The following is a 211,724-nucleotide window of genomic DNA, read 5'->3' on the forward strand; positions in this document are numbered from 1 at the left end:
GCCAAATTTGACTGCATATCTGTATGAGTTTGGTGAGGATCCACATAACTAATGTGGACATAGGATTCACCAGTTACAGCTGTTTTTTTAAGGACCCGAATTTAAGGACTACAAACATCGGGTGAGGGTGAGTCAACATATCAGTGAGCCCTTTTCAATGACAGGAAGGGATTTACAATGGTCTTGTAACAACGTTTTAACAATTATGTTTTTCAGACCAAATGTCAGAAAGGGGAAGAAATGTGATCTAAGTGACTTTGATCATGGGCTTTGATCCACCCTGTCTGGATTGGTTTGGGGGTGGTTTGAATATCTCAGAAACTGCTGATCTCCTGGGTCTCAGGACTTTGCAGAGAATGGTACAAAAAACAAACAATCTATCATTAGAGACAAACAGAGTCATTTTTTTAAAATGATAACATTCTAAGGGACAGTCAACATGGTTTTCATAAGAGTAGGTCATGCCTGACAGACATTTTGGCATTCTTTGAGGAAAGTACATGATAAGGTACCACATGACAATTATCAAAATGAGGACGCTAGGAATTAGAGGAACCATTTCAGAGTGGGTTCAGAACTGGTTACGGGACCGAACATGAGGAGTAGTTCTTGTGTTCATGTTCAGGAAAGACATTCTCTGAGCAGGGTTTTGTGGGAAGTGGAGTCCTACAGGATTCGGTGCTGGGGCCATCACTCTTTACAAAAATGAGCCTTGAAGGGGAAAGTACTTTAGTTAAATTTTCAGATGATATAAAACTAGGAGGCTTAGCTAACATCTTGGAATCTACTAAAATAATCCTGGAAGATTTGAACAGAATCCAGAAGTGGGCGGAAACCTGGCAAATGAAATTCAATATAACGAAATGTAAAGTCCTACGTGTGAGGAATGAAAACAAAAACATTACTTTATGGGTGGTCCAAAATTGGAAGGTGCTCAAGTTGAAGTTTTGGGAGTCATAGTTCATGAAAGCCTTTGAGGTTCTATTCAATGAGCGGTAGCAGTAAAAAAGGCCAACAGGATGCTGAGATACATAGCCAAGTGTATTAAGGAAGTTATACCAACCTAATATAATACCCTTGTTAGACCACACTAAGAGTACTGTGTGCTGTCCTGGGGATCGCACTATAAGAAAGATATAGAGGTGGTGGAAAAGGTTCCGAGACTTAGGCAAGATTTGATTGAAGCTTTTAAATTAATTAAAGGGATTAACAAAGTGAATTACAGGCAATTCTTAAGGTTAGCAGAATGAGAGGGCATAAATGGAAATTGGCAAAGGATAAATTCTGGACAGATATTAGGATGTATTTTTTCATACACAGAGTGGTCGCAGTGTGGAATAGCTTGCCAGGACATGTAGGCAGACAAGTTTTCAAGACCAAGCTTGATACGGTGCTAGATACTATTTAGCTTTTAGGCAAACTGAGTGGTAGGTACACATTAGTGGGAGGAAAAGATGAACATCATGTTGGCCATCATGTTATGTTACGTTATGTTATTATCGCTAGCCACCTATCCAAAATTACCCAATCACCATTACCCCTATCCACCATTATCGCAATCCACCATTACCCCTATCAACGATTAGTTCATTGCCACTAGCCCTATCCTGCATTACCCCTATCCACCCTTACGCCTATTGACTCTTATCCCTCTCTACCATTATCACAATCCACCATTACCCCTATACACCATCATCAGCATTATCGCTTCCACACTTCAAAAGCCTTGTTGTTCTATACCATCAGATTAACCTTTAGCACACACACCCTTTCAGCCCTGCTCAGACTGAATAGTCTCTTATCTGTAATGTCCTTGTACAGGAGGGGAATGTATGGCAGTGTGACATCGTGCATGTTCTTTAAACTCTGTTCCCCCTGAGAGGGTGTGACGTCAGCAGTGGCATCACACAGTACATGGGTTTCTGGAAGACCAGCAGTGCCATGACCTGTGCATTATGTAAGGAAATTGCTTTGTTTACTAGGCAAATGTGTTCTGCTGCACCGGGACTGGACCTGGTTTGTTTATTGTCATGGCAAGAGCTACATATCCTGCAACTGTCAGCCACAGCATTGGACAAATTCACCCTTTCATATTTGATCACAATCTCGCCAAATTGAGCTTTCTGCGTTCTTCTTTCTAGGCAATGTCAAGGCTGTTTCCCCAAAAGGACATTTGGAGACTATATTATGGGTCTTACGGGGTGTAAAATACTGTATTTTGCTTACTAAAATCATTTTTATTCTGAAAAGAAAGTGCTTGCACTTCCCCCCCGCCTGTCACCCTCCCCCTACCTCTTCCTCTCCTTGTGCTCTCTTCAAATAGCAACAGGTCAAGACATTTTTAAAAATAAGTGTTGTAACAATGTTGTATATTGTTGTGTGCTTGCAAAATATGTATTCAAACTGCTTATGCTTTGTGCTCCTGATTAAAACAATAATTGTGTGTGTGTGTGTGTGTGTGTGTGCGCGCGCATATGGGCACAGACAGCTGTGCGCTGACTCAATAGAACATCCAGAATTAGTTATCAGCCCCAAGGTTGTTCTGCATTCAATTGATATGAGACCACCTCTTGTGTCTTTTCTGCGTAACCCCCCCTCACACAAGTTTGTCTCATGTGTGGGTATTTTCTAGATCATAGTAAGATATAAGAGACTATTGTTTTGGCATATGATTTGAGACTTATTGAATGGTGTGTGGTAACCTCTTCTATTTGCGCAAATGAAATTGTTGAGCTTAAAGAGTTTCTTCTCATTCTTATTCTCTCCAATTTCTGTCACATTGGGGGGCAAAATTCTATGACAATGGCAAGTTTTCCAACGCCTGCTGGAAAATCTACTTTTCATGAGGGCAGAGAAGTGTAAATTTCACTGATCTACTGTCCAGTCTCTAGGGGCCATGGAGATGGATCCTGAAAAGACCAAAGCGGTGATGGCCTGGCCACCAATTGCAAGGAGTTGCAGAGGTTCCTCGGTTTTGCTCATTTCTACTGGAGGTAGAAACTCACGGCTCTCACCTCAAGAAGGTCACATTCCGCTGGACCCAGGAGGCCGAAGCTGCATTCCAAGACTTGACAAAGCACTTTACCCCTGCTCCCCTGCTCCGCTGCTGGTACTTCGAATCACGTTCAGGAAAGAAAGAGTCCTTACCCCGCTTTACCCCTGCTCCCATCCTTACCCCACCTGACCCCTGCTCCCATCCTTACCCCGCCTGACCCCTGCTCCCATCCTTACCCCGCCTGAGCCCTGCTCCCATCCTTACCCCGCCTGAGCCCTGCTCCCATCCTTACCCCACTTTACCCCTGCTCCCATCCTTACCCCGCCTGAGCCCTGCTCCCATCCTTACCCCGCCTGACCCCTGCTCCCATCCTTACCCCGACTGACCCGTGCTTCAGTCCTGACCCCGCCTGACCCCTGCTCCCATCCCGACCCCGCCTGACCCCTGCTCCCATCCTGACCCCGCCTGACCCCTGCTCCAGTCCTTACCCCGCCTGACCCCTGCTCCAGTCCTTACCCCGCCTGACCCCAAAAGGCAGTTTATTGTGGAGGTAGATGCTTCTGACACTGGTGTCAGAGTTGTTCTCTCCAAAAGGGCACCAGACAACAAAGTACATCCATGTGCATTCATTCTTCTCTCGTCGTTTTTCCCCTACAGAGATAAATTACATCATCAGTGCAGCTATTAGCAGTCAAGTTGGCATTTTAGGAGTGCCGTCACTGGCTGGAGGGCTCTTCCATTCCTAGTGTGGATAGATCGTCAGAACTTGGAGTGCCTCCGCTTGGCCAAGAGACTTAATACTCACCAAGCCCGCTGATCTCTGTTTTTCAATCAATTCCACTTCACCTTCAGCTACCAATCTGGAACCAATTTTGAGGCTAGATACACTCACCTGCCAATCCCAAAGAGGGTCCTGTCTCCATTCTTCCTCCTGGTGCTCTGGTCCCAGCCACCGAGCTGGAAATTCTCAGAATGGTGGAACAAACGTTGAGAATTGATCCTGTTCCCCTTGATATCCCGTTGAATTAGTCACCGGTCTACCTACCTCCAGAGGAATAACAGTGGTTCTGACCATTGTAGACCAGTTTTCCAAATATGTGCACTTCGTAGCACGACCCAAGCTTCCTTCAGCCAGTGAAACGACAGAGGTCCTCTGTCAGCATGTTTTCCATCTCCACGGTCTCCTTCTGGAGGTCAGACATGAGTCCCCAGTTTTCCAGACGTTTCTGAACAGCTTTTTGCTCCCAGCCTGTCCTGTGGGTTTCATCCTGAGTAGTGTGGCCCGAGCCTTAGTCGAATGGACAAACAGAAAGGATGAATCAAGAACTGGAAAAGAGCCTACATTGCCTGGTCGAGAAGTCTCCAACATCCTGGCTCAACATGCTCCCTTGGGTGGAATACGCCCACAACTCCCTTCCGGTCTCCTCCACAGGCTTGGGCCACACTACTCCGTCACATTACCAGTATGAAGAAGCAAGCCGACCGCTATCCATGCCCTGCTCCTCGTTACACAGTGGCTATCCTCCTGGGTCCTTCCTGAACATTTGACGCCGAAAATGGGGTTGCCAGTTCCTGGTGGATTGGGAGGGGTATAGACCAGAAGAGCGTTCCTGGATCCCAGAGCATCACATCTTGGACCTCTCCCTCATCCGTGATTTACTCCGCCAGCGCCCCGACCAGGCCTCTAGGGCCCTTAGTATTGCAGCAGTGTCAGCATTAAACCAGCAGTCCTGACTGCCTGCATATTGCATCAGTGTCAGTATCTATTATCCAGCATTACTGACTGCCTGCATAGTGCATCAGTGTCAGTATCTATTATCCAGCATTACTGACTGCCTGCATAGTGCATCAGTGTCAGTATATATTATCCAGCATTACTGACTGCCTGCATAGTGCATCAGTGTCAGTATCTATTATCCAGCATTACTGACTGCCTGCATAGTGCATCAGTGTCAGTATCTATTATCCAGCATTACTGACTGCCTGCATAGTGCATCAGTGTCAGTATATATTATCCAGCATTACTGACTGCCTGCATAGTGCATCAGTGTCAGTATCTATTATCCAGCATTACTGACTGCCTGCATCTTGTAGCGGTGTCTGTATCTATTATCCAGCATTACTGACTGCCTGCATCTTGTAGCGGTGTCTGTATTTATTATCCAGCATTACTGACTGCCTGCATCTTGCAGCAGTGTCAGTATTTATTATCCAGCATTACTGACTGCTTGCATCTTGCAGCAGAGTCTGTATTTAACCAGCTGTTCAGACTGCCTGTATATAGCAGCAGTGTCGGTATTTAACCAGCTGTACTGACTGCCTGCATATGGCAGCAGTGTCAGTATATGTTAACCAGCAGTACTGACTGCCTGTGTATTTCAGCTGTGTCAGTATTTATCCAGCTGTACTGACTGCCTGCATGTGGCAGGTGTCAGTATACATTAACCAGCAGTACTGACTGCCTGTGTATTTCAGCAGCAGTATGCATATTTCAGCTGTTTCTGTAGTTAATCAGCAGTACTGACATATTGCAGCAGTAAATTGAGTAAATTGTATAACGACGAGAGACATGCTTTTAGTTTTTCATCATCCACCTGGTGTACAGGCATTATTGAGCAAGTTCTCACAGCTGTGCTAACAGAAAAACCTGGAATGACGTCAGTGTCACTGGGCTCAATGTCACAATACTGGTTACCAGGAAACGCATTTCCCAATCAGCCCCTCCGGGGCATCATGTGAAGTTCACTAATATGGCTGTAAAGACTTGAGCTCAGTCTAAACATTTTTCTGTTTGCTTAACCCTTCCAGTCCCAAAGGTGCCATATGGCACTGAAGCTTAACTACCGTAAACAAACCCAAGATGGCCATATGGCCATCTCAAACTTTTCAAAATGACTGCTATTCTACACACACACATGCAGGCACACACACCCATGCGCATCTGCGCTGGCCCAGTGTTATAAGCTTTTACCTTATTTGTTGTTTTTGTTCCTGTATCATCCTGATTTTTACTACATTCCTAACAAATGATTACCAAAGGCCTTAGCAGACTCTTGTATGGGACAGCACTGAATACTCCACTGCAGGGACAGGCCAAAAGTAATCAGTCCCTGTCTGTATTCATTTCTGAGAAAATGAACATGGCTGTTTGGTGATGGAAGAGGTGGAAGTAGGGTTTTATGAGAATGGTTGTGTGAGTCTATGGTTTTATGAGAATGGTTGTATGAATGTAGGGGTTTATGAGAATAGTTGTATGAATGTAGGGGTTTATGAGAATGGTTGTATGAATGTGGGGGTTTATGAGAATGGTTATATGAATGTAGGCGTTTATGAGCTTTTAGGAACATAAGGTTTTATCAGTATAGGCTTGTACAAGTAGGACTTTATGACAGTAAGGTTTTCCTTTTGGAAAAGCATTCATTCCACATTCATTCATTTACGTAGTATCAGTATTACTGCAAGGAGAGTCATATATTGTGCTTACTTAAAACAAACAAAAAATAAATTGCAGTACGTTTGATAACCATTTTACAATCTGGCTCATCCAAAGAATGCTGCAAAAAAATAAAAAAATTAAAAATACATTCCAGTGAGCAGCGGTTCTGCTGACAGAAATGCTTTGTTAATGAGAGACGTCAGAAGAGAATGGCCAGACTGGTCAAAGCTGACAGGAAGGTGATGGTAATGCAAATAACCACACATTACAACAGTGGTATGCAGAAGTGCATCTCTGAACACACAACGCATCATAACTCTAAGTGGGTAGGGTACAACAATAGAAGTAAAAATAAGTCTAATAAATACCTAATAAAGTGCTCACTGAGTGTATATTTCAGAAATTATTTTTATCCATTCAACAATGCTGAGTGGCACTGGTTTTAGCCATTTCCTCATGACAGCCTTTTTGCTTGCTGCCAGAAGTATTTGTACCAGTTTCTTATCATTGATATCCACCCTTTAAATGAGATGCTCCCCATCAGTGTCACATCTAAAAGAAATGTCAAATACATTATTAATATGTTTTCTGGCACTTCCAGACTTCCAGACCTTCCACATAGTCTGGCACATCCACCACCACTTCCCTGATGTCGTTTTTGCAAGGACGTAATAAAAAAAACATAATATTTTTAAGAACAGAACTCTCGCCATATAGTTCCATTCCATTCTGCTTGACATATTCTTCTCCAGCTCCTCTGAAATATAAAAATTTCCCTCTCACTTCTCTTTTGTAAACAGACTCTTCTCTTGTGTATTCTCAGACTTGGACTGGAGAATGCCATTATTCATTCTGGGGATAATGTTATGACATGTTGTGGATTTGGATATTGACCATAATATTTTCATAATTCCTTCCTCTCCTGTTTCTAAAGCTACACCCAGGTTCTGGTTGAAATAATGCTTGAAGGTATCTATATAGAAGTTATTTAGATTGTTGTTGTACGGATTCAAAGCTCTGGAATGCCCCCTTGTGGACAAATGTATAATAATTTGTATGGCCTTTTTGTGATCCATTTTTTAAATGTATTATCAGATCAATTTGGAACAAATTCCATTTCGTAACCACACCACGGTAACAGTTTAGATGAATCACCTCCTGCCTGGTTTTAGATAGTATATTAATCCAAGGGTTATCATCTTATCATTTGTTGACCATCTTATTATGTAATCCAGTTTCTGCTATCATAGCTGCTATCGGTACCCCTTCTGTCATTGCACTTTCTATTTAATTCCATTCCGCAAAATATGGTGGTGTACACAAGCGAATGAATGGCCTTCACTGTGCGGTATAGTTGTATTCTTCATAAGTATCTGGATATCAACCTGTCCCATTCCATAAACTGTTTGGTCAGTATCTTCACTGGAAGTCTGAAAAAGTCTGCACGAGGCAGAATGTTCATTTAATCGAATATGTCAGACTTTATCTTTGCATTCAATGGATCATAATTAAGGTCAAATTATTTTGGGATATCCAGGTATCTGATTGATTCTGCATCCAATTTCGATTTATATTTTCCTCTGATATGGTTGGGTGGGTTGTAATTAAATGTGATTAACTGAGTTTTTTGTATATTAAGCTTAAAACCTGTGAGTGTGCCATATTTTTTGCCATATCGAGTAGACTTGTCAGTTTTGGGAGTGACTGTGTGAGCTGTCTGGTATAACAAAACGTCATCAGCTAATAGAGCCAATTTTTGTTCCCCCAATAACTATCCCCCTAATATTAGCATTTTGCCAGCATTTTGATGAATGAATTTGATAAATCACCATTAATTGTTATCCTTGTGGATGGTTTGTCATATAGATGTCTGAAGGCAATAGGTATTTTGATAACACTTTGTACAAGAAAGACCATCTGACAGAGTCAAACACTTTCTCAGTGTCTAAACTTATAATGGCTGTCTCTACTTCCTGTTGTGTGACATGTCTAATAATGTGCAGTGTTCTCCAGATATTATCTTGCGTTTATCTTGGTCGGATGAAACCCATCTGGTTTTAATGGATGAGTTTAATATTTTCTATTCTTATAGACAGTGTTGATGTGAACAATTTATTGTGCACATTTAATACAATAATACTTACCACAATCTAGTCTGTCTTTCCCTTCCTTTGGTACAACAGAAATGATTGTATGCCTCCATGAGGGTAGAATTTCCCTTTTCTGTAGCACCAAATTTAATGCAGCGGTCCCTGCATTGATTTAATCCACTCGGAAGTGAAAGCATCCGTGCCCAAGGATTTATTTTCTTTTAGTCTCCAAATTGCTGAGTATAATTACACTTTATCAATTTTTTATTTTGTTCATTAGTAATAGAAGGTAGATTCAATGAGGCTAGAAATGACTCTGAAGGTCGTCATTAATTTGTGGTTGGGATTACAGTGATTTATAATACTTTTTGAAACGCTGTTGGATTCTTTTTAGACTTTTCTCAGTGTCTCCTGAGTCAGGATTTCTTATCTTGTACATAGTATTGTCTTGTTGTTGTTTTCATAGGCTGTAAGATAGAAGTTTCAAATATTTCCATCATAATATACTTCAGAATAATATTTCTCGTGTATTCCTTTAATCTATTTCATTCCTCTTAAGAGCGTCTGCCAAATGCCAATAATGTAATGTAATGTAAAATTCCTTCATTTTGTAATGTTTTATTTAGCCTCTTCATTGAAAGTGTCTACATGGTCTTCCTGTATCTGATTTAATTCTGAAGCCTTTGTTTTGTGAAGTTTCTTATCATGAGATGTGATGGCTATTATTTCCCCCCGAATTACCACTTTAAGTGCAACCCAAAGCACAGATGGCATCACCTTGCCATTGTCATTAAGATCCAAGTAGATCTTGATTTACTATGGAGATACAGTGACATATATAGAGGATTATTGTCTGAGGGAGGGATGTGACAAATATCAGTATTCTATGAAGGTCTCTATTGAAAATTAAAAAATGATCTATCCCAGAATAGATTGCATGAAGTGAGGAATGGTGAGTGTAATTCGAACTAGATTGATATCTCCAAACATCTTGTGGGAGAAAAATATAATGTAGTACAATGTAACCTAGGATATATGTATCCAGATATGTACAATGCATATAGTTAGAAAACTGCTTATAAAGAATAAATTGTGCTTGTGACAGATAACCAGCAAAAATGTAAGGGAGGGGTGAGTGCTCGGCCGCTGCTTCAGGAGATAAGGCAGAACACCCTCCCATCGGTGGGTGCTCTCAGGTGCTTGTTATGATAGAAAAGAATGAGGAGGAAGCGCATTCCAAGGTCGGTTCCTCCTTAACCAGCCTAGGAGGAACCACGGATGATAAATGTAACCTTTGTAGTTGCTGTAGCAGTGTGTTAATTGCAAAACAAATGTTATATGACTTAAGGAGAAGAGGTGGGCCCAGGAGTACAACGTGTGATGGAAAAGTACTGAAACACTGTATGAAGATGATTGGCTTTCACCGTAATGTATGCATGCGATAACTTAGGATGTGTAATAGACACCCTGTCTGCTAAAATCTAGAGTGTTTTCTCACATTGGTGTGAGGCATTCTCCGTGCTTTGTTATAGGGTTAATAAAGTTTGTATTATTGAAACTCTCCTTGCTGTGAAAGAACTGGGTTCTTTTAAAAGGGAAAGGTTGCTTGCAAGACGTCCCTCCTTGGAATTTCCCCCACAATCTATAATGTCAATTTCCATCATTAAGGCATTTATCTTCATACTGATACCTTTGCCTCAATTTCCACTAGAAGAGTCCAGTCTTGGATTTAGACATACATTAAAGTCTCATCCACAAATTAAAATCCCCATGTTGTTGTCATTATTTCAAATATCTCTCCATAGAAAGAAAATCTCCATTAACTTTAAAATAAGCTACTCTTATAGGTCTATTTTGCATTTACTTGACTCAGCACCATTCCCCAATCATAAACTTGAAAAGCTAGCCCCTACGGAAAGGGGCAGTTAGTTGGGACCGTACGCGCCAGCTTGCCAGCGGGACCGACTCTACACTAATTTAACACTCACCGAGACTATAATCCTATCCAGATCCACAATGGATGCAACTAACGTTACCCCTCTCGTTTTTGCACTCGGGTTGCGCAATTATTTGTCTTCATTTTGTACAGTGAGCATCAATGAGGGGCCAGCAACAACATCAAACTTACTGTTGTAAGTGTACCCTGAGAGGTAAGTTCAATAATGCCATCATTCACTGCATATTTGAATGTAATTTTATTTATTAACTGAGGAGGTCATTAGCGAGTCTGCGACTTCTCCATCATGACATTGGGCTCCCCATAAGCGAGATCGCGATATCCCGTTAGCTAGCTAGCTAACGGATTTAGCAGACTTCGTGATCTCACCCAATGAATAGGAGAGCCCGAAGTACTACAATTAAAGCAATTCGGTCAATTTCAGTCCTATTCAGTTTAACAGATGAACTTAATTTGAGCATTTGTGTCATCATCAATATGACGAGAAGCTTGCATGCATTATCGAACGTCAACCACCAGCCACGTTCCACTCGACCTTCCGACATGAATGATTGACAACTAAATGTAGCAAATAACATTAGTCGGCAGATTAAGCTTCGTCGATTAAAAAAAAACTATATCAGGGAGATTGTAAATCGTGAATAGCCATACATGTATAATCCATCCATCCATCCATTATCTTAACCCGCTTATCCTGAACAGGGTCGCAGGGGGGCTGGAGCCTATCCCAGCATACATTGGGCGAAAGGCAGGAATACACCCTGGACAGGTCGCCAGTCCATCGCAGGGCACACACACCATTCACTCACACACTCATACCTATGGGCAATTTAGACTCTCCAATCAGCCTAACGTGCATGTCTTTGGACTGTGGGAGGAAACCCACGCAGACACGGGGAGAACATGCAAACTCCGCACAGGCCGACGGGGATTCGAACCCAGGAGCTCCTTGCTGTGAGGCGGCAGTGCTACCCACTGCACCATCCGTGCCGCCTACATGTATAATATGTATATAAATTGATAAGATATATACATACATAGATAAATAGATATATGGATAGATAAATATGTATGTACATAAATAGATACATATATAAATACATAAATAGATATAGATAAATTAATAAATAAATAAATAAATAAATAAATAAATAAATAAATAAATACATATATAACTAAATAAATGTGGTAGGAAAAGACCTTGCAATGCCTGGCACATGCAATGAATATTAAACCTTTTCCCTAATACACATAATACACAATCAACTTCCCATTCACATTACTGGTTATTTATCTTTTCAACAGGTTTGTTTAATACAATTATTTTAAGCTAAAAAAACCCCAAAAAAACATATGACGGTCAGACTTACATCGGAAGCTTTTTGCCAAGACGCGGTACCTCAAGTACAAAACCGAAGGCAATCACAGAGTCCATTTTGACCGATCTAGTGGGCAATTGTAATTTGCCACTGCCCATGCTGGAAAACCCCCAACTTCTGGCACTTTATGTCTATTGTTGACCCCAAGTATGTGCACGTCAGCCGCACCAAGGTTGTGGACGACCTTGGGAATATGGTGCAGATCAAGCGAGAAGTAATACAAAAAAAGTTTTTTTTAAAATTACGTAACGGGACTACGGCGAAAATGTGTTTTTGCTTTTTCGTTATGGGGTTTTGGTTTCCTTATATGACTTTTGCACAGAACTGTATTGGTTACATGTTGTGTTTATGAATGTTTGAGTGTGTATGAATAAAATAAATATCTTGTAATGTTACGTTTTTATGAATCAGTCACCTAGAAAAGGTGTTTAACTTTTCCTTGTGTACCTTGTGTTTTACCTTCTTCCTCACTGGTAATTGTACGCATGAAAAACCAGAAAGCATTTTGCACCTCAAGATTACCTGAGCTGAGTGGGTAAGTGGAGTGAACAACTGAATACAACAGAAGATCGTTGAAATTTGGCTATATTCTCATCTAAAATGATTACCAAATAAATAAATAGGCAGTGGCTATGGATAGAGCAGGCATCTGAAGTGAAAAAGTGTATTTATGCGCCATAACCTAAGCCCAATTTTAACCAAACCCTAACCCTAAACCTATCCTTAACTTTACTGTGGGCGTATCCATAGCCACTTCCAAATAAACAAAGGTGTCTGTGTGTGTGCAACCGTGTGTCTGCCTAATAGTTGAAAGACATAGACTGTGCATAGACTGTGCCACCAACACCACATAATAATTACTTGTGCTGAAAGACTTAAGACTTGACTTGGCCTTGTGCTGAAAGACTTAAGACTTGACTTGGCCTTGTGCTGAAAGACTTAAAAACAGCCCTGCAAATTGAGAACAGTGAAAACAGTCCTTGAGAAGAGCAAAGTAAGCAGGGTTTTTTTATCAGAATGGAGTAGGCTACTGGTATGTGATCGTATTTAAATATCATCTGGAGTGTTGCTTTGTATGGGGTGTGACTGAACGTTGTAACGTGAAGATCTTTTGTATGGTTCCATGGTTATAAAAAATCGGTTTTAAATGCATTTAAAAAAGTGGACACACCTCCACCTTCCCCGATTTCATAGCCTTGGTTCACCCTCCACATATGGGGGGTGGGGTGGAGTAGTTACATTAGACACCAACAGTCTCACATTCTTGAGCATTTTTTGTGTTTTTAGCATTATATTTTGCAGTCTCAATGCTGATATTTCATCACTTAATAATTTGACATTGAAAAAGAGAACTGAGGCTAATGAAAAGCCCCGGTCTATAGCCCAATAGCAAAGGCCTAGGCATGCCACTGCCTCTGATATCAATGCATTCCTCTAACCCCACTCAAAACGAGCTTAGCTATAGTCTGTGGAGTGAAAAGAAGCAGCGGATTGAGGCCACGTTTCGTTGGCGAACTGCAAATATCAAATCTTCCAAATCGGCAGTGAGGTTTGTGCATGAACCCAGCTGCTGTGGTTGCTGGTAATTGGACTTGGACAGCTCCATGTTTCTAAAAGAAGAAAAAAACCTATACAATACGTATACAATTGTTACAGTAAGTTACTGTTACAGTACTGTAACAAAATTGGTTGCACAAAACAAGTAATTATTTTGCAAATACATTTTTTATAACATAATTACTTTTATTTTTAACAATATACAGTACTGTGCAGAAGTATTAGGCACCCTAGACTTTATTATATATATGTTTATTTTTTTGTGTGTGTTAGTATAAAATAAAACATTTGAGATTTCCAAATATTCATTTTCCAAAAGTGATGCAGTTTTAACGCCGAAGGGTGGTCACAAAAAATATTGATTTGATTCACACTCACGGACAATTTAGATTCCTTAATCAGCCTAGTCTCCATGTCTTTGGAAGGAAACCGGATTACCCGGAGGAAACCCATGCAAACTGGAAGTGGAAATGCAAGCTCCGCACAGAGAGGGATTCGAACTCAGGACCTCCTTGTTGTGAGGCGGCGGTGCTAACCACAGCACCATCCATGCCACCCCTGAATGTTATACAGGTGCCTAAGACTTTTGCACAGTACTGTATATAATTATAATATATGCTTGTTTGTTCAAATATACAAATGTCTTGATTGTTCCCACAACATACATAAAAAATATAAAAAATATATGATTTACAGTGTTACCCATTAATTCTTAGATCTAGTGGAATGTCAATTGACAAAGCAAAATAAGTAAAAACAACGCTCTAGCATACTTCCATAGTAAAACACACAGACCTTTGGCAGCATCTCAATAAAGTACTGGTGTTACTGCAAAGCACTTTGCATTATACCTTGACCAGTGAAATTCAAAATCATGACATTTTTATGATTACATTTTTACCTTTACGCCAGAGATACTCAAAGCTGTCCCTGGAAGAAAATGTTCAGGCTGCTACTGTTCCAGCTATGGAACAAGGAAGTGAAATCTGCGCATTTACAGTGATGTTCAGTGCAACCCAGGGGGTGGCAATATTGGCTCTGATTGGCTGGTGGTGGGATGAAGTATGACAGAGGTAATGTGTGGTTTACAGTATTAGGATTTCACCACCACCACCAAACAGATAATATGATATAAATGAAAATGGAACAGCATGTTGCATGACTAGGGAAATAGGAGCCTGGACCCTAGTGAGACCCTGTGAATGTAGGAGTTGGAATACGATCAGTTGGCCATCTTCCAGTACAGCAGCGCCCCTGTGAGGATCCCAGCAGCGAAAGTGACCACGTTGTTCCACTGGAGTACACGGTTCACCACACCCCCCTGTAACCACGGAGTTACAATGTCACCCATTCATACTGTGTCACACACCTTTATCACAGGGTCTGTATGTGCGTGAGTGCCTCTGATTGTATGCGTTTGTGTGTTTGAGTATGTGCGCGCACACGTGTATGTGTTCATTTACAGTTGTGTTCAAATAAATAGCAGTACAACATCACTAACCCGATGAACCACTGTTATTAGTAGTAGTGATATTTCTGCATGGCAAATAATTTACTTAGATGATTACGTAGATTACGTAGATGTAGTAGTGTAATAGAAAAACAACAGACCCAACTGTTCTGACATGCATGCTGCTTGTTCTGAGTAATTCACTCATTCATTGAAAGGGGCGTGTTCAAAATAATAGCAGTGTGGAGTTTAATTTGAGAATTCATTAATTCTGTGAAAAAACAGATGTCATTAATTGTCCTTTATTAAGGAAGAAGGGAAGCAAATGTTTTGTTATAAAATATATTTTCTTCTGAATTGCTGAGTAAAATGGGCCATTCCAAACATTCTTTGGAGGAACAACGTCATTTGATTAAAAAGTTGATTGGTGAGGGGAAAACATATAAATACGTGCAGCAAATTATAGGATGCTCAGCTAAAATGATCTCAAATGCTTTAACAGAAACAAGCGGAAGAAAACAAGCAACTACTGTTAAAACGGATCAAAGAATAGTCAGAATGGCAAAGATTCAGCCATTCATCATCTCCAGAAAGATCCAAGATGATCTACAATTACCTGTAAGTGCTGTTACAGTCAGAAGATGTTTGATCGAAGCTAAGCTATCAGCAAGAAGCCCCCGTAAAGAACCATGTTGAAAAAGGTGGTTAAAATTTGCCAAGGAACACATCGATTGGCCCAAAGAGAAATGGCGTAATATTTTGTGGACTGATAAGAGTAAAATTGTTATTTTTGGGTCTAGTGGTCGTCAACAGTACGTCAGATGACCCCCGAGTACTGAATTCAAGCCACAGTACACTGTGAAGACAGTGAAGCATGGTGGTGCAAAAATCATGATATGGGGATGTTTTTCATACTACGGTGTTGGTTTCGTATACCAGAGATCATGGATCAGTTTGAACACATAAAAATACTTGAAGAGTATTTATTTATGCAACTAAATATTAGTTCAGTCATTTAAAGTGAAGTTAAATCTTGAAAAATGTCTTCAGTTTATACAGTAAGTGTTTGAGTTTGAAGAGAAAAATGTCGACAATGCCAAAATTTGTTATTGGAATTAAATGTGTAATGTTTCCACTACATTTTATATATGGAACTAAAAGCGATTAAAAAATATTTGCACTTTATTCACTTTTTTTAACGCACTGCTATTTATTTGAACACAACTGTATATGCATAAAACATAAGAATTAATTTGTCTGTTGTCTGTTTGTCAGTCAGTCCATTTGTGTGTCCCTGGGTCTTTCTCTCTCTCTCTCTCTCTCACACACACACACGCACACGCACACAGACACACACACACACTCACACACACACACACACACACAAACGCACACACTCGCACGTACGCACGCACGCACGCACGCACGCACGCACGCACGCACGCACGCACACACACACACACACACTTCCTTAGTTATGCAGATGACACAGTTGTACATTTCCATTGCACTGGATGACAGAGTCCTAAATCCCCTGATTATCTCTCTATCTAGCGCCACAAGCTGGATGTCAAATAACTTATTCAAAACAAATGAAGAAACGAGAGGGGGTTCCAGTTAGCAGCCCAAATGGAACTTGAGATCAAGATTGTCCAACTCTCTCAATGTGTCCAGAGTTAAATTAAGTGAGGCAATCTTTTCATTTTATTCACCCAGACTTTGGAATGTCAGAGGCACCAGTAAAAAGATGCCCTGTTTTAAGAAATAATTTTTCTCAACGCATTTTACACACAGTGCCCTCCATAAGGTTTGGGACAACCCGTATATACATTTTACATTTACATTTACATTTTAGTCATTTGGCAGACGCTTTTAATCCGAAGCGACTTACAAGTGCATAGGTTCTACCATAAGTCAAAGCATCATACTGTACACTATATACTGTACTCCAAGATTTCAATTAAAAAAAAACATGTGGTTAGTGCAGATTTTAAGAAAGGAAATTTTTATACAGTTTGGTTTCACCATGTTGAACTTACAGCAGTGTTTATGCATAGTCCACGCACAGTTTGCATACAATGACTGCTTGAAGTCTGCGATTCATCGACATCACCAGGTGCTGGGTGTCTTCTCTGGTGATGCCAAGCCTGTATTGCAGCCATCTTTAGCTCATGCTTGTTTCTGGGCTAGTCCCTTTAAGTTCTCATCAGCATATGTGTTCAGATCAGGTGATTGACTTGACCAGTCAAGAATTGACAATTTTTTAGCTTTGAAAATCTCCTTTGTTGAATGAACTGCCGGCCAATGAGTTTGGAGGCATTTGCTTGAACTTGAGCAGATAGGATGAGTCTAAACTCTTCAGAATTCATTTTGCTATTACAATTAGCAATTCAATGCATATCAATGAAGATAAGTGAGCCAGTACCTTCGGCAGCCATACATGCCCAGGCCATAACACCCCCACCACCGTGTTTCACAGATGAGGTGGTATGCTTTGGATTTTTGGCAGTTCTTCTCTCCTCCATACTTTGCTCTTGCCATCACTCTGATATAAGTTAATCTTCGTCTCATCTGTCCACAAGATTTTTTCCACAACTGTGGTTGCACTTTTAAAACTGTAATCAGGTCATCCTGTTTTTGCAGTTAACCAGTGGTTTGCATCTTGCAGTCTTCTGCAGACAATGGTCATTGGCAAATCCACACCTGACTCCCGAAGAGTGTTTCTGATCTGTCAGACAGGTGTTTGGGGATCTTTCTTCATCATGGAGAGAATTATTATGTCATCAGCTGTGGAGGTCTTCCTTGGCCTACCAGTCCTTTTGTGATTAGTAAGCTCACCAGTGCTCCGTTTCAATCTTAATTATGTTCTGAACAGATTTGGGTAAGCTTAAGGTTTAGCCGATATCTGTAATCCTTGTTATCTTGCTTCTCAGTCTCTTAATGGCTTCTTTGACTTTCACTGGCACAACTTTGGTCCTCATGTTGAAAAACAGCACTAATAGTTTCCAAAGGTGATCGAAAGACTAGTTGTTGAAAGCTCTCTTATACTTGCATTAAGGAGGCAATTAAACCCACCTGAGCAATTACAAACAGCTATGACCATGAGTCCCAAACATTATGGTGCCCTCAAATGGGGGGACTATGAATAAAACACTGCGATTTCTACATGGTGAAACCAAAATGTATAAAAATACCCTATAAAATCTGAGAACTTGCACTTTAATTGTGTGATGATTCCAAATCTAAAAATCTGTGACAAATCAGAGGCAAATCAAGACATAATGGGTCTTTGTCCAGAACATTATGGAGGGCACTGCATATAGAAATGTGCGAGACACATAACAATAGTAATAGTAACAACAACAACCAAACAACAATAGTAGTTTATTATTATTATTATTATTATTATTATTATCATCTCACCCATCCTCCATTCCGCCGGATCCATGGGGCTATATTTTCTCTAATGAACTGTAACACCCAGGCTACAATCCTGTTGATGATTTCTGTGTGGTTCTTCGTCAGAGCCTGCAACAGAAAGCAGTGTCTCCTGAAACTGCACATTCTACTGAAACTGCACATTCTACAGAACCTGTACAATCTACTGAAATGGCACATTTTACAGAACGTGTACAATCTACTGACACAGCACATTCTACTGAAACAGCATGTTCTATAAAACCTGCACATTCTACTGAAACAGCACATTCATCGGCTAAATTAGCGGCATCTATTTGTCAGAAACAGGTATTATCCTGCTAGAACATAAAATTAAATACTTTCATGATTTTCATTACTCAGGGCATCAACATCTTTTCAGGGAATGTATTACAAAGTTTGAAGATGCTATGCTCCAAAATGTAGCTTCCTAAAAACTCCCGGGACGGATTTAAATTTATGTGGATTCCCCATGCTTGAATCAGTAGAATAAATATATCATCAATTAGCATTTTGTTCAAAGATGAAATGATATTACTATAAATAAAGTTCCTGGTATGCTTATCTAACCTGTTTTCTACCTATTCCTATCTGTGTTATAAGGATCTGAGAGGTATGATGTCATTGTACATCGCTCTGGATAAGAGCGTCTCCTGTAATCCTGTTACAAATGGCAAAATTTAACTCACGAGTCAGTTAACTTAAGAGATATGAAATGGTGGTAAAACATGGATGATGGTAATCAGATGGAACATATTTTAATGAGATCAGCATGGATCAGTTTGTCAACAAAAAAATAAACTTCAGCCATCCCAAATGGTTTTATAAGTAAAATCCCAAGCGGGCTGGATGATCAGCGCAGGTTAATTAATGATCATTCCAGGCAACAACACATGCCAATCAAACACTAATGAATTTGCAAAGATTCTATCAACCCTTTTTTGATGGCCTCATCAACATGATTAAGTATTAAATTATTAAAGTTGTATGACTTTATAAAAGCACAGATGGTTTTGTCCATTTCAAAAGAAAAGAGGACACAAGTGTAACAGCTTCAGTTGAATCCAGGAGTGGAATTGGTAAAATCTCAACATGTGTGTAAATATTACCTTGTATATGAGTCTGTAACCAAAATGAAAAAAGGCAACCAGCCTTCCCCAGTTAACTCCTTCTGAGAAAATCTTCCTGGCCACAGAGAAAAACACATCCTGAACAGAATCCAGATCAACTTGGTTTATGAGGCTGTGAAGAAGAGAGAAAAATAACAATTTAATCACATATTTCAATGAGAAGAAATGAAAAAGAAAATTAGAGTACTGGCTTGCAGTTCCACCAGGGTCGCATGCCCTCTGGAACAGGGTTTCTTCACGGACATCTCTGTATTTACTGCATTCATCCTTTCCTCAATTCTGACCAGTCTCCCTGTCCCTCCCACTGTGAAGCACCCCCATAGCATGTTGCTGCCACCACCATGCTTCATCATAGGGATGGTATTAGCCAGGTGATGAGCAGTGCCTGGTGTTCGCCAGACAGTGCTTTGAGTTCTGCCCAAAGAGTTACATTTCTGAATGCTCGCCAAACGGGGTGTCATTTCCTGTGGCATTGAAGTAATGATTGATTGGTATTAATGGGCGCAATAAAACATTCCCTACACCATTACACCACCGCCACCAGCTTGGACTGCTGACAGAAGGCAGGTTGGGTCCATGGGTTCATCCTGTTGCTGCCAAATTCTGACCCTACCATCTGTATGCCTCAATTCATCTGAAATTGCAATTCATCAGACCACGCTACGTTTTTTCCCCGTCTTCATTTGCCCAATTTTGTTTTTGTAGCCCGTCCACCTCAAGGTGTGCATTCGCCACACGTGCTTTCCACAAATCCTCAGTGATTGAAAAGTTAATGCATTGGGTTTGAGACATCATACTCACTTATGTCAGCCTTAAACTTCACCAATACTTTACACTCCTAACTATCCACTCTCCTGCCTTTAGCAGTGCTCTCAGGAAATCTCTTCCTTACTCCTGAAATCGATTGAAGTCGTTGCGAGCCAGGAGCCAATGTGTGTTTTATGCAATCCTTGTGAGCTAGCGATTGTGCTGGACGTCCCATAATGTCATCATCTGAATTGTCGCTTTCTGCACCTGAGCATACTAAATGTGGATAATCCTTCTTCAGTGGTTAGTACAAGTAACCAGTTGAAGTTTCGGAATAATGATGCCTAGATCGAAAGAAACTGCTAATTGCATATATACTCCACTGTGCTTACATTTGATTTAGCAGTTTCCGGTTTCAGCTGTCAACGATTTGATGTCACACCTGTGTCTGCTCACTATAGTGTTACGGGACCAACGTAGTTGGTAGCCCACAGTGTAAACGGGACAACCCATTACGAGAGGTGCAGTTATATAATTTTAATGAGCTGCAAGGAAAGTGGTCTGTCACCTCGTGACCTGCATTAAAATCATTACAAAAATAACATTATAAAATATGTTTTTAGATAAAATATCGCAATACTTTGCTGTATCAATGTTTTCCCCCACCTCTACACAGAACCCTCCCAAAGTGCTGTCAATGGAAGTGCAAGCCTAAACAAACTGTATTCAGCAATGTAAGCAGTGTTTGGGCTGGGGAAGACTAAAACCTGGCTAAATATAGCTGTTGTTGTTAGTCTGTGTCCCAAGTTCCGCAACCGGAAAACAAAATGGTTTAACAAGAAACTGGAGGCAAATGAGAAAATTCTATGAAATTCTAGGCCACAAACAAATCACATCAGCCACAGGGAGGTCAGGTTTTGGTGCAGATGTCTACACTGGACGGGCCTGTTGGCCGAATTATAGGAGTGACGTCACTGTCTGGGCGTGACAACGATGTGATTTATAACCGTCCAATTCCGAAGTTAAGGTATATATTTAAATGAAAGCCTTTTCTGCTGCATAACGGGCCTACTTTTGTTCAAACAGGATTTACACCAGTATGACTGAATAAATGAGGACAAAACAACAATTATTTTTTTGCAGTAGTAGCAGGCACTTCAGCAGCCTCCCAAAACTCTGTCCATCTTGAGTCTCAGAGACCCAGATACAGGTGCTCCTCTGCCCTAAGGGACAACTGACTTATAATTTATTTAAATAATCCAAATAATCATTGCCAAAATCTGGAAATATGTAAACTTTGAACTATTTTTTGGAGAAATGCATTGACAACCGATTTACCATCAAATGTGTTTGATAAATGAGGCCCAATGTTTGCAAGTGACAGCTTTATTTAATAAAAATATTCTTACCGTTCCAGTTCAGTGTCCCTGTTGAGATCCGCTGCTATCTTAAGTAAGTGCGACACAATTTCTTTCACCTCAGGTTCACGTCCTTCATCCGCCCTCCCACCAATGTCTTCAGGACCCAGGTGCATTTCTGGATAATCTATTCGTGCACTCTCAATTACATACCTGAGAAAATAATATTTAGAATCAGTATTGAAGAGAACACAAACAAAAGATATTGCAGCAATTTCCGTTCTTACCCTCTGAAAACAACCACTCCTTGTTCCATAATTTTGTCATCAACAGTATCTGTAATAAGAAACATAATGGTAAATGCATGATTCATTCATAAGTGTAAATAAACCCAGTGAGCACTTTATTAGGTATATATATATATTTGTTTTTCTCACTTCTACTGCTGTAGCCTATTTGACTATATCCTGTGGTCGACCCACTTTCCATACGGCGTTTCATGGTTTAAAAAAACACCAAAGGGCAATAAAGTGACGTGACCAAATGCATAATGCCTATTGCTATTTTCTGTGGGCCACGACTAAGAACAGCAATTTCGAAACACATAAACCTCGCTTTTGAAAACCGTACAGTCTAAGAATGATCACTGAAAGAAAATAAAACTACAAATGACAACATGTATCTGGTCTAAAACCGGCTATGCAGCTCAAACCTCTCTCCGCCAATGTAGTAAAATCGGGCTGCCACCTTAGTAGAAAAACAACGGTGGCCTAAAGTCCAGTTCTCAGTAGGCCGTACGTACTGTAATAATCCTGATATATCAAGTATATTAATTAAAATCTGGTGTAAGCAACTGAAACCTCATCGTTCACTTGCTTTGTCATTCAGCAGTTAACGAATTACCTTCTCCACCAGTTGCTCCCTTCTGGTCATTCTCCATGTTGATTCAGTGGAAATCTGACAGTAGGCTATTGAATTAAATGTTATTTTATTTGTATAGCGCTTTTCAAAACAGACTGTCTAAATGACGCTTTACATAGAAAAATGGGAAATATAATTCCTTAGCGCCCAAATAGCATACAATATTGACCGAGGAACGGCAAGGCTATTCTTTACCTGAGAGTCACCGTTTTCAGACTAAACATATCACAGGCTGCAAAAAGTGCACAACAATAACATAAGTAATGCAATATAACGATTCAGTATAAAGCCCGAACTATGTTCACCCTGTGGGAAAAGATCCAGTCCAACTTTAAGCTGAGAAAGAAAACGTTAAAAAAAGTAGCTAATGCGGAAATGCGGTGGTTTCGCTTTCAGGAAGACGTCACATTCCAGACATTACTCAGGCTTAAGTGTAAATACATACGATGATAAAAATCCAAACACAGCTTTCAATCAGTCAATCAATCAATCAATCAATCAATCAATCAATCAATAAATAAATAAATAAATAAATAAATAAATAAATAAATAAATAAATACAGCGATACGCATACATTAATTGTTATATCCCACGTAAGTAGCTTACCAATGTAGAGATAAGTCGACAAATATTGGGAAATGGTATATATTTTGAATTCTCCAGCCTTAATTTTTTCTGATAAGGATCCGCGATAAGGATCCGCCCCCCCCCCCACCCAACAACAACAACAACAACAACAAATACATAATTAATTCATTAATTAATTGATTTAATAATAATAATAATAATAATAATAATAATAATAATAATAATAATGTATTAGCTTACCCAGCAAACTATTGTAGCGCAAATTCTGATAATTGTCACAATTTCTTTTTCAAAACTGTGCATTGAGTAATAAAAGTTTTTGGTCATAAGTCCAGTCTAAACCAAAAGCGATCACACTCATCAAAGCACACTTTTCTACAAATTATGATTGGTGTGAATGATCACCTCATAGGACCCTTGATGACTTAAAGCCATTTAGCCAACGAATGTGTTCCATACTGTATGAGCATAATTTACAGCTGAATCTAGTCCCACCTCCAATTCCCGTTCCATTCAAATGCAAAATTTTAGTGTTGCTTGTAGCACAACCTGAAAATAAGATATCCAGACTCTGATTATGTTGATGGGTCATAGATATTAGGAAGTCATGACATGCAAAAGGATACGCAACTAAATATATGACTGTTTTATTTGGCATTATGTTAATTTGTCTCAAATGGGGGACTACATATAAAAAGTGCTTTAATTACTACACGGTGAAACCAGAATGTATAAAAATACCCTTTAACAAAGTACTTTGTACTTGACAGCATATTAATTGCTTGATTACAAACAGAGAAAATAAAATTTTAAATCAGAAAAAGCAGAAAAAGACAAGGTGACCCCAAACCTTTGACTGGTAGTGTAGGTTCTTTCCAGAAAGGAAGGCTTTAAACTCAACACCACATATAGGGATCTATATATATATATATATATATATATATATATATATATATATATTATTAATATTATATATATATTATATATATATATTAATATTATTATTAACATATATATGTTATTTCAATATCCTGAGTGTCTGTGGGATGAGGGGGAACTGTCAAATCTAATGGTCACATTAGCATCGCATGTATTGTATGGTATTGCATCGTATCGTGATCGTATCGTTATGAATGAAGAAAAAATCACATCGCATTGTATCATTACTCAGATTATTAGTATCGTATCATATCAACATGAAGTCAAAGGTTTACACCACTAATTGCTCATGTCAAGTGGATGACTAACGTGTAAGGGAGCGGGGTTGGAGGACCAAATGCAATTGGGTTCTGAAAGTTACCCACGATACAAGACGTGAGATCACCACTAATATTTTCTAGAGACAAGCGATACACCCCAGAGAATGAAGGGGAAAATGAGCATAAATGGGAATAAATAACTCCCCGGATATTAGCCAACCAATAAAACGACATATCAAAACGGTTGAGAAGTCTAATCTGACTCGAGCAAGGAAATAACAAACAGCAGGGAAACTCAACCTCACATCCTACTGATTACAGCGGTCGTAAAACTAAGTGATTACAGCGCCAGGAAGAAAACCACTGATGAAGCAGGAATACTGACCCTACCACTAGAATTAACAATCTAATTCATTAACAATCTAATTGACGAAGCAGGTGTAAGAACCCTCCAAATACATCAAAAGGCGGAAGTATCTGAGAGGTGAAGGAAACGCGTCTAGTCTGACCAATGCATCTGGAACAACGTACATTAATTTCATGTTGTTCTCGTTTATCTGACTCCAAAAGATAAGTTCAGCTGCTCCTCTGTTCTAACGGTTAAACAAAAGGAACTACAAATGTCTGCCAATAGTGTGACGGCACTGGTGCATAGGCGAGTGACTACAGGGTGCAGGTATCCTAGGTTTTCTACCTCTGTTAGGATTGCAGAAATAGAATGACAATGTGTTACAAGAATTACAAGGAGTAATATGAAAGGCTGTACGCAAATGGTGTGCAGGAGATCATATTAACGAGTCTCCTCGAACCATTCCACGTTTCCCTCTACATACCCAGGGTTTATGTTGTTTATGCTGATGTTATCTCTGTATGTCTAACAAATCTGCTTAACCTTTGTAGCACAGCTGGATGCTGACTCACAGGTAACTTGCATTACCTGTAACTTGCATTCCTACAAGATCTTTATTCAGCAAGCACACCACCAATGACACCAAACTATTTCCCACAAGACAAGCTATCTAAAGACACTAAACACTGTATGTGGAAAACCTGTGATCTATAAAGTACTATTTCAGCTCAACAGTTCTGGGAGCATTCCACTGAGGTGGCAGAATTGCGCACAATGATGGGAGCAATAGTCCTGTCTTGACAAGCACTGTCTTTTCATCAAGTCTTGCTGACCCTGTGTCAACATGGTCAACACAGTCTGTTTCCTTTTGGGGGTCTGCAGAGAGGCACACTTATGTAAAATGCCCTACACAGGAATCCTACTAAAGTGAAGTGTACACAAGCAGCGGCAGGGGTCTCAGTCACAGAACCCTGAGCTTATCGGTGAGGTCGCAAAGTTCTCCTCTGAGAGGGGCGATACTCCAACGACCACGTACACCACTTCACTTTTAGGAAAGTCAGCAACCACAGATATTGACCAGACACTCACCTGGGCTCATCTGACTATGGAAGTAACCTAACTACACAATCCGCCACGGGGATCTACTCTGGAGATGTGTAAGGCTCTCTCTAATAAGGATGTTGCCTCCGACACCGCCAAATTGAGACTTGAGACACCAACGTAACTAAAATAAACGTAAGGCGGCTGTCAAACTTGGAAACAGTATGCCACGGGAAACAGACACACAGCAGCACCAAGAATAATTTCCACATGCGAATCGGAGGAATATTGAAATGGATTATGCTTGATCAACACTGTAGGGGGTCTGAGCCAGTGTGAATTACCAGAGGGCCTCAGTACTCCAGGGTCCACTTTAACTCAGCCTAATGCTCCGTCCTTCCTTTTAAACGAGGTGGAAATAAACTATACGGATGAACAGCCAATGAAAGCAAGCATGCGGAAAAGGGATGCAAGTCAAAACTGTAACTCTTGGCCTAGACAGAAGGAAATTGCTAACGGGGTCTCAATTCCCAGAGGTATTTACAGAGCTCTTGACTTTGAAAATGAAAATGATAAGAGGGTTTGCATTATCAATTGGATTTTTGGCAGGGTTTTTGCATGACCACGTGAAAATGATAATGAAAATGGAAGCAGTGGCATTTCATTTGATTTATGTCACCCTTGTGCCACAGAATGTAGGACATGCAAGAATTTCTGTTAGAAAAAGCAGTATTTGTGCAATGAAACAGAGTAGCTGCATACTCTGACCAGTAGGGGGCAATGCAAGGCAAAGCACGTCTTTACTCAAGCAACTAAATTAAGAGAGCAAGAAATGCTGGCGCAGCTCGGAGCAAGTTACTGACGTTTTAAAGAAAAGGACAGAACGCGTGTTGAACGAACCACACAAAGTCTCTGCTTGCCACTGTAATCCCACCGGCTGACGAGAATTAGAAGATTCCGTTGCTAAAGCTTGCCTACTTCCCCTGATAAGGGTAACGTTCACAGTAAATAACTAACTTTTCTACATCAGTGTCATTTCTATGTCGACACCGGGTGTAACAAACATGAAAATGAAATAAAAGGGCCAGTTGAATTATCATTTCATTTTTGTCATGGATAATGTTACAATAAAAAACTTTTATTTAAAATGTGTCTTTTCATTTTCACTTAAGTTATGACAGGGTTTTGTCGTAGAAACTGATGAAATTACTTTGCATTTACATTTTAATTTTGTCAGATAAAGTGCATATATTAACTTGAGAATGAGCAAGCTTTTTTTCCACTTTAATTTGAATTATGATATAGTTTTCATGTACATGAAATGAAAACGGAATGTAATTACTGATTTGCATTTTCATTTTGACGTGATATGTTTCCATACAAAAGTGCCAATGGGAGCGCCCTGGCTTGGGCATGATGCGTCAGTGAGTAACTAGCCATAGAAAATGAGTGACGTCACAAGCACTTCGTCCATATTTTTATACGCTCTATGCTCCATACATGCTCAACATGGTTTGGCGAGGGCAACCGGACAAGCCCTGTATTAGTCTATGCTCACTCACTCATTTGAATGTCGCATGGAATCTGCTCCTTCTCTGACACTTTGCCTCATCCTGCTAATATACAATACTGGGCAAATTTTCTATTTTCTAAATATACATTTAAATATAAAGTGTTCTGCATTTGTATGTGAGTGATTGTGAGTGGAAGAGCTAATTTGATAGCAAAGAGCTGTGACAGTCATTTTCTGTTTCAATAAGTAAAATTCAATTTTTAAGATAAACACATGATTAAGGCTGTCTGGGATTGCCTGGAGAGGCAGAAGAACTGTGGAAAGTTCTCCAATACTATATATATATTGAACAACCTATACCAGCCAATTCTCTTATAAAACTGCAGGACAGTGTACCTAAGCGAATTGATGTGGTTTAAGGGTGGCCACAACAAATATTAAATTAATTTTGTTTTTACCTGTTTACTGTTCTTTATAGTACCTTTTTTATACTTATAAACATTCATTTAATTATTTAATTTAAATTTAACTCATAATTAAAATAAAGGCAAGCATTAGTTTTCACGTTTTCTTTTTTCTTTTTTCTTTTTGTTTATTTTCTTCTGTTTTGTTTCTGTTTTTGGTTTGCTTGACCTGAACCAGTGTGATAACATAGTGCTTCATTAGAGAGACCTGTGTCAGTGTCATAATATACTACAGCCTCAAATAGATCTGTGTCAGTTTGATAAAATAGTACTGCATTAGACAGACCTGTGCCTGTGTGATAACATAGTACATTAGCTAGACCTGTACCAGTGTGATAGCATAATACTTCAATAGAGAGACCTGTGTCAGTGTTATGATATAGTACTGCATTAAATATAACTGTCGGTTTGATAATATAAACCTGCATTAGCTAGACCTGTGCCTGTGTGATAACTGAGCACTGCATTACACAGACCTGTGCCTGTGTGATAACTGAGCACTGCATTAGATTGACCTCTGTTAATGTGATAACATACTACTGCATTAGATAGACCTGTCAGTGACATAATATAATACTGCACTAGATAGACATGTGCCAGAGTGATAACACAATGCTGCATTAGATAGACCTGTGCCAGTGTTATAACGTAGTACTGCATTCAATATCCTTGTGTCTGTGTCATAACATAGTACTCTATGAGTGTGTGTTTGTGCAGTTAGTTTTCAAATTTGTATTTGTGTTTGTTTTAGCATATCTGTGTGTAGTTACTGCATGGGTATATTTTATGTAGTTTGTGCAGTTTATGTATGAGTATTTTTTTATGTAGTTAGCAGTTTTGGCTTGAGACACACTTTCTAGCAATTGAATTGAATCCTGCTTCCAAAGACATAATCACATAAGCCAGAAAGAGTGACTGCTCACTGGCTACCTATCTCTTCTCCCAGCATGACGGCGGCTCCCAACCGCATTTGCAGAGGAGGAAAGAAATGAAGATTGTGCCGTCTGGCAAACTTGGGCCCAAAGCTTTATGTTCAGGTCTATTATTAGCTCCTGCCTTCCCCAGCTCTTCTCAAGTGACAGGCAGGTCAGACGGAGCCCCTGGGTCTGAGGAGCTTGCTCGCTGGGCGGGGCGGCTCGGCTTCCCTGGGGCAGTTAGTCAGGCAGCTCCCTCTGTGAGGGAAGATGGCTGGCAATGCACCTGAGAATGACGGGGCCATGCTGCAGAGTGGCCCCGAGCCCAGCGGCCCAGAGCCCAGCAGCCCCGAGCCCGACAGCCCCCAGCAGAGTGGCCCCGAGCCCAGCGGCCCAGAGCCCAGCAGCCCCGAACCCGACAGCCCCCAGCAGAGCAGTCCTCCAGCCAGGCACTTCTTAAAGGATGTGATTTTTCATGGGAAATTCAGAGTGAGTGTGACTGTGGCTCTTCAGCAGGTGGTCGGTGTCTGCAGCCGCAGCCAGTTTTTGTGCCGCGGTGGTGTGCAATAGCTATGCTGCATGTCAAAGCTCAGCCAGCTTTGAATCACCCTAACCAATCAGTGCTTTTAGTTTAACATTTTAAGACCTTGTATAAAAAACAAGTACATTTGTTTTCAAGCTTTTAATATATTGAATTCTTTGTGCAAGTTCAGGGGGGTCTGTTTTTATACATGTGATGTATTGTTTCGGCTAGTTTTTTTCTTGTTATATAAATTCAATATAAATTTCCTGTTTTTTTTGTCAGTTTATGTATTGTTGTGCTGCTTATTTCCTTAGCTAAGAGAGTCTTGAACCCTCCAGTGATTTTTATGAAAAGTTATTATTAAGACCGTCATGATTATTCAGCAGCTAGAGACATTTGCTTACTGCTCTAACATATGTTGTTGACGTAGCAGAGAGAAGAACTGTGAAATAAGACCCGGCTCGAAAGCAACAGCGCTGCGGGTGCCGAGAGTCTCGATTTCTTCCATGTTGACTTATCGTAGAGTATCGTTATACACAGTAGCTCATTGGCTGAGAGAAACCAAAAGCTTTTCGGTACCATACCAGACATGGTATTCATACAAGCTGTATCAATGTATTTATGATTTAATTCTGCTTTTCCGTTTTACAGCACCGCAAATTTTGTCACATTGCTATTAGAAATGAAGCAAAGAAACTTTAGTTTTGCATATATTTGGGTATGGTCTTAAGACATAATGATTTTAAAAAATTTTAAATTTACAACTGACTGGATTTAATCGTTAAGCTACTGAGCTACTTTTAAAGTGACTTTTGAAAACATGAACATACATGAACATAAAACATTAATATTTTACAAATAGCTACAGCTTTGTTAAAAGTTGTAAAATAGTCACAACTTTCTGTTTCACATTCCATTACCTGTTCAAGCCCATCTTTATGTTGCCTTATATTGAGACAGAAAAACATATAATATTAATTTAATTGTATAATACTATATTTTGTGGAGGCTTCAATGTAATTTAAGTTATAGTAATTCAACTCTGTGTGTTCAGAGGGCACCTAGAGCTTTTTGACCATGTGGCAATATGTCCTTTGTAACTGAAATAAGCAGGCTTGATTCCAAAAATAAAGACATTCAGTTTACACTGTAGCAAAACATAATGACCAATTTCCTGTGAAGTGGTATTTAGTATTCAGTTCAGTGCCATGCTGTTTCAAAGCTCCCAGGCCAGGCCATGTGTAAGTATGGCATTGTAATCAAACTGTTTTGAATATAAATGAAAAAACTGTTATGAATATAGCAACATTAGTTTGAAGGTATTTATTGTCTTTGATTTCAACTTGTTTTTTCTCTAAACGAGTTAAGGGGGCTTTGCTTTGTCCTGACTTGGCCCTGCAATGTTTGAGAATGTGAACCAATGAAATGTTTGCAGATAGACAGCAAACATTGATGGTGTTTCAAGATGATTTCACATTACTTTTACTTATCCACCACCAGCACTGAAGCTTGGCATTAGCTCGGTGGTCAGTAGAATAATTATTTATGAATTATTGTATGAATATACAGTCAGGTCCATAAATATTGTGACATCGACACAATTCTCCTCTTTTTGGCTCTATACACCGCCACAATGGATTTGAAATGAAACTGCTTTAACTGCAGACTTTCAGCTTTAATTTGAGGATATTTACATCCAAATCAGGTGAACAGTGTAGGAATTACAACAGTTTCTACATGTGCCTCCCACTTTTTAAGGGACCAAAAGTAATGGGACAAACTAACAATCATAAATCAAACTTTCACTTTTTAATACTTGGTTGCAAATCCTTTGCAGTCAATTACAGCCTGAAGTCTGGAATGCATAGACATCACCTGACGCTGGGTTTCATCCCTGGTGATGCTCTGCCAGGCCTCTACTGCAACTGTCTTCAGTTCCTGCTTGTTCTGGGGCATTTTCCCTTCAGTTTTGTCTTCAGCAAGTGAAATGTTGTTCAATCGGATTCAGGTCAGATGATTGACTTGGCCATTGCATAACATTCCACTTCTTTGCCTTAAAAAACTCTTTGGTTGCTTTCGCAGTATGCTTCGGGTCATTGTCCATCTGCACTGTGAAGCGCCGTCCAATGAGTTCTGAAGCATTTGGCTGAATATGAGCAGATAATATTGCCCAAAACACTTCAGAATTCATCCTGCTGCTTTTGTCAGCAGCCACATCATCAATAAATACAAGGGAATAATTATATAATTCTTCTGTCATCCACCACAGTTGTTTTCCGTGGTCTTCCGGGTCTTTTGGTGTTGCTGAGCTCACCGGTGCATTCTTTCTTTTTAAGAATGTTCCAAACAGTTGATTTGCTATCTCTCTGATGGGTTTGTTTTGATTTTTCAGCCTAATGATAGCTTGCTTCACTGATAGTAACAGCTCTTTGGATCTCATATTGAGAGTTGACAGCAACAGATTCCAAATGCAAATAGCACACTTGAAATGAACTCTAGACCTTTTATCTGCTCCTTGTAAATGAGATAATGAGGGAATAACACACACCTGGCCATGGAACAGCTAAGCAGCCAATTGTCCCATAACATTTGGTCCCTTAAAAAGTGGGAGGCACATATAGAAACTGTTGTAATTCCTACACCGTTCACCTGATACCCTCAAATTAAAGCTGAAAGTCTGCAGTTAAAGCATATCTTGTTTGTTTCATTTCAAATCCATTGTGGTGGTGTATAGAGCCAAAAAGAGGAGAATTGTGTTGATGTCCCAATATTTATGGACATGACTGTATGTACTACATGTTAATCAGGTGACATCCTGAACACTACTTGAGCCAATCTGTCAAGGAAGAGATATGGATATTGTCTGGTCACATTTTTAAAACAAATAAACCTCTCTTGGTCTGAATTATTGTAGTTATTGTAATTATTTCTAAGTCTAAAGCAGGAGAGTGAAATATAGTTCTACTACCCCATGTTTCATTTTACCTAAATGATTATGGGGTGACATTAGCTCAGTTGGTAAGAGCGGTTGGTTCAGTACCTAGCCCTGGTTCTATCAAAATGTCCCCAAAATGACACCTAACCCTGACAAGCTGATTGCTGCCTTGCATGGCAGCCTTTCACCGTTGGTGTGTGAGTGCAAATGGGAGAATTAGAGGCATCAATTTTAAAGGTTTGGGTAAAAGCGCTATATAAATGCAGTCCAGTTACCATTTCTTTATTTTAGTCTTTTTATTTCCTATCTTCTTTTGCTGCCATCCTCCCATTTATTCTCACGTTTTATGTAATGCAAATTGAGCTGCAGTATGAAATGTGCTATACTAATGGTAAATGGTTAATGGACTGCATACACAATCAGTGACCATTTTTTTAGGTACTTATTGGACTTATTGTTTAGACTTATTGGTCTTATGCTGCTGTAGCCTATCCACTTAAGAGGTTTGACGTGTTATGTGTTCAGAGATGCTCTTCTGCATACCAATGTTATAATGTGTGGTTATTTGCGTTACTGCCACCTTCCTGTCAGCTTTGACCAGTCTGGCCCTTCTCCACTGACCTCTCTCATTAACAAGGCATTTTTGCCCACAGAACTGCTGCTAACTGGATGTTTTTTGTTTTTCACACCATTCTCTGCAAACTCTAGAGACTATTGTGCATGAAAATTGCAGGAGATCAGCAGTTTCTGAGATACTAAAATAAAACAACCCTGTCTGACAATCATTCCTTGGTCAAAGTCACTCACAATCCCCTCCAAAAGTATTGGAACAGCAAGGTCTATTCATTTGTTTTTGCAATACACTGAAGACAAGTGAGTTTGAGAGCAAAATATGGAAATGAGATGACCGATCCGAATTTCACCTTTTATTTACTGGTATTTTTATCTAGATCTTTTAAACAACTTAGAACATATCACCTTTGAGCAAGGTATTCGAACATGACTGACAAGTGTTTCTTGTTACCCAGATGTGTCCTGTTAGATTGGTTGGTTAAAAAATAAATAGCTCTGAATGCTCACTTGGTTTTAGGCTTGGGTTTTTCCTGTGAAGACTGCATTTGTGTTAGAAAAGATAAACCAATATGAAGACCAGAGTGCTGAAAAGCACGCCATTTTGAAGCTTAGAAAAGAAGAGAAATTGATCAGTGCCATTGATCGACAGCAGGTCCACCAGATTGGGCTTGCATGGCTGCTTCTGGAGAGGGCTCACTAATCTTTAATAATGATATAACTAATGATCGTAGCAGCAGGATGAATTCAGAAGTTCAATGGGGTGTCTCGGTGGCGCAGCCTGCAGAGCACTGACCGCATGCTCATTGTGAGCCGCGACGTCAACGGTTCGAATCCGACCGTCTGACAATTTGTCGCATGTCTTTCCCTCTCTCTCGCCCCCATTCTTCCTGTCTCTATATACTGTCCAATAAAGCTGAAAAAGGCCAAAAAAACATTCTGTCTGCCAACTTACGGAAAAATACCTACAAACGAATTGGGAACTTCATCATGCAGCAAGACAACGACCCAAAACACACTGCCAACACAACAAAGGACTTCATTAGGGAGACAAAGTGGAAGGTTTTAGACTGCCCAAGTCAATCACCAGACCTTAACCCAATTGAGCATGCATTTCACCTCCCGAAGAGGAGGTTTGGTGATGTCAATGTTGCAGTTATTGCAAGCAAGGCATATGCTACCAAATATTAAGTCATTTCATCATTTCATTTACTTAAATATTCTCTGTCCCATTACATTTACATTTTAGTCATTTAGACGCTTTTAATCCAAAGCCAGTTACAAGTGCATAGCTTCTTCCACAGGTTAAAAGCAAAAAATCCATAACTAGTAAAATAAGCATGAAGAGCTGTTCTAAACAAAAATACAGTCATCATATGTGCATTTTATTTTATTTTTTTCAAGAGGGATATTGGAAGTGGGGGAGGAAATCAGGAGGGAGGACTAAGGTATAGTTTGAAAAGGTGTGTTTTTAGTCTGCATCGAAATATGGGGAGGGATTCTGCTGTCCTTACAGTGGTAGGCAAGTCAGTCTACCACCGAGGTACCAGAACGGAAAACAGGCGTGAACGTGCAGGTGCTCGTAGTGAGGGAACCACAAGTCGACCAGAGCTGGCAGACCGGAGTGGTCTTGCTGGGGCGTAGGGAGCAATTAAAGATTTTATGTAAAGTGGGGCAGTCCCCTTAGCAGCCATTACTTTTGCTCACCTAAAAATTGGGTGGTCTGAAGGTACTATATTCTAAGCAGTTTAACACATCTAGGTGTAAAAACAAGAAAATAAAAGCTGAAATTCTGAACTCCTGTCTTCATTTATCTTTTAATTTCAACCACAAATGTATTCAGTGTATTGCAAAAACAAAGGAATTGGCCTTGCTGTTCCAATACTTTTGGAGGGGACTGTAGATCACATTTCTTGACATTCTTCTGACATTTGCTCTGAAAAACAGCTGCACCTCATGACCATGTCTGCATGGTTTAATGCATTTAGTTGCTGCCACACGATTGGATTAAATATTTGCATTAACAAGCAGGTGTACAGGTCTAAGTGCCCAGAGAGAATATATAGTGCTTTACAATTGATGCTTCTCATTCATCCATTCACACACAATCACACACCAACGGCGATAGGCTACCATGCGAGGCACCAGCCAGCTCGTCAGGACCAATTCAAGGTTTTTTGCTCAGGGCCAGACGACCATTCTTACGTCCAGAGCTAATGTCCCCCCATAAATGCTAATGTCGCCCCCCTGTTAAAATGTGATTGACTGATTGATTGGCACACGGCTCTCTACCGCAGCTGCTGAAGGCTCTGTCCCCAGAGGAGAACACCAGGTGCCGGCAGGGCCTGTACTTCCAGGATGGCGAGCGTCGGGTGGACTACGTGCTGACGTACGCGGTGAAGAAGCCCAGTCCAGCCTGCTCCCGCCGCTCCTCCCGCCTCACCAACAACGCCCTGACCCGCAGCCTGAGACGCAGCCTGAGGCGTGGCCCGCGCCCCGCCCTGCCCGACCCCGAGGCCCCCGCCCAGGGCCACAGCCACGACTACCACGAGGACGACAAACGCCTCCACCGGGACGAGTTTGAGTGCAACCTGAGAGACATGGGCCTGGAGCTGGAGAAGGATGAGGATGTGAGTGTGTGCAACATTTTAGAGAAAAACACGGACGTGAGTGTGTTTGGGGTGTTTTGGAGAAATAGAAAGATGTGATGATGAGAATGTGTGCCATTTTGGATAAAGATTAGGGTGCAGCAGGAAATTTCAACATGGCAATTATTGTGAATTTGTACATTCAAACTTTTAAATGTCCAAAATTAAAACATGTAAATTTGGCATATTTGCTTTGGCTAATAATAGACCATTGTGCAAACCTCAAGGTTCTGCCATGCCACTCGAATGCGCACAATAAGGACTCACTTGTACGCATGTTAAAGCCTTCCGGAAATCATTCCTGCTCTCATCTCAATGTCTTTGCGCATCTCTATTTGAGGTTCTGCATTTATCACACCAGCCATGCATAATAAAAACCAGCCGTGCATAATAAAAACCAGTCATGCATAATAAAAACCAGCCGTGCATAATAAAAACCAGCCATGCATAATAAAAACCAGCCGTGCATAATGAAAACCAGCCATGCAAAATAAAAACCAGCCGTGCATAATAAAAACCAGCCGTGCATGATAAAAACCAGCCGTGCATAATAAAAACCAGCCGTGCATAATAAAAACCAGCCGTGCATGATAAAAACCAGCCGTGCATAATAAAAACCAGCCATGCATGATAAAAACCAGCCATGCATGATAAAAACCAGCCATGCATAATAAAAACAAAAACAAACATCGAGCTGCAGGCATTTCACGCTTGTTGTGTCCTAACATTTTAAACACATTTTTATGACAATTTTTTTATTTAGTGTGTGTGTAAATCCAAAGTGAATGGCCTTTGATGCTAAGTTGTCTGTTGAAGACCAAGTTGGAGATCTGCTATAGTGTTTCTTGTGGCTTATTTTGGAATAAAGATTACATTTATTGTGTATTGTTTAATAAATATTAATGGTATTTGATTTTGGCACGTTTTAATGTGCACGTGGCTCTTTTAAATTTTCTTCATTACTATTTTATTGAAAGTGGATTTTTACATTTCAGATTTTAGACATTTTAATTATGCTGATCTTGTCACGTTTCAGGTCTGTCTCGCCATGTTTTATGTTGATTTATGTTTATTCATGTTGTCTTAGTCACGTAGTGTCTTATCATGTATTATGTTGTCTAAGTTCGTCATGTTGTTTAGTTATGTTTCGTTACGATTTATTTTCTTGTCATGTTTAGTTATGTCTCATTACGATTTATTTTCTTGTCATGTCTAGTTATGTTTTCGTACGATTTTATTACCTGGTTATGTTGAGTGATTATCGTCTTAGTTTCGCTTTGTGTTATGTTTTGATGCATGTTTATTGTTACGTTAACTGGTCGTTGTTATGCATACACTTTTACATGTTTTTCCGCAAACCTTGCGTTCCGCCTTTTCTCTCTCTCTCTCTCTCTCTCTCGTTCTGTCATTCACTCCCCTAAGTGTTTCCATTTGTCTATTTACTAAAACTACTAACGCTAGATCAGGATTGGGTAGAGACTAACAAACTAATCATGTGTTCATGTTACCTTACGTTTCTCGTGCATGTCATTTACTAATTTACTAATGCTAGGGCAGGATAGGTTTATTACTAACGATTACTAATCTCCTTGTTAAACTTGTCATCCATCGCACCTGTTTTCCATTTCCTTGCTACGCTCTAACTAATTGTCTACACCTGTCTACACCTGCATTTATAGCCCAGTCGCGCAACTGTTCACTGCGAAATTGTCTGCCTCTGTTTTCCACGCAACTCTTGAGCATTTACTGTTTTGATTACACGTTACGATCCAAGCCCGTTACCGACTATTGATTATTGATTTCTGTTTTGTGACCATCGTTTGTTTTTTGACTACGTCCCCACCTACCGTTTTTGTACTTTTGCCCCGCTGATTGTTTCATGGTTTCGACTCCCGCTTCGCCCACGACTACGCCTCTGCCTGCCGTCCGCCTGTTCATCTGCCCCGCTGACAGCTCTCCTGCTACCGGACCTCCCTGCACGCCTACCGACTACGAGATTGCCTCTTCCCTCGGCACCGTGCTTTTTGTTTGTTTTGTATTTGTTTGGCTGGATCTTCGTGTATGGACTTTGCTTGTGTTGACTACGCTCCTGGGACTCGTCCCGAATAAAGCCCTAACTGGACTTTATTTTACTATTGTTTCTGAGTCGTGCATTTTGGGTCCAACCCCCACGCACCCGTCTCAGATCTTGATGTATGTACGCTATATCAAGCTGTGAATCTGCAATTCTGTAGCCACTGTACTGTTTGTTTGATTTAATATTAAATCAGATCCTATGGCCTAAAGTAACTCAGTACTTCAGTATGTTTTTCAGTAGATACTTTACTCTTACAATGACTACTTTTACTCTTGCTTGGGTAAATATTATTTTAAAGTAACAGTACTCTTAATTAGTTTTGGCTACTCTACCTACCTTTGGTACCATTATAGGAAACCTAGTTGCTGATTACAACAACTTGTCCACTGGTTCATTTTAAGTTGTCACAACAATTACCTGTGACAACTTGCCCTAAAATCATTGAAACAACTGATGTGTGTGCAAATATACAGTGGGTTCCAGAGTTATTGGCACTCTGGATAAATATAGAATTTTCTCATAAAAAATTGAAATACATAGTGTTATTTAATACATTGTGTGAATACCCCTGGCAAAATTACAGCCATGAGTCTTTTCTTTGTGTTAAGGTTAGAGAACACATTTGGAGGGACTTCTGACCATTCCCCAATGCAGAACTTTTCAGTCATTGATATCCACGGGATACATTGCGTGTCCCAGTCATTTACCTTAACCACTACGCTACAGGCCGTCCCATTATTGCCTCTAAGTGGTATCTTTAACTGTGTAATTTTTTGTACCCATTTCCCAACTTGTGATGGACAATTACCATCAGTGTCTTGTGAATTTACTCCTGAAAATGGCAAACACTGTCTGCATTTCTTTAGTGAGTCAAGTTTTTTTATTTAAAAAAAACCATGTATTTAGGGGCGGCACGGATGGTGCAGTGGGTAGCACTGCCGCCTCACGGCAAGGAGGTCCTGGGTTCGAATCCCCGTTGGCTGGGGCCGCTCTGTGTGGAGTTTGCATGTTCCCCCCGTGTCTGCGTGGGTTTCCTCCGGGTACTCTGGTTTCCTCCCACAGTCCAAAGACATGCACGTTAGGCTGATTGGAGAGTCTAAATTGTCCGTAGGTATGAGTGTGTGAGTGAATGGTGTGTGTGCCCTGTGATAGACTGGCGACCTGTCCAGGGTGTATTCCTGCCTTTCGCCCAATGTATGCTGGGATAGGCTCCAGCCCCCCAGCCCCCCTGCGACCCTGATCAGGATAAGCGGGTTCAGATAATGGATGGATGGATGGATGTATTTAGGAAAAGCCATGGAAGGAGGAGGGTATTGCATTAATCGTGTTTCAATCCATAAAATTAAGGTAGATGAGAAGAAACATTGGCTAGGTGTTGTAGCCTAAATAATGTTTATCTTGTAGCCTAGGCTGCAGCCTAACTTAGACTCACTTCCGAACAGAACACAGGGAAGCTGCCGCTTACAAAATAAACTGGCGAGTAGATAGGATCATTTACTCTATTATTATTTTTTGAAAGCTAAAATTACTGAATGTTGAATGTACGCCACCGTTTATGGCTTTTTTTTATTTTTTATTTGTGTTGCAGACAAAAACTCCTGGAGTGGGGTTTCTGAAGATACATGCCCCCTGGCACGTACTTTGCCGAGAAGCGGAGTTTATGAAGCTCAAGATGCCAACCAAAAAAGTAGGGCTGTGTGACTGTTTGTTTTATCTGTTCTAAAACTTACCTGTTTGATGGGCTTCACCTGCTGTACACATCACCTATGTGACCGTGTTTTACCCCCCTTACACAACCAAACTTTGTGCCTGTCAGGTCCTGTGCCCCTGTTTTGTAGTTTGTGTCCCTGTTCATCTGTTTCTGTGTATTTTCTAGTTCCGTGTTACATCTCCTGTTTCTTTGTTCGCACTGAACCTGTCCCATAGCCAGCCCCCCCCCCACATCTGTTATGTATTTCCTAATGTGCAATCACTCACCTGAATCCCATTTTGTCTCATTACCTGTGTATATAGTCTCTCTGTCTGTGTATATAGTCTGTCCGTATACTCTTTTCCAGATTGTTATGTGCCCTGCTTTGTGTCCAGCGGCTTTCTCCTGTTACCTGCTCCCGTATTCTGCTTAGCCTTTTCCTGTTCCCTGTGCCCTGCTTACCTGTTCCATGCTCCTGTTTACCTGCTCCTGTGTTCCCGGTTCGTGTCCTGCCCTGTCTCCAGCCCTCTACCTCTTCGGCTCTGCCCAGCTCCTTCCCCACTCCTGCCCCATTGGACTGCCTTCCTGGTATAGAACCCAGCTCACTCTGGACCACGCTCTGCCTAATCTCCATAGCCCGGCTTCTGACCATCGCCTACCCTATCATTGCCTTATTCTTGTTGCTACCATTCGCTGGCTATTGACCTTGGACTGAACAACCTTGGACTAAACTACCAAGTCTGGGCTTGATTTCAGATTGTCTGTTCCTGACACTGCCTTACATGCCCCCTTTGTGACTGTATAACCTGCCTTACACAGTGTGACGCTGCGTTTTACCTGCCTTACATGCCCTGGTGTGACTGTGTTTTACTCTGCTGTTTGGATGTCCACTCAGGTATATGAAGTCCAGCAGGGAAGCAACCTGCTGGAGAAGATCAACACCTTCATCAACAGAGCGACAGAAGTGCTGAACCCTAATGTAGAAGAGACCAGAAAACATAATATGAAGCACCTTTGCTATGCCTTCTCTAGAGAAAAACAGCACCTGTAAGCAGTTTCCTATAATTTCCTCAGAGAAAAACAGCAGCTGTATATAGATGTGAGAGTGTATTGTCGCATGGAGCATGACTACTGCCGGGATGGAATAGAAATGTTAGATTTTAGATCATTTATTTCTCCCAGACGAGTAGGCTAATACCAATGCATCACCGCCATAGCCACGACCCCTTAAGGGGGGCAGGTATAACACTGGGGGAATAGGGCATTTGTTAGGGGTGAGCCGAGCATTTGTTTCTTACGAGTACTTGTAACGAGTATTGACTTTTTTCCGAATACGAATGTTGTATGAGTAATTGGATTCAGTCGCCATGATTGGAGAATTGGCCTGCTTTATTTATTTATTTTTTCATTGGCTGGAGTAGCTGTACATTTGAATGTGTAACATAAAGTTAACACTGTTTCGTGATAGGCCAGTTTCTCCCTGGTTCCTCCCCCTTAGATCAGTAAAAACTACTGCCTGCTGTTATTTTCCTCATTTCTCTCTTGTGCATGTCAAGAGAGTGTTGTGCAATTGTAGATTAAGGATATAACTGCTTAACTAGTATTGTATGATCAGGGGTGTGTTCAAGATCGCAAACGTTGGCGAGCATATTCAAACTTTTTTTCGGTTACAATTTGAAAAGGTACTGCGATGGTACTGTGATTGTGCTGCGACACGTACGGGCGATTACCATCGATTTGTTTGGTGAAGTTGTTTGCAGTGATATTGCTTGCGGTGGATTTTCTAGATTGCTGTAATGTTAATGTAGCTAGCTAGCTACTGAGCTTGTTATGTCCTTCTGGTCAAAGCACCTGTGATCTGAAGTGGTCTGAACACACTTTAATGTGTGAGGATGTCTGAAAATGCTCAATATCTAGCCATTCTCCACCTACGTTTAACTACTCAATGCCTCTTTTTCTGGTTCTTCATGTTAGTTAATTGAACAGTTGGTCCGCTATAACTTTAAATTCTTATGTTGGTGGACCATGTTTGCTTATTGCTGTTGTTGCTACATGCATGCTAGCTAGCAATCTGAACTGGTGGTATTTCACATAGCAGGATTACTGTACTGAATTAAATTTATGGTATGTTATTTCAGTTATTTTTATCTGCATTATGTAATTTAAGACTCTTTGCTTAAGAGTATAGTGCTTTAGGACAACGCTGGTGTTTAAAGAGGCAAATGTAACAGCAATGCGGATAGTGGTTCTGATGTGAACTGGAAGGCGCTCAGTCATAAGTTTTCCTTGTAAAATTGTTCATGCAAGTACACACATCACTTTATATAGACCGTTTCAGTTTTAAATTTATGTTAAGATGAACGAGATAAAGATTTAATAGAGCTTCATCTGCTTAAGTGCAAAACTGTAGTAGTTGTGCTTCAGGTGAAAGTCTTGGTTTCAATATACTGCAAATCGCAATGTAGTCCGGGGGACTGTTTAAACGACACCACTACCGGGTTACGTCACGCCCACTTCCGAGTATGAGTAACGGATACGGATAATTTAATTGGTTTAACGGATATGGAAACAGATATGAGTAATGCAGCACTCGCTCACCCCCAGTAAATTAGCTATATCGTTTGACAACAATATCCAATGTCTTTTTTATATTATTTATATTATAATTTATTATATTTCCATACAAAGTTGACATTTTTATGATGAGTAGTGTTTGAGAACAAGAGCTTTTTAGTTTCAAAATGATACAAAAAAAGGGAAAAGGCTTGGGAACCCTGTCAGTTAGTACTTTGCAACTCCTCCTCGGGCAACTATAACAGCTTGCAAACACTTCCTGTAGCTAGCTAAGTCTTTCAATTCTCGCTTTGGATCTTTGCCTTTCTAGAATACCCAAACTCTTTTCAACTTCAATGTCTGGACTGACCTTGAACATTAGTCTCTAGAATTTCCTGATATTAGGTGGAATCAATTCTTCCTTCCACTTGCCCAATACAGATTTTAATTATGATATGGTTTTCACATACATGGAATGAAAACAAAATGTAATTGATGATTTGCATTTTCATTTGAATTTAGGCGTGGATATGCTTCTATACTGCAATGCAGTGTCATTTTACCCCAGGGCTGGGCGGGTGTGAGTTTTTTTTGCATTTGTTCCTTTTTTAACAGGGCACTCATTATGTTAACAGGATATACCATTTTAAAGTGTTACAACACATGGTTCTATATATACACTCACTGAGCACTTTATTAGGTATTTATTTAAATGTAATAGACTTATTTTTTTTATTTCTACTGCTGTTGCCGATCCACTTAGATTTATGATGTGGTGTTTGTTCAGAGATGCTCTTCTGCGTACCACTGTTGAAATGTGTGGTTATTTGCATTACTGTCACCTTCCTGTCAGCTTTGATCAGTCTGGCCATTCTCCTCTGACATCTCTCATTAACAAGACGTTTCTGTCTGCAGAGCTGCTGCTCACTGGATTTTTATTTCACAATTCTTTGCAAAGTCTAGAGACTATTGTGTGTGTGAAAATCCCAGGAGATCAGCAGTTTCTGAGATACTCAAACCACCCTGTCTGCCACAAACAATCATTCCACTGTCAAAGTCACTTGGATCTTTTTTTCCCCCATTCCGGTGGTTGATGTGAACATTAACTAAAGCTCCTGACCTGTATCTGCATGATTGTATGCATTGCACTGCTGCCACACAATTGGCGGATTAGATTATCGCAATCTAATAAGTAGGCGTAATAAAGTCAAAATGTAGCAATAAAGTGCTTGGTGACTATCACTAATTTTAAGATGCCATTGCTTTAGCAACAAATGTTCCTTGTGGAACATGTGGGTGGCAAAACAAGCATGGAGAGACCTTGCCTTGCCTTTATGGAAAAAATAAGGTAATGTCAGTGTTCTTTTCACGGCAAGGGCCCAGCAAACCAAATGCATAATAATGGAATTCAAAAAAGCGCTAACTTGGAGAAACATCAATATCATTTTATATAGATATAGAACAAGGAGAGCCCATGTACATGCTTTTCTGAGCAGTATCATTAATCCAGTTGCACAGTAAATGTGTGATCCCCATCCGTGAGCAGAAAATACAGTATTCACTATGCAGTATACAGTATTCAGCTCAGCCAAGGACCAAGTGGTATGCTATCGAAGTAACAACTGAGAACCATTTAAGCCAACGACATTACGTTTACTGCACTGTGCAGTTTGTTAGTCTTTCATAAAACAACATAGCATTATTTAGCCTGCTTATTGAAACCATAGCATTTTCAATATGCACGCTGAGACTGTCACGCTTCGGCAAAAACTGTTTTGTGAATGTGTTTGACTTGTTGATGGGGGTTGGATATTTGAACGTCAATCAATGGACCTCAATCAGTATATTAGTATACAAAATGTTATTATTGTGAATATTGTACTTACTTTTTCTTCTATCTTCTGTCTTCTCAATCTGTCGCTATCTGAGGAGAGCACAAAGAGAGGCAGAGGTAGGGGGAGGGTGACAGGCGGGCGGAAGTGCACACACATAAAAAGTCTTGTATACTTTAGTCAGCAAAATGCAGTATTTATATACTGTATGTCATTAGACTGAAAATATAATTTTGTTTCCATGTGTTCTTTTGGAGTCTCCAAATGTCTGCCTAGACATAGCTTAGAAAAAACTCATTTTTTTAGACTGTCATCAAATTATGTTTCTAATTTTCAGTGAGAAAAACATCTTCCATCTTCTGTGTTTGAGCTTCTATAACTTTGATTTAGTAATACTTACAGTAATTCTGACTCAGTAATTGGATAACACACCTCAGAAGAGACCAGGGGCTTGTTTCACAAACACTGTCACCCAGTAACATTAGTAACATCACCTGCGATGAAGCGGTGACCCAAATCACAGCTGCTTCAAATATACCCCTGGTTTATTTAACCACAACATCTAATAGCATACTCTGGAAGTGGCATCACATAAGCTACAACTATTGTGATACTACCTATTTTTACAGAGAGGTAGTCTATCCATTTCTACACACAAATGTGTGTGCGTTTGGGAGACCAAGTAGTGTGACATTTCACTTGGACTGTGTGTTGGGCTCGGATACCTGAATAAAGTTTTGATAAGATATTGTGATCTGTGAGTGAAAATCTTTGCCCCAGAATTATACAAAATGTAGACAAAATGGTTCAAGAATAGAAACCATTTCATTTCGGGTATGTTATTTTCAAGCTTGTGTTAAGAAAAGTGGTACTTAAGGGATTAAACAATCTTGAAAGATCTTGAAATGCATGCTATGTTAAAGAGTGCTGTGTATTTTTTGTGCAGACTTTTGTAACCTTGTCATTATTTTGTATTATGAGTTCAAATTACTTAGCGTAAACGCACAGGGGGTCTATATTTATGAGCAAGCTGTGTAGAGTTGTCTCCTCTATCAGACAAGCATGCTTGCTAACTCCTGCAACCCAGCGCCTTAATGCTTATTAATAAATCTGACTGTATTGTACCAGGATCACCCCAATTGCTTGAGTGAAGTAATGAAAGTGTGATAAAACATGGAGCTGATCTGTGATGTCATGGTTCTGAGACCGCAAAGTGCTTCAAACCTGTTTCTCTCCTGTGGTCTCCATAGGTTTGATCTGTCAGACAAAGACTCCTTCTTTGACAGTAAAACAAGAAGTTCAATAGTAAGTACAAGTGTGTAAACCGAAGTGCTTATTCATTATAAATGCATTATGTCATCAAAGTGCAAACCTTGCTTCAAACCCAATATGAATAGGCTCCACCCAAATCTCAGGGGGTTTGGCAGCGAAAATGGAGAAAGTTGTGAATTTTGTTATAAATAAGACCAAAACTGCAATGTGGAGAATAGACTAAATTGTCATGGCTGTAAAATCCACCATCTAAAATAGAGGTGCATAGGAATATATAGAGAATGCAGTAACATCCCTATACTAGATACAGTAATCAGAGTACATTTTAAACCGCTAGACTACTCCACAGATGACACCTCAGGTGGGTAATGTAATTATTTGGTCTATTATTCTTAGCTATTATATTTAGTTAAAAAAGACATTCGGAATGAAAATCGTAATAGTTTAATGATAAGACGCTATGTACTCACATTGTTGGCACTTCTTTTCTCAGTGTTGATTGGCTAAGAAGCATGGGACTTGAAACTCCACATAGATTGATCAACTATTCATGCCTTTAGCAGGAACGTGCATGGCTTAAGAGTCTGTCTAATGAGTGTGTTTGGGAAACCCACATAATTAGAGAACGTTCTTTGATTAAGAACCTTGTTAACACACTCATTCATCTGAAGATCCAACATTATTGGGAAACCCATCCCAATTAGTTTGGAACCATGGGCCGATTCTAAGCAGCTGAGAGATGTTGCAACTATAACCCTTGAATACCAGCACCAGATATTCTGAATGGCTGGAAGGTGTGCGTTAAAAACGTGTAAGATGCAAATAGTATAAAAGGCAACCACTTTTTTAGTTCCTGCAAAAAGTCAAAATCTCCAGGCCACTAAGAGATAACGGACTGATCATTGCTATGATTAAATGAACGTTACAACAGCAAGCAACCCACAGCTACACACCTCATGCCACATTCAAACACGTTTTATTTATTTTCCTATTGCACAAACACTGCCATTTTGTCATTTGATGCACATCGAAAATGGATATCTGTCATTTGAAAACAAATAAAACAAGCAATGTGTCATGAGTATGCCTATAACTAGGGTCACTAAACTTAAATAGGCTTCAGAATCGTAATGCAATTGGCCACACACTGCAGAGAGCCAAAACAAAACATAGCCTTCTCTTAGTTGTTGCCTAATCTGTATGCTCGGTTTTTCAAACCAAAATGTAATGTAAATGTAAAGCATAAAAGCTTTAACCCATGTGGAGTATTTGATTACAATTATGAAACTGCCAAATTAAGAAAATAAAGGCTTTATCGTAAACAGGCTACTGTACATCGTATAACAGTTAAACAAAGTAAGACAACACAACTTAAAAAGAATGTTTTGATATATTGTGCGGTGTATCCATCTGCCTAATTCAGTAAGCAATTATAATTTATTGTTTGATTACTTTAATTGGCTACATGCAAACTACATTATCTGTTTAATTGCATGCTGGCTAGCTCCTATGACAAAACCATGCGCACCTAGAACTCAATGTAGGCAAGCCATCCTAAGTGAGCGAACACACAAAAGTGTCCGCCACCCAGACCCCGGGGAAATAGCAGAGACCGGGGTACAATCGGAGACAGCTCCGCACAAATGAGAGCCCCAAATAACGGCTCAAAAATTAAAGCTACCCATTAAAACCAGGGCGAAGAAATAACGAAAAACAGAGTGCATAAACGTGCGCACTCAACCCCCGAAACGGGGGGAAACCCAAAATAAACGTACAACCTAGTGTAAAATACTAGGCACAGAAAATAAAACACCAGGAGTCGCAGCTCCAGAAAAACTTAGAAATAAAAGTACATACCCGGGACACCGTCCCGTACCCACGGACTCACACGAGCCGAAAAATAAAAGTAAACAAAGAAACTCAATCCCAAGGAAGGTGTTCGCGTAAGGCACACTGCCAGCAAGCAGAACCCTTTCCTTACCTATATTAATAATTTTCTTTTCGCGAACAGAACCAGGCTCAGAAAGAACCAATACCCAGCACAATACCTGACTCGATTACCAGAGTCAACCGTGTGCTTATACCAGCTTGGGTGACAGAGCGTAAGTGTACACCGAAGCAACAACTGATGGGGAATGAGAGCTTAAATACTCTCCAGAGGTAGGTACCTGGCTGATACTAATGACTGAAGGTGAAGGTAATAAAGCACCCCCCTGGTGGCCACAGCCGGTACTCCTTCCCAACCCTGACAATTACAAAACCGAGAAGTTGAGAGTTTTACATTCTACTCTCCCAATGGCATAACCACCGATGATGAAAATATGTTGTCCTCCCATGCTTCCAAGTCAAACTCTGCCTATGATTGGAACAAATACTTAAGAGTAGGCTCAAATGTATTGATAGAGGCTCATGGATTTATTTGTTTCTCCCAGCATTTGGCACAAATTAGTTGGCATACAATAGGCTAGACACGTCCCACTGCAGGTTATGTTTAATGTTGACTGTTTACCATCCAAAGCTGTAGGAGGTTGGAAAATTGAGCACTTCCATATTCAGTGAGCTCATGGTGCTCAGATACTCCATATTTAGGCTACTCAGTGACTGTGGTATACTAGCTGCATGTACAGTATATGCAGAGAAACTGTTCATCCGTGGGAGAGTGACTTTCCCGTGGAACAGCACTCATTTTAAATGACTCCAACTGAAGTTGTTATTACGGCCAGATCTCCATAGTGTATCTTTCATAGTTGTTATTCAGGCTAGATTCATGGCGTATTGTTTCTAGTTGTATTTAAGGCCAGATCAGTAATGTATGTGCACTACCCACTTCATTTGTGCACTCACAAATGGCTTTGGTTTTTATTTAATACTTTAATAATGCCTCATGAGATCAAAATCGTTATAATTTAAACATTTAACCAGTCTAGATTAATGTCCGTTTCATTTCTATGACAGCCATCATTTAGAGTGTGTGTATTTTGTTTTTTGAGAGATAGTCTTTATCCTTGCCAGGTTTATGAAGTGCTGAAACGCACAAGATGCATTAAAGCCAAATACAGCATGGGTAAGCCATACCCCCTGCTATTCAACATCATTCAACATTTTCTCCCTTAGTGATATGTGTCTGTACAAAGAATATTCATTTAAATTCACCAATTTCAGTTACAGCCCAAGATTGGGGATATAGATATACACTGAGCTCCATCACGTTTGAGACAAAAACACATGTACTCCACACATTTCGGTTTCTTAATCAAACAATGTCATTGTGGTTTTAGGTAAAGATTTTCAGTGTTTATACAGTTTATAGATTTTGGTTCACCAAATGGAAATTACAGCAAGGTTTATACACAACCCTTGCCCCATTTCAGAGCACCAAAATGTGTTGCACAAATGCAATGGCGAATTAGCCATCTGGAGTACCGAGTTTTCCCAGTGGGCCTTAGCTGTGACAATTGGGCTGGGGTAATAAAAAGTTAAAAATTTAAAAATCAAGCGTGTCCAATCAGTTTTGATGCATTTGATTTGATTTTAGCAGACAAGTTTTTTCTGAATAATTTTGCAATCAAAACCTCCTGCTGCCACCAGCAGTGACATCATCAATGAAGTAAGCCAGCACCAGTGGCAGCTTTACATGCCCAAACTATGACCCCCCAACCACCATCCATGTTTCATGTATTTATCTTAAGGAATGTATTATCCTACGCATTCTGTTTCATAAAATAGTTTAATTCACTTAAACAAAATGGTCACTTTACATCTGTATCTGTTACTTCTAAGCTGAGCAAGTAAATAACAATGTAAACTTTTGCGTTTCTATCTCTCTCAAAATCTTAAGCCTACCAAGAAGTCCCCCTTACAGACCAAAGATGGCTTGGATTGTTTTTTATTGTGTATAATTAAACAGGAAACAACAAATGCTTCACAGAAAGAAAGTCTACACATCTTCTCCCCATTACATTACATTACATTATTGGCATACGCTCTTATCCAGAGCAACGTACAGTTGAGTAGACAATCCTCCCCTGGAGCAATGCAGGGTTAAGGGCCTTGCTCAAGGGCCCAACAGCTGTGTGGATCTTATTCTGGCTACACTGGGATTAGAACCACCGACCTTGTGTGTCCCAGTCACTTACCTTAACCACTATGCTACAGGCCGCCCCTATCCCAGTGATAATGTGGGTTTTCTCCAGGTATTCCGGTTTCCTTCCACAGTCTAAAGACATGCAGGTTAGACTAATTGGGGAATTATACGTGTCAGTGAATCCTGCGTGCACTCTGAAATAGATGTGCCTTGTCAAGGATGTATTTCTTGCTCAATGCATGCTGTAATGGACTCCAGTCCCCTAGTGACCCTAACCAGGAATAACATGTCTAGATTATGGGTAGACTATGGAATTAGATCTAAGGGAAAAATATCAAGGAAAGCGTTCTTATACCTGAACTAAGGAAGTGATTGAACACAAATGAATAGTCAGAAACACCCGTGAAGCCATTTGCCCAAGCGGTGCCCAGAAATGGGGGTCGATATAAAGTATTATAATTTCAGTCTAGTGTCATTTCTACGTGGTGAAACCAAAATGTACAAAAATACTATTTAATAAAAGCCACATGTTAATTTAACCACATGTGAAATCTAAAATTGTGGAGTACAGAGCCAAATCAAGAAAAATATGTCTTTGCAGCTCATGTATATATTATCTAAATGGTAATGGTATATACACTCAGTGACCACTTTATCAGGTAAACCTATACACCAGTATATAATAAATATATAATAAATATATTATAAAAGCATGCAGATGTGGTCAAGAGGTTCAGTTGTTTTTCAGACCAAATGTCAGCATGGGGATGAAATGTGATCTAAGTGACTTTGACTGTGGAATGATTGTTGGTGCCAGACAGGGTGGTTTGTGTATCTCAGAAATTGATGATGATTTTCTGATGACTGCAGGGATTTTCATGAAAAGCAGTCTCTAGAGTTCGCAGAGAATGGTGTGAAAAACTAAAAATATCCAGTGATCAACAGTTCTGCGGGCAAAAACGCCTTGTTAATGAGAGATTGGTCTAAGCTGACAGGAAGGTGACAGTAACTCAAATAACCATGCAAGTGGTACGAAGAGCATCTCTGAACACACAACGCCAAAAGTGGAGCAGCAGAAGAACAATAAGTCAACAGTCCCGGCCAAAAGTTTTGTCGCATGAGTGGACAAAAGTGACAATTGCTAATTACCCAACTCTTAATTAGCTAATAAAGTTAGGAAAGAACACAAATTAATCATAAGTGTCTAAAGTTTATTAGAAGCTAGCAAAATTACATTTCAAAATTGTTACTAAATGTTACAGCTTGAATGTTACAAAAGTCTTGTCGCAATGGCCAACTCCAATTTCTAGGCCACAGTGAATAAGGAAGAAACAAACAAGGGGCTTGATTAGTCAGCTGTAGGTAACTTTGAGCTATAAAAGCAGAGATTTGACACTTTAAGCCATCAAGATCATGCTCAACATTGCTTCTGTCTACATGCCCAAGATCAAACCAGAAACCAAAGTGCTGATCATCAAGAATCTCAAGTCCAAGTCTCCTGCTGAAGTTGCAGACATCTTCAATGTGTCTAAACGGCAGGTGGAGAGGATTTGCGCTACCAAGAGACTGGCGACGTCCATGAAAGACCCAGGTCGGGCAGACCGCGCAAGACAACTGCTCAAGACGACAGCTTGCTGGTCCGACTGTCAAAAGCCAGCCCCATGTCAACCGCCTCACAGCTCCAGGAGGAGTGGATGCCAGCAACACCTGCTTGCAATGGTCTCCACGGTCGTATTGCTGCCCAGAAACCAGCGCTAAACAAGAGACAGCTAAGAAACCGTGTTGCGTACACCAAGGCCCACAGCCTAACAGAAGGTTGGACAGCAGAAAAGTGGCGAAAAATTGATTTTTCAGATGAATCATCAGTTGAGCTCCATCCAAAGCGCCGCCAATATTGTCGACGACCCTCTGGGGCCCGTCTGGACCCACGCTTCACCCAGAAGACAGTCAAATTTGGAGGTGGAAAGATTATGGTTTGGGGTTACATCCAATACGGAGGTGTCAGGTAGATCTGTAAGGTGGATGGTAACATTGACAGTGCCAAATATCAACAGATTCTTGCCTCCCAGTACATTCCCAACTACAAGAGGGGTCAGATTTTTCAACAGGATGGAGCTCCTTGCCATACCTCAGGTTCCACTGAACCTGAAGTTTCTCAGGGGGAAGAAGATCAAGGTCCTTCAGGGATGGCCGGCACAGTCTCCAGATATGAATATTATTGATCATATCTGGGGAAGAATGAAGGAGGAATCTTGGAGGACCAAGCCGAAGAACTTGGAGGAGCTTTGGGATGCCTGCAAGGTGGCCTTCCATGCCATCCCCGACGACTTCATCAACAAGCTCTACGACTCTCTGCCAAACCGGATGGCAACTATTCTGCAGGCCAAAGGAACCCATACAAGATACTAATTTCTTAACTTATAGTCCATGATGAAATACTAGACTGATTTTTCATTTGGCATTTTTTTTACTTTTTGAGAAAGATAAAATGTATTGATTATAATTTGATTTGCGACAAGACTTTTGTCCAGGTAGAAACTGGCTTGTTCATCATTATCAAGCAATAAACCTTATAAGCATCTATAAAATTTTTGTTTTGCTAGTATCTAAATAAACTTTAGACACATGATTAATTTGTGTTGTTTCCTAACTGTATTAGTGAATTAAGAGTTGGGTAATTAGCAATTGTCACTTTTGTCCACTCATGCGACAAAACCTTTGGCCGGGACTGTAAATAATAAGTCTAATAAATACCTAATAAATTGCTCACTGAGTGTATACATAACATAACATGTACACTCACCAAGCATTTTATTATGTATTTTGTAGACTTATTTTTTAGACTTCTAGTACTGTAGCCTATCCACTTAGATTTATGATGTGTTTGTATTCAGAGATGCTCTTCTACATACCATGGTTGTAATGTGCGGTTATTTGCGTTACTGTCACCTTCCTGTCAGCTTTGACTGGTCTGGCCATTCTCCTCTGACATCTCTCATTAACAAGGCGTTTCTGTCTGCAGAACTGCTGCTCTTGGGATATAATTTTGTTTTTGCACTATTCTTTGCAAACTCTAGAGACTAGTGTGGGTGAAAACCAGAGGAGACCAGCAGTTTCTGAGATACTCAAACCACCCTGTCTGCCACCAACGATCATTTAATGGTTAAAGTCACTGAGATCAAATTTTTCCCCATATCTACATGATTGTATGCACTGCTGCCACACAATTGGCTGATTAGATAAACATGAATAAGTAGGCGTAATAAAGTATGTTCCTAGTAAAGTGCTCAGTGAGTGTATATACTGAATCACTGATTTAAGCAAGGCCATGCTAATCTGTGACAAATGAACATGACCGTTTATAAGACTTGTAATTGTGCACAAGGCTGGTGCTTTTTCCAGGAATGACCAGCCTGCTTGGTCGTGGAGTTTATACTGCAGCTTATCCCTTACATGATGTGAGTATTGCCGCACAACTGCTTTTTACAGCACAAAGAGCAATTTCTCTGTCTGTGCCATACATTAACACATTTTACTATGTAAAGATTGTGGTTGTGTTGTAACCAAATCCCACTGTCATTATTTCAGGGGGATGTAGATGGTGAAAACATAGAGCTCAACGACAGGAAGGTAAGAGATTAATCATTCAATAATCATATGCCAGTCATGTAATTGTCTTACAGTTTTGCTGTCTCTGACCATGCAACATCATAATGGATAGTCATAAAATTGGTCAATGGGCAGTTTTGGGACAACGGCTATGCGTTAAACCTTCGGCGTATGTGACCTGTACGTTATATCTGCCTTAACAGGCGGAAGCGACCTGCGCGTTACATCTCCCTTAGCAGATGGATGTGACACCATTTTGATAATATGACCATTTTTCAACACACATGACCGTTGAAATGCATTGTGATTCTGTGGCCTTTCTATGCATTTTCTATAGGGCGCCTTAGTCCATAATCCGTTAAATCAGTCTCATGACACCTAAAGTGTAATTCTCACCACAAGTGTAATTCTTGATAAATGTAACATGATAAATCACGTAAAAGGAGCATTTCACCCAGAAATGCTTCAACTTAACCAGATTCATCCATTTTGCTGAGATTTGATTAATTTTTTTGGATTCCTTTCTGACAAGATTGCAATGGTCATCATTTTTGTTTTACCGTCCAGTGATCATTTACTCATATACCTTCTGGTTAACTCATGTACACCTTTTAAGTGTATTAAATATTTAGCCTGCTAACAGCATTGTGTCTGTTCAGGGGTGGGAGGCCTACCATATTTTTAAATAAAACTGCTTAACATCAGCATAATGTTGGGAGGCTAAGAATAATAATGACAAGTCCAGTTGATTGATAAAACATTCATTTTTATTGTTTAAACACTCAAAGTTTTATAAGAATTCAACATGTTCAAACTTTGAGCACTTACACGGCTACAGTGCCTTCCTGGTTTGTGGAACTGGCCAAACAGTTGCGCTACCAACCAAATTTCCCTCAAGGGGTGTCCGTGTACCTTGTCGTGTTTTCCTGCAGGTTTTCTTTTCTACTGTTTTTGCTGACAAAATGTGGTAATAGCTCAGGGGGACGGGCAATGGCTTTATAGCCATAGTGAGGCTACTCCAAAAAGGTCAGTCAGCCTTTTTCAATGATAGGAAGGGATTTACAATGGTCTTGTAACAATGTTTTAACACACATATCTGTGTCAAAGTGCATTTTTTATTAAAGGGTATTTTTTACACATTTTGGGTTCATAATGTTGTAATTACAGCACTTTTTATATGTATAATTTTAATGTTTGAGACAAATGAACATAATGTGAAATATAAAAGTCATGTTTTGTATTTGGTTGCACATCCTCTGCATGCCATGACTTCCTGATGTCTATGACCTGTCAACATCATCTGGATATCCTATTTTCAGGTTGTCCGACAAACTCTTTGCATTTGAATCGATCTCTATGGGAATTTGAGTGGGACTAGATTCAGCTGTAAATTATGCTGATACAGTATGGAACACATTTGTTAGCAAATGGCTTTAAGTCATCAAGGGTCCAAGGTATCAAATGAGCCTCAAACCAGTGTGCTGATGTCAGATATGCAGTAGATACTACAATAATTGTCTCAACACCCTATCCTTCTGGTTATGCATGCTTTTACATGACATTATATTATTGCCATTTGGCAGACGTTCTTATCCAGAGCATGGTAATGCTAGCGAGCAAGAAAGGCTCCTTCAGAAGCTTCCATTCCAAATGTGAATTCCCCAGAAGCCTTATCATGAGGCAGATATTGTTGCTGAACCAGTCTGTACGCTGGAAAAAAGATATAAGTGTAGATGTACAGTAAATGGTACATTTCTGCATTTATATGACACACACACTTACACACCAATGGCGATTGGCTGCCATACAAAGCACCAACCAGCTCATAAGGAGCAATTGGGGGCTGGGTGTCTTGCTCAAGGACACTTTGATACACCCATGGCGGGATCGAACCGGCAACCCTCCGACTACCAGACAACTGCTCTTACCTGCTCCAATGGCGCCCTGCACTGCAGTATATAGCAGGAGATTCAGTGGTACAAGGTGGGATGGAGCCTCCAGAGCTAACAGTGTCTGATGTTTGCTTTTCTGGAAGTTTAACTACACAGCAGAGAGTAGACCCTACTTTAAGTGGCTGTTTAAAGAAGCTAGACACTGGGGTACCTTATAATGCAACTCTGGGTAAGGAGGCTTTTCTCCAACAGGATGGGTTGCTGTACCATAAGAGTGAGGAGAAGGTCTGCACCTTGTGGTGCCAGATAAGTTTAGGCATGAAGTACTTAATTTGGGACACACTGTTTCATGGGTAGGGCACGTGGGATACATGAACTTTTCAGTGAATCAGGAAGAGGTTCTACTGGCTTTGTTACTACCAAGAGATAAAGAACTACTGCAAGACATGTACTATCTGGGCCTGTAGTGAGGAGTAAGTCAGGTAAACGGTTTATCTTAGTCATATCTTAGTCAGTGACTACACCAGGTTTACACACTACAAGGAATTAAGTGCATCAGAACCAATCAATACCATCCTCAGTTGGACATGTAGAAAGCCATGTAGAAAGGTTCAATCAATCCTCTTTAAAGATGCTCAAGAAGTTTGTATAGGAGACACGAGCTCCTGTATGCTCACCAAGTCTGAGGGCCACTGGACGTGGAGGGTGAGTCTCAACCTCTGGAGGGTGAGTCTGAATCGCAAAAAAACGGATATTATTTAGATATTATAAGATGTGGAAATAACTTCTGCAGACGACTACAATGACTAGCGAGAGCTGCTCAAGGCCACCAGAAATGATTGTACGACCAGTCTGCTAGTTACTGCCCAGCTCAGACAACAAACTGCTGACAAAGTGGCAAGAGCCGTATCCAATAACCCGGAAAATGGGACCGGTGTCTTATGTTGCCGAAATTCCAGGACATCGCAGGCCAAGACAAGTTTTCTATGTCAGTCTGCTCAAGGTTCCTTACTCCTAAACCCAGAGACCATTTCCCAGGCACAATGTATCCCAGTGATGTAGGAGGAGGAAGAATGCTGTGAGCAGGCTTCCCCATGCAACCAGGAGAGCGGTGCCACATCTATGCCAAGAGCAGCAGCAGCAGCAGCAACTGCTTTCAGGTCTTCCAGAGGGCCTGCTGGGGGATAGACCGGGGCGGACAGATCAAGGAAATATCGCCCATGCAGCAACACTCCAACAGGATTCCTGAGTGCCTGCTCTCAATGCTGAAGGAGGAGTTGGACATGATGCAGATGGGTGCCATTGAACCTTCCAAAAGTATGTGGTTCAGTCCCATTCTGTTGGTCCCCAAGAAGGACAGGCCCATTTGGTTTCTGGATCTTAGGAAGATAAATGCAATTTCAAACTTTGATCCATATCCCATGCAAAGGGTCGATGACCTGGTGGAACGCCTAGGTCAGGCCAAATTCATCACCACCCTTGGATTAGTAAATGACTCCGGCACCTGACAACCAGGGGGTGACAGCCGTTAGGACACTACCATCATCTACTACTACAATGCTCTTTAGCCTTTCAGGGGTACCAGCGACCTTCTGGAGGTTGGTTGATGGATGGCATTCTCAGGGGTAAGGGGGACTATGCGGCCTCATACATGAATAAGATAATTGTCTACAGCAGCAGCTGGGAGCTACATCTGAAGCATTTGAAGCATGTGTTGACCCTGATCCAAGATGCCAGATTGATCCATGCAGGAAAAGTTGCCTTGGTGAAGGAGGAGGCAGCCTACCTGGGTTATATCCTTGAGTGAGGGGCTATTCGACAATTCTGAAGTTTGGGGCTGGTTGGGTGGCATAGACGTTTTTTTACCAAACTTTACTCAGACAATAACAACGAAGGTCCCACAAAGTCCATAAACCATACCATTACAAAAATGGAGCCAGGAAAGCCAAAAAGATTTATTTTATACAGCAAAAAATAATAATAACACCAAGGAATGTGTAGTTTAAGTAGACAAGATAAAATATTACATTACTAAACCATGGGGGGGGGGGGGAAAGGTAACTAACTCCTTCCTGGAAGATAAGAAACAAGGAAAATGAAGTCTTTCACAACCTGCATGTACCTACACAACTATAAACTAAACTAACAAAAAAACAAGTTAAATAAAAAGTTAAATATGGATACAATGCTTTCACACAAAAAATGGTGTTACTCACTCCGAGTAAAAGTGGTCTTCATACGGTCTCTATCACTACACTCAAAACACTCAAACGAAACAGAACATCCAAAGTTTGCAATGTTAACCTTCTTCCTCCAAAAAGAACATCTTTCAAATCTTACATCCCAGTGGAATGGTCCCCATTGAAATAGCAAATTATCCGAAATGAGCAAGTTCTAATTTGATCGACTCTTTATGAACAGGGGAACATTTGAAATTATTACTTTTGTAGCCGGTGCCGCAAAATTGCCGCAGCTTGTAATTGCTGAGCAGGTAGGTGGTGAAAACATTGATACAGATTCACATATGAATAAAATGGTAGTATTTTTTAAGTTAGTTTGGTGGCCAATTTAATTGTGAGTGGTAAATGGACTGCATTACAGGGGAACATTTTAAATGATTACTTTTGTAGCCGGTGCCGTAAGTGCAGTCACTGTGGATAGAAGTGCTCTATAAATGCAGTCCATTTACCACTCACAATTAAATTGGCCACCAAACTAACTTAAAAAACACCACCATTTTATTCATATGTGAATCTGAATCAATGTTTTCACCTCCTACCTGCTCAGCAATTACAAGCTGCACGTCTTCTACAGACACACCGCTCTCTGTAACACACCTCACCCCATGACAGGCACACACTTTCTTTTATTTCTGTTTTGGGACCAAACTTACTCTCTCCAGATACAGTTTAGCATCCTGCCCAAGGGAGTCTCCGGCCAGCAACTATGCAGTGTTTGGAATATAATTTTATGTGTGTTGTGGTATTTTCCAGCTTCTGTATGAGGAGTGGGCCAGCTATAGTGTGTTCTACAAATATCAGCCCATTGGCCTGATCAGGTGAGAGTGCACTGCTTTAGAGTCTGGCTAAACCAAACAGTCAGACATGCTTATGTCCTAACTGCTAGTGTGCATGTTTATCTCCTACTAAGTGTACTAAGAAATGGCATGTATAATTCCATTACTCCACCCACATTACAATGTAATATATTTTTACATTTTAGTCATTTAGCAGACACTTTTAATCCCAAGCAATTTACAAGTGCATAAGTTCTTCAACAAGTGATCAAATCCATAAATATCAGGAGGGAGGACTAAGATACAGTCTGAAAAGGTATGCTTTCAAATTTGGGTAGGGATTCTGCTGTTGGTAGGCAAGTCACTCCACCACTGAGGAACCAGAACAGAGAACAGGCATGAACGTGCAGCTCGACCACCAGGTGTTCGTAATGAGGGGACTACAAGGCCAAAGCCAGAGAATTAAAGTTTGGTTATATAGTTGTGCGGTCCCCTTAGTAGCCTGTAATGCAGGGCTCTCCAACCCTGGTCCTGGAGAGCTACTGGGTCTGCTGGTTTTTTTTTCACCTTAAAATCAGCACCCTGCTGAGACCCAGGTAACCAGGTGTGGTGAGTTAATCAATTAGAGCAGTTGATTACAGTTAAGTGCAGAGTAACAATGAAAACCAGCAGACCCTGTAGCTCTCCAGGACCAGGGTTGGAGACCCCTGCTGTAATGCCAACACTAGCAACTTGTGGTGGATGCATGCAGCAATAAGCAGCCAGTGGAGGACTATGAGAAGTGGAGTGATATGAACTGACCTGGGCTGACTGGTGGTCAGGCGGGCTGCAGCATTCTGGACCAGCTGGAGGGGCTTGATGGCACAAGCTGGGAGACTGGCCAGGAGGGAGTTGCAGTAATGCATATGGGAGATGACAAGGACCTGGACTAGGAGCTGGGAGGCTTTCTCCATCAGGAGATGACAGATACAGTGTATGTTATGGCTAAGGCTCATCATTTTTGGAGTTTTATAAAAAAATATTTTTATTTTTTTTATTTCCATTTAAAAAACAAAGGTGAAAATCAGATAAATGCCATTTTTCAAAAACAGCTGAAAATCAGATAATGCAAATGTCTGGGATAAATCTTATTTAAATTTTAAACATTGTCCTTTCTTTTAACCATAGGCTTTGTTAATGGAACAACACAATTAATGTTTCGCACAATGATATACAAGAAATAGGCCTAACATTGCCGTAAGAATGACAATCATTCTTATTCAAAATACTTCAGAATCCTGTTTAATCCCTAAAGCGATTAGTTCAATTAAATAATTTTTAACAGTGAAAGCAATAAAACAAATTGTATAAACTATTTATTGAGATGGGTGCGTGGGAGGTTTGGACCCAAAATGCACAACTCAGAAACTGTAGTGTAGTAAAGTCCTGTCAGGGCTTTATTTGGGGAATATCCAGAGAGCGTAATCAAAAACAAGCAATGTTCATACACGTAAATATCCAGCCAGAAAACCAAAGCGCAGTACCGAGGGAGAAGGCAGTCTCGTAGTCGGTACACCATGCGGGAAGTCCAGTAGCCAGGAAAGCGGTCAGCGGGGCAGAAGTACAGGCGGGCGGTAGGCAGGCTTAGGGTCAATGACGGTGCAAGAGTCAAGACCGAAGTCTGTTCCGCGGGGCAAAAGCACAACAACTGCAGGCAAAGTCATGGTACAGGCAGGCGATGGTCAACAAAACAGAAGTCAATAAACAATGGTCAAAAAGAGGCTTTGATCACACCGGGTAGCCAATGACTTGGTCTAACCTCTCAAGCGACTGCACTAACAACAAGGAGGCAAACAATTTTGCACAGACATGATATGAAACTGAGCTTATATGCAGGTGTAGACAGGTGTAGACAATTAGCAACAAGAGAATGGAAATCAGGTGTGGAGGATTGACAAGTTAACCAGGTAATTAGTAATCGTTAGTAATAAACCTATCCTGCCCTAGCATTAGTAAATTAGTAAATGACATGCACAAGAAACGTAAGGTAACATGAACAAATTATTAGTATGTTAGCATTACCCAATCCTGATCTAGCATTAGTAGATTTAGTAAATAGACAAGGGAAATTGAAACAATTAGGGTGTGAGTGACAGAAAGGGAGAGAGAGAAAGCAGGAATGCAAGGTTTGCCGAAAGACACAAAAAAGTGTATGCTAAATCAATGAACAGTACAACATAACATGGAACATAAATTGTGACATAACAAGTTTGCAAAACAATGACAATAAACTATATAACATGACATGGCAAGACTAACAATTAAATCGTAACAATAACTAAACATGAAACATAACATGACATGAAACCTAAAAACGTGGTGATACTAGACTAACATAATACGTGACATGACAATAACATAACCAAGACAATAACTAAACATAAAACATGACATGACAAACATGAAACGTGACATTTATGATACCATTGTTTTAGCAACAACGGTTCCTTATTTTATAATATGTGCGGCATCAAAACCTGATGAGGACCTCAACTATGCATTTCAGAATTTGACAGATGACACGAATCAGGCTAAAATTGCTAGGAGTCCTTGGGCATTTGCTTCCTTTATTACACTGAAGAAAATTACATTAACTCCCTTGTATGACCGGCTTTTCTCCACGACCATGTTCTCTTTCAAAACGCCACACACAACACAAAATTCCACTCACTCGCAGAGGGGCCTCACATACGCACACGGACCAATCAAAACAAAACTATCCTCATGATTCGGAACTATACGGAAATGACCCAGAAAACCAAATCCATAATAGATTTTAGTTCCAAAAACAAAATTCATTTGAACTGTCCTTCTGTGATTTTTTGGGGCTGAAATCAGTTAAAACCAACAATGATGAGCCTTGGTTATGGAGGAAGAACCTATAGGTTTTGGCAGTGGAGGATATGTGTGGAGTAAGGGTGAGATTATCATGAAGGGTTACCCCAAGGTTTCTGGCTATGTGCAAGGAGGATACTACTAAGTCCTGGACAGTCTGTCAGAGGTTGATTGTTAGAGAGGACTTAGCAGGGATGTAGAGAATCTCAGACTTGCCAAGATTAAGGGTGGTGAGAAGAGAAGAAGAAAACAGTTCACAAGGTTTAGAGGCGGCTGCATTAATCTTAGAGTGAAAGAAGGAAGCATTAGCAAGAGACAAGGGAAGAGAAGGATGATAGGAGGACATGGAAGGAAGCTATATCAGTGGGGAGACTTTTTTTTTCTCTCTGCTGCCCGCAGTTTGGTTCGGTCGACTCGGAGAGCGTCAGAAAGCCAAGCACTAGGGAGGGATGCCCAAGCTGGTATATAGCTGGTTATCTTTTCCAGTATCAGGTTGTATTAGATGGCATTTTATTAGAAAAATAGAAAAATACATATCAAAATCACTATTTGGTTTAAAAGTAAGAAATGTTATGTACATATTGATATCTTAACTGCCAATGTACATGTTTATGTCCTAACTGCCAATGTACATTTTTATCTCCTACTGTGCATGCTCATCTTGACCCCCTAAACAGAAAGTTTATTTTGTAAAGTACCTCACCAACCATCCGTTTGTGAGAATAAAGTTAAGGATGTTAATTCTCTTTAATATAAACTTTTTTGTCCTTCAGAAAGTATTTTGGAGAGAAGATTGGCCTGTACTTCGCCTGGTTGGGGGTGTACACCCAGATGCTGATCCCCGCCTCCTTGGTGGGGGTCTTTGTCTTCCTGTACGGCTGTGCCACAGTGGATGATGACATTCCCAGGTCAGCTCATCAGTCCAAATTTCACACGTCACTGAGAAGTCGTGCACTTTTCAGAGGGCTTTCTCCCACTTTACTGCTGTTTCAGAGTACAGTTTCTCCTGTATCGGTGCTTCCCAAACTTGGTCTTGGAGTACCCCTTCATATTCTGTTTTTTGTTCCAATCCCAATTGCCATGAAATAATTTTAACAAGCTGTTCAGCTTTCCTAATTAAGTGCTTTTCATCTTAAAATATAATATGAAATATTTACCTTAAACCAGAAAATTATGCCAGAAATATCTTGTAAACAATGACATTAAAGAGGTAACAAATAGACTGAGGTTAACTAATAGGCTCATAATTAGGTAGTTTAACATTCATTTAATTTCATTTGTCATTTTCCCTTAATTAAAAATAATGCAGGTTTGCCTTCTTATGACCTGCTTTGCCTTTTAAGTCTTCATTATCTTCCGAATGGTTAGGTTTGGTGGTAAATAGTCCTTCTAAACATAAAAAGCACTTAATTAAGAAAAAGTGTTGAAAGTTGGATTGCAATTGTGGTTGGAACGAAAACCAACATACATAGGGGAACTCTAGGACCGAGTTTGGGAACCACTGTCCAACAATACTGCTGTACCGGGGTACACTTTCACCTGCTTTACTGCTGTTCCAGAGTACACTTTCACCTGCTTTACTACTGTTCCAGAGTACACTTTCACCTGCTTTACTGCTGTTCCAGAGTATACTTTCACCTGCCTAACTGCTAATTCAGAGTACACTTTCACCTGCCTTACTGCTGTTCCAGAGTACACTTTCACCTGCCTTACTGCTGTTCCAGAGTACACTTTCACCTGCCGTACTGCTGTTCCAGAGTATGCTTTCACCTGCCTTACTGCTGTTCCAGAGTACACTTTCACCTGCCTTACTGCTGTTCCAGAGTACACTTTCACCTCCTTTCCTGCTGTTCCAGAGTACATTTTCACCTGCCTTACTGCTGTTCCAGAGTACACTTTCACCTGCCTTACTGCTGTTCCATAGTACACTTTCACCTCCTTTCCTGCTGTTCCAGAGTACATTTTCACCTGCCTTACTGCTGTTCCAGAGTACACTTTCACTTGCCTGATTGCTGTTCCAGAGTACACTTTCACCTGCCTTACTGCTGTTCCAGAGTACACTTTCACCTCCTTTCCTGCTGTTCCAGAGTACATTTTCACCTGCCTTACTGCTGTTCCAGAGTACACTTTCACCTGCCTTACTGCTGTTCCATAGTACACTTTCACCTCCTTTCCTGCTGTTCCAGAGTACATTTTCACCTGCCTTACTGCTGTTCCAGAGTACACTTTCACCTGCCTGATTGCTGTTCCAGAGTACACTTTCACCTGCCTTACTGCTGTTCCATAGTACACTTTCACCTCCTTTCCTGCTGTTCCAGAGTACATTTTCACCTGCCTTACTGCTGTTCCAGAGTACACTTTCACCTGCCTGATTGCTGTTCCAGAGTATACTTTCACCTGCCTAACTGCTAATTCTGAGTACACTTTCACCTGCCTTACTGCTAATTCAGAGTACACTTTCACCTGCCTTACTGCTGTTCCAGAGTACACTTTCACCTGCCTTACTGCTGTTCCAGAGTACACTTTCACCTGCCGTACTGCTGTTCCAGAGTATGCTTTCACCTGCCTTACTGCTGTTCCAGAGTACACTTTCACCTGCCTTACTGCTGTTCCAGAGTACACTTTCACATGCCTTACTGCTGTTCCAGAGTACAGTTTCACATGCCTTACTGCTGTTCCAGAGTACACTTTCACCTGCATTACTGCTGTTCCAAAGTATACTTTCACCTGCCTTACTGCTGTTCCAGAGTATACTTTCACCTGCCTTACTGCTGTTCCAGAGTACACTTTCACCTGCCTTACTGCTGTTCCAGAGTACACTTTCACCTGCCTTACTGCTGTTCCAGAGTATACTTTCACCTGCCTTACTGCTGTTCCAGAGTACACTTTCACCTGCCTTACTGCTGTTCCAGAGTACACTTTCACCTGCCTTACTGCTGTTCCAGAGTACACTTTCACCTCCTTTCCTGCTGTTCCAGAGTACATTTTCACCTGCCTTACTGCTGTTCCAGAGTAGTTTCACATGCCTTACTGCTGTTCCAGAGTACACTTTCACCTGCATTACTGCTGTTTCAGAGTACACTTTCACCTGCCTAACTGATGTTCCAGAGTACACTTTCACCTGCCTTACTGCTGTTCCAGAGTACACTTTCACCTCCTTTCCTGCTGTTCCAGAGTACAGTTTCTTATACTTTACTTATTAGTTTCTGTTTCAGAGTGTATTATACGGTTCAGGCCACATTGTGGGTTATTAACGCCCATGCCCCTCCTGCTGCAGTATGGAGATCTGTGACCCCCAGAACAACATCACCATGTGCCCCTTGTGTGACCGCGCCTGCAGCTACTGGAACCTCTGCACCGCATGTGCCACAGCCCGAGCCAGCCACCTCTTTGACAATCCCGCTACCGTCTTATTCTCCGTCTTCATGGCACTGTGGGGTGAGCTCTGAGCACACACGCACACACACACTCACACACTTATGCCCCACACACACACAACACACAGGTACAGACATGCACACACGCACTCACACACTTATACACAATAGACACAGTTTTCAAAAATTTCTCAATCAGACTCAACCACCAAACATTATTTTTATATTTTACGGCTCAATTAGCAAAAACTGATAAACTGAAGTTCAAAAAACATATTGGCTCAAATAGCAAGTTGCTTAGCCACAAATATTGAAATGATTTCTAAACCAAAAAAATGTTTTCATATTAGTTATATTATAGTTATAAAGCGCTGATTGATACAAATTGTGCTTCTGATTGTGAATTAGTTATTAAATTGAAAAGTCACACATGATTCAGTGGGAGACCTATTTGTAGTGGCAAATAATATTCAGGACAACCAACCTTTCTTTCCACTATTTATTCAAAATTTGTACAATCGTAAAAGGGTAAGGCCAAAGGGCAGTTTGATGTAGACTGGTATTAGAACATATAGATACATAATATTTCTGAAATACAGACATCAGAGTAAGATTCCAGCCTGTTTACAAAGTTATTGATGAACAAGAATCTGCTCCATGTTTTTGGAAGCTACACTACAATAGTAGCCTTCCTTAATGCAATGATAAAGCGTGACAGTCAAGGCAGAGTTAAATAAATAACAGTAACCACAACCATGGGATAACCACTGTAATGGCCAGATCAGGAGACTGGCATCGCTGAAGAGATTACAAATTATACATTCATTGTGACTAACCTGTGACTTGTGACTAAAAGTAATTTAAAGCAAATTGGCAGAACTTTAACAAATGTTATAGATGAATGAATCAGTCCTTATTAGCTGAAACCACACTATTAATATTTATTCATGTGATTATCTAATCAGTAGTATAATGCATACAATCATGTAGCTATGGGTCAGGAGCTTCAGTTAATGTTCACATCAACCATCAGAATGGGGAAAAAATGTGATCTGAAATCACAGTTGACTGAAGTCAAAATGAATGTCAGATCGGAAGTGATTTCAAATGTTTTTTGTTTTTTTCTACTGAGACACATTAAGGTGGTACCTCTGCCCTATACAGCTGCTATGTTTTTGGAGCACTGGAAGAGGAAACAGATGGGACTCAACTACAAATGGGATCTCACAGGTTTTGAAGACGAGGAGGTGAGGCAAGACTGTTTTTACAGTATGTCTGATACCAGCATCACCGCAGAAGTACAGAAGGTGTAACATAGTCAAAAACTTTTTTTTTCTTCTACTGACTGATTAAAAAGAAGAATTAATTAATTAATTCACATTAATGTATTTTCCACAGTAATGTCTCCTACTAAACCCCATAAATTACTCCAGTTTACATTATATGGGCATTAAAATACATCCGTTACATTTTAATCGCTGATTTCCCATCAGAAAGAAGCACAGTGTGCAGATCAGTTAATTGCAATGTATACTCCAGTTATATGTGGCAGGGCACCCTGTCATACTAAATGATTAGCGAATGTGAAACCAGCACATTAACTAGTGGTACTTAGTCATTATTTCATACGATTTGTGTACCCTGTGGAAGTGGTACCTATTCACATATTTACCAACTAATGTGAAACCAACTAAGATATTTATTTAGTCGTAAATTAAAAGCTCTGGGTTTATATTAGATTAGTAATGATTTGCATTAGCAAAGATATTAATAGTTTACCCAACAATAGTGTACACAAAAATTATTACAAATAAATAATAATGAATAAATTATTAACAAGCTCTGCTATTCAAATTGGTTAATCACTGAAAGATGTGAATAGTTGCCACATTACAATCTTCACTCTATTTCCTTCCTTTGATCCTCTGCCATATAGCCATGCCACAGACCCAGCATTACAGTTTTCACTCTTAGCTGCTTATATTGTGTGCATGTGAGATAGGTCTAATATAAAGTGTACTCTACACTGACTGGCTCTTTAAGGTGTACTATACACTGGTAAATGGTAAATGGGTAAATGGCAGGCATTTATATAGCGCCTTTATCCGAAGCGCTGTACAATTGATGCTTCTCCATTCAGCCATTCATACACACAGTCACACACCGACGGCGATTGGCTGCAATGCAAGACGCCGACCAGCTCGTCAGGAGCATTTGGGGGTTCGGTGTCTTGCTCAGGGACACTTCGACACAGCCTGGGTGGGGGATCGAACCGGCAACCCTCCGACTGCCAGACGATTGCTCTTACTGCCTGAGCCATGTCGCCCCACTGACTGGCTCTTTAAGGTGTACTATACTTTGACTGGCTCTACAAGGTGTACTATACACTCACTGGCTCACACTGTTAAGTGTGCTCGACACTGCCTGGCACCCACTGTAAGGTGTACTCTACACTGACTGGCTCTGTAAGGTGTACTCTACACTGACTGGCTCACACTGTAAGGTGTACTCTACACTGACTGGCTCACACTGTAAGGTGTACCCTGCACTGACTGGCTCACACTGTAAGGTGTAATCTACACTGACTGGCTCTGTAAGGTGTACTCTACACTGACTGGCTCACACTGTAAGGTGTACTCTACACTGACTGGCTCTGTAAGGTGTACTCTACACTGACTGGCTCACACTGTAAGGTATACTCTACACTGACTGGCTCACACTGTAAGGTGTACTCTACACCATCGTTTCTCAATCTATGGGCCATGGACCGGTGCCGGTCCGTGGAGAGGTCACTGTCGGTCCCCTGAATCCTGCCCTTCCTCCACTCAAAATTCCATTTGTTTTACTGTCTATGATCGCGACTCTGCTCAGCATGCCCCTGTCCCTACGTCGCCTGCCCAACATTCTCTAACATGAAGCTTTCCCGCTCGCGAGAGGTTACGTGCTCTGTTCTATATCTGTCACTGTCACTCTGAACGTTCAATCGCAGGCATACACACACTACGTCTACGAGCTCAATATGGCATGCTCAAAGCAAGCTAGTATCAAGGGTTTCTTTAAAAGGCAACCTGCTACACCTACTAATGCTACACCTGATGTTCCCAATGAACCACTGGCAAAAAAAACATTGCCCATTTACTCAAAATTATGACCAAAATGACATCAAATTCGGCGTTGTGTCCAACAATTCTTCTCCCCCCCAACCCATCTGTGTTATTTGCCAGGCAATGCTAAGCAATGAGGCAATGAAGCCATCAAAATTGCCCCGGCATTTAGAAACTCATCATCCCCACTTAAAAGACAAACCAGAAGATTTTTTTTTAAAGAAAGAGAGATGAATTGGCCAACCAAGCAACTGTGCTTAAAACGAATTTCACTGCAAATGAAAAGTTTGCAAAAGCGTCTTACTTACTTTCACACCACATCTCAAAATGTCAGGCACCGTTTACGATGGGGGAGAAACTAGTTATGCCATCCTTAATCAGTGCTTGTGCTGAGGTCTTAGGTCCAGCTGCTGCAGCCAAAGTCAAAGAGATCCCCCTCTCAAATGACACTGTCTCGCGGAGAATTGGTGACATGGCAGGACCTTGAAGCCCAGATTGTCGAGAGGGTTAAATTGTCGGACTGGTTCGCTCTGCAGCTAGACGAGAGCACCGACATCTCCAATCTAGCTATGCTTCTGGTGTACATCAGATATGCTCATGGGGGGGCTTCCACAAAGATTTACCATTACCAAGAGTTACCATTAAATACAACTGCTGGGGTAATCTTCCGTGTGTTGGATGAGTATATCAGAGGCCATGGGTTGCTGTGGGATCGTTGTGTCGGGGTATGCACTGAAGGGGCAGCAGCTATGACAGGGAGGCACAACGGCGTTGTTACTCGGGTGAAAGCTGTCATGTGCTGCTGAATACCCGCAGTTCAGCGAAGTGGCAGTGAAGGTATTGTTGCCTTTCCACTCCATGTATCTGTGCGAGACTGCCTTTTCTCACATGACTGCCACCAAGTCTCCATGTCACCTACTGGGCCTTGAAACGCCAAAGTCAAATATGACTGGGCCCCAGCACAAAAAAAGAGAAAGAGAAAGGCTGCTCTACACTGACTGGCTCCCACTGTAAAGTGTAATCTACACTGACTGGCTCACACTGTAAGGTGTAATCTACACTGACTGGCTCTGTAAGGTGTAATCTACACTGACTGGCTCCCACTGTAAGGTGTACTCTACACTGACTGGCTCACATTGTAAGGTGTACTCTACACTGACTGACTCAACTCAGACTGGAAGGTCCATTCTACAGTCGATGATTTAATGTACATCTTTGAGAATAAACATTTTGAACTGCAAATTACTGAAACCTGCACCATTGCATACAGATGAAACAAATTCCTTGTCTGCCTGATATCTTTGATAATACTGTGTTTTATATCCTAGGGCCAGCCGAGGATTGAGTATGAGCTCGCCGTTATGCAGAAGTCCCTTAGAAAGGAGCAAAAAACCTGCAAGGTAGGGATACTGCATGGATGTTTTCTCTAAGCTGCTGTTGGGTGTTTTCTCAAAGCTGCTGATGGGGATTTCTCTAAGCAGCAGATTTCAAGAATTTCTCTAAGCTGTTGTTGGGGATTTCTGTAAGCTGTTGTTGGGGATTTCTCTAAGCTGCTGTTGGGTGTTTCTCTAAGCTGCTGTTGGGTGTTTCTCTAAGCTGTTGTTGGGGATTTCCCTGAGCTGCTGTTGGGTGTTTCTCTAAGCTGCTGTTGGGGATTTCTATCAGCAGGTGTTGTTGGGGATTTCTCTAAGCTGTTGTCGGGGATTTTCCTGAGCTGCTGTTGGGTGTTTTCTCAAAGCTGCTGTTGGGTGTTTTCTCAGGGCTGCCGTTGGGGATTTCTCTAAGCAGCTGATTTCGGGAATTTCTCTAAGCTGTTGTTTGGGATTTCTCTAAGCTGTTGTTGGGGATTTCTCTAAGCTGTTTTCGGGGATTTCCCTTAGCTGCTGTTGTCAGGGATTTTCCTGAGCTGCTGTTGGGTGTTTTGTCGAAGCTGCTGTTGGGGATTTCTCTAAGCAGCTGTTTTCGGGGATTTACCTAAACTGGTGTTGGGGATTTCTCCAAACTGGTGTTGGGGATTTCTTAAACCTGCTGTTGGGGATTTCTCTAAGCAGCTGTTTTCAGGGATTTCCCTAAACTGCTGTTCGGGATTTCTCTACGCTGCTGTTAGGGATTCCTCTAAACTGCTGTTCGGAATTTCTCTAAACTCTTGTTGAGGATTTCTCTAAGCTGTTGTTGGGGATTTTTCTTAGCTGCTGTTGGGTGTTTTCGCTAAGCTGCTGTTAGGGATTTCTCTAAGCTGTTGTTGGGGATTTCTCTAAGCTGCTGTTGGGTGTTTTCTCTAAGCTCCTGTTAGGGATTTCTCTAAGCTGCTGTTGGGGATTTCTCTGATGTAATGGGATTTCCTTGATCATGTTGGGATGTTCTCTAAAATGTTATTTTTCTGTAATGCATTGAGGTTTATCTATGTTTGGGCTTTCTTAATCTTCTAATCTGTTGGGGGGTTCCTCTGACACATTGGGGTTTCTTTATTGCATTGGGATTTCTTGAAGCATTTTCTTGAAGATTATTGATCACATTGAGGTTTCTTGAAAGTGTGGTCGTTGTTGAACTTGTATGTTGTTCGAAGAAGAATTATATTCTTCTCCACATAATGAGTTGTCATGAATCACTGCAACCTATATCATACTTAAAGTTGATGGTTGGAGAGAAGTTTCATTCACAATTTAGCAGCCAGCCCACAGTGGTATCAGAGCTGATGATAAATGCTAGCTGTTTAAGAGAGACTTCTTCTTTGTCTTACTTGTTGTACTTTATTTCCTTGATTTTGTTCTGGGTCCTGGTGCGGGGCTGTGTTTGTATCGTCCTCCTGTTAGAAGCCACCGGAGCAAGCGGAGGAACCCACAAACAAGTGGAAGCAAACAGTTCAATCTGCCCTGGCAGGGCTAAAGCTGGTACTATCATGCAACCACCCTTCCCTGGTCTGTCAAGATGTTTTACACTTGGTTTGAGATATTAGCCTGACCAGGCTGCTCATAACCATACAGTACTATGAGTCTGACTAGGCTGCTCATAACGTTATAGCACTTTGAGCCTGACCAGGCTACTCATAACCCAACAGTACTATGAGCCTGATCAGGCTGCTCAAAATCATACAGGACTATGAGCCTGACCAGGCTGCTCATAACCTAACAGCACTATGAGCCTGACCAGTCTGCTCATAACCTAACAGCACTATGAGCCTGACCAGGTTGCTCATAACCTAACAGCACTATGAACCTGACCAGGTTGCTCATAACCTAACATCACTATGAGCCTGATCAGGCTGCTCAAAATCCTACAGCACTATGTGCCTGACCACAATGACATGTGAAAAGATTTTTTTTTTCTTTTTTGCAAATGTATTAAAAATCAAAAACTGAAACCTCTCATTTACATAAGTATTCAAACCCTTTGCTCTGACACACCAAATCCTGGTCAGATGCATCCTGTTTGCTCTAATTATCCTTAAATGGAGTCCACCTGTGGCATGAGAAAGGTAGGCGTAATAAAGTAAAAATGTTCCTAATAAAGTGCTCAGCGAGTGTATAAGGTCCCTCAATTTACACTTGTATGTCATGACAAAAACCAAGTCCAAAGAACTCTCCGTAGAGCCCTTTGATAAAACTGTGGTGAGGCATATAACAGGGCAAGGGTAGAAAAGCATTTCTAAAGCTTTGAGTGGAACCAGTTCACAGTGGCCTCAATAATTATGAAATGGAAGAACATTGGAACCCCCGGGCCTCTTCCTAGAGTTGGCCGTCCAACCAAACTGAGTCATGCAGCATTACAGCATTGATTTCGGCGCCTACAACAGCCTAATTACTTCAGATGTTTATAATGGTTTTGTGCAGACAAGGCTCAAGTTTGAGGCTGTCCCACTCAATAAAAATATACTTGAATCAAACAGATTGCAGGAAACAAATCTCACAAACCAATATAATTTTTAGGCAATCAGTAGTGACCTACATTAAGACTGTAAGCATAAAATACAACATACAACCACTAAAATAAAAAGAGACATTTTGACAACGACATTGGATGCACAAATGTCTTCATTTGTGTTGCAAGATTGCTTGTATACAGTGTCATGAAAAACTATTTTCCCCTTCATAGTTTGCTTTATTTCCTCATATTTTCACAATGCATTGTTTCAGATCTTTAGACAAAAGGGAACATGAGTAAACACAATTTAAAATAGTTTCAGTTATTTAATCCATGCCATGTCACCCCTATGTAAAAGTAATTGCCCTGTTAAAATGAATAACTGGTTTCTCCATCTTTAGCAGCAATAATTGCAACCAAACACTTCTTATCATTTGATATCAGTCTTCCACACTGCTGTTGAGGAATTTAATCCACTGCTGTAATAGACAAATAGTTTGGTATTCAAGCATGAATTTCTCATTTCAGGTTCTGCCACAGCATCTCTATTGGATTCAAGCTCCAAAACTTTCTTTTTGATACTTTTCAGTCAATTAGATATGGAATTGCTTTTGTGTTGTCATAACCAAATTACACATCAGCTTCAGCTCATAGATGACCAGCAGCATGTTGCACCAGTATAACATAAGTTAAAGTGTAAAGTCAACACTTTAGTTTTGAAGTTGTGTCTTTTTTGATTGCACCATTTATACTTACACTTCATCTTAACTAAGTTCGCCATAAATGATTCCATATTTCATATTCAGACCAATCACGCACGTTAAAAACAAGAAATCACCCCTCATGCTCTTCTAACATCTAATAATATTTATGATGGTTGTTATTCTATCTCAACGGCTACCACTTGTTCCAGCTGGTGATTCTTTATGGGCTTTTACTGGATGTATTTAGACTGCATTAACTTAGAATGTGCTGTTTTCTTATACAGTGCTGCATTTCTCCTCCAACTAGTTTTACAGTCCCTGCAGGCTGTAGACATTATCTTTAAGATTTTTCTGTTAAGGGACTGAATTTGTGGTTCTTTCAATAACGCCAAATTGTCCAGATCCCGTGGCAGCAAAGCATCTGCACACCATCACACTACCATCACCATGTTTGACTTTTGGTATGATATTAGTATTCAGAATTACTGCATTTGCTTTAAGCCAGCCATAATGGGACCTATGTATGTCACTCACTTGCTACCCTCTCATGAATCCCTTTGCCCAGACTTTGTTATTGTAGAGTCATGAACACTGGCTTTTGCTGAGGCTAGAGAGGCCTGCAGGTTGTCCTTCTGGGATAATTTGTGACTTCCTGGATAAGTTGTCACTGCGCCCTTGGAGGAATTTTGGCAGGCCACCAACTGCTGGGAAGATTCACTACTGTTCCAAGTGTTCTCCATTTGGAGATGATGGCTATCACTGTGGTTTGGTGGAGTCCCAGAGTCTTACAAATGGCTTTCTGAACCTGATTGTTACAGCCGCAGGGACACCGTAATCATAGAAGCTGACACCGGGGTTGTACAAAGGAAAGTTTTATTTCCAAAGTAAATTAAGAATTTAATCACACTGTAAAATCTGTCGCGGTCTATTAAACAGATCCAGAATCAGCCAGTCATAGAGGCTCAGGCACACCAAGGAAAACAAGGCTCCAGGTGCTACACAGCTGAGGAATCTACAGCAACACTCGGACCTTCCACCCTGGAAGGAGAATAAAAAACAAGAGAAACATTCCAGCACATGTTTTGCATTCACTGTAGGAAAACCAAGGGATTATATTCCCTTGTACTAGTATGGGTATCTGAAGAGATCCCAAATATACATCAAAGTTTTGTACTGCCCACACAAGAAATAAATGCAAATTTCGAGTGACGGAAGTTGGCAATGGTGACAGAAAGGGAAGGGGAGTCTGTAGAGGAACATTTTCCAACTTCTTAAGTTCAATTCTGCTCACAATTTCTCTCTCGTGGGCCTATCGCTCCAACTCTTTTAAACCGAGAGGCAGTTTCCTAAAACAGCAGCCAGATTTCCCCAAATCTCTTCAAGTACAAAACATCTGCATGTCTTTTTGTCCAGGCACATGAATCATCAGAAAAGCTTATTTATATATAAAAACACATTTTATGATACGAAATGTAAAGAAAATGTGTGTTTTATTCACATTTATGAGAGTATGTTTTTATAAAGCATGCCCAAAGTGTCCAAAAATGATTACTCACCCTAATACTTTCTAACCGAACTGCAGCACATTTAAAATGGAACTTTACTTAAAAATTAGGTTACCCAGAGCCCCGTTAGCCAGTACAATTGTAGGTTTCTCTTCACCAAATCCTGCAATTACGCACGTTTGTATATTCATTCTGCTATCTGAACACAGCGATATTCCTAAACTGTCCGTCACCTGAATATGAGATATTATACCTTGTTGGAAACGGTGGGAAACCCCGTAGAAGAAGCGTCTTATGTTTTAAGACGCTTTTCTTATGTTCATGGCATTTGCATATGTGTTTTTACCTGTTTTCTCCCAATTTCTAGCCAATTATGCCCTATCTATTCCAATCACCCATGTGGCTATGGATACACCGCAACAGCCCTGTCGCTTGGCAGCCCAGGAGGATCAGGACAATAGAGAGCCATATGCCTTCTACAAACTGCATCATCTGCATCATAACAGGGCGTTGCTGCAAAAGAGCAAGCATGCTCAGTTAATCTACCCTGTATAAAGGTTATGAATAAAATAAATAGAAGAACTCCATACTCTATTAGGGTGGCTTTTAAAATCACTTTAACTGTATGCAAAGGTGGTGGTTACTACTGTAAATTTCAATACCATAATGGTCAGCTGATATTTCAGGCATACCTCCAGTAGTTCTTCTGACAGATCTGCAATAAAGCAAACCATATTCCATGACGGATCACAGGAGTAAGGGCATGGAGTGCCACGTAGCTTATATACAGTGTTGGTCATTGGTCGTACAGGGACCGCCTTTACAAATATCCCTTCTGCGTAACTCTGCAAACCAAATATATCGTAGCAAGCCAGTCGCAGACAGATTTCCTATATAAAAACTAGCCTCGAGTTCTGGGCCTGAGGTGGCTTTAAACACTGAGCTCATTGACGTGACCAGCAAACCAATTGATCAGTCAGCTTCAGTTCTCCAAAGTACCCCCACTCATAAGCATCACCGAAAACGAAATAGGGAAAATACCAAAATGACAAGCCCCCTGGCTTGCCTGGCAACTACAACTACATCTGGGATGAGACAGGACTACCATAGGCTATTACAACCATTTACCAGCCAAGCAAACTTGGCCATTACCTGAACCAATAATAACCATTGGTGCTGTGAAATAAATCAACGTTAACTGTGCCTCTTTCAAAAAAACACCTTAAATGTAGAAGTGTTATTCACAAAAAACCAAAGAATATCATGACACCCAAAAATTGTCAAGATATATAACCGGATAAAGCAAAAAAAAAAAAAAAGTCAGAGGGAGAGAGAGCCTGGAACTCCATGATGGAGAATAGTAATACACAGCTCCCCCTACTCGGCACTAAGGGACTAACACATATTGACATATTTCAACAACTTTTTTTCTCTTCTGGAATTTCCTTTGATCCTGGCATACCAAACCAAACTATGACCTTGTCTGAATTAAAGCAGTTCTTCAAAGAAAAGTGGGCAAAAATTCCTCTATAGCGATGTGAAAGACTGATACCAAGTGAGGAAGTGATAAATTTCAGTTATTGCTGCAATTGTAGGTGTTGTTACCAGTTCTAAAGATTAAGAGGACAGCTGGGAGGGGGTAAGACTACAGAGCAGGCAGGGAGAGAGAGTAAGATGACAGTTGGGCACAGGTGCAGAAAAGAGCATACACTCTATATAGGGGCGGCATCTCCAAAGGTTATAGTGTCCAACTGATTCCAGCCCTGGCAGAATCAGCCCTAGCATAGTATGTTTGCATGACAAGGACTCTCATGCTTGCTTGCCTGGTGCCAAGACAGGAGATGTCCTGGAGCGCATGGACAAGCTTCTGGCCAGAGCAGGAAGGGATCCAGTTGTCATGGTCCACATAGGGTTTTTAGGTTCTGCATGGCAAATTTGTGGAATTAGCTGAAAAGATTAGGAGTAGAAGCTCCACGGCAGTATTCTCCGGAATGCTATATGTACTATGTGCAAGCAGAGGGAAGACAAACTTTATCTGGAGGTTTATCACATGGCTACAAACCTGGTGAGGAAAGAGGGGTACAGCTTTATGGAGCACTGGGACTACTTTTGGGACAGGGGTGAGCTGTACAACAGGGACAGGCTGCACCTAAACTGGAGGGGAACTTCTGCACTGGGACAGGGTGTGCTTAGGGTTGCACAGGATTATTTAAACTAGGGACTTGGTGGGTAGGGAGGATTGAGAGTGAAATAGGTAGGAAGGTGCAGACAGCGAAGATGGAAGCAGCCAAAAACATGAATAAAATCTTGAGAAATTTTAGTGAGGATGGCTTGGGGCAGCAAGGTCCGCATTCCGTTTCGTGTTTTTACGTTTGCGCTGTCTGTTTCTTAGGTCACGCCCCCCCACACCTGTTATGTGTTTACTAATGTGGAATCATCCTCACCTGAATCCCATTGTATGGGATTATACAGTGCATCCGGAAAGTATTCACAGCGCTTCACTTTTCCCACATTTTGTTATGTTACAGCCTTATTCCAAAATGGAATAAATTCATTTTTTTCCTCAAAATTCTACACACAACACCCCATAATGATAACATGAAAGAAGTTTTTTTGAAATTTTTGCAAATCTATTCAAAATAAAAAACGAAGAAATCACATGTACATAAGTATTCACAGCCTTTGCTCAATACTTTGTTGATGCACCTTTGGCAGCAATTACAGCCTCAAGTCTTTTTTGAATATGATGCCACAAGCTTGGCCCACCTATCTTTGGACAGTTTTGCCCATTCCTCTTTGCAGCACCTCTCAAGCTCCATCAGGTTGGATGGGGAGCGTCGGTGCACAGCCATTTTCAGATCTCTCCAGAGATGTTCAATCGGATTCAAGTCTGGGCTATGGCTGGGCCACTCAAGGACATTCACAGAGTTGTCCTGAAGCCAATCCTTTGACATCTTGGCTGTGTGCTTAGGATCGTTGTCCTGCTGAAAGATGAACCGTCACCCCAGCCTGAGGTCAAGGGCGCTCTGAAGCAGGTTTTCATCCAGGATGTCTCTGTACATTGCTGCATTCATCTTTCCCTCAATCCTGACTAGTCTCCCAGTTCCTGCCGCTGAAAAACATCCCCACAGCATGATGCTGCCACCACCATGCTTCACTGTAGGGATGGTATTGGCCAGGTGATGAGCGGTGCCTGGTTTCCTCCAAACATGACACCTGGCATTCACGCCAAAGAGTTCAATCTTTGTCTCATCAGACCAGAGAATTTTGTTTCTCATGGTCTGAGAGTCCTTCAGGTGCCTTTTGGCAAACTCCAGGCGGGCTGCCATGTGCCTTTTACTAAGGAGTGGCTTCCGTCTGGCCACTCTACCATACAGGCCTGATTTGTGGATTGCTGCAGAGATGGTTGTCCTTCTGGAAGGTTCTCCTCTCTCCACAGAGGAACGCTGGAGCTCTGAAAGAGTGACCATCAGGTTCTTGGTCACCTCCCTGACTAAGGCCCTTCTCCCCTGATTGCTCAGTTTAGACGGGCGGCCAGCTCTAGGAAGAGTCCTGGTGGTTCCGAACTTCTTCCATTTACGGATGATGGAGGCCACTGTGCTCATTGGGACCTTCAAAGCAGCAGAAATTTTTCTGTACCCTTCCCCAGATTTGTGCCTCGGACAATCCTGTCTCGGAGGTCTACAGACAATTCCTTTGACTTCATGCTTGGTTTGTGCTCCGAGATTCACTGTCAACTGTGGGACCTTATATAGACAGGTGTGTGCCTTTCCAAATCATGTCCAATCAACTGAATTTACCGCAGGTGGACTCCAATTAAGCTGTAGAAACATCTCAAGGTTGGTGTCTCGGTGGCGCAGCCTGTAGAGCACTGACCGCATGCTCATTGCGAGCCGCGACGAATCCTGTGTCCTGCTACCTGCTCCTGTGTCCTGTTACCTGCTCCTGTGTCCTGTTACCTGCTCCTATGTCCTGTTACCTGGTCCTGTGTCCTGTGAGCTGAGTCCCGTCCAGTCTCCAGCCCTCAGCCTCTTCTCCTCCTCCATGCTCCTTCCCCGCTCCATTGCCTGCCTGATCACAACACACTTTCTTGTCTTAATTGCTACTGTTTGCTGGAGTTTGAACCTGAACTGTACAACCCTGTAAATAGATAAATTCTGCTATTTACGAGCACCTTCCCCGACAAATATCTTGGCCCTGTACAGAACAAAAATCACATCTACCCACAAATTGAAACAATAATTGTGTTAATACTGATAATATGTGCACACATGTTTTATTACTTGCCAACTAGCCAAATTGGGGAAAAAAGTTATTGCATTTTATTGCTAGATTTACAATATCCTTAAAAACTACACAACACTGTACCAGTGTCATCTCCCCTAGCCAAAAATAGAGTATCAGTGTGTGTGTACAAGGTGTGGTTTCAAATTAAAAGATGAAATATGGGATATTGCTGAGGCTGCATTGCACAATGTGACATGTAACAATCTGGAAAAAAATGGCTGATATGATGTACAGCCAGCATTAATCAATTAGAGCAGTTGATTACAGAGTTAACTCACTGGATACCTGGGTCTCAAGAGGGTGTTGATTTTAAGGTGAGAACTAAAACCAGCAGACACAGTAGCTCTCCAGAAGGCTACCAAGGTTGGAGACCACAGTTTGCCCATAACTAACTTTTAACTAACTTAATATTGTCATACATTTAAATTAAATTAAGCAAATTGTCACAATCGAGAAATGCCAGCAACCACTGGCTTATAGGTTATGTTTGATGAAGTATGGGAGAGTCTGAAGCCTCTATTAATTTGTGCAGAATTTTTTCACATCGGGCTATCATTTATTGTGCACCAAATAGTGTAAGCCAATATGAAAGGACTTATTGTCTTATGCTGCTTAATAAGCAAATTGATTATGATTACATCATGTGTTGTACAGTCTGAAAGATGCGAATGTAAAGTCTCAGAACAAATTAAACAACATACACAACTTCAATCATAGAATCCTGCAGATATTTATTGTTATACTTTTATTGAGAACATCTGCTTGTAGTCTGTTTTTAATAGCCTGATTCCCGCAGAATTAGCTATCGAAAGACACTGCTCAGTAGATTAGCACTGGTATCTGTATCACTGCCCAAACATCATGTTTCAGAGCATCCCTATTGTACACCCCCTCTCCTACACCCTCAATTGTACTCTAACATACAGTATCATTAGTGCCCCTATGTTCATTATATTCCAGTCATACTTAGGCCTAGATTTATGGACATTGAAGTTAAAGCTCAGTTTCTTCCTAACCAATGACAGGGTAGAATGGTTAGCTTCAGCTTTGTTTTTGGTTTTATTCACAATTGATTTCCTCTTTCAGACAGAAAAAGAAGAGCTGACGTGTAGAGACAGGTTTCCAGCCTATATGACTAATCTGGTCATGATGCTGTTGATGGTAAGTCTTTTGTTTGTGCTACTTTGCCATAGAAATTACAGTCGCTGTGCACCTTGCAAATGTGCATATATTCAGAGTTGCTTTGCAAACCAAAAGCTTTATTGGCATGAAAAAAAAAAAATCATTTGCAAGACAGGAACCGTGAGATGTTTTGATTTAGAGGAGCTGTGGAGGAATCTGTATCCCTTTGAAAAAGATTCTGTGTCACATTGTATTGCTGGAGGAGAGATGAGAAAGTCCAGGTTAAAGCTTTCTGACAGCAATCTAAAAAGAACAGTAGAATGACAGTCAAGGAGCAAACCATGAAGATCAAGAGAGAGATAACGCAGCTGCAGTCAGTCCTGTGGAATGGAGATGGAGCGCAGGCAGTTTCAGAGACCAGAAGAAGCTCTGTGGTGGGTGACGTGCTGGAAGAGCAGGGTCAGATGGCCCTGATCCAGGTGCAATTTACGCAGCTGAACTGGATACACCCACTACCTTCTTTTCAGCCTGGGGGGCAAACTCAGGTAAAAAATACTTTTTCACAGTTTTAAACTACCTAGTGGGAGGGAAGTGATGGACTCGGAGCAGATTAGGCGACATGCCGTCTCCTTTCATTCTGTGAGGAGAGTGCAATGACAGGGCTGCAATATGGTGTTCCTTTCAGCAGTGTAAGGACTGTAGAGTCTTTCCAGCCTAAAAAGGAATACCTTTCTATGTTGAAGAATTGTTATGGGCTTACTGATTCACTCTGACCAGACATATTGCATTAAATGGTAAATGGTTGCCATTTCTTAGAGTGCTACAGTTTGTGATCCTAAAACCCAGAAGAGAGCATTTTTGAGCCATAGGTTCCCACTGCCGATTTTCCATGCTTTTTTCCCATAGGGATTTAGATTCTATGTAAGGTCCGTTGTTAAGGTACGCTGAAGGGAGTTTCCCGTTTTTGTTAAATTACATCCCTTAATATGACAACCGTGAATTTCAAAGCTGTTGTGTGCTTTAAAAAAGTAGGTTGTTAATACAGGTTGTTATATTGAAACTACAAAGGTAGTGTCGTATCGTGTAAAACTTGATAACTGGGGCTGGGGAAATACTATGACCTTGTTGGAGTTAAACTGAACTGGTCTTTCATATCTCTGTGGAAGAATTTTAGGCAACTCTTCTTCGCAGAACTGCTTTAATTCAGACAATTTGGTAGGTTTTCCAACATTAACTGCTCATTTCAGGTCCTGCCACAGCATCTCTATTGGGTATAAGACTCTGACTGGGCCTGTAGGTTGAGATGCCAACCATAACAGTTTGTACGGAAGAGAATATTTGCTTTTCAATTTTATATGGGTGAAATGTAAAAAAAAATTCAACAGCTTTGTATTCTGAATGATGAAAAACAAATTGCAACAAGGTTATGAAAGTGCTGCATATAGGGTACAAAATGGTCACAAAGGGTACACAATCGCCACAAAATGGGTTACGAAAGTGACAATCAATCTCATTGATAATCCCTTATTTTTCTCCTCTTTTTTCTTTTTCCTTTTATTGCCCATAGCTCCACCCATGGGGAGAGGCTAGGAAAAGATGAAAGAAAAATAAGTTAAGATGGGGAAGTCCAGAAAAAATGAATTAAGCAAATGGAATGTCCTTGCTCATTAAAATGTCAGTTTGAAGCCATGTCAGTTACAGACGTGGCACATATGTGGTAGATGGGGAGAGGTGGACCAACAGGTCGATCATTCATATATCATTTGTACTTCCGCAAAGGATGCGCTTGTGTTTCCTCACGAGAAAGGAACATTTGGGAGTTCTTAACTTCTACTTCTAGCTAATAGGAGGAACATTTAATGGGCTGGAATGTCCTTAAATACGGGCCCTCGATTGAATTTCCAGGTTAGGAGCAAGAAACCTCTCTCTGTCTCTCTGTCTCTCTCAGGTTGGTGTGACCTTTACCATTGTGTTTGGAATCATTCTGTACCGGATCTCCACCAAGGCTGCCCTGCACATGAGCTCCAGCCCCACCACCCGCTCCAACGTGCGTCTGACGGTCCTCACCACCGCAGCCATCATTAACCTGGTGGCCATTCTCATTCTGGACGAGGTGTACGGGAGAGTCGCTCGCTGGCTTACTGTCCTCGGTCAGTACGGGAAACCACCCCTCCTGCAGCTGTGGTTATGGCTCTTATGATGTGAGATTGTTCAGTTTGACTTTCTGGAATACCTAACCTGTCCCACTGTTTATCAGGAATGTGGTTATATAGGATAGACTCAAATAGGTGTGATATTTACACAAAAACATTTCTGTGTTCCATGTTCTCGGTGACTCTAAACAAATTAGTTTGTTAAGCAGAGACTGCAAAATTATTGGTAACACTTTCAAATAAGATTACATGAATTGCCATTAACTCATGTTGTTGTTAACTAATTACTTTTAGTCAATCTGTACACCTTAGCATCAAATTTCTAAACTGATTTTACATGACATTACATTAAAGGCATTTAGCAGACGCTCTTATCCAGAGCGACGTACAATGAAGTGTAAATCGAACCCAGGGACACGTGCGATGAGGACCCGAGAGGAAAGCACGGACAGGAACAGGTCAAGCAAACACCTCCAGGTCGTCCTCTGGCCCCATCTTCTGTAGTTTGATGTGGGCCAGGTGGGGGGTCAGGGTGGGGCTGGATGTTTGCGCCTTCATCAGCTCCATTAGTATCCGCAGCCTGTGACGCTCACACAGCCTGCATCGCCTAGTGTTGGGTTTCCTGCATCTGCACCTGCTCCTTCACCTGCAGCAGTGGAGAAGGTTCCATCTTCAGAGGATTGTTTGTCACAAGTACCACTTTGGTGGGGGGTCCGAAAACAACGGGAGATCTGAAAAATGTCTGTTTTCACCTGAGTTCATTTGGAGCCACAGAAGCTGGAGAGAGACAAATGCCACAATGCCACAATGCTCTTGTTATTTCTTGGTTATAGAATAGCGCGTTTAAACTATTGAGTTACAGGTTTATTAGGGGATCAAAACTAGCACATAATAAATGTTTAGGCAATATTTCATTGAAATTGTGACAGAAGAAGATACATACAAATTCAAACGGATTTCTCTTATTTATGAGATTTGTTAGAGCTCAACAAGTCTCCACCTGCTGCAAAATTACTTTTTGGGAGAAACATCTGTCTTTCATAGTATTTGTAGAGACTACAGAAATTACCACTGATAATATAGTCAGAATAAGCCAGCCCATTTCAACCTGCTCCACCTGCTTCATCACTTTCTACTTCACATGAGTATAAAAAAATTGGGTAACAAGCATGCACAATTTGTCAACCATCAGCATGGGAAAAGCAGTGGGTCATTAATGTTTTGCTGCCAGTGGCTCAGGGTCTGGTTACCTCTGCTAGGAGGTCTTGGTCATAGGTAGATTGTCCAGTAAGACAATCAAGACTTCGAGTTGGTTTTGGGTTGTATGACAACATCTGGTGTTGGTGATTTGGTTTTGATTGAAGGCATCATGAATGCTGATAAATACATACACATTTTACCATTTAATGCAATACACTACACACTCTTGATTAGATATTGATACAATCATAAACAGTGTAGAATGGGTTTGGGATTCCTTTGACTGAGAGAAGCAGAATATGCGACCAACATTAAAGTAATTCTGTGTTAAATTGCTGAATCGTTTTCATTGAAAAATAAATAACTTGGACTTAATGGCTGTTGTCATTGGACAGTAAATAAAATAAATAGTGATTCTGTGACTTTTGCACAGTACTTTGTTCACATCAATATATTTTCAAGAAAAATATTTCAATATGTATGAAAAGCACACTTCACATGTAAATGGCAGGTCCTTCAGGTTATCTGTAATGGTCCTGTTTGTTTTTACAGAGGTGCCAAAGACTGACAGGAGCTTTGAGGACAGACTGATCTTTAAGACTTTCATCCTGAAGTTCTTCAATGCTTTCACCCCCATCATTTACATAGCCTTCATCAGGGGCAGGTAGGTACCTTACAAATGACTGGTTTTCAAATAACATTGGGATCATCTGCAGTATGGCTTAATGGATTCTCTGTCTATGTGCCCAAATGCAACTTCCTGTGGTAATCGATTATCGTTTTTGCTGCTTATATCTGTAGACTGGTTGGTCACCCTGGAAGTTATCTGTATGTTTTTGAGTCATACCGGATGGAGGAGGTAAACATTTTTAAAATCCTAAGAATTGTGTTTAAAAATGTAAGTGTGAGGAACTCAGTGTGTGTGTGTCCCTGTAATCACTGTATCCTCTAAGGTTTCTTAGTGTAAACACTAAAGAAAACCTGCAAAACCTGCTGTGTGATATGGAGTGTGAGTCTCTGTATATTTGTGTGCATGCATGCATGTGTGTGAGAGTATATCTGAGTGCATATATGCGTGCATGCATGCAAGTGTGTGTGTATGGTGTGTGCCTGTGTGTATGTGTTTGTGTGTGCATGCGTGTGGGTGCATCCATATGTGTACCTAATCTAGGCAAGTATGAATGACCTCCTCTATGAAGAGACACGATTGTGCTTTTAGATAGGCAGGGATTCATGCTGGCTGCAGGAAGGAGTTAGAAGTTGGATTTTTGGAGAGGAACGATTTTCCTTTTATTTTGGTGTTGGTTCCTTGGAGTTTTCAAGCTTGTGTACATTGTTCCTGCAGCACTGAAAGCAAGGTCTGGCTTACCAGTCACCCACCCTTTTCTGGTATTTTCAATTTAATGTCCTGTCTAACGTCTCCTGTTTTGTAAATTAGAAGTAGTGAGCCTACAAGCATCCCTGTTTTAAGAATTGCAGAGAGTGGTTGCACTTTGGGGTCACCAAGTCACGAAGGAACCACACTCGTACCTGTAGCTGTGAGTATACTCTGAACACAGAGCTCTTGCGAAGTGAATCTGCTTCTGCCAAGCTCACCTCACAGAACATGCAGGGAAAAGGAAAGAAGAAGTGGGAGGCTGCTGGCTGATATTTATAGCAGAGCACCGCTGCACTACCTGGTACATGGGACTTCTATGAAACTAATTAGCTGGGAAGGTATCCTGCCCTGTACGGAGGCATGCCATATTCAAGTGATCCAATATAAGGCTACTTGACTCTTCTCTCCCCTCCCCAGTGTGCTCATGGAGGCTGTTTGATGGAGCTCTGCATCCAGCTCAGTATCACCATGCTGGGCAAACAGCTGATCCAGAACAACCTTTTTGAGATTGGCATCCCGTGAGTTTTTTCTCCCGCACACGCACACGCACACGCACACGCTCACGCTCACGCTCACGCTCACGCACACGCACAATCACACACACACAGTCTCACACACGTACACGCACACGCACACACACACTCTCCTACAAATTTGCAAGCTTGCGTACACTCATGCACACTTTTTTGGGCGCCGAATTGGTTCATTTCAAATAGGGAGGCTCCCCTTTTCTTTCCATATCCTTCTTGAAGTAATGTTAGTTGTCACCGGCAGCCTCACAGAGTTGTGCTCAGTGAGATATTTCCACCAGCCTGTACAGCTGGGGTTGGGCAGGGGTAGGGTTTTAAGCAGTAGAACCTCAGAGATCCAAACCTCAGAAAAGTCTGGTCAACCAAACAGTTATGGAATTGGAAGTGTAATATTAGTACAAAATTATGACTGGAAAACGCAAAAGAGTAACTATTAATTGAGAAAGAATTTAGAAAAAACTTGAATTGATAAAAATTAAACAACAAAGTAAGCTTAACTGCTGTTGCTAAAGAGTAGCTGACAAGGGAAGTCCCAACTTTTACATAAAAACAAAATTTGTTGTTGGATGGAAGCAGGTGAATAATTTTAAATCTAGCAAAGATCACGTCACACTGTTGGCTATGGCCAATGCAAGCGCTGACTTTTGCGTGTCATCAGTGTTGATCCACAAGAGTGCAAACTATTCAACAATTGTGAACTCATTTTTACATTTATTTAGTCAATCACTACTTCAAGTGTCACATTCCACGCTAAAATATTACTTTCGTGTGGAAATTACCCCACTGTTAACCCACTGCATTCACACCGCTTCACATCCAGAATATGCAGCCTTAAGCAGTGGGTTTATTTGTATTCATTCCTTTTTCAGAGGTACATTTTTCAATAAATATGGTCAGCTTCGCTGCATTTTGGAAATACACAGATGACAGGAATCAGGATAAAGCCAGTATTCTTTAAGACAAGGGTCCAACTAAATCCAGTTTCCAATTACAGAAATCGATAGAGTGTCCAGTGTTTACATAGAATTATACTTTTTGTCCGTTTTTGACCATGGCATGATGGTTGGTGCCTGACAAGCTGGGTTGAGTATTTCTGTAACTGCTGATCTCCTGGGATTTTCATGCACAGTAGTCTCTAGAGTTTACTCAATATGGTGCGAAAAACAAAAAACATCCATTGAGCGGCAGTTCTGCACCCGGAAACACCTTGTTGATGAGAGAGGTCAACGGAGAATGTGGCCAGACTGGTTCGAGCTGACAGAAGGACTACGATAACTCAGATAACCACTCAATTGTGGTGAGCAGAAAAGCATCAGAATGCACAACATGTTGGACCTTGAGCCGGATGGGCTACAGGACACAGGCTCACCAAAACTAGATGTAGTCTGGTCTGATGAATCTCGATTTCTGCTGAGGCATGCAGATGGTAGAGAATTTGATTCAACCAGCATGAATCCATGGAACCAACCTGCCTTGTGTCAACAGTGAAATGCTGGGGGGAATGTTTTCTTGGCACACTTTGGGCCCTTTAATACTGATCGAATTGAATTTTTGAAAACTGAATTTGAATATTGTTGCTGACCATATGCATCCCTTCATAGCTACAAGGAACCCTTTTTCCTATGGCTACTTCCAGCATGATAATGTTGTATCAGCTGTGCAGTCATGTCAGCATGGAACAGAATCTGAAAGGAATGTTTTCAACATCTTGTGGAATCCATGCCACAAACAATTGAAGCTGTTTGAGAGCAACGGGAGGCCCTACCCAGTATTAGTTTAGTGTTCCTAATAAAGTGCTCAGTGAGTGTATGTCCACCAGATCCATGACTTTGGAGAATGGTATGCTATGCACAGCATACCAAAAATAATATCATATTTTATGCATGTCTATTTGTATCCTTGCGTGTGGAGACAGGGGGGTGTACCGTTCACAGTAGCCTAGAGGCCCATTACTAGCCTAATATTACGCTGTTAAAATAGCAATGAAATTGCGACATGACTTAAGACCACCTTGGTTGGTCAGAATGCATACTCTGCTTTACAGAGTAACACAGAAGATAATTAAACATATCAGCCCTCAGCCCCCAATAGCATATGAGGTATTCAGCCCAAAATGAAAATAGATGGGAAATGTAAACTCTTCACCTTCATTTGCAATGTGTGTAATGTGTCTACTGAGCCTCAGGTACAATTAGAAAAATGCATGTGATGGTATTTGAAAAGCATGATCAGGAGTGACGTAATACCAGTGTGCAAGCTTGACATTCATGAATTTGAGTTTTTACAGGAAGAGGTGACAATTTTGCCAGGTGACAATCCAATCCTGATCTACACACTTATGAAGTTCCCCATTTCATATAGCTATGTCAACAATACACAGCCTCAACTTGTAGCAGGCGAGATGGTGTGCGCCATTAAGGGATGATTTTGTAGACTAGGAGGATGACCTTGTGAACTCATCACACAATTACAGTGACTGTTCTAGAAGGTCAAATTAATCTCCAAGGTCCCAGCGTTTTCACCAAACTGTCTGTACAAGCCAGCTTTTCTTTTTATTTTTGAAAGAGGCATTCCTTAAAATGAATTGCGAAGAAAAAACAATGACAAATTTCAACCTGCCCAGTGTGAACACTGTCCTAAAACATTGTTTGGTATTGGGTATTCAGATGTGTCTCCCATATCACACTTCCCTCTTCCTGCAGCAAACTTAAAAAGTTGATCAGGTACATAAAATCAAAGAGGAGCTCCTTCCAGGAGGAGGAGAGGGAAAAAAAACTCCAGCGCTATGAAACCGACCACTTCCTGGAGCCTTTCGCTGGCCTCAGCCCTGAGTACATGGAGATGAGTGAGTACTGAATCAAACCCCTGAATACATGGAGATGAGTGAGTACTGAATCAAACCCCTGAATACATGGAGATGAGGGAGTACTGAATAAAACCCCTGAATACATGGGGATGAGTGAGTACTGAATCAAACCCCTGAATACATGGAGATGAGTGAGTACAGAATCAAACACCTGAATACATGGAGGTAAGTGAATACTAAATCAAACCCCTGAGTACATGGAGGAAAGTGAATACTGCACCAAACCTCATATGCATGGAGATGAGTGTTCATCTAACCTGGCCAGGCTCATAGTGCTATAAAGTTATGAGCTGCCTGATCAGGCACATAGTTCTGTAAGGTTAACCTGGTCAGGCTCATAGTGCTGTAAGGTGAAAAACATCTTAGTAAACTTACAGTACTATGATATTAGCAGCCCAAGGAGGCTCATTGTTACAACCAGCCCCCTGGCTGGTCACAACACAAAACGGGAAAACAACATGTTTTAAACCAGATTAATTTATTAACAAGGACAAAAACAAGCGATATGGCGGCCATCCCTGAAGTCATTCCTCACCAATCCTGCAATCAAAGTTGGAAACACACAACACACCCATGCCACTAGCGGCAGCAGGAAGAGGGCTGGGGATGTAACACTCTTTTGCTGTAACTTTACGCAAATGTAAAGTCCTGGATAGCATGGACTATCCGCTGTGAAACAAATAGATCTGCAAATGTGCATCTGATCATGCCCCGGTCACTGATGCAGCTTGGGGGGAGTATGTGTGGCAGAAACTATATAGGTTTACCTATGCTTGTCAATGCAGCAGTGGAACTTGCTATTTTATTAATAATACAAAAGTACATAACATTATATTTGTGATATCACAGCTCCCATGAAACCAGAAGCAATGTTAAATATACCTCCCATTTTCTCCACTTGCTACAGCATGTTAGAAAATGTGTTTTGCAGAGAGAACTGATTCACTTAACGCAGCGGAATGAATGGACATTTTATTTGGGGCGTTACCTCAGAATTCAGCAAAGTCAAACTTACAAGCTTGCTGCTGGCTCGGGAGAGTGAGTCCACAGCTCTCCTCCAAAACTCTTCCCTGCCAGCCAGATTTGTTTCATGCCACAATTACCAGCCATGTTGGTGCAGGGCAGGGATACACTTAGTAGCTCACTAACTTTTGGTATTTAGCTATACTATGTTTTGCGACGTGAATAGTCTTAATTATTTCAACTTGTGTAATGTTCTGACAGAAGGATTGACAGAAGTGTATTATAGGCCTGCCTTGGGGCAGACCTAGCATCTGTTTTTCATATATGTGGCAGACATCTTTGCCCACATTATTCATTTCTCCTGACTGAAGCCTGGCAGTTGACTGATCGGCAGAGCTTTCCCTCTCAGCTGTTTGTACACCCCCCCACCCCCAAGCTTTGAAACCTGACCCCCCACCACAACCTCACACAGACAAGGGGCAGGCAATCAGCTTTCTCCTGTAACATGCCCCTTACCCCACCCCAGGCCCCTCTCTCCCTGCCTGACTACCTGTTCCCAAGCCACTGATATAAATCACACTCACCATGACAACCACATGGTGCTACTAGAGAAGGCTCCTTTACCCTAAAACACTTTCAGACTTTCATTTTGGACATTTATTCTGGGCATAAAAGGAGCTGAGCAGAATAGTTTTAATCAGTGGGGAGTACAACCCTCACCCCTTCTTATCAAACCAGAACTTAGATTGATCTTCTTGGTTCCCGAGTTTGTGTGATCCATCAGATCAGATGGACACTTCAGGGTGATACAGAAAAATAACCTACTTTCCCATAGTCACCCACGCCAGACTTCAGGATTTTAATTACTGCTCATTTGGTCAGGTTTATTAGGCAGACCTAGCTGGACACCAGTGGGCAATAAAGAATGTCTCCTAATCAAATGTTAATAAAATCATTGATTCTTAACACATTTTTGATCTGTAAAACACATTGAAAAGCTAAAATTCTCGCTGAGTCAATGGTCATAAAGGTTTTTTTTTATTCTAATTTGCATTTACAAAAATATTAAAGATTCCAAAATATCTACCACTGCATCAGTCTTTTAACTTTTACCGACAACATCGTAAAACCAATCCGAGAGTTCCGTAGAAAAACAGATCCTCATCATGTTTTCTGTAATGTGTGATATTGTTTTCGTTTTTTCCTGACGCCAAGACCTTGGAAGAAGAAAAATATGAATTAAAAGCATTGGAACACATATGTGTTGGTTGAGTGTTATAAAATACCAGAATTTCACTTACGATATTTATGTTTTTTTGGGGGGTTGTCGTTCACACAAGCAATACACAAATTTGGTCTGTGAAAGTAAAGGCAGACGAAAGATTAAGTTAAGGAAAATATGCTGAGGTCTCCGAAGGTGAAGAGGATTATATTAGGGTATTTGACAGATTATTTTTTCTTTATTAGACACATAAGGGTTATTAGTGAAGTGTGTGAAGTGCATTAGATTAGGGTTTATTTATGAAGTGCATTAGATTAGGGTTTATTCATGAAGTGCATTAGATTAGGGTTTATTTATGAAGTGCATTAGATTAGGGTTTATTTATAAAGTGCATTAGATTAGGGTTTATTTATGAAGTGCATTAGATTAGGGTTTATTTATGAAGTGCATTAGACAGATTAGGGTTTATTTATGAAGTGCATTAGACAGATTAGGGTTTATTTATGAAGTGCATTACACAGATTAGGGTTTATTTATGAAGTACATTAGATTAGGGTTTATTTCTGAAGTGCATTACACAGATTAGGGTTTATTTATGAAGTGCATTAGATTAGGGTTTATTTATGAAGTGCATTAGATTAGGGTTTATTCATGAAGTGCATTAGATTAGGGTTTATTTATGAAGTGCATTAGATTAGGGTTTATTTATAAAGTGCATTAGATTAGGGTTTATTTATGAAGTGCATTAGATTAGGGTTTATTTATGAAGTGCATTAGACAGATTAGGGTTTATTTATGAAGTGCATTAGACAGATTAGGGTTTATTTATGAAGTGCATTATACAGATTAGGGTTTATTTATGAAGTACATTAGATTAGGGTTTATTTCTGAAGTGCATTACACAGATTAGGGTTTATTTATGAAGTGCATTAGATTAGGGTTTATTTATGAAGTGCATTAGATTAAGGCGTTGCAATCTGATGATGCGTTTTCTCTCCACAGTAATCCAGTTCGGGTTTGTGACCCTGTTTGTGGCCTCGTTCCCTTTGGCACCACTCTTTGCTTTGCTGAACAACATCATCGAGATCCGTCTCGACGCCAAAAAGTTTGTATCAGAACTGCGGAGGCCGGTGGCTACAAAAGCCAAAGACATCGGTGAGCCTCTATCCTCCCATAAAACACACGAGTGGCTTAGGGGACTTCAGCAGTGCATTAATAGTAAGATTATACCATGAGAATCTGTCACATATCAACAAATCAGGAAAGGGTATTTGGGACTTCAGAATTTAACCACTCCTACTACTACTAATAATGATGATAATACTATGAGTATAATATATAGTGTTACTATCTGGAATTTCTACATTACTGTACACTTGACATGGCTCAGGCAGTAAGAGCAGTCGTCTGGTAGTCGGAGGGTTGCCGGTTCGATCCCCCTGCCTTGGCTGTGTCGAAGTGTCCCTGAGCAAGACACCTAACCCCCAAATGCTCCTGCTGGTCGGTGCCTTGCATGGCAGCCAATCGCTGTCGGTGTGTGAGTGCGTGTACGAATGGGTAAATGACAAGCATCAATTGTACAGCGCTTTGGATAAAGGCGCTATATAAATGCCAACCATTTATCATTTACTTGAGCAATAAGCCAGTAATTAGGATCTCAGAACATTTATCATTCATCTTAGCTTTCCAAATTATATGTCTTTTTCTGGACTATCATTGGTCTGTTTTCAGAACTGTTTAATTTTGCTCTGTCTTTTATTATTGCATATCAATAACAACTGACTTCCCCATATAGCATTATTAGCAATACATATGACATGACCATTTACCTTTCTTTGACAATAATTTTAGTATAATGCTCATAGGTGCAGTTATTGCATTATTGCATCTAGTTCTACTTCCAGGTTCTTACCTTTTTTGGTTTACCGGTGAGTAGGGTCTGAGGTTCGACTAATTTTAGTGTATTGGTTGTTGTGAACTTCAGGATAATTTAGGACTCGGATGAGGTCATCTGCAAGTTATGACAGTAATAAAAAGACCTGGAATTTCTGCCCACAGGGTCCCATTCTTACATTACAGGCATGCCCCCTCAGGCACTGTACTAATTTCCTATATTTAAGCATACCAGTCTCAATACTTGTTTAGTTACTTGAATACTGAGTTCCCAGGTTTGTAATAGATGGTATTTCTGATTTGAAGGGATAGTGTATATTTGCACAATTACAAGATTAAGTAAAATAAAGTATGTACACCAAAACTATTTCTATCAAAACAGCATATTAGCTTAGCACTAACCCACTCCAGCAATCATCATAAAGGATAGTAGCTGAGCACTGACACACTCTAGCAGTCATAATAAAGCATATAAGCTGAGCACTGGCCGACTCTAACAGTCGTACTGAAGCATATTAGCTTATTCCTTTAGCACATTCACACTGTGACCTGTGTTAAGTTATTGTGTGTGTTGAACCTACTGTCTCCTCTTCTTCCATTTAGGGATTTGGTACAACATTCTCAGAGGGATTGGAAAAGTGGCAGTCATAATAAATGTAAGTCTTTCTTTCAGAATCACACACCACAGACTATAATGTAGTCACTTAGCGGATGCTATTAGCTAGTATATGGCTGTTTCATTGAAAATAGCAATTTTTTTCTCCATTTTAATTAAGGTTACCAATAATTCTGCAGCCCAGTGCCAACTTTTTATAATTCCATAACTGTATAGTTAATTCAATTGTATATTACATTACATTAATGGCATTTGGCAGATGCTCTGATCCAGGGGGACATACAGTTGATTACACTAAGCATGAGACAATCCTCCCCTTGAGCAAGGGGCTAGACCTTATTGTGGCTAGACTGGGGATTGAACCACCAACCTTGCGGGTCCCAGTCATGTACCTTACAGGCTGCCCTATGGTCTGGGTGAATACTCAATTACGATTGGATGCTAGGTCAAGTTCAGGTCAAGTCTAATTGTTCGAAATGAATACACTGCCTTCTGTTTGCTGCAAGGAGAGACACAAAGCAGGCAGTTTATTTATCGATCACAACTTTGTCTTGCCAATAAAGCTGGTGAGATGACATCTGATATAATGGTGAGTGGTTGTGTGAAGTACAGTAACTTTATGTTGAGATATTAATAGCTATAAGCTCTCTAGTGTTTTGCAACTTTGCCAACGTTACTAGCTACAGTGGGAGCAATAATTATTTCATCCCTTGCTGATTTTGTAGGTTTGCCCACTTACAAAGAATGGAACTGTGTAGAATTTTAATCATAGGTACATTTTAACATTGAGAGACAGAATATCACAAAATAATCCACAATAACAACATCATATAAATTTAATAAATTTATTATCGTTTTTTTTGCATGAAATAAGTATTTGATCCCCTACCAATCAGCAATAATTCTGGCTCCCACAGACCAGTTCGTTTTCCATTAAGAAGCACTCCTCATCTCAACGCATTACCCAAAACACCCGTGTCAACTATTTACATCGTTATATAGCTGTATAAAAGACACCTATCCACACAATCAATCAGATTTCAACGTTTCCACCATGGCCAAGACAAAGGAGCTGTCTAAGGACATCAGGGACAAAATTGTAGACCTGCACAAGGCTGGGATGGGCTACAAGAAAATAAGCAAGCAGCTTGGTGAGAAGTTAACAACTGTTGGAGCAATTATTAGAAAATGGAAGAAACACAAAGTCACTGCCAATCTCCCTCGGTCTGGGGCTTCACGCAAGATCTCGCCTCGTAGGATATCAATGATCATGAGAAAGGTCCGGGATCAGCCCAGTACTACACAGGAGGAGCTTGTTAATGACCTGAAGGCAGTTTGGACCACAGTCACGAAGAGAACCATCAGTAACACACTACACTGTGAAGGATTAAAATCCTGCTGCACACGCAAGGTTCCTCTGCTGAAGAAGGCACATGTACAGGGCCGTCTGAACTTTGCCAAAGAACACCTGGATGATCCATGGCTTGGTAGAAGGTGATGTGGTCAGATGAGACCAAAATAGAACTATTTGGCATCAACTCGACTCGCCGTGTTTGGAGGAAGATAAATGCTGAGTACAGCCCCAAGAACACCATCCCCACTGTGAAGCATGGAGGTGCTTTGGGGGTGTTTCTCAGCTAAGGGGACAGGACAAATTCACCGTATCGAGGGGAGGCTGAATGGGGCCATGTACCAAGAAATTTTGGGCAACAACCTCCTTCCCTCAGTGAGAGCACTGAAAATGGGTCGTGGATGGGTCTTCCAACATGACAATGACCCAAAACATGCAGCCAAGGCAACAAAGGAGTGGCTCAAAAAGAAGTATATTAAAGTCCTGGAGTGGTCTAGCCAGTCTCCAGACCTAAATCCCATCAAAAATCTGGGGAGGGAGCTGAAGCTTCGAGTTGCCAAGCGACAGCCTTGGAACCTTAAAGATTTGGAGAGGATCTGCAATCTGTGCAAACCTGGTGAAAACATCTGACCTGTGCTTGCCAACAAAGGTTTCTCCACCAAGTATTAAGTCCTATTGTCCTATGGATCAAATACTTATTTCATGTGAAAATATGATATTAAATTTGTATGATGTTGTTATTGTGGATTATTTTGTGATATTCTGTCTCTCAATGTTAAAATATACCTATGATTAAAATTCTACACAGTTCCATTCTTTGTAAGTGGGCAAACCGATAAAATCAGCAAGGGATCAAATAATTATTGCTCCCACTGTATGTGACATGGTTGTCCTGAAATGGTTGTTTGTAAATGGACAACTGTCAATTAGCTATGATCTTTTCCTTTGTTTCAGTGGCTAGCTATCGCCAACAGGATATAGAGAAGCTGGCTATGTTGGCTAAATTGTATGATATAGTTGTGTAATGTGTGGCCCATGATGATTTGCCATGCCTGTGTAAGGAAATGTAAGGTGGACCAGGAATTATGAATAAGCAGTTGTGAATAAAGAAACAATTTAAGCCTTGGTTAAAACCTTTAATTTGGCAAGATAAAAAAATATAATAAAACTGAACTTCTCTTTTTGAGCAAAACTTAACCAACATATGTAACCACTACATACTGAAAGAGTAGCCATCTTAACAGCTTGAAATAGGTAGTACCAGAAAAAAAAATATATATATTTTGAGGGCGAATTGCCCCGCTTATATTTTAACATTTGGTAAAAGACCATGGTATAAGCGGAATAATCCAGTCCAAGGTTGTCCTTAAAGGTTTTTAACACACTGTGCAACCGCCTCTGCAGTGTGCATTAGATCCCTTTTCCTTACTTCATTAGATCTCAAAATTCTACATTTTGATAATTGTCCATAGACATAACATGGGGAGACACAATGCTCACATAAATCAAGCTAATCTGAAGTTCTAAATGAACATGAGACGTTCAGTAACATTATCGCGTGCAGGTAGTTGCTAGCTTCTTCAACCTTTGCAAAACATTCACTGAAAATATGTTGATGCTTATTTTCCCCTATCCTGAGTCATGAGTCATTCAATTATTTCATTTTCTAGTCCATTATAGTAGTCTGATAGGATAGTACCTGTTTCTGACCAATAGATGTCACTGATTCTGCTAGCCAGTATATAGTATTTGAAAAGTATTAGGGTGGCCTGTAGCGCAGTGGTTAAGGTGAATGACTGGGACACGCAAGGTCAGTGGCTCTAATCCCCGTGTAGCCACAATAAGATCCACATAGCCATTGGGCCCTTGAGCGAGGCCAACTGTACGTCACTCTGGATATGGGCGTATGCCAATAATGTAGTATTTTAATGCTGCTTCTTCATTCAGGCCTCCTTTTCTGTCCCCCCACCCAGGCATTTGTGATCTCCTTCACATCAGACTTCGTCCCACGGCTGGTCTATCAGTATATGTACAGCCCAGATGGTTCCATGCACGGGTTTGTAAACCACACCCTGTCCTACTTCAACGTCAGCCACTTCCAGGAGCGCACCAAGCCCATCGAACCCCTGCAATTAGGCTTCCATGTGGACATATGCAGGTAGGCCCTGCACTGTCTCACTGCAATGTGTGAGGCATTCCCCACACTGTGTCACTGCACTCAATGAAGTAGGCCCCACACTGAATCACGGGATTCAATGCGGTAGGTCCCACACCCTGTCACTGCAGTCAGTGAGGTAGGCCTCAAACTGTCTCACTATAGTCTATGAGGTATTCCCCGCACTGTGTCACTGTAGTCAGTGAGGTAGGCTCCACACCATGTCACTGCGCTCTGTGAAGTAGGCCCCACACTGATTTTGGTATTGTTACATTGTGCCATTTATGTCTTATAGATACCCTTAAAAATTAGCATAAAACAATGAGACTTTCTGACAACTCAGACAGAACAAAACACCACTCATTATGTGGGTAATTCAGAAATATACAAGCCTTTTCTAATTTCATGACTATTTTTTGTTAAATTTGAATCAGACAATTAATTTGTTTCAACAATTAGTTTTCTATAGACTTAGCATGGCAAGACACAATGCTAACATGAACATATATGTCATCTGAAATTCGAAGTGGACTTTTATGTTCAGCAATGTTATTGCGTGCAGGTAACGTTAGGAGCCAGATGACATTCCATAGCACACCGACAGTAGCTGCAGCCAATCTCACTCACTGTCCAAAATGGCAACCAAACACAGAATTTGTGAAAATGTGTCAGATACATTAAATCAAGGGTGGCCAAAGAGAGACGAGCTAGGTAGGCGTACATAAACAGAAAACTAACAGCTAAATCGCCAGCTTGACTAGGCCTACACATTAAGTGAATTAGCTACCTACCAAGCTAGAATGCTTGGAACTAGTTAGCTAACATTCATCTGCTGAACATGGCTCTGGTTAGCTAGTTAGATAGGCGAACAATAGGCTATTGTTGTTGGCTTACTCATTAGCTATATATGTATCACTATTACCCTTTATTATCTCAAAGAGCGGTGCCCAGAGGATCACAATATACACTGAGCACTTTATTAGGTAGACCTGTACACCAGCTTGTTAATGCAAATATTTAAACAGCCGATCATGTGGCAGCAAGTAAATGCATAAAAGCATGCAGACATGCAGCTGTTTTTCAGACCAAATGTCAGAATGGAGAAAAAATGTGTCTTTGACCATGGAATGATTGTTGGTGCCAGACTGGGTGGTTTGAATCTCTCAGAAACTGCTGATCTTTTCATGGACAACAGTCAGAGTTTGCAGAGAATGGTGTGAAAAACAAAAAACATCCAGTGAGCAGCAGTTCTGTGGGCAAAAACGCCTTGTTAATGAGAGAGGTCTGTGGAGAAGGGCCAGACTGGTCAAAACTGACAGGAAGGTGACAGTAAAGCAAATAACCCTACATTGCAACAGCGGTATGCAGAAGAGCATCTCGGAACACACAATGTGTCAAACCTAAGTTGATAGGCTACAGCCGCAGAAGACCAATAGGTCTAAAAGAATAAGTCTAATAAATATCTAATAAAGTGCTCACTGAGTGTACAAACAGTAATTCTTTGTTATTCACTATTTTACTTCAATGTCTAGGCAGTGACTGTGAAAATGTACAATGCACAGACTAGAGATTGTATATGTTTTCTTTGTAGCCATGCAATGTTGTGATGGATAATATGAAAAGACGTGTGCTTATACAATGGCTAAGATTACACTAATGTTTCTCCTTCACTGGCATATAAACATGAGATTTTTTAATTTTCAAGTTTCAAGTTCATTTTGGTCAACACCTGTCAACAACATAACTTTGAGCAAACATATGATGGAATTTAGGGCAAAGTCTGTATTGAATATGCTTATGTGTCAGTGTTGTGCTCTTCACCTCAGATACAAAGACCACAGGGAGCCGCCGTGGTCCCAGACCCCCTACCAAATATCCAAGGAATTCTGGGCTGTGCTGGCAGCCCGACTGGCCTTCATCATCATCTTTCAGGTCAGATGGTCCAGATTTATTAGTGTAGACTTTAATGATACTTCAAGGCTAAAATCCCCTTGAATTTGTTCCCCATTTTCTCCAAATTTGGTGGCCAATTGGACCCTGTTTTTGTTGTGTTTTGTTGTCTTCTTGACCAAGTACATTCCCAGGAGTTTCAGGCCTGCCAGGCTCCAGGCAGGCCTCAAACTCCTAGGAATGTACTTGGTCAAGAAGAACTGGGAGGAGCCTTGGCCAGCAACTACTACCAAGCTGGCAAAATGGAAGTGGCTCTGAGTTTCTTGCAGGGGCAGGCCCTGATAATAGATTGTCTGGTGGCATCATTTTTGTGACACAGACTGGCCCTTCTCAACTCACCTGGTGGCCTTCTGTGAGAGGTACAGAGAGAGCTGGTGAATTTATTTTGGACGGGGCACCACTGGCTAAACAGGGATCAGGGGTTGGCGGACTTGAAAAGCAGGATGGCAGCTTTCTGACTGCAGGTGGTGCAGAGACTGTTGTACTATAGAAACATCTGCAGGGGGACCTGGCATGTTCTGTTACAAAGAGCTGGTGGTTTGGGGATGGACTGTCAGCTTTTTCTAATAAGCCAGGAGGGCCTCAACCCCTCAGGGCTGCCTGCTTTTTATGGCAAAGGCCTGGAATCTGCTCTGGCTGATTTGCGAGGGGGGTTTGGAGCCAGGTGAGTGGGTGTGGGAGGGCCTGGGCAGTATCTGTGCAGAATACATGTGGAGCTTTTGGAAGGACGAGAATCGTGACATCTTCAATCTGACATCCCCCCCCCCCCCCCTTGAACATTTCAGTGGATACGGACGGCTGGGTAGAGGAGGAAGGCTGCTGTCCTTTGCCACTCTAGGTCTGGGAAGGTTTGAGGGGGTGAAGCGGGTATGGTGAAAATCATTACATTACATTAATGGCATTATCCAGAGCGATCTTATTGTGGCTACATCAAACCACCGACCTTGCAGTTCCCAGTCATGTACCTTAACCACTACGCTACAGGCTGCCCTTAAATCAGGAACATCAGGACCCTACAGGATATTAAGGAGCATCAGAGGGGTTACCTGAGGGGTCAGGGCAGAGTTTAAGTGGAGGGTGCTATACAAACATCCCTCTCCCATGAGAGCAAGGGCCCTGTAGCGGAGGATGATACATAGGGCCCTGGCAACCAACACCTATTTAGCCATGGTGGACTCTTTAGCCATGGTGGACATGGTGAGTGTATCCTGTTAGCATCTGTCGTTGTTATGCTTAATGTGATCTGTGGTAAATTGGGGGTGGGATTGTACATACTGGTTGCCAATTTATTCTTTAAGCGTAAAAATTGTCCTGCTTAATTTCCTATTTGCTGAGGCTAAATTGGCCACATGGCTCACAAAACGGAATAAAATACAGAGTTGTGGGCCTGTGGACACAGCTTTCATGCTTGAGGGCTTTTGGGTGGAGAATAAATAATACAGGTTTCAGAATTATCTTGATGTTTTTTCAGAGTGTCTGGTGTGTAGATGGGATTATTTGCAGGTGCATGGAGGGGGAACTGTCTACTTGTCTGTAATGGGAGTAGTTTTTATTTATTTATTGTTGTGCTGTGTAGTGCTGCTACCGGGCCGCCAGGGAGATGATTTGCATGTTACATTCGGGGTGTTTTTAAAGGGTGGTGGGTTGTGTGGTGTGTGGTGGACTGCAGGTGTGTGTTAGCTATGAGGGATTTATGTTTTGTACAGGTGAAGGTGTGGTGTGTAGACTTGTTTGTAAGTGATATGTTCTCTCTGTCGCTCTCTCTCTGTCTCTCTCTGGGGCAGAATGTGGTGATGCTGATGAGTGACCTGGTGGACTGGTTGATTCCAGACATCCCTAAGGACATCAGTGAGCAAATACAAAAGGAGCAGGTCCTGATGGTGGAGCTGTTCATGAAGGAGGAGCAGAGGAAGCTGCAGGTTCTGGACATCATGAGCCAACACCGGAATGTCAAAGATACCTGCAGCAACTGCGGCCTCAGGCTCCGCCCCTCCTCTAGCCCGGCCCCACCCGCACACCCCAGCACTCGCCCCCTGCCCACCTGTCCACACATTCCACCCAATGAGAGGGTCCCCCGGCCGGGAGAGGTGGCATGGCAAACCGCCATTTCCCTGGCACCCACTATCCAATCAGCTGCTGCCGGGTCACGCTGAGCTAATGTTGTGGCCCATGAGCGCTGCCTCACTCTTAAACAGCGCACCATATCCTGCAGGGGCCTGCAGTCGGATTTTCTTGAATGTCCTTTTTTAATATATATTCCTTGCCTTTTATGCAGGGAGAGGGTTCCTTGTTATCCTGCTTTGCTGACAACATACTCATCATGAATGCCAAAACACCCGATTAATTTATCAGATCATTGCTTTTTTAGATACGTAGACCTTTTTTTTTCTTATACATTTTTTTAGGATTTTTCCCTTTTTGGTAGCCAATTGTACCCCGTCTGATTCAATTACAGCTAGTATTAGATACACCGCCCATACCCCGTCCCTCAGCGGCCGAAGGAGAACGACATGCCTTCTCGTCTCATGCTCGTTGGTGTGATTCCGAGGCGCCCGAGGTGCTTTATTGTGCGGCAATCTACTAACCCTGCCAAGTCCCTCCCTCTGGAGCAGCGAGCCAATTATGCTGCTCCACGTGAGCCGGGGTCCCCAGTGTGCAACTGCAGCAAACTGCAACCACAAGTCTGCTGCATCTTAGCCTGTTGCACCACCGCGGCTCTACGTTACATTGACATTTGCTTGCATAATTGGTGTAAGGTCTTAGGAAGGAATGTTCAGTTTTGTTTGTTGTTTTCACAAATGTGAGATTGTTGATTATTCAGGTATTTTTTGAAAATGAAGCATTGTCGTTGCTACGGCAGACTTCAAGGTCCAATCTTCAGTTTGTTGAAAAAAACTTCAGGAAGGAAGAGATACCACGGCAGCAAGTTCTTCAGAAAATCAGACTTTATTGGCACATGTGCACAAAAGCCGGTCCAAATCCGCAGACTTCAACCTTGAATATCAGACTCACACCCAAATTATGCACTGCTCTTATTTCAACTCCTCCTATAATTTCTCCAAAAAACATCAGGTGACTTGGCTGTGCTTCAACTGCTGAGAACCTCTCGGTCCTGAAACCATGGTGGCAAATCGCCCCATTGACTTTCTAAAAAATAAATGCTTCTATTACATACATCTTGCTTTGTAAGCAGTTTTTTTTAACAAAAAGGAATCATTAACATAGGAATCATGGGAAACACGGTGCTATTCAATACATGGTGCTTTTTTCATTTTTGGTACTTTCCACAACATGTTAATCATTTTACACAACTTCAGATTACACATGGGTCACTTATGCACTTCTAACAGAAATGTTAACAGCAGTAAATCATTGAAAATATACTGACATACTAAACAGCAGTGAATCATTGAAAATATACGATATACTAAACATTTGATTAATACTCTCTTCTAAGTGAGTAAATGTACTTCTTCAGCCTGATGCATTTTTTGCAGTCTTTGCTCTCATTTCAACAGTTTACACTGTGGTTTCTTGCGTTTTCATAAGCTCAGCTGTAATTAAATGTTCTAGGTTCATTTGATTTGATAACAAGCAGCATACATGTGATATATTGATTACAGGCTGTGTGTAGATACAGTCAGGTCCATAAATATTGGGACATCGACACAATTCTCATCTTTTTGGCTCTATACACCACCACAATGGATTTGAAATGAAACAAACAAGATGTGCTTTAACTGCAGACTTTTAGCTTTAATTTGAGGGTATTTACATCCAAATCAGGTGCGCCAGGTTGATATATACAATGCATGTTTCCTGGGCAGAATGCATCATGTGTGTGCAAAAGCCGCTGAAGGCTTAGTACATCTGGTCCTAAGTTTCTGCTGGAAGTGGTGTTGGTGGGCCAGTAGGTGGCGATTTTCCATCTGCTCAAAGAAATTCAAATAGTGATGGGGACACTGTGCTGTAGGACAATCTCACCCAAGATTGATTTTGAAACGGGTGAGATATTTGCTATTTTGAATGGAAGTGCCAACTAACCATGGCTGCCTCGCTCATGATAATACTTATAAACTAGAAAGTGTAAATGCAGTTGTGCATAGTTGATTTATGTACCCTTTTGAAGTGTGTGTGTGAGTGCTTTTCTTTACAAGTGTAAACTAGGGGGTGATCTGAATCCTCATTTTAGATAAGTACCCATAACAATTATTGACTTTTTTCCGATCACGAGTGTTGGATCATTATCTGTCATCGGAGAATTGGCCTGCTTTATTTATTTATTTATTTATTATATTGGCTGCAGTAGCTGTACATGAGTGATGAATGCATCACATAAAGTTATGATAGGCCAGTTCCTCCCTAGTTCCTCCCCTTTAGATGAGTAAAAATGTCTGCCTGCTGCTATTTTCCTCATTTCTCTGTCGAGAGTGTTGGTTGTAGATTAAGGATATCACTACTTAACTTGTCATAGTGTGATCAGGGGTGCGTTCAAGATCGTTCACGAACACATTCAAACTTTTTTCTGTTCGCCATGAACAGTAGCTAACGTATACATCTATCAGGTGGCTTTTCACTTTTTCTGGGGGAGCACCATGGAAAAACTCAAGCTCTCTGTTACGCTGAAGGTGTTGTGTCTAGGAAACGACAAATTCTAAGTCCAATCTCTAATTTGTCGAAAAACAACTTCACGAGGGAAAAGATACCACGGCAACAAGCTCTTCAGGAAAATCAGACTTTATTAGCACAAGTGCACAAAGCCGGATCAATTCTCCAGAACTGAACCTCGATTGTTAGTTTCTTACACATTCCATACACTTCTTTCAACGTAACTCCTCTCAAAACATTCCTAAAAACACCAGGTGGTCTTTGTGGCACCTCAATGCGCAGGCCCACATTTTTGCTTTGTACGCTGTTTTAAAAAATAAATGTTCTTATCACATCTTGTTCCGTAAACTGAAAATGACAGTCTTCAAAGAAAGACATCCCGCCCTGCAAGCTGGTCAGGTCACCCTGCCCCACAAACTATTTTGGCAAAGACAGCCTACAAAGCAAGACTCCTTGTCCTGCAAGCCATTCAAGCCGCCCCCGTCCCACAAACTGCTGTACTTTCCAATTTTCCTTTTAAGCATACACATTATTGTATTCAACTCAGGTTACATATGGGTCACTTTGTACTTCTAGCACAAATGAGCAGTTTATCAGTTATATTAAAATATACAGGCATACTTAATCATACTTGATTAATATTTGATTAATGTTTTCTTCTGAGTAAGTGTGGTTTTTCAGCCTGACACATTCTTTTGCTTTTTCTTCTCCAGCTGACACTCTGGTTTCTTGCGTTTCCATTAGCTCATCCGTAATTAATTATATAGGTTCATTGGATTACTTATTGATTACATGAGTAATAGGCAGCATACATATTGATTACATGAGTAATAGGCAGCATACATATTGATTACATGAGTAATAGGCAGCGTACATATTGGTATACTTTTGACATGACGCTTTTGAGTGTTTTGGAGGAACCAGCTTGCTCAACTCTGACAGTTTTACGGTTTAATCAGATTTTGACTTGTGATTGATTTGTCATAAAATGGAGATAGAACACCTTGTTCTGTGAATTTTTCCTACAAAAGAACGGGGGCCGGGGGGGTCCTAGACATGGTTAACATCATTCTGGCACAGGGTCTGGCTACACTGGCCCAGAATGTCCAGAAGGCCTCTGGTACCTTCACTAGGTACTATGCCAGTTCCTGAGAACGCTGTGTGTGCTAGATCTGAAAGTCCTGTACAGCAGGGACCCCCCATACACATACAGAGCGCTGAAGGACACGTAAATCATCTGTTCTGGGAGTGCTCCATGGTCAAGTGGGTCTGGGGCCGTTTTTTCTGCTGCCAAGATCCTCCCTGAGTGCTAAGAGAGACCGATTTCAAAGGTGGGTCCTGATCCTGGTCCTGGTCCTGAGGAAGCATCAAGGTCAAACAAAAGACAACTCTGGACCTGTTCAGGAGGAGAAAACAAAATCTCCTCCAAGATGGCACTGTGGTGGACTTTAATAAAAACATGAAACTGGGAGAGAGAAATGGGGGGTGGACCACTGGAAAGAACTCATTATATAGTCCACCCCCCTAGTAGGGACACAGGCTCTTTGAGGCCTGAATAGAGAAACCCAGGCAAGATAACTTTCTTGTCTTTTGTCTTTTCAGACATGGAAAAAAATAAAAATAAAAATAAAAATAATATACATATATATGTGTGTCTGTGTGTGTGTGTGTGTGTGTGTGTGTGTGTGTGTGTGTTTAGGGATGTATGTATATAAAAATATTGCTTACTGTATTTGAATTAATTTTTTTATGATTTAAGGATTTGTTTTGATGAATTACTTTAGTTTTGAATAGCTTATTTTGCTTAAAATGCTTTATTTCAATTTACTTGTTAATTTGTGCAACCTGCACATCTGTTTATACTTAGTTTGTAATTTGCCTAATTTTGAATTTCTCTTTGTTTTGAAGTATGTTTTAATGAACTGAATGTTTTTAAATGTCAAGAGAAAATTGATATCCAATGAAACACAATGTTATATTACACTTTATTCAATGTAATACGTGTTATTACCTTAAAAAATAAATCACAGATAAGCAACAAATCAGCTAACTGGCATTGTTAGATCTAAGTTGCATCCATTTGTATTCAAAATGCATTGATGGCAAACTAAATCGAATGTTAATGTCAAATCGTTCGACAGTAACTGTTTGCTGTGAACGTTCGCCGTCTTGAACGCACCTCAGGAAGGAATTATAGTCACTGGGTGTTCCTGACCGAACCATCAGGTATAAGTTCCAGGTTGCTACCGATACGCGTAATGTTTAGACACACCCCAAATATTTTGAAGCATGAATGGCAGTACTTTGTATGGACTAGGCTTTCTACCTAGGTCAGAATTATTGCATACTGGGTCAGACTTGTTAAAGAAATCAATCGTACTTGTAAGTACAGTGTTTTAATCATCACAATTAATAAATGTTTAGGTCCTAAAATGGTCAAAGAGCTGAATTGAAATAAGCCTGTTTATTGTAATGTTCGGTGGTGGTTGGGAGCCTAGTCAGGCTGAATGTACTGTAGTGTGGGTGACAGATAAATGTCACCTAAGAGCAAGGTATGGCTTTTGTTCTGGCCTTACTTATTTTGAAATGTACCGATAATCAATGCGAGCCCAGTGTATTGAATGAGGTGCCTCTGTCACAGATTGCCGTGAGAGTTAGTGGTCCAGGGATCTTGATGGGAGTGTAGTCGCTGGTCATACAAGTGTTTGTGATTTACGGTATGTAACTTGACCGAATTTGATCTGCATTATTTTATTCATGTAACAAATATACAGATATCATTTGTAGGGACTACAACTTCCACATTCCCACAGGAAAATTCTGCGACGTCCACCACGAATGACGTCTAACTTGGTTCAGCCAATCCCGTAATGGCGGGAGCAATAAACGGTCCCGTATAAGAGCAAGACACGTTCTTGGGATCTTTCTTCTGCTTTTTCTGCCTCTTCTGCTTCTTCTCTTCGACGCACCCTTTTTGGCCATTCGCTTCAGCTCATCTGCTCCGAGACTCGGACAGAGGCTGAATGCTGCACAGCGCACTACCAGGCCTACGGACACACCCAGTTACCTCGCGGTAACTTCGTGGCCTATAGCGAGTGGAAATTGGTGTACGCGGAACGCTACATCAGTTTACTCCTGCAAAGCTCACCATCGAACAACAGCAACAAACTTTTCCACCCGGAAAAGGGACCAACGAACATCCTTCCAGCAACCGAGCGGACCAGACAACAACGCGCGGCTAAGACACCCCAGCCTGCGCATCTCTCCAGGACATACATTCACAGCACCATTGCGGCTCCTACAAGGACAGCACGTCTTTTGGATCCAATGCGTATGGACTCAGTAAGAGAACAAACATTCAGGCATAGCCAGTGTTTAGTTCAGTCTTAACTGTTTTTGTGAATCTATGTTTCAATATTTACCATCCAACCATTGTAATGTGTTTGGTTAGCTACATATATATGTACGTGAATTGATTCGCCGTCTTTTGCGCATATATAGAGTAAAACTACGCAAGTAGTCCCTTCTCACAGCTAACTCTAACTCATTACCACACCCAGAACTCTAGCTTACTCAAGCTAGCTACTCCCACTTTTACCTTTCCTTTGTTCAAGCGACACGCGTGCTTGCGCGCGCCACACGCGCGCACGCGCACGCACGCACGCACGCACGCACGCACGCACGCATACCCAATTAAATTTCCTTACTAACTTCCCGTTAGTTTATCTGTTATGTGTTTGTATGTTTGTTTAATAAATATATTTTATTAAACCCCGGTGTCCATTTTGGAATCGCATAGACATGAGAGCCGAGTTAAAGCAGTCTTTCGAAGAACTTCCAACCTTCAGGTTATCGGTATGTTTAATCATTAATATTGGTTATTTTAATTATTAATTAAGATACTAAATTTGTGGTTAGATATTTCTGATAATAGTAATTTTATGAGACGGATTACTTTTTGCAGTTATACTGCTACACAACGTTTAACTGGCGCCCCGGTTTCGTAGAGAGTAAAATCCCTGCGTTATTTGGCGGCCCGTGCGTGGACCCTACATAATTTGGAGACCCGTGCGAGGACCCCTACACAATAAATAAATGGATACGACAACAAATAGTGCAGTAATCGCTCACCCTAAATAAGCATGCCAAATGATACTAAAATATTTCGAGAATGTATTAAGATGCTCACCGAAATAAAAAGTTACTGAAAATGCCCTCTACTGTGTTGTCAACTGTGTTTCCACTGTCTTCCTGTATTCACTCAGATGAGTGAGTCCTTGTTTTGAAATGTTTTTTCGTAAAATGTCAATCTGTTTTTGCCGAAGCGCAACAGACTGCATCCATCCATCCATCCATCCATTCTCTGAACCCGCTTATCCTGAACAGGGTCGCAGGGGGCTGGAGCCTATCCCAGCATACATTGGGCGAAAGGCAGGAATACACCCTGGACAGGTCGCCAGTCCATCGCAGGGCACACACACTATGCACTCACACACTCATACCTACGGGCAATTTAGACTCTCCAATCAGCCTAACCTGCATGTCTTTGGACTGTGGGAGGAAACCGGAGTACCCGGAGGAAACCCACGCAGACACGGGGAGAACATGCAAACTCCGCACAGAGAGGCCCCGGCCGACGGGGATTCGAACCCAGGACCTCCTTGCTGTGAGGCAGCAGTGCTACCCACTGCGCCATCCGTGCCGCCGCAACAGACTGCATGCGCACTGAAAATTCTACAGTTTCATTACGTAGGTGAAATGCTGTGTTGTCTTCTGCAAGCCAAATAAATTATACACCATTATACACCATGACGTAATGTCATGAGCTAAAATGCTTTTTACTCGTCACTTCTATAACATTCTCGTAGGCGGTTTTTTGATGAGTTGAAATTATACCAAATTTTCTTACACTCGAATGGGGGTAATATCACATTTCATGCTTGTCATGTCATGTTTCATGTTTAGTTATTCATCTTAGTTATTTTATTGTCATATCACATATTATGTTAGTCTAGTCTCACCACGTTTTTATGTTTTATTTCTTGTTACGTTTCATTTTCATGTCATGTTACCTTTCATGTTTAGTTCTTATGATGTGTTTTCTTGTCTTGTCATGTCACGTTATTCATGTCACAGTTTTGCAAACTTATGTCACGATTTATGTTTGTTTCATGTTATGGTTTCCCGTTCATTGATTAGCATACATTTTTTTGTGTCTTTCCGCAAACCATGTGTTCATGCTTTCTCTCTCTCCCTTTCTGTCGCTCACGCTTCCCAAATAGTTTCACTTTCCCTTGTCTTCTTACTAATCTACTAACTTTAGATCAGGATTGGGTTATACTAACATTCTAACCATGTGTTCATGTTTACCTTACATTTCCTGTGCATGAAGATCTCACCCGAGGAACGGACATGTCGGAGGGCGACCGGTTCCTGCTTCTATTGTGGGAAGCTGGGACACACCCAAGTTCGGTGCGCCCTCCGAACTGACACTAACCTCCTTGAAGTGATGGTCAAGGAACTGAACATTCCCACCCTCACATTGCCCCACCTCGAGAATGCTCGGCCGTTGCATGGAAAGACGTTTTGCCGCATGACTCACATTACCAAACCCATCCAACAAATCATTTCTGGGAACCATCATGAGATTATTCAGTACCGCGTCATCCGGTCTCCCAATGACCCACTCATTTTGGGATTACCCTGGCTCTAGAGACACAACCCCACCATCGACTGAACTTCAAGCCAGATTCAAGCCTGGAGTTGTACGTGTCACCAATCCTGCCTGCGATCCGCTCCTGCACCAGCAGAGGGTGCACCCAACCCACTACAAGTCCCTAAGCCCTCCCTGGAGAAGGTGCCCACCCCTTACCACGACCTAGGCATGGTCTTCTCCAAGACACAGACACAGACGCTTCCCCCTCATCGACCTTACGAGCTGCTACTCGGTTCCACACTCCCCTCAAGCCGTCTCTACAATGTCTCCAGACCTGAAAGGGAGGCCATGGAGAAATACATCCGGGCCTGCCTAGCCAATGGACTGATTCGCCCATCCTCCTCACCCATAGGCGCCGGATTCTACTTCGTGCAGGAGAACGATAGCTCATTTCCTCCCTGCATCAACTTCAGGGAGCTTAACAACATTACTGTAAAAAACAAATGCCATTGATGGACTCTGCCTTTCATCCTCTATACGAACGCCTACCACCTCATTCGTATTCGAGAGGGTGATGAGTAGAAGACCGCCTTCAATACCTCCCTTGGACACTATGAGAACCTGGTCATGCCATTCGGCCTCACTAACACACCAGCTGTGTTCCAAGCGTTAGTTAACGATGTTCTTTGGGGCTTACTGGGCCGACATGTACAGTGGGAGCAATAATTTGATCCCTTACTGATTTTGTAGGTTTGCCCACTTACAAAGAATGGAACTGCGTACAATTTTAATCACAGGGACATTTTAACATTGAGAGACAGAATATCACAAAATAATCCACAATAAAAACATCATATAAATTGTATACATTTATTATCGTATTTTTGCATGAAATAAGTATTTGATCCCCTACCAATCAGCAATAATTCTGGCTCCCACAGACCAGTTAGTTTTCCATTAAGAAGCACTCCTAATCTCAACTCATTACCCAAAACACCTGTGTCAACTCGTTACATCGTTATGTAGCTGTATAAAAGACACCTGTCCACACAATCAATCAGATTCCAATGTTTCCACCATGGGCAAGACAAAGGAGCTGTCTAAGGACATCAGGAACATCAGGAACATCAGGAACAAGGCTGGGATGGGCTACAAGAAAATAAGCAAGCAGCTTGGTGAGAAGTTAACAACTGTTGGAGCAATTATTAGAAAATGGAAGAAACACAAAGTCACCGCCAATCTCCCTTGGTCTGGGGCTCCACGCAAGATCTCGCCTCGTGGGATATCCATTATCATGAGAAAGGTCAGGATTCAGCCCAGTACTACACGGGAGGAGCTTGTTAATGACCTGAAGGCAGTTGGGCCACAGTCACGAAGAAAACCATCAGTAACACACTACACTGTGAAGGATTAAAATCCTGCTGCACGTGCAAGGTTCCTCTGCTGAAGAAGGCACATGTACAGGCCCGTCTGAAGTTTGCCAAAGAACACCTGGATGATCCAGAGGAGGCTTGGAAGAAGGTGATGTGGTCAGATGAGACCAAAATAGAGCTATTTGGCATCAACTCAACTTGCCGTGTTTGGAGGAAGAGAAATGCTGAGTACAACCCCAATACACTATCCCCACTGTGAGGCTTGGAGGTGGAAACCTTATGCTTTGGGGGTGTTTCTCAGCTAAGGGGACAGGACAAATTCACCGTATTATGGGGAGGATGAATGGGGCCATGTACCAGGAAATTTTGGGCGACAACCTCCTTCCCTCAGTGAGAGCACTGAAAATGGGTCGTGGATGGGTCTTCCAACATGACAATGACCCAAAACATACGGCCAAGGCAACAAAGGAGTGGCTCAAAAAGAAGCATATTAAAGTCCTGGAGTGGCCTAGCCAGTCTCCAGACCTAAATTCCATCGAAAATCTGTGGAGGGAGCCGAAGCTTTGAGTTGCCAAGCGACAGCCTCGGAACCTTAAGGATTTGGAGAGGATCTGTAAAGGGGAGTGGACCAAAATCCCTCCCAACATCTGTGCAAACCTGGTGAAAACATCTGACCTGTGCTTGCCAACAAAGGTTTCTGCACCAACGATTAAGTCCTATTGTTGGTGGAGACATTAAGGGGTGACATGGCTCGGGCAGTAAGAGGAGTCGTCTGGCAGTTGGACGGTTGCCGGTTTGATCCCCCGCCCGGGCTGTGTCGAAGTGTCACTGAGCAAGACACCTAACCCCCAAATGCTCCTGACGAGCTGGTCGGGGCCTTGCATGGCAGCTAATCGCCGTCAGTGTGTGAGTGTGTGTGTGTGTATGAATGGGTGAATGGAGAAGCGTCAATTGTACAGCGCTTTGGATAAAGGCGCTATATAAATGCCTGCCATTTACCATTTATTGTTCTATGGATGAAATACTTATGTCATGTGAAAATCTGATATTAAATTTCTAAAATTTATATGATGTTGTTATTGTGGATTCTTTTGTGATATTCTGTCTCTCAATGTTAAAATGTACCTATGATTAAAATTCTACACAGTTTCATTCTTTGTATGTGGGCAAATCTATAAAATCAGCAAGGGATCAAATAATTATTGATCCCACTATGTACACATAATATATGGTTGATGGAGCTAAAACTGCTGCCTGAAACAGGCTTCACTGTGGGAAGGAAAGTGAGCTCTGTAATTTTTGGGAAAGACATATTTCTGTGATACACAATGTTACAGTATATTGATAAGCAATAATATTGCGTGTTGGATGTTTTGTTGTGATTTGTTGTCTTTGACTTCAGTATAAAAGGGAAACTTTTCCTCAATAGAAATACAAACACATTATTTTAGTCCTAATGTCACTATTGCAGTACATTACATATCATTTGGCAGATGCTTTTATCCAAAGCAACTTACAGTTGATTAGACTAAGCAGGAGACAATTGGAGGGTTAAGGGCCTTACTCAAGGGCTCAACGGCTGTGCGGGTCTTATTTTGGCTACACAGGGAATCAAACCACCAACCTTGCGAGTCCCAGGCATGTGCCTTAACCACACTACCGACCTACTGACGGTGCCGACGCATTGACAGTATATGAAAATAATAACATTCGAAGGGATAGCCAACATGGTTTTCGTAAGGGTAGGTGATGCCTGATAAACAATTTTTGTCCTTCAGGAGACAAGATAATCTTGTTCCTCATGCTCTCAGAGTCCCTTAACCCTCTGGGGTCTGAGGACAAAATGAGGAAAACTGGTGACTGTGCCATGCTCTGACATTTGTGTCATTATATACAGTGATTCCAAAGTGTTTCATATCTTTTTTTTTCAGCACAAACTCAGCTACAATATTAGGGCAACAGTAATTAGGTCAGAATTAGGTTTATACAGTTTATACAGTGAAATACAGGAAATACAGTGGTTAGAGTGTGGGGATTTACAAACGCACATATTGGTGAATATTGAAACGAAGCCTGAGAACTTGCAGTAGACACGGAATAAATGCACTTCCTAATGATGTCCATTTACCGTAATGAAACATGTTCCGTGATGAAAAATGTTTACCTCAAAAGAAGTAAATAGCCTATGTTTCTGTATGTAAATAGCCTATGTTTCAATTTGAATGAGATAGGCTGGAATTTGCGCAATGCGAAACTCACATATTAATGAGTAAAGATTAAAAAAGGTCTTATTCATCAAATTTAACACATTTTAAAACCATTAATATTATGTGTGAATAGGTGCATTGCAAAGTCAAGATTTTAAGGTTTCTGTCAATATGTTCATTGCATCTGTATGGTAAAATCTCACCAAATAGAAAGGAAAGTTGAACTGATCTTGTCGGTGTCACGGGCAACACCGCCAACCCCAGAGGGTTAAATGTCTTTTGGCAAACTCCAAGCAGGCTGTCATATGCCTTGTACTCAGGAGTGGCTTCGGTCTAGCCACTCTACCATAACAGCCAGATTGATGGAGTGCTGCTGAGATGGCCGTCCTTCCGGCAGGTTCTTTCATCTCTGCAGAGGACTCCCCAAGCTCTGTTAGAGTGACCGTTGGCTTACTCAGTTTGGCTAGACAGCCAATTCTAGGGAGAATCCTGGTGGTTCCAAACTTCTTGCATTTCACAATTATTGAGGCCACTCTGCTCACGGGAACACCGAAAGCAATGCAGGGTTAAGGGCCGCGCTCAAGGGCCCAACAGCTGTGCGGATCTTATTTTGGCTACACAGGGAATTGAACCACTGACCTTGCGAGTGCCAGGCATGTACCATAACCACTACGCTATAGGCCACCCTGTATTGTGCTGTGCAATGGTTTTGGGCAGGTGTGAAAAAATGCTGTAAAGTAAGAATGCTTTCAAAAATTGAAATATTAATGGTTATTTTTACCTATTAACAAAATGCAAAGTGAGTGAACAGAAGAAAAATACACCATGGCAAGACTGAGCACAGCAACAAGACACAAGGTAGTTATACTGCATCAGCAAGGTCTCTCCCAGGCAGAAATTTCAAGGCAGACAGGGGTTTCCAGATGTGCTGTCCAAGCTCTGTTGAAGAAGAACAAAGAAACGGGCAACATTGAGGGCAGTGGTCGGCCAAGGAAACTTAGTGCAGCAGAGAGGCATCATGCTTACTTTCCCTTCACAATCGGAAGATGTTCAGCAGTGCCATCAGCTCAGAATTGGCAGAAAGCAGTGGGACCCAGGTACACATCTACTGTGCAGAGAATTCTGGACAGAAGTGGTCTTCATGGAAGAATTGTGGCCAAAAAGCCATACCGCCGACATGGAAACAAGGCCAAGCGACTCAACTATGCACGAAAACAGAGGAACTGGGGTGCAGAAAAATGGCAGCAGGTTCTCTGGACTGATGAGTCAAAAACTGAAATATTTGGCTATAGCAGAAGGCAGTTTGTTCGCCAAAGGGCTGGAGAGTGGTACAAGAATGAGTGTCTGCAGGCAACAGTGAAGCATGGTGGAGGTTCCTTGCAAGTTTGAGGCTGCTTTCTGCAAATGGAGTTGGGGATTTGGTCAGAATTAATGGTCTCCTCAATGCTGAGAAGGACAGGCAGATACTTATCGATCATGCAATACCATCAGGGCGGCATCTGATTGGCTCCAAATTTATTCTGCAGCAGGACAACAACCCCAAACATACAGCCAATGTCATGAAGAATTATCTTCAGTGTAAAGAAGAACAAGGAGTCATGGAAGTGATGGTATGGCCCCCACAGAGCCCTGATCTCAACATCATTGAGTCTGTCTGGGATTACATGAAGAGACAGAAGCATTTGAGGCAGCCTAAATCCACAGAAGAACTGTGGCTAGTTCTGTTGTTTGGAACAACCTACCTGCCAAGTTCCTTCAAAAACTGTGTGCAAGTATAACTAGCATATTTTCACACCTGCCTAAAACTATGGAATAGCACAAGGATTGGTGTTCAGACCCCTGATTTTCTCCTTAACTCTGGTAAAACAAAATTACTGGTTGTTGGCCCAAAGTCCATCAGAAACAAAATGACTGACATTATATAACAGTTTGATGGTGTGGCTTTGAGTGCAGTCGTCAAAAACCTATTCACTTTTGAACCTGAGCTCTGTTTTGAAGCGTATATAAAAAATAAAAAAAACTCTTCTAGGTTTGCTGTCTTTCACAATTAGCAAAATGCTGTCAGCACATGATACCGAAAAGTTAGTCCACTCTTTTGTTACAACCAGATTGGATTGTTGTAATGCCCTTTTGTCAGGATGTGCAAATACCTCCTTGAAGTCCCTACTGCTTGTTTAAAATGCAGCTGCTCGTTTTCTAACTAGAACAAGACACATTGAACACATTACCCCAGTATTAGCATCTCTCCGTTGGCGACCCATTACATTTTGTGTTTTCCTTATAGCACACAGGCACCTATTCCCCCCTCTTCTGCTTTCCTTCTTTTCTTTTCCAACTTACCACTTTTACCATGCACTAATCACTGTTTTACCTCTGCCTTCCTACCGCAGCTCCGGGCTCCGGCCCAAACCGGACCTTCCTGGATAATCATCTATATTTGTCATATGCATCATTATTATGTATAATTATTGATTTCATTTATTAATTTCATTTATGGACTATGTATTACATATAACACCACTGTTAATCTCATTATTTGCCCAGTGCAGGCCAGAAGCAGATGGGCTCCCCCTCTGAGCTCGGTTGTGCTCAAGGTTTCTTCCTGTTTGTCAGGGAGTTTTTCCGAGACTCTGAGGGGGGGCTCAGGCCTAGCTTCTTTGTGAAGCTGCTTTGTGACAATCTTGCGTTGTAAAAAGCCCTATCCAAATAAAATTTAATTTAATTGAATTGAAGTGCCAGAATCACCCAGAAGTGCCATAAAATCACATAAATCCCCCAAAAAAGAAAAATATTTGGAAGGTCGCGGAACTGCCAAAAATGGCAAAAATCATGGAATCCATGACTTGTGACCTCCATGACAACCTACTGTTGCTACTAGTTTTGCTGGGTAAATGCAGTTTATAAATGCATGAATGTCTAGAATTGTCATTTTAAGCTAAGTAACTTGTGTGTGTGTTTGAAGTGTGGTGACTGTAATGGCAATAGAAATGGTGGTGGCAGGGTGAGGGGGCCCTTTGACCTTAGTCACCAAGGGGCCCATGTATTGCAGGGGACAAGCATGGCATGTAATGCATGTGTTGGAAGCTCCGTTCTACAGGGACCCCATATATTTTCATTGCCATACGCAAAAGTAGGTTCAAAAAATGTAAACATACTTCAAAGTTTTAGTTTCCTAATAAAATATTATTTTAGCCCTAAAAGACTTTTCAAGAGTTATTTTGGGCGATTGCATTTATTCTTGCATATGAAGCTGCCATAGAAACCAAACCTATCAAGACCCTGACAATTTGTTTCATGAAAGATGTTTTTGAGTGAATCTTCAACGCATCCAAAGTTGAGGATGGTGGCACATTTATCACACCCCCTTTCGGTGGTGTCAAAATATGCATGAATTGACTTAATAGCATTATTCAAGAGCTATATTGTCATTGATTGTCATTTTTTTATAGGACTAGGGTCTCAAAAAATGAGTTTACTTTTTTGAGATGATGCCTCGAATATGGCTTGTTGTGAAAAATAAAATGACATTTAAGGCCCAATATCGTTTAAATGAAAGAAGAATGGTTTTTGACAGCATATTTGAATACTCCCAAGATACCCAACATGAAATGATTTGGCAGTTTCCTTGTAGAAGTATGGCCATTTTTAGCAACTCTGCACTTTAAGTGATGGCCCCCTTTTACACAAAAACAAAAAACGAGTCTGAAACAAATAAAAAATCTGAAATTGAACAGATGCTGCAGTGCACTTAATTTGAATTGACATTTGGAGTGGCCCTGTTCTATTTTCTCACACTGGACTCCTTTTTGGTTGAAGGGGTCAGTGCTCGTACTCACCACAGTATCTCTAGTTTACAGTGTCGGTCCTCCAGTCCAGCAGAGAGTGCTCTAGGTCTCTCAGCTCTGAGTGAGGAGAGCGCAGGACTGAGGCCAGAACATCAGAGTAGCCCTCTGTGAGATCACACCAAACCAGCCTGCAGGGAAATCACACACACACACACACACACACACACACTTCATGTTCAGTCCTGTCCACAGTCTGGGTTTCCATCACAGTTTACAATGCAATTTATGTATTATGATGTTAAATAAATTCACAGATTTGTTTCCATTAACGTGAAGTTAAGTTAAGTTAATGTTTGTACTAATGAGCTGTTGTTAATAGCATCCACGTCTCTATAAACTAACATGTCCCTTAGGATATACCAGCCTTTCTTTAAAAGGTCACCAGGAGACTGATGCATTAGGACCTATCCACAAAGGGCGACATGGCTCAGGCAGTAAGAGCAGTCGTCTGGTAGTCGGAGGGTTGCCGGTTTGATCCCCCGCCCGGGCTGTGTCTAAGTGTCTCTGAGCAAGAAACCTAACCCCTAAAAGCTCCTGACGAGCTGGTCGGCGCCTTGCATGGCAGCCAATCACTGTCGGGGTGTGAGTGTGTGTGTGTATGAATGAGTGGATGAGAAGCATCAATTGTACTTTGTAATTAGCGCTTTGGATAAAGGCGCTATATAAATTCCAACCATTTACCATTCACCATCTATCCATGTTGTAATTTGGCGTTAAATCAAAGACCAAAAATATTTTTTTAAATTTGTTATAGATAAACCGCCAGATGACTTTTCGCATGTATGTTTGTATGGCTTGTAGCTTAATTCTGGGACATTTGTCCAAAAAAAACTTGAGGCTACTATTATATTATTGTCTAATAGTTTTATTTATTTTTGCCTTATTTTGCTTCATCTTTGTTGGTTTCTTTGACTTTGGGGATCCTCTTTTGCAGGTGTGGATTTCAGTATGGGCGACATGGGCAGACTGCCAGCCGATAGTCCCCCGGCGACCCCCAAACCCCACACAGGGTAACATGCACTTTTAACATACATGCATACGTTTTGTTAAACACTTAACATCGTTCACTTGTCAAGTAACACATTCTCAATGACAATTTTATGCAACAGCGCTTGAATAATTTTAAAAAGTTATTTTGCCAACCCGGAAGTGGCTGAACCATGCTGGGACCCTCTGGTTGGCCAGCCTGTACCCCCGGACACCACAATATCATGTCATCCCTGCATGGAGTGGGCACCCTGATTCTAGTTTGTGAGCTAGGCAGGCTGGCTGAAGGTCTCCCACTCAGAAGTATGAGATGGGGAGGGGGGCGGAGGGAGGTTGACGTCAGGTCTCCCCACTGGAAACCTGAGGTAGGGGGGGAGGGAGTGGTTAATCTATCAAATAATGAACCCCGGGAGGTAGAGGAAATGGAACAGAAATAAAGAAAATAGCCCCAAAAACGGCTTAGGAAAATAAAACAACCCTTAAAAACCAGGGCGAATAACACAACCAAAATGAGGGCTAAAAGGCGAGCCCTGTAACCCCAGACCGGGGATCCCAAAATAAAAGACAACCTCGTATAAAAGACTAGGTAAACAAAATAAACAACCGTGAGTCGCAGCTCCGGAAAACGCACAAACAAAAAATACATACCAGGGACAACGTCCCTCACCCACAGGCTCACACGAGCTGAAAAAGAACCTACAGGAAGGCGTTCGCAGTGTACACACACAACGAGCAGAACACCTTCCTTACCTTTTTTTTTTTTTGTTTTTCTTTTAAATGCAAAACCCAGAACCAGCACAATACCTGACTCATTTAACAGTGAGTCTACCGTGTGCTTACCAGCTTGGTGGCAGAGCAAACAGTGACACCAAAGCGTCGACCGATGGTCAAAGAGGGCTTTAAATACTTTCTGGAGGTAGACATTCCATTGGCACTAATGAGCACCAGGTGAAAATAATAAACACAACCGGTACTACCTCCCAACCCTGACATTTTGATGCTCATACAATTTGTTTGTTTGTCTTTGTTACTTCTTTTTGATATTTATTTTTGTATATACAGTACTGTACAGAAGTCTCAGGCACCCTAGACTTTATTATATATATATTCATTTTTTGTGTGTGTGTTAGTATAAAAGAACACATTTGATATTTCCAAATATTAATTTTCCAAAAGATTTCATTTTACAGAGATGTTTTTGTATTTAAAAAAGTAACAGGTTACTGTAAGCAATTGACTACATTTCGCAGAACAACTTGATTAAGGCTGTCTGAGATCAGAAGCAAGGAGCCAACCAAAGTCTGCAGAAGAACTGTGGCAAGTTCTCCAACATGCTTGGAACAACCTCCCTGCTGATTATCTTAGCCAACGCTGTCCTGCAGTTCTATATCTCAGAGAAGTGATGCAGTTTTAACACCGAACGGTGGTCCCAAAAAATCTTGATTTGATTCAGTTTTTAACTATTCTGCCAAATTAGTAAAACGTAATGTAAAATGTATAGTATGATTATTTTGGACCTTTCATTATTTTTGAATCTCATCTGTACAGAATGTTATACAGGTGCCTAAGACTTTTGCACAGTACTGTATGTCAGCCCAGGGCGCCATACAAGCGAGAACCACCACCGTTCTTTTGATAAGGCCATTAAATAGGCAAATTCCACATCATGACATATGGTGATAGGCTATCAAACGAGGATTGTTACTCAATTCAAAAACTTGTGCACTTGATTCATTAATCTATTAATCATTTAGGAAATTATTATTATATCATGCAGTTGTCTCTCCATCATTTCACGGTACTGGTGTAGGGACTACAACTTCCACATTCCCACAGGAAAATTCCGCAACGTCCACCACGAATGACGTCTAACTTGGTTCAGCCAATCCCGTAATGGGGAGCAATAAACGGTCCCATATAAGAGCAAGACACGTTCTTGGGATCTCTCTCTTCTGCCTCTTCTGCTTTTTCTGCTTCTTCTGCTTCTTCTCTTCGACGCACCCTTTTTGGCCATTCGCTTCAGCTCATCTGCTCCGAGACTCGGACAGAGGCTGAATGCTGCACAGCGCACTACCAGGCCTACGGACACACCCAGTTACCTCGCGGTAACTTCGTGGCCTATAGCGAGTGGAAATTGGTGTACGCAGAACGCTACATCAGGTTACCCCTGCAAAGCTCACCAAAGAACAACAGCAACAAACTTTTCCACCCGGAAAAGGGACCAACGAACATCCTTCCAGCAACCGAGCGGACCAGACGACAACCCGCGGCTAAGACGCCCCAGCCTGCGCATCTCTCCAGGACACACATTCACAGCACCATCGCGGCTCCTACAAGGACAGCACGTCTTTTGGATCCAATTTGGATTGGACTCCAAATTGGACTCAGTAAGAGAACAAACATTCAGGCATAGCCAGTGTTTAGTTTAGTCTTAACTGTTTTTGTGAATCTGTGTTTCCATATTAGCCGTCTTATCATTGGAATGTATTTTGTTAGCTATATATGTACGTGAATTGATTCGCCGTCTTTTGCACATATATAGAGTAAACTACGCAAGTAGTCTTCTCACAGCTAACAATAACTAACACACCCAGAACTCTAGCTTACCCAAGCTAGCTACTCCCACTTTTACCTTTCCCTTGTTCAAGCGACACGCGCGCTTGCGCGCGCCACACACGCGCACACACACACATACCCAACTAAATTTCCTTACTAACGTCCCGTTAGTTTATCTGTTCTGTGTTTTACGTTTGTTTAATAAATATATTTTATTAAACCCCGGTGTCCGTTTTGGAATCACATAGACATGAGAGCCGAGTTAAAGCAGTCTTTCGAAGAACTTCCAACCTTCAGGTTATCGGTATGTTTAATCATTAATATTGGTTATTTTAATTATTAATTAAAATACTAAATTTGTGGTTAGATATTTCTGATAATAGTAATTTTATGAGACTGATTACTTTTTGCAGTTATACTGCTACACAACGTTCAACTGGCGCCCCGGTTTCGTAGAGAGTAAAATCCCTGCGTTATTTGGCGGCCCGTGCGAGGACCCTACATAATTTGGAGTCCCGTGCGAGGACCCCTACACTGGGTACACCTAAATAGTGCTGTTTCAAAATTCTCATTATCCCTGATAAGCTGTTGTGAATTGAAAAAACAAAATACGTAAGGAATCCCCACATGATTTTATCCCGAGCAAATAATTTAAAAAGTTCATACAGAATTTAGAGGCAACAGTGAAAATGACTCACACCTCTCAAAAAAGGTCACAAAATGTGACTGTGGGAGATGGGGCTCAGTTAGTGGAAAGGCAATCCGACGACCATGTCTACTGGTTATGTAGACAAAAACCTGAGCTACATGAGGAATTCCAGGTTGTTAAATTTGTGCTCTTTCCTGCAGTCGGCGTCTGAGACCGAGGAGTGGTGACATGACTATTCCACTCCTGGAGCGTTCTGTGTCTTAGTTTGCTTTATTCACAGGTGCTTTATCAAGCTGATCATGCCGCCCAATTCTCTGCCTTAATGATGGACAGGTACATGGCACAGTTAAAAGGCACCCGAGAAGACCATCAGCAACAGTAGAGAACCGCATCTCAATGGCACAATAGTTGTACAACTGTACATCAACAAACATTGATACTGTACATTTATTCTACGTTCCAGCAGAAAAAAATCATAGATTCATAGTTCATAGGAAGTCAATGTCTTCACAAATTTGTTCCAGCAAGCACTGAGGAACTACTCAGAATTTCGTTCATTTCTGTGTCTAAAAGTTAATCTTCTGGTCTGTTGGGCAATAACTTAAACAAATGTAGAAACCAGACACAAGCAATTCCAGGAGCACTCAGCAATTCCTTGCTTGAATAAAATTGATGAGGTTTATAAACTGATCAGATTCTAAAATCATAAAAAGATTTTAATTCATGTGAGGTCAGATGGCATGCATTCCGAAACAAATTGCTGATATTGACTCAATTACAGCCTTGCAAACAACTTTGCAATCTGTGATGGCTGAGGTGACTTCAATGAATCGGCTTTTAGAAGACTTAAAGGAAGAAATACAGTGCCCTCCATAATGTTTGGAACAAAGACCAATCATTTATTTCCACAATTTGAGATTCGTAATAAAAAAATCACAAGTGGTTAAATTGTTAGATTTTAAAAAAGGGCAGTTTTATACATTCTGGTTTCACAATGCAGAAATTACAGCAGTGTTTATGCATAGTCTCCCATTTCAGGGAACCATGATGTTTATTTCATAATCCGTTCAGCCATTTTTGAGAACTATATTTTTGCCGGGACTATACCTAACCAGTGCCGTCTTGAACTACTTCTTATTCTTTTTTTTGTGATCAGAATAATACAGGGGGGAACAGAATACAATAGATCAGATTGGAGAGCATTAATCAACATATTACTTTGTAATATAAATTGATATATATCAGAAGAAAACAGCTTCCAGACGTCAACTGTTGCCGGTTTAGCTTTGTTTAGACTAGCAGTAGTGCATTCAAGATTAACAATCCTTTGTAAAGAGCATATCCAAAATGTATTCATGCATACATCAGGTGTTATCCAACGCTGCAGAATTGTTTTTTTTTCCAGATGTAAAGCCAGCAAATAACATTTTCTGTTGGGTAATTCTAAGATCAGAATCATCACGAAGCAAACATAGGCATGGATTTGAAACAAAATTAATTTTAAGCAATAAGGGCAATATGAGTTGACATGTTCCCAAAAGATTTTCACAGATGGACAGTCCCAAAACAAGTGGAGGAATGAGCCCGGAGTATTAGCATTGCAAAACTAACAGTAGTAATTGGGTTGTAACTTCATTTGGCACCTTCATTAGGGTGTGGCACAGGCCCTGTGGATGACTTTGAAATGAATAGGTTGAATTGAGGTTGGACCGTACTGTACTCCAATTTGGGCGGAGACCTAATTCACCAAGCTCTCGACTCCATTTGGCCTCTACTGCAATTGGTTTCTTGATGGCTCCAATAGTTTACAGTAAATTTTAGATACCCATCCACATGAGGTTGGAGTGGGCTCAATCCAATGTGTCATAGGGTGGGTCGGAAGTGGAGAGCTAAATGGCACCCCATGTAGCTCCTCTCACGACAGACACAGGTTGGTTCTTTGAAACGGGCGTTTATTTCTTGGACTCAGTCAGATGGATTCTGGTCACGCCGTGAGAACTATGTTTTAAACAAGCAAGATAGTACATCACACTACAATACATCGACTGGTTGAAGAAATGAAACACAGAAAAATTGCGCCTTGTGCGAATATTAAACGAAGGGCATTCATTCATAAATAAAATACCTTGTTGGCCGCTTGTCCTGAAAGGAGGTTCTTAAACTTCAAATAACTCCCTTCGACCATCTTCGTTGACTTCAAACAAAATGTATCAGTGTGCAAAAAATATTACAAATATAGTTGGGCGAACGTCGTCACTTCAGCTGACAGACAGTCCGTCAATCAAAACTTGCCGTAAAAACACTCAATACGGACAGAAAACATTAGTTCCGGCTCAGAATGAAAACTCGAGTACAACAACAGACCAATACACAACTACAACCATAACATATACTAAATATCTACTTCTTGCACATCAAAGCATTAGTGCAACAGCACTTACACCCCATATGCCTTTAGAGCAGATCTCAGTTGTAAATAAAAATGCTGGAAGAACAAACTTAGTTTGAAGGTGTTGGAATGTAGGCCATCATCGGCACATAGGTCCCCCAAAGTGTTTACAGTAATGTTCCTGTATTTGTCTTGTGTGTATTTATGTTTATTCTTGTTATTTATTCATTTTTTGAAATTGGTTAGTGTTTTCCATTACAGTTCTCATTTGTCATCCCCTGTTATGTCTGCGTCTGAATGTTTACCAGTCTAGTCATTCCCCTGTCTGCGTGTCCCACTATTCGGGTGGTTACGGTAGTTTTCCGGTTTTCAACATTCCTTCTAAAACTCGCGATTCTTACTTCCTGCTTTTTCTTGGTAGTTAAATGTTGTAAAGCACGATTCTTACTAACTACTACTAATCTAGGTTTTGTACAGTACTAATCCGATTAATACACTTACTGTCTGTCTAACTAATTAACAATCACTTTTATTGGGTAGTTCAGAAATATTCACGTAACTAACTCACTAACGCAATCTCTTAGTATTTCTGCACTGTTCTGTAACTCCACCTCCCTATGCTATCCCTGATTACTCGTTTAGTTTCAGCGAAGTGTTCGCACCTGTCTCTAACTATCACTACGTCTTCAAGCTATGCAAATGTCTACTCCCTAATCCAGAGCCGTATGTTTTACATGTTTTGTTACGTGCATCCAGTCCGCGTTTTCGTCTCCCTCCCGTTAGTATGTTATTACCCTATTATGTTTCCCCGCCTGTTGTCTATTTGTTTAGCCCACCTTTTTCCCAGCCTCGCCTAGATTGTCACCTTCCCTCATGTATTTAAACCTCAGTCTCTGCATTTTTCTTTGTCAGAACTTTGATCTTGCGTTCCTTACTTCCTGCTTTCTCTGCATTCCATGTTTGTACATTGCACTAATATACTAATCCCAGCTAACATAGAAGTTGTACAGTACTAATTATAATAACACACGAATATGTTTGCCAAACTAACAAACTAACATTCACTAGTTTTGGGTATTTGTAATTTAAATCACTTAACTAACTTACTAACGCATCTCCAGTTTCAATTCTGTTCTGTAACTCCGCCTCCCTATTCTATCACTGATTACTTGCTTAGTTTCAGCGAAGTATTCGCACCTGTCTCTCCTTATCTCTGCATCTCCTGAATCTCTGCAAATTGTCTACAAATTGTCTACAAAATTTAAAACTTTGGTGCTCACATACCAGGCAGGTAAAGGATCAGCCCCTGTATATATTCAATCCCTTATCAAGACTTATACACCAACAAGACCCCTCCGTTCTGCCACTTTGTGCCGTCTGGCGCCTCCCCCTCGCCACACCTGCACTTCACGCTCACGACTGCTGTCTGTCCTGGTCCCACGGTGGTGGAATGACCTCCCGGTGGATGTCAGAGTCTCTCACCTCCTTCAAGCGCAGACTGAAGACCCATCTCTTCAGGCTACACCTTTCCCTCCCCAACTCACCACCACGATTAGCCTTAGACTGTAATGGCACTTATGTATAGATATTGTTACTTGTATAGGTATTGTTGTTTTTATGGACTGTTGTATTGTTGTATTCTAGCTGCCAACTGTGGTATGCTAGTTTTAAAGTTGATTGTACTCTTCAAGGGTTCTGATTTTCTGTATGTTTACACAAGGACTCGGAACTGTACTGTCCTCTCAGGTCCTCTTTGCACTTGTTCTTGTGTTTGATTTGCACTTTGTTGTACGTCGCTCTGGATAAGAGCGTCTGCTAAATGCCATGTACTGTAATGAAATGTACCAAAGCTAGCCGTGATCAAATGTGCAGGCCTTGTTTCCCCGGGCAACGCGCACGGGGATGCTGCAGCTAAAAGAGCTGCTGACCAACCATCTTTGCCTGCTAATCAGGCCCCTGTAATCAAAATACAGGAAGTTAGATCTTCTGGACGTTCAGCAGTCTGATAACACACTTCACTCCCCATGAAATGATTATGGGGAGGGTAATGAATGTTCCAGGATGGGAGAAGTAAGTTTGGAGGTGTTGGAATCAAAACTTGGGGGGTATTTGAAAAATTAAAATTTGGTTGTCAGTGTCATTTAATCCCAAAACAAACAGGCCCAAGGACCACCAGCAAAAGTAGAGGAAGAGGAACAGCTGAAGGTGATCCCCGGCGACTGGGTCTACGTGAAAAAATTCAAGCGGAAGTGGAAACACCCCAGACAAGTGGGACCCTATCAGGTGATATTTTCCACACCCACAGCAGTTAAAGTCAAGGAAATCACACCATGGATACACCTAACCCATTGCCAAAAAACCCCAGACCCAACCGACCACGATCAGAACTCTCACACCCTAGGCCCTGTAAAAGGGTTTTAAAATGGGCTTTTGGGATAGAACATCATGGATTACTTACATTAATATTCTTTGCTTTTGTTAGGGAAAATTCCCTCTAACATTTCACAGGTGAGCATCGTCTAACCAGAGACTGCTATGTGTGTGCTATAATGCCTCACTCCACTGCTTCCCCCCTACCTTTCTTTTGGCGCAACCATGTTCCCAGAATAAATCATTAGAGCTAGCTTGCTCAGTGGGAAATGCTGCACACAGCACTGCCCCACCCAACACCACACAACCAGGTATGCTGACACGAAATGGGCCCATGTTGCAATAGCCCAAACTACCGAGCCACCAATCCCCTGTAAAAATGATTGCCCAAATACGACCCAGAACCCTTTTTCCTGTCTGCTTCAAAGGAAGCGGTAGTTTAGATATAGGAACAACTACTCATTGTAATTGAACCTTAAATGTCACCGATATGTGGGAAATGACTAACACTAATTTAATTGAAGGGACTGATTTGGGAAATATTTATATTTATATTTATAGTATATTTATATTTTTGTCATTTGGCAGACGCTTTTAATCCAAAGCGACTTACAAGTGCATAGGTTCAACCATAAGTCAAAGCATCACATCCAGAACAAGGAAAACACATGGAATGCTGTTCTAAACATAGTCGTCATCATAAGTGCAAAAAATATATATATATATTTTTTTGGGGGGGTTAGACAAGGATAGGGATATCAGAAAGGAGGGGCGGGGGAGATCGGGAGGGAGGACTAAGGTAGAGTTTGAAAAGGTGGGTTTTGAGTCTGCGTCGAAATAGGGGGAGGGATTCTGCTGTCCTGACAGTGGTAGGCAAGTCATTCCACCACTGAGGAACCAGAACGGAAAACAGGCGTGAACGTGCAGCTCGACCGCCAGGTGCACGCAGAGAGGGAACCATAAGGCAACCAGAGCTGGCAGACCGGAGTGGTCTAGCTGGGGAGTAGGGAGTGATCAAGCATTGTATGCAAGGTGGGGCAGTCTTCTTAGCAGCCTGAAATGCCAACACTAGGGCCTTGAAACGGATGCGTGCGGCAATAGGAAGCCAGTGGAGGCCAATGAGAAGCAGAGTGACATGAGCCGACCTGGGCTGACTGGTGATCAGGCGGGCTGCAGCATTCTGGACCAGCTGGAGGGGCTTGATGGCACATGCTGGGAGACCGGCTAGGAGGGATTTGCAGTAATCCAGGCGGGAAATGATGAGCGCCTGGACTAGGAGCTGGGTGGCTTTCTCTGTCAGGAGATGACGGATACGGCGTATATTATACTGAAAGAACCTGCAGGTTCTGGCAGTGGAGGATACTTGTGGAGCCAGGATGAGGCAGTTATCAAGAGTCACCCCAAGATTATTTGCCGTACAGGAGGAGGAAACTACAAAGTCCTCAACAGTCAGTGAGAGGTCAATTGACGGAGAGGACTTAGCAGGGATGTAGAGAAGCTCAGTTTTGGCAAGGTTGAGCTTCAAGTGATGGGAAGTCATCCATGCAGAGATATCAGCCAAGCAGGCAGAGATCTGTGTGGTGACTTGGGTGTCAGGGGGGAAGGAAATGAAGAGTTGGGTGTCATCAGCGTAAGAATGATAAGAAAAGCCATAGGAAGCGATAACAGAACCAAGAGACATGGTGTATAGCGAGAAGAGGAGAGGCCCAAGAACTGAGCCCTGCGGGACTCCAGTTTGTAGGGGGTGAGGGTCGGAGACTGAGCCCCTCCAAGTCACCTGGTAGGAGTGACCAGAGAGGTAGGAGGAAAGCCAAGCGAGTGCAGACCCTGTGATACCCATCCCAGACAGCGATGAGAGCAGAATCTCATGGTTGACTGTATCGAAGGCGGCCGACAGGTCGAGGAAGATGAGGACAGAGGAGAGGGATTTGGCTTTAGCAGAGTGGAGTGCCTCAGTGACCGCGAGCAGGGCGGTCTCAGTGGAGTGGCCACTCTTGAAGCCAGACTGGTTGGGGTCATGGAGATTGTTCTGGAGAAGATAAGTGGACAGTTGGGAGCAGACCGCCCGTTCCAGAGTTTTAGCGAGAAAGGGAAGGACAGAGACAGGCCGGTAGTTGTTCAGGGCAGAGGGGTCAAGAGTAGGTTTTTTGAGCAGGGGAGTGACTCTGGCCCTCTTCAGGGAAGAGGGCATGGTGCCGGAAGAGAGGGAGGTGTTGATTAGAGAGGAGAGAAAAGGGAGAATGTCATCGGATATAGATTGTAGGAGGGGAGAGGGGATGGGGTCAAGAGGACAGGTGGTCGGGCGGTGGGATGTAAGGAGTTTCAATGTGTCGGCATCAGAGAGGGGAGAAAAGGAGGCTAGGGAGTTGGGGAAGGTAGAAGGGTCAGCAGGGGGAGAGGGTTGTGAGAAGGAATTGCGAATGGCATCAACCTTCTTTTCAAAGAAGGAGAAAAAGTGAGGTGTGAGTGATGAGGGGGGTGGGGGGGACGGGGGGCCAGGAGAGAGGAGAAGGTTGAAAACAGTTTGCGGGGATTAGAGGCGGCCACGTTAATTTTCGAGTGAAAGAAGGAAGATTTAGCTAGAGACAGAGGAATGGAAAGATGATAGGAGGGCATGGAAGGAAGCTATATCACTGGGGAGACAGGACCTTTTCCATTTTCTCTCCGCTGCCCGCAGTTCGGTTCGGACAGCTCGTAAAGCATCAGAAAGCCAAGGACTGGGGGGGAGGCCCAAGCTAGTTTGGTGGTGAGGGGACACAGAGAGTCAAAGGAAGATGAGAGGGAGGACATGAGAATTGTAGCAGCATCATCGGGAGACAGTCGAGAGAAAAACTCCGCGGATGGTAGGGAGGAGAGGATTGTGGATGAGAGGGTGGAGGAAGACAGGTGGCGTAGGTTCCACCGACAGGTGACAGTGGATGGTGGGAGAGATGGATGGGTGTTAGAGGAGAGTGGAAGAGAAAAAGATGAAGGAGTGGTCAGATATATGGAGTGGTGTTACAGAGAGGTTGGTTGTTGTGCAGCTCCTTGTGAAGTTGAGGTCAAGAAGGTTGCCTGCTTTGTGGGTGGGAGGGGAAAGAGTGAGGGTAATGCCAAAAGAGGAAAGGAGGGAGAGAAAGGTAGACTGGGTGTACTCTGAGTTGAGGTTGAAGTCACCCAGAAAGATCAGGGGGGTGTCATTGACTGGTGAGGAGCTGAGGAGGATGTCCATCTCATCCAAGAAGCTCCCCAGAGGACCCGGGGGGCGATAAACAACAATAATAAACAGTTTGCACGGCAAAGTAACAGAAACCGCATGAAATTCAAAAGAGGAGAAGGCGAAGGATGAGGAGAAGACACTAGATCTCCATGAGGATGAGATTAGGAGACCTGTGCCACCTCCTCTGCCAGAGGTTCTGGGTGTGTGGGAAAAAGAGAAGGCAGAGGAAAGGGCAGCCGGGGTGGCTGTGTTCTCTAGCGAGAGCCACATTTTGGTTAAAGCAAGAAAGTCAAGGTTGAGGTGGGAGGCATAGGCAGATATGAAGACTGCTTTCTGGACGTCGGACTGGCAGTTCCAGAGGCCACCAGCCACACAGAGATCAATACCAGCGGATCTGGGAGGGAAGATGAGGTTTGAGATATTCTGCCCATGTTGGCGAGAGGTGAACCTCCTACCTGACTGGGACCTGGGGAGAGGAGAGAGGACAGGGATGGGAAGGAAACACATGGAGGAAACTAGGGAGGACAAGAGGAATACTACACAGTGGAATGAGGGCAGGCAGCAAAAACAAAATCAATCATCAGGCTCTCAGACAGCCTCGATGGACACCCGTAGATAGACACCCCCGACTTTGTACGCCTGCAACTTCGTACACTGAGGCAAGTAGCCAAGGCTGCCGCACACAGCTGCCGCTGGTGCGCTACACAACTGCTTAAATAACACTGACGCTGAATACAGAAAATGCTACCAACCCACTGCAGAACACTAATGCACACTGAAGTGAGTTCAGGTGTGCCGGTGATTATACCCTAAGCAGGGTGCAAACTATTGGCTCCTCCTACAACAAAAGCTGTGGCCTGCCAGCCAGTAAAAACAATAGCCTAACTCAATAGCCTAGCTCACCTGAGAGAAACAAACACCTAACTCAGTTTCACTGTAATCTAAATAAACACCACTTGTACAAACAAACAAATACACAGCAGAACACTATAATGACAACTAAACTGAATTTAGAAACAGCAAACAAACAAATGATACTTAACTAATCCAGGAGAAAATGCTACCAACGGAGAAAATGCTCCCAACAAATGGAACCGCTATTGCACTAGACATGGATTGGCAGTGTGGGGAAAATGCTTGGAACTTCCTGCCAGTTCACTGGGGTGGATATGTGTCCCTGTCACACCAGTACAGTCAGTTTTCATAGTTCGAGCAAAGCCAGAGGGTGTAGGGAAACATAAAATAACACATCAATCAGGGAAGATCGCATCCAACTTCCCACATGAGCTTTTCTGTGTTTGTGTGTAGTTGAGCAGGTTGGGTAAGATCACATTAAATTACTGGCATTTGGCAGATGCTCTTATCCAGAGCTAGACTAAGCAGGAGACAACCCTCCCAGGAGCAATCCAGGGTTAAGGGCCTTGCTCAAGGGCCCCAACAGCTGTACGGATCTTATTGTGGCTAGACCGGGATTAGAACCTCCGACCTTGCACGTCCCAGTCATTTACCTTAACCACTACGCTACAGGCCGCACCACTGATTATTGACTTTGTTTTTGTCTTCCTCTGTATTGATTGACTGCTGAATTCTGAGATAATGGCCTGTTAAGAAATTCTTACTTTTAACTTGCGTGATCTCCATGGCTCTGATTCATTTTATACCTTTGTCAGCAATAGTGCTAATCCCGGGAGCATATATTGAATACTGGTTGCATATAAGGGAGAGTCAAGTGTCAGGCATGATTACATTTTAGTTTAAAATGGAGTCAGATAACAAAGGTAAATTTATTGGCCCTATTGTGGAGATTCTTGGTCAGCCCGGACCAGTAGAGAGCGGAAGGCAGTGTGGTACTACTGTATTTGTAAGGTTTTTTTCTTTTTTGTCTGTGTTATGTAGTGTGGTGTAATATTATTTTTATTCATTGTATGTTTGGGTGCATTGTACAATATGATAAATATGAAATAAAAAAAATACATTAAAAAAGGAGATGAACTGCATGCTACATAAATATCATTGATTGAAAAATCCAAGGTTATATGAAATTAGACTTTAAATGTTGTGCTGCCCTGATAACAGATCGGTGCCCCACAGAACTGCAGAAGCACCGACAGCACCATGGAGAGCTGCCATACTACTGCCACGGGGCCTAAAGGATGGTGCTGGAAGACCAATATTATCCCATTGAATTGGTCAGGACCATGGAGCGCTCCTCACACCTCACACAAGTGGCCAGCATTTCCACCAACAAGGAGGAGCCACAGGTGTGCTGCATTGCTGATCAGCCTGCAGCAGTCTTAAGCAGGAGCAGAGACTGTTTGGCTTGGACTTCTCAGGAGAGAGGGCTGTTGAGACCCACTAACTGGGCTCAGGGGAAGGGGCTGTGGGCCACCGATTGATATGAAATACTGCTGCTTGAAGATTGGAACTAAACTGGAGTCAGGGATTTGCCACCTGGTGACGGTTGTGTGAAAAACACTATGGATTATGGTACAAATGACATCTCTGCCTGTTACAGGCCAAAATTAAATGCGACTGCCTCTACTCTCAGAGCCTCCAAATTATTTTTTCCCAGCTAGCAAAATTCTTACCGGAGAAGCAACCCGCCAAAATCATTGTAGCTATCACAATTGGTACTTTACTTCAAAAATACAAAGTACTTGAAAGTATTAGTTTCATAATAAAATATTATTTTAGCCCTAAAAGACTTCAAAAGTTGTTTTGGGCTATTGCATTTATTCTTGCTTGGTACAGCATAAGCTGCCATAGAAACCTATCTATCAAGACTCCCTGACAATTTGTTTCATGAAAGATGTTTTTGAGTGAATCTTCAACGTATCCAAAGTTGAGGATAGTGGCACATTTATGACACCCCTTTTCGGTGGTGTAAAACTATGCATGAATTAACTTAATTCCATTATTCATGAGCTATATTGTCATTGTTAATCACCAGATTGTCTTTTTTTATAGGACTCCCACAGACAAAAATGAGTTTACTATTTTGAGATATGATGCTTTGAAAATGGCTTCTTGTGAAAAATAAAATTACATTTAAGGTCCAATATCTTTGAAATGAAATAAGAAGAATGTTTTTGACAACAGATTTGAATACTCCCAAGATAGCAAATATGAAATGATTTGGCAGTTTCCTGGTAGAATTATGGCCATTGCATGCAACTCTGTACTTTTAAAGTGATGGCCCCCTACATTTTAGAAGGTTCTTGTACAAAAACGTAAAACGAGTATGAAGCTGAAAGCATGATGAACATTTTTTTTTTGAAATTGCGATTACAACAGATGCCGCAGTGTACTTAATTTGAATTGACATTTGGAATGGTCCTGTTCTATTTTCTCACGCTGGACTGCACTTTTTGCTTGAAGGGGTTTGTGCTTGTACTTACCCCAGTCTCTGTAGTTTACAGTGTGGGTCCTCCAGTCCAGCAGAGAGCGCTCTCCCTCCTGAATCCTGCAGGCTGTTGAGATTGAGCTGTAGGTCTCTCAGCTTTGAGTGAGGAGAGCGCAGGACTGAGGCCAGAACATCACAGCAGCCCTCTGTGAGATTACACCATTCCAGCCTGCAGGGAAATCACACACACAAGCACACACACACACACACACACACACACACACACACACACACTTCATGTTCAGTCCTGTCCACAGTAAATAAATTCACAGATTTGTTTACTTTAATGTTAAGTTAATGTTTGTACAGATCAGTTGATGTTAACAGCATCCACCTTTCTAGAAACTAATGTTTCCCTGAGGATATACCAGCCTTTCTTCAACAGGTCACCAGGAGACTGATGCATTAGGACCTATCCAAGTTGTAATTTGGCGTAAAATGAAAGACCAAAAATATATTTTTTAATTTGTTAAAAATAGCCCTCCAGATGACGTTTCACCTATGTTTGTATGGTTTGTAGTTTCTTTCTGGGACATTTGTCTTTCCAAAAATTCTTGAGGCTACCATTATGTTATTGTCTCATAGTTTTATTTATTTTTGCCTTTTTTATCTTTGTTGGTTTCTTTGACTTTGGGGATCCTCTTTTGCAGGTGTGGATTTTGGTATGGGTGCCAGCCGATAGTCCCCCGGCCACCCCCAAACCCCACACAGGGTAACATGCACTTTTATCATACATGCATACGTATTATTAAACGCTTAACATCGTTCACTAGTCAAGTAACACATTCTCAATTTTAGACAACAGCGCTTGAATAATTAAAAAAGTTATTTTGCCAACCAGGAAGTGGCTGAACCATGCTGGGACCCCCTGGTTGGCCAGCCTGTACCCCCGGACACCACAATATCATGTCATCCCTGCATGGAGTGGATGCCCTGATTCTAGTTTGTGAGCTAGGCAGGCTGCCTGAAGGTCTCCCACTCAGAAGTATGAGATGGGGAGGGGGGCGGAGGGAGGTTGACGACTTCCCACTGGAAACCCGAGGTAGGGGGGAGCGAGCAGGTGAATCTATCAAATAATGCACCTCTAACTTTGTACAGCAATTAGTAAAATCAGTCACACACTAAATTCTGCTAAATAATAATAATAATCATTCATAATACTGTGAATATATCGTTTCACAATTGTTGCATTTTTTCTGGATTGTTATGTGCGTTCGCCATACTCTCCAGCGGGTTTTTCTGTCTGACTTTTTTCGACTTCTGTTTTGTGGATTATCCTTCTGTTCTCATTTGACCTGCTGTGTATGGGCACCCTTCGATTACCGGTTTGTGATTTTGGTTTTTGATTCTGTTTATCCGCCTGTTTGGACTGCCTGATTGTTTTCAACCCTCTCCATGTGACCATGACCATTCTTTGGATTACCTGTCTTTCTGTTTGCCTGGATACCAGACTTTTTATTTCTAACTGCCTTGTCTTCATTATACCTGTTTGCTGTTTCTCGACTCTCAGAGAGGGGAGAAAAGGAGGCTAGGGAGTTGGGGAAGGTAGGAGGGTCAGCAGTGGGAGAGGGTGCGGAGAAGGAATTACGAATGGCATCAACCTTCTTTTCAAAGAAGGAGACAAAGTCATCAGGTGTGAGTGATGAGGGAGGTGGGGGGGGGGGCAGAAGAGAGGAGATGGTTAAAAACAGTTTGCCGGGATTAGAGGCGGCCGCGTTAATTTTCGAATGAAAGAAGGAAGATTTAGCTTGAGAGACAGAGGAATGGAAAGATGATAGGAGGGCATGGAAGGAAGCTATATCACTGGGGAGACAGGATCTTTTCCATTTTCTCTCCGCTGCCTGCAGTTTGGTTCGGACAGCTCGTAGAGCATCAGAAAGCCAAGGACTGGGGGGGGGAGGCCCGAGCTAGTTTGGTGGTGAGGGGACACAGAGAGTCAAAGGAAGATGAGAGGGAGGACATGAGGGTTGTAGCAGCATCGTCGGGAGACAGTCGAGAGAAAGACTCTGCGGATGGTAGGGAGGAGAGGATTGTAGATGAGAGGGTGGAGGAAGACAGGTGGCGTAGGTTCCGCCGACAGGTGACAGTGGATGGTGGGAGAGATGGATGGGTGTTAGAGGAGAGTGGAAGAGAAAAAGAGATAGTCAGAGTAGTCAGATATATGGAGTGGTGTTACAAAGAGGTTGGTTGTTGTGCAGCTCCTTGTGAAGATGAGGTCAAGAAGGTTGCCTGCTTTGTGGGTGGGAGGGGAAAGTGTGAGGGTAAGGTCAAAAGAGGAAAGGAGGGAGAGAAAGGTAGACTGGGTGGACTCTGAGTTGAGGTTGAAGTCACCCAGGAGGATCAGTGGAGTGTCATTGACTGGTGAGGAGCTAAGGAGGATGTCCATCTCATCCAAGAAGCTCCCCAGAGGACCCGGGGGGGCGATAATCAACAATAATAAACAGTTTCCACTGCAAAGTAACAGAAACCGCATGAAATTCAAAAGAGGAGAAGGAGAAGGATGAGGAGAAGACACTAGATCTCTATGAGGATGAGATTAGGAGACCTGTGCCACCTCCTCTGCCAGCGGTTCTGGGTGTGTGGGAAAAAGAGAAGGCAGAGGACAGGGCAGCTGGGGTGGCTGTGTTCTCTGGTGAGAGCCACGTTTTGGTTAAAGCACAAAAGTCAAGGTTGAGGTGGGAGGCATAGGCTGATATGAAGTCTGCTTTCTGGACGGCGGACAGGCAATTCCAGAGGCCACCAGCCACACAGAGATCAATACCAGCAGATCTGTGAAGGAAGATGACGTGCGAGATATTCCGGCCATGTTGGCGGGAAGCAAACCTCCTATCTGACTGGGACCTGGGGAGAGGAGATGGGAATGGGAAGGAAACACATGGAGGGAACTAGGGAGGACAAGGGGAATCCTACGTAGTGAAGTGAGGGCAGGCTGCAAAAACAGAATCAAACATCACGCTCTCAGACAGCCTCGATGGACACCCGTAGATAGACACCCTCGACTTTGTACTCCTGCGACTTTGTACGCCGAGGCAAGTAGTCGAGGCTGCCGCACCCAGCTGCTGCTGGTACGCTAGACAACTGCTTCAATAACTAGCTGATGCTGAAACACAGAAAACGCTACCAACCCACTGCAGAACACTAATGCATACTGAAGTGAGTTCAGCTGTGCCAGTCATTATACCCTGAACAGGGTGCAAACTATTGGCTCCTCCTCCAACAAAAGCTGTGGCCTGCCAGCCAGTGAAAACAATAGCCTAACTCAGTAGCCTAGCTCACCTGAGAGAAATTAACACCTAACCCAGTTTTACTGTAATCTAAATAAACACCACTTGTATTAACTAACAAATAAACAAACAAACAAACAAATAAACAGCAGAACAACACTATAATGACAACTAAACTTAATTAAAAACAGCACAAACAAATGATACTTAACTAATCCAGGAGAAAATGCTACCAACCCACTGCAGAACACTAATGCACACTAATGCACACCCTTTTTGGGCATTCGCTTCAGCTCATCGGCTCCGAGACTCGGACAGAGGCTGATTGCTGCACAGTGCACGACCAGGCCTACGGACACACCTTGTTACCTTGCGGTAACTTTGTGGCCTATAGCGAGTGGAAACTAGTGTACGCGGAACGCTACATCAGTTTACTCCTGCAAAGCACAGCAACAAACTTTTCCACCCGGAAAAAGGACCGCGAACATTTTTTTTCAAAACCGAACAGACCAGATGACATCCACGGGAACATCCCAGCTCTGCGCATCTCTCCAGTACATCATTCACATTACCATCAGGTGACAGACCTAAATCTCGGAAACCAATTTTTTTTCCGCAGCCAGCAAAATTCCTACCGGAGAAGCAATCCGCAAATTGAAACACAAAATCACTGTAGCTGTCACAATTGGTACTTTACTTCAAAAATACAACCCATTTCAAAGTTTTACTTTCCAAATAAAAGATTATTTTAGCCCTAAAAGACTTTTCAAAAGTTGTTTTGGGCAGTTGCATTTATTCTTGCTTGGTACAGCATATGAAGCTGCCATTGAAACCAAACCTATCAAGACTCCCTGACAATTTGTTTCATGAAAGATGTTTTTGAGTGAATCTTCAACGTATCCAAAGTTGAGGATGGTGGCACATTTATGACACCCCTTTTCGGTGGTGTCAAAATATGCATGAATTGACTTTATTCCATTATTCATGAGCTATATTGTCATTGTTAATCACTAGATTGTCATTTTTTTTATAGGACTCAGGACTCTCATAAGACTTCCACAGACAGAAATGAGTTTACTTTTTTGAGATACGATGCCTCGCAAATGGCTTCTTGTGCAAAACAAAATTACATTTAAGGCCCAATATCTTTGAAATTAAATAAGAATGGTTTTTGACAGCATATTTGACGACTCCCAAGATACCAAATATGAAATGATTTGGCAGTTTCCTTGTAGAATTGTGGCCATTTTGAGCAACTCTGCACTTTAAGTGATGGCCCCAAATTTTAGAAGGTTCTTACACGAAAACAAAAATTGAACAGATGCCGTGGTGCACTTCATTTGAATTGACATTTGGAGTGGCCCTGTTCTATTTTCTCACACTGGACTCCTTTTTGCTTGAAGGGGTTTGTGCTTGTACTCACCCCAGTCTCTGTAGTTTACAGTGTGGGTCCTTCAGTCCAGCAGAGAGCGCTCTCACTCCTGAATCCTGCAGTTTGTTCTTTCGGAGCTCTAGGTCTCTCAGCTCTGAGTGAGGAGAGCGCAGGACTGAGGCCAGAACATCACAGCAGCCCTCTGTGAGATCACACCCACCCAGCCTGCAGAGAAATCACACACACAAGCACACATGCATGCACACAGACACACAAACACACCCACACACAAACAAACTTCATATTCAGTCCTGTCCACAGTCTGGGTTCTCCATTACAGTTTACAATGCAATTCATGTATTCTGATGTTAAATAAATTCACAGATTAGTATACTTTCATGTTAAATTAATGTTTGTACTGCTGAGCTAATATTAACAGCATCCACGTCTCTATAAACTAACATTTCCCTTAGGATATACCAGCCTTTCTTCAACAGGTCACCAGGAGACTGACACATTAGGACCGATCAAAGTTGGCGTCAAATCAATGACCAAAAATATATATTTTTTATTTGTTAAAGATAGCCCTCCAGATGACTTTTTGCATGTATGTTTGTCAAATAGTTTTATTATTTTTTTTACATACATGCATACATTTAATTAAACGCGTAACATAGTTAGCTAGTCAACTAACACACTCTCAATGACAATTTTAGGCAACAGCGCTTGAATAATGAAAAAAGTTATTTCTGAAGTGGCTGACTTAGCAAAACGAGGCACACTGGGAGCTCCCTGGTTGGCCGGCCCATACCCCCGGACACCACAATATCATGTCATCCCCGCATGGAGTGGGCGCCCTGATTCTAGTTTGTGAGCTAGGCAGGCTGCCTGAAGGTCTCCCACTCAGAAGTAAGAGATGGGGAGGGGGGCGGAGGTAAGTTGATGTCAGGTCTTCCCACTGGAGACCCGAGGTAGGGGGGAGCGAGCGGGTGAATCTATCAAATAATGCACCTCTGACTTTGTACAGCAATTAGTAAAATTAGTCACATACTAAATGCTACCAAATAATAATAATAATCATTCTTAATTCTATGAATATAGAATGCACAATTGTTGCATTTTTTCTGGATTGTTATGTGCGTTCGCCAGACTCTCCAGCGGGTTTTTCTGTCTGACTTTTTTCGATTTTGATTATCCTTCTGTTCTCATTTGACCTGCTGTGTATGGGCACCCTTCGATTTACCGGTTTGTGATTTTGGTTTTTGATTCTGTTTATCCACCTGTTTTGACTGCCTGATTGTTTTCAACCCTCTCCATGTGACCATGAACATTCTTTGGATTACCTGTGTTTCTGTTTGCCTGGATACCAGACTTTTTCTTGGACTTTTTATTACTAACTGCCTTGTCTTCATTATACCTGTTTGCTGGTTCTCGACTGCAGGATTCACATTTCCCACAATCCCAAAGGACAATTCTGCGACGTCCACCCCGCATGACGTCTAGCTTGGTTCAGCCAATCCCGTAATGGCGGGAGCAATAAACTTTCCCGTATAAGAGCGAGACATGTTCTCGGGATAATTACAGGATTTGAACTTGCTATAGATAAACCTATAATTGTACTGGAAAACAGGTTAACCTCATTTTGAAATAAAGTTCCATTGTAAATGTGATGGCGGCACGCATGGTGCAGTGGGTAGCACTGCCGCCTCACAGCAAGGAGGTCCTTGGGTTCTAATCCCCGTCGGCCGGGGCCTCTCTGTGCGGAGTTTGCATCTTCTCCCCATGTCTGCGTGGGTTTCCTCTGGGTACTCCGGTTTCCTCCCACAGTCGAAAGACATGCAGGTGAGGCTGATTGGAGAGTCTGTCACGTTTCAGGTCTGTCTCGCCATGTTTTATGTTTATTCATGTTGTCTTAGTCACGTAGTGTCTTATCATGTATTATGTTAGTCTAGGTTCGTCATGTTGTTTAGTTTATTTCTGGTTACGATTTATTTTCTCGTCATGTCTAGTTATGTTTTGTTACGATTATATTACCTTGTTATGTTGAATGGTTATCGTCTTAGTTTCGTTTTGTATTATGTTTTGATTTATGTTTATTGTTACGTTAACTGGTCATTGTTTATGCATACACTTTTACATGTCTTTCCGCAAACCTTGCGTTCCGCCTTTTCTCTCTCGCTCCTTCTGTCATTCACTCCCTATTATTTCCATTTGTCTATTTACTAAAACGACTAACGCTAGATCAGGATTGGGTAGAAACTAACAAGACTAATCATGTGTTCATGTTACCTTACGTTTCTCGTGCATGTCATTTACTAATTTACTAATGCTAGGGCAGGATAGGTTTATTACTAACGATTACTAATCTCCTTGTTAAACTTGTCATCCATCGCACCTGTTTTCCATTTCCTTGCTACGCTCTAACTAATTGTCTACACCTGTCTACACCCGCATTTATAGCCCAGTCGCGCAACTGTTCTTCGCGAAATTGTCTGCCTCTAGTCTTACTACGCAACTCTTGAGCATTATTTCTGATTGATTCACGTTAAGATCCAAGCCTGTTTACCGACTATTGTTTATTGATTTCTGTTTCGTTTACCTTCGTTTTGTTTTTTGACCACGCCCTCGCCTACCGTCTTTGTACTTTTGCCTCGCTGTTTGTTTTATGGTTTCGACTTCCGCATCGCCCTCGACTACGACTCTGCCTGCCGTCCGCCTGTACATCTGCCCCGCTGACAGCTCTCCTGCTACCGGACCTCCCTGCACGTTTACCGACTACGAGTTTGCCTCTTCCCTCGGCACCGTGCTTTTTGTTTGTTTATCGTTTGTTTGGCTGGATCTACGTGTATGGACTTTGCTTGTTGTGACTACGCTCCTGGGATTCGTCCCAAATAAAGCCCTGACGGGACTTTATTCCATTATTGTTTCTGAGTCGTGCATTTTGGGTCCAACCCCCCCACGCACCCGTCTCAGAGTCTAAATTGCCTGTAGGTATGAGTGTGTGAGTGAATGGTGTGTGTGTCCTGCAATGGACTGGCGACCTGTCCAGGGTGTATTCCTGCCTTTCACCAAATGTATGCTGGGATAGGCTCCAGCCCCCCTGCGACCCTGTTCAGGATAAGTGGGTTCAGATAATGTGATGCAGTTTGGTTAGAAAGCATTAGGGTGAGTAATCCTTTTTGGAGAGCTTGTTGGACGCTTTGGGTACGCTTTTAAAAAATATACTCTCATATATGTAATAAAACATGTGAAGGTACATTTTCTTTACATTTTGTATCATATAATCTGTTTCAATAGAATAATTAGCTTTTTTGATCATTCATGATATGCAGACATTTTGTATTTGGAGAGATATGGGGACACTTGAGGACATTTGGGTTCAGTTTTGGGAAAACTCATGGAATTTGATTGCCTGTCGATATCTGTAACAATCCTCTCCTTTAATTTAAGTCTCCAAACAAACATACAAATCATTGTCTTCAGCATCACCGCTCCACCAGCTCATCGGGGTGAGGGTGGCAGACACTACATTTACATTTACATTTACATTTTAGTCATTTGGCAGACGCTTTTAATCCAAAGCGACTTACAAGTGCATAGGTTCTACCACAAGTCAAAGCATCACATCCAGAACTAGAAAAATACACCTGGACTGCTGTTCTAAACATATAGTCGTCATCATAAGTACAATTTTTTTTTTTTTTTTTTTTTTTTTTTTTTTTTGGGGGGGGGGGGGCGTTAGACAGGGATAGGGGTATCAGAAGGGGGGGGCGGGGTAAATCAGGAGGGGGGACTAAGGTAGAGTTTGAAGAGGTGTGTTTTGAGTCTGCGTCGAAATAGGGGGAGGGATTCTGCTGTCCTGACAGTGGTAGGCAAGTCATTCCACCACTGAGGAACCAGAACGGAAAACAGGCGTGAACGTGCAGCTCGACCGCCAGGTGCCCGTAGAGAGGGAATCGTAAGGCGACCAGAGCTGGCAGACCGGAGTGGTCTAGCTGGGGAGTAGGGAGTGATCAGGGATTGTATGTAATGTGGGGCAGTCCCCTTAGCAGCCTGAAATGCCAACACTAGGGCCTTGAATCGGATGCGTGCGGCAATAGGAAGCCAGTGGAGGCCAATGAGAAGCGGGGTGACATGAGCCGACCTGGGCTGACTGGTGATCAAGCGGGCTGCAGCATTCTGGACCAGCTGGAGGGGCTTGATGGCGCACGCTGGGAGACCGGCTAGGAGGGAGTTGCAGTAATCCAGGCGGGAAATGACGAGCGCCTGGACTAGGAGCTGGGTGGCTTTCTCCGTCAGGAGATGACGGATGCGGCGTATATTAAACAGAAAGAACCTGCAGGTTCTGGCAGTGGAGGATACTTGTGGAGCCAGGGAGAGGCAGTTATCAAGAGTCACCCCAAGATTCTTTGCCGTACGGGAGGAGGAAACTACAAAGTCCTCCACAGTCAGTGAGAGGTCGATTGACGGAGAGGACTTAGCAGGGATGTAGAGAAGCTCAGTTTTGGCAAGGTTGAGCTTCAGGTGATGGGAAGTCATCCATGTAGAGATATCAGCCAAGCAGGCAGAGATCTGTGTGGTGATTTGGGTGTCAGGGGGGAAGGAAATGAAGAGTTGGGTGTCATCAGCGTAGGAGTGATAAGAGAAGCCGTGGGAAGAGATAACAGAACCAAGAGACATGGTGTACAGCGAGAAGAGGAGAGGCCCAAGAACCGAGCCCTGCGGGACTCCAGTTCGTAGGGGTTGAGGGTCGGAGAGTGCGCCCCTCCAAGTCACCTGGTAGGAGCGACCAGAGAGGTAGGAGGAAAACCAAGCGAGTGCAGAACCTGTGACACCCATCCCAGACAGCGATGAGAGCAGAATCTCATGGTTGACTGTATCGAAGGCGGCCGACAGGTCGAGGAAGATAAGGACAGAGGAGAGGGATTTTGCTTTAGCAGAGTGGAGTGCCTCAGTGACCGCGAGCAGGGCGGTTTCAGTGGAGTGGCCACTCTTGAAGCCAGACTGGTTGGGGTCATGGAGATTGTTGTGGAGAAGATAAGTGGACAGTTGGGAGCAGACCGCCCGTTCCAGAGTTTTAGCAAGAAAGGGAAGAAGAGAGACAGGCCGGTAGTTGTTCAGGGCAGAGGGATCGAGAGTAGGTTTTTTGAGGAGGGGAGTGACTCTGGCCCTCTTCAGGGAAGAGGGCATGGTGCCGGAAGAGAGGGAGGTGTTGATTAGAGAGGAGAGAAAAGGGAGAATGTCCTCAGATATAGATTGTAGGAGGGGAGAGGGGATGGGGTCAAGAGGACAGGTGGTTGGGCGGTGGGAAGTAAGGAGTTTCAGCGTGTCGGCGTCAGAGAGGGGAGAAAAGGAGGTTAGGGAGTTGGGGAGGGTAGGAGGGTCAGCAGGGGTGGAGGGTTGGGAGAAGGAATTGCGAATAGCATCGACCTTCTTTTCAAAGAAGGAGACAAAGTCATCAGGTGTGAGTGATGAGGGGGGTGGGGGGGGAGGGGGGGCCAGAAGAGAGGAGAAAGTTGAACAGTTTGCGGGGATTAGAGGCGGCCGCGTTAATTTTCGAGTGAAAGAAGGAAGATTTAGCTAGAGAGACAGAGGAATGGAAAGATGATAAGAGGGCATGGAAGGAAGCCATATCACTGGGGAGACAGGACCTTTTCCATTTTCTCTCCGCCGCCCGCAGTTCGGTTCGGACAGCTCGTAGAGCATCAGAAAGCCAGGGACTGGGGGGGGAGGCCCGAGCTAGTTTGGTGGTGAGGGGACACAGAGAGTCAAAGGAAGATGAGAGGGAGGACATGAGAGTTGTAGCCGCATCATCGGTAGACAGTCGAGAGAAAGACTCCGCAGATGGTAGGGAGATGGTAGTTCGAACAGACCAGACATGCCAAAATTTGTATAGCAGTTTCAGTGTCCGTAACATAAAGGAGGTTCCTTGTTCTGTGAGAATCTCTTTTGAGATTCCAACACGGGAGAAAAGATTAAACAGCGCCTCCACAATAGTCTTAGCAGATATATTGTGGAGGGATATAACAAACGGCAATAAACCAAAGTCTTCAGCCGTCACAGGATTCGGACCAAAATAATATGAAGACAAAGCTGTCCGTCATATCGCTCAGACAAGCCAAGTTTCGTTCCGTGATATTTGTATGCTTATGTTACTGTACCGTCATGTGATCGCCTGGATGGGTGGCCGTCCATAAGCTAGTCTCTGTGTTCAAGGGTGGAGTTTGAGTGCCCATTACCTTCTGGGTAACACAGGCTAGATATTTAAGCGTCCAGGGACATGTTTCTTTTGAGAAGTTTTGCCCCATATCTAGGAAACCGCTACACTGGCAGTGATTTTTAGAATGCCTACACACATAATTTAAGCATTTCATCCAAATACGCTCAAGTGAAAAAAGCATGACATCTCAGGGACTAATGTGATCTAATTAGAATTTCAAGTAAGTAATTTGTAATAGATTACTTCACCAACACTGTATACAGGTCAAAAGAGAATACCAAATGCATCATGATACCAAATGCATCTACTACATGATGAAGCAGCTAATGTGATTTCAGGTGCATGGTGACTGGTCACAGATGACAACCAACTAGCCTCTGTAGCTACCACAAGCGATCTGAAAGTCCATACACAAACTGACTTTAAGAACCTGATTCACATCCGATGAAATCATCTGTGTGCTCAGTGTTCTTAAGCCTCGTCACACAGTCCAGGTATGAAGATTCCCTTCCCCCTACCAGGTTAATAAAAGTAAGCAACAACGATCCTCGCCCCTTATTCCTTTCTTGATTCATTACATTACATTACATTAATGGCATTTGGCAGATGCTCTTATCCAGAGCGACGTACAACAAAGTGCATACCCATAACCAGGTATAAGTGCGCTGAAAGACCCTAGAGGGAAGTACACATTCAACTGCTGCATGCACAACAAAGATAAGGACCAGGGCCTATTACATTTTTTTATTTTTTTATTTTTTTAACAAATTAATAAACAAACAAACAACAAACAAAGCAAAATTATGACCAAACGCCTTAACTAGCCAAACACTACTTACCTAGCCAAACTAAAAATACTGATACACAAAAAAGTAAATCACAGAAATACAACAATTTGCGCTTGAAGGTGGGAAGAGATTCTACAGTTCTGACCTCAACGGGGAGTTTGTTCCACCACCGTGGAGCTCCAGAACAGACAGTAGTCGTGCGCGTGAGGTGGAAGTTCAGAGAGGTGCCAAGCGGCCTGTGGAGGTTGAATGAAGAGGTCAGGCAGGGGTGTAGGATTTGATGATTTTTTGTAGGTAAGCTGGGGAAGCCCTTAACTGCTTGGCTAGCACCAATGTTTTGAATTTTATGCGAGCCATGACAGGCAGCCAGTGGAGGGAAGTAAGGAGGGGGGTGATGTGAGTATTTGGGAAGGTTGAAGACCAGACAAGCTGCTGCATTCTGGATAAGTTGGAAGGGTCTGATGGCGGATGCTGGGAGGCCAGTCGAGGAAATTGCAGTAGTCCAGGTGGGACAGAACCATTGCTTGGACCAGGAGCTGGGTCGAGTAGGGGGAGAGAAAGGGGAGGATTCTCCGGATGTTGTATAGGAAGAACCTGCATGACCGGGTCACCGCCGGAATGTTCTCGGAGAGGGACAGTCTGCTGTCCATCACCACGCCGAGGTTCCTTACACTGGGTAATGGCGTAAGTGTGGTATCCCCTAGGGAAATGGAGAGATCCAGATGGGGAGAGGTAATAGCAGGGACGAATATCATTTCAGTCTTGCCTGGGTTGAGCTTTGGATGGTAGTTGTCCATCCAGCTCTGGATGTCACTCAGGAAAGCAGAGATACAGGCTGAAACCTGCATATCAGATAGTGGGAATGAGGGCCAAGGGAACGAGTGTAAAGAGAAAAAAGAAGCGGGCCTAGGACTGAGCCCTGGGGAACTCCTGTGGCAAGGGGCCGAGGTGTCGATACCGTACCAACCCAGGCAACCTGGAAGGAGTGACCAGAGAGGTAGGACTCAATCCATTCCAGGGCTGTGCCACAGATGCCCATTGCTGAGAGGGCGGACAGGAGAATGGAGTGATCCACAGTGTCGAAGGCAGCAGAGAGGTCTAGAAGAATGAGGACAGAGGAGAGGGAGGCTGCTCGTGCGGCATGGAGTGATTCACTGAGGAGCGCGGTCTCTGTCGAGTGACCAGATCTGAAGCCAGACTGATGGGGGTCTAGCAGGTTGTTGTTAGAAAAGAAAGAAGAAAGTTAACTAGAAGTGGCTCGTTCTATGGTTTTAGATAGAAAAGGAAGAAGAGATACCGGGCGGTAGTTCTGGATGATGGAGGGATCCAGAGTAGGCTTATTTAGCAGCGGGGTGATGTGGGCCCTCTAACAAGGGAGGTGACAAATGGGAGAATGTCAGGTGTGATAGTCTGGAGAAGAGGGGATAGGGTCAAGGGCACAGGTTGTAGGGCGGTGGGAGAGTAGGAGTTGAGAAACATCAGAGTCTGTAAGAGGGGAGAAGGTGGAAAAGGAAGCGATGGGCCTAGAGGGGGGTAAGGGCACAGAGAGGGGGGCGGTGGTTGTAAAGGATCTGCAGATGTCTGTGACCTTCTCATCAAAAAAATCTGCAAAGTTATCAGCAGCGAAGGAGGACTGAGATGGAGGAGGTGGTGCGCTGAGGAGAGAGGAGAAAATAGAGAACAGTTTCCGGGGGTTAGAAGCAGAGTTCTGAATTTGTGTTTGATAGTACTTTACTTTGGCGGCAGTGACAGCGGAAGAGAATGCCGCCAGGAGAGACTGATTCCTTATTCACCAAGCAAGGATGTGTTTCTGGCGCTTGCCTCCATGAAACTAGAATTCTCCAGAGTTCTCACAACCCTGTCCAACTCTGCTAAATCCCAATATGAGCTAACTTTGTGTTGACTGACTGCGTCTGGTTAATTTATACTTCACAACATGGAAACTAGCATACGCACAGCACAACAGCTACCTGACGCCAAGAAGTTCCAGCCAAAGGAACCTACTCAGCAGAAAAGGAACAACCGCCAGAAATCGTAACCACAACATAAAGGACCCCGGTTCTCACGCTCCAACACTGGAAACCTGCAGGAAAGCACCATGTTGTGACCACGTGGACAGGCTGTTAAGTTTAGTATAGTCTTAACGGAGATCGTTGAGAACCTGTGTGTTTGTTTGCCTTTATTACAGATAATTAAAGCGAATTATGTATGCTGTCAACTTGTTCTAGTTGGTTGGTTAGTTGAATCAACCTATATTCTGGCCTTTGTTTTGTTTGTGGCAGTTACACGGCATGCGTGTGAGCAGTAGGTAATAAGGAAACCTTGTTAGTCTATCAGCTGTTGTAGATTTGTTGTCAAATTGCTGCGTTAGTTAGACCAGGTGTGTTGCATTTTTGTTATTAGTTAGCCAATCTAGTGTGTTTTTCACCAGCCACCGGCAGTTTCGCTCGGTTCTGTTATTCTGATTAGGTAGATCAGAATCAGTTAGGTACTTTGGACGCTGCAATTGTTAGGATAATTATTAGATCGCTAGTTTGCATTAGTAATTAGCAATTTATATAGAGCGTCGCTCAGAGCGTCGCTCCCTCCCATTTGGAATGGTATGGTGTGTCAGCACCCCATTATAGTCTGCTCTCTCCCCTTCAGAACGCGCTTCCAGCGACGTGGCCCTCCACGGCGACGGAACCCCACCAACCTCTGCTACCCCTCACTGACCCCCCCTGACAACTTCACAGTTGCAGGGGGGCTATGGAACTGCCAATCTGCCACACGGAAGGCTGACTTCATTACTGGTTATGCCTCCCTCCTGTCCCTACAGTTCCTTGCCCTCACCGAGACCTGGATTACACCAGAGAACACCCCCGCTGCCCTCTCATCCTCCTTCTCCTTCTCACACACCCCCCGGCCCTCTGGCCGTGGAGGTGGCACTGGCTTGCTGATCTCCCCTTCGTGGAAATTCTCTGTGTTTTCCCTCACTGACCTATCCCTATCCACCTTTGAATGCCACGCTGTCTCAATTACTCACCCTGTTAAACTTTATATTGTCGTTGTTTATCGTCCTCCAGGTGCCCTGGGAAGTTTCCTTGATGAGCTTGACACTCTACTCAGCTCATTCCCTGAGGATGGCACCCCACTTATCCTCCTGGGAGATTTCAACATCCACCTGGAAGCCTCCCAGTCTGCTGCCTTCTTACCACTACTTCACTCCTTTGACCTCTCTCTGCAGCACTCTCCCCCAACTCACAAGGCCGGAAACCTTCTCAACCTTATCTTTCTGAGGAACTGCTCCTCTTCTAACCCCACTGCTACCCCTTTACACAAGTCCGAACACCACTTCATTTCCTTCTCCATCCCCCTTGCCCCTCTGCCTCCCTCCCCTTCTCTCACCCCCACTGTTTCTGTCCGATGTAACCTCTGCTCTCTATCACCCTCCTCCCTTGCCCCCAGAGTCACCGCTTCCCTCCCTCCTCTTGAATCCTATCCAAACTACCCACTGATTCCGCATCTTCCGTGCTGCTTTCCTCTCTCTCCTCAGCCCTTGACTCTCTCTGTCCTCTTGTCTCCCGGCCTGCCCTTGGGTTTCTGACCTTCTACGTTCCTCCAGGCCCAGCCTATGTGCAGCTGAGAGGAAGTGGAGGAAATCAAAAGACCCATCGGACCTGTCTTCCTCCCAGTCTCTCCTGGCGGAATTCTCCTCCGCTATCACCACTGCCAAAATAAATTACTTCCAAACAAAAATCCAGAATTCCGCTTCTAACCCTCGTCAACTGTTCTCCATTTTCTCCTCTCTCCTGAGCACACCTCCCCCACCATCTCAGTCCTCGCTCACTGCTGATGACTTTGCGGTATTTTTTGACGAGAAGGTTGCAGATATCCGCAGCACCTTCGTGACCACCACCACTTCTATGCCTGCCTCCCTTTCTGTGTCTGACCCCTGTTTCTCCTCTTTCTGTCCCCTTACAGATGCTGATGTGTCTCACCTCCTGCTCTCCCACCGCCCTACTACTTGTGCCCAGGACCCCATCCCCTGAAACCTCTTTCAGGCAATCACGCCTGACATCCTCCCGTCCGTTTGTCACCTCCCTTGTTAACTCCTCTCTGTCCTCTGGCTGCTTTCCCTCATCTTTCAAGAGGGTCTACATCACCCCGCTCCTAAAGAAACCAACTCTAGACCCCTCCTGCATTGAAAACTACCGTCCGGTATCTCTCCTTCCTTTTCTATCCATTGAACGAGCCGCCTCCAACCGACTCTCTTCCTTCCTCTCACAGAATAACCTGCTCGACCCCCACCAGTCCGGCTTCAGACCTGACCACTCGACGGAGACTGCACTCCTCTCTGTCAATGAGTCCCTTCAGGCTGCACGAGCAACCTCTCTCTCCTCTGTCCTGATCCTTCTTGACCTCTCTGCGGCGTTCGACACGGTCAACCACTCCATCCTCTTAGCCTCCCTGGCATCTACAGGGATCTGTGGCACAGCCTTAGAGTGGATGAAATCTTATCTCTCTGGCCGGTCCTCCCAGGTGTCCTGGGCTGGAGGAGTGTCAACCCCTCACCCCCTTGTTACAGGAGTCCCCCAGGGCTCAGTCCTCGGACCCCTTCTCTTCTCCATCTACACGAGATCCCTTGGCCCCGTTATCTCTGCTCATGGCATCTCCTATCATTGTTATGCCGATGACACCCAACTCTTTCTCTCCTTCCCCCCATCAGACACACAGGTCTCTACCACTACCTCTATCTCACTAGGGGATACCACAGTGACCTTATCCGCTAGTGCAAGAAACCTTGGAGTGGTGATGGACAACAGGCTATCCTTCTCTGAGAACATCGCTATGGTGACCCGGGCGTGCAGGTTCTTCCTGTACAACATCCGAATAATCCGACCCTTTCTCACCACCTACTCCACTCAGCTCCTTGTTCAAGCAATTGTCCTGTCCCTCCTGGACTATTGCAATTCTCTGCTGGCTGGCCTTCCAGCATCTGCCATCAGACCCCTACAACTCATCCAGAATGCTGCATCCGTGTAGTATTCAATGTTCCCAGACATTCACATGTCACCCCCCTGCTCAGCAACCTCCACTGGCTGCCTGTTATGGCTCGCATCAAATTTAAAACTTTGGTGCTCGCATACCCGGCAGTTAAAGGATCAGCCCCTGTCTATATTCAATCCCTTATCAAGACCTATACACCAACTGGGATACACAAGGTCGGTGGTTCTAATCCCGGTGTAGCCACAATAAGATCCGCTCAGCCGTTGGGCCCTTGAGCAAGGCCCTTAACCCTGCATTGCTCCTGGGAAGGGTTGTTTCCTGCTTAGTCTAGCTCTGGATAAGAGCATCTGCCATCTGCCATCTGCCAAATGCCAATAATGTAATGTAATTACTGGCATTTGGCAGATGCTCTTATCCAGAGCCCGACCTTGCACGTCCCAGTCATTTACCTTAACCACTATGCTACAGGCCGCACCACTGATTATTGACTTTGTTTTTGTCTTCCTCTGTATTGATTGACTGCTGAATTCTGAGATAATGGCCTGTTAAGAAATTCTTACTTTTAACTGGCGTGATCTCCATGGCTCTAATTCATTTTATACCTTTGTCAGCAATAGTGCTAATCCCGGGATATATTGAGTACTGGTTGCATATAAGGGAGAGTCAGGTGTCAGGCATGATTCAATTTTAGTTTAAAATGGAGTCAGATAACAAAGGTAAATTTATTGGCCCTATTGTGGAGATTCTTGGTCAGCCCGGACCAGTAGAGAGCGTAAGGCAGTGTGGTACTACTGTCTTTGTAACATTTTTTTTGTCCGTGTTATGTAGTGTGGTGTAATATTATTTTTATTCATTGTATGTTTGGGTGCATTGTACAATATGATAAATATGAAATAAAAAACATACATTAAAAAAGGAGATGAACTGCATGCTACATAAATATCATTGATTGAAAAATCCAAGGTTATATGAAATTTGACTCTTTAAATGTTGTGCTGTCCTGATAACAGATCGGTGCCCCACAGAATTGCAGAAGCACCGACAGCACCATGGAGAGCCGCCATACTACTGCCACAGAGCCTAAATTAACTTTATTGCATTATTCATGAGTTATATCAGGTCTCTGAGACTTCCACAGACAAAAATGAGTTTACTTTTTTGAGATACGATGCTTCGAAAATGGCTTCTTGTGAAAAATAAAATTACATTTAAGGCCCAATATCTTTGAAATGAAATAAGAAGAATGTTTTTGACAACAGATTTGAATACTCCCAAGATAGCAAATATGAAATGATTTGGCAGTTTCTTGGTAGAATTATGGCCATTTCATGCAACTCTGTACTTTTAAAGTGATGGCCCCCTAAATTTCAGAAGGTTCTTGTACAAAAACGTAAAACGAGTATGAAGCTGAAAGTATGATGAACATTTTTTTTTAAAAATTGCAATTACAACAGATGCCGCGGTGTACTTAATTTGAATTGACATTTGGAATGGTCCTGTTCTATTTTCTCACGCTGGACTGCACTTTTTGCTTGAAGGGGTTTGTGCTTGTACTCACCCCAGTCTCTGTAGTTTACAGTGTGGGTCCTCCAGTCCAGCAGAGAGCGCTCTCACTCCTGAATCCTGCAGGCTGTTGAGATTGAGCTGTAGGTCTCTCAGCTTTGAGTGAGGAGAGCGCAGGACTGAGGCCAGAACATCACAGCAGCCCTCTGTGAGATTACACCATTCCAGCCTGCAGGGAAATCACACACACACAAGCACACATGCATGCACACATACAAAGAGATACACACACATACACACACACACACACACTTCATGTTCAGTCCTGTCCACAGTAAATAAATTCACAGATTAGCATTAGGACCTATCCAAGTTGTAATTTGGCGTAAAATCCATCCATCCATCCATCCATTATCTTAACCCGCTTATCCTGAACAGGGTCGCAGGGGGGCTGGAGCCTATCCCAGCATACATTGGGCGAAAGGCAGGAATACACCCTGGACAGGTTGCCAATCCATTGCAGGGCACACACACCATTCACTCACACACTCATACCTATGGGCAATTTAGACTCTCCAATCAGCCTAACCTGCATGTCTTTGGACTATGGGAGGAAACCGGAGTACCCGGAGGAAACCCACGCAGACACGGGGAGAACATGCAAACTCCACACAGAGAGGCCCTGGCCGACAGGGATTCGAACCCAGGACCTCCTTGCTGTGAGGCGGCAGTGCTACCCACTGCACCATCCGTGCCACCTGGCATAAAATCAAAGACCAAAAATATATTTGTTAAAGATAGCCCTCCAGATGACGTTTCACCTATGTTTGTATGGTTTGTAGTTTCATTCTGGGACATTTGTCTTTCCAAAAATTCTTGAGGCTACCATTATGTTATTGTCTCATAGTTTTATTTATTTTTGCCTTCTTTATCTTTGTTGGTTTCTTTGACTTTGGGGATCCTCTTTTGCAGGTGTGGATTTTGGTATGGGCGACATGGGCTGCCTGCCAGCCGATAGTCCCCCGGCGACCCCCAAACCCCACATAGGGTAACATGCACTTTTAACATACATGCATACGTATTATTAAATGCTTAACATCGTTCACGAGTCAAGTAACACATTCTCAATGACAATTTTAGACAACAGCGCTTGAATAATTAAAAAAGTTATTTTTCCAACCCGGAAGTGGCTGAACCATGCTGGGACCCCCTGGTTGGCCAGCCTGTAACCCCGGACACCACAATATCATGTCATCCCTGCATGGAGTGGGTGCCCTGAGTCTAGTTTGTGAGCTAGGCAGGCTGCCTGAAGGTCTCCCACTCAGAAGTATGAGATGGGGAGGGGGGCGGAGGGAGGTTGACGTCAGGTCTCCCCACTGGAAACCCGAGGTAGGGGGGAGGGAGCAGGTGAATCTATCAAATAATGCACTTCTAGCTTTTTACAGCAATTAGGAGCCAACCTAAGTCTGCAGAAGAACTGTGGCAAATTCTCCAACATGCTTGGAACAACCTCCCTGCTGATTGTCTTAGTGAAAGCTGTCCTGCAGTTCTATATCTCAGAGTAGTGATGCAGTTTTAACGCCGAAGGGTGGTCCAAAGAAATATTGATTTGATTCAGTTTTTAACTATTCTGCCAAATTACTATAATGTAATGTAAAATGTATTGTATGTTTATTTAGGACTTTACATTATTTTTGAAAGAATCTTATCTGTACAGAATGTTATACAGGTGCCTAAGACTTTTGCACAGTACTGTATGTCAGCCCAGGGCGCCATACAAGCGGGAACCACCACCGTTCTTTTGATAAGGCCATGAAATAGGCTAATTCCACATCATGACATATGGTGATAGGCTATCAAAAGAGGATTGTTACTCAATTGAAAAACTTGTGCACTTGATTCATTAATCTATTAATCATTGAGGAAATTTGGTGGTACAATTCCCATGATCCCTTTGTGAACTGATTAACTTTTGTGAATTGAAAAAACAAAATGTGTAAGGAATCCCCACAAGTTCATAAAAAATTTAGAGGCAACCCGGAAGTGCAGAATTGTTTTTCTCCCAGATGTAAAGCCAGCAAATAACAGTTTCTGTTCAGTAACTCTAAAGTTAAGATCAGAATCATCACTAAGCAAACATAGGCATGGATTGGAAACAAAATTAATCTTAAGCAATAAGGGCAATATGAGTTGACATGTTCCCAAAAGATTTTAACAGATGGACAGTCCCAAAACATGTGGAGGAATAAGCCCGGAGTATTAGTGTTGCAAAACTAACAGTAGTAATTGGGTTGTAACTTCTTTTGGCACCTTCGATAGGGTGTGGCACAGGCCCTGTGGATGAACTTTGAAATGAATAAGTTGAATTGAGTTTGGACCACACTGTACTCCAATTTGTGCGGAAACCTAATTCACCAAGCTTTCGACTCCATTTGGCCTCTACTGCAATTGGTTTCTTGATCACCTCCAATAGTTTACAGTAAATTTTAGATATGCATCCATGGAAGGTTGGGGTGGGCTCAATCTAATGTGTCATAGGGTGGGTCGGAAGTGGAGAGCTCCATGGCACTCCGTATGCCTTTAGGGCAGATCTCAGTTGTAAATAAAAAAAATGTGAGGATGCTGGAAGTGCAAACTTAGTTTGAAGGTATTGGAATGTAAATAGGCCATCATCGCCACATAGGTCTCTCAAAGTGTTTACACCACGAGAGCTCCATGTTACCTGCGTAAATGGTTTGTTACCAGACGTTAGGTTTAAATTATTCCAGAAAGGGGTGTGAGAGCAAAATCGAAAGGAACCTCCTTGACTTCATCCAATTGATCTTATAACCTGACATTTCTCCAAAATCTTTAAACACTGTCTAGGACCCGGCCCTAGGCCCCCCTGATGAGAGATTGACAGGGATGGGTTAGGCAGGAATGCATTGTTAACCCCTCGCACACGCCATTGAGGTGGTAGCAAGAACGCCCGTAAGAGGAAAAATATGCGGTTCAGAGCTAATGAGCAGCCCTAATTGTCAGCAGTCTGACTGAGGCCATGCATAGAATGAGTTCCAGCATGACCTTGGAGGAGATTCAACATGCTGAGCGAGCAGTCGGGGAATACCCCAACCCTACAGGGGAGGAGGATAATGCCTGGTTAGAGCAAAAAGATGAGGAAAACAATATAGATGATGGGGAAATGATAATCTGATAATTTATTGGATAGATTCAAAGGACTGAGTGTAGAGGAGTTGGGGGATGAATTACACTCGGCTATTAATTGGATGTCCTTTGTAGATTTCTTAAGGCACCACAAAAAAGAGCACCTGAAGAGTATATTGAGATGGTGGAAGGCACTTACTGCTGGCTTGTAAGATGTCAAAGTTTGGAGAGAGTCCAAGGAGAGATTATGACAGGGAGACAAATAACAGTGATGAATATGCTCCTTAAAAAAAAGTTGCATAAGAGATAAGTGTCTTCCCACTCGGTATACTGGGGACATTTCTTATCAAAAAAGGTACACTTTTATACAAGTTCAGGATATATAAGGAGTGAGCTTTTATACGTTAAAAAAGCTTCTTAGAATTTTGCTTCACAAGATATCTAAGGGCTGTTGAGGAGAGAGCAACGCAGGACAGCTGTAGTCAAGCTGGAGTGGCGTGCTCCCTCTGCGCGCCACTCCAGGATCTGGATATGGAGAACAGAGTGATGTACGCGGTGCGGACTCAGCCCAAGAGTTGTGGCAACAGGACTGATGTCGAAAGAGCAACGCAGAACAACTATAATCAAGCTTGGTAATTATCAAGTGGTAATTATAATCTATATTACTTGTAGAAGTAGGAAAAGTAGCACATAGAAGTTCAACGTTGTAAGTTTCCTTTCATTTTTATGTCTTTTATTTTTCAGTAAGATACTATATAAGGAGAAGTTTTAGAGTGTTGATGCACATAATATTCGAGGAATAGTTTCTTTTAACTTCCAGAAGGGGGAGCTATAGGATAAGGTAAAGGCCAAAGAGGATGGATATTTGAGGGGTGTACCTTGAATTTAACATCTGCTGGAAAGGTGAATTAGAAAGAGCTAAAGGGGTTATATGAACCTTGTATGTGATTAGCAAACTGAAAGATGATATTGAACCTGTCAGCTGTATAACTCTATTCTTTTGATTCTTTTGATTATAATAAAGTATATCTGACTATAATCATATGTGATAAAGGTTATTTTAGAGGAATACAGTGAATACAGGAAATCGTATACCAGATTTGCATCACACCCTTCACTTCGAGACTGGGCTGGAAGTTCAGTAGAACTTACCAGGGCTCCAGGACGTTGGGGGTACTTAAAGGAAAAGAGAGTTTGTCCCCGAGACACCTCCTCGTGGGGTACTGCTCGTGGGAATGTGAGGTCTGAGCTCGGCAAGGGGTCCGTGGCTCACGACACACTTCTAACACACAAGGGACAGAAGTCTCAATGTTATCTAAGAATAACAAAGTGTCATCAGCATATAATGAAATGTTATGATTATGGCCATAAATTGCAATGAGGGAGATGGATTTATTCTGTCTGATTGTTTGTGCCAGGAGTTCACGGGAGAGACAGAACAGAATTTGGGATAGCGGACAGCCTTGTCTGGTCGCTCATGCGAGTTGAAAAGGGGGGAAAATAACTTTGGCTGTTAATGACTGACGCAGTTGGAGAGTTATACAGAGCTTTGATCATAGCAAGGAAATGACCTCCAAAGCCAAAGCGTTCCAAAGTGGCCCACATATAGCCCCATTCGAGCTGATCAAAAGCCTTCTCAGTGCCAAGCGAGAATACTGCACAAGGACTGAGGAAGCTATGGGTTAAGTTGAGGATATGAAGGAGTCTACACACGTTAACCCATGCAAGGCGTCCCTTCATAAACCCTGTCTGGTCTTCATTGATCAGAGCATTAGTAATGGCCTCCAGTCGTAAGGCCAGACACTTTGCATTCAACTTTTGGTCACAAGAAATGAGTGAAATAGGCCTATAGCTTGAACAAATCTTGACCCTTTTTTAATAGGAGAGAAATAAGGGTCATCTTTTGGTGTTTTCTGTCATCTGTTTTTCTCTAAGTCCTTAGCGTTTCCATATCTTTAAGTTACACATTAAGTTACATTGCCAAAGGTTTAATTATTATTTATTTATTTATTTATTTATTTATTTATTTATTTATTTATTTATTTATTTTTCCCCTTATTCGGTTCTTTTATTCCGTTTTTGGGGAAAAGCAAATGCAACAAAGAGAGGTTGATCTTGTGATGTTGATTGACTACTCAGAAATGTTAGATAAGATTGTGATTTTTCCACACCCACAGCAGTTAAAGTCAAGGAAATCGCACCAGGGATACACCTAACCCATTGCCAAAAAACCCCAGACCCAACCGACCACGATCAGAACTCTCACACCCTAGGCCCTGTAAAAGGGTTTTGAAATGGGCTTTTGGGATAGAACATCATGGATTACTTACATTAATATTCTTTGCTTTTGCAAGGGAAAATGCCCTCTAACCTTTCACAGGTGAGCATCGTCTGATTAAACAGATCCACAGTCAAACAATGATAGCTATACTTGAGTTTAACTTTATTTGCAAAGAAATAACAGGAATTGAGAAAGTTTACCATAAAACAGTTTTCTCCCAGAAGGGGGCGCTTTACCAAAACAAAAACAAATGAAGCTGGCCACGAACATTTATCAGTATTTTCTCTTCTGATCACCCCTTGTTGACCTTGCTGTCAGACTGTCTGCTGGGAGAGAGACAGAGAGAGACTCCTAGTAAGCAATTCTTGGTCAACCCGGAACAGTAGAGAGCGGAAGGTAGCGTGATACTACTGTCTTTGTAACATTTTTTTCTTTTTTGTCCGTGTTATGTAGTGTGGTGTAATATTATTTGTATTTATTGTATGTTTATTGTATGCACAATATGATAAATATGAAATAAAAAATATACATTAAAAAAGGAGATGAGCTGCCTGCTACATAAATATCATTGATTGAAAAATCCATGGTTATATGAAATTAGATTCTTTAAATGTTGTGCTGCCCTGATAACAGATCGGTGCCCCACAGAACTGCAGAAGCACCGACAGCACCATGGAGAGCCGCCATACTACTGCCACGGGGCCTAAAGGATGGTGCTGGAAGACCAATATTATCCCATTGAATTGGCCAGGACTATGGAGCGCTCCTCACACCTCACACAAGTGGCCAGCATTTCCCCCAACAAGCAGGAGCCACAGGTGTGCTGCATTGCTGATCAGCCTGCAGCAGTCTTAAGCAGGAGCAGAGGCTGTTTGGCTTGGACTTCTCAGGAGAGAGGGCTGTTGAGACCCACTAACTGGGCTCAGGGGAAGGGGCTGTGGGCCACCGATTGATATGAAATACTGCTGCTTGAAGATTGGAACTAAACTGTGGAGTCAGGGATTTGCCACCTGGTGACGGTTGTGTGAAAAGCACTATGGATTATGGTACAAATTACATCTCTGCCTGTTACAGGCCGAAATGAAATGACTGCCCCTACTCTCTACTGCCCCCTACCTCCAAATTATTTTTTCCCAGCTAGCAAAATTCTTACCGGAGAAGCAACCCGCCAAAATCACTGTCGCTGTCACAATCGGTACTTTACTTAAAAAAATAAATGTACTTGAAAGTATTAGTTTCATAATAAAAGATGATTTTAGCCCTAAAAGACTTTTTTTTGTTTTGGGCTATTGCATTTATTCTTGCTTGGTACAGCATAAGCTGCCATAGAAACCTATCTATCAAGACTCCCTGACAATTTGTTTCATGAAAGATGTTTTTGAGTGAATCTTCAATGTATCCAAAGTTGAGGATAGTGGCACATTTATGACACCCCTTTTCGGTGGTGTAAAAATATGCATGAATTGACTTAATTCCATTATTCATGAGCTATATTGTCATTGTTAATCACCAGATTGTCTTTTTTTATAGGACTCAGGACTCTCCACAGACAAAAATGAGTTTACTTTTTTGAGATCTGGTGCCTCGAAAATGGCTTGTTCTGAAAAATAAAATGACATTTAAGGCCCAATATCTTTGAAATTAAATAAGAATGGTTTCTGACAGCATATTTGATGACTCCCAAGATAGCAAATATGAAATGATTTGGCAGTTTCCTTGTAGAATTGTGGCCATTTTGAGCAACTCTGCACTTTTTAAGTGATGGCCCCTAAATTTTAGAAGGTTCTTACACGAAAACGAAAAATCTGAAATTGAACAGATGCCGCGGTGCACTTCATTTGAATTGACATTTGGAGTGGCCCTGTTCTATTTTCTCACACTGGACTCCTTTTTGCTTGAAGGGGTTTGTGCTTGTACTCACCCCAGTCTCTGTAGTTTACAGTGTGGGTCCTTCAGTCCAGCAGAGAGCGCTCTCACTCCTGAATCCTGCAGTTTGTTCTTTCGGAGCTCTAGGTCTCTCAGCTCTGAGTGAGGAGAGCGCAGGACTGAGGCCAGAACATCACAGCAGCCCTCTGTGAGATCACACCCACCCAGCCTGCAGGAAAATCACACACGCAAGCACACATGCATGCACACAGACACACAAACACACACACACACACACACAAACAAACTTCATATTCAGTCCTGTCCACAGTCTGGGTTCTCCATCACAGTGTACAATGTAATTAATGTATTCTGATGTTAAATAAATTCACAGATTAGTATACTTTCACGTTAAATTAATGTTTGGACTGCTGAGCTAATATTAACAGCGTCTCTATAAACTAACATTTCCCTTAGGATATAACAGCCTTTCTTCAACAGGTCACCAGGAGACTGACGCATTAGGACCGACCCTAGCTATAGTCTAGTCTATAGCCTAGTTGTAATTTGGCGTAAAATCGAAGACCAAAAATATATATTTTTATTTGTTAAAGATAGCCCTCCAGATTACTTTTTGCATGTATGTTTGTCTAATAGTTTTATTCATTTTTGCCTTATTTATCTTTGTTGGTTTCTTTGACTTTGGGGATCCTCTTTTGCAGGTATGAATTTTGGTATGGGTGACATGTGCAGCCTGCCAGCCGATAGTCCCCCGGCCACCCCGAAACCCCACACAGGGAAACATGCACTTTTAACATACATGCATACGTTTCATTAAACGCGTAACATCGTTAGCTAGTCAACTAACACATTCTCAATTACAATTTTAGGCAACAGTGCTTGAATAATGAAAAAAGTTATTTCTGAAGTGGCTGACTTAGCAAAACGACGCACACTGGGAGCCCCCTGGTTGGCCGGCCCATACCCCCGGACACCACAATATCATGTCATCCCCGCATGGAGTGGGCGCCCTGATTCTAGTTTGTGAGCTAGGCAGGCTGCCTGAAGGTCTCCCACTCAGAAGTCTTCCTGTACAACATACGGAGAATCCGCCCCTTTCTCACCCCCTACTCGACCCAGCTCCTGGTCTAAGCGATGGTTCTGTCCCGCCTGGACTACTGCAATTCCCTCTTGGCTGGCCTCCCAGCGTCCGCCATCAGACCCCTCCAACTTATCCAGAATGCAGCAGCTCGTCTGGTCTTTAACCTTCCCAAATACTCACACGTCACCCTCCTGCTTACTTCCCTCCACTGGCTGCCTGTCATGGCTTGCATCAAATTCAAAACATTGGTGTTAGCCTTCCAAGCAGTTAAGGGGTCTTCCCCAGCTTACCTAAAAAAAATCATCAGACCCTACACCCCTGCCAGACCTCTTCTTTCAGCCTCCACAGGCCGCTTGGCACCTCCCCCTCTCCGAACCTCCACCTCACGCTCACAGCTACTGTCTGTTCTGGCTCCACGGTGGTGGAACGAACTCCCCGTTGAGGTCAGAACTGGAGAATCTCTCCCCACCTTCAAGCGCAAACTGAAGACGCACCTCTTCAAGCAGCACCTCTCCCCATCCCTCCCTACCTCCCTGTGAACCTTAATTGTTGTCTTTGTGATTTATTGTGTTATTTAAATTCTATATTCATATTGTTGCATTTTGCATGACATCTCAGGGACTAATCTGATCTAATTAGAATTTCAAGTAAGTAATTTGTAATAGATTACTTCACCAACACTGTATACAGGTCAAAAGGGAATACCAAATGCATCATGATACCAAATGCATCTACTACGTGATGAAGCAGCTAATGTGATTTCAGGTGCATGGTGACTGGTCACAGATGACAACCAACTAGCCTCTGTAGCTACCACAAGACATCTGACAGTCCATACACAAACAGTGACTTTAAGAACCTGATTCACATCCGATGAAATCATCTGTGTTGCTCAGTGTTCTTAAGCCTCGTCACACAGTCCAGGTATGAAGATTCCCTTCCCCCTACCAGGTTAATAAAAGTAAGCAACAACGATCCTCGCCCCTTATTCCTTTCTTGATTCATTACATTACATTACATTAATGGCATTTGGCAGACGCTCTTATCCAGAGCGACGTACAACAAAGTGCATACCCATAACCAGGGATAAGTGCGCTGAAAGACCCTAGAGGGAAGTACACATTCAACTGCTACCTGCACAACAAAGATAAGGACCAGGGCCGCAATGTTCTCGGAGAGGGACAGTCTGCTGTCCATCACCACGCCGAGGTTCCTTACACTGGGTGATGGCGTAAGTGTGGTATCCCCTAGGGAAATGGAGAGATCCAGATGGGGAGAGGTAATAGCAGGGACGAATATCATTTCAGTCTTGCCTGGGTTGAGCTTTGGATGGTGGTTGTCCATCCAGCTCTGGATGTCACTCAGGAAAGCAGAGATACGGGCTGAAACCTGCGTATCAGATGGTGGGAATGAGATGAAGAGTTGGGTATCATCCGCATAGCAGTGGCAGGATAGACCATGTGCAGTGATAACAGGGCCAAGGGAACGAGTGTAAAGAGAAAAAAGAAGCAGGCCTAGGACTGAGCCCTGGGGAACTCCTGTGGCAAGGGGCCGAGGTGTCGATACCGTATCAACCCAGGCAACCTGGAAGGAGTGACCAGAGAGGTAGGACTCAATCCAGACCAGGGCTGTGCCACAGATGCCCGTTGCTGAGAGGGCGGACAGGAGAATGGAGTGATCCACAGTGTCGAAGGCAGCAGAGAGGTCAAGAAGAATGAGGACAGAGCAGAGGGAGGCTGCTCGTGTGGCATGGAGTGATTCACTGAGGAGCGCGGTCTCTGTCGAGTGACCAGATCTGAAGCCAGACTGATGGGGGTCTAGCAGGTTGTTGTTAGAAAAGAAAGAAGAAAGTTGACTAGAAGTGGCTCGTTCTATGGTTTTAGATAGAAAAGGAAGAAGAGATACCGGGTGGTAGTTCTGGATGATGGAGGGATCCAGAGTAGGCTTATTTAGCAGCGGGGTGATGTGGGCCCTCTAACAAGGGAGGTGACAAATGGGAGAATGTCAGGTGTGATAGTCTGGAGCAGAGAAGAGGGGATAGGGTCAAGGGCACAGGTTGTAGGGCGGTGGGAGAACAGGAGTTGAGAAACACCAGAGTCTGTAAGGGGGGAGAAGGTGGAAAAGGAAGGGATGGGCCTAGAGGGGGGTAAGGGCACAGAGAGGGGGGTGGTGGTTGTAAAGGATCTGCGGATGTCTGTGACCTTCTCATCGAAAAAATCTGCAAAGTCATCAGCAGCGAAGGAGGACTGAGATGGAGGAGGCGGTGCACTGAGGAGAGAAGAGAAAATAGAGAACAGTTTCCGGGGATTAGAAGCAGAGTTCTGAATTTGTGTTTGATAGTACTTTACTTTGGCGGCAGTGACAGCGGAAGAGAATGCCGCCAGGAGAGACTGATTCCTTATTCACCAAGCAAGTATGTGTTTCTGGCGCTTGCCTCCATGAAACTAGAATTCTCCAGAGTTCTCACAACCCTGTCCAACTCTGCTAAAATCCAATATGAGCTAACTTTGTGTTGACTGACTGCGTTTGGTTAATTTATACTTCACAACATGGAAACTAGCATACGCACGGCGCAACAGCTACCTGACGCCAAGAAGTTCCAGCCAAAGGAACCTACTCAGCAGAAAAGGAACAACCGCCAGAAATCGTAACCACAACATAAAGGACCCCGGTTCTCACGCTCCAACACTGGAAACCTGCAGGAAAGCACCATGTTGTGACCACGTGGACAGGCTGTTAAGTTTAGTATAGTCTTAACGGAGATCGTTGAGAACCTGTGTGTTTGTTTGCCTTTATTACAGATAATTAAAGCGAATTATGTATGCTGTCAACTTGTTCTAGTTGGTTGGTTAGTTGAATCAACCTATATTTTGGGCTTTGTTTTGTTTGTGGCAGTTACACGGCATGCGTGTGAGCAGTAGGTAATAAGGAAACCTTGTTAGTCTATCAGCTGTTGTAGATTTGTTGTCAAATTGCTGCGTTAGTTAGACCAGGTGTGTTGCATTTTTGTTATTAGTTAGCAAATCTAGTGTGTTTTTCACCAGCCGCCGGCAGTTTCACTCGGTTCTGTTATTCTGATTAGGTGATCAGAATCAGTTAGATACTTGCAATTAACGCTGCAATTGTTCGGATAATTATTAGTTTGCATTAGTAATTAGCAGTTATATAGATGTGCTCAGAGCATCGCTCCCTCCCATTTGGAATGGTATGGTGTGTCAGCACCCCATTACAGTCTGCTCTCTCCCCTTCAGAATGCGCTTCCAGCGACGTGGCCCTCCACGGCGACGGAACGCCACCAACCTCTGCTACCCCTCACTGACCCCCTGTGACAACTTCACAGTTGCAGGGGGGCTATGGAACTGCCAATCTGCCACACGGAAGGCTGACTTCATTACTGGTTATGCCTCCCTCCTGTCCCTACAGTTCCTTGCCCTCATCGAGACCTTGATTACACCAGAGAACACCGCCACCCCCACTGCCCTCTCATCCTCCTTCTCCTTCTCACACACCCCCCAGCCCTCTGGCCGTGGAGGTGGCACTGGCTTGCTGATCTCCCCTTCCTGGAAATTCTCTGCGTTTTCCCTCACTGACCTATCCCTATCCACCTTTGAATGCCACGCTGTCTCAATTACTCACCCTGTTAAACTTTATATTGTCGTTGTTTATCGTCCTCCAGGTGCCCTGGGAAGTTTCCTTGATGAGCTTGACACTCTACTCAGCTCATTCCCTGAGGATGGCACCCCACTTATCCTCCTGGGAGATTTCAACATCCACCTGGAAGCCTCCCAGTCTGCTGCCTTCTTACCACTACTTCACTCCTTTGACCTCTCTCTGCAGCACTCTCCCCCAACTCACAAGGCCGGAAACCTTCTCAACCTTATCTTTCTGAGGAACTGCTCCTCTTCTAACCCCACTGCTACCCCTTTACACAAGTCCGATCACCACTTCATTTCCTTCTCCATCCCCCTTGCCCCTCTGCCTCCCTCCCCTTCTCTCACCCCCACTGTTTCTGTCCGATGTAACCTCTGCTCTCTATCACCCTCCTCCCTTGCCCCCAGAGTCACCGCTTCCCTCCCTCCTCTTGAATCCTTCTCCAAACTACCCACTGATTCTGCATCTTCCACACTGCTTTCCTCTCTCTCCTCTCTCCTTCCTCTCCCTTGACTCTCTCTGTCCTCTTGTCTCCCGGCCTGCTCGATCCTCCCCTCCCAGCCCATGGGTTTCTGACCTTCTACGTTCCTCCAGGCCCAGCCTACGTGCAGCTGAGAGGAAGTGGAGGAAATCAAAAGACCCATCGGACCTGTCTTCCAACCAGTCTCTCCTGGTGGAATTCTCCTCCGCTATCACCATTGCCAAAATAAATTACTTCCAAACAAAAATCCAGAATTCCGCTTCTAACCCTGGTCAACTGTTCTCCATTTTCTCCTCTCTCCTGAGCACACCTCCCCCACCATCTCAGTCCTCGCTCACTGCTGATGACTTTGCGGTATTTTTTGACGGGAAGGTTGCAGATATCCGCAGCACCTTCGCGACCACCACCACTTCTATGCCTGCCTCCCTTTCTGTCTGCCCCCTGTTTCTCCTCTTTCTGTCCCCTTACAGATGCTGATGTGTCTCACCTCCTGCTCTCCCACCGCCCTACTACTTGTGCCCTGGACCCCATCCCCTGAAACCTCTTTCAGGCAATCACGCCTGACATCCTCCCGTCCGTTTGTCACCTCCCTTGTTAACTCCTCTCTGTCCTCTGGCTGCTTTCCCTCATCTTTCAAGAGGGTCTACATCACCCCGCTCCTAAAGAAACCAACTCTAGACCCCTCCTGCATTGAAAACTACCGTCCGGTATCTCTCCTTCCTTTTCTATCCATTGAATGAGCCGCCTCCAACCGACTCTCTTCCTTCCTCTCACAGAATAACCTGCTCGACCCCCACCAGTCCGGCTTCAGACCTGACCACTCGACGGAGACTGCACTCCTCTCTGTCAACGAGTCCCTTCAGGCTGCACGAGCAACCTCTCTCTCCTCTGTCCTGATCCTTCTTGACCTCTCTGCGGCGTCAACCACTCCATCCTCTTAGCCTCCCTGGCATCTACAGGGATCTGTGACACAGCCTTAGATTGGATCAAATCTTATCTCTCTGGCCGGTCCTCCCAGGTGTCCTGGGCTGGAGGAGTGTCAACCCCTTGTTACAGGAGTCCCCCAGGGCTCAGTCCTCGGACCCCTCCTCTTCTCCATCTACACGAGATCCCTTGGCCCCGTTATCTCTGCTCATGGCATCTCCTATCATTGTTATGCCGATGACACCCAACTCTTTCTCTCCTTCCCCCCATCAGACACACAGGTCTCTACCCGTATCTCTGCCTGCCTGAGAGACATCCAGAGCTGGATCGACAACCACCATCTAAAGCTCAACCCAGGTAAGACGGAGGTAATCTTCATCCCTGCTTTAACCTCTCCCTTCTCTGATTTCTCCATCTCACTAGGGGATACCACAGTGACCTCATCCCCTAGTGCAAGAAACCTTGGAGTGGTGATGGACAACAGGCTATCCTTCTCCGAGAACATCGCTACGGTGACCCGGGCGTGCAGGTTCTTCCTGTACAACATCCAACCCTTTCTCACCACCTACTCCACTCAGCTCCTTGTTCAAGCAATGGTCCTGTCCCACCTGGACTATTGCAATTCTCTGCTGGCTGGTCTTCCAGCATCTGCCATCAGACCCCTACAGCTGATCCAGAATCCAGCCCGTCTGGTATTCTTTTTTTTTTTTTTTTTTTTGTGTCCCCGGTATCTTGGGCAAGCAGTATGATTGATCTGGGTGCCGTGTGTTTTGGGGCCAGTTTGATCTATAACAGGGGAGTATTGGTACCCTTGTATTGTTCCAGAGGTGTCAGATGTTCCCCCTGTTGCTTATTTCATACTTTATTTAGGCATATGGGGATGGGATATGAGATGGGGGAGGGGGGGTGGAGTAGCAAGTCTTCATCTTCGTCTTCTTCCCTGAGTAGGCTGTTACTGCTCTCCTCCCCCATGCCGCAGATTGAGGGGGGCCGGAGGGGGGGGGGGGGGGGGGGGAGTGGCATAGGAGAGGGGAAGGGAGGGGGACACAAGTGATGGGGAGAGACACCAAACATAACAAGACATACGTTCAAGACAGTACAAAGACAACTACAACACTAAAGACTTGGCTTAGACCCTATCTCTAAGGCTGAGCCCGGCCACCCTACGGAGGAAGCTCATTTCGGCCGCTTGTATACACGATCTCGTTCTTTTGGTCACTACCCAAAGCTCGTGACTATAGGTGAGGGTTGGGACGTAGATCGACCAGTAAATCGAGAGCTTCGCCTTCCGGCTCAGCTCCTTCTTCACCACAACGGTCCGGTGCAACGCCCGCATTACTGCTGACGCTGCACCAATCCGCCTGTCGATCTCATGCTCTCTTCTACCCTCACTCGTGAACAAGACCCCGAGATACTTGAACTCCTTCACTTGGGGCAAAGACTCGTTCCCAACCCGGAGGGAGCAATCCACCGTTTTCCGGCAGAGAACCATGGCCTCGGACTTGGAGGTGCTGACTCTCATCCCGGCCGCTTCACACTCGGCTGCAAACCGCTCCAGTGCGTGCTGAAGGTCACGGTCCGATGAAGCCAGCAGAACCACATCATCCGCAAAAAGCAGAGATGCGATTCTGAGGTCACCAAACCGGACACTCTACTCACCTCGGCTGCGCCTTGAGATCCTGTCCATGAATACCACAAACAGGACCGGTGACAAGGGGCAACCTTGGCGGAGTCCAACACCCACCGGAAACGTGCTTGACTTTGTGCCGAGAATGCGGACACAGCTCTCACTTTGGTTATACAGGGACCTGATGGCTCGTAACAACGGCCCCGGTACCCCATACTCCCGCAGTACACCCCACAGGGTTCCCCGGGGGACACGGTCGAAAGCCTTCTCCAAGTCCACAAAGCACATGTGGACTGGATGGGCAAACTCCCATGACCCCGCCAGCAACCCTGCCAAGGTAAAGAGCTGGTCCACTGTTCCACGGCCAGGACGGAAGCCACATTGCTCCTCCTGAATCCGAGGTTCGACCGTCGGTCGGAGCCTCCTTTCCAGTACCCTAGAGTAAGCTTTCCCAGGGAGGCTGAGGAGTGTGATACCCCGGTACTTCTGGAAGTATGCTCATTTATTACCACTGAGTCATAGATTCAGATATTGTCAACAGTCCATATAATGGAACCCATTTCTTTTGTACAATTTTTGTATCGTCTACTCAAAGACCTACCTCCCAGCTATTTAGGCTTCCTAAATAAGATGAACTTTAATGATTTCATTACAATGTAGAGAAATTCATAGCCAAGTACATGCCAATTTTTATATATGGTTACAAATACGTTAACATTTTTCTTTTTATACCCTGAGCAGGTCGATAATAGGTGTGCAGCTGCTTTTTGGGCATGTAAAGTAAACATGGTGCAACACAGTAAAAGGGTTATAGCACAACTTTCGTGGTTTGCATGAGTAGGGACCAAAAAAAACAGCGCTAACATGCCAGGTGCATGATAAAGTCTCTCCTATTCTGTCTTGTTAAGACATTGTTTGAATAGTAGCCAGGTTGATAATGTTGTAAAAAAATAAACGCCACCCAGTTAACTGCTTTTATTTTGTTGGCTACAGTCAGCTTCGTCCGGGTTAACTCAGCAGTTATTAGACTTCATGAAATTGATCTTTGTATGAATGGAAATATATATATATATATTTTAGTTAAAACATTTTCTATGGGTGGATGAGTTTTAAAGAAGACAAGAACAACGGACTGATGCAGATGTAAGTTCATGTTAGCACATTGTCTTTTAGGAGCGCTTATTAGAATTATGCATAGCTAGCTATCGTCATAGCCATATCGCACTTGCCTAGCTTATAGAAGCAGATCTATTAGCCTACCTCTAATTTAGATAAATAGGGTGTCACGAACACAATATCGGAACCAAGTGCTGATAGTAAATCTTTATTAAGAAGGTCAGACGGCCTTGGTTCAAAAGCTAGCAATCGGGAATCGTTCAGATAGACGAAAACGAACTTCTCCAGCATCTCTCGAAGCACATCATTGACGAGCGCCTGGAACACCGCGGGGGTGTTGGTGAGGCCAAATGGCATAACCAGATATTTGTAATGACCAGAGTGTGTATTGAAGGCTGTTTTCCATTCATCGCCTTCCCGTATGCGTACCAAATTGCACGCATTACGGAGGTCTAATTTGGTGAATATTGATGCTTGCAGGTGCTCAAATGATTGGGTTCATCAATGGAAGGGGGTACCTATTTTTTATGGTGATAGCATTCAAGCCTCTGTAATCGATACAGGGTCTTAGGCTCCCGTCCTTTTTTTTAACAAAAAAAAACCCCGCCCCCGCCGGTGACGAGGACGGTCTGATGAACCCATTGGCTAGGGCGTCCCGAATGTACTCTTTCATGGCCCTGCTCTCCGGCACCGACAATGAATAGAGTGCACCTCTGGGAGGAATAGTACCCGGATGCAACTCTATAGCACAGTCGTACAAGCGGTGTGGAGGTAACGTGGTCGCCTGTTGCTTGCTAAATGCCTCGGCCAATTCACGATACGCCCTCGGGACATGGCAGCGGGAACGCAATAGCCCCCATTATCCGGTTCTCACTTCCACTGATTGCAGTTTGCACTAGGCTCTCGGTGTCCCAGTGACGTCACTACCCTCTCCCTCATCAATAGGGAGGTTCCAGTCACAGACTGGGTCCCACTCCAGGCTCCCTTCCTGCTCCTCCTCGTCCGGTATCCTAACCTCAGGACTTAGGAGCTCCTTAGCCTCCTCCTCGTCCAATTCGGACCCTATGTCTGTATCAGTGGGAGGAGTCGCGGAAGTATTCCCGTGATCTGAGTGGGCAGCGCATTGTGGACCCCACCGAGACACCGAGTGACTTCAGCTACCCCAGTTTATGTGAGGCTGGTGCTTGACTAGCCAGACATGCCCTCGGATCAAAACAATCGGATATGCGGGGGACTCGACCAAATAAAAATATATGCGTTCCCAGTGCCCCCCAAACGGGCTTTGCATGACAACCCGCTCTGTCCGTTGGCGTACCACTCCAGACCCCAAAGGACGCCCGTCTAGCGCCGTAATTGACTGAGGCTGCAGCATAGATCGAACCGGCAGTCTCTTCTCTTTAGCCCACTGCCTGTCAATAAAATTGTCCACCGCCCCGGAATCAATAAAGGCTTCTGCCCCAATGACAACCCCTTTCCATGTCAGTTCAATCGGTAGGATGGTGCGAAAGCTAATACCCTCGAGCTGTCCCACTAGTGACTTTCGCTCCACTAGTGGGATTGCTCTTTTGTTTTCTTTAAGTCGGGACAGTTTTTCTTTTGATGCCCTGGTCGATTACAAAAAAAACATAGCCCTCCTCTCCAGGGTTGTCTCCTAGAGTGTGCCAGAGTAGTAACCCCCAGTTGCATCGGCTCTTCCCCTCTGTGTGCCTCCTGGTTCCCCTCGACCCTTAGAACCCTACCTAGGGGAGTTGGGACAGACCAATTAACCCCGCCCGTACGGACGACCTTTTCTGTTTCTCGTTCCCGAATTCGGTTGTCAATATGGATGGCTATGGAAATGAGCAACCATAAATTCTCCGGAGGTTCCACGGTAGCGAGGACGTCCCTAACAGGGTCTGATAGCGCACCCGTGAACAGAGTCATCAGCGGTTCGTCAGCCCACCCCGTCTCCCCGGCCAGAGCCTGAAATGTCACAGAGAATTCTGCTACGAATTCATTACGAATTCTGCTAATTCTGTGTAGGGTCTGATGATTTTTTGTAGGTAAGCTGGGGAAGACCTGCCACCAGGCTAGCACCAATGTTTTGAATTTGATGCGAGCCATGACAGGCAGCCAGTGGAGGGAAGTAAGCAGGGGGGTGACGTGTGAGTATTTGGGAAGGTTGAAGACCAGACGAGCTGCTGCATTCTGATGGCGGAGGGGAGGGGTCTGATGGCGGATGCTGGAAGGCCAGCCAAGAGGGAATTGCAGTAGTCCAGGCGGGACAGAACCATTGCTTGGACCAGGAGCTGGGTCGAGTAGGGGGTGAGAAAGGGACGGATTCTCTGTATGTTGTATAGGAAGAACCTGCATGACTGGGTCACCGCCGCAATGTTCTCGGAAAGGGACAGTCTGCTGTCCATCACCACGCCGAGGTTCCTTACACTGGGTGATGGCGTGAGTGTGGTATCCCCGAGGGAAATGGAGAGATCCAGATGGAGAGAGGTCTTAACAGGGTTGAATATCATTTCAGTCTTACCTGGGTTGAGCTTTAGATGGTGGCTGTCCATCCAGCTCTGGATGTCACTCAGGCAAGCAGAGATATGGGCAGAAACCTGTTTATCAGATGGTGGGAACGAGTTGAAGAGTTGGGTATCATCCGCATAGCAGTGGTAAGATAGCCCATGTGCAGTGATCACATGGCCAAGGGAACAAGTGTAAAGAGAAAAAAGAAGCGGCCAAGGACTGAGCCCTGGGGAACTCCTGTGGCAAGGGGCCGAGGTGTCGATACTGTACCAGCCCAGGCAACCTGGAAGGAGCGACCAGAGAGGTCCAGGGCTGTGCCACAGATGCCCGTTGCTGACAGGGTGGACAGGAGGATGGAGTGATCCATAGTGTCGAAGGCAGCAGAGAGATCTAGAAGAATGAGGACAGAGGAGAGGGAGGTTGCACGTGCGGCATGGAGTGACTCACTGACGGAGTGTCTGTCGAGTGGCCCGATCTGAAGCCAGACTGATGGGGGTCTAGCAGGTCTTTGTTAGAAAAGAAAGAAGAAAGTTGAGTAGAAGCAGCTCGTTCTATGGTTTTAGAAAGAAAAGGAAGAAGAGATACCGGGCGGTAGTTCAGGATGATGGAGGGATCCAGGGTAGGCTTTTTTAGCAACAGAGTTATGTGGGCCCTCTTGGAGGATGCTGGAAAACAGCCGGAAGACAGGGAGGAGTTGACAAGGGAGGTGACAAATGGGAGAATGTCAGGTGTGATAGTCTGGAGAAGAGAAGAGGGGATAGGGTCAAGGGCACAGGTTGTAGGGCGGTGGGAAAGCAGGAGTTGAGAAACATCAGAGTCTATAAGGGGGGAGAAAGTGGAAAAGGAAGGGATGGGCCTAGAGGGGGGGAAGGGCACAGTAAGGGGGGCAGTGGTTGTAAAGGATCTGCGGATGACTGTGACCTTCTCATAGAAAAAATCTGCAAAGTCATCAGCAGCGAAGGAGGACTGAGGTGGAGGAGGCGGTGCGTTGAGGAGAGAGGAGAAAATGGAGAACAGTTTCCAGGGGTTAGAAGCGGAGTTCTGAATTTGTGTCTGATAGTATTTTGCTTTGGCGGCAGTGACAGTGGAAGAGAATGCCGCCAGGAGAGACTGGTAAATTGTGAGGTCTGAAGGGTCTCTGGATTTTCCCCACTTCCTCTCCGCTGCGCGGAGGCTTGTCCTGGAAGTACGGAGGGTGTCAGATATCCAAGGACTGGGAGGGGATGTGCGAGGTGGCTTTGAGACAGGGGGACAGAGAGAGTCAAAGGCAGAGGAGAGAGATGAAAGGAGGGTGGTAGATGCAGAGTCAGTGGGGAGTTTGGAGAAGGATTCGAGAGGGGGGAGTGAGGCGGTTACAGTGGTGGCAAAGGAAGAGGGTGAGATGGAGTGGAGGTTACAGCGGGCTGAGGAAGTGTGGGTGGGAGGAGGGGGAGGAGGATGGGGAGGAAGAGGGAGGGAGAATGAGATGAAATGGTGATCAGATATATGCAGAGGGGTAACCGTGAAAAAGCCATAGCGGGATGTGAGTGCTGTCTGTTTGTTTTGTTTTAGTGTTTATTCTTGTTTATTTATTATTATTATTATTATTATTATTATTCAGTATCTTTCCTTTCTGGTTTATTGTTTCCATTACAGTTATTGCATCTGTGATCCCCTGTGCCGTCTGTGTCTGAATGTTTCTTAGCCCGAGTCACTCCCCTGTCTGTGTGCCTCACTATTCGGGTGGTTTCGGTCGTTACGTGTTTATTAGGGTGATGGTAAACGTTGGACTTGGACATGGAAACATTGAAATTCTAATTTGTTGAATAAACATATTTTTGGCAAAGTTATTTATATTTAGAATGTGACCCATTCATTGCACACTAGTTAGATTACACATGTTGCGCATGTTATGACTTTGAACGTCGCTGCAGAGACGGCACATTTCCACTGCAAAGATGGCACAAAAGTAAAATCAGAGACGTTATAAAACTAACCTTACAACTGGTTCATTTAGATTTTAAGACTGCTTTTGAAACAGGATATCCATATTTACATTGAGAATGATAATAGCTGTTCTCTTTCTTCTTAGTGATGTTCCAGTTTGTTTCAGTAAGCCTATTGTTTGGCTTTTGAATCTATCTCTGACCTTCTTTTTTTTAAATATAAACATTTATTTATTGAACCTTTTCGTTTTCCCCCCTTCCCTCCACAACATCTCATCACAGTTTACAATCTTACAATGATTAAAAAAATAATTTTTAACAAAAAAACGGGCTGAGGTAGAAGCACCAGGTTTGCCAGTATAGTATATGGATACTCAACTACAAAAAGAATGGGAATATGTGGTTACGACACACAGTGTCACAGGTCAATACAATACAGAAAAGAAAAACAATCTAGAGAAATGCTTTACAGATGTTCAAACTGGGTCCACATTCACAATCATACTAGACATTGAATACCATTATTAACCAGAGGGATCTGAATCCAGAGAATCTTGTATGTCCTCACTTTCAAGGAACTGTAGGAAAAGCCCCCAAATTTGATAAAATACCTTAAGCCTGCGTTTGATAGATTATTTTTTTCTAATGCAAGGCCATTCGAAAGCTCTCTCAGCTACAGGTTGATGGAAGGGCAAGACACACTTTTCCAATGTAGAGCAATCAGTCGTTTTGCATAAATTAAACATAAATCAAGCATTTTAATGTCATGCCTACTCAGGGACAAACCGTCGGGATAGAGGCCCAAAATACACAATTTAAGGCAGAGAGGGATATTTTTAGAGGTGATGGAGGATAGCAACCTAAGAACTTCCTTCCAAAATACTTGCAGTACCTCACATTCCCAAAGACAGTGAAATAATGTGCCCTTATAAGTTTGGTATTTAACAAAGACGTCCGATAAATTTGGGTTGAATTCATTAAGCTTTGCCGGGGTCAGGTAAGTTCTCATTATCCAATTGAATTGAACCATTTTAAGTTTTGTATTTACTGTAAAACATTGTGCCTGTCTCTGACCTTCTAATCTATAAGCCTCATAATGGCTTCCTTGACTTTCATGGGCGAGGAACTCTGGTCCTCATGTTGACCAACGCCAATAACCGACTCCAATGGCAATCAAAAGCCTAGAATCAGGACTAGATTCTGAAAGCTTTCTTATACCTGCATGAAGGAAGTGACTAAATACACCTCAGAAAAAGCTGAGAAGTCAACTGTCCAATTTGGTCCTCTAAACCCTATTTTGTCATTTGTTATAAGATTAAGATTATTATACATATAAGTATACACAACCAAACAAACCAGAAGTATCTCAGAAGTGATCCAAAAGTAATCATGTGAAATTGCACCTTTTTCAGTGGTACATCTATTCAGTCATCTAAAATATTACTTTCCAACTTATTTTCACTAATATAATTTGTAATCAGTGTCAGAGGAATCTACCCAACACTGCTTACCTTTGTGTAAGTGTGGTTCTAAATAAAATTAGTTCTGGGGTGAAAATCCCCATGTAATGTAGTCAAGCACCTTACAGTCCAAAACCTTCACTAATTGTCTGCTGGGTCACAGGTGCATAGACCAAGTGTCATCAAGATGTCTGGCGACCAAGTGTGTATTAGTATTGATAGTGTCATCCCCACCCCTGTTGATAAACAAATCAGAAGGGTCCTAGTAAAGATTTGACCTCCTCTTTAAACAGGGACACCATGACCCTCTCCAAGCACTTTATAAGGTTAGTGCCACAGACCTAAAGCAATTATTCACTGCCACAGACCTAAAGCAATTTTAGGGACAGGAAAAATAATAAGTGTTTTTTCCACAGGGTGGGGATGGTGTGATTCAGGTGACTTTTTAAATATCAGGCACCATTCCGATGTTAACGTCCTAAAAACAAGTGCAGTTGTTATCTGGCCCTTCGGCTTTCTAAAAAGTGACTGAAACTTATGAGGCTTAATCACAGACTGCCAACTGCACCTCTTTACACTCAGCAGAAGAGTCCTGTTCTGTAGGTGGGAAATATGTGTACTGTGAGCAGAGGTGGGAAATCTACCCAGTTACATTTACTTAAGTTAGATTTTTAATAAATTGTAAGTTCTTAGAGTCGTTTTACAGGAGGATATTTTTTTATATTTGTATAGGAAACTTTCACACTGTTACATTTGGCAACTTGTCCTACGGCATTTTTTTCACACAGCACTACTCACTCCAGTCTCTGTAGATTACAGAGTCTTATTGCAGGCTGCAAAGAAGAGTTAATATATTTAAGCAATGACTCATTGCAGTCGCTCAGTCTGCAAAAAAGAGTGAATCCAGCATAGTATAATTATATTACCTGTATAGTACAGCCCATAATGAAGTTCCAAACAGTTTATTTTGGTAAGCCTACTGTTTGGACTATGTCACTGACCGTTTCTTTCTGATTTCTCAGCCTCATAATTCAAAAAATATATTTTTTATTTTTTATTTCAGGCTGCAAAGAAGAGTTTATATACTTTAGCAATAACTCAAGACAGGCAGTGGTATTTTGTGATTTTATCACAGCAGAGTCACCTCCCAGAGTACAAAATAGACTACTCACGCCAGTTTCTGTAGATTACAGTTTGGACTTGTCAGGCCAGCGCAGAGCCGCTCCACTGCTGAAATGCTCAGCTTATTGAGGCTGAGGTTCAGATCTCTCAGGGGTGAGTTTGATGACTGGAGAGCTGAGGCCACAATATCACAGGACTTCTCTGTGAGGTAGCACTTGCTCAGTCTGCAATAAAAGAGCGAATACAGCATAGTACAATAATATTACCTGTATAATACAGCCCATAATGAAGTTCCAGACAGTTTATTTTAGTAAGCCTATTGTTTGGACTATGTTGTTGACAGTTTTTTAATGTCACTTGTTTTGGGTAATTTAGATTTAATCATGTTTCTAACTTAATAACATTTTCTCAAGTTTCGGTCAACATTATCTCCGCCTCTCTGTTCTATCACTAATTACTTGCCTAGAATCAGCGAAGTGTTCACACCTATCTCTCACTATCACTACATCTCCTAACTCTATGCAAATGTACACTCCCTAATCCGGAGCCGTTTGTTTTACGTGTGGGTCTATGTGCATCCAGTCAGTGTTTTCGTTTCCCCCTTGTTATCGTTTCATTACCCAATTATGTTCTTCACCTATTGTTTATTTGTTTAGCCCTCCTCACTCCTGTGCCCCTCCTAGTATGGCACTTCCCCTCATGTATTTAATCCCCAGTCTCCACAGTGTTCCTTGTCAGAATGTTGACATTATTCAGAGCCGAGTACAACTGTTTATTGAGATTCTATTCAGCAACCCTTTGATTTGAACGTTGATCAATTTTCAGTTGTCAATTTCTAGTAAGTCTGATGATTTGAGATTCTGGAACAACACCCTTTGCCCTTGATTTTGACTTTTTGCCTTATCCTTTTGTTATTTGGTTTTTGACTTTTTCCTTCTGCCTTCATCAACTTTGCTTTTGCCTAGCCCTTTGTACCTCAGCTTTTGATTTCACAGATTTTTTGACCCCAGCCTTGTTTATTGATTATTCTTTTGCATCTCGATTGTTGATCTCTGATTACCTGGCTTGATATTGGACATTTTTCATACTCTCAGCTATTGTTTGGAATATGTCGCTGACAGTTTTTTAAAAATGATTTCTCAGCCTCATAATTAAAAAAATATATTTGTCTTCTTTATTGTTCCATTATAGTGAGTGTGGTTACACTGCATTGGTACATCTATTCAATATAGCACATTTTGAACCTCAACATCTATCCTGCTTCAAAATCATATTTGCGCCATTCCTGTGTTATGGAAAAAAAAGAACAAAAATAACACAATTTAAATCCAACAGATATCAAAACAATACCACTTTTTTGAAATTGATTTAATTTGAATGATTTAATTTGACAATTTTGACAATTAATATTCCATAGACTTAACATGGCGGAACACAATGTTATCTTAAATGTGGCTAATTGAATGCTCTAAATGGGGGAAAAAAATAAGGTTTGGTCAGAAATGGTATCGCATGCAGGTTGTCACTAGAGATGGCACAGACAGGCTAACAGCAGCCATTCTTATGTACCTGTCCTAAGTGGAAAGCAAGCACTCAAAAGGTGGTCAACTACAGTAAAGCAAGGGTGGCCAAAAAGAGACCAGCTTGGTCGGCGTACATAAACAGAAAATCGGTAGCTATTGAAGATAGTTTATTAAGCTAGTCATAAACACTAACAAAGTGAGTTCCTAGGCTAGCCAGCTAGCACTAGCTACATGGAAAGTGGCAGTGAAAGTGTTAATGCCTATAGTTATGCTTTTAAAAGTGGTTATGCCTGGCTAGCTAGCTAGCTAACCAACTGGCTGATATGGAATATTGCTCATTACACATGATAACATGCAATACCGTGTTGATGGCATACAGTTGGTGTCTCCTTAAGATTTCACTGCAGAAATGCATTTCTGACAGCAGAAGCAGGCTTGCAAGACTAGATTTTCTTTACAGTTTTTCTCAATAGCTTTGACCCATTTCATACATACTGCACAACTTTATGGTTCACATCCAAAAGCTCGTACCTCACTCAAAATCTTTTACTCATGTTTGAAAATTAAATCATTGTTTCAATTAATTAGTCATCAAAATGAAATTCCCTTTATCATTGTTTTAAATCAAAACTGTCAACATGGTCAGACATATTGTCATTATTTTAAAATTCCCCAGCGCAGAAGGTTTCTCGTGCTCACAAGAAACTTTAAGCTTTTTTAGATTTTTGCAATGTCCCTTTTCAGGCTCCATAGTAACGGCAGGATTTAGAACTTATTTAATAGTGCTGATTAAGAGTTTAAGATGGTCAGAATCTTTTGAGATAATATGTGACTCGATGCCGCAAAGGTGCAGTTCTGAACTTTACAAAATGCAGAAAAAACTGTCTGAATTTTGGTCAAAAGTTTGATAAGTGCAGATCTAGAATCTTGAAATACTGAGCTATCATTCAGCTATAAATCAATTATGTATCCAATTGTGCAAATATGAAAACAACAATAAGATATAAAGTCTGGTCACTTCCTGTCAGTCTTCCACATTCTTCTTTGTTGGTGGAACAACTGTAGTCTACGCAAATAAATGCAAATGAAGAGGTGATTATGACAGGCCCTTTTGGCTTGCTGCATTAACACTGTAGAAAAGCCAAATTCAATATGCAAACATGGAAAACATGTCACATGTAACATGGAACATATGCAAACCCAAAAGTATTGGGTTTGCATATGTTCCCACCCATCGACAACATGCAGATAAAATGTGGCTATTCAAATAAAATCAAGAGGTAGGGTAATAGATCCGCTTCTATAAGCTAGACAAATGCGGTAATTTGAAGTGATTTAAAATTTTGAAGATAGCTGGCTCTGCGCTATGAAAGTGCTACTAAACATAATGTGCTAATTGTCACGTTTCATGTGTCACGTCATGTTTCATGTTTAGTTATTGTCTTAGTTACGTTATTGTCATGTCACGTATTATGTTAGTCTCGCCATGTTGTTCTGCTTTATTTCTTGTTATTTTCATGTCATGTTACGTTTCATGTTTATTTGTGATTCAATTATTAGTCTTGTCTTGCCATGTTATGTAGTTTATTCATGTCAACTTTTTATGTCACGATTTATGTTTGTTTCAGGTTATGTGGTTCTGTTCATTGTTTAGCATACTTTTTCATGTCTTTCTGCAAACCTTGCATTCATGCTTTCTGTCTCTCCCTTTTTGTCACTCCATAATTGTTTCAATTTCCCTTGTCTTCTTACTAATCTACTAACGCTAGATCAGGATTGGGTAATACTGACATTCTAACCATGTGTTCATGTTTACCTTACGTTTCTTGTGCATGTCATTTACTAATTTACTAACGCGAGGGCAGGATAAGTTTATTACTAACGATGACTAATTATCTCGTTAACTTGTCAATCCTCCACATCTGATTTCTATTTGCATGCTGCTCTCAAGCTAATTGTATGATTGCACGATCTATGTGCTTCCCGGCACCACTCCCCCTAGAGGTTGTCTGTTCTCCCTGTCTGCTCTTGAGACCCAAGCCATGGAGAACTACATAAATGAGGCCCTGGCTGCCGGTCTGATCTGTCCCTCCTCTTCTCCAGCCGGGGCTGGCTTCTAATTCGTGGAGAAGAAGGACAAGTCCCTCTGCCCCCGCATCGACTACCGTGGACTGAACGATATCACCTTCAAGAACCGTTACCTCATTCCGCTGGTCTCTTCTTCTTGTCACTGCAGGGCTGCTAGTTTATCACCAAGCTGGCCATCACCTTCCGTTCACTTTCATCATGACCTCTCTGTATCTCCAAGAAGGACCACAATATCCGGGAGAACTTTTGCCAATGCCGTTTTGCCATTTACCTGCCATTGCATTGCTGGTATATTTATCTATTGCAAAACTATTGCATTCTCCCAACCCAGGCGACTGCGTTTACCAGACTTTTATTGTTATGTGGCGCACAAACCCAACAGGTTCGGCCGTGATTCTGCCTCACATGTAACCAAACACAAAAAATAACAATTCCACAATCAGTATATACATTAAATTTTCCATTTTACACTGTAGTTGGGAGATTAACAGGTTCACAGGTGAGATGGAAATTGTGCGCACTTCCTGATTCCTGCATTTTCCCTGTCCCACAGTCAATGGCAGCATGGCTACATCGTGACAGACACACTTGAATGTTTATAATGCTTGGTTTACCCTTAAATCTTTATCTGTTTAATCTTAACATTAATGAAAAACCAAAACTGTCAATAAAAAACAATATGTGTATATGCGTGAACAATTTTACAAGGAACACTTTTGGCTGAACCTGCCAATTCGTATCAGCACCACTATCCATGTTTCCGTCAAATTAAAAATTTCAGTCTTTGTACTAATAATAGCCAACGAGGGAGTTTCTAAAAATGAAAACAAATGAGAGAGCTGTGTAGGCTACTGTGTTTGTGTGAGTGCGTGTATATGTGTGACTGTATGCAAGGCCCAGGCTGAGGTAGGCTAGCATTCAGCTTCATTTAGCCGACTGTAAAATCTCTCCGGAGAACAGCCTGCTTGTGAAATTAATGGTGCGCAGTTAACAAATGATTACAGTCAGCAACTGATAAACAATGCACAAAATAAAAGAATGTATGACTTACATAGATGCTATAACAAGATACTAGTTAAGTAGTTATATCCTTTATCGGAACAAGTTTACATAACACTCTCTTGGCATACACAAGAGAGAAGTGAGGAAAATGGCAGCAAGCAGTCATTTTTGCTCCAAGGGGGAGGAACCAGGAAGAAACTGGCCAATCACAAAACAGTGTTAACTATATGTTATGCATTCATCACTGATGTGCAGCTACTGCAGCCAATGTAAAAAATAAATAAGTAAATAATCATTACGTCTACCCGTCAAAAATGAGTACTCGGCTCACCCCTAGTAACCACATCTGGTAGGTAGGATGGTGCAATGATCATTGCTTGTTTAAACCAAAGGGTCCAAGGTATGAAATGAGCCTCATAGATACTAAAATAATTATTTCTCCTCTTTTTTCTGTTCAGTAGTCACTGCTGCCCATATCAAGATTATACCGTCATCAGCAAGTTACGGAATGACCGTCGTAAACTTCTTGGAACAAGTGCATACTCTAAAACATGCTCTTTGCTCTCTTGCTGTGCATTTATTTTTTACAGCTTGAGATAATACTCTTGTAGGATATACGTGACATGACAAAACAGTGTTGAAGGAAGTGGATTGACATGCAAATATGTTTTAATTAATTTATAAAAAAGAAGCAATGGAGAAAGCACAAAACTTGAAAATAAAACGTGATCCAGAAAAAATGTATAATGCAAATTGATTGTGGTTGTCTCAAATACGTGCGATCACGTGATCATACAACAATCGTGACTGCCCTAACCTGATGCTGGTGAAATTAGCAATTCCACTTGTGCCCAGGCAAGTTTGCATTTGCGTTGTCAACAAAATAGGGTCGCTGTTGTATATTTTGATATATCAGATTAGTTTGCTAATCAACAAATTCATTAATTGTTTTTGACAATTGGTAAGTTTCAAATTAAAATCAAATGAAGTTAACGGGGGCCCGCGGTGGCGCAACAGGCTAAGACACAGCGGACTTGCGGTTGCAGTTCACTGCCAAAAGCCAAGTTTGGCTGGCTCACGTGGAGCAGCATAATTGGCTCGCTGCTCCAGAGGGAGGGACTTGGCAGGGTTAAGATCGTGGCACAATAAAAAGCACCTTGGGTGCCTTGGAATCACAGAAGCATGAGATGAGACGGTTTGAAGAAGGCGTGTCACTCTTCTTTGGGCCGCCGAGGGACAGCGTGTGAGTGGTGTATCTAATACTAGCTCTAATTGAATCAGATGGGGTACAATTACCTACCAAATTGGGTGAAAATAAAATATATATATATATAATAATAAATAAATAAAGTGATAAGTAAATAAGGAGTTATTGCATTTGATGCTGCTTATGTTCTGGATTCAGAACATTAAATGAGGGCACCAGCTTGATTCAAAAATATATATACAGTATACGTTTATATATGTTTCTTGCTCAACATTTTTATTTAATTTCATTGTGATTAGATATTGATAATGTGAAAATACGCTGTTAATCACCTACATAATTCATGACATAATACTCACATGGCCTTCCTGCAGTTCCTGAGCACTGGTATCAGCCTCTGACGACCTGCTTCTGATGTGTTGTAGGTCTCCAAGTGAAACTCATCCAGGGTCTCCTCTGACATCAGTAACACAAAGGCTAGAGCTGAAGCTTGGTGTGGGTCCAGCTGTTTATCAGAAAGTTTTCCCAATCTCAGGGAATTCTGGATTTCCTCCACAAGAGAGTTGTCATTCAGTTCATTCAGACAGTGGAACAGATTAATAATCCTCTCTGCTGAAGATTCCTTTCTGATCTTCTGCTTAATGTACTGGACTGTTTTCTGAGTGCTCTCTGATCTGCTTTCTGTCGGTGTCCATAGTCTTTGAAAGAAAGACTTCTCCTTGTGTCTGCTTCCTGTCTGTGTCAGTTGTTCTCCAAGGAGACTTTGAACGGTGTCCAGAGAGAAGCCAAGAAGGAATCGGAGGAAAAGGTCTAAGTGTCCATTTGTACTGTCTAAGGCCTGATCCACTGCCCTTCTGTGTAACTCAGACAGCTGCATTTGGCCAATGTGAAATTGAGCTCTGAGTACATTTCTGTTCTCATTTACACATGAATGAAATACAAACAAGGCAGCCAGATACTCCTGAATGGTCAGATGCACAAAGCAGTAGACATTCTCCCGATGTAACCCACCCTGAAGTTTAAAGATCCCTGTGCACATACCAGAGTACACTGAAGCTTCGCTGACATCAATGCCACTCCCCCTCAGGTCCTTCTCATAGAATATCAGATTGCCCTTTTTCAGCTGTAGAAAGGCCAGCTTCCCCAGTTTCAGGATGATTTCTGTATCTGACTCTGACAATTTCTCTGGGTTTGGCTCATTGGAGCCATGATATTTCTCATGCTTCATACAGGTCTGAATGAGCAGGAAGTGCGTGTACATTTCAGTCAGAGTTTTGGGCACATCTCCACTCTCAGTTTTATCCAACATTGTCTCCAGAACAGTCGCAGAAATGCAGCAGAAGACTGGTATATGGCACATGATGTAGAGACTCCTGGATGACTTCAAGTGTGAGATAATTCTGCTGGCCTGGTTCTGATCGCTGACTCTCTTCCTGAAGTATTCCTCCTTCTGTGGGTCATTGAACCCATGTACCTCTGTCACTCGGTGGATGTACTTCTGTGGAATCTGACTGAGTGCTGCTGGCCGGGAGGTGATCCAGACGAGAGCAGAGGAAAGCAATTCCCCCTCAATAAGATTTGTCAGTAGCTTCTGCACTGAGGCTGGTTTTTCTACATCACGCCAAATTCCACTATTGAACTTTAGAGGAAGTCGACACTCATCTAGACCATCAAAAATGAACAAAACCTTTACCTTACGATCAATGATTTTGATCTCTTCTGGGGAAAGATTATTCAGGAAAGTAAGTTCTGGAAAGTAATCCTGGAGAAGTTCCACCAGACTACATTCTTTCTCCTTCAAATTAAGATCGCGGAAAGGAAGAGGGAAGATAAAATCAATGTCCCCATTGGCTTTTCCTTCTGCCCAGTCCAGAATGAACTTGTGAACAGAGACAGTTTTCCCAATGCCAGCGATGCCCTTTGTAAGCACCGTCCTGATGCGTTTCTCTTGGCCAGGTAAAGGCTTAAAGATGTCATTGGAGAGGATTGGAGTCTCCTGGGTGGTTTGTCTCTTGGATGCTGTCTCAATCTGTGCGAGCTCGTGCTCATTATTGACCCCCCCACTTCCCCCCTCTGTGATGTAGAGTTCTGTATAGATCTTATTGAGGAGGGTCTGTTCTGCTGAACTTTGACATATGTTGTCACAAAGATTCTTCAGATGCTCTTTCAGGTTATGTTGGTCTTTTATGATGGATTCTCCTGAGAAGAGGAAAATCAATGTTAAACCTTTCATTAATCAATCAGTAAAACAAGTTTGATTAAGCACATTTCCTACAACAGGTGCAATTAAATGTGCTGTACATAAACAGACAGAAACACACAGGGTGATTGAAAGACACAAATAAAAAACATCTTCCTTGTCAGGTTTCATGTTTGTCTCGTCATGTTTCATGTTTAGTTATTGTCTTAGTTACGTTATTGTCATGTTACGTATTATGTTAGTCTAGTCTCCTTAATTACACCTTAATTGTTTCAATTTCCCTTGTCTTCTTACTAATCTACTAACTTTAGATCAGGATTGGGTAATACTAACATTCTAACCATGTGTTCATGTTACCTTACGTTTCTTGTGCATGTCATTTACTAATTTACTAACGCTAGGGCAGGATAGGTTTTCGACCCTGAGCCTGCCTACCGTCCGCCTGTACTTCTGCCCCACTGACAGCTTTCCTGGCTACCGGACTTTTTGCATGGTGTACCGATTATGAGACTACTTTAGGTGCACGAACATTGCTTGTTTTTTGACTACGCTCTCTGGATATTCCCTGAATAAAGCCCTGACGGGACTTTATTACACCCCTGTTTCTGAGTCGTGCATTTTGGGTCCAACCCTCCATGCACCCCTCTCATTCCTTGTCCTAAGGACAGAAACAAAATCAAGATATACATTTGGGCAAATAGCAGCAGGAGAAAAGTGGCACAACAACAAACACAGCAGAGAAACAAGGTTGGATAAATAAAATAGTTGAAAAAAAAAATACAAATGCAAATGCATAATGCATAAAAGCAGAATTAGTGCATCATTCTAACCAGGTGTTCTAGTATCGCTGCGGACCTTCCTCTAGACGAAGTAACATTTGATTTTAAATTGCTAATTTGAACAGCAGGGGCCAGTTTGTTTGTCTCTATTGCTGTTAATCACTTCTACTGGTTGCATATCTGTAGAGTGATTGAACATTTGTCTTAAATAGCTTAAATAGCTGTGGAATTTATCAGTAGATTAGCTTTGATTTGATATTGCTTGTGAGCAATTGTAGGCGATTTAAATAGGCGTGTCAGAGCGTCGCTCCGTCCCAGTTTGTGATGTTCTGTTTCACCCCATCCCAGTCTGCTCTCTCCCTCGAAGACACCCCCTGCGACGTGGGCCTCCACGGCGTCGGAACCCCTCAAACCTCAGCTACCCCCCGCTGACCCCCTGTGAGGACTTTGCTGTCGCAGGGGGACTATGGAACTGCCAGTCTGCCACTCGGAAGGCTGATTTCATCCCTGCATATGCCTCCCTCCAGTCCCTACAATTCCTTGCCCTAATAGAGACCTGGATCACACCTGGCAACACCGCCACTCCCGCTGCCCTCTCATCCTCCTTCTCCTTCTCGCACACCCTGGCGGTGGTACTGGTCTTTTAATTTCCCCCTCATGGAAATTCTCTGTTCTCTCCCTCTCTGACCTGTCCATATCCACTTTTAAATTCCATTCTGTTGCAGTATCCTACCCTACTAACCTTTTCATTGCAGTTATCTATCGTCCTCCAGGGCCCCTGGGAACTTCCTTGATGAGCTAGACACCCTTCTCAGCTCCTTCCCTGAGGATGGCACCCCACTGATTCTCCTTGGAGACTTCAACATCCACCTTGAAGCCTCCCAGGCTGCTGCCTTCCTACTGCTACTCCACTCCTTCAGCCTCTCCCTGCAACACTCTCCTCCAACCCATAAGGCGCAATGTCCTAGACCTTGTCTTTGTGAGGAACTGCTCATGCTCCGATTTCACGGTTCAACTTCATCAGGCGATGGTTTAGGAGTAACAAACATTTGTTTGCTATAGTGCCACCTATTGACCGATTTACATTAATACACTTAAGCAATATGGCAGAGTTTTCTGATAATTGGACGCATTGTGGCTTGTTATACCACCACCATGAGGTCGATCAAGGTATGACTCGCAGGTTGTCCAAACTGTGCAAGGATCTACCTACTGCCTGGTTGGTTTTCATCAAAAATAACCAGACGGTTTGGCCAGAATTTACTAAAATGGAAATATAACAATAAAACCAGCGATTACAATAGAGTACCTATGCACCTGTGCTGCTTGGCCACTTGATTATCTTATTTAAACAAAGAGGTTTGGATTAAAAATGATTTACTTACTTGTTTCTTTCTTCAGGTTTCCTTGGAGGTTGTCTTTCTTTGGAAATTCATTAAAAGGAATTTCAAGAGCATAAATCAAAATCAGAGCCTTATAGAACAGGGCTATTCAACTGGCAGCACAAGGGCCAAATGACCCACCACAGACATACTCTTGACCTATGGAACACTGAGTATTGAAGGACATGGTGGTTGGTCACACTTTCTAGGTTTGTATATGCAATTTGCACAACAGGGTATTGATGAAACACAAACATGATGAAAGTATTAAATATGTCCGTTTAAAATGTGTCATATTATTTTCAACCTGGAAATTTAGGCTTAGAAAAATATGTTTGGAATGGCTGAATAATAAAAACATATGCACTTGTTTTATTGTTGCTGAAAGACAATTGGCAAGTGTCGCATTCAACCACCATGTAACTCCTTTAATATAAAAACATTATTATTTGTCACGTTTCAGGTCTGTCTCGCCATGTTTTATGTTTATTCATGTTGTCTTAGTCACGTAGTGTGTTATCATGTATTATGTTAGTCTAGGTTCGTCATGTTGTTTAGTTTATTTCTTGTTACGATTTATTTTCTCGTCATGTCTAGTTTCGTTACGATTATATTACCTTGTTATGTTGAATGGTTATCGTCTTAGTTCGTTTAGTATTATGTTTTGATTTATGTTTATTGTTATGCAGACTGGTCGTTGTTTAAACATACACTTTTACATGTCTTTCCGCAAACCTTGCGTTCCGGCTTTCTCTCTCTCTCCCTTTCTGTCACTCACACCCTCACACATTGTTTCTATTTGTCTATTTACTAAAACTACTAACGCTAGATCAGGATTGGGTAAAACTAATCATGTGTTCATGTTACCTTACGTTTCTTGTGCATGTCATTTACTAATTTACTAATGCTAGGGCAGGATAGGTTTATTACTAACGATTACTAATTACCTTGTTAAACTTGTCATCCATCGCACCTGTTTTCCATTCCCTTGCTGCTCTCTAACTAATTGTCTACACCTGTCTACACCTGCATTTATAGCCCAGTCGCACTTCTGTTCGTTGCAAAATTGTCTGCCTCTTGTCCGTCAAAGCAACAGTTGAGCATTATGACCATTGATTACACGTTAAGAGCCAAGCCTGTTTATCGACCACTGTTTATTGATTTCTGTTTCGTTGACCATCGCTTGTTTTTTGACCATGTCCTCGCCTACTGTTTTTGTACCTTTGCCTCACTGTTTGTTTTATGGTTTTGACTTCCGCATCGCCCTCGACTATGACTCTGCCTGCCATCCACCTGAACTTCTGCCCCCGCTGACAGCTCCCCTGCTACCGGACCTCCCTGCACGTCTACCAACTATGAGTTTGCCTCTTCCCTCGGCACCGTGCTTTCTGATTGTTTATTGTTTTATCGGCTGGATCTACGTGTATGGACTTTGCTTGTGTTGACTATGCTCCTGGGATTCGTCCCGAATAAAGCCCTGATGGGACTTTATTTAACTATTGTTTCTGAGTCGTGCATTTTGGGTCCAACCCCCACCCACCCGTCTCAACATCTTGTACACTTTTCTAATTTGTTTGCACAAAATGTACAACAAATCCTATTCATACATTAGTGTATGGACGCTTTAGCACATTTGCAATGTGGTCCGCATAAAAAGCAATTGAATAACCATTAAAAAGAGTAATGAAACGGGGTCATTTTTCCATCCAATTATTTTACACACTTTATTTTACATTAACTATTTTAAATATTTTTAGAATATTCTATCCTCTGTAAACATTATTTTGTTATATAGTCCAGTACATAATACAGAATATAACTGCCATCCTGACACCCTGGGCCGGTGAGACTTATTTTGTAGTACTTTCATACCTGTGTGCCTCCCAGCCCTGTCTCCTGCTCAGTTCCTGTGGTAATACCTGCCGGGACATAAACTGGCTTAACAAGCAGAAACATCTGCTACTTTTACAGACCCCTGTTGCACACTTATATACTAGCTTATCGACTTGAAATATAAACTAATAAATGTGTAGAAATATAATCTAAGTGTGCTCTCAATCTCAAATTCAGGCAAGTATACAGTACATGCACAATATAATTTGAAAGAACTTTGCCACTGTTTGTATGGAAGTGTGGATTATGTATATACAATTAAGCATCCGTTCTTACTTTTATCAGACTGGCTGATGGTAGTCCCCGATCCAAGAGTAGATTGATATATCAGTGGTGCTACAACAGTGCCTCCATTCTGAGCTATGATAGAGATAGGGGGTGATCCCACACCAGTACGGCCCTGCTCACTGTGGTCCATGGCACTGGCTCCACTCTGAGCTGTGATAGAGATAGAGGGTGATCCCACACCAGTAGGGCTCTGCTTACTGTGGTCCATGGCACTGGCTCCACTCTGAGCTGTGATAGAGATAGGGGGTGATCCCACATCAGTAAGGCTCTGCTTACTGTGGTCCATGGCACTGACTCCACTCTGAGCTGTGATAGAGATAGGGGGCAATCCCACATCAGTAGGGCTCTGCTCACTGTGGTCCATGGCACTGGCTCCACTCTGAGCTGTGATAGAGATAGGGGGCAATCCCACATCAGTAGGGCTCTGCTCACTGTGGTCCATGGCACTGCCTCCACTCTGAGCTGTGATAGAGGAATGGAGAGGGACTGATCCAAGATCAGTAGATGTGGTCCTCACCTGTTGGAATTGAAAGCAGATCTTCATCAAGTAATTATGTGAAATATCCTTTAGATACCAGTACAATTCCTGCATATTACTGACCATCTTAGAGAAGGTACTTATTACCATTGTAGGGGCAATGGAAACTACATTTCCCATAAGGACACATGAAACACGTTGTTTTTGACTCGCCTCCAAGCTGGACACAAGCTACTGTAACCAATACTGTAGCACTGGAAACACACAGAGGGCAAAATAAATTTAGAAGCCCATATAAAACTTGGGATGTGAGGCCGAGATACGATTGCGCAGTTTAGCTCACTTCACAGTCACTGAGAACCGGGAAGAACTTCCAAACAACCTGGAACTTGGTACACACCATGTGTATCACAACCAACAGCTAAACAAACTTTTGGCCCCCTACCAAAGCCACCAGACATTGCGTCGCCTAGGCTGAAGGATTCCAATTCCTCATTCACGGCTCCATGATTGCCCTCTCTCCAGGTCACCCACCACCTGCGACAGCTATGCGTGATTGGACTCAATAAGACAGGCCAAACATCCCAGGCATTAGCTACTGTTTAGTTTAGTCTTAATTGTCATTAAGCTGCTGTGAATGTGATATGAACAGTAGTTGATGACAGAAACATTGTGAGAGTTGTGAAGAAAAACCCCAAAACATCAGTCAGTGACATCACAAACAATCTCCACATGGCAGATGTGAAGGTATCTCAATCAACTGTTTGATGAAGACTAAGAGCAACAATATAGAGGCTGTATCACAAGATGCAACCACTCATCGACATTGGCTCAGGCAGTAAGAGCAGTCGTCTGACAGTTGGAGGGTTGCCTGTTCGATCCCACCCTGGGTGTGTCGAAGTGTCCCTGAGCAAAACACCTAACCCCCAAATGTTCCTGAGCCATTGGTGTATGAATGAGTGAATGAGAAGCATCACTTGTACAGAGCTTTGGATAAAGGTCCTTTATAAATTCCATCAATTTACTATTCTTTAGTAATCAGAATTGGCGAGATTACAGTTTGCAAAGAAGTAAAGAAATGAGCCACAAATGAGCCTCAGCGGTGCTAAGTGATGGAAAGGCCAAAGTGTGGCAAAAGAAAGGATTTGCTTCAAAACATACAAGCTCCTCTATGAAGCATGGTGGAGGTAGTGTTTGCATGCCTGCTTCTGGAGTGGCCTTGCTAATCTTAATTGATGATGTAATTCATGATGGTAGCAGCAGGATTAATTCAGAGGTCTACAAAAACATTATGTCTGCCACTTTTTTATGGGGACATGTGTAGGAACTACAACTTCCACATTCCCACAGGACAATTCCGCGACGTCCACCCCGCATGACGTCTAGCATGTTTCAGCCAATCCCGTAGTGGCGGGAGCAATAAACTTTCCCGTATAAGAGCAAGACACGTTCTTGGGATCTCTCTTCTGCCTCTTCTCTTCCCTTTCTTCATTCCCTTCCTCGACGCACCCTTTTTGGCCATTCGCTTCGGCTCATCTGCTCCGAGACTCGGACAGAGGCTGAATGCTGCACAGCGCACTACCAGGCCTATGGACACACCCAGTTACCTTGCGGTAACTTCGTGGCCTATAGCGTGTGGAAACTGGTGTACGCGGAATGCTACATCAGTTTACTCCTGCAAAGCTCACCAACGAACAACAGCGACAAACTTTTCCACCCGGAAAAAGGACAAGCGAACATCCTTCCAGCAACCGAGTGGACCAGACGACAACGCGCGGCTAAGACGCCCCAGCCTGCGCACCTCCCCAGTACATTCACATTACCATCGCCGCTTCTACAAGGACAGCACATCTTTTGGATCCAGCAATGCGTATGGACTCAGTAAGACAACAAACATTCAGGCATATCCAGTGTTTAGTTTAGTCTAACTGTTTTTGTGAATCTGTGTTTCAATATTTACCATTCTACCATTGTAATGTGTTTGGTTAGCTACACATATATGTACGTGAATTGATTTGCCGTCCTTTGCGCATATAGAGAGTAAAACTACGTGAGTAGTCCCTTCTCACAGCTAACTCTACCTCATTACCACACCCAGAACTCTAGCTTACCCAAGCTAGCTACTCCCACTTTTATCTTTCCCTTGTTCAAGCGACACGCGCGCTTGCGCGCACCCACACACTCGCACACACACACCCTAAATTTACCCAACTAAATTTATGTTAGTTTATCTGTTATGTGTTTGTACGTTGTTTAATAAATATATTTTATTAAACCCCGGTGTCCGTTTTGGAATCACATAGACTTGAGAGCCGAGTTAAAGCAGTCTTTCGAAGAACTTCCAACCTTCAGGTTATCGGTATGTTTAATCATTAATATTGGTTATTTTAATTATTAATTAAAATACTAAATTTGTGGTTAGATATTTCTGATAACAGTAATTTTATGAGACTGATTACTTTTTGCAGTTATACTGCTACATAACATTAACTGGCGCCCCGGTTTCGTAGAGAGTAAAATCCCTACGTTATTTGGCGGCCCGTGCGAGGACCCCACATAATTTGGAGCCCCTTGTGAGGACCCTACAAAATATTTTGGAGACCGTGCAAGGACCCCTACACATGCGACCAAACTAATTGGGAGGAACTTCATCATGCAGCAAGACAAAGATCCAAAACACATTGCCAGCACAACAAAGGACTTCATTAGGGAAAAAAGTGGAAGGTTTTAGTCTGGCCAAGTCAATCACCAGACCTTAATAAAATTGAACATGCATTTCACCTCCTGAAGAGGAGATTGAAGGGAAAAACCCTGAAATAAACAACAACTGAAAGAGTCTAGAGTATTGAAGTTGCATGTTGGTTGGACCGCAGTCATTGAGAATATGTAGTTTATATTTGGTAGTATACTCATTTTAACAGACGATATCCTGCAAATTACAGAAATGGGTAAGTGATTCCAATCCTCTTCAGTGGTTTTAAGAAGGGGAGTGAAGTAACTCTAGCTTACCGAGCTTGAAGCCAGCCCCCAAAAGAGGTCAGATCTCCTCCCAGAAAAGCAAAAATAACAAAGTGTCCTGTTGGAAGGATGGAATCCAGCTGGAAACACTTTAAATTACCGGAGCCACTATATGGTGAGCAGAGGGGCAAATCAAAGTTACAGTCAGGATGGGCAAACAGGGTTGAGCACAATCGGAAAATTCCAGTTGTGGTTTGAAGGTGCTGCTATTCCTCTCTTGACCGTAAGAAGTCCAAAATGACCTATTGTACCTTTTAACTATTGAGATGGCCCAAAATGAAAATAGAAAAATAAATGGTTGATTTAGATACCTTCACCCCTGCCCTGAGGAGGTTGTTTGTGATGTCACTGACTGATGTTTTGGGGGTTTTTATTCACAGCTCTCATGTTTCTGTCATCAACTGCTGTTTGTCGACCTGTCCGATGTCTGTTTCTCAGGATGCCAGCGGTTTGTTTTTCAGGACATTCTAAATTGTTGTACAAGTTATCCCCAATGCTTGTGCAATGGCTCTGATTTATTTCCTTTCTATTCTTATTCAAAATGGCTTGCTTTTCTCCCAAAGACAGCTCTCTGGTCCCATGTTGGTTCATAATTTCTCACACAAATGCCGTATTCACAGGCAAAACCAAAGACTATTCACAACTATTTATTGTTTATCCAATCAATCTAAGAGGGCAACAAACACATCTGGGCAACAAGAAACACTTGTCAGTCATGTTCCAATACTTACTCACCTAAAAATGGGTTGCTCTGATTCAAAAGGTGATATGTTCTAAGTTGTTTAACAAATCTAGATGAAAATACCAGGAAATAAAAGCTGAAATTCGGATCTGTCATTTCATGGACATCTTAAACTCCTTAAACTCAATTGTCTTCAGTGTATAGCAAAAACTGAGGAATTGACCTTGTTCTTCAATACTTTTGGAGGGGACTGTAGTAATCCAAAATTCCTTCAGAGGAAATACCTAATAGAATAGAATCTTTATGTTATCTTTGTGTTATGACGGGATGTAGTTTTTCAAATCAAACAGTCGATAATGTTACCAATCTGATGCGATCTTGGCTAGTAACAGGAAAATGCCTAAAAATGGATTTATTAGTCCCATTACCATTTAAATCAATGGTATCTTGAAAACATTCAAAACTATTTCAGATGGTTTTCAAAATGTCAAAATTGACATTCAGTACCATTTCATATGACAACAAATGGTTTATGATAGAATTTGATTGAGAAGTAGATCGTAGATCACATCCATAACGCAATGGCGTCGCATGGTAAATGGTAAATGGCAGGCATTTATATAGCACCTTTATCCAAAGCGCTGTACAATTGATGCTTCTCCATTCACCCATTCATTCACATACTCACACACTGACGGCGATTAGCTGCCATGCTAGGTGTCTTGCTCAGGGACATTTCGACAGCCCGGGCGGGGGATCAAACTCTCGCCCCCACATGCATAACGCTGGCATTTCCTCATGAAAATAGAAATAGAAATATTTTCAAAATTGCTATTTTCATGTTCAGCCAAGCCTCCTACATTACATGGATATCAAACTTTCTGCATTACCCTTTAGAATTCTTTAAAAAAAAAGTTTTTAGAAAGTGTTTGGTGAAATCGGGTAAATTGGGCCACTTTTTGACTATTTGTCTTTGACATCATCAAACTAGTTGTGCACACAATGTACATCTTCTTATTTATTAAGCCAAATATGTTTCTTATTTATTAAGTCTCGTGGTACCAGCTGTGGCAGTTTTCACAGCGTACCCAGTCTTCTGAGGCCTTCTGGTCACTGGGATCACCATAGATATATTGGCAAGCCCTACGGGGATACAAGCTTTCTTTGGCATTTCTCTTGCCCTTTGTTTTTTTGTGGCTACAGTAAGTCCTCAAATTGTGTCCGGGATTCTATTTGAAGCCGGGCCTCGGATAATAGCCGGGGGCCCTTTCATTCTGAAAAACCCCTTATATATGTTGCCCCTTCGCTGGGCATACTGGGGCAACATTGGCTCAGGAGATGGCAGATGGAGGTTTGCTGGTTTGATCCCCCTGCCCTGGGTGTGTTGAAGTGTACCTGAGCAAGACACCTAACCCCTGATTGCTCCTGATGAGCTGGTTGGTGCCTTACATGGCAGCCAATCGGCGTTTACCATTTTACTGGAAGGCTGCACTTTTTTCGAAAGGGGGAACCCTCTCTGAGCTTTAAGTGTGCAGCAAGCCATTTCTCAGTGTCTTCAGGGAAATAAGGTTTTCGACCAGAAGCATGGCTTGTGCCAACAATTTTGCCACTGATAAGGCGTTACATGGTTCTCGACAGAAAGCGTGTTTGGTTTCAGCCCTCTCTCAACTGACTCCCTATACTCCTTTAGTGCTCCTCTCATCCTCTCTTCTATCCACTGATTATACTGAAATGCTTTCTTTTCTCTTCCTTTCCTCCCTTCCTCTCTCCTTTCTGCTAATTTCTTCCTGCCATACTGTCTGCAATAATTAGTTTGAGGTTAGTTAACTGACACATCTATCAGATCTGCAAGCCTCTCTCACCTGCTTCTAAATATGTGTTTGTCAGGTCCTGTGTTTTTCATTTTCAGTTTTCTGCTTGCTCTGAAGTCTTGTCAAGTCTGTCTGTCCATCTTTGTATTATGGTATTTGGGTGGGTGGGTACAGAGTGGCTTCACCTAAATGTAATGTACTTGCACTTGAAATGAAAAAATAATGATTTCCTCCGGGATTGGCGGGATTAAGAAAAAAAGAAAAGCGACACATCCGTCACAGAAATAAAATAATGCAGATAAAAATCACTCAAATAACATACCGTAAATCACAAACACTTGTGTGAACAGTGACCACACAGAGGCAATGGAGCATTTAACATTATAGTACACCAACTGTTAGATTAACTAACATGAAGAAACAGAGGCATTGAGTTGTTAAACGGAGGCAAGGAATGGCTAGACATTAAGGATTTCCAGCCGTCCTCACACATTAATGTGTGTTCAGATCACTTCAGATCACAAGTAATCTCACCAGAAAAAATGGTAGGACATAACAAGCAAGCTCACTTGCTAACTAGCTACATTAACATTGCAGCAATCTAGAAAATCCAACGTAAGCAACTTCACCACAAACAACTTCAACAAAGATATCAAGCAGTCACTCAAACGTGTCACAGTTAGGGTTACCTCAGTCCTGTAAAAATCCTGGACACATACAAAGCTGGCAAACTGAGTATGCCGGACTCTCAATCGCTCTCGAGGGTGCGTGAGCCTGAGGGAATGTGGTGCACAACTACCATGTGCTTGGTGCCAATTCCTCTTTCATTACACAAATAAAGAGTATAATTTGTGAAGGTTAATAACGTCTCTGCACCATTTGTTACATTACATTTAGGAACGAACACTGGATACGCTGTCTACATTTCATTAAGCAATACCAATGTATGCAACACTCGACACTTCTCCAGTCCTGGAGAATCCAGTACGGGTGGCAACTCTAGTCACAGTACCTAACTAGCTGGCTAGTAAACCCATTTAAAAGTGAATAACTAAATAACAAGAATCACCACCAGAAATTGACAAAATGTACTACCTTACCTCTAGCTAAAATAATGTCCATGTCCACAAAATTGTGACCGCATCCTCCCTCTGTTTGAAGCACAAGACCCTTGCCTGTGTGAACAATAGTTTCAATCAAGTAAATCAACCTACAGGACCAGTAACACAACATTCTGCGCAGTTGAACAAGCCTCCCTTGGTGGCTTTATCTGTTTAGTGAACTCATCAATTTCAGCCACTGGAGATGGTAACTTGAAATGGACCGAATTGTGGTTATACTGCAGAAACAATAACTCAGCAGACAATGCACAGCTTATTATTTATTTCCTCATTTATTTACCTACCTACCCAGTTACCTACCTACCATGGACAGTGCACACTAATCAACATTTCAGTTTCCACATCATTGTAATTGTGCCACAGTTAGCTAATGAGCTAATCTTCTTCTGTTGTCCCTGGGCACTGTTACAAATTTGTGGGCTAATGTTGTCAATACAATGCTTCAGCAAGCAGTACAATTCAGCACAATACAATAAAATACAATACAATACAATACATAAATACATTACAAAAGTAACAGATATACTGTATATAAAAACAATGAGAGTATGTAGAGGCAATGCCAGAGATGAGGTAGTATGATTATTCATGATTGCATGTTTGGATTGCTTTAAGCCATCTCTTAAGTTTATGTTTAATATTATGTTTAATAGGTAATTATTGCTCTCTCTCAATTCAATAGGAAGACTATTCCAGTACACATTAATATGCTACTGCAAATGACATACTTACAACCGATACTTTCCAAGACACGATTGTAGAATGGTTAATAATAAAAATTTTAAAAATTTAAAAACGATTGTAGAATGGTAGAACCGTGCAGCGTGACCACATGTACGGAAATGGGTAATGAGGAAATGAAACTTGAGAAAATGAAACAAAGGAAACGATGACCCCTGTGATGTCTAGAGAGGTGTCAACCACAAATAAAAGACACAGTTCTTATAGAACATGACAGTGTGTATAAGAGTCTTACTATGTCTGATTCAAATCAAAAAGCCGGTAAGCTTTCTCGCTTTCTGTAATTTATTTGCAATAAATACGAAAGTTAATTCAAGTATCACTATCATTGTTTTTACTGGGATCTGTTTCATCAGACAATGTTCAAAAGGGCAGGTGGTTTGAGGGGTGGTTTGCTTCACCACTCTCTGAAAAAGCATTGCCCCACCCAATTTAGCAATGTGAAACCAATAAAATCAGTTGCTACATGTCAAATACTGTTTGATACTGTAGATTGTTCGCAGTGAATGCCTATTAAATCTTAAAATGTAAAGACGCTGACTTCACCCTATAGTCTCCCCAAACTACCTTTTTTACGATTTTTTATCATTTATCTGATCTTATTTTGTTTTGTCATTTTGTGTCCAAATGTAAAAACCATAATGCTGGAATTGTCCAACTACAATGTTATTCTTCAACACATCCACAGGTGTTTTCAATAATACTTGTCCTATAAAAGTGTCAATATCTCAAAAACATTACTGCACATTACATTACATTCCATTACATTATTGGCATTTGGCAGACGCTCTTATCCAGAGCAACGTACAACAAAGTGCATACCCATAACCAGGGGTAAGTGCGCTGAAAGACCCTAGAGGGAAGTACAATTTAGTTGCACACACATAGTTGAAGACTTAAATCAAAGAAGAGGCTTCTACCATTCAGAAATATGAGACAGACTTCCGGTGGCACGAAGAATGATATGGCAGCGTAGTTTGTGAGCTCCTGTAGTGGCCTAGCAAAATCCCCTTAATTCCGAAAACTTAACTTTGAAGCAGCTGGATACTAACACAGAAATGGGGATAATTCTAGAAAGGGTGTGATAACAAGAAGGAATAAAATCACAGAACGAGGCATGGAGAAAGAAGTCGAGACGGACGGGGAGGGCTCTCAAGATGACGAACTTGGAGCAGAGGGTGATGTTGCTAACCCAATGCTAGACTCAATTCGGAAAGTAATGAATGAAGTAATGTGCGAGGGGATGTCTAAACTCCAGTCGGAGGTGAAAAAAGAACTCGCTGAACAGTCCAGTCTCCGTGACGATATGAAAACACAAATGGATGGATTATCGGCAGAAATCAACCAGAGACTACAAGAAGTGACCGGAGAAATACAGGGAGCGGTCGGGCACCTGTGTGAGGTGGAGGACAGAGTGGCGGACATTGAAAGGTGGGACGTAGGGGTCAAGGACACTCTCACTCAGCTGCTGAAAAATCAACAGGCTATGCAAAATAAAATCACTGACCTGGAAGGGTGCTCCGGGCGTAATAACGTCCGAATTTATGGGGTGCCCACAGATCACTGGTTCAACAATCACCCATGGGGAAACCGCCGCGCAGTATCGTAGTACATTTCCTACAATTCGCAGTCAAGGAAAAAGTCCTTAGCGCCGCTTGGGAGAAGAAAGGGATTTATGTTGGTGAGCAGCGCGTGTACTTTGACCACGATTATGCAGAGGACAGAGATATTACTTATTTTTGGTTATGTCAAGATTTGGATTTAGTTAGACTTCATATGCTCTATCCAAGCACTTTACACATCCCCTATAGCAAGAATCAAGGTCAATGGTAGTTTATCCAATCCTATAGCCATACAACGTGGCTGTAGACAAGGCTGCCCGGCTAGTCCCCTCCTCTTCAATTTTTTCAGAGAACCGCTGGCCCAAGCAATCAGGCAAGAAGTAGCCTTAGAGGGCATATATATATATATATAATGAATATATATATATATATATATATATATATATATATATATATATATATATATATATATATATATATAATGAATGAATATAAAATATCGCTGTACGCAGACGATGTACTGATCACAGGACCCGGGCTTCAATGTCCCATGGTTGATGAACATTCTGAAAACATATGGGCAATACTCTGGATATGTCATTAACACGCACAAAACTCTTAACCGGTACTCAAAAGGCTTTATTATTTAGACAGAACAGATTTCTATAGATATCTGCAGCTTCGCAGCTACTTCTGGAAAGAGATGAAAGGATCAAATTCAACTGAACCATCAAATGGTAAATGGTTGGCATTTATATAGCGCCTTTATCCAAAGCGCTGTACAATTGATGCTTCTCATTCACCCATTCATACACACACTCACACACCGACGGCGATTGGCTGCCATGCAAGGCGCCGACCAGCTCATCAGGAGCATTTGGGGGTTAGGTGTCTTGCTCAGGGACACTTCGACACAGCCCGAGCAGGGGATCGAACCGGCAACCCTCCGACTGCCAGACGAGTGCTTACTGCCTGAGCCATGTCGCCTACATGAAAATGGAGCTCAAAGTCACTGTGGTGAGAAATGTGGCTGCCTCTCTAAAACCAATGTTTACTGCAAACGACGCCACCGAATAGGACATGCAGCCGTCTAAAGTTACGGTCCAATTACGGCGCCATAAGCCTCGAAAGCGGAGCTGGACCTCACCGGCGGCCTGGACAGGCGGCGAGCGAGATCTCACCTGCAGCTCGCGCAGGCGTCGAGCGAGATCTCACTACATCAACACTCATTAGAGTATTTATTGATGCTTATAAATCAGGGAGTAGCAAGGGCATTATAAGCAAGATATACTCTGGCATCTCATCCCTGAACAAACACTCAACAGAGTACATAAAACAAAGGTGGTGAGACAGGTGCGTGGGGGTTGGACCCAAAATGCACGACTCAGAAACAATGGTTAAATAAAGTTCCGTTAGGGCTTTATTCGGGACGAATCCCAGGAGCGTAGTCAAAACAAGCAACGTCCATACACGAAGATCCAGCCAAACAAATAACAAACAAACGAAAAGCACGGTGCCGAGGGAAGAGGCAAGCTCGTAGTCGGTAGACGTGCAGGGAGGTCCGGTAGCAGGAGAGCTGTCAGCGGGGCAGATGAACAGGCGGACGGCAGGCAGAGGCGTAGTCGTGGGCGAAGCGGGAGTCGAAACCATGAAACAATCAGCGAAGCAAAAGTACAAAATGGTAGGCGAGGACGTGGTCAAAAACGAACTGTGGTCAACAAAACAGAAATCAATAAACAATGGTCGGTAACAGGCTTGGATCGTAACGTGTAATCAAACAGTAAATAATGCTCAAGTGTTGCGTGGTAAACAGAGGCAGACAATTTCGCGAAGAACAGTTGCGCGACAAGGCTATAAATGCGGGTGTAGACAGGTGTAGACAATTAGTTAGAGCGTAGCAAGGAAATGGAAAACAGGTGCGATGGATGACAAGTTTAACAAGGTGATTAGTAATCGTTAGTAATAAACCTATCCTGCCCTAGCATTAGTAAATTAGTAAATGACATGCACGAGATACGTAAGGTAACATGAACACATGATTAGTTTGTTAGTTTCTACCCAATCCTGATCTAGCGTTAGTAGTTTTAGTAAATAGACAAATGGAAACAATTAGGGAGTGAATGACAGAAAGAGAGAGAAAAGACGGAACGCAAGGTTTGCGGAAAGACATGTAAAAGTGTATGCATGAACAACGACCAGTTAACGTAACAATAAACATAAATCAAAACATAACACAAAGCGAAACTAAGACGATAACCACTCAACATAACAAGGTAATATAATCGTACGAAACATAACTAGACATGACAAGAAAATAAATCGTACGAAACATAACTAAACAACATGACGAACCTAGACTAACATAATACATGATAAGACACTACGTGACTAAGACAACATGAATAAACATAAAACATGGCGAGACGGACCTGAAACGTGACAGGACCCCCTCCTTAATGACGGGGGGGAGGTGGTGGGGGATCCGGGGGACATATGGGGTGAGAGGATACAGGCTTAATACAAGAGACATGGAATGTGGGGTGAATCTTAAGGGAAGCAGGGAGTGACAATTTTACAGAGGAAGGATTGATGATTCTGTGGATTTTAAAGGGACCAATAAAGCGGGGTTGCAGTTTGTGGGAAGTGGCTTGGAGGGGAATGTCCTTAGTGGACAGCCAGACGGAGTCACCTGGTTTGTAGGCCGGAGCTGGAGTGCGGTGGCGATCAGCAAAACGCCGATTACAGTCTGCCGTGCTTAGCAGCGCGGCCTTGGCATCCCTCCAAACTTTGGCGCACCGTTTCATGTGGATGGCGAGGGAGGGAACAGCGATCTCGGCTTCTTGGTCAGGGAACAGTGGAGGTTGGTAGCCCAGGGAGACCTCAAATGGAGATTTCCCGGTGGCGGCGCAGGGTAAGGTGTTGTGTGCGTACTCCACCCAGGTGAGCATCTTGCTCCATGCGGCAGGATTCTTGGCTGATACGCAGCGTAGGGCGGCCCCCAGGTCCTGATTGGCCCTCTCAGTTTGGCCGTTGGACTGCGGGTGGTAGCCCGAAGAGAGGCTAGCTGTAGCCCCGAGGGCCACACAGAACGCTTTCCAAACCTGGGAGATGAACTGGGGGCCGCGGTCAGAAACGATATCCGAGGGAAGTCCGTGGATGCGGAAAACCTCTCTCACGAGGACGTCAGCTGTCTCTTGGGCGGTGGGCAATCCAGCCAGGGGGATGAAGTGTGCCGCTTTGCTGAATCGGTCCACCACAGTCAGGATGGTGGTGTTACCCTCGGAAAGGGGAAGTCCGGTCACAAAGTCCACTCCAATGTGGTTCCAGGGTCGGCTGGGCACCGGCAATAGTTGAAGCAGTCCAGCAGGGGCCTGGTGTGATGCTTTGCTTCTGGCGCATGTGGTGCAAGCCTTGATGAAGCGTCTGGTGTCGGGGATCATGGAACTCCACCAGAATCTCCTCTTCAGCACCGCCAAGGTGCGGGTAAAGCCGGGGTGGCAGGAAAGGAGGGATGAATGGGCCCATTGCAGCACCTGTGTCCGAGCGGCTGCGGGAACGTATAGGTGTAATCCAGGGTTGGGCCTAGGATCGGGTTCCTCCCGTCGAGCCCTCTGGATCACCGACTCGATCTTCCAGGTGACAGACCCCACGGTGTAGGAGGCCGGAAGGATGTTCTCAGGAACCTCACGCTCAGGACAGGTGTTAAATTGGCGAGAAAGGGCATCAGGCTTAACGTTCTTAGAACCCGGGTGGTAGGTGAGTGAGAAGTTGAACCTCCCGAAGAACAGTGCCCATCTGACCTGTCGGGAGTTCAGCCTCTTGGCTGTCTGGAGGTATGCCAGGTTCTTGTGGTCGGTCCAAACGATGAACGGCTTCTCGGACCCCTCCAGCCAATGTCTCCACTCCTCCAACGCCAGTTTGACTGCCAGCAGTTCGCGATTTCCGACATCATAATTCCTCTCCGCCAGGGACAGCTTCTTGGAGAAGAAAGCGCAGGGGTGTAGTCGGTTGTCCGCGGCTGCCACCTGAGAGAGCACAGCTCCCACCCCTGAGTCGGAAGCATCCGTCGCAACCACAAACTGGCGGGTGGGGTCGGGGTGAACCAGGATGGGAGCGGAAGAGAACAGTCTCTTGATCTTGGTGAAGGCCGTCTCAGCTTCGGGGCTCCACCGGAATGGCACCGCAGGGGACGTGAGCTTGGTTAGAGGGGAGACCACTTGGCTATAGGATCGGATGAACCTTCGGTAGAAGTTGGCGAATCCCAAGAAGCGCTGGAGTTGCTTACGTGAGGTGGGTGTGGGCCAGTCGGTGACCGCCAGAATCTTCTTGGGATCCGCCCTGATCCGTCCCCTCTCAAGGATGAATCCAAGGAACTCAACTGTGTCAGAGTGGAAGACGCACTTCTCCGCCTTGATGAACAATCTGTTCTCTAGAAGTCTCTGTAGCACTTGCCTGACGTGGTTCTCATGATCCTTGGCATTATTAGAGTAAATTAAGATGTCATCCAGGTAGACGACCACATGGCGGCCCAACAAGTCCCGAAGAACGTCATTAACCAGGGCCTGGAAGACAGCAGGAGCATTGGTGAGGCCGAATGGCATGACCAGGTATTCAAAGTGTCCGAGAGAGGTGTTGAAGGCGGTCTTCCATTCATTGCCCTCACGGATACGGACCAGGTGGTAAGCGTTGCGGAGATCCAACTTGGTGAAGATGGTGGCCTCGTGAAGTGGGTGGAACGCGGAGTCCATCAGGGGCAGAGGATACTTGTTCCTCACCGTGATGTTGTTCAGCTCCCTGTAGTCAATGCAAGGGCGTAGGGACCCATCTTTCTTCTGAACGAAGAAGAATCCCGCACCGACGGGAGAGGAAGAAGGGCGAATTAGTCCATTAGCCAGGCAGTCACGGATGTATTTCTCCATCGCCTCCCTCTCTGGTCTGGAGACGTTGTATAGGCGACTTGAAGGAAGTGACGAACCAGGAAGGAGCTCGATGGCGCAGTCATAGGGTCGATGAGGCGGCAAAGACTGAGCTTGTGTCTTGGAGAACACTGTGCCCAGGTCATGGTAAGGAGTGGGGACCCTCTCCAGGGAGGGTTTGGGAGTCTGTGGTAGAGCTGGCACTCCCTCTGCTGGTGGTGGGGCGGAACGCAAGCAGGACAGATGGCACTTAGGATCCCATGCTTGCACTTGCTTAGAACTCCAGTTGATCGTGGGGTTGTGTTTCTGGAGCCAGGGTAATCCCAAAATGAGTCGGTCATTAGGGGACTGGATGACGCGGAACTGGATCATCTCCCGATGGTTCCCAGAAATGATCAGTTGTAAGGGAATAGTGATGTGCGTCATGCGGCAGAAAGTCCTTCCATCCAGCGACGGCGTGTTCTCAGGGTGGGGTAGAGGGAGGGTGGGGATGTTCAGTTCAGACACCAACACTTCGTCAATGAGATTGGCGTCCGCTCCAGAATCCACCAACGCGTTAATCCGGGTTGTTCTGTCGGGCAGAATCAGAGTCGTGAGCGTGGGACATTGGTTGTCTCTGTCAGACCCCTCATGTCTGTCGACAGCTCTTACTTCCACAGGTCTCCTGGTCTTGAAGGAGCACCGAGCCTGGGTGTGACCCGGCCTCCCACAGTAGAAGCACGAACCGGTGGTTCTGCGGCGTGCTCGTTCCTCGGTAAAGATTCTCGTACCGGCCCGGGACAGGTCCATGGTCCCGGGACTGCTGCTCCTCCAGTCGAGGACTTGGCCCCTGCCTGGGGTAATGGTTGCCAGGAAGGATCGTGGTGCGTACGAGCTGGTCGAACTGGGTGATGGGGTCCAGTCGCGCCAACTCGTCCTGGAGCGTCTCCCTCAGGCTGGCCAGGAAGAGATTCGCCAACGCCGCATCGTTCCAGCTAGTAGCCGCCGCGAGGGTGCGGAAGTCAATGGAGTGGTCTGCCGCGGTCTTCCGTCCCTGGCGCAGAGCAATCAGTCTCTGGGATGGCTCCTGGTCGCTGGATGCGTGTTGGAAGACCTTCCGAATCTCATCGGTGAAGACTGGATAAAGAGGAGGGAATGAATCCCCGGACCACACCGCCGTAGCCCAGTCCAACACCCTCCCCTTGAGTAGCCCCATCACGTAGCCAATCCGACGGTCGTCGCTGTTGTAGGTCTGGGGCTGTTGCTTGAACACGAAGTCGCATTGTAGTAGGAAAGCCTTGCAGCTCTCAGGTTCTCCACCAAACCTCTCCGGAGTGGGTTGTTGGGGCTCTCGGAAGTGGCAGGTTCCCGTGGGGTTGAGCGCTGGGGATGTGGGTGGGTGGGAAGACTCCTCCCGTGGTTGTGGCAGGACTGCGACGGCGAGCCTTTTCATCTCCGCACACAGTTCACGAATCTCCAGGTGAAGTTCGGAGATTCCTTGTGAATGCTGCCGGACGATGGCTCCTTGTTCCTGGAGGGCGTGGAACATGGCAGTAGAGCCAGCAGGGTCCATTGTGGCGAAATTGTTCTGAGACGGGTGCGTGGGAGTTGGACCCAAAATGCACGACTCAGGTTAAATAAAGTTCCGTTAGGGCTTTATTCGGGACGAATCCCAGGAGCGTAGTCAACAAGCAAAGTCCATACACGAAGATCCAGCCAAACAAATAACAAACAAACAAAAAGCATGGTGCCGAGGGAAGAGGCAAGCTCGTAGTCGGTAGACGTGCAGGGAGGTCCGGTAGCAGGAGAGCTGTCAGCGGGGCAGATGAACAGGCGGACGGCAGGCAGAGGTGTAGTCGTGGGCGAAGCGGGAGTCGAAACCATGAAACAATCAGCGAAGCAAAAGTACAAAATGGTAGGCGAGGACGTGGTCAAAAACAAACAGTGGTCAACAAAACAGAAATCAATAAACAATAGTCGGTAACAGGCTTGGATCGTAACATGTAATCAAACAGTAAATAATGCTCAAGAGTTGCATGGTAAACAGAGGCAGACAATTTCGCGAAGAACAGTTGCGCGACTGGGCTATAAATGCGGGTGTAGACAGGTGTAGACAATTAGTTAGAGCGTAGCAAGGAAATGGAAAACAGGTGCGATGGATGACAAGTTTAACAAGGTGATTAGTAATCGTTAGTAATAAACCTATCCTGCCCTAGCATTAGTAAATTAGTAAATGACATGCACGAGATACGTAAGGTAACATGAACACATGATTAGTTTGTTAGTTTCTACCCAATCCTGATCTAGCGTTAGTAGTTTTAGTAAATAGACAAATGGAAACAATTAGGGAGTGAATGACAGAAAGAGAGAGAAAAGACGGAACGCAAGGTTTGCGGAAAGACATGTAAAAGTGTATGCATAAACAACGACCAGTTAACGTAACAATAAACATAAATCAAAACATAACACAAAGCGAAACTAAGACGATAACCACTCAACATAACAAGGTAATATAATCGTACGAAACATAACTAGACATGACAAGAAAATAAATCGTACGAAACATAACTAAACAACATGACGAACCTAGACTTACATAATACATGATAAGACACTACGTGACTAAGACAACATGAATAAACATAAAACATGGCGAGACAGACCTGAAACGTGACAGGTGGGAGAAGGAAATGCAAATTGAAATAACAGAAGAAATGTGGACCGATACATGGGGAACACAATTTTCTTCCACAAACTCCTTGACCTGGAGGGACTATTGCTGGAAGAACATTATTAGCTTCTTGTTAAATAGTAGGGTGTCGAGGGTCTTTTAGGTTGGCACAAAAGATAGCTGTGAGGCAGATGTGATGTTTTCTTGGTATTTATTTTTCCACCACCAGGTGTTAAGGCATCCAAAATGCAAGAAAATGCAGAAAATTGGTAAAAAGAAAATAAAGGAAAATAATAGAAAAGAAATGGCTACATCAGCCAAACCAAAGTACTTGAATAAAGTCAGTCTTCAATAATAATAATAATAATAATAATAATAATAATAATAATGAGACCATACCTCACACAACTGAGGGATGAGGAGAACCTAGGCATTGGTTCATTCTTCATAGAGACCTCCCCACAAATGCAATGCCTTCCTTTTTAACAGGAAGGCATGACCACCCCAAATTGGCACACACCATGACATTCCATAAACACAGGGGTGTTTACTGATCACAACACAAATACTTAGTAAACATTTTAAAAGGGTACCTATTACTCAAACACTACACCATGCCTTTATGTTTAAAACACTACATGGACACATGACATTAAACTTACCGTAAGTGTTACACAACACATCATTGATTTTATGATAAGGCAAATGCACAGCTCGCGAACGTACCCAACCATATAGCCGTCTCAGGACGGGAGCGTGCTTCCCTAGAAGCACCAGGAAGAGAGCCAGCCGATATGGCGGTAAGAAGCTATGCCTATACCAAGCACGGTATATTAAATAAATAACTTATTTAACTTACTCACAGACATTGTCCAAAGGCACATATCTTTTGGGTTAACATGCATATTTTATCCGAGCACAACCGTATTTGCAGAAACGCGTGAATAACTTAGTGAATGAAATTAATGGGTGTGAAATGTTTGGACCCATACGTTTATATTCACGCAAACTCAACACTCAACACATAACACATCTCACAATACAAATGAATAAACGTGAAGGGAACATATGCATTTTATGAACGCAAGTCCATAATTTATAAAAAGCGCATATTAGAATTCAGTGCGGCCACAATAAGGACGCGTGAGGATGCACAAGTAAGCTGCAGCCTCACACTTCTTCATAACCCCTAAACAAAAATCCAGACAAATGGGAACTCCACTGCCATGCTGGAGGTGTGGGACAACAATGGCGGACCATGCGCATATATTCTGGACATGTCCCCACATCAAGCCGTTTTGGGAGGAAGTGTCCAACATAATCTCCAAGACATTGGGTTTTGATGTCAATATGTCTTTTCCCACATTATATTTTGGACTTACCCCAAAGGATTTAAATAACAGCGACACATCCCTCCTGAAGATCTTCATGGCAGCTAGCAAGAAAGCCATCACGAAATGCTGGCTCCAGAACCATTGCCCTTCAGTGGACACTTTTATAAATATTGTGAGTCAGTTACATCGTATGGAACAGATGACCTATAACTTGAGGCTACAAAAAGCCACGGGGGAGAGGCACTGGGAAAAATTGACCTTTTTTTTCGCCCATTAACGAACACTGCAGATACTTTACTCTATTTGTGATACTACAAGGTGTGATACTTAACATTACTATATGTTGCGACCTTTCCTGACCTCATGTTCCGTCTGTGTGTAAGTGTGTGTGTGTACGTATGTAATGTCTGTTCCTGAAAAAGTCATAAAAATAAAGTATAAAAAAAAGAAAAAAAAAAGAAAAGAAATATGAGACAGAGCTTTAATTTTCGATAAAACAGAAATCTTTGTCAGCACATGTACATAAAGTGTACACAACAATCAATTAAAATACAATAAAATTAGAAAACTAGAAAATTAGAAAAATGTATGCTGTGTAGTGGGTATTTCCCTGGTGCATATTGCACTTAAATCTGTCATGTAATCTGTAATCTGTAAAAATGTAATCAGACATGACATTTTCCTGTCATGTGCCTGTTTTTTATGGTTCCTATAAATGTGTAGATTTGGCATGCTGTATTGGAGTTATTGGATTCATGGATTTCTCTTTTATTGAAATTTGGCTGGGGGCTGCCGGATGGCTCATTCAGTTAAGGCTCTCAAATCCAAACTGTGCCAGTGCCGACTGTGGCAGTTCTGCATTTCATCTATTAATATGTAGGCTTTCTATCACACCAAATGTGTTTTTCTTTTTCTTTTTTTCAAAGCTTAAACAAGATTAAACTTAAGGTCATGTCACAGGTTCTGACTCTATCACATGGGTTTTTGATGTAATTAGAACAGGGAAACATTTACTCAGACAAGTTATCTCATGTTGAGAAAAAACAAACTGCAAGCTGTGGCATGTATCTCCCTGGAGCCTCTCCTGTTTTTTTTGTACCTGCTTTAAAGAGTTCCTGTCAATATGTTCAGAAAATGCCCTGCCATGCCAGACATAAGCTGTGCAATAGGTAGTTTTACACTGAACTGTCTGTGCCTTAAAGTCTCTAATTTGTTTTTCTCATGATGTAAGCATTGCATATGTAGCATACAAAAAGTAGCATTATATACAATGACAATGTGACAAGCAGGACAATGCCAACAACAAATCAATACTACATCCGTCAGTAAGAATAATGGCGCAGCGTATGTAGCGCTTACAATCAACAAGCAGCCTAGGAAGTAAAAAGTCCCAGGACAAGGTATCCTGACCAGCATTATCTGGTCTGGTTCACCCTTTCCACCTATTTTGAACTTGTCCTATTAAAGTATCAATGTCTCAAAAACAATTTACTGCATGCATATGGTTGAAAACTGAAATATAAGAAGATTCTTAACGATTTAATAAAAAAATGTATGTGAGAGCATTTATATACATTCATTCATTCATTCGTTATCCTAACCCGCTTATCCTGAACAGGGTCGCAGGGGGCTGGAGCCTATCCCAGCATACATTGGGCGAAAGGCAGGAATACACCCTGGACAGGTCGCCAGTCCATCGCAGGGCACACACACCCTTCGGTGTTCGAATCCCTGTCGGCTGGGGCCTCTCTGTGCGGAGTTTGCATGTTCTCCCCGTGTCTGCGTGGGTTTCCTCCGGGTACTCCGGTTTCCTCCCACAGTCCAAAGACATGCAGGTTAGGCTGATTGGAGAGTCTAAATTGCCCGTAGGTATGAGTGTGTGAGTGAATGGTGTGTGTGCCCTGCGATGGACTGGCGACCTGTCCAGGGTGTATTCCTGCCTTTCGCCCAATGTATGCTGGGCATACGACCCTATACGACCCTGTACTCAGCCTCCCAGTAACAGTGGTCACATGCACTCTCTCTGCACACAACCTGGAGCTTAGATTCAAATCTCTCTGGATGATCAGGATATGGCTGCTTTGTCCCCCACGTGTGTGTCACCTTCCTGTTCCCCTCAGACAGAGAGAGGTATCTGTTCGCTGTATTTGGATCCAGTGTGAGCTGACAGCCATCTGTACACCATCAATGACATGAATTATCATTATTAATACTCACCACATTATGACAGAGAAAGAGCTGTGGTAGTATCTGTGTGTTTCTGTATATGTGTTTCTGTTTGTGTGTGTAACAGCACTCACTCATTCACTGAGAGCAGCAGAGTGTGTATCTACGGAAAGTGTACTGTCTCAATAAAAACTCACATTTCCTGGGTCCTGGTTTGGTTCTGTTTGCTCCTCCATTGTCTACAGATATTATTTCACTTCTCCGCTGTTCTGACAGTGGTAGGCCATTCCACCACTGAGGAACCAGAACACAACAACCCGACCACCTAATGAGGGGACCACAAGGTGTCCAGAGCTGGCCTAGAGTGTACAGTGGAAGTAAAGTCTGGATGTACAGGGGGCAGTCCCCTTAGCAGCCCTGAATGCAAACACTAGTGCCTTGAAGCAGATGCGTGTGTGCAGCAATAGGCAGCCAGTGGAGGGCAATGAACAGTGGGGTGACATGAGCCAACCTGGGCTGACTGGCGGTCAGGTGGGCTGCAGCATTCTGGACCAGCTGGAGGGGCAAGCCAGTAGACCAGCTAGGATGGAGTTACAGTAATCTGGGTGAGAGAGGACGAGCGCCTGGACTAGGAGCTAGGTGGCTGTCTCTGACGTTAGCTAGTGAAATAAACATGAAAAGTTCCCATTGTTGTTAGCCTTAAGCTAAAACGAAATTTATGTGTTTGATTACAGGGAGGAATAGCTGGCTGTGTTGTACTTAAATGCTATGCCAGTGATCAACCATTCTCTCTGCTCTCTGTCAAGCTATTTCAGCTACATTTAAGACAATTAACACATTAACTGGGGAATGGCCCGATCTGAACAGTGTGCTATCCAGTTTAGGGCCACCGTTAATGTTCAGCACAGTTAATTCAAGAGGTCACTGATCAAGCCATTAACTTACCCAGTCAGTGCGTTTATCTGCCCTCATTAAATGTAGCTGATAGCTAGACAGATAGCTAACATATGATCACTGGCATACAAGTTTATATATAGCAAGCACAACCAGGTATTCCTCCCAGAAATACAGAAATACAGGTATGGCTTTATAATGGAAAACCCCATAGTGCTACAAAAACTAGCAAGTCCCTAAGGGTGATCTGTTTTAGCCCCCCATAAATCGCATTATGTAGCAAATAAACATTTCAGCAATGTTAGCTAGATATCTGAGGGAGAGCAGCATGCCATGCAAATCTAATTCTACACTGATATTCTGGGTAATGATGTAATATAAGCTGTTGTAACAGGTCAAGTACCCGTATGCTAGCCCCGCCCACCACTGTCAGAAAGAAAACAAAGTTTTGTGAGCAGAAAAGAGAACCTTGAGCAAGAGCAGTAGTCCTGCTCACATAATAGTTTTGTGTGCACCTTCAGAATATGTGCGTGCACAAAGCCTAGATGTTGCCGTATGCCGAAAAGGAAATGCCCCTGAAATGGGTGTTTCAACAAGACAACAACCGCAAACACATGAGTAAGCAAGGAACATCTTGGTTCCAGACAAAAAGGATTGAGGTAATGGAGTGGCCAGCTCAATCCCCCGACCTCAACCCCATTGAAAACTTGAGGGGTGACATTAAAAATTCAGTTTCTGAAGCAAAGCCCAAAAATTCATAGGAATTCACAGGAACTGTATTCAGTTTATACAGTAAGTGTTTGAGTTTGAAGAGAAAAATATCGACTGCCATTTTTTTAAAACAGATTAATATTCCTTTTCTTTGCTTCCTGTAAAAGAATAACGCAGACTTGATAAAATGTGTTATTTCTTTGATTTGGAATTGAATGTGTAATGTTTCTACTACATTTGAAATATGGAACTAAAAGCAGTGTGGAAACTCTCTGTACTTAGCAGTGTGAGTGTGTCCAGTTTAGCAGCAGAGAGCACTCTCACTCCTGCGTCACCTGGGTGATTGTTTCTCAGGTGCTCTCAAGTGCTGTATTTAGTCTTTATTAACATCAGTGCTCTTTTTGATTGAAGGGGTTTGTGTTTGTACTTACCCCAGTCTCTGAAGTTCACAGCGTGGGTCCTCCAGTCCAGCAGAGAGTGCTCTCACTCCTGAATCCTGCAACTCATTGTCTCTGAGCTCTAGGTCTCTCAGCTCTGAGGCCAGAACATGACAGCAGCCCTCTGTGAGATTACACCAACCCAGCCTGTGGAGAAACCATGCACACACACAGACATACACACACAAATGCATGCACATACACACACAAACACACATTAGTATTCACTCAAAGACGGGCAGTGAATATGGCAGCTGATATACGCTCACCGAGCACTATATTAGGAACATCTTTACTTTAGTACACCTACTTATTCATGTGATTATCTAATCAGCCAACTGTGTGACAGCAGTGCAATGCATACAATCATGTAGATACGGGTCAGGAGCTTCAGTTAATGTTCACAGCAACCATCAGAATGGGGATAATTTTTTATCTAAGTGACTTTGACCATGGAATGATTGTTGGTGGCAGACAGGGTGCTTTCAGAAACTGCTGATCTCCTGGGATTTTCATGCACACTAGTCTCTAGAGTTTGTAAGGAATCATGCAAAAAAACTAAAAGCAGCAGTTCTCCATCCATCCATCCATCATCACCCGCTTATCCGGAGTCGGTCGCGGGGGCAGTAGGCAAAGCCGGGTATTCCAGGCGTCCCTCTCCCCAGCAACGCATTCTAGCTCCTCCTGGGGGATCCCGAGGCGTTCCCTGGCCAGGAGAGATATATAATCTCTCCAGCGGGCTCTGGGTCTCCCTCGGGGTCTCCGCCCAGTTGGACGAGCCCGGAAAACCTCCAAAGGGAGGCGCCCGGGAGGCATCCTGATCAGATGCCCGAACCACCTCAATTGGCTCCTTTCGACGCGAAGGAGCAGCGGCTCTACTCGGCTCTACTCCGAGCTCATGGAGATCTAGTGTCTTCTCCTCATCCCTCTCCTTCTCCTCTTTTGAATTTCATGCGGTTTCTGTTACTTTGCCATGCAAACTGTTTATTGTTGTTGTTTATCGCCCCCCGGGTCCTCTGGGGAACTTCTTGGATGAGATGGACAACCTCCTCAGCTCCTCACCAGTCAATGACACCCCCCTGGTCCTCCTGGGTGACTTCAACCTCAACTCAGAGTCCACCCAGTCTACCTTTCTCTCCCTCCTCTCTTTTGACCTTACCCTCACTCTTTCCCCTCCCACCCACAAAGCAGGCAACCTTCTTGACCTCATCTTCACAAGGAGCTGCACAATAACCAACCTCTCTGTAACACCACTCCATATATCTGACCACTCCTTCATCTCTTTCTCTCTTCCACTCTCCTCTTCCACCCATCCATCTCTCCCACCATCCACTGTCACCTGTCGACGGAACCTACGCCACCTGTCTTCCTCCACCCTCTCATCTACAATCCTCTCCTCCCTACCATCCGCGGAGTCTTTCTCTCGACTGTCTCCCGATGATGCGGCTACAACTCTCATGTCCTCCCTCTCATCTTCCTTTGACTCTCTGTGTCCCCTCACCACCAAACTAGCTCGGGCCTCCCCCCCCAGTCCTTGGCTTTCTGATGCTCTACGAGCTGTCCGAACCAAACTGCAGGCGGCGGAGAGAAAATGGAAAAGGTCCTGTCTCCCCAGTGATATAGCTTCCTTCCATGCCCTCTTATCATCTTTCCATTCCTCTGTCTCTCTAGCTAAATCTTCTTTCTTTCACTCGAAAATTAACGCGGCCGCCTCTAATCCCCGCAAACTGTTTTCAACTTTCTCCTCTCTTCTGGCCCCCCTCCCCCCCCACCCCCCTCATCACTCACACCTGATGACTTTGTCTCCTTCTTTGAAAAGAAGGTCGATGCTATTCGCAATTCCTTCTCCCAACCCTCCACCCCTGCTTACCCTCCTACCCTCCCCAACTCCCTAACCTCCTTTTCTCCCCTCTCTGACGCCGACACACTGAAACTCCTTACTTCCCACCGCCCAACCACCTGTCCTCTTGACCCCATCCCCCCCCATCCCCATCTACAATCTATATCTGATGACATTCTCCCTTTTCTCTCCTCTCTAAGCAACACCTCCCTCTCTTCCGGCACCATGCACTCTTCCCTGAAGAGAGCCAGAGTCACTCCCCTGCTCAAAAAACCTACTCTTGACCCCTCTGCCCTGAACAACTACCGGCCTGTCTCTCTTCTTCCCTTTCTCGCTAAAACTCTGGAACGGGCGGTCTGCCCCCAACTGTCCACTTATCTTCTCCAGAACAATCTCCATGACCCCAACCAGTCTGGCTTCAAGAGTGGCCACTCCACTGAAACCGCCCTGCTCGCGGTCACTGAGGCACTCCACTCTGCTAAAGCAAAATCCCTCTCCTCTGTCCTCATCATTTCCTTCCCCCCCAACACCGAAGTCACCACACGGATCTCTGCCTGCTTGGCTGATATCTCTGCGTGGATGACTTCCCATCACCTGAAGCTCAACCTTGCCAAAACTGAGCTTCTCTACATCCCTGCTCAGTCCTCTCCATCAATCGACCTCTCAATGACTGTTGAGGACTTTGTAGTTTCCTCCTCCCGTACGGCAAAGAATCTTGGGGTGACTCTTGATAACTGCCTCACCCTGGCTCCACAAGTATCCTCCACTGCCAGAACCTGCAGGTTCTTTCTGTATAATATACGCCGTATCCGTCATCTCCTGATTGAGAAAGCCACCCAGCTCCTAGTCCAGGCGCTCGTCATTTCCCGCCTGGATTACTGCAACTCCCTCCTAGCCAGTCTCCCAGCGTGTGCCATCAAGCCCCTCCAGCTGGTCCAGAATCCCAGGTCGGCTCATGTCACCCCGCTTCTCATTGGCCTCCACTGGCTTCCTATTGCCGCAAGCATCCGTTTCAAGGCCCTAGTGTTGGCATTTCAGGCTGCTAAGGGGACTGCCCCACCTTACATACAATCCCTGATCACTGAGAACCTATGCACTTGTAAGTAAGGTCTGCCAAATGACTAAAATGTAAAATGTAAATGTGAGCTCCCTCCGGATGTCCGAGCTTCTCACCCTATCTCTAAGGCTGAGCCCGGCCACCCTACGGAGAAAGCTCATATGCCGCTTGTATACGCGATCTCGTTCTTTCGGTCACTACCCAAAGCTCGTGACCATAGGTGAGGGTTGGGACGTAGATCGACCAGTAAATCGAGAGCTTCGCCTTCCGGCTCAGCTCCCTCTTCACCACAACGGTCCGGTGCAACGCCCGCATTACTGCTGACGCTGCACCGATCCGCCTGTCGATCTCACGCTCCCTTCTACCCTCACTCGTGAACAAGACCCCGAGATACTTGAACTCCTTCACTTGGGGCAAAGACTCGTTCCCAACCCGGAGGGAGCAATCCACCGTTTTCCGGCAGAGAACCATGGCCTCAGACTTGGAGGTGCTGACTCTCATCCTGGCCGCTTCACACTCGGCTGAAAACCGCTCCAGTGCGTGCTGAAGGTCACGGTCCGATGAAGCCAGCAGAACCACATCATCCGCAAAAAGCAGAGATGCGATTCTGAGGTCACCAAACCGGACACTCTCCTCACCTCGGCTGCGCCTTGAGATCCTGTCCATGAATACCACAAACAGGACCGGTGACAAGGGGCAACCTTGGCGGAGTCCAACACCCACAGGAAACGTGCTTGACTTTGTGCCGAGAATGCGGACACAGCTCTCACTTTGGTTATACAGGGACCTGATGGCTCGTAACAACGGCCCCGGTACCCCATACTCCCGCAGTATACCCCACAGGGTTCCCCGAGGGGACATGGTTGAAAGCCTTCTCCAAGTCCACAAAGCACATGTGGACTGGATGGGCAAACTCCTATGACCCTGCCAGCAACCCTGCCAAGGTAAAGAGCTGGTCCACTGTTCCACGGCCAGGACGGAAGCCACATTGCTCCTCCTGAATCCGAGGTTCGACCGTCGATCGGAGCCTCCTTTCCAGTACCCTAGAGTAAGCTTTCCCAGGGAGGCTGGGGGGGATGGGGACCACCACCCCGGTCTGCCACTCTACAGGCACTGTCCCCGACCTCCACGCGACACTGAAGAGGCGTGTCAGCCAAGACAGCCCAACAATGTCCAGAGCCTTCAGCATCTCAGGGCGAATCTCATCTACACTACGGCTTTGAACATGGCCCACTCGGACTCCATGTCCCCAGCTTCCCCCGGGATGCGTGAGAAGTTCTTCCGGAGATGGGAGTTGAAGACCACGCGAACAGGGGCCCCGCCAGACGTTCCCAGTTCACCCTCACTACACGTTTGGGTTTACTGGGTCTGTCCGGCAGCCTCCCCGGGCCCTTGATCCAACTCACCACCAGGTGGTGATCAGTTGACAGCTCTGCTCCTCTCTTCACCCGAGTGTCCAAGACATACGGCCGCAGGTCTGATGATACGACCACAAAGTCGATCATCGATCTTTGGCCTAAGGTGCTCTGGTACCAAGTACACTTATGAGCTACCCTATGCTCGAACATGGTGTTTGTTATCGACAATCCATGACCAGCACAGAAGTCCAATAACAAAACACCACTTGGGTTCAGATCAGGCAGAAACCTCCAGGTTTCTCCGTCATTGCCCACGTGAGCGTTGAAGTCGCCCAGCAGAACTATGGAGTCTCCGGGTGGCACCCTTTCCAGGATGCCGCCCAGTGACTCCAAGAAGGCCGGATACTCTGAACTGCCGTTTGGTACATAAGCACAAATGACAGTCAGAGCTTTCCCCCCAGCGACACGTAGTCGCAGAGAGGCGACCCTCTCGTTCCCCGGGTGGAACTCCAACACAGTGGCGGTCAGCCGGTGGCTTGTGAGTATCCCCACACCCGCCCGGCGCCTCTCACCTTGAGCAACTCCAGCCCCTCTCCAGGAGTTTGGTTCCGGAACCAGTACTGTGCGTGGAGGTGAGCCCAACTATATCTAGTTGGTACCGCTCCGCCTCCCGCACTAGCTCCGGTTCCTTCCCCACCAGAGAGGTGATGTTCCACGTCCTCAGAACCAGTCTGCGATGCCGAGGATCAGCACGCCCGGATCCCCGCCTTTGCCTACTGCCCGTTGGGCAAAGCACCCGACTCCGATGACGACCCCTGCAGGTGGTGAGCCCACAGGGCGGCGACCCCACGTGACCAGTTCGGGCTGTGCCCGGCCGGGCCCCATAGGATAAGGCCCGGCCACCAGACGCTCGCCGACGAGCTCCCCTCCCGGGTCTGGCTCCAGCAGGGGGCCCCGGTTTCCCTTTTCCGGGCGAGGTAACTGGGTCGTTGTGTGGCCGTATCATGGGAGTCTTTGAATCGCTCTTAGTCCGGCCCCTCCCCCGGGACCAATTTGCCTTGGGAGACCCTACTGGGGGCTAACAGTGCCCCCGACAACCTAGCTCCCAGGATCACCGGGACACACAAACCCCTCCACCACGTTAAGGTGGCGATTCCTCGGAGGGGAGGAGCAGTTCTGCAGAAAGAAATGTCTTGTTAATGAGCGCCGTCAGAGGAGAATGGCCAGACTGGTCAAAGATGACAGGAAGGTGACAGTAATGAAAATAACCACACATTACAACAGTGGTATGCAGAAGAGCATCTCTGAGCACGCAACGCATCACAACTCTAAATAGATAGGCTACAGCAGTAGAAGTCTAAAAAATAACTCTAATAAATACCTAATAAAGTGCTCACTGAGTGTATATGCAATTTCCTGTTCTTTGCCTGTGTGTTCCTGGGATGTACAGAGCACACAAAAACAAAGAGGGGATTTTGTATATTTGGTTCATAACATATTCCAACTACATTAATGGCATTTGGCAGATGCTCTTATCCAGAGTGACGTACAGTTGATTAGACTAAGCAGGAGACAATCCCCCCTGGAGCAGTGCAGGGTTAAGGGCCTTGCTCAAGGGCCCAACAGCTGTGCAGATCTTATTGTGGCTACACTGGGATTAGAACCACCAACCTTGTGTCTCCTTGTGTCTCCCATTTACCTTAAC

General features: G+C 43.0%; 3 protein-coding genes across 5 annotated transcripts; 1 reads left to right on the plus strand and 2 right to left on the minus strand.

Annotated features, from left to right (window-relative positions):
• Positions 1–13,563: 13,563 nt before the first annotated feature.
• Positions 13,564–22,823, minus strand: zgc:153993 (uncharacterized protein LOC767645 homolog). Of its 2 annotated transcripts, XM_061222367.1 has the most exons (7): positions 22,654–22,823; positions 22,441–22,505; positions 21,825–21,873; positions 21,589–21,750; positions 19,412–19,544; positions 18,288–18,392; positions 13,564–14,735 (listed from the first exon to the last, which is right to left on the minus strand). In XM_061222367.1, exons 2-7 carry the CDS (start codon positions 22,475–22,477, stop codon positions 14,637–14,639), a joined length of 585 nt encoding a protein of 194 aa, XP_061078351.1. In that variant the 5' UTR covers positions 22,478–22,505; positions 22,654–22,823; the 3' UTR covers positions 13,564–14,636. The 2 variants fall into 2 exon arrangements, with proteins under 2 accessions (XP_061078351.1, XP_061078350.1); XM_061222366.1 differs by having other exon boundaries at positions 22,441–22,823.
• Positions 22,824–26,496: 3,673 nt separating this feature from the next.
• On the plus strand, positions 26,497–99,515 carry LOC133111427 (anoctamin-1-like). The gene is made up of 26 exons (XM_061221776.1): positions 26,497–26,640; positions 28,560–29,016; positions 34,853–35,221; positions 38,869–38,967; positions 39,866–40,017; positions 44,606–44,660; positions 47,640–47,691; positions 52,114–52,169; positions 52,300–52,341; positions 57,206–57,270; positions 60,876–61,010; positions 63,380–63,540; positions 64,644–64,726; positions 67,912–67,983; positions 69,397–69,474; positions 78,027–78,101; positions 80,011–80,212; positions 81,968–82,079; positions 82,217–82,274; positions 83,211–83,311; positions 86,026–86,168; positions 89,377–89,529; positions 90,871–90,923; positions 94,208–94,392; positions 96,216–96,321; positions 98,124–99,515. The coding sequence occupies exons 2-26, from the start codon at positions 28,798–28,800 to the stop codon at positions 98,490–98,492; spliced, it is 3,195 nt and encodes a 1,064-aa protein (XP_061077760.1). The 5' UTR covers positions 26,497–26,640; positions 28,560–28,797; the 3' UTR covers positions 98,493–99,515.
• A 1,545-nt stretch (positions 99,516–101,060) lies between these two features.
• On the minus strand, positions 101,061–191,191 carry LOC133111416 (NACHT, LRR and PYD domains-containing protein 3-like). Of its 2 annotated transcripts, none has more exons than XM_061221755.1 (13): positions 191,086–191,191; positions 190,333–190,407; positions 183,232–183,760; positions 182,935–182,981; positions 181,066–181,102; positions 177,061–178,900; positions 170,932–171,105; positions 155,024–155,197; positions 147,733–147,906; positions 134,229–134,402; positions 129,577–129,750; positions 114,020–114,156; positions 101,061–102,303 (listed from the first exon to the last, which is right to left on the minus strand). In XM_061221755.1, the coding sequence occupies exons 3-12, from the start codon at positions 183,683–183,685 to the stop codon at positions 114,030–114,032; spliced, it is 3,375 nt and encodes a 1,124-aa protein (XP_061077739.1). In that variant the 5' UTR covers positions 183,686–183,760; positions 190,333–190,407; positions 191,086–191,191; the 3' UTR covers positions 101,061–102,303; positions 114,020–114,029. The 2 variants fall into 2 exon arrangements, with proteins under 2 accessions (XP_061077739.1, XP_061077738.1); XM_061221754.1 differs by lacking the exon at positions 101,061–102,303 and adding an exon at positions 107,488–107,752.
• Positions 191,192–211,724: the final 20,533 nt, after the last annotated feature.

This window comes from Conger conger, chromosome 15 (assembly GCF_963514075.1).
Source record: "Conger conger chromosome 15, fConCon1.1, whole genome shotgun sequence".
Lineage (NCBI taxonomy): Eukaryota > Metazoa > Chordata > Actinopteri > Anguilliformes > Congridae > Conger > Conger conger.

What these genes read in the sequence shown, in the direction of transcription:
- zgc:153993 (XM_061222367.1), bottom strand. Translation starts at nt 22,477, where the DNA reads ATGGAGAATGACCAGAAGGGAGCAACTGGTGGAGAAG. An exon ending in GGGAGCAACTGGTGGAGAAG is followed by an intron (nt 21,874 to 22,440) that starts GTAATTCGTTAA and finishes TTCTTATTACAG; the next exon opens with ATACTGTTGATGACAAAATT. An exon ending in GTTACAGACTCATATACAAG is followed by an intron (nt 18,393 to 19,411) that starts GTAATATTTACA and finishes TTTCTGTTGCAG; the next exon opens with GCTCTGACGAAGAACCACAC.
- LOC133111416 (XM_061221755.1), bottom strand. Translation starts at nt 183,685, where the DNA reads ATGGACCACAGTGAGCAGAGCCCTACTGATGTGGGATTGCCCCCTATC. An exon ending in CATCAGCCAGTCTGATAAAA is followed by an intron (nt 182,982 to 183,231) that starts GTAAGAACGGAT and finishes ATGTCCCGGCAG; the next exon opens with GTATTACCACAGGAACTGAG. An exon ending in TGTAAACTACAGAGACTGGG is followed by an intron (nt 114,157 to 129,576) that starts GTAAGTACAAGC and finishes ATTTCCCTGCAG; the next exon opens with GCTGGTTTGGTGTGATCTCA.
- LOC133111427 (XM_061221776.1), top strand. Translation starts at nt 28,798, where the DNA reads ATGGCTGGCAATGCACCTGAGAATGACGGGGCCATGCTGCAGAGTGGC. An exon ending in TCGCTGGCTTACTGTCCTCG is followed by an intron (nt 80,213 to 81,967) that starts GTCAGTACGGGA and finishes TTGTTTTTACAG; the next exon opens with AGGTGCCAAAGACTGACAGG. An exon ending in AAGTGGCAGTCATAATAAAT is followed by an intron (nt 90,924 to 94,207) that starts GTAAGTCTTTCT and finishes CCCCCCACCCAG; the next exon opens with GCATTTGTGATCTCCTTCAC.